The sequence below is a fragment of the Denticeps clupeoides genome, chromosome 5 (genome assembly GCF_900700375.1).
Source record: "Denticeps clupeoides chromosome 5, fDenClu1.1, whole genome shotgun sequence".
Taxonomy (NCBI): domain Eukaryota; kingdom Metazoa; phylum Chordata; class Actinopteri; order Clupeiformes; family Denticipitidae; genus Denticeps; species Denticeps clupeoides.
The window spans coordinates 32,009,338-32,253,130 of record NC_041711.1 but is presented as its reverse complement, the minus strand read 5'-3'; the positions used below and the strand labels follow the sequence as shown (position 1 = coordinate 32,253,130).

Sequence of the window (243,793 nt, the reverse complement as noted above, 5' to 3'; positions counted from 1 at the left end):
AAACAGTATTGAAACATAGACTCTAAATTTGAATATGAAAAATGGATGACAAGGGCTCACAAACTGAAAAATGTAGGGGCTTGAGGCAACGTTTTTGCAGCCTCACCCAAAAACATGAAGAAACGTAGCCTACACTAGGCACTGAACTCTAACAGGCTAAAATAAAGAGAGCGTGTTCATGCATTTCAGCAATCTGATCCCAGACCAGACACTTCCCACCATATTATCACAATGCAGTCTGTAAGCAGGGTGTCGTGTATACAGGACAATATAACATGGAAAATTAAAATGTTGTTGCTTTCATTTCATAATTCTCACAAAACTCCCTTTCTTACAAATTAGAAGCTAATATGATTTTCAGACTTACTCAGTTTCAAACAACAAAGTAGAAGCATTGTGTTCATCGCAAATTATCTAAAAAGACAACCTTGTAATTATAAATTCCTTTAAAAATAGTTATTAGTTTTGACTGGCACACAGAACCTACCTGCAGATACATTATTTTATTTAGTGCTTATTTGTCATGAATTTTAAGGAACCTGGGCTTAGAATAGATGTTATTAATTATCAGTGTATCTAGCCATATCAATAGATTTATATAATATCAATATGATTGAAAAATGTTTTTATAGACAGCATAGTCTAAGTATCTATTTTATATATTTATATAATTGTCCATAATTTTCTGGTCAAGCAATATTATCAATATATAGCAATATATCAAGCATTAAGTGACAGTCAAACCTGAGGGGAAAAAGTAATTTGAGAGGTTGGCATGACAACTTTTCCCTCCCTAACCAGCCGTCAAAAAAGACTGGGGCGGGATGTGAGGAGTGGTCTCTTCTCACAAGCTCCAGTTCAAGATTTCCCGTCCATACTTGGCCATGGGATTCCTGAGCTCTCTGTCTGTGCACCAACTTATTGTAAGTAGATTTAATTCAGTTTGTTGAGGCATGGAAGCCAGCATCGCAATGTAATCATAATTTAATACAATGTTATTGATCACTTTAATACTCTCATTCACAACACAACTGGTTGCAAAAACAAAATGCCTTGCTTCCTGTGTGTTAGAAAGGAAAAAGGATTTTGACCAAAATCCATATTTGGGGGTATTTTAAAGCATGCTTGAGTAATGATCAGTGCAGGATCATAAGTTGTTAAATGTGCATAACATACACATGCAATTGCTATATGCTTCACAAGATGTGCTGCTGACATAAAAATCTGTAAAGCTTTATGTGATGCTGATATAAGATGTGGCATTTTACATGTTCTTCTTGCAGTGACATGACCAACTGAAGAGTCCAGTTTTACCATAAATAGGTAGGGTAAAATACACTCTGATTAAAATTCCTCATTTGACATAATGACCAGTAAGTTATTTCACTATACTTTTAATAGATGTGTGAATGTGCTAAAAATACAACATTTGGAGCATTAAGGCTTCCTGCATTCCCATAAATAATGTTGAAGCCTATTCCAACCACACATGTAAACAGAAAGCTGATACTGACTCAGTGAAAAGGACGGCAGGAGAGGCATCCTTCTCCGTTTAAATAGTGCAACGTTAAGAACACGCCAAGCACCATTTCATGTAGAGGATAATCAATGTTTCCTGTTTACACCCATGTTTATTCATGGGAGATCCATGTTCCAAAAGAAAAAAACCCTGTAACTTTCCAAAGCGTCATCTTTTTAGTGGCCAATACATTCTAGCATGTTACAAATTTTGATTGGTTTAGGTTTTTTTTGTTGTTGCCTATTTTCTTGGTGGTCTGCACATGTCTTCATCCCACTGTCCCAAGTCATGTGGTTTATGTCCATTTACACTGTGCCGGACAGAATTGCCTTCAGCAGTGAGGCGATGAGGGCAGTTTTTTTTGCATCGGCATTGCACTTGGTCCTGCATTGTTTAGTCCCTCCAAGCAATGACTAAAACCAAGTGTGTGCGCTGAAGTGTTTACTCTGAATGCTGTATACATTCAAAGGCGTATCCTTTGTTTAGGTTGGCCAGTATTCCTTTTTAAGTCCATCCTGGCCACACTGAAAGCCGAGTACCTCTGTTTAGATGGTAAAGTTCAAACATCTGTACATTAAACACAGCTGGCTTGTGCCGCAGTAAATCAAAGTCATAAGTGGGCTTCCCTCTTTGGATTGCTAATTGCACAGAGTGATGTGCAGTGGACTCTCTAGGATTTGGGATGAGCTAATGCTTTAGACCCTGGGGACAATTTCACCAGACAGCATGGTAGCCAATTAAAACGTTACCCCAAATCCATTGCTTGTTTTTTGGAGATCATCTGATGTTCAAATGGATGGAATGAAACATAACATTTTTCCAGTTAAGGCCAAAAACAAACACTGCTTCATTCGCTCCCAGCGAACTGCTTAATGCTGCGCTTTAAATGCACTCCACTCAATCATCTGCCCCATTTAATTGTATCCAGGTGTCCCATTGTAGAAACTTATTTCCTGTCCCGAGTTAGATTACAGACAGCCGGTCAGCTGCACAGTGCACTCAGTCTGCATTTCTGCTTGTGTTGGCTCCACAACGCTTGTGAGACATTGAATCTATTTGCTTGTATGCCAAATAGATCAATATATGTCTAGAGAGCGAGATTGGCCTTTTCTCTAGAGTCAGGGTTTGCCGTTTGCTTATGTCATTAATAAACGGTTCTCAACACTCAGAAAGAGTGTTTTACTGTAGGTTCTATTCAGAAAGGACCTTTTATTTTGCTTATTTTGTGATGTGTGGCACGTCTACAAGATTCTCTTCAGGAGGAAATTTAAAATTTCTCTTACTGTACATCAAAAGAAATTGTAGCGTTTCATGCCAGATGCTCACAGATGTCACAGTTTCTAGTATTCTGTAGCAAAGGTATGAGTCAGGGAGACGAATATTAAGATGTCTGTCTCAAAAAAGGACATTGTTTAAAATTGTTTAAAGATTGGGTGTCCTTGTCGTGACCCCTATGCAGATTCACTTACTCAACAGGTCCGTTACCCGGGTGTCTGCTTCCTTTGTAAATAAGCTGCAGAGAGTAATAGCAGCTGTTGAAATTAGCATGGGATGACTAATATTCTGCCAACAGAAGATATCCGGGCTGTAATACCACACAATATACATTAATTTTTTTATTTTTATTTGTTTGAATCACTTACAATTTTCATTTATACAATGACACAATGGCTACAAACAGTTGTAGAATTTCAGTGAAGAAAATATCAGCATGCTTTGTATGTTTTTAATTAAACGTTTTAATGTAAAGTACTTTACCTGTGACTGTTTCAGCCATTCAGAAGCGCCCTGATCATGGCAACCATGCGTATAGTTTTGGCCGTCCTCATCACTGCTTCATCATGTTTGTTTGTCACCAACGCTCAGAAAACAGGTAATGTAGACTCAGACATTATTCATGACCTTCTGTGCACTACAGCTTAATAAGAATATATCCTTCCTCTAGTGTGCACACAGGAAGCTGTGGCTGACATTGTGTTTTTGCTTGATGGATCCTGGAGTATTGGAAATGATAATTTCCAAGAAGTCCGTAATTTTCTCCTCACACTGGTCAAGAGCTTTGATATTGGGGAAGAGCATGTCCAAATTGGTCTTGTTCAGTACAGCACTGAGCCACGCACTGAGTTCTTCCTAAACACCTTCAAGAACAAGGAAGAGATCTATGAGTATATCGGACAATTACCTTACATGGGTGGTGGCACCAAGACTGGACTGGGATTGGACTTTATGCTGAAGAACCACTTTGTGGAGAAGGCTGGTAGTCGATCTCATGAGGGTGTGCCCCAGATTGCTGTGATCATCACAGATGGCCAATCCCAGGACAATGTGGAGCCACATGCACAGGAACTGAGACGCCAGGGAATCACACTGTATGCCATAGGCATCAAAAACGCAGATGAAGGAGAGCTGAAGGAGATCGCCAATGAACCGCATGACCAGCACGTGTACAGCGTGTCAGACTTCAACGCATTGCAGGGCATTTCACAGAACATCGTTCAGGTGCTGTGTACCACGGTGGAGGAAGCTAAGCGGCAGCTTGCCCAAGTGCCACAAGGTTAGGCTACCAACTAGTAAAAATATAAATATCTATCACATATACAGGGTGGGCCATTTATATGGATACACCTTAATAAAATGGGAATGGTTGGTGACACTGAACACATTTTATAAGTGGTCAGAAACTTGTAAATAACTAATGAGAGAATAAAGTTACACCATTGGTTTTCTTGTGAAATTACCAATAAATTTGATGTGTCACATGACCCTCTTCCTATTGAAAAAACAAAAGTTGGATCCAAGATGGCCGACTTAAAAAAGACCACTATGGTCACCACCCATCTTGAAAAGTTTGCCCCCCTCACATATACTAATGTGCCACAAACAGGACGTTAATATCACCAACCATTCCCATTTTATTAAGGTGAAGCCATATAAATGACCCACCCTGTATATCAAATATATATCATTAATATTAAGTATTTGGCATGTAATTGAAGCTGATGTAACTGAAATGTTGATTAAAATTCTGTAGAACTTCCATATTTGTGAAATTCTTTGTACTTTAATGAATTGCTTTTCTTCCTGTATTTTGCAGAGTGCCGCCAGGCAACAGTTGCTGACATTGTCTTCCTTGTGGATGGGTCTAGCAGCATTGGTGAAAACAGCTTTGCAGATGTAAAGCAGTTCCTAGCTTCATTTGTGGATGGGCTAACTGTGGAACGGAACAAGGTCCGTATTGGCCTGGCGCAGTTCAGCAACGAACCTTACCAGGAGTTCCTGCTGAAAGATTACGACAATGAAAGGGATGTCCTAGCTGCAATTGTAAACCTTAAATATCGCAAAGGAGGTACAGTCCTCGGCAAAGCCATCTCTTTCCTTCGGACAACGTACTTCACTGAAGCAGCAGGGAGCCGCCCCAACGTTCCCAAAATCGCAATAGTCATAACAGATGGAAGCTCCTCTGATGATGTTGTGAAGCCGGCTGAAGAGCTTCGGAGGCAGGGCGTCACCATCTATGCTATCGGTGTTGGGAGCGCAGATACTGCACAGCTACGAGCTATTGCTAACAGGCCCAGTCAGCGCTTTCTGGTCAGCATCAGCAACTACCAAGAGCTTCGGAGAGCAATGGAGGGTATGCTGAAGTCCATCTGCATCTTCATGGAGGACAAAAGGCAGGGTAAGTGGCATACTTTGCACAACAAGTCTAATATATTGTTAAATTGCTTAAGCTACATGTGAAATGAAGCTTTTTAATGGTTTGCAGCTCTGGCGCCAACGTTTGCTGACTTGTTCATCCTGGTGGACAACTCAGCGCAATCACAGATCCAGCTGATTAAAAATGTCCTTGCACGGCTAGCCAACCAATATAATGTGAATATTGATTCTAACCGCATGGGCCTTGCTCAGTTTGGCGATGACACCACAGTGGAGTTCCTTCTGAATGGCTACAAGACCAAGGAGGAAGTTTTGGCCCATATCAGACGCTTCCGACTCAAGCCAAGCAGACAGCGTAAAACCGGAGAAGCGCTGGATTACGCCAGCGCAAACTTCTTCACGGCAGAAGCAGGAAGCCGCGCAGCTCAGGGCTTCAAACAATTTCTGGTGCTGATTACGTCTGGAAAGTCAGATGATAGTGTATACCGCTCAGTGCGTAAAATGCAGGATGTGGGTGTGACCCTCCTGACCTTTGGGGTTGGTGAGGCTGAGCTCTTTGAGCTTCAGACGGTTGCCAAACCGCAGCTTGTCCTCCAGAGTCAAGGAAGAAATGCTATTCAGTTATCACAAGAAATCAAATCTGTCACTGAGTCTGAAGACACATATGGACCTACTGGCAGTGAGTATAAGTCTTTAGGCGAATGATAAAAATGATTTATGCATTTATTAGCTTTTTATGACTGCTAATAATTGATGAACCTAGTTGTTGCTGTGTTGTGCCGTCTAGGCAATGCTAAAAAAAATGGCAAAGAATAATGTAAACAACTGAGAACAGCCAAACGTTTGAATAAATCGGAGAAATGTGTGGAGACTCACAATGGAACGTTCTCTCTTACAGACTGCAGGTCAGCCAAGATGGCTGACATTGTGTTTATCGTGGATGATTCTGCCAGCGTGGGCCGTTCCAATTTCCAGCTGGTGCGCCAGTTCATCTACCGAACTGTAGAAGGCCTGGACGTGGAAATCAGCAGGGTGCGGGTGGGCGTGGTCCTGTACGGTAACAAACCCAAAGCTGAGGTCTACTTGGACTCTTTCAAGAGCAAAGCAGGCCTCTTGCAGTACATCAAGATTCTGCCATATCGCGGGGGCAGCACGTTTACAGGAGCCGCCCTAAAATTCGCCAAGAGCAACGTGTTCATTAAGGACAGGGGCAGTCGGCGTGACCGTGGCGTGCAACAGGTGGCTGTCGTGATCACAGCCGGCAAGTCGGCTGACAACGTCAGCGCCGCCGCCGCCGACCTTCGCCGCTCTGGAGTCACCGTGTTTGCGCTGGGCGTGCAGAGCGCCAACGTGAACGAGCTGAATCAGATTGGCACCCACCCGCCGAGGAAGTTTGTGTTCGATGTGGAGGACTTCGTGAAGCTGAATGTCCTGGACTCGATCCTGAGGAAAACCCTTTGCCACGACATTGTCAGAGCTCCAGTGCTTAAACAAGCAACTACTTTCCTCAAAGAAGGTCGGCCATTTACATATCACAGTAGAACTTCGGTGTCATTATTATTTGATCTTTGTTAAATATATAATGTTTGGTTATTTTAGGTTGTGTGGAAACAGAAGAGGCGGATTTCTACTTCTTGATTGATCATTCTGGGAGCATTTATCCAAAGGACTTTAAGGAAATGAAAAAGTTCATTTTGGAATTCTTGCTCATGTTCCGCATCGGGCCGAAACAGGTACGCGTTGGTCTGGTGAAATTTGCTGACGACCCAACGCTTGAGTTCACTCTGACTCAGCACACAGACAGAGCCTCACTGGAAAAGGCAGTGGATGATGTCAAACAAGTTGGTGGAGGCACTGAAATCGGAAAAGCTCTGTCATTCATGAGCCCGCTCTTCAAGGAAGCTGTGAAGACCCGTGGAACAAAGGTCCCCGAGTACTTGGTTGTCATAACAGATGGCAAGTCTTCAGATCTAGTGAAAGCACCAGCAGAGCAGCTGAGGAAGCAGGGCATCATCATCTATGCCATTGGGGTCAAAGATGCAGACCAGGATGAGTTGGTGGACATTTGCGGTGATACTAAAAGAAGGTTCTTTGTTAGTGACTTTGATGCCCTAAAACCCATTAAAAATGACATTGTCACAGACATTTGTACTAAAGAAGGTAAGGACATTACATATTTAAATGAAGGAATGCTTTTGTATTCATGGTATATTGTGTCTTAGGTATAATGTATTTTCAATGTCCTCTCCACAGCTTGCAAAGACATGTTGGCAGATGTTGTCTTTCTAATAGACAGCTCAGGGAGAATTGACCCTCAAGACTTTACTAAGATGAAGACATTTGTACGCTCTATGGTGGCTCATTCGCTCATTGGAGAACATGCAGTACGTATAAGTGTGCTCCAGTTCAGCACCAAGCCTCAAGAGGAGTTTGCTCTGAATACCTATTACACCAAGGATGAGATGGACAGAAAGATTGATTTAATGCAGCAGCTGGGTGGGGGCACACAGACTGGCTCTGCACTGACCTTCAGCTCACAGTACTTTGATGTCTCTAGAGGAGGACGTCCTAATGTGCCACAGATTCTGGTTCTTATCACTGATGGCGAAGCTCAGGACAAGGTGGCCACCCCTGCACTGGAAATCAGAAACAGGGGTGTCACCATCTACTCAATCGGTGTTGACAACGCTAATGTTACCCAGCTAATGGAGATCAGTGGCACACAAGACAGAATTTTTCTTGAAAGGGACTTTGATGGACTGAAGTTCATAGAGAACAAACTTTTGTTTAAGATCTGTCACCCTGAAACTGGTGAGTATGCCATATATATATATTTGGATGCAGATACTGAAAAGAAGAAATCTGATATATTCTTCATCCACCCACAATAAACAACTGTGTATTATTTGATGTTAAAGCAACCAGGCTCATCACTATGTGTATTTCATCCTTTCCCATGAAGCAAGTTTTAAAACTATGTCTCTTTTAGCTTGTAAGAGAGCGGAGGTGGCGGACATGATGTTCCTGGTGGATGGCTCCAGCAGCATTGACCCTTCTCAGTTCCGGATCATGCAGCGCTTCATGATCTCTATTGTGAACAGCACAATTGTTGGAGAAAAACTTGTTCGCTTTGGTGCCATTGTCTACTCCAACAGACCTGAATCCAAGTTTACCCTTGACCAGTACACGACCAATAAGGAAGTACGGCAGGCCATATCTGACCTGCAGCATCCTGGAGGGGACACCTACACTGCTGAGGCTCTCGAGTACTCGTTGGCATACTTTGGCGCAGCACATGGTGGTCGTGGTGCTGAACATGTCCCCCAGATTCTGTTTGTCATCACAGATGGTGAAGCCACTGACTCAGAGAAGCTACCTGAAGCATCCCAAAGGCTGCTGAACTCTGGGATCAGCGTGTATGGAATTGGTGTAGCTGCAGCTCCAGAAAAGGAACTTCTCATTATGACTGGAGATCAAAGGAAGGTGTTTCATGTGGAAAACTACCAAGCCTTGGAGGGACTGTACAAGAACATTTCTCAAGAGCTTTGTAATGAAACCAAGGCTGGTAAGTGCATAGGGAAATGTTCAGTTCAATCAACATCAATCATTTCAGAAAAACCCACTTGTTCCTCATCTTTTTCCAAGACTAATAAAATAGATGAAATGAGCAAGTATTTCATGTTCTAGGAATTAAAAGAGTTGCTTTTGAAGAGCTGCTTTCATTCTAATGCAATTTCTTTTTTAGACTGTGAAAAACGGCAGGCGGATCTGGTCATGCTGATCGATGGTTCTGAGAGCATCAGTGCTCAAAACTTTGAAATCATGAAACAGTTCATGAACGATCTTGTGGGGAGCTTTACTATCAGTCACCAGCTGGTACAAGTTGGTGTTGCCCAGTTCAGCAGCAATCCACAAAAGGAGTTCTTTCTCAATGAGTACGGCAGTGAAGCTGAGGTGAAAAGGAGGATTTATGACGTTCGGCAAATGAGAGAAGGCACATTCATTGGGAAAGCCTTGAATTATGTCAGGATATTTTTTGAAGCAGCGAACGGCAGCAGGAAACAGCAGGGTGTCTCCCAGAACTTGGTGGTGATAACCGACGGAGAGTCACAGGATGATGTTTTGGCTGCTGCAGAGATGCTGAGGGCCATGAAGATCGAGATTTTTGTCATCGGAATAGGGAAAATTAAACCCCTTGAATTAATTGAGATTGCTGGTGCTAAGGAAAGGTTCTTCACGGTGCGGGACTTTTCCTCCTTGGACAAGATCAAATCAACTGTAGTGGAAACAATATGTGATGTACCCCAAGATCAACCAGGTACAGTTCTCTAATTTTTTATGAAAGCACTACACTCATATTTAAGTGCACTGGACCATTGGAGATGTTACTCAAATCTTTTTTGTGGTTGGTTGGGTTACAGGTTGCACTGTGGACATTGCCATCGGCTTTGATGTCACCAGGAGGCCAAATAAGCCCTCGCTGTTCAGTGGACAGCAAAATCTTCAGACCTATCTACCTGAGATTATTCGCTATATTTCCTCTCTGGACAACCTGTGCTGCTCCAGCACAGCCAGTTTGAAGACAAATATTGGATTCCGCCTTGTAGGCCAAGACGGCCGAGTTTTGGATGACTTTAGTTTTGAGAAATACAATGTGGATGTGGTGACAAAGATCTTAGGCCTGCAGACAAATCAGGATACCTTTTTCAACACACAGCTGCTGAGGTCATTTCAGGAAAAATTTACAACATCTAGTTCGAAGGTCAAGGTAAGCACATGGCTCTCCTCGTGAGGAAATTGAGGGAAAATTGTCACGCTGACACGTACATTTTTATAATAAAATAAACTTACATTTTGTTACATTTCAAATCAAAACATTCATATTCTTCAACCAGGTGCATGATTTCATCATCAACTCTGCTACTGTGGTGGCTTACATTTAAAGATGATTTTATGGTGCTATGTGCTCATTGAGCCTGTGAATATTTCAGATACTGATAATATTCTCAGATGGGCTCGATGGACCTGTCGAACAGCTTGAAATTGAGTCGGATCGCCTCAGGAATAGCGGTATGTATGGGAACTTTTCATTGATTCCTGCTTCTGCAATTGTTTATACTCACTGTTCCATTGGTCACCTGCTAGTCTGAGTTTTCTTTTGATCTAATCCTGCTGAAGGGGTCAGTGCACTGCTTACTGTGGCTTTGGAGGGTGTCCACAATGCCAATGAGCTGCAGATGATTGAGTTTGGGAGAGGTTTTGGCTACAATCAGCCCCTTGATATCAGGATGCAAAATATTGCCACTGCCATACTGGCACAAACAGTAAGTAGAGTCATGTCAGTTTCTGATAAAGAAATAAATTAATAATATTAAAACATATCCTGAAACCAAACGTGGAAACTTCAGCTACCTGAATTTTGTTGCTGAACTTTTCCCCCTAATCTGATTTTACTTCATGGTGCATCTGCAGTTTTAGTGGAGAGAAAATTCCCAAAATGTACAGAGATGGCTTGAGACTTAAACAAACTGCAGCATTATCTGTAAACTGAAAACAGGCCTAGAATTATTACTGCTTTTTGTTTTGTGCACAATGAAATCATGATGTGCGTAAAGCATGACATCTTGCTTTCACACTTTAGGACATGGCTGTAGAGAGGGACTGCTGTGGTGTTATGTGCAAGTGCACTGGGCAAGAGGGAGCACGGGGCTTGCGAGGTCCTCCAGGGACAAAGGTGACAATAAAAAAGCCAATTAAATAATTTAATTTAATTATTCAAGTGTTTTTGTAGACTATTTGTTAAATTTTTGACTGGTTTTCTGAACAGGGTTTACCAGGACCGAAAGGTCATCCAGGATTCCCTGGTGAAGAGGGTGGTGCTGTAAGTTTTAAATACATTTTAAGTTTATATGCATTTATTGATTTTATCAAAAATACACAACACAAATGATTTATTCCTAGTCATATCCCCTGCATGTATATACATGTACTAAATGTAAATACCTCACCCTATCACATAAAAAGGGATGCTCTTTTTTAATCTGTATCAAGGGGTGCAGAAAGGCCTCCATATCTTTGGTAAAAGAGTAAGATTAACAAATTTAGTAAGATTTATGGGGCAGTGGTGGCCTAGCAGTTAAGGAAGTGGCCCTGTAATCAGAAGGTTGCCTGTTCGAATCCCGATCTGCCAAGGTGCCACTGAGGTGCCACTGAGCAAAGCACACTAAGGGTGATGGTTAAATGCAGAGGACACATTTCACTGTGTACACCATGTGCTGTGCTGCTGTGTATCACAATGACAATCACTTCAGATTCATTAAAAAAAAAAACATTAGGCTATGGTCAAATTAATATCCAAACATTTAAAAAATCTAAATCCCAATGGAAGTCTAATTTGGGCATAGCCATAACATATGCATTGAGTCTGCTTGCGCTCTGCAACATTAGCAACAGGGATACCATATGCTTGCCGCTTGAATTCAGTTCAAAATGATGGTCTACCTCTTAATTATAGTTTATCTTAGTTGTAAAGCTCCTGGTTAGTAAATAGTGAAAAAGTTCTGAATAGATCCTTACTTTGTGTGGAATAAATTATATTTAGTTGTAATCCCTCTATTAAACAACAAATGAATTTTTATGAGCTCATTAAAAAATGTTGATAGTTTACGTTGAATGAGCACTAACAAGGCAGCTTGAAATGTTCCATAATAAAGTTTCCATAAAAAAAAAAACATAAGGAAATGTTGATTTAATGATGAGGCATCTTGCATTCAAGACACGTCCAATGAACATTCTGCAATTAAAACATCTAAATATGTTCTGAACATCATCATCATCATTACCTTCACATTTCAAAAAGACACTGTTAGAGCACAAAGCCATATAGGTTGTCACATTTTACACATTCCTGTACATCAGTGCATGAACTCTGCTAATCCATAACACAAAAGCTATTGTCTTATCTGCACTACAAGTTGTGACATGTTTGCTTGCAGACTCCACACACTAGTTGTTAAATTCAGCTAGAGAAAAGTCTAGTTTAGACTTTAAATAAAACATTAGTTTTGAAAATGAGGATAATGCCTGAATACATTTTTGATAATGCATTTTGATAATACATTCTACATTTATTAAAATATATATTTTAAATTACTTTTTATTAAAAAGCCTTAATGTCTCTTAAGGGGGACAGAGGCCCCCCTGGAGCAAATGGAATTCAAGGACTGCAAGGCTGTCCAGGAAGGAGTGGTCTTAAGGTACAAAAAGCAGAATTTCACTATGGATTTGAGTAATACGTAATATTAATGGATAGTGTGACTTCTTAGGAACACTTTAATTTATGTATTTGCCATTTTTGTAGGGTGGAAGAGGGTATAGAGGCGACGTGGTGAGTATCTTGTTTTTTTTCACATGTGGCCATTGTTAGAATTTTATTAAATTATTTGTTTTCCAAATCAGGGTGATGATGGAGAGCATGGGCTGGATGGTGTTGATGGTGAACAGGTAATTTCTGTAAATTCTGGGCATAAAGATCAACTATTTAGCTGCATTAACATGATATAATTATAGTTACATAATGTTTGTAAATGTGTAACAAATCAATATATTTAATCACATTAATGAGTCTTTTGTAGGGTGCTACAGGAGTGCCTGGGACTGTAGGAGAAAAAGGAGACCCAGGCAATCCAGTAAGATCCTCGCCATATTACAGCTCAACATCCAGGACTAAAGGGAAATATGGGGATCAGAAAAACAACATCTACTGTATTCCAGGGTCGACAGGGCATCAGAGGGGACGCGGGGGTTAAGGGACAACGAGGATTAAGAGGAGATCCTGTAAGTAAACACCAGTGAATATAATTTTCCTTTAGAAATGGAAAATATTGTCTAGTAATTTAATGTTGACACAAAACCAATAGAATTCATTAATATGATACTGTGTTGCGGAAATAGATAATATTCACAACATTTCTACTATTTAGGGAGAGTCTGGAAAAGACAACACAAATACAGGACCAAGGGGTGAGAGAGGCGGACAAGGCCCAGTGGTAGGTGGAATATATTCAACAGTATAAATCAAAAATTTATACAGATTATGAAAAAGAAGAAAATGGGGAAAGAATAATATAATAGTGTTACCACTATTAAGCATAACATTCTTATGCTTAATATCCACTATGCTCCCATATATGAATTTATGCATCATATGCAGACATTTTTTATGTATGATTTATTTATGAAATAAAAAAAAAAAGCATACAAAGTGTCACCATTGTGGCCATTGCAGATTTACAAATCACATTTAGTTATGTATAAAGTTAAAGGATGCTTCTAACTAAACCTATCCTTATCTAAATTATTGCAAGTGAGATTTATTTGGCACATCAAAGTACAAACCATTGAAAAGACAAACAAGCAGGCAAATAAAAAGGCAAATAGTCTCGTGACACAAATACAAATTATTGAGATGTAATTGATTTATTAATTGAGAAGTTTGTAGTTAAGTTATTGTTTCCTGCAAGCAACTCTGAAGCATATATACACAGTAAGTCATATCTTATCAGTGGTTTTTACAATATACATTTGTTATTTGGTCTTTTTTTTTACAATATACATTTGGTATCTTTATCATTTAATAAAGTAGACAACATGTATTTCACTGTGTACTGGAAACCGAACCAAATGTTTTTCCAAGGAATGTTAGTGTGCTCCTTATCACACTTCTGCCTTCCTGGAATTTTGTGAAACACCCAAAACAAACTCTTCCCTTGATACACTGTCTGAACAGAATTAACCCTTACAGCATGTGTGTAACATCATTTGAAATCAGTTAAGGAAGACATGGAAGGAAGCATATTGTCTTAAAAAAAAAAAAAAAACAGGCAGTATTAAACTAAATACTTCTAAATGTTAATTATAACAGGGTGACATGGGGCCAGATGGAGAGCCTGGAGGACCTGGAAGCCCTGGAAATCTAGTAGGACTTTTTTTTTTCATTTGTTGTTTACTCCATAGTAACATCATTCATTCATTTATTTGTTCATTAATTTGCTAATTCTTCACCTTCCTGAAGGGCCCACATGGGAGAAGAGGAGCACCAGGTGACAAGGTAAAAAATTCCTGAATTCAACATTCTAACATCATGTTAGAATGTTGTCTTGCATTGTCATTTGTACCACAGTATGTTTCAAGAGCATCTGGAGAATGCTTCACTGCCACTATAAATTCTGCAGATGTTCTGTGTTCACTTATCAATACTGATTGAATTGGGAATTGATTCAAAAACTGCATTGAAGTGCCATAAGTAAGTAATGCTGTTATGGTTCAACTGGCTGCTGTATCTGTACAATTTCAGGGTGCAAGAGGCGATCCAGGAGACCTTGGATACCTTGGGAGCCCTGGGCCTAATGGACCCCAGGTAGTGGCCATCCTTTCATTGATTGTGCTTTTTCTTTTGTTTTAGAGCACATTCATTCAGTTTCATAAACACATTCACATTCACATAAATTTATGTATACTGATGAAACATAATTATTGTGGAAATATATTTTTCTGGACATTCCATTTGAGTGACAGATGTTTCATCATAAGAAATATATATTTTGAAACCTACTGCTTATAAATATTTATATATAGTTTCTTCATTTAAAAAAAGGAACTGCTTATGTTTCTAATTTTACTCTTTTTACTCTTCAGGGAGGCAGAGGACCCATAGGTCAACCAGGACCAATTGGCTCTCTTGGATTACAAGGACCTCAGGTGAGTTTATATAATTCTGATTTTTGTCTGTTTTGGTGCAGAGCCCAGTCAAATTTTTTTTGGAAACATTTTAGTCTTATGCAAAGAAAATATAAATAAACTGTACACCAGCATCCTCATGAAAGACTGATTGCATTAATGTGTCATTATAATAGAATACATGCCTATTTCTTATAGATTGAATACCTCAATATGTGTCATTATTTCTGTTATTTCTGTAAAGCCAGATATGTAAATGCACATGTGTCATAAAAGAAAAGTACAGAGGTGCAATGGCCCAAACAGAAAAAAAGACTTTTCAAAAAGAAAACACGCATCATACGGGCAATAACATGAAAACATGAGCGACCAAAAATGCACGACACATGAATGCTGCGCAGTGTGACTAATAGGGCTGTGGTGGCCTGAAGTATACATAGCATAGCGTAATCAGAAGGTTGCCCGTTCGAATCGCGGTCTGCCAAGGGGCCACTGAGCAAAGCACCGTCCCCACTCACTGCTCCCCGGGCACCTGTCATGGCTGCCCACTGCTCACTCAGGGTGATGGGTTAAATGCAGAGGACACATTTCATTGTGTCACTTTGTGCTGTGCTGTGTATCACAATGATAATCACTTTCACTTTAATTAAGAGTTTTAATCACTCTCTCCTAATAAGTGGATTTGCAGGTTATTAGACCCTTTCTAATTGTGTCCTGAGCTCCTAGGCATCACAATTTCTTTGCTAATAGCACTTACTATTTTCCTGTAGGGACCACCAGGGCCTCCAGGACCCAAAGGTTCCAGAGGAAGTCAAGGGGAGAAAGGACAAAAGGTGCGTGTCAGACTGTACATAGTAAAACTCCCCATTTTATGTTCAGTCTTTTACCTGAAAAAACAACAGACTTAACAAGTTCTACATCTCTAGGGTCAATCAGGCGATCCTGGAATTAAAGGATCCATTGGATCACTGGGGCCTAGAGGAATGCCGGTCAGTCAACCACACTATATCTGCAGCTGAGGTTTTGTCTGTAAATTGAAATAGCATCTCTATATTGACCATTTAATATTGTGCACAACATTGTATGAATAATGTTTTTTTTTACAGAATCACAGCAGCCATGCTATGTATACTTTTTGAATCATGTGTATTCTGTCTACATAGTTTTGAAATAAATTAATCAAGTCATACACTGAAATTCACACACATACCTCTGTTTATACAGGGCCAGGATGGAAGAGATGGATATGGATTCCCTGGAAGTAAGGGTATAAAGGTATGAATCCATTTTTTATCTGTTTTATTAAAGCAGTTGGTGCTTTTGACCCATGTGTTTCATATATATTTTTGACAAAGTACTTCAGTGTATAAGATTCAGTGTATGACTGTTTTCTGCCCCAAGGGGGAAACAGGTTTTCCAGGATACCCTGGACTGCAGGTAAGATATAACATACATAATGCATGCCATAGCATGTGTTCCAGATATGTACATGCGTCTGTGTTATGAAGAAGAAGAATTATGAACAGCTTTAAATGAGTCCTATGCATATTATTTTAACCATATGTGGTCGCTCTCTATCCCTTAAAGACTTTGAAGAGGTAATGAGTTTGGGCTTCTCGTGGATTTTTATTCTTATTTTTGAATACAGGGAGAAGATGGTGTTAAGGGGTCTGGTGGAGGGCGTGGAGCAAAAGGAAACCATGGCAGAGGAGTGAGGATACATATATAATTGTGTAAATTTGAAGTTTCATTGAGTTGTGTACATTTGAAGCTTCATTTAAGGCTTGATTCATTCATCAGGGTAATGCAGGCAATCCTGGTCAACAAGGAGATCGTGGAAGCCCAGGACCAAATGGGCACAGAGTAAGAGTTAATCCTATACTTTTCTTTATATATTGTGAAATGTGAGCTCATACTATTCATAAAGTTTTTGTAAAAAATTATATGCAAATGTGTGCTGATCAATATTTTGCTATGTATTGTTTACCATATTGAACACATAAAAAAACACTTTTACTTTTACACCATGAATCAGGTTGGAATATGTGTCTGGTTTTTGCTGCCAATGTTCTTTCTTTATTATTAGGGTCAAAGAGGACCACCGGGATCCACAACAATGTCGGTAAGTCATTATTTTCAGAGACAGTGGCACACAGAACACATAAATCTTGATTTACAACTTTCATGTTCTTGTACCTTTAGGGTTGTCAGCTTATCTCCTATGTTCGTGACAACTGTGGTAAGCATGTATTTATTGCATAGTCTGTAGCAATAAGTACTTATTATTATTTAAGTAATAGTTATTTCACAATACCGGCAAAGCAAAAACATCTTTTTCTTTTCCCCCCTAAACAGCTTGTGCTATTGGTAAGTTTGCTGAGCAGTTTACATTATATGCTCATCCACAACATTTGAAACAGAGTCAAGGAAAGTGACTAACGCTGATGATCGATCTTGATTCAGAGCCACCTGTCAAGACGTGAAAGTATTAGACAACTACTGAACAGTCAGTTCATGCATTTGAAGCTGTGAAAATGGACAACTGTAAAATCTAATTTTCAATCCTGGATGAATGTTCTCAGAATACATAGTATTTAATATCAATTACACGCTTATATTAAATATTGTGCTCCCAGGGCGAACTGAGTGCCCAGCCTACCCTACTGAGCTGGTCCTTGCCTTGGACACATCTCAAGATGTTACACCACAGGTCTTTGAGAGAATGCGCTCCAGGGTTGTTGACCTTCTGGAGGACATCTCCATAGCGGAGAGTAACTGCCCCACAGGAGCCCGTGTTGCCGTGGTGTCCTACAGCTCCAACACCAAGTACCTGATCCGTTTCTCTGACTACCACCAAAAGAAGCACCTGCTGGAGGCGGTGAATAACCTATCCCTGGAGCGCTCATCCAGTCCCCGCAATATTGGTGCTGCCATGCGCTTTGTTGCAAGGAACGTCTTCAAACGCACCAGACAAGCCTTGCTGATGAGGAAGGTGGCAATTTTCTTTGCAAACGGGCCATCCCAGGATGCCACGTCCATCAACACTGCAGTTCTGGAGTTCAAAGCTCTCGACATTCATCCTGCTGTCATTGGCTTCAGGAACACGCCCAATGTTCGCCGTGCTTTTGAGGTACAATACAGTCAATACAAATAATCCTATATGCTCTAATCTTTACACTGTCATTTACAGCAGATTGCAGTCATGAAAATGTCTTGGAGGAAGGACAATAAAGTCAATCATTCATTGTAACCCTATTATATGTCTATCTTACCCAGAGTGCGGATACAAATCTAAGGTAAAATTTCCAAATAATGTATTTATCATGCAGACTGATGAAACAAGAAGCTTTATTGTGACGACCCTGGAGAGTGGACGAGAGCCAAAAGAACAGCTGAAAAGGATTCAGCAGTGCATAATCTGCTATGGTAAGATCCCATAAGCTTCTACAGCTATGCTCGTGAAATGGATTCGCACCTCCAAGGTGAATCCCACCTCTGGCCTTCTTTGTGTTGACTTTGCATGCTCTTCCCGTGTTGGCTCGGGTTTTCTCCGGGTTCCCCCCAGCTCTCCATACACAGTAGGTGACAATACATTTCCTGTAGGTGGGTCTGTGTGTGAGTGGATTGTACATGTGTGGGTGAGTCCGCATCCTGTTCCCAGTGTCTCAGAATGGGCTCCAGCAGTCGCATTCCTACATAGGAATGTTATTGCCCTCTTTTATCAGACTCAGAGTTCTTCCTTCTGCTTTCAGATCCCTGTAGACCAGCAGAAAGATGTGCTGGTATCTATATGGTGCCAGAGCCACTGCAACTGGACATGGATCTGGCTGTGGTGGTGGACGGTTCTCGCAATGTTCAAGCAGAGCAATATGATGGAGTGAAAGAGCTTCTGGGCTCAGTGTTAGAGCAGGTAGTGGTAAGCAACCAGCCAAAGAAGTCAGACAATCAGGCTAGAGTTGCACTGTATCAGCAGATCTCCACCCATGATTTAGTTCATGGACAGTCACCAGTCAAAAAGGAGTATGGGTTTTTGGCCTATGAGGACCACAGCCAAATGAAAAGTCACATCCTCTCCATGAAGCAAGCGGGTGGTACCTCAGAGCTTGGGCATGCAGTGGAGTGGGTTATAATGAAGGATCTCCTCACCACCCCCAAGCCACGGAAAAACAGAATGGTGTTGGCTGTTGTTGGCGGAGAGACCAGCTACACCGACAGAGCCAAACTTCACTTCATCTCCAACATGGCAAAATGTCAGGGCATAGTGCTGTTCACTTTAACAACTGGGAACAGCTTCAACAACACACAGGTGACGGAGCTTGCGAGCTTCCCTCTGGAGCAACACATAGTTCACCTGGGAGACGTGAAGAAGGGCGAGCAGGAGTATGGCCAACGATTCCTGAGAGCTTTCCTGAGCATCTTGAAGAGTATGTACTCTACTTTGTTTATTTTCATTTTACAGTATCTCTGTATATATATTACATCTTTTACATATAATTCATTAATAACAAAAATGCTTGGGAAACCCTCTCAGCCTGCACAATAATGTTCAGGCACTTTCAACAAAAACAGTGGAATGTTTTTAGAGAAGCACTATTTTTTATTAAATTAATTATATTTAATAATTGGGATGCTTGTTAAAGCCAAAGTCAATAAATGTTTCAGGAAAGTTTTCATGCATCCATCAGTTGATGTTACGAAGTTGAAGTTATGAAGGAGTCGGATATTGCGGCAATAATGAGGCAATAACCCAAAACACAGCTCGAAATCTACAAAGGCATTCATGCAGAGGAAGAAGTACAAAGCTCTGGAATAACCATCACAGGCTCAAAAATCTGTGGGATGCATGAAGCAGGCTGTCCATGTTCAGCAGCCATCAAATTTAACTGAACTGGAAACATTTTCTATGGAAGAATGGTACAAATACCTCCATCCAGAAGCTACACACTCATCAAAGGCTAAAGGATGCATCTAGAGGCTCAATTAAGTATTGATGTAAATTCTCTGTCAAAATAACCAAATTTATGCAATTGCATATGTTAACCCAATCAGCTTAATGTCACTGCTGAAATACTATTGTTTCCACAAGCCAACGATAAAATCCAAAAATATTTCATTCAGTAATTTGACATAATTAAATGCATTAGTATATCAAAAGATCTTTCTAGAAAACAACCTTCAGATTCATCCCAATACTATTTTACATTTTTGCTGTGTTTTTACTTGAGGGCAAATGACCCTTTTAATTGAACAAATATAGGTGATCTTGTTAACACTGCTTGAAATAACTAGTTTCCCAAAGAAATCCTTCCCATATAACAGATTCCTGGTAAAAATTTCACTTGATAAAATGTTCTGTATTTTTCTAGATATGCTTAGCTTGACCATGTACATATTTCCTCAGGAGGCATAAATGCATATCCTTCTCCATCACTCCGATTGAACTGCCAGGATTTCCAAACACAAACTGGGCAGCAGTTTGATGTGGATCTGGATGGCGTTTTTGAGGCAGCAGAGCGCCCGATAGAAAGGTAGTATTGCAACCACCGCAAAGTTGAAATAGATGCCGGGGGTTGTATGTGAGTAATACTGAAGGCAAGCATGAAGTTGCTAGGGTCTGCTAGGGCAAGGATGTGATGTAATGGTATGTAAAGGATATATAAATGAGACAGTGCTCTTCTTCAACAGAGTACCTCTGCCTACTTCACAATATGATGAGCAAATAGAACTTGAATACACTATAGAAGAAGAAGAAGAGGATACAGAACAGACTAACCTTGGACAAACAGACCACACTGGACTAATGCTAGAAGAGCCTACAGTTGGACGTGGAGATAATAATGGTAGGTGCAAGACCACCACTCAAATCTATAGCGATATGCAGAAATGTTTCTAAAGGTCGGTTGATAAAAATGCTTTCATTTCAACTGCTTATTGATGAGCATAATGTGCCTATTGAGCTAATGATCCATTGTCAACTTCAGGGACAAGCACAATATGTAAACATTCTGACAGGTTTGCAGAGACGACTGAATTGGAACCTTAGATGAAACTTTTTGAATGACTATGGCTTACATTGAGTTGTGATTCAAAGGGAATTTACTGAAGGCACTCATAGGATCTTTGATGGGGGCAATGTTGTGAAGATAAGAATATGTTGTTAAATCGAGTGAAATATTGTCTAGATGAATGTGTCAGTTTTGCATGTTTTGCACATTTAAATTAAATTCAAAATTTTAATGCATGTCTAAACACATCTCCTAGCATGTATTCTGCATGGTATAAGCACAGTGGTAAATAAGACTGTTCTAATTTCAGCCCAGTGTCAACTGGAAATGGACATCGGCACCCTTTGTGGGCAGTATGTGCAAAGATGGTATTACAATAGGGCGATTGGTGCATGCTCACCCTTCTGGTACGGTGGTTGTGACGGTAACAACAACCGGTTTAACACGGAAAGTGAATGCTTGCTGGCGTGTAGTTATTACAGTAAGTTCTTACCATACCATATCTAAAATATATATATAAAACTAGTACTGCATGGAACAAAAAACTAGTTTATTTTAGAGACTTTATCAAGACCTTTGTCAGCATATGAACAGTCTTTTTTAATAAACAGTGAAGTAATATTATTAAAGTTTTGAAATTTATGCAGATTTTTTTTCTTTGTAATGTTCTTCTTGCTTCTTTGTACTCACAGCACCATCAGTTTTACAAATAACACAGGACACACCAAAAAATGATGGTAACAAACATTATTTATTAATGTTATTTATTAATAATAATCTGGATTAACTGTGTAATATACTTCTTTGTGTTCTTTTGCAGATGTGTGCCTTCTGAGGCAAAATCAAGGAAGTTGTCAGAGCTTCACAGTTAAATGGTACTATGACATAAAGCAGAATGAATGCTTACGCTTCTGGTATGGTGGGTGTAATGGAAGTGGTAATCGTTTTGACACAAAGGAGGACTGTGAGGCGCGTTGTGTGAGGACACCTTAACTGAACTGCCTTGAGATAAGTTAGAAGAAAAATTAGAGCCTGTTCCATTATGAAAGTGAATGAGTTGTGAGTATATCATGTCCATGTGATGCTCTTGCCAACATGTCTCAACTATCCCTGTCTCAACTGAATAAATAGCTAACCATGTGATGATGAAAGTAATCCAGAAAGAATTTACATTATAAAACGACGAAACCCCAATTTTACGTGTACAAGCTGCACATGGTTGTGTAAATTACAATTAGACATTTTAATTGCACGAACTTAACCGGTGTTGTAACAGACTGTAAACAAATACGGGTTCAAATGTATGCTTGAAATCAAAACGGAAAATGTATTCCGTGTCTATATTTGTGCCATTCGTGTATGCTATGTTCAACACTAGGTGCTGTAAAAAAGTTTTTGTTTTTCCCACATGAAGGGCACCATAAATAGAATGCGTACAATCACTGTGAAATAACCTCATCCCCAAGTCAACCCCATTGTTTTTCATACAGTTTGGCAGGATGTGAAGTTGGCAGGTTGTGTATTAAATGTGGATTTTTAAAACCTGTGTTTTTATTACTTTTTATTTCACCATCTTAATTTCATCTTCTATAGACATTATTTAATATTTTTGTGAGTTACATTAAAATTATGGCTGAATGCATTTTATAATGAATCAATTCTTAAGATTCTAAAGCTGGGATGACAGACTGAGCACCAGCCAGCTGTCAAAGTGCTAATTATATAGGAAACCCGGTCCTGTATTCGTACTGCCATGTGACCAAAGTGTCCCCGGAACGGAGGAGGAGCGATGTGATGAGAGACAAATCCAGGATCGTTCCTCAGGGCCATGTCCAGGATGAGCTGAACCTTATACGCAGGACCCCCGTTGATGATCCGGAGTGGAGGCGGAGCTCCAGCAGGTGGGTGTAGAAGAAAGGTGACGAATGAGGGGACTGACACGGAATACAGGGTGGACCCGGATGGACAGAGTCATAGTTGGTAAGTGACTGGGTTGATACAGTTGAGGATCCTGTAGTGGCGATGAACCGCGGGGCCAGCTTCCATGCCTCTGAGCTGAGCTGGAGGTCCTGGGTGTTGAGCCACACTCTGCCACCCACCCGGAATCGCAGCTGACCGGGTGTGGCCGATAGTACTGGGCAGAGAGAGAGGGCGGAACGGGCCTTGGCCCATGGCCTGGTGCTCGAATCGGGACAGTGAGTGGAGGTGACCCCCTGGTGGTGCCCGGAAGCAGGTTGATGGGAGCTGGGCTGCCTTGGTGGTACTGAAAATGGCCATCAGGTTGTGGCACCAGGACGATACGGTGTAGAAGGACTGAGGTGGAACCAGTGGTGGTGAAGACGCTGTGCATTTCCCAGACGGATGGTAAATGGGGGAAGTGCAGTGCGTGGAGTCGTTCCCATTTGCCCCTTGACCGCTCTGCCCTTGCCAACAGCCCAACCAACCTGTGAAGGAGATACTTAGCCTCATTCAGACACAACTCCCAGTGGCTTGATGGTCAAGATTTTTTCCACCCTCACACCAAGACGGACCTCATTTTGCTCAGGAGGGAGTCTATTTCTGCCTCTTCCTCTAGTCCCCTGCAGCCAAGGAAACAAACCCGGTTTGAAAGGGGCTTCAAAGCAAACTGCAGCCATGTTGCCAACGTCTAGAATGGAGTGTCCCTCAGAGGCAACACGTCTTTGTTGTCCTCCTCCGTATCCTCCTGCTCCTCCTCGACATCCATCATCTAACTTCTGTGTTCTGTTCCACCCACAGATGAGAATGGGACAGAACCTTTGAAGCTCATTACCTCTGAAGTGACATCAAAGCCTGTGAAATGCAGCAAAAACCTCAATGGCTCGCAAGTGAACAGTTTAACACGGAGCAGTCACAGTCTGCGGTACTGAGGAAAGTCTGGATTTCTTTGTCTACTTTCAGTTGAAACATGGGACGGAAAGAATAAGAAGAGCAAAAGTATCGAAAGTACCCCATCACACTAGTATCGATCCAATACTGATACCAACTATTGATAGTTTGGATTGATCCGTACATCACTGATTGGCATAGTTTTCCACTGGGTTCTCTGGTTTCCTCCCACCATCCAAATGTGTCAGATGGAGTGGTGACCCCAAATTGTCCATAGGTGTCTGGGTGTGTGCACGCAGCTATCAAAAACTGACTCAGGAGGGTGGTAGTAGCCTAGTGGGTAAGACGCTCGCCTATGAACCAGAAGACCCAGGTTCAAACCCCACTTACTACCATTGTGTCCATGAGGAAGACACTTAACCCTAAGTGGCTCCAAGGGGGGGCCTGTCCCTGTAACTACTGATTGTAAGCTTCTCTGGATAAGGGCGTTTGATAAATGTAAATCTCCATGATTCGGACCGGAGTTTTGTATTGCATGATGTATTCCTCATTCACTGATTGAGTGCAGCCGTTCCTCCTTTTTATCGGGTCTTGTTTTTTATGTCTTGTTTTGGTGCGAGCTCGTATTCTTTGTACTAAATTCCCTGAAAGTCATGCAAAAGTGTGTCTTTCCACCATGTGACTGCATCCCTAAGATCTTTGTTTTTTAGTCTAATTTTACAGATTATAGGTCACATTAAAAGATGGGGAAAGTTTTTACAATTATTTACAGTGGTTTCATTATTTTTTATCTTTATCTTAAAAAGGCCTGTGTACACTTTGTATGTGCACTTTATGTGTTGTTCCCTCATACTACATTGGAAATGAGTGATTTTATACCCCATTTTATGAATTTTGCTGGACGTCTTTTTCCTCTGCTCTTTCTCTTTCTTCAGCAGGCAGTCGCAGATTCTCTTCTTATTCCTCTCCAATCACTTAAGCTGTGTGAATGAGACAATGTCTACCCACCCCACATTTTTTTTCCTTCCACATCTGTTTTTTAACTTTAAATGACAATGATGTAACTCCCTCCTCAGAACAAATGTGAGATCAAATCACAAAATGTCATAATTTAATTACAAACTGTGGCGGGGGGTGGGTTAGGGTGTCCGGGGTTTGGTGTTTGTCCTGAGTTATTGAGTTTCCTGATTGTTTTCACATGTGTCTGCCTGCATAACGCTGTTCCTTTCTGTTTGCAAGATGTTGGCAGAATAGTGAAGTAAAGTATAGATACTCAAAATTATGTGTTTGTACTTCATTACTTTCCAAATATGACTGCACTACAAGGGCCAACTGTTGGCTCCAACACATCCTGAATAAATGTATAAATACATCACAGTGATTCTATGAAACAATATTATTAACATCTTAAATTATTCAGATAATCTGTGTCTACTGGTGGATCAGTTTGAAATGAAATCCTTTTTAAACACCAGGTGTCACTGTTGTATTGAGATTTTTTTCTCCGCAGAAGCGTGAATCATCACTCCACAGAAGACACTTCCACCACTGCAGAGTTCTGACACCTGGGACCGAGGTTTCTGATGATTTTACGCTGAGGTCTGGAACTCTTCCAGAAGTTTATGACAGCTTTCTCATGTTCCATTACACAAACTAAATTATTGCAAGTTGATTTCAGGCTAGGTGCTGGATCTTATGCAAATTATTCTAATACGTTTATTCATATTGTGTGTACTGAGTGTCTGCTTTTCTGGTACAATGGCTGTAACCTGTCTGTTTGTAACCGTGTTCGTTTGTGCAAGGTTCACTGTAAATTCATTATCTTACTGTAAAATTTAAATCACATTCTATGGAGAGTTCACATAGCTGTGTGTTTATCCAGATGTCAAAGTGTCTCCTTGCGTGGTACACAGTCTTCTTTATATCTGGTTGCCTGGGAAACAGCGAGAGCCAGAAGAAAAGGAAAACAAAAATCCCGGAGACGGGAATTCAAACATCATGCTCAACATCCTAACTAATAGCATAAAATGATCTAATGGTCTTTCAAAATTACATACTGCTTGTAAAGAATGTTAGAAATGATAGTTAGTAAATAAATAAATACAACTTATGGCAAAAACATCAGTCAAATCATACATATTTTGCTGTTGTATTGTTTACTAAATTTGATGTGCTACTCATGTCCAACACACAGGCAAGGTATTTCAAAATGGTATAGTAAATTTCACCAGTAAAGCTGGTTTCACACCAGTTGAAATGACGGTATTAATACCATCCAGAATTAATTGATCTTAATAGAGTAGCACAACTACTACTAATAAAACAGTTTGGGATATCACTGCGAAACTGCCTGTTTGTTACTGCCTTATTTGATTCACCAGCGAACCATTTACATGCGACAGTTATATTAAGAGCTACATGCTGTGAAATACTTCTGCTTAGTACATCATAGAACCAGAGTCTGCGGTAAACACTGCTCATCTGTGATCTTTGCTAAAGTACTTGGCAGCCATAGTTGCCAATACAATTTAAAAGTGCCATTTATAATATCTGAGACAAGAGGAATGTCCCCACAAGCATACACAATGTCTTACACAACATCCTGTGAGAGTAAATTGTTTTAAGTTGTCTTACGTGAAGGTCATCACTCGCGACCAGGCTACCATAATTGAACAGATGTGTGATGTCAAACATTTGTGAAATAAATAGTAGAGCTGAAGAGAAGCCAAAAAATTTTGTAGCAGAGGGACATCTTTGGGATTTTTTTTTTCTGTCGTTTTTCACATGGACCTAGCTGGACTACATTCAATATAATATAATTGAATGGCTGTAAATGGGAATGGCCCACAACAGATTAACATTTCAGCACGAAAGTCCTTGTTAAGACCCTCCATCCATTTAAATCCAGACAAACTCCCTTGTCATTTCGCCAGAGTTCAGCGCCACCCGTGTGTCAGCTGCAGAACGTGCAGTCTGTCCAGACTGAGCGCGCTCAGTCTGACGGAGTGCAGGTGGTCCATCAGCACTCAGTGTTTGTGTGTCTGTGAGAGGAGTGGCTGTGAAATTATCACCTCGCCATGACAGCATCACATCATCTCAGACTGGATGTCAGAGCTCCCACTGCCACCCTAATGTAAGTAAACTTGTGTGATATGTAGTGTATGCAGATATGTAGGCAAGCACAGAGAAACGTGTACTACAATAGTCATGAATAAATGTATATGTGCTGTAAATAACTTTATTTGGACAAATTGTTTCATTTAAAAGGCATGTAAGGTATTTAAAATGTATTTAGATATTTGTTAATGGACTTTTATATCAATCACATGTTAAAAAGAAACCTGATGTATAATAACAGTAACATTCTGTATACAGATTTTTTTTCCACTAATGTTAATTATTCATGGTTTAGATTTTTTCTTGTCCCTGAGCAATTCATAGTAAAGGCAGCTTGAAGAAAATTATAATTTGATTATTATTATTGAATATCAATATTTGATGCAGCATTTTCTGATATTTTGCAGTATGTTAACGATTAATGATATTACACGTTTATTGATTATTTGTGTATATGAATGTGTAGAGTTGAAACTAACAATTATTTTGTAACATAATTCATCAGCAGACAAAAACATCTTGTTTTTAATTTCTCAGCAGGCTGTTTGATAAAACATTTTACTTCTCGGTTTCACTGTTACACCTGACCTTGAGCAAGTGGACATCGTCATTCTAGGAGTGACAATATTGGGAGGCTGCAGGTCTGAATTATCTGGCTTTTTTACAAATGAGATGCATTCATGACTTGACTGACTGGAGTGTATTGCTCCAGTTTTATGTTCCGGTCCAGAGTTTGGTGTTTACTGATTCTGATGCTTGTGTGCACCTGGTGTTGTGTGTATAAACGTATTCTAATTGTGTCTAGTCCTTGTCTGGTCATTGTATTTTACCTTGTCCTGTCTGTATGTGCATTGTTGTAAAGTGTCACGTCCGCACCCGCTCTGTCCCCCACGACACATCCTCCTTCCCCTAAGTATTGTGGTTTGCGTCTCATGTTGAGTGTCATCTCTGGCTCCCGGTTAGTCTTTGTCCCGTAGTGATAAACATTCCCTCACTTCTAGGTTGTGAGTTCTCTTACTGGGTCCCTCCCTAGGGCTCCCTAGAACTCCTCACTGTCAAATAGGTGTCAGGTAGGACTTGTCTTGTCTCATTAGTCCCCTATTTAAGCCCACCTGATCTATGGAGCTGTTCTCCAACATAAAAGCAGAGGTGTGCTCTTTGTCTCCCTGAGACTCTGTAAGTGGAGCTACATGTGTTTTCTCCCCCTGTTGTCCTCCTCCACAGACACGGGCTCAGCTCACGGGGTTCCCCACATACCAGGACATCACCCTGTGAACTGGGAACAGCTGATTGTCAGCCAAGGCGTGGATTGCCAGAGTCTCGGGGGTTGTGTCTGGGACGTGTCTGCCTCTCGGTGCTGATCTCGAGAAAAGCCGGAGAGGGACCACAATTCCATACAAGGCACGCTGGCTTATTTGTGTATTTTTCTGTTCACAGTAAATTTTGTGTTTTCATTCAAACATTTGACGTCCATCCTCCATCTACCCGTCTCAGTCATGACAAAAAATACATTCCCTGTTTTCTGAGCAATTATGTCCTTTTTCCTGCCCTCTTTTGCCATTGTGACAGATTTGAATCTGCCTTCGCTGGCTCCAGTGACCCCTTTGACTATGTGCTTCAGGTCTCCAGAGATACACGGACATGACTGTGATACACCTCCTGATTGTCTTCATTGCGACATTATGTGTTTGTTTCAGCACTGCTCAAAAAACAGGTGCGTCATCTGGGCGTAGATTTTAAAAGCTGCACGCATGGCCCGATTCATTTGCTCAGCACGACTCTCAGTGTTTTGTTTCACTCTGCTTTACAGTCTGCACAAAAGAGGCTGTGGCTGATATCGTGTTCCTGGTGGACGGCTCCTGGAGCATAGGGACAGGAAACTTCCAACAAATGCAGGATTTTCTACGCACGCTGGTTGACAGCTTCAACATTGGCCCTGACGAGGTGCGGATTGCCCTTGTCCTGTACAGCACCACTCCCCACACAGAATTCTACCTAAAGACATTCAGAACCAAGCAAGACGTTCTCCAGCATATTGGGAACTTGACCTACAAGGGTGGTAGCACCATGACTGGCCTGGGCTTGGACTTCATTCTGAAAGAGCACTTTGTGGCGCATGCCGGGAGTCGAGCCAGAGATGGGGTGCCACAGATTGCTGTGGTGATCACAGACGGCCAGTCTCAGGATAGCGTGGAGCCCTATGCTCAGGAGCTAAGGGACAGGGGCATAATCCTGTATGCCATCGGGATAAAAGAGGCAGATGAGAAACAACTGCGGAAGATTGGCAGCGAACCGCACGACCGCCACGTGTACATCGTGTCTGACTTCAGCGCACTGCAGGGCATATCCCTGAACATTATCCAGGGCTTGTGCTCCAACGTGGAAGAAGCGAAACGGCCAACGTCTGAGGAGACTCAAGGTGAACTCATTTCCTTTCCATGCTCGACTGGTGATTTGTAGGAGGCAGTGTTGGTTTGATATGTGGTGTTGAGATATGTGTGGGAGGACTTTTCCATGTTCCCGTGGCTGTGTGAGTTTCCGTTGGTTTACACCCACAGGCCAAAGGCATGCTGGGATTTGGCCCTCTGCGAGGATGTGCTTCTGTTCCTATTTTTGTCAGTGTGTCCGACCAAATTTTATCACCACTTTAACCCCGGCCAGGATGAATTAGTGCTTACATTATTGTGTGGGAGGTTACATTATTGGTTTTCATTGCCTGGCTGGAACACAGGAAAAGTAATACATCTCTACATTTTGTTTTTCCACAAAATATAGAGATAGAAAAGATGAGATTTCTACAGTCTTGTATCATTATCTAGTGAAATGGGCTGTGACTGAGGAATATTATTCTCCTGCTCTGTCAGTTTTTTTCTTTCTTTCTTTCTTCTACCACCTTGCTGCATTTTATATTATCTGCCACTCTAAATTTATTTTGGAAGTTGGACTGGAACCTTGCTTATCCTGGATAAAGTTTGGTGGTGCTTTTAGTGAATTTAATGCCATTTGATATGAGATATTAGACATCTGTGTTTCTCTATGCATGCTAAATGATTAATAGTCATGAGAAACACACGTGTTTTTCTAAATTATAGTCTGAACTGAAAAGAACAAGCTTGGTGGGAATTAACTCAACAGTATATACTGCTGACTTCCAATATTAGACTAGTATAAAGTTAGTATGCATGATTTTATTTCTATAAAACATGTGTAAAATACTTACAACGAGACTAATTTATATATGACACAGTCTCTGTGCTGGTCCTGCTGTACACATGCAAATTATTGTGATAGGAGCCAGCTTCCCTGCAGCCCTGACTTGAATAAATTGGCTTTAAATATGGATGGCTGGAAAAAGTAGGACCATTTTGTTCCTTGAAAGCAGCTTCAATCATTACTTACTGTCACACAGATCCTTAAGTGCATGTAGTGGCATAATACTTGAACGATGATGGAAAGGGAGATGATGTCTTCTCTTGGCTCTCGTCAGATGTTGGGAAAACATGATTCATCCCACTATATAGTGGATGATTGATTATTTCCACTGATGTTAAGTAGCCTTCAGTGACTAAGAACTCAAGAAGTTGAGTTTGGAACTTAAATTAAATTATTTTACATTTGTTATTTTTAACCAGACCATCAGATACAGCCATGTTTTTCTTTTTCTCTGTGCGTTTTGTAGAATGCACTGTCTCTATTGCCATTGGATTTGACATCACCAGAAGAACTAACAAGCCATCGCTCTTTAGTGCTCAGGAAAAGTTACAGACTCTTCTTCCTGAAATGATTCAGCATTTCACCTCTCTGGACAGCCTCTGCTGTGCACCAAGAAATAGAACAAAGGCTCACATTGACATATGGCTGGTGGATGAACAAGGAAGACTTCTGGATAGCTTTAGCTTTGACCAGTACAATGAAGATTTGGTCAAAAAGGTGCTGGCTTTGCAGACTGATGAGGATTCTTACTTAAACACCCAGCTGTTGGCCTCATTTCGGGAAATGTTAAAAACCGCACCTGCTGCTGTGAAGGTGAGCTATTTTCCAGAAATCACATTCAGTGTTAGAAGAGGTGCAGCCCAGACAATAAAATCAATAACATTCTCAAAACTTACAGTTCATATTCAGTTATTTCAATAATAGTTATTTCTCCTGTTGTTTTTTCCAGGTACTGATCCTTTTTACTGATGGACTTGATGAATCTGTAGAGAAACTTGAAATGGAGTCAGACAGTCTCAGGAACAGCGGTATAGTTCATATGTTTTATATTTACATTATGCATATATATTCAAAATTACATATGTTTGTATTAAAAATACTCCAGTCATTAAATCAGATAAAATCAATATTTTATGTATTAGCATAAGGGTGTGTTTACAATAATATAACCATATATATTTTGAATAGAATTGTACATTAAATGTACAATATGTACACTATTTCTCAATGTAAAAAGTTAAGGTATTCCTGTACCAAAAATTCTGAACAATGTCGGCAAAATGTGAATAAAACACTTTAGCATTAACTGTTCTGAATTATTTACTGTAAAACAGGAGTCAGTGCGTTGGTTACGGTGGCCTTGGAAAATGTTCAGAATGTCAATGATCTTCAGATGATTGAGTTTGGACGAGGTTTTGGCTACAGGCAACCCATGACCCTCCGAATGGAGAATGTGGCCCATGTCCTACTCAACCAGATCGTAAGTCCCTCTCTATCCTCTCTACATTCTCAGTGTCTGCAGAGAATGTTTTCATTGGCCTTCTTGTATGCTTCCATTGTTAAGTCCTTGAAAGTTCCATCTGTGAGCACCAGCTTTGGCTGTCACACAGTGTGCTTGAGTCATTTTTGTTTCTGTTGTTGTTTACATGTGTTTACATCCATTTTGGGAAGTGTTTAAGAGTTTATTCTTTGAACCTTTCTTGTTGCTGCACATGTAGGATGCTGTTGCTCACAGGGAGTGCTGTGGAGTAATGTGCAAATGCTTTGGTTTTGAAGGGGCACAAGGCCCGACAGGGCTTCAAGGGACAAAGGTAAAGAAATCTCTGTTAAGCAAATTTGTGTTTTTTTGAGTTGTATATTTCATTATTACATTTTTTTCTTCTTTTTTAAAGGGTTCTCAAGGAAAACAAGGATTTTTGGGATACCCTGGAGATGAAGGTGCTCATGTAAGTTTGCAAGACAGTAAAACTGTAACCAAGCACACCATTGTTTTTCTTGTGAAATTACCAATAAATTTGATGTGTCACATGACCCTCTTCCTTCAAAATGGCCACTATGGTCACCACCCATATTAAAAAGTTTGCCCCCTCACATATACTAATGTGCCACAAACTGGACGTTAATATCACCAACCATCCCATTTTATTAAGGTGTGTCGATATAAATGGCCCCCCTGTATATCTGCTCATGGGAAATTCAAGTTAATATTCAGGTCATATTTATGGAAAAGGCTACATATATTGTTTTGTGCAGGGGGATAGAGGCCTTCTTGGACTGAATGGAATACAAGGACTTCAGGGCTGTCCTGGAATAACGGGTCCCAAGGTAAAATAACCAGAGGGAATCAGGGTACAACAAATCCTACACAAATTTCCATGTGACATATGGGTCTGAATTTCTGCAGGGCATGAGAGGCTACAGTGGCAACAATGTGAGTTAATTCAATGACATTATGCATATTCACGTGGCAACTTAATGTATGCTTCAGCACCTTTCTTTATTTTTACAGGGTGACAGAGGAGATGATGGGTTTGATGGAGTCAGTGGTGAACAGGTAATTTCTGGATGCAATTGTTGTTATCCGATCACCAAATCTGTTTATTACTTCATCACTGGCAACTGTCTTCTAGTTGCCGGACTAACCAAGCAGTCGCGAGTCTTTGACACAAAGGACCCTGGTTCCAATCTCACTTTAAACCCGTTTTAGGGGCAGTGGTGGCCTAGCACGTAAGGAAGCAGACCCGTAATCGGAAGGTTGCTGGTTCAAATTCTGAGCCACCAAGGAGACACTAAGCAAAGCACCATCCCCACACACTGCTCCCCGAGAACCTTTCATGGCTGCCCACTGCTCGCTAAGGGTCATGGGATAAATGCAGAGGACACATTTCATTGTGCTTCACAATGACAATCACTTCACTTTCACTTTCTACAGGGGGATTCTGGACTGAATGGTACCCGAGGAGAAAAGGGAGACCAAGGAGGCCCTGTAAATTACCACGTTCATACCACTAACTGCGTGCTTCATTTGTTTCACACTTTGAGTTAATAGAACCCTAATATTACTAATTTCAGGGTCAACAGGGCAACAGAGGTGGTCCAGGTATGGTGGGACAGACTGGCTTCAGAGGAGATCCAGTAAGAAAACTGTGTAATGTTAAGATTTTAAAATATATTTAAAATTGTATCCTCTTTGCTGAAATGTTACTTTTGATTAGGGGGATCATGGAAATGACAGTACAGTGGAGGGCCTTAAGGGTGAAATGGGTAGGCAGGGGACACAAGTAAGTAGCATATGATTGGAAATTTATTTTCAGTGGAGTCGTGTTGTCAGGAATATGTACTGTATTTTTTAAACCTTTATATAGTTCAATTGCTTTGCTTTTCCAACAGGGTGATGTAGGGGAAGATGGGCATCTTGGAAGCCCAGGAGATGAAGGAAACCCAGTAATTTTTTTATTTAAACTCCAGAAAAAATTCACACTTCATGTTTAAATAAAACTTGAACTGTATTTTTTTTGTGTAAATATAATTTTTTTTTCTAAAGTTTTAGAATATAGAAGCAATTCAAAATATACATTTGATACCAGCATAAAAATGAACATGTGCTCTAAATGTTAAATAGCACATGTAACGGTGTTAATAAAATTTTATTTTGCTTTGGAGGGTGCCCAAGGGAGACACGGTCCAACTGGAGCTAAGGTAAAATTTGTGGTGGAGTATATATCAGTGTGCACACTTGAATTTAGTACAAGTGTGTATTAATATAGCTTTCACTCACCTCACATGTGCAGTGCTGAGTAGGCAGATAATACAAAGTAATTACAATGGTTGATATTTCTTTCACATTCCAAGCATGAATGTGTTCAAGTTTTAAGTTTCATTGAAAATATGAACATACTAGGCTGGCAGTGAGAGTACATAAAAGATTAGCAATTAATTCTGACTGTCTGAAAGTAAATGTGTTACAGTTAGAGTTCTGTGACACTGAATGATTACAAAAAAACAAGTACAAGTAAATTAATAATGAGACAATATTACTGAATTGTATTAGAATTTAAATGAAATATTAACATCAAATATAAACATACAGTAACATCAAATATAAACAATATTAACATCAAATTCATGCAGATGTGAAAATATTATTGACCATAAGTCAGTAAAACAGTCACCTCCTGGTAACAGCTGCAGTTAAAATACACTTTACATTCATTACATTATTTAAGCTAAATTGTTGCTTCAGCAATACCTGGATTTCGTGTCTGAATACAGGGTCTGAGTGGAGATCGAGGAGACCTGGGAATTCAGGGTCACCCCGGACCACCAGGACCCCTGGTAACTCCCCCAGTGTCACTGATGCCCTTGACCAGCACATGTGCTATGTTGTGATTCACTGTCTTGGTATTTCAGTCTGTCTTTTTTTATACACATACTTGGCAGAATTTCAGGAAAACTGCATATGACGTTTGACACCAGGCATAAACAGGAAAAAGTTTTTACTGCAATGCTGATATATGTATATAAAACCCTACCATTCTTCAGTGCTAATCTTTGCTCTTTTTATATATTTTAGGGGGCCAGGGGGGGCATGGGAGCCCCAGGACCACAAGGTTCACTTGGATTTCCTGGGCTACAGGTGAGTTTTAAATCTTTAATTGTGTTTTATTTTTAAACTTAAACTAAAATGCATTCTTTTTATAGGGACAACCAGGCCCCACAGGACCTAAAGGATCAAGAGGAAAGGCTGGGATGAAAGGAATAAAGGTACAACAGTAAAATTGACCATTAAGACATAACAAGGACCAGGGGCAGTGGTGGTCTAGTAGTTTAGGAAGCGACCCCGTAATCAGTTGCTGGTTCGAATCCCAATCCACCAATGTGCCACTGAGCAAATCACCGTCCCCACACACTGCTCCCCAGGCGCCTGTCATGGCTGCCCACTGCTCACCAAGGGTGATGGTTAAAAGCAGAGGACACATTTCCTTTTGTCACCGTGTGCTGTGCTGCAGTGTCTCACAATCACTTCACTTTCATAACCCTGCTTTTTTTGATAAAGATAATTGGAACAAATGCTGGGTCCCTGGTATATATCTATTTAAAACACTGTTTTGCATGGTCATCTCAAGATCTGATTTTAACATTAGCTGCTCTTGTGAAGAGGAACCCTTGTCGTGTTCATTATCTGCTCTATATGTACAGGGCCAGCAGGGGGATCCTGGTCCTAAAGGAGGTCCAGGATCATTGGGTGCCAGAGGAATGCCGGTTAGTACATCTTTTGGAGGTCCAGCTACTAATAAAAGGATTATATTTTGTAAAGACTGCAATGTAGGACATTTTGAAGAATTCATTGCAAGAAATATATTTTGAATTTTTTGTATCAGGAGAAAGTGAAGTAGGTTGCCCCTTTTTACCTTCATGACTTGTTTGTTCACTATTGTCGACATCAAAAGCCTGCTCTATTATTTCATAGTCCTGTGTCTTCAGTTTTGCTCTATGTAAAAAAATGCAAGACCCATAAATGAGTAAATGCACCCAAACTTTTGACAGGTGGTGTATTCTATTCTATTCTGTTTTATTTTATTCATTTTTATAACTTTATAACAAAGCGATTCAGGATCAATTTCACTGCATGTTCTACTGGTATAACTAAGCATGTGACAAATAAAATCTTGAATCTACTTATTCAGGACTGGTATATATTATGGTAAGGCTATTTACCGTACACTTGCAAACAAGTCCGATGCATTTAGCGCCAGCTCAGAAACAGCTTACTACATTTCTTTATGCAGAGTTACTGTAATCAGGTGTAATTGTCCTGGATAATCATGAAAAGCATTGTTATGCTTATACAGGGGCTGGATGGCAAAGATGGTTATGGCCTTTCAGGACCTAAAGGATTGCAGGTACAGCTTAGCATAGTTTTGAATTACTAATAACCAGAAAATATGCATATTAATTATTGTTGTATGTTTACCCAAGGGACAGATAGGCTTACCTGGTTATCCTGGGCTGCAGGTAACACTTTTCAGGCCACTTCTTAATTATGCTGTTCTCTTGTGTCCAGTGTCAGTTCATAAATGAAGTGCAACAATTCTGAATTTCAGAATGTTCTGATTCATTGACAAGATGTGGTTTTAACATTTCAGGAAAATAACATCCAGAAAGTGAATATGAGTGTAGATGTGTTTAAGAATGTGTGTTGCTGGTTTGTCTACCAAAAAGGGTGAAATTGGTTCGAAGGGACAGAGAGGTGACCCTGGGCCCAAAGGAAGCCGTGGAAGAGGAGTGAGAGAATTCTTACATTTTATCATTTCAAATGCATTGTTTTTGTTCATTTTGTGCATGATTGATTATTTGGCTTTGGGCACAGGGTGGATATGGATTGGCTGGAGATATTGGTGATCCCGGAGAAATGGGACGAGATGGACACAGGGTAATCTGATGGATTTATTGACACATCTGTTAACATTTAATGTGTTTAATTAAATTTATGAAATTATTGCAGATCCTACCCAGAAACAATCCTAAAGATGGAGACAAACAGTTAAGAGGTTTTAGGAGGAATTCAGATGACAGATTTTTGCATGAAACAATTTACATTGTTTCCAAATGCTGGAGCAACAAGAGGTTCACCACATTTTTGGTTACATCATCTGAATCAGCCCTTAGGTGGAAGTCGAAAAAATAAAAAGTAGTTTAATTGAACTTTTGTCAGAGACTGCAGGGTGTTTTATTAAAGTCAAGGCTCTTTACCACACTCGATTTTTTATGTGCAGCATAGCAAGGCGAGTCTTAAGAATTATTTGTGATTAATCATGATTAAATCATTGCAAAATGTGTAATTAAGCTTTTTTTGTTGTTGTTGGATAGCACTATTTTTTATTTCTTGTTAAAATGTATTTTATTTTTACAGGGGGCCAGAGGAGTGCCAGGTTATAGAACAACGGTATATACATATTTATTTTACACTTTTATATATTTTTTTCTGTCACCATAATTACCGTATCACTAAAATGCATTTACACTATATTTCTCTAGAACTGTCAGATAATCTCATATATTCAGAACAACTGTGGTAAGTTTGGCACTGTAGCATTGCTGTATCACTAGATGTATTTCCATGTCACACTGAGAGATTTCTTTCTTTCCAAACAGCCTGTTGCATGGGTAAGTGGTTTATGTTTTCCTCCACATGGATTTTTTAATAATTGTGAAAAAGTAGGGCATTGTCTAGGACTGCAACCTTTCCATTTCCAGAACATTCCAAGTGCCCAGCCTACCCTACTGAGCTGGTCCTTGCCCTGGACACGTCTCAGGATGTTACACCACAGGTCTTTGAGAGGATGCGCTCCAGGGTTGTTGACCTACTGGAGGACATCTCCATAGCGGAGAGTAACTGCCCCACAGGAGCCCGTGTTGCCGTGGTGTCCTACAGCTCCAGCACCAAGTACCTGATCCGTTTCTCTGACTACCACCAAAAGAAGCACCTGCTGGAGGCGGTGAATAACCTATCCCTGGAGCGCTCATCCAGTCCCCGCAATATTGGTGCTGCCATGCGCTTTGTTGCAAGGAACGTCTTCAAACACACCAGACAAGCCTTGCTGATGAGGAAGGTGGCAATTTTCTTTGCAAACGGGCCATCCCAGGATGCCACGTCCATCAACACTGCAGTTCTGGAGTTCAAAGCTCTCGACATTCATCCTGCTGTCATTGGCTTCAGGAACACGCCCAATGTTCAGAAAGCATTTGAGGTGAAATTCTGTTGCATGAATAGGAATTCAACCAGAAATGAAACACTTGATGATTTATATTGATTGTTGGTGTCCATGTCTCCCAACTACTAAAATTCAGACAGATGAAACAAGAAGCTTCATTGTGACATTGCTGGAAGATGGACAGGAGCAAAAGGCCCAGCTCAGGACTATTCAGCAGTGCCTTATCTGCTATGGTAGAACATCCATGAAAACCTTTTTGCCTTGCCACACCATATTACCTGTATTGGTGTACAGACTTTAATATAGTAAATATATATATATATTTTATATGTTTCTCTTACTGATTCTTCTCTGTCAGTGGGGCAAAAATTATTTGGCAGCCACCAATTGTGCAAGTGGTCTCGCTCAAAAGGATGAGAGAGGATTGCAGTTTTCATCATAGGTACACTTCAACTGTAAGACAGAATGTAAAAAAAAAAACAAATTCAGGAGATCTTTTTAAAGAATTTATTTTGTATAATGGTTCAGAAAAATTCACCTCGACACTGTAATATAATCTTGGATGGCATTTACAGACCATTATTCTAGGCAGATCTTCTCAAGAACTCCCTCCACAGTTCTTGAATGGATTGAGGTCTGGAGACTGGCTAGGCCAGAACCTTGTAATGCTTTTTACATAGCTGCTCTTTCGTTTCCTGGGTGGTGGGGGATCATTGTCATGCTGGAAGACCCAGTCACGTTTCATCTTCAATGCTCTCACTAATGTATCATGAGATTTTGGGCAAAAACCTCCTTCCATTGTTTCCTTAATGCGGATAAGTTGTCCTGACCCCTTTTCAGAAAAGAAGCCCCAAGCATAATGTTCCCACCCCCATGCTTCACAGTTGGTATAGTGTTCTTGGGATACAGCTGAGCATTCTTCCAGCTCCATTGGTAGAGCATTTGACTGCAGCTCAAGAGGTCCCAGGTTCAAATCCTAGTGCGCCCTGGAAAAGTACATTTAATTCGGGGCTGTGGTGGCCTAGCGGTTCGAATCCCGATCCACCAAGGTGCCACTGAGCAAAGCACCGTCACCACACACTGCTACCATGGTGCCTGTCATGGCTGCCCACTGCTCACTCAGGGTGATGGGTTAAATGCAGAGGACAAATTTTCATTATCACAAGTGATAATCACTTCACTTTAAACAATGAGTTCTATTTGGGGGTGATCTGACCACAAGACATTCTTCTAATCCTCCTCTGGATCATCCAGATAATCTCTGACAAACGTGTGATGGGCCTGGACATATGGTGGCTAAAGTTGGGGGACCTTTCGAGTTCTGCAAGATTTTAATCCATGACAATGTAGCGTGTTTCTAATAGTAAACCTTGTTACTGTGGTCCCAGATCTCTGGTCCCCAGGTCATTGACCAGTTCCACCTGTGTCGTTCTGGGCTGTTTCCTCACCATTCTCAATATCATTTGTACATCACGCGGTGAGATATTGCATGGAGTCCAAGGTTGAAGGTGATTGTCAGTGGTTACATTAAATCAGACATTTACATAAATGACCCAACAGTTGAAGCTGCTTGCCTGATTGACTCAACCCAGTCTTGTGCAGATGTACAAGACTGTGCAGATGTGTGGAGGTTGGAGTCTGACTGTTTGAAAGTGTGGACATGTATCTTTTAAAGAGATAATGAGTTCAAACAGGTGCATTAATAGAGGTAATGAGTAGATTACCTGTATTGATACAGGCAACGATAGATGAGCTTCTTAAAGAAGAAGTAACAGGTCTGTGAGGGCCAGAATTCTAAATACTTATTTTCTGCACCATATACAACTAAATAATTTTTTAAAAATCACGATTTCCTTTTTTTTTTGCCTTCTGTTGCTCACAGTTGAAGTATACGTATGATGAAAATTACAGACCTCTCTCATCTTTTTAAGTGGGACATCTGCATAACCAGTGGATGCCCCACTTTATGAAGGTACCCATTGTGGAAAGTTTGTGTTCATGCAATTTATCCTTTCAGATCCCTGTAGCCCAGCACCAGAGTGTTTAGGCATCAGTACGGAACCTGTACCTCTCCAGCTGGACCTGGATCTGGCTGTGTTGGTGGACGGGTCACACAACATGCAGGCTGACCAGTATGACCGAATGAAAGAGTTCTGGGGCTCCGTGTTGGACCAAGTAGCTGTGAGCAGCCAACCAAACAGATCGGATGGGCAGGCCAGAGTGGCAGTGTATCAGCAGGTCTTCTCAGACAAAAGAGAAAATCCAGTTGTTAAAGAGTTTGACTTTGTTACCTACCAGAATATAGGTCAAATGAAAAACCACATTCACGCCATGCACCAAGCAGGTGGTGCTTCGGCGTTGGGACATGCTGTGGAGTGGGTTGTTATGAATGGCTTCCTCAAAGCACCCATGCCCCGAACAAACAGGATGCTGCTGGTCTCTGTAGGAGGGCAAACTGCCCAGTTGGACCAAGCAAAGCTTACCTTCATATCTCAAAAGGCAAAGTGCCAGGGTATAGTTCTGTTCATGGCACTGAGTGGTGACTACTTTAACACAACCCAAGCGGAAGCGCTTGCAAGTTTTCCTGTGGAGCAGCATGTGGTTCATGTAGGAGAGATGAGGCAGGCTGAGCAGGAGTACGGCCAGCGATTCCTCACAGCCTTCCTGAGCATGCTCAAGAGTACGTGCTGCAAAACCAAATTCTTCCAACAAGCAGAAGTCAGCGATTCTTTGTAATTCTCTATTATCATCATTTCCCTTTCATTCAGAGGGACTAAATGACTACCAATCGGCACCTCTCGGAAGGATGTGCGAGAACCTTCAAAATCAAGACACAATTGATGTTTTGGAAGCAGCAGATGGACCAGCAAGAGCAAGGTCAGTTGCAGACAACGTGAGAGAGTTGCTCAGACACTTGTGCATGAAACGCTGGAACAGCAGACATTGACTTATGCTCTATTTAGTAGGGTCCCCATCCCTGCTCACATGGAGCATGTGGAGGAGGATCAGAAATGGCATTCTCAGATGCAGATCACTAGCAGCCAGAGAAGCTCTGGTGCTGCCAGAGTGGCTAAAGGTACACTGAAACGGACAACTTGCAAGCTCATTCATCTTAATAGACACTTTTCTAAATAGACACTCTTAATTCTCCAAATAAGGATTGTTTATAGATATTATTTTATCCCTTCCATCCTGACCAGAGCTTTTATCTTACTCATTCCAGGTAGAAAAAAGGCAAGAGGAACACCACTCTCACCTGCTGTTAATACACGCAGCAGAAAAAGACCAAGACAAATTACAAAGACTGCTGTTTGAAAAGAACTTCTTTTAATGACTCAAAGACAAAGCTACTCAATCAGATGTGTGTGTGAGAATTAACTGGATATAAAAAAGCTACTGCATGTTTTAAATGAAAGAAATCCCAAAGTTAGTACATAGTAAATGAGTTTATGTTTGAGTTGTTACATTTTCTAGTCATGACATTGAGACAGTTGTGTTTTATTATGGATTTATGATTAGCATAGTCACTTTCAGAGATTTTTTACATGCAGCTGTTTCATTGCTGGATGTACAATAAATATAACATAAAAAATGAACACTGTAGTATAACACAAAGTAGTACATGTAATGTTGATTTTGCATTTCTTTTACTGCTATACATAGCATGGTGCATTTCTTATATAATCTAGGGTTTCCTATTCCTTATATTTAGTACTGACTTAGCACTAATGAAAAAAAAAAATAAATCACCACCATTCATTCCTCTCTCTGTCAAAGATTACAGGAAATCTATTTTCATGATCTTAGTTTATATTATCTGGCTTTAAATATGAAATGTACACTAGTCTCTACATATGCAAACCACTCCAGAATGTGATACTGATGACAAGCCTATTATTTCCACACCTTGACTATGCCATCTCTGGAAGAGGTCACTATGAAGCCCTGAGTTGTCTGGAAGGTGGCAATATCAGTGATGATGTCATGATGGCCCACAGGGAGGGATTCAGGGCCTCTTCGAGGGGCATCATCAGTTGTTCCACTTTTCTGTTTGCTGTGGATCTCCTGTTAAAAAGGTGATCCTTTACATATCACAAAATAAACATAGATAAAGTGTGATTAGACCATTACATGTAAATGTACAAACCTGCACTACTTCAGTGCCTTCTATGATCTTGCAGTTGTAGAAAACTGAAGGGCAGTGGAGTGCATCAATGGCACCTCCTGCAACAATGTATGACCGCTCTGGGTAGGCGAGGTCCCAGAATCTGTTAAAATACAATACAGCAAGCTTAAACAAAAAACTGACTTAACATTACTAATGTAAAGGAAGCATTATCGGGTATTTACCTAAAAATGATGTAACTTCAGATCATCTATAATCTGATACTATACCTTATTCTCATATCTGATCCTGCAGTCAGGAGGAGTGGGTTTCCATCAGCAGGGCTACAGTATATCCCATTAACACTGTGGGGAGATGGCTACCGGACACAAACAGGGAGGCAAACAGTTGGGCATGGTGCAGAGAGTGGGGTGACAGCAATATTCTGCATAGTAAAAAACCCCTAGTGTTGGAAAATGTATCCATCATTCCTCCTTACATCCATATATCCATGTAGCAGACACTAAAGGGAATATTTACATTTTATCTTTTGATTGTGTAGACATTCTATCAAAAAAAAAAAAAAAAACATTTGAAATGCTGCCGTTAGTGCTGAGAGAACTGAATGGGGGACCTGATACCTGCATCTCAGAAAGAGGTGGGGCAGAGCTTGCCCAGAGGGTAAACTTTCTGTCTCCTGTTTCCATGTCCCACATGGACACTTCATTGTTCCCTTGCACAGCTGCATATAAACACATCACTTGATCATTGACTGGAAGGTAGTGATTACAACTCTGATTGTCTAAGTTGACATTAGCAACACAAAGCCAGTGTGGGAGCTACCTGCTATAACAGAAGACTGGTAGAGAGGGTGCATGAGCAGACGCCTGATTCTTGCTCTGGTTGGGTGAGAATGGTTGGAAATTGGTAGCTGAAACCTCATATCCCAGCATGCCATGGTGCCATTGCATGTGCCTAATTGTGGTTAGAAACAGAGAAGAAGAGAAAAAATGAATATTGATATGCTTTTTTGCCTCAGTCTACCATAATTTAACATGATTGATGCAGGGCTAAGAACTCACCCACACACAACCAGCACTGGTGCATGTCCACAGCAAAGGACGTGATGAGGCCCAGGCGCAGGTCATGTCGGAGGGTCCAGGCATTAGTGTTGCTCCTCAAATCCCACCCCACCAAGGAGCCATTGACTGTTGCATAGGCCAGCACAGACTGGGAACTGAAGTGGTGGAGATCCACTACACAACCATCATCCTTTAGGTCGAGGATTCTAAAATCAATTCAGAAATACTTCAAAATAATCTCTGTTAACATACTTGCTTATGCATCCTATAAATGAAGTGAAGTGATTGTCACATGTGAAGCACACAGTGAAATTTGCCCTCTGCATTAACCAATCACCCTGAGTGAGCAGTGGGCAGCCATGACCGGCGCCCGGATCAAATTCCTGATAATGACATATTCAGGATCAAATTCATGATCTTAAATCTATGGTAAAAATAGACAATGCTCTAACTTAGTGTATGGAGGTTTTATGACTGCCACTGTGGAATTCTTTTGTTGAATATTTATATTTATTATTGATCATTTGAATTCCCTCCATATTGCATAGTTTATTGGATTGCTCTGGATAAGGCCATCTGATAAATTATGTAAAGGTCTCCAGTCACTGCATGGTACATCTACACTGCTGTGGACCGCATACTGCTGTGGACTCTTCACACTCTTCACTGCCCTCGGTATGAAGGTTCAGTGTGAACCTCCCAACTAAACAACTCCTTCTTGCCTTCTGACATCAGACTTCTTTAACAGCGGACCTACCTCATCTGTACTTTTGTACTAAGACTCATTAAGCTCATTAGCACACTAAGCTCTTTGCACATCCCCTCCATCTACCTCACAGTGTAATTTTCTGTTCCTTGCACATAATACTGTAAATTCCTTGTCACTGTAATTACAGTAAATATTTATTTATATCTGCACAATTTAGTCTTCACCACTTTTTTATTTTATTTATCTTAACCTAACTCAGCATTTGTATGTTGACAGCAAAGAAATAATTTCATTGAACAGATAAAGGCAATTTCTTCTGTACACAACAATAAATGCTTTGAATCCTTAAATTTGAATTGAATCCTTGAATTCAATTCTTTAAATGATATGTGATGTTTGTTACATCGTTTCAACTATAGATGGCGATGTTGGCATTTGTGTGTGTTCTGTCTTGTCCCTGTCTTTCTTTATAATCACTTAAATGCCAAAAGGCAGAATAACGACACACAAGCAGCAGTGTACATAAATGTATTATAGTACAGTTCTTAAGTAGAAAACAATTTAAACAAAGGACCCTTTTGTGGACATTATTTCATGACAAGGAGTTGAAGTTTGGGCCACTTTTAGAAACTGTTCCTCTACAGCATATAAAAAGTACCTGTTCTGAAATGGTTGAACTTTGGGTGATTTTGGTGGTTTGTTGGCCTCAATTGCCAGCAGTTGAATCGATCCATTATCTGACGCAACAGCCAGGTAGTGTGACCCTTGGCAGAAAGTCAAGGTTTTCACATGTCCACCAATGCGGGAGTAGGTGAGAACAGACCTGAAAACATATTCACATTTCCTGAAAAAGCAATATTCAGCTTTACTCCCTTGAATAAATCAACTCCTATAACATCTGAAATAGCAGATGAAATGGTTAAGTAGTAAAAATAGAACAACCATTTACCTGGTAGTTGTTGTTTTCCCCTCCATTTTCTGGCTGTCCCATATTTTAACAGTGCCATCATTGGAGCAAGTGGCAAAAATAGAGTATTCATCAGAAACCCTGATGCGATTCACCGCTGACTTGTGCTCATGAAGGTGTGCCACCAACAAACCTTTGGGATGCCATCCTAGGAGATATTCAATGTGCATTACATATATTTCAAATATGCAGTATCATAATGAGGTCACCTTAAAACTACTTCAGAGAGATACAGGTCACATGACATGAAAATATCACTTTGTGAGATTATTTAACATTAATACAAGTTTGCCTAGCCTGTGTATGGTCCTGCAGGTGCTAGAAATGCCCCTTATGTCATCATAAGGGTAAAGGTTACCTCCCATCTCTCATGCTTTCAGAGAATTTCCCAACAGTCTCCTAAAAAGTATCTCCACCGACCGTCATGGCTTACAAATAAGCACAGCATTGCAGTTGCTTTGTGGTTGGATGTAAAAATGCATGAATGTATTTTTTTAGTTCCTTCACACAAGCCTCAGACGAACCAGTTGGCTAGTTTTATTTTTTCTGGAGAAAACGCTGAAACGACTTCCTGTCTGCAGCAAACATTGTGGTTTGTGAATGGTGTTGATCACGTAATTTCTACGAATGCCCACGCACTTCAATAGGTGGCTCTCCTTCTCGTCCCACCTCTCTGCTCCTCATTAGCATTTAAAGCTACAGACACGGAAATGTCGTGTCCTGGGGAAATCTCGTTGTGGGACTGGCTCAAAGTGGCTGTAATTTTGCACCAAGACTTCAGATATTAGGGGACTACTAAGACCTATATAAGAGAAAAAAATGATGCCAAGGGACCTTTAAGACACTATTAATGAAATGTATGTACTGGCTTTATTTACTTTTTAGCTATTTATCTATGATTTTTTTTTTGAGTGAAGGGTATAGGACACTAGGAAACCATTCTGTAGGGCTTAGCTATGGGGTTTTTCTCCAGGCCCAACAGCATTACATGTGACTTAATAACTTGGGTACCCTACAGCTTCCAGAGGAGGCAGAAATTGTTCTAATCATTTAAAAATGTACAAATATTGGCAGACCTGGTGGTTTACCTGGTGGTGGTGGCCGACTTTCCCACACTGCACTCTCCATCATCTGCTTGGCCATTCGCTCTGCATTGCACTGCTCTAGCTTTTGCTGTAAGAGCTGCTGAAGTTCTGCTTTACATGTGGTCACCCGCCGCTGATATGTAGAAACTCCACTGACTGATTGTACCACTTGGACAGTAGGAGGCACTGTGGGCTTCCTGGGCTGTCCCCCCTCAGGCAACTGTAAAAAGAGAGCAAAGTAGTGAGTTGTGGTCTTAAGGAGTGATTTATATCACTCATATAAATATAAAATACTGATAAACATAAAAACAATAGAAAAAAGGGGGCGTTTTTATAGCACCATTTGGCAGCAAAATATTTGAAATACCGTAGGTGGTGCAGCAGTTGAGCTGGAAGGCTCCAGGGATCCAAACATGCTCTTCCACTCCTCATTCATGTTGGAATCCTGTTTTGTATGCTTCCGTCCTGGAACATAGGACATGCATGGAATACAATGGAATAATCATTCAACTACATTTATCAAATGAAGTTATTTTATTCTTAAATTAAACAGGAAGTGCTGTACATCAAAATTGGTTACAACTTTTCAGTTGGACAGCTTGAAGAGGATGATAAAACGCATTACAACACAAGCTAGGTGGTATATTGCAGGGGTTTTCAACTGCTGATTTTCTAGCCTCCCTCAACCTGCAAGTAAGTGACTCTTTTGCAATGAATCAAAATCAGTAACTAGCTGGGAGATCTGAAAACAAGGCCTGAATTTGGATTCAGAGCAGAACATGACAAACTAAGAAACAAACTACAACTGAAAGAAATCAGAGCTCTGGCTACTTTTTCCCCCGTGACCTGCCCCTGCATTATAATTTCACCTCAGAATCATGTATTCATAACAGGGTACAACAGGAGGCTACAGTGTATGACAGCACAGCAGCACAATACCTCTACAGGCATTACTCAATTCTAGGGTAGATACTTAAATCTAAAAAAAAAATCACCCGCAGTCCAACATTCCAACAGAACACTCCCATGCGATTGTAACATACCAGCTGCAACATAAAAACCCCTGTTAGCCAACATGTGTGAAATAGTGCCCCATAAGAGCTGCATCATCTATTTAATTTAGCATTAACAATGATCCCCAAAGCAAGTGGTGAGTAAATGAATGCATGCAATTTTCTAAATATATCATGTAATTTTAAATGTAATATGTAAAGTTTAGAAATTTGAAATGCACTTTAAAATGCTTTTGCATAAGTGGCCTTCAACAATATTTTGCAAATGTGTGTTATTGAGTAAAGACCATGCGATTTACAAATTAAATCAGCTTGAGGGATGTACCAGAGACGGGACTGATCAGATCTGCTGCAAAACCAAGAAACATAAATTTTAACGGATAAATGAAATGCATTATTACAGCCACATAATGAGACCAATGCATTGCTACACACCTCTCTTGTCATCAGACTCAGGCTTGGGTTTGACAAGATCCACCTGGCGCCCAGTGATACCCAGTGTGCCCAGGTCAATTATACCACTCTGAGCACTGTCACTCAGGTGGCTCTGGTCCACAACATTGGCTTTGGCCTTGTTTGATTTGAGCATGAAGTCCTTCAGTGCCAGAAGTTTATCTTCCTCAGCTTCAGTCATTCCCTATACAGGACCATAGTTTACTAACCATGAAACCCATGTTATAACACCTTATACAGTGGGGAACCCCATAGAACTTTCTATATTTCTGCATAAATATCAATATCTGATGTTCATAGTCCTAAAAAGAGAAAGATTGATTTAAAAATGTGATACTTGATCATTGATTTACTGAGGAAACTGATAAAATCTGATTTTACTCTTTGATTTATTTTTGCAGAAATATATAAAGCTCAAATGGATTCTTAAGCACCAGTAAATCTCAAGCTCATTGTACTCTGCTGTGCCAATTATTTCTTATATTGGTTAATATGATTGAACTGAGACCTGTGACAGAAGCTTCTTGAGCAGCTGCGCAATGTTAGGGTCTTCGGGAATGGGGCATTCTGGTATCAAACCATTGCGTTTCTTCTGACGTAGTAACAGGTGCCGGAAGAGGCTGCCAATGTCTTTGGAGCGCAGTGAGTAGTCAAAGATGGATCGACTCACAGGTTCTTTCAGCACACTCAGGAGGACTATCTCTTTATCAATCTGATGGGGGGAAAAAAGCAGGTTCCATCCATGGCAACTTTGGAACTGGTTTTGCAGCTGGATTCATCCAATAAAAGATAAACACACGCTAGCATAGAGAGGGCATTGATAGAAAACTCACCTGTATGATAGGTTGAGTAATGAAAGGATTGAGATGGGGCATCAGTTTGCAGTAGACGTCAGCAATGTTCAAGTGCTGGGCCACTACAGTGATAAAGCCAACAGCCCCATATCGGATCCATAAATTGGGATGGCACAAAAAAGGAGCTAGCAGAAACAGAATGAGAATAATAAAAGTGGTGAACTAAGGCAGACAGAAGGTATTTTTTCCTCTTAGATTTCCAGGGTTACCTTACCAATATCACTGACAAACTCGTAGATGTGGGGTTTCTGTAGGAGGCCCAGATGGCACATGCAGGTGAGAGCATTCAGGGCTTTATAGATGACAAACTCCTCAGCATCACTCAGGCCCTGCTGCAGCAGAGGCTTCAGGATGGATGAGCTCTGCCAGCCCACATAAGCTGCCACTCCTTGGGCCAAAAAGCGTAGGCATTACAAAAGAACAAGGTAAAAGTAATTCAAAGAGCAAGACATTTCTGTAAATAGTTTACCGACAATGCTGTCAAAGAAGGCGCCCCGGAGGTGCCAGTCATTTTTATCGTTCAGAAAGGTGATCATGTGTGAGAGGAGAACATCGTTGGCCTTCTGTCTGCCAAAGAAGACGCAGAGGCGAGTGATGCCGTTCTCCATCAAGGTCTGCTTAACAATGTTCTCCGGGTCACTCAGCAGTGTGACCACCTTCTGCTGCACCATTTCATGCAACGCCTGCAATTCTGAAAACAGAAAACTGAATATGAGATGTTCTGATAACTGCATATTTAGTTATGTTAATGTAATATATACACATTTACCTAATCTCACCCTACCATTATGTTAACACTGTTTATGGCTAAAAAGGCACCATTATTATCTTTAATTCAATTTAACCATCTTTAAATAATCCCATAGCTTTCTATCAACTCTGAGGAAACTGATTTTCATGGATTCAAGATATAACTGCAACAATCAATATTTCAGAAATGCTGTTTTATTTTAAATCGAGTAAAAATTATTGTTTGAGAAGAAAAATTACCAGAATCATAATTTTCATTGGGATGAAGGGTTTCTTCTGTGTCCTCTCCATTCAGGTCATGCTCAGTATTTAGGTTATTCTCCTGTACCAGCTCCAAAAATCGCAATGCTGTCTCAGCCAAATGGGCAATGTTCTCTAGAAACATCAAGAAGAAGAAAAAAAAAAAAAGTTTTTAAAACATGTTTTGATTTTTGCATAAGACTTAAAAGTGATCGCACTCACCAGCATAAGCCAGTCTGACAATGGTAGCTTCATCTTGGGCTAGATGCGCAATGCCAGGCAGAATGTACTCTGGGTAAATATTGACATCGTTGCGGGGCACTTCCTTAACCAGTGCCAGCACTTTGGCCAGTGTACGTACGGCCTCAGCTCTAACACGGGGGACGAGGTCGTTGCAGAAGTGCAGAAGGTATGGGGTGATTCGGTCAAGCAGGATCTCCACACTTAGCCTACCAGCCAGGTGTAGCACCAGTTCCAGAGCTGCCAGCTTGGAGTCACAGGAGCGCAGGGTCTGCAGACAAGATGTGATCACTGACACTAGCACCACAAGGCCGCTCTCTTTCATGTTGCCAGTCTCCTGTGATGCCTTCTCCAGGCTCTCAGTCTTTTCAGACTGCCCGCTCGCACAGAGATTGTGGAGGATGTTCTCCAGGTCCTTGCGGATAACCAGCACCCGTTCGTCCGCAGACTGAAAAGTCTCTTTCGCAAACTGAGCCATGTAAGGCTGGAGAAAGGTGTAAAAGATGTCTGGGAAAGCCCTTCCTCGCTGCTGCTTCAGGTACTCCTCTGCTGTGAGGCGTTTCTCTGGCTCCCTCTGCACCATCTGGGCCACCTACAATTTTGTTGAATCAACCATCACAAATACAAGTTATTAATTTTAAGGCAAAAACTGAGGGAAACATGTAAGTACAAATAAACATAATTGCCCTTACATAAGAGGTTAAGAGAATTGAAAGACATTATCTAATAATTTGTCGGGTGCTCATAAACCCTTACCAGCTCTCTGATACTGCTGTCTTCAATTTTCATAAGAACTTGCTCAGTCTGAAACTGGCCCTTGCGGTAGGCCAGCAGCTGAGAGAGATCAAAGAGCGGGATTCCCTCAGTAAAGAGCTCTGCAATGACACAACCTGTAAAAATACAGTGATGCATTATTCACTTGAACATATTCATCATACAATTACTTACAGATTTTGCCACAATAATGAGGTACCTGCTGAGAATATGTCCATAGGCTGCCTGAGTTCTCCTCTTGTCCTTTGACTATTACTGCTAAGGTCAACTAGCGGGGTAGTTTGGTCATTTTCAGCAGCAAACATACTACCATCCACAAATCTCTCTGGGGCGATATAACATGTCCTTCGTCTTGAAGTATCAAAAAAGTAATTGAAGTCTGCTGGATTGTCCTCTGGCAGGTATGTGGGTTTAAAACTTGCAAAATCAGTAAGCAGCACCCAATTCCAACTGGTCACCATGATATTCTCAGTTTTTATGTCGCCATGGCGCACCCCTGATTTGTGGGCCTGGTCCACAGCATTAAGAATCTGAAAAGCAATCCATCGCTTCTCAATGTTGTTAAGGAAGGGCCGTGTGCTTATACGGTCATACAGGTTGTCTCGAACATACTGACGGAATAGAATCGCTGCTTTCTCTGTCAGACTGGCCCGCTGGAAAGGCAGACAATTTTGACAGGAGTGCAGCCTTATTTTCAGCTCCTCCAACTCCTGCTTGTAACTGGTCAGAGGCAGTGAAGGATCCTGGATGGCAAACACCTTGACAACCACCAGGCCCTCTCTGTGCTTTGCTTTTGCAACTTTAAAGAATCTGGTACTGCCGAGGCTTTTGTCATATTCATAGTCGTGGATGTCTGAGAAATAGCTGTCAACCGACAGGATCTGGGAGGGTGCTATTCCAGCAAGCTGATTCCCCATTCTGAAGTTTTTGCATCCAAAATCTGTGTCTAAAATTAACACAAGAAGCACAACATAAAATGTAACCGTGTAATCAGTTACAGGCATATATTATTTTCTTCTAAATACTTCTGTAAGCGCCCTCGTTGATCTCAAAATTTGCCCCTATGTACTGAAAATGCAAAACCGATATGACAGATAGGCTTGACATACGTTGCTGCGATCTTTCAATACGGTGGACATTTGCAAACAACACAATTCGCGGACAGAAATAACATATATCTAGTTGGTTAACGGGCTCATTCCAGTGACAACCTTTCAGATGAACAATAAACACGACGAAGGAAACAAGCGCGCAACAGCATCATGGTTTACCTGCCGAGGTTGCAGCTTCGGGGCACGAATTTCCCCCTGGCAGTAAAAGCTGCCACTTACGTTTAAGGCAGACGTTTTATATATAATTATACATAAAGAAATAATTGTCTAGACAACGCATGTCGGTCGGCGAGTCATACTACGGTCACGGTAGTATTCCGAGATCCCGCTTTAACTAAGTACAGTTTTTGACAACTAGCACAGTACAGCTAATCAGTACAGCTTCCTGTTTTCTTCCGGGTGTCGTTGTCAAGCTTCCGGTCATGGCTAGAAGGCGCTCGTGTTCAATGGCGTAGTAAATCAATATCGGCCTCAAATGTTAGAATAAAATGTATTGTATAATACAACATAGACATAAATTACGTTCTTAAGATGAAAATTAAGTTATTAAGTGTAACATTAAGAGTAAATCAGGCCTCTTGAACCTGTCGACACAACCACAGCACCAGTTCATACCGAGATATGCTGATTTAAAGATTGTAAGGTCTCACGGAAAATATTCAAACAAGATGCTCAAAGGCCGTGTCGGATACCATGATAAAGGAATAGAGGCAAGACTCGCAACTACCATTACACTAATGTCAAGTATATTGCCGTTCAGAATTATCAAACATTTTAACATGAGATTTAGCTGCACGTCTGGACAAAGATTTATTTAACGTTTAATGGTCAGTTACTGATAATGTCGATTCATAGCACAACGTCCTAAAACTTAAATGTGAAACATGTGCACGGCACTATGAAATGTGTTTAATAAAAAAAAAAAGTAGTATTTCGAGTACACTCGTGATCGTGACATGACGAGGCAGAAAACAGGTAACAATACGCGACCTTTACGGACTTGCGTGCAACATTTTGCACACGTAACAAAGTTTTCAAGCCTCCAGTGTTAGATGTCCTCGCCTGTCTTGTTCGGGCAGAGCCGCGCCCGCACACTCCCCGCGACGGGGAGTCGTCAGACCTGCCAGCCAATCGGCGGTATTTTGTCGAAGCGCTTTATATTTGCCGTCGCCCGCCACTTCGCTCGCTACTCTGTGCGCGACGGGCCGGCTCCTGGTGTCGACCCCCCTCCTCCCCTGCCCGCCACGCTACGTGACGTATCGAACGTGCTGACGTCATCCGCAGCCGTCGGTGGCTACGGCGAATTTCACGGAAGATGCTGGAGGAAAAGGATCCGCTGGTAAGTTGCGATTTGTCCGGCTTCCGCGGCGCGCACGCCGGAGCCGGGCTTCGGCCCGCAGACCGCCCCGAGTCGCCGAGCCCCATCCCCGCTTCCCCCAGTCGGGGGTTGTCGCGGGTCGCGAACGGCCTTTTGGGTGCGCCTGTGTGTGGGTTTCTGAGCGGAGGCAGCGTGCTGTTTCCTCAGCCGAACTGGTTGGCCATTGAATCGTCCTTCTTCTCCCCCCACCACCAACCCTCACTTGGCTAGCCAGCTTCCCGCTGGCTAGCTCGCCCCCCAAAAAACCCCACAACCACGCCAACCAAGTCGCTTTATACTGTATTCGAGTTATTCCAGTATTTTCTTTTTTTTACAAAAGGACACCAAAGCGCCGATCCTCGACCACTCCGCTAATGGCATGTTCCTTCGCGCGGCTAGCCAGCTAGCAACGTTGCTAACTTCGTGTTTACCACAACTTGTGAATTCTTCTACTCCTACGAGGCTCGGAGAAACGTTGACTAGTCTCGCATGGAAGCGACAAGCGTGTCAGTTCGCCTTTTTATGGGTTGCCTCGCCGTGTAGGGAGGTGGTAGTAGCCGAGTGGGTAACACACTCGCCTGTGAACCAGAAGACACGGGTTCAAATCCCACTTACTACCATCGTGTCCCAAGACACTCAACCCTGCGTTGCTCCAGGGGGGGACTGTCCCTGTCGCTCTGGATAAGGGGCGTCTGATAAATGCTGTAAATGCATTTTAAGACTCATTTGTTTGCCGGGTGGACGCGGTTTGCGTGGTTTTCGGCCGTTCAGGTGCGTGGCTGTGGCGGAATGTCGCCCTTCGTGCAAATAACGTGGCGACATAGACGCCGTAGTTAAAGCGACAGCCCCCGTTGTTCGGGCCGCGTTGCTGTAGTGAAAGCAGCAAAGGTTGCAGGTTCCGAACACACAAAAAAAGTCGCGACGGCCGAACCTTTGTGTATAAATCGCAGGGCTCGCGTCTCGTACGATGGACGCAGCGCTGGTTGTGCTCGCTTGCAAAATCACAACTTCCGATTATACCCACACTCGCCAAGCCGGACATGTCGTTGGATCAACGGAGCCTTTATTCGAACGTTGCCATCGGCTGACCGCTGAGTCGTGTACGTTTGTGGACGTTCCCGACACTCTTTACTCTCGAATAGAGCCGCGGTTCGCGTCCCGTTTCCGGGTCCCAGGTGTTGCGCGCAGTGTAAGTGTCGTTTTTTCCCCCTGTGGTCGCGTCGTAAAGCCCTTTGACGTCGGAGTGATGGGACATGCTTGGTCCGAATACACGTTCTGAAGTGTACATTTGACCTCGCTTAGCCTCGGAACCATCTCAGGTCGTGCTCCACTAACATGCGTCATATTTTGCACAGCGCACATTCCAAACACCGGGGGTCGACTCACACCAGTGAAGTTATGCTTCGTTAAAACGATATTTGCTCAGAAATGAAAATAAAAGCATAACGTGGGGGGGTCATTTTCAATCATCATGTCTTGTCAGTGTAGTTTAGCACATCGCCGAGGATTTGCACGTTGTACATGTTATAGATTGAACTGAACACTAAGTGAATAATGAGGAGCCCCCCAGATTTAATTATCTGCTGTCCTGTAGATTGGATCACGAGGGAATAGCATTAGAGCTGGGGGGGGGGGTGTTGTGTGAGAGGTTATCCTGTCATGAGACAATGAGCCTTGGCTAGTTAGTGGATCTCTCAGTATTGATTTATTTTCATTATATAAAATGTTAATATCTCATCATGAGAGGAACACATCGTGTGTGTTTTTTTTTTTTTTTTTTTTTTTTTTTTTTTTTTTTTTTCCATCCAAAATATCAGTCTTGCACAAACTTCTATCTGGTTTCATGACTTTACAGCAGAGCAGATTGGGATTTGTTTTTTATTTGTCAGATAACACAAAAAAATGCAAATGTGAATTTAGTAATTGTTTAATGTATTACCTTCATGAAATATGAAAGCCTAATTTAAAATTGATCATGGCGTCCAGTTATAATTGTGGGTTGGTGTCCCCCCCTGTGAATGGCTGTGGCGGGCAAGACCTTTCTGTGGTTTAATGAGAGGGTGCTATTCAGGTAGCTTTCAGCAGTGGTTGATGGTAACGAGGTAAATGTACTTCGTTACTGTACTTGGGTATCGTTGCTTTATTAAAGTATTTACGTTTATAGAGACTTTTACTTTTGCTCCGGTACAATCTTGCTACTTTTTCAGAAGGCAGTCATTCCTTTTTTACATCTATAAATCTAACCTTTGACCTGTTAGATAAGAAATAAGACGCGTGAGGTGTCGGAGAAACATGCACACTCTGCGTCTCCTGCGTGTCTCCCGCACACTCTGCGTCTCCTGCGTCTTTCATGCAAAGAAATAGTACACAATATTAAGCAGTCTTCCGTTTGTAAAATAAGTGTTTCATGTTTGACCTCAACATAAAAAACGTATCAAATAAATAAACATTGGGGAGACCTGGAATACAAAAAAATTATCTTTGCCCACTTGCATAATGGAAACCATGGAAATAAAATCACATTTTGAATCAGCTGATTTGTTAGCTGGTGTAAGTGACTCACGCTACTTTGCTTCTTTTCTCTGTTTCATATGTGGTCATCACATATGTTCTTACAAAAGAGTTGTTCTTCCGACTCATAAAAAAAATTGTTTTGGTATTTTACATGTGATGCATTAACAGGTCAAAAGATTTAGGCGATTGTATTTACAGTCTTTTCAAATGCATAGACTACATATCGAATACAGTTTGCTTATCTTATATGATTCAAGCCGTTATATGATATACTGATCACCCAAAACAATAATTGTGAATACAGTTTGAGATGAAAAACAAGATGTCCATTAATAACTCTGCATCAGTTCTCAATATGGCCTCTATCAGTACTAACACTCAGTCATACAATTTTCACAGATTCAGCTTTCAAAGACTATAAATATAGTAGGCCACATTCCCTCAGTCAGACACACACTGAGTGTTTCCAGGATGACTGTCCCTGTCACAACTGATTGTAAGTTGTTCTGGATAAAGGTGTCTGATAAATGCTGTACATGTAAATATATAGTCACTTTATTAGTTATCAGTGACTGAGAAATTTGTGGAATTCTACAGGAAAATGATGTACAAATGTATCTAAAATTAGTAAATTTAATTTAGACTTCCACAATAAATCACTCTACATTTCCTTTTGATACTTAAGTACTTTTGAAGCAAAATATTTTTGTGCTTTTACTCAAGTAAATATTAAAATGGAGGACTTTTACTGGAGTGAAATTTTACACTGGGTAACTCAAGTACATAGTTTGTTGTACTTCATCCACCACTGGATTTCAGTCTTCTGGCTATATTTGAGAAGTGAAAGTATAATTGTCAATTTACATCTTTCATAGTGCTCATAAATGTAAAAACAAAGAACTAAAGTCTGCATCATCTTCATCTAAATGATTTGGGTGTCTGTTACTGCTGTTTAGCCATCCGTTATGTCCAGATGAGCATTATTGTCTTAACTGGGTATACATTTTTTACAGCATTTATCAGACGCCCTTATCCAGAGCAACCTAGGGTTAAGTGTCTTGCTCAGGGACACAATGGTAGTAAGTGGGATTTGAACCTGGGTCATAGGCGAGTGTGTTACCCACTAGGCTACTACCACCCTATATGAAAAAAAATGTATAAATTATCCATTTAATCTGCTTACACAACAGGGACCTCCATACAATGTTCCTTGTAAAACCATATAAATGTATTTTGATTAATATTACTTTGAGGATCAGGAAAAAAAAGAGAAATGGTTAATATCCAGCTGAGGCTATGTGTTTGATGTATTTTGAGAGTACTGACCTCAGACCGGGAACAGAAGAACCCTGTCTTGATTCTGAGTGTTGGTCACAAGAAGGTGAAATGTGTGACTAGAAGGCCGTGAAGGCCAGACTGCTCAGTTTCTTCCACCTCACAGTTTCACTCATGCCTTCTCCTTCCCCATTCACTTGCGTCTGTCTGGTTCACTCAACCTTTTTTCACCCACACAGTCTAGTGTGCCTGTGGGCTGACATGTTTGACCAAAGCTGCATATTTTCCCCTTTATTTCTCCTTGTTAGGGCTTTTTAGAGGATCCTGAGGGTTTTATTGAATGTGCTACTTGCATAGAGACACATTTATATTCTTGATCTTAATGCACCTTTCCAATCTGGTCGTATTGGCTACATTTACTTGACTGTTTTTCCGCCATTGCAGAAATGTGTGAAAGTTTGTAGAAAGGCCTTTTTAAAGATATTGAAGTCATTTTACAGTCATAAACATATTAGTCAGTTTTTCCTGTCTGTTAAGATGTTCCCGAGGGAGTGGGGAAGAAAACAAATGCTCATCTAGCCTGATCTTGTACAGACAATTGGTTTGGTCTGAAGCTGTGTCCTGGTAAGAGACATTGCAGAATAAGTTGAGTGTTTTAATGTGAATATGTAGCCAGTAAAGTGGGGTCTTTTATTTCTGCACTTTCTGACCAATAATGTGAATATTGCTCAGCCTAGATCGGCATTAATCCCACCCATTCACTTTGATTTTTCAGACTGACTGAAGTAATTCATGATTCGCTGAATGTGATCAAATTAAATAATTGAGAAATAAGTTTAATATGACAAATTTAATGAATGAATGAATGTGGCAATGGTGGCCTAGCGGTTAAGGAAGCGGCCCCATAATCAGAAGGTTGTCTGTTCGAATCCCGATCCGCCAAGGTGCCACTGAGGTGCCACTGAACAAAGCACCGTCCATACACACTGCTCCCCGGGCGCCTGTCATGGTGCCCACTATTCACTCAGGGTGATGGGTTAAATGCAGAGGACAAATTTCACTGTGTGCACCATGTGCTGTGCTGCTGTGTATCACATGTGACAATCACTTCACTTTTATTTTCCGCTTTTACTAGCCTTGCTTCATTATGATTCATTTACATTTACAGCATTTATCAGACGCCCTTATCCAGAGCGACTTACAATCAGTAGTTACAGGGACAGTCCCCCCCTGGAGCAACTTAGGGTTAAGTGTCCTGCTCAGGGACACAATGGTAGTAAGTGGGATTTGAACCTGGGTCTTCTGGTTCATAGGCGAGTGTGTTACCCACTAGGCTACCACCACTCGATTCGATGGTAACTTGAAAGCACGTTGTAAGTTGCTCTGGATAAGGGCGTCTGCCAAATGCAAATGATTCATTTCATTATAGGTCAGTCTCATTGCTGTATGCTAAATAGCACCCCGTGGTGTTCTGTAACGGCCTTCAAGAATTTGGATCCATGCGATAGGCTGCTTTGCAGACTGGTGCTCTGCAGTTTTTTGGCCGAGCACTATTCTGTTGTTAGGTGCCTTTGTAAATGAAATTTTGCATGATCAGTTTAAGCATTAAACCTATAATATGAGTTGTCACCCAGAATTTAAATTGATAGGAATTAAATGTTGTTTATCTTGGCATAATAGGTGTGCTGTGCAATGGTGTGGCAGTTGGAGTCATGAACTTGAAGTCATGAGAATTTGTGCTCCAGCCTTGTCTGTGCACGGAGGTTGCGTGCTGTCCCTGTGTTCCTCTGGATTCTCCGGTTTCTTCCCGATGCCCAAAGGCATGTACACTGGGTGAATCGCTGTCTAAATTGTCCTTAGGCTTAATTGTGTGAATGACTGGTGTTTCTATCATACTGCATAGTTTCCCACCCTGTACCCAATGTCGTGATCAATGACTGGGTTTAAGTTAATACAGGTCGTGACTGAGTGAGTGGAGACCCCATACAAAAGGGGTACAGTGAGTAGCGATGGGCTAGACAGTTTAATTCAGAATGTGGCTTTCTAAAAATGCAGCCCATACATAACTTGGAACATATTTAATACATTTAATATTTCTATTTCCAGTTTTTACAATGCATATCACATTGAATTAAGGATGTTAAGTAATTCATGAATCATTTTATTTTTTAATTCATGTAATTTTGGCACTTGTAGCCCTCCATGTTGTTGTAGCTATACAGGAGGCCAGGATTTGTTGCTATTCATGTTGTTATAGCCCAGAATCCTTGTATGCTAAATAAAGTAATGGCCTTCCAGTGATTTAATCCATGCAATATGATTATAATATGGCTGGTGTTTTTTTTTTTGTTTTTTTTTTGTTTTTGTTTTTTTTGTGTGGTTTTACCAAGAATCTAGAACATTTTTTTGGCTGGTAATGAATATTTGCTTTATCAATTCAGTCATTAAACCTACGAATTGTCACCCAGCATTTAAACTGATTGTGCATCTCTAGTGAGTCTTGGAATAAAAGGTGTACTGGGCGGTGATGTGGCAGTCAGTGTCATGAGAATTCAGGCTCTGGCTTTGTCTGTGCATGATTGTTGCGTGCTGTCCCTATGTTCCTCTGGATTCTCCAGTTTCTTCCCAGCGCTTAAAGGCATGTACGTTAGATGAATCACTTGCTTACTGAAATCATCTATTGGCATGGTTGTGTGACTGATGGGTGTATGTTTATCACTTATGTAAGGGGTATAAGCTGGAGACATTGTAATAAGCTATGTTCTAGACCAGGGGTTTGCAACTGTTGGCAACACTCAATGAGCCGTTTGGAACCAATTTCCACAAAAAAGAAAGCGCTGGGAACCGCCATTATTAAAATTAAGATTACATTTGTATATATGGTAATTTTACGCTGTGTTTATAAATAAATAAATAAATAATAATTGCTAGGGTGTTCCTTGTGAAGTTTTATTGATGCAATAATTCAGTTTAATTCTTTCCTAAATTAAATTTTTTCCATTTATGTTTTCCGTTACAAACGTATTCATTCACCTAAAAGTGGGTAGGAAAAAAATAACCTGCAGTATCACACTTAATCACTGTTCAACAAAGTGCTTGGGCATTTACTCTTTGCTTTTTTACATTTTTTTTCATAAATGTAAATCATTTAATAATATGTTTATTTCATGCAAATAACTATTTCACAATATTGCACATTCTTCCTTTTGTTAAATAGGGCTTCACGTTTGACCTCAACATGAAAAAACGGATCAAATAAATAAACATTATGGAGACCTGGAATACAAAAATAGGGCCCTATTTTGTGGAATTCAACAAATAAAATAGAATCTGCTATAAAATGCAGAATTGTGTACAATTTGAGTTTCTGGCCACTGCAGCCCACTACACGTGTTTCAGGTTCAGTCGGGTCCGATGAATGTGTGGAACCGATCAGGCAAGAAAATTACGGAATTCGGTTCTTAGTGCTAAGAGCACTAGTGTTAAGAGCAGAACAATATCCAAACTATTTGTTAGGAATCGTAACAACTCTTTTGTAAGAACATATGTGACAACCACTTACAGTCAATAACTCGTATAATATGAATATAATATAACTTTCACAGAACACTAAGCTAGAATAATAGAACAAAAACTGCAAAAATATATATATTTTTTGGGCTGTGCCCATCATGCCGCCCTGTGCAATGGTCTATGTAACCCATATCAAAAACCACCAGTGGAAATGACTCGCATATAACAAACCAAAAGGTAATATGAGTCTAAAAAAATAACACGTTAATCTGCCTTACAAATGTCTATCAAATAATATATTACTTAAGATAAAAACCATATTGAATTTTAAAAGGCATCTGACCCTCACAGTTACTGCCAAGAAATAATCTGACCCTTGGACAAATGTAGTTGATTACCCCAATGCATGGTCTTAAATTTTGCTTCCTTAAACCTGCAGAAACCTCTTGCCAGAAGCATGGAGAGTACTACAAGTCACCCTGATATACCTGGGGACATTATGAAATATAGGGACTGACTGGTCACTGGCATATATTTTCATATTTAATGGGTTATTTGATCATACCTGTTTAACTTTTGAATTTGAGTTGTGCCACATAGGATGTGAATGGTCACTGAATATACCTGTTTGGAATCACCAGATCAGTTCTCGGACCACGAAAAGAAGTTGTCTGTAAGAATCTGACATTGTTGTATTTGGCAATCAGCAGCTCACTTGAAGTTGGTCTACTCTGTTTGCTGTGTGGATCTTTCTCTTGAATTATTATTTTAAAAATCTGTTTTGGATTTTGTATACAGTTATTTTAACAGTATTTAAGCTGTGTTCTTCTTTTTGTGTTATTTCTTAAAGGCTCTTATTGCACTGGTTTGGTGTATAGTGGCAGTGCTGCTCTATGGTTTTGTTCTGGGACGTTTTCTGGAAAACAATGGAATAGTGGCCTGATTCCAATGCAGTCCCCTTAGGAGTGCAGCCTTCAGAGTCAACACTGTCCTTTTTATGGTTTAGGTTTTATTGCTCAGTGGCTCATTGTGTCTAAAGGTGGAATATATAGAGTTACCTTTTGTATCAGTGTATATTATATCCATGAAGGGTCTAATATTACTATAGGTAGAATAAAACTCTCTGTAGTCATTGTGTGGATTGGTTAAGTCAATAAAAGACTGCTGTATGAAGTGCTTAAAGAAAAGGTTTGGTATTTCTGATTTGTGTTGAACAAGCGGTGTAGAAATATGAGTGCTGAGCTCTGGATCGCTTCATGTGACATTGCTTTTTGTGTTCTTGCATTTTTGCTTTTTGTGTGGAACCTATATTACGTAACATCTACGTCAACTTGGCCTGTCCTGTTTCATTGTGTCTATATGTCTAAAGATTTTTGTCCTTCATGGAAAGGTCAGCATGAATCATCAAAATGAGTTAAACGCACAAGGAAAACACACGACACACTTTTTTTGAGTGTCTAAAGCAATAGACGTTCGACAAGTTTTGTAATATGTTGTAATAAGAAACATAAAGGTTTCTAACTACTTAGAATATCCGACTAAAGTACAGTGAGTGCAAATATTTAGGTTTTTGATATATATTGTTAGGGTGTGTTCCATTTTGCTGTAGTTAAGCCTCTCCCCATTTTATGGATAATTTAGCTCAACTGTAATTTCTTTTGACATATGCCAAATGTTTCATTATATTTGACTGGCAGATTACCCTGGCTTTATGGCCAGGATGTGCCTTGCAGGAGTTTATCTGAACACTACCTTTTTTCCTCGACATTTGTTTCTCACTGATAAACAAGACTGATGAGTCTTGTTGGCAAAACCTTTAGGCACACAGTAGAAAAGTACACCGTCGTGTACAAGATACTGGGAAAGAGGCTCATTTTTCTAAATCAAATACACTGTAGACCTACCTGAATAAAATAGATGTTTTATTTCCTTAACTAATAATCTATGAATAATGATTATATGATTTATGTGTTTGTGTTAATTGTGAAATGATGACCATGAGAGCAGGCTGTGCCTGTAGCGATCAAGTGTGATGGGGAGGTGTGAATCACAGGCTGATTTACAATAATTCATAATTACAATGATTACACAGACTGGCACAATAATTCAGTTGTGATTTTGGTCTCGTGTTGTGTGTCATTACCTAATTGCTGCTCTGAAAATATTCCGATTGTCATTGCCTATGCAAATTGTCCAACTCTTTGGTCTGACAGCTACCCTGCAGATACACTTTACCCACCGAAGGGTTAGTCATGTTGGTGGACCAGGCTCTGGCCTAATTCAATCACACATGGCACGCACATTGAGGTCATTGACACTGTTGTTTGTCACCAAAGCCCTGAAAATGAGGCTTGAGGACATGCCTGTGGTTGTGAAGCATAACTGTTATGTATCCTGTCAATGATTGCTTGTTTGCTGTGGACAGCTTATGGGTAGTGGTCTGGTGGGGATCATCATAGAGGGCATCGTGATTTTGTTTTTCTCTCATTCATTTGATACTAAAGGCATGCAACGGTGTCATTGTGTCGAGTTCTTTTCACAATGTCCGCCTGTAAAATGCATATTTCCATTCTGTGTCCTGGAACTGGGGGTACGTTTCAGTTTGTAGTTTTCCTTTCTTCGAACCTTTCGTTGTCCATATGTTACCTTATGTAGAGAATGTGGTGTCTCTGGGTGACCACTCATTCATTATCATCAGCCAGAAAGCCTGGCTGCGTAGATGAGTAGGTGATCCAGGCCTAAGCACCCGTCACTCTTAATAAAGGGGAATCCTCTCAGGTGAAGACTAACCCGCTCTTATGCAAGATGCTCTGTTTTATCTTTGCTGTGTGCGGAAGGCGAGACGACTGGCGTGAGGCAGAGAGAAACGAAGGGCTGCTGAAGACAAAGGGTACAGGAAGTGAAGGCGACTGAAGGCATTTGGAAAGGAAGCGCAGAGGGAGGTGGTGATTGGGAGGAAGAGTACAGGTATTCCACCCTCGTCTGTCTTGCTCGCGGACTGGCTCAGGGGTTTACTCCGTGTTCCAAGGTCACCTCGGTGGCCGGCTGAGAAACCACCTTGTGTTTTGTCAGCCATGTGGTTGTCATGCGTTCATCGTTTGTCATGGTGGCTCCTGCATGAATTGTGGATGTCTTTTATTGTCAGCAGCTGTAATGTAAACACCTGTTTTGCAGGTGTAATGTAAATTATCGTGTCTCTTTCATTTTTATATGGATGTTCTATGGCAAGCTTTGCCCTCCCTGAAGAGTGGGCAAGTTTTTTTTTTGCACCTTATTTTGAATAAATATTAATTTGGTAATATTAGTGAAATTTTAATACAATTTTCACAAATTAAAAGGAAAATTTATTTATGTCATGTGTGCATAGATGGAAGAAGTACCCCCGCCCTCTTTTTAGCTCTCGTGGAATTTTTATTTATTTATTTATTTTTATTTTTTTAACCCTCAAATTTTCCCATTTCCTGTTCATGTACAGAATGTTCATGTTCCATAATGTGCTTCGTTCTCATTACTAGTCCCAGATGAGCACACACTCTCAGTATGAAAAGGTTGAGCTCTGCCCTCAGTAATGCTTTCCCATGCGTTTCTGATAAAGTGGGATGATGCTATGATGTCAGAGGCATCGTACGTCATTTCGAAAATTATCAATGTTGAACTTTCCTCGTTTGGTGTATGCATGTTTGATTTTTCTCTTTGATACCCACTGCCTCCCTCCATTAATTCTTAAATGTCATTTTGTGCATGCTTTGAAAATGCAGTGAAAAATGTTTTATTGTTCTTTATACTATATACGCTCCCCTCAAAAATAATCTAACCAAATTCGTTCAACATACAACATAAATACATGCATCTTAACTTATGAATTTGTTAAATAATAATAATACGTTCCATATTCCACATTCCTTTTAAACTTCCCTCAGCCTGATGTTACACAAAGATGCCTGCTGCATGCAGCTTTAATGCATGTCCACCATGTTTCTCTCTGATTAGACCCGTAGCCAGAAGGTCTGTTCTTTTTGAACCTCCACTCCTGGCTATGAAAGAGCAGGGCTCAGTCCACCAATGCCCTCCATCTCACAGAGCCACCATGGTCCTCCAGCCTACAGCTTTTCCAAAATGTCCCACCTGCCCCTTTCTGATTCATCTGCTCGATTTACCACAGGAAGAAGGAATGCATTTACTGTCAATGCTCTTCACATTCTTTAAACACTTTAGAGGCTTCACAGTGTTGACCCATGTTATCATTTTACAGCAATGAAGAAGTAATACGTTTATAAGGGCGAGCCTAGATGGTTTTTCCTTTTAGAATTGTGCTTTGTTGGCGAGCAGGATGTGTGGCTTAATGTGTTTAACTCTGTGGACTTCAATTCAGCATCAAGCCCATGTTAATCCCCGAGTTCATTGTAATTTCATGATGTCCAATCTGTCCGTTTTAGGGATTACATCCTGATTGCATAAATGCCTTGGCAATGTCAGATTTATCAATGTTTTCTCCATTTTATGTTTGTTTTTCAGCTTGATGAGTGTTCATTGCAGAGTGAAGATGAGACCATGGTTCCAGTACTAACATCCAGAAAAGCCAGCGAGTTACCGGTGAATGAGGTTGCGTATACTCTGCAGGCAAGTCATCACGAGGATGCTGATATTTACCTTACTGATAGAATCATACAGTCTTAACAATGCATATTTGCCAAAAGGATCTTTTTTTTTTTTTTTTTTTAAATTGAAGGAAGATGCCTTATTTTCCCTATCTGACACAGAGGCGTTCAGTACTGCTTAGTCATCTCCATCCTGCCAGTGATGAGAGCATCTGCTTCACAGTGACTCTTAATTTCCATTTCCACCCGAGAAACATATAGCAGGAGGCACAGATTGCAGTGTATTAATGGATTAATAAAATTAGTTGTTTGGTACTGTCAAAAAGAACATTTTGCACATCCCTCTTTAGGCTTCATTATTTAATTTCTATGTATTCATCAACTATTATGAAATATGCTTACACATTCAAGGAATTGACACCAGTTTTTTTTTTTTGTAGAGTGAAATATAAAGTTTCTATACACTTTTGGTTGGAAAGATGAAAGCAATTGTCTATCGGAAACTCTGCAGTTAATCATGCCACAAATAACTGCAAATATTGAAGCCATAATTAACGGTCCATTAATTCTTTTTTTTTTTTTTTTTTTTTTTTTTTTTTTTTTTCCCTTCTTCATTAAATTGCATCAATACCAAAAATAATTTTCCTGTGAGCCCATCTAATGTTTCTTCTGTTCCCAGGCTGACCTGCAGTTTGGCCTGACACACAGCGAAGTGACCAGACGGCGTGCATACCATGGCTGGAACGAGTTTGACATTACTGAAGATGAGCCTCTCTGGAAAAAGTACATTTTACAGGTATGCTAAAGAAGCAAAAAGACTCATTTGAGCATTGAGGGTTTTGAACGATTCCTTCCTTAGAAGCAATGCAACTTGTCACATTGAATTGGAGAATAAAGCTCCCATTGTCCCCTTTGGGTGGGAGACCTTGCTTCTGTTCCAGTGTGACCAGGAGCTGGTATGCTGTTGAATAAATATAGCAGGATGTTTAGCCCCCTCCCTCTCGCTCACTCACTCACTCAACACATACACTACCATGCTCTTTCCACTCCGTCTGTTTCTCCCACTGTCTAATGCATCCAGCCATAATGGCCTTTACAAACTCTGTTGCTAGGGGCTTCATGTGCTTAGACACATTTATGGGCTGAGGTCAGTTTAATACTGTCTGTGGAGCAAGAGACGAAAAACGGCACATACCCTTGCTCTCTTTACCACTCGGTCAGCCCAGACTCTTGATTATTATGAACTCCAAAACATTCTTTTTTCCCCTCTCTATCCTGCTCATGCTGATAGGCATGAATTCATCCTTTGTTTGCACATTTCTGGATTTAACGTTTCCAGTGGGCAGCTATGTTTCATGTGTGAAGTCCAGTTACTGAATCTATTTGTCATTGTGGATTCACTTGCTGAAGTTGATTCTCCGCATTGTAGAAAGCTAGTACAGCAGGTATTTCCCATAATGTTTGCCCGATTGCTTAATGCTTTAAACACACATAATAAGTCTGACTGTGAAATTTAACCACTGCTCTTCTGGATAGCGCATTGCATATTTGAAGGGTCGTTGGGTTCTTGTGTCATGCGTTCTTGTGGTCTGTTATTACAGCCATACAGAGGTAACAGTAGCTGTGTTTTTTTTTTTATTTCGTACATTTTAAATACTTTATATTACATGAACATACTCTTATCTATTTATGAGTGTCATGTTTCTTGGAAATAAGTTTAGTACAAATATATCAAGCTCCAGACAATATGTTTATAAGGGCAAACTAAGTCCAACAGGCTGTTTGCCTGGTGTCTCTGGCGTGACTTATCGTTTTCACTATTCTTAGACTTTACTGTGTTTACCCAAAGCTAATATTTTATTGTAGTGTTTAAGTGTTAAGGTACCTTGTTTAACTGCTATTCCTCATGGTGTTCTGCTCCTTACATTGTAGTTTAAAGACCCCCTCATCATGCTGCTGCTGGTCTCTGCCGTTATAAGCGTGTTGATGCAGCAGTTTGACGATGCAGTCAGTATCACCGTGGTAAGAAATCCCTCCAGTCCTTTCAAAAGTCTGTTACTTTGTGATTTTTAGATCCTTATACATTTTAAAAATGCTCTTATTCCCTTCCTTTCTTTCTTCTGACAGGCCATAATTATTGTTGTAACGGTTGCCTTTGTACAGGTAAGCCTTTTCTGATCCCTTATTACAGGGCTGGTTTCAGGGATGTTGCAATTCCGTGTGTGTTTGTAGAAGGTGGTCAAAGGGACTATAATAATGTCCATGCAGGTCAGCAGGAAAACACGCACCAGAATAAATAATAAGAAAGCATGTTGTATTTTCTGTATTTTTTTTTCTCTCCTTCCTTATTTGTCAGGAATATCGCTCAGAAAAGTCTCTGGAGGAGCTTGGTAAACTTGTACCTCCGGAATGCCACTGGTGAGTCAGTGAATTATTTTTTTTATTTTTTTATTTTTATTTTTTTTTATGAATTAAGTACAAATGTATTAATGAGTATTAGACTACGATCCTGAACAATTGTTTTTATTTTTTGTTTTTATTTATTTATTTTTTTTTTAAATAATGTACTGTGTAATAGATTTTTTTGCGTGTGTGTTCTTAAGCAAACTGTTAAGTAAATATCTGCATAATACACATGAACACAGTTAAACAGTCATGTTCCTGTCTGGAGCAATATTACAATGGCTTTTAGGGGTGGAACACTGAGATCCCAGGAACACACAATGCTAGAAGGAGGTGGAGGGGTGGGTTTTAATATCTTCAAACATGACCTGCTGTGCAAAATTAGCACTTCAAACACTGTCATCGGCCCTCAGCCGCTGTGTACTATTTCTCCTCACTCAGGCTGCACTTCAGCCAGGTGTGTGTTCTTGGCAACAGCACGTCACACTCCTGCTCTATTTTGGACGTAGGTTATGCGTAATATAAGCTGATTGTTGATATCTTGGCAATACATTTGTCACATGAATGTTACTTTAATGCTCTGTGGAAAGAGAAGGTTCCTTGAAAGCATGATTAGTTTTAGAGTATTGCCATTGTGGTTATTACCTCTCTAAATTGTATTCCACCATTTCAAGTTTTGCTTGTTCACACGGCCCCCAGTGGCCTGTTTTCAGTGGCTCAACTATTTCTTTTCAACTAATTCCCTCTCTTTCTCTGTTCTGGGTCTAGCATACGTGAAGGGAATCTGGAACACCTGCTGGCACGAGATCTAGTCCCTGGAGACACTGTTTGCCTCTCTGTTGGGGAAAGAGTCCCCGCTGACCTGCGTCTCTTTGAGGTGCAAATATATACATATATTTACATGCTTACCTACTTTTTTAAATTATTGTTTTAAATACCTCCTCCCCTCATCAATCTCACGCTGGGTTTTGACTCATTCGGTCTCTTAAACATGCATGATGATCACATTGCAAATCATTCTGAATATTAGAACAACCATATTTGATCAACTCACAAATAAAAAGTGCTCAGAAGGCAGTTTACATTTTCCCATGCAGGACATGAGACTGCTATATTGTTTATGGAGGTCCATCTCTGATTACTGAACACAAACAGATTCTTCCTGACAACTGTCACATTACTGGATCTGGAAAAACGACCAGATCAGCAGCATTTTTCTTGCTCAATTTTGTGCATTCGTTTTCAATGAGTCCTCTGTAAACAGGACCATCAGTTGTAATTTGCAGCAATGAATGAATAAAGGAAAATGGCTTTATCAGAAACCACAAACCAGTGTATCAGTTTTCTTTTTTTTTTTTTTTTTTTTTTTTAATAAATCCTGTACACCAAGGATCACCAAGCCTGGTCCTGGTTGGCACACATTTGTGTTTACCTTCATTTAGCACGCCTGATTCAACTTCTGTACTCATCACCCAGTTCTTGAGATCAATGAGGTGTAGTAGAACATGAAGAAAAAAAATCTAAGTGGGAGTGCAGGACTGGTGCCCTGTAGGACCAGGATTGGTGACCGCTGTTATTAAGAATCAGATTTCACTTAAGAGAATACCTTTTTTATAAATCGGTTTCAGAGCATGTCCTTTGTCAAGCAGAACGTTTTCGTGATTGGGTTTTGCTTAAGGTTGTTTGGCCATGTTGTGGCATGCAATAAAAAAAATTTGTTACCTATAATTTTTATTTTTTGTTAGTTTGTAAAACACAGTTTAGCTGTTCATTAGTATTATCTCTCTTTTTATAAAAACACCAGGGATGTTACAGTATTTGTGTCTTCTTTCTCGAAGGCTACAGATCTTTCTGTCGATGAGTCCAGTCTGACTGGAGAGACCACCCCCTGTACCAAACTGACAGCCCCTCAGCCAGCTGCCACCAATGGGGACATCACTTCTCGCAGTAACATTGCCTTCATGGGTACTCTGGTGCGATGTGGGAAAGCAAAGGTAAAACTCCTTTACTTGTAGAGGATATAGTAGCATGGCTCATTTATTAAGTCAATTTGTGTTTATTTGATACAGGGTATTGTCATCGGCACAGGAGAGAATTCAGAATTCGGGGAGGTTTTCAAGATGATGCTGGCAGAAGAAGTAAAAATTCCTCTGATTTAATCATGTGAATAGTGGGCAACCCATTACCTAAGTAATGTTTTTTTTTTTTTTTTTTTTTTAGGCCCCCAAAACCCCTTTGCAAAAGAACATGGACCTTCTTGGAAAACAGCTCTCCCTTTATTCTTTAGGGATCATAGGTGATTGATTTTTTGATTCGCATGTTCTGGAAAGACCTAGGCAGTTTGAGGGTTTTTATATGCATGTCCTGTTCTGCAGGTGTGATTATGCTGGTTGGATGGCTACAAGGCAAACACATTCTGGACATGTTCACCATCGGTGTCAGGCAAGTCAAAATCTCATTACACTTGTGAATGAAAATCAAGAGGGCAGACGCCCACTCAGTTTCTGCTAAGCCACAATCACTGCCTATGCAGTTGATTGTTTGCCTCTTATTAAGATCAGTGGTGTTCCATACTTTCTTCTGTGTTTTCAGTTTGGCAGTGGCAGCAATCCCAGAGGGCCTACCTATAGTGGTGACTGTCACCCTGGCATTAGGTGTGATGAGGATGGTAAAGAAGCAAGCAATTGTGAAGAAACTGCCCATTGTTGAAACCCTGAGTACGTCCTCCTGACCTCCATGCATTGTGTATATACAATAATCAGTCATAAAATTATGACCACTGAATGTTTGCTGTAGAGCACACCAAAGATGCTTGATTGGATTGAGATCTGGAGAATTTGGAAGCCATTGTTAAATTTCTCAAATCATTTTTGGATTATTAGAGTGCGCCTCTACTAGGGAATACAGTTTTCATGAAGAGCAGTATTTGGGCAGCAACCATATTTAGGTATGTGGTACATTGCAAAGTACGATACGGGACTTGGGACTCAAGTTTTCCCAGCATTACCCAGGCCAACACGTTCTATTGCTCTCTTATCCAATACTGATTCTCATGTGCCCATTGTATATGCTTTTGGCTATGGACCCAGGTCAGTATGGGCACCCTGACCTTTTCAGTATGGGCTTTAAATACGTCGATTTTAAGTTATAATAGTCACCTTGGAAATGTTGCGCATGAAGTTAACATTGTAACAAGGTTAAGTTCATAGCACTGATTATGTAATAGCTGATTAGTGTGTTTTTATTGTGATTCATCTTCATTTAGATCAGTGTTTAGAACATCAAGGTTATAACCACAATCACTGTCCCTGAACCCTTGCTGCATAGACTGCTTATTTGTTTTGCTGAAGCATGTGATATATTTGTATCTCAGGTTGTTGCAACGTTATCTGCTCTGACAAGACTGGCACCCTGACGAAGAACGAAATGACAGTCACCCAGCTCTTCACATCAGACGGCCTTCATGCAGAGGTACAGCCTTGAAAATGTGTGCAAAGAACCTCTGGTCTTGATAAGCTCAGCACGTCCTGATATGAGCATAAAGACTGGTTTCAACAAACTAATTTTACAGTGAAATTGCAATTACTCTGAATAACATCAATTTTTGTCTGAAGCTGTTGACCACATAGATCTGTGTATTGAAGGAAATTTGAGATTCTTCTAGACAACTTTTTTTTTTTTTTTTTTGTAGGACTAGGGAAAAAACTGTCTGGGTCAGATCACATTATTTCAATAGGATTAATGTCACTCTAAGGCTTTCTTCTGAAATATGCCACACCCTGACTTTTTACAAAACCACAGACACAAACAATTATGCTCTTCCACTATTATTCGCAGGTAGGGTGAAATTTCAGTGTTTATGGGAAAACCGTTTTATTAAATAGCTGTGTCCTTGTGGGATTTGGTTTTATTGTCTACTTGATGGTAGTAGCAAAACGGATTTTCTTGTCAAATGTCTTGGCATGTATAAGCCTGTCTGAGGTACAATATTTGTGACAGGCAGCCATAATTATTGGGTGTGTGTGTGTGAAAGTAATGAAAGCATATTCATTAAATACTCATGTCCATCCTACTGACTGCGCTGCATGTCTTGTTTTATTCTAAAATTGTAAAAAAATTTTTTTTTTAAAAACCATTGTGACTTTCCCAAAATAAGGGGCTGGACTAAAATTCATTGCAGACATCTGAAATGATTTGGCTTTAAAAAAAATACTTTGGATTTTCCTTTTTTCCCCTATTCCCTGTTTCTAGGTAACTGGGGTGGGTTACAACAATGCAGGAGAGGTGATGCTGAATGGGGAGTTGGTCCATGGCTTTTCCAATATATCCATCAGTAAGATTGTGGAGGTAAGAGACAAAATCACACGCTCAAGAAGAAATTGTTGCACTTAACACTGGTTTAATTGCACTGCCTGACTGTTTTGCTTCTCTCCCATGTCGCCTTAGGCTGGCTGCGTCTGCAATGACGCAGTCATCCGGAACAACGCTGTGATGGGAAAGCCCACAGAGGGAGCTCTCATCGCACTGGCCATGAAGGTACTTTAAAAATAAATAAATAAAAAATGTCCTCTATCCTGATATTAACCTATGTTCTGCATTGTAGACAAAATAGTGAAGCTTGAGCATACAAGTACCTAGTGTATAAAAAGCTTTAATGTGCCGCAGGGGTGTTTTTGGAGAACTTTCTCTTGAAGAATCAGTTGACTTATTGAAAAAGGCCTTATGCATGCTCTTTTTCCACCAACCTGGAACAACCAATTGAGAAGAAGCTTAAAGGGTTGCGACAACTAATGGTAGTACATATCCCGGCATAGTATATTTTTGGCTTGGAATGCATTGCATTATTTGAAGGAGTTACCCAAACACATTGGTTTTACATCTCAGGCTTAGTTGAGGGTGAAGCCTGTCTTTATTATCCCCATGAGACACATTGTCATACAGCCAGCTGTAACAATGTCATTCAATGTAAAAAAAAAAAAAATGATGCAAAAACATGTTGGGTTATTTAAAAAAAAAAAAAAAAAATGTAAATAGCAGGTGAAAAATGTTGTATTGTATTCCCTGCACGAGAGCAAGCAACAGATAAGAAACAAGCTCCTCCCATATCCTGATAGAAACGATTTGTCACTTGGGTATAGCAGGGTTTTATCAGTGCATATGGCTGTAGTATTGACTTTATAGAAGCTGTAGCTATTACTCACGCTCCTGTGTAAACACATCTTCTCTACTAAATAAATTTGACCTCTATGAGTGTGTGAAAGGGTGTAGATTGTTGATTTTGGTTTGCTTTGTGCTCTGTTTTGAGACACACAATAATGAATATAAAAGGTTTACATGCCAGAATGTAATTTAAAAACTTCCCACATTTTACTGTGACCTTATACAATTTAGTTATTTCTCAAACAGATTTTCTTCTTTTAATTCAATTGAACCTGGCATTTACACAGGTGTATGTGTACACTTTTTATATTCTCTGTATCACTGCTGTTTGAGAAGTGTACCGGCACTGAATGATTGATTGTGTAATCAGCCCCCAGACAAAAAGAGTTGCAGAACATACAATATGTGAGTTCTTTTTGTTTTGGGGATATGCAATGCAATTCCCAAAATTTACATTACCTGATCTTGATGAAAAGTTAATGCTTTAAATGTAATGGGTCACTGTTAATCAAAAATACTGTAGTTTTTACAATGGTGAAACTTGTTAATGTTTTCACTTATGTATTCTATTAAACTCAATCCCTAAAAAAAAAAAACACCATAATCCACCAAACTTTATACTTGACACAACAAGGTCAGGCGAGTACCGTTCTCTTAGCATCTGCCAAACCCAAACTCGTCCATTACATTGCCGGATGGAGAGGCGTGATTTTCACTCCAGAGCACACATCTCCACTGCTCCAGCTTTGCATTGCACTTGGGGATTTAAGACTTGAATGCAGTTGCTCAGCCATGGGAACCCTGTTCTTGAGCTAATCTGAATCAAATTCCACCCTCCTTCCCATGTGGTTTGCCCCTTCATGGCTGCTGTTCTCAATTGCTTCCACTTTGTATTTAGTATTGTGGAATTTGTCATCACATACCTTGCTGGAATCTTCTGAGCAGTCTGTATGTAAACATCTGTCCGCAACTGTATCTTTGTTGCTCATGGACTAAAGCAAAAGAAGAAAAGATTTCTTTAAATTGCTCACTTGTGGGACTAATAAAGGACAGTCTTATTTTAATTCTATGCACTACAATCTAATGATGGTCCTGTGATCAATCAGGCAACACAGCTAGGGTGGAAGACAAAGTGCAATATTCACATAGTGTTCCTGTAAAAGGGGGCTGAGCTAGCTCCGCTGATGAGGCTGGCTTTGCCACTGCATGGTAATGAAGTTGCCCTGTGTACCTGTGTTCTACAATCAAAGATTCATAAACTTTTTTTTTTTTTTTTCCTAAATTAATTTTTTTTGTGTGTGCAACAGTTGGGGATGGAGGGAATTCAGCAGGATTATGTCAGACTAGAGGAGCACCCTTTCTCCTCGGAGAAGAAGTGGATGGCTGTGTGTTCTGTCCATCGCACCCAGCAGGTGAGCAGACCTCTAGCTAATCGATCAGTATTAAGTACAAGATTAATACTTGCATAACCACAGTCTTTATGATCAGTGAGTCATGAGTGCAGGGGTTTGTGGGCCTTTTGTGGAGCTTTTAAAACAACACTTTAAAAATGGTAATGTGGTGTCATGTAACTACAAAAAATGTTTCTCTATGGGGACTGGACCTGTAACTTTAAATGGATCTAACTATGAATCTGATATGGATTTTTGTTGACCACTTGGTGTTTATTTCAGGACAAGCCTGGGACATACTTTATGAAAGGTGCTTATGAACAGGTCATTCGCTACTGTACTTCATACAACAGCAAAGGTACTGCACTTCTTCTTAATAACCAGCAGAGGGAGCTCTACCAACAGCAGAAGAGTTACATGGGCACTGCAGGTTTGAGAGGTAGGGCTGTAAGGTTAATTTAAATGTTCTGTGTCCTGTTTTTAGCATTTATTTTATAATCTATTGGAATTTGTGTTTCTAAAAACCAGAGAGTTTTGTATTTTTAAATGCATACGCCATTCTTCTCTTAATTAATTATTCATGTAATACTCTGGAACAAAAGTACTGTGAACATTGACTAGTCCTATGCAAAGTAAGTTTCATTTCTTCTTTCTACTGTCAAGTTGTCTTTACCAAGGTGTCATTTATGTGCTATAAGATGCAATAATAATTAAATGGGGTTTGTAATACATAGCCCTCTGTCTCCACAGTTCTTGCATTTGCATCAGGCACAGAGATTGGCAGCCTCACCTTTCTGGGCCTTGTGGGCATCATCGACCCACCAAGAGCAGGGGTTAAGGAAGCTGTGGGCACACTCATCAGCGCGGGGGTTGCAGTTAAGATGATAACTGGAGACTCACAGGAGACTGCAGTATCCATTGGTGAGTTGGTGTGTACATGCATGCTGTGAGTACACCTTCTTTTCAGAGTTTCTTGCTGTGTTTGTCTGCAGAGTTAATTTATTTTTTTCTTCTATTTTTAGCAAGTCGGTTGGGTTTATACACAAAAGGCTCCCAGTCACTCGCTGGCGAGGAGGTGGACCAGATGGACATTAATGAACTCTCTCAAATAGTACACAGGGTACAAGAGACACTTTTTAATTGCAATCAATGAATATGGCAGATTTGTGTTGTCTGAGACATGCATTCTTAAATTATGTGACCCTTCTGCAGGGCTTCTGCAGATTTTACAAATATCGTAAAACAATTTTTCAAACCCAGTACAGGTAATGAGTCTGTTAAAGGTCCCCTATTATGTTTATTTGAAGAAAAAAAAAATTTTTTTTTTGCTTAGTGGTCCCCTAATACTATATCTGAAGTCTCTTTCCAAAATTAAGCTGTGGTGCAGAATTACAGCCACTTTGAGCCAGACCCATAATGAAATGTCCCCTGGACGCGCTGTTTCAGTGTGTGTAGCTTTAAATGCAAATGAGGAGGACTGCAGTCTATAGAAGTGAGTGGGCACCAACACATCGAGCCGGTGGAGTTACTTTATTCGGGGAGGGAAACTCTGGGCAGACAAAGCATGAAAAACTGGATGTAACCTTTCCTTTTATGACTAGCTTAGGGGAAAAATTCCAGATAAGACTGTCTGAGCTGCCGCTCTCTGAATGGCAAAGCAGAATGGCCAAAGCAGTCTTTAAACACATCACCATTTCCAGCCACTGCAGGTCCATAGACAGTAGTAATGTTGAATAATTTTCTCAAAGTGGAATTTTCATTATATGGGACCTTTAACATTGAGAAAGGCAAAAGAAAATAACAGAAATTAACAGAAGGAAAATAAATATACAATAATATATTACCTAATATATATATATATAAGATATAAAGGGAATTTTTTTATTTTCTCTTTGTTTCCTTCCCGCCTTCTACAGATAGCAGTCTTCTACAGAACCAGTCCTGGACACAAGTTGAAGATAGTAAAGGTAAGGAGTTCTTATGACCATAAGAACCCTGTGTTAGTCATGGACTTTGGGAGAATTTTCCAGATTGAAAAGTTTTTTGAATATGGAAAAAAAACATATGAAGTTCTGAAGATTGACACATGAATGTATAATGAAGTACATAGTTCTTGTAAGACTGCATGAGAAATGTTTGCTAGCTTTCCGTAGTGAACCGTGTCACATGGAGCTGCGTGCGCTGCTTTCATATTCCAGCACGGAGACGGCGCCTTACCGCCCACCTACACTAAACTGTGTTTAACCCCCGTGTAACACACATCTCAACATGCAATTGCCATTTTAGTCTAGCATTCGTAGTCGAGAGTTCCGCAACGCGGACAGTGATGTGGCAGGCGCTCTGCTTGCCTCCGCAGACACCATGGGCCAATTTTGACCCCTGCACACTGTGGCTCATTTACGCGTGACTAGTAGAAAGGTGTGTTTTGATGGTGAACATTGCCTGTTGGCAGTGTAGCAATAGCATGTGTTCCCTATAGACTAAAATAATGAGAAATAGTTATGTCGTGGGATTTGTGAGGGTGCATTAACCACTCCAACTAGCTAGAACTGCGCTTTCACTTGATGTCCATTCTCAGTCTGAAGCCAGCTTTTACTCAATCCTCCTCGAACATTCTGAGCAGTCACAATACAGTCAGAGTGATCGTTTGATTTTTGTGTGAAGACACGCCTATTTTGATCCCTTGCTTACTTAATAGGATAATTAAATGTACATTGACATACTGTTCATTATGGAAATGTGATGCCTTGGTGCTTGAATCTGTTTTGTTCCTTGGTTTTCAGTTTAGAAAAATAAATTTCAACAAAATAGACAGAATAATGTGAACATGGGTGGTAGTAGCCTAGCGGGTAACACACTCGCCTATGAACCAGAAGACCCGGGTTCGAATCCCACTTACTGCCATTGTGTCCCTGAGCAAGACACTTAACCCTAAGTTGCTCCAGGGAGACTGTCCCTGTAACTACTGATTTGTAAGTCGCTCTGGATAAGGGTGTCTGATAAATGCTGTAAATGTAAACATGGAATGGAATAGTATGGCTGGTTTGAACAATACATGATCCTCTTTATAGTCCCTTCAGAACAATGGTGCTGTGGTGGCCATGACAGGGGACGGAGTGAATGACGCTGTGGCCCTGAAGGCTGCAGACATCGGCGTGGCCATGGGGCAGACAGGAACCGACGTCTGCAAGGAAGCGGCGGACATGATCCTGGTAGACGACGACTTCCGGACGATCATGTGAGCGACGCTGCAGATGTTGAGAATGTAACAGGCTTGTGCGGTTTCCAATGTGACCGCAGTGACACGCGTTTGTCTGATTTGCATCACATTCCACAGGTCTGCCATCGAGGAAGGGAAAGGAATTTACAATAACATTAAAAACTTTGTATGCTTCCAGCTTAGCACGTGAGTACTCTGGCTGGCTTTTGCTTTAGAGTTTGATGGACATCACGCATATGTAAACTTCTGGTTTCTCACTGCGGTTGAAATGAGCTGCTCCTCGCTTTCTCAGGAGCATTGCTGCCCTCACCCTCATCTCTCTGGCCACCCTCATGAACTTCCCCAATCCTCTAAATGCCATGCAGATCCTCTGGATCAACATAATCATGGACGGACCTCCTGCTCAGAGGTGAGCTCGCATGTACAGTCCTATCTTTCTATCAAACTGTGCACATGTGAATCCCCACTGAAATTGGACTACTTTATTTCGGTTAGTTTGGGCGTCGAGCCTGTCGATCAGGATATTATTCGGAAACCTCCACGGAACGTCAGAGACAGTATCATTACTCGGAGTCTGATACTGAAGGTCCTCGTATCCTCGTTCATCATAGTGTGTGGGACCCTTTTTGTGTTTTGGAGAGAGGTGAGAAAACGTAGTTTGTTTCATCACCAAAATAACATTTAAGTGTGTGTGTGTGTGTGTGTGTGTGTAGGGGCGAAAAATGCAACATTTCTTATTTCATTCCAGCTGCGCGACAGTGTTATCACACCAAGAGACACCACGATGACGTTCACATGCTTTGTATTCTTTGACATGTTTAATGCACTGAGCTCTAGATCGCAGGTACGTGTTTGACACCACATCCAGCTTGTCCACCACACTGTGTGGTGATGCAGACCAATATATGTGCTCTGGTTTCTAGTGTTAAGTCACTGTAATGTTAATTTTTTTTTTTTCTACATTTACTTAATATCAGAAGCGATCAGATCTCACTTAATAAAACTAATTTTGCATGTATTCACATGATCACTACATGACTAATCATGAAGAGAAAATTCATGTTGCAAAAAGTGAGTCTGTGGTTGACTTTTGCATTTCCTTGTTTGCCCCTTTAGACCCGTATGGTACATGAGATTGGGCTTTGCAGCAACAGGATGTTCTGCTACGCTGTCATGGCCTCCATTTTGGGCCAGCTACTGGTCATCTACTTTCCTCCACTCCAGAAGGTCTTTCAGACTGAGAGCCTCAGCATCTTAGGTACAATTTTATTTTCACAGTTGCTTAATTATAAAGCAGCCAGATGATTCTTCTTGCATGGATATGAGGAGAAAATAACTGCTGTAATGAATCATGTGATAATATTGTAAAGCTTGTTATTCTCTGAATATCCTGATTCCTGTGTGAGATTACCTGCTGAATCTAATGCAGGTGGCTCAATGTAAAGAATGGTCATTATGATTTCTGTATAAATTAGTGGTGTCTCTTATGCAGTTTTTTTTTTTTTTTTTTTCCCCCTCTGCAGATCTGCTGTTTCTCGTTGGCCTGACATCCACGGTGTGCATAATTTCCGAGGCAATAAAGAAACTTGAAAGATTAAGATCAGTGAGAACTGACCGATCAGATTCTTTCCACGAAGTATGACGCACGTCATATTGAGCGTGTAACGGAGAAGGTGTCAGATATCGTTACTGGGATCGAGCTATTGCAGTCCCAAGACTAAATCCTCTCTGGTAAGGGAAGTCAGCAACCAGTCTGCCCATCATTTTGGTGTTCGCTGAGGAAGAGTGCTGCTGCTGTGTCAGATGCTGTCCTCTGGCCGGACCTCCCCTGAACCCTGAAACCTGCCTTTCTTTACGGAGTTCTGGTGTGCTACTCTGAGACTACAACTTTTTTCACAGAAACTCGAAGAACATTATTTATGAAATACTGTAAAAGACTGTTCAGACAGTGGCCATTGAGATCTTTTTTTTTTTTTTTTTTTTTTTTTTCATTTCATCCACTTCCAAGAAGAAATTACTCTGCGTGGTTTTGTGCAACTACATGGATGTAATCTTTTTTGCATTCCAGCCGTGTTTATCATGCTACGGCACAGCTTTTTGAGAGAAATGGCTCTTCATGTTTTTAATCCTGACTACTTCAGTTTTTTTTTTTTGGGTGCTGGAATTATAAACCTTTTTTGAGGTACAGTTTTAACACTGGTTAAAAAAAAAAAAAAAGTAATCATCCATATGAAGAAATGTCCTAAACAAATTACATTTATTTTTAGTGCCCCCACTTTTCCCTTTCCCGGCCTTTTACTTTTCAAATTATTGTAAGCCAAATGGACAATCAGTATAGGATGGACCTTGTATAGGTGGATCTTTCCATCAGTTACCATTTCAGTAAAAGGTGGTGTTTAGTTTATCTTCAATAAAAGTTTTTGTGTTTTTATGTGTGCACTAATACGTACATTTTACTGTACAGGCTCCTGTCAGTTGTCATGTTTTGTTGCAAGTGCTTAATGCCTCACTTGATTCAGAAGATGACCACAAGTACACTAAAAAGTACCGGGCCGCCATGCCCTCTTGAAATTAGTCCTGGTTAAGGGTTTCTTTTGACTGCTTTGCCTCTACCACCATTTCACTTCTTTTCTCTCCAAATCAGAAAGGTCTGTGAAGTTGTGACAAGTCTGATTAGACTGTTCATCTTTGTAGATTTGAAATAATTTTAAGCCTACTCTTATGAAATGATTGTAAATTTTTTTTTATTATTTATTTTCATTGTGTATTGCACATATGGAAACATTTCTCTGTTAAGGCTGTTTGAGATTAAACTTATATATTCATATTTTCTATGAACCTTACAAATTGTGTGTGTGTGTTTTTTATTTATATATATATATATTATTATTTACTGTGTGCACAGTGTGCTGTGCTGCTGTGTATCACATGTGACAATCACTTCACTTACTTTAATGCATACTGCTAATTCTTATAATTTAATACAGTCTAAATGTTCATATTAATGCAATTATATTTCCTTATCTTTCTCCAGTACCAGGTTTTTACCTGTAGTAATAACAATCTAATTATGAGACATGCATTCTTATTGTTCTATACATGATACTAAAACTCGTATACATGGAAACATTTGAGGCGTTTTTTAAAACTCGTGTTGTGGATTTTGATCCTTATAATTGAGGCCTTATAATTGTACTGTATTTCAATTCAGTCCCAAAATGTGTCACATTTTCTTGACTTGGTGTTCTTTTTGGTTTGTACAGCTTTGCACTTTTGTCTGGTGCGGGGCTTATAAAAGGCACAGGGCATCTCCTCTTCAGCCTTTTGCTTAATCCTTCTTTCAATCAATTCCTCTTCCTCAATCACAAACCGCCCTGCGAATTGTTCTCTCAGTTCATCGACGTTCCGGGCAGCGTGCTGCTGTCGCGCTCCGTGTCCTGACTTGCTCGTCACCGACTGGACTATATCGTCTCCGACTGACCGCAGCACCGCCTCCTTCAGCTGCCTAAAGAGCAGTTGGGCCTGAGGCTTCTGCTGCAGCCTCGACTCCGGATCCGCTCCGCTCCTCAACTCCGCTGCAATCTGGTGGAGCAGCGGTCCGCAGTACAATCTGAAAAACGGAACAGCTCAGTGCCGCGCCGCAAGCCGGTGTGTTTTATACGTGTGGTGGGGTCTTACTGTGCACAGTTTGGCTCGGCCAGGGGAAAGCAGAGCAGCTGGTTCAGGTGGAGACTTGCTCTTAGACACGTCTTCCATTCGCAGAATTTGTGGGCGGTCTCCCGGTCTGGGCCGGCAGCTTCTTTTTTCAGCTTTGCGCACTCTTCACCCATCTCTGTTAACAAGTACCCACAACAGAGTAGAAGTGAAGTGATTGTCACATGTGATACACAGCAGCACAGCACACGGTGCACACAGCGAAATTTGTCCTCTGCATTTAACCATCACCCTTGGTGAGCAGTGGGCAGCCATGGCAGGCGCCCGGGGAGCAGTGTGTGGGGACGGTGCTTTGCTCAGTGGCACCTCAGTGGCACCTGGGCAGATTGGGGTTCGAACCATCAACCTTCTGATTACGGGGCCGTTTCCTTAACCGCTAGGCCACCACTGCCCCTTTTTTTTTTTGAACAAAGGGGTTGGACCACTGCAGAGGACACCTTTCACCATGAGCGCTGTCCATAAGACACCTATGTCGCATCAGAGGCCTCCTGCAGAGCTTAGTTCTTTCTAAGGTCCACCGTACATTAAGAAACGTGCGGGAGAACGTCCCTGGGGTTTTCATACCTGCCTGTCTGCTGAGCACAAATCCAAGCAGCAGGGCCATAAAGTGCTCCCTGCGCGGCCGGGAGTGCATCAGCCAGAAGCGCGTGACGTACACGGGGAGGTGTAGTTCAAGCGGAACGGCATCCGAAACCTCCGTCACACCCAGGGTGTCGAAGAGGACCTGTAAACGCTCGCGCAGTGGCGCCTGGAATGTGAACGAGGGAGATTTTTCAAATTTCCCCTATAAATTCCACAAAAAAAAAAGAAAACTGGGCGTGTACCTTCTGAAGTGTCTCCAAAGTCAGATGTTCACCGGACGCAGGAACAGCTGCTTTGACCTTAAATGTCTTCAATTTCAACCCCTCCCGGTCACACTCGTCGACGTAATGTTCATGGCCGTGGTTTTGCGCTCTGCCCGCTTGCTGCTTTCCGCAAAGCAACAGACCGTAGACCACCTGCCTGATGCTGCGAGAGACGCCATTGCTGCTGGGCAAGTCACAGTTCTCAACCTGGAAGGACAATCGCACTCTATGCAGCACCAGGGCGTCAATGATGATGGAGCCAAGCTTCCCTTTGGCCAAAGGCTTCAAAGTCCATGCCGGCAGGACCTGCAGTTTCTCAGGGACGGGTTCTGATACGGCGCCCTGTAAGAAGAACTGTGCCAGGGTGCATCTGCTGAGCTTGTACTCGTTCATGCCGTTGGTCAGCGCCACTATGACTTCCACCTGCTGCTGCTGGCTGACGTGCCTTGTCACCTCCGCGATGGCCATGTTGGGCTTGCGGAATTTGGATAGCCAGCGAAGCAGCCCATCGATGCGGGAAAAGCGACCGCTGCAATTGGCGAAACGTTTCCAGTTGAGGGACACGCCCATTGTGTGCAGATTAACATAGTCGTTCCCAGCCAGGGTTGCGAACAATGGAAGAAGGTCGTAGTTCATGTTGTTGAATGAGGCGCAGAACCGTGAGACTGTGAAGATTCGTGCACAGATGAAGTCTTTGCCGCACCACTTGTTCCACTGGAAACATCCAAAAGGCAAAAAACCGGCATGCAGCTTAAAAATGTAGAAGTCACTGTCATTGGACAGCACTGGACAGTTCCATTCATTGGCCAACGCTGCCGTTTCCGCGTCAGCTTCGCCCAAGCACTGAACAAAGTTCACTCCCAACTTAGTCAGAACTTGTTTGAAGACGTTTTTCAGGAGGGCCGGAGGGACATTCGTGCTGCAGTCTCTCCCTAATGATATTTCGTTAGCATTCTTAATTTTGTCCTTAGCACGTTGGTCCAGAGTTGCCAGCTTTTTGTCTGAAGGGTCACTTCCCCCGTCAAGGACCACGTAGGGGTCTATGCCACAGTGTCCCAGGGCTGAGAAAAACTCCTCGATTATCATTTCAAAGGCGAAGTAATCTCCTGCATGCTTCTGGTCCAAATTTGAGTCGCTATATAGACAGTTCATCAAATTGCACCCGTCAATAATTAACTTGCTCTGTCTGAATTCACAGGCTTCCAGAAACTGGCAGTTTTCGGATATGTAACTGTACAGCCCCTTCACACCCATGATGCTTCCTTGTAAATTGCTATAACAAAAACCAAAAAATAAGGATATAAATTGTGGTTAGAATGGATTACACCCTCCTGTCCCCAGTCCTGCATACAGGACAGCTTTGTCAATATGGCTGTCGCTCTAAAGTCGGATCCTATCATATCAGTCAAAATAACTTCAACACACCCACTCTTGGGACATGAAATAATAAATATTTTATTTGCATAATATTGTAATATTGCTTACCGTAAAAGCGGACGGCGCAGAAAGCGACGGTCCGCCTGCTGCGCACTTTCTTTCTTTTATGTCCGTGGGCTGGAAGCCGAAAGTCATGACGATGCCGTGTTTTACGGAAACGAAACTTTGATACCGTGTTTCATTTATGGATTATTAATGACGTCCCGTGTTTGGACGTGCATTTCATGGCAGGCTGCTGTGCCACAGAATTCCCCCTGCCTAATTCTGGCTGGGAATGTCCTACAGACACCAAACTTGCACCACTTACTCATATCTCTTCCTCATTGATGCTACAGAAATTATTTTGAGCCGGGCTGTAAGGAAGAAAATCTAGGTGGGGGGGGCATTTCATGGCAGGCTGCTGTGCCACAGAATGCCCCCCCCCCCCCCCCCCCCCTTGCAGTTACAACTATGATTTGAATTTACTCTAAGATTTATATGAACTAAAATACACAGAAATAAAAAAAATGCTTTTCCAATAACTTTGTTGTTAAGATCAATAAAATGAACAATATCAGCATTATAAGAAACAAATTTTGTACAGTAATTATTAAATTAACACTTTTTTACAATCATTAAACAGTTAACACAAAACTAATTAAGGAAAAAAAGTTACATACTCCAAGCAACAAAACAATAAATAACAATAATGTGCAGTTATTACAAATTCAATTTTTTAAAGTGCTCATGCTATTTACAAGTTTCTACAGTCTTGATGGCGGATGGCGGATGCATTGAACACTAATCAGCTGCATGCTGGGCACAGGTACTCCTTGTCCACTGGAGGATGCTGGACACAGCTTACGTGAAACCACCGTTTACAACGGTCACAGCAAATCTGGAAAATAAATTTGAAAACAGACAAACACACAAATAAATAAAACAAATATTTTCTGAGATGTATTGAAATCTGTGTCTAATCTTTATACAGCAGAGTTGATGTGTACACTAATAGTATACCATGACTGAGGTTTAAAGAATGTATTGCAGAGAGTACCCTGAATTAGCAAAACAGTTGTTATACATATTTATGTGTGTTTTAATAGCATTTTGGTCTGCATTACACGTGGGGAAATGGAGAGTGACAGGAAATGGGAGGGAGAGACAGGGTGGGATGACATGCAACAATCGCCACCCAAGTTTTTAGTTTGAAGTTACCCTTGTGAGTCTCTATCCTCACTACCACAATAATAGCACATGCTGCTGAGATTGTCTGCAAAAACAAGAAGAGGTTACATATTAACCTAGAAGTATATTGTAAACATTTAACACTAATAAATGTTTATTCATTATTATTTCTACATACTGTATTAAAATGCTAGATTGTATTAAGTTGGTTCTTGTTAATTTATGTCTGAGATTTAAACAGAATGGGATAATCTATGACAAAGAAGAATACATACCAGATTCCTGGAGGAGGGTGGTGGTTATATCCAGCCTCATTTTGTTTACCTCTTCCTCGGTGGTGTCAAAACTTAAAGTTTCACCGATCAGAATTTTTTCTGCAAACTGAAGAGAAGATTGATTGGTATAACTTAGAAGCACTGAATAACAAAAAAACTTTAAAAACTTAAATACTGTACTAACCATTAATGCCAGGACACCACAAGATACTGTGTCTTGCTGGAGAGAATGAGGCAGGGTGCTGCATGACCACCTTGAAATGTTGTGGCCCTTCTTCCGCATAAAGGCTCTGACAAATGAATACAAAGTGAAACACTCGTGAAAATGCTGACATATGATAATTAGCTTTTGGTTTTCAGTAAGGCACCAGAGAGCCAAATTTACCTTGTTGTCTCCTCGCAGCTTTTCTGATTAGTTGCTGTCTCTCCCAAAGGATCCAAAAACAGGCATCTCTTCTCATGTGGATACAGAACCTGTGTTTGTAAAGTTTGAATTTTACATTTTCAGGCATTAACAAACATTAAGGATTTTACAGAAAGACCTACTAAATAATTCCTTTTGACATTTTTAGGAAATATATCTTCCTGCAAGAATGCTGGCATGTAGATATGGTGTTCTTCTTCAAAGCTCAGAAATATAGGAAGACCTATCCAAAACACTGACTCCCTGTGGAGGGTGACTAAGATATTGTAGCTATTGTATTGCAGTACCCACTGCCAAAAAGTCTAAGAAATCATGATTGCATATGTTCAACTGAGCAGCTATGTTTTTTTCATGTGCATGATTTGTTAGCTTTGTATAAAGATGGATTAAATACCCATCCCAAAATCTAAATGTCCTGTCCCTTGTAATCTGTTGCATATCTCATAAAGCATTGAAAAGGTGAAAAAAACATTAAAATATTGTCATCAATTCTTTTATCTAATAAGAAGATATGACTGAAGCAAACTGAGTATCTTGTTTCATCTACACTAACTGTGTGATACCATTTGAGACAGTGTAATTCACAAATGGCAATCTTACTGTCAGAATCCAGTGATGGTTCTTGTTGATAACCCCCACAATGACATCATACTTCATTGGATCCATCTAAGATTTGATGAAAAACATCATTATTCTTGCCCTCATTGAAAACAAAATTGCAATTGCTCAATCATGTTCCACTACATACTCGCAGTCTGGATAGTTTTCTATCCCAAATTGCTGTCGTGGCAAAGGAATCGATGACAGCTGCTTTGCATCCTTGTTTGGTGTTATATCGCCGCACCAGTACTGTCAAGTATGCATTGATGACCTGTGAAACAGTTACATTTGGTCTAATGCATTGTATTTCCATTGTCGTAAAATTGAAGATGAGTCATTTCACGGTTTGGTGTCTGTAGGGCATTCCCAGCCAGAGTTAGGCAGGGGGGGCATTCTGTGGCACAGCAGCCTGCCATGAAATGCCCCCCCACCTAGATTTTCTTCCTTGCAGCCCAGCTCAAAATAATTTCTGCAGCATCAATGAGGAAGAGATATGAGTAAGTGGTGCAAGTTTGGTGTCTGTAGGACATTCCCAGGGGGGGGGGCATTCTGTGGCACAGCAGCCTGCCATAAAATTTATCGCCGTTTTGTATTAAAAGACGACAGAAAAGCAGAAATATTTCCGCCAAATGAGTTCAGCAAAGTGTGCGAAACATCATTCAAGTAAATCAATTGCCTGAAGGTGACTAAAGTATTTGCAGAATCGAGCGTTGGATAGGAAAAGCAGTACCGTAGCGTTCAAATGAAGTTTTCACTGTCACATTTGTAACGACAAATGAGAACTTAATGAGAACTTAATGAGAACTTAAGGTTTTAATTGTGGGACACCACTACAAACAAGTAATTTGGGTATTCTTAAAGCAAGAAAAAAGTGACAGTGAGCGGCAGCTTCTGTTGCGCTGGAGAAGTGACTACGCCGTTAAAAAGAGCGATGACGTCAAGGGAGGCAATCTGTGGTAGGGGGCAGTTTAGAGCACAACACCTGTTTTCCCAATGTCACATGTCCCTCATCTCGTCGCGAGCACGTGACTAATTCAAGCATTCTGATTGGCCGCCGCTCATTTAGCTCCGGGAAAAGGCTCATGTATCACGCGCAGCTCGAATGAATCGAAACCCGAGTCACGAGTCCATTTCGAACATTTTAGTTGTAGAAACGTAATAGGTGTTAAAGATGAACTTATGATTATGCACATATTGTAACAAATGAATATCATAATTTCTGACGTCAAACACTTCCTGCTTATTGGTTGTTTATGCCCTAACTGTGAACGCTAGAAATGAACAAAATACGAGCGACAAGTTTAGCCGTGTTCTCCAGTTATGCGTATTTAGCATGTGAAAATGGAACTTTCTGGAACTGGAACGTAATAGAAAACCAATTTTAATCGCATTAATAATATAATAATATCATAAGACATAATTTTGTGTCAGTAGTATGTATTTTCAGAATAAACATAACAGTGATACAAATGTTTTTGCATATAATTTCACATTAAATGAGAAGTGGTTGCTTCCGTATTCTACTAATATTAATGTTGCTCAATGAGACTGTAAAACCAGAGTGAAAACTGAGGTTGTCTTGTCTGGCAACGCAACACAACCTAATTGTTTGGTTTCACAAGCCTTGTTCTCAACTAAAACAGGTCTGGATCTGTTCTTCTGCTGGATGGGAGCAAACAAGTGCACTTGTCATTGTGATACACAGCACAGCACATGGTGCACACGATGAAATGTGTCCTCTACCTTTAACCATCACCCTTAGTAAGCAGTGTGCAGCCATGACAGGCGCCCGGGGAGCAGTGTGTGGGGACGGTGCTTTGGTCAGCGGCACCTCAGTGGCACCTTGGCGGATCGGGATTTGAACCTGCAACCTTTTGATTACCACTGCCCCAAATCTGATCATTTAGTCTGATCATAGGCAGTGGTGGCCAAATGCAGAGGACAAATTTCACTGTGTGCACCGTGTGCTGTGCTGCTGTGTATCACATGTGACAATCACTTCACTTTACACTTTACACTTTAAACCTGAAATTTCAGCATACACAGTGTACCATACATGTTCCTTTTCAGGTAATTAGTCTCATTAGTAAAATGAATAAAGGTTTCATCCTAATAATAGAGGCAGAGGTGGCCTAGTGGTTAAGGAAGCGGCCCCATAATCAGAAGGTTGCCGTTTCGAATCCCGATCCGCCAAGGTGCCACTGAGGTGCCACTGAGCAAAGCACCGTCCCCACACACTGCTCCCCGGACGCCTGTCATGCTCACTCAGGGTGATAAATAAATGCAGAGGACAAATTTCTCTGTTTGCACCGTGTGCTGTGCTGCTGTGTATCACAAGTGACAATCACTTCACTTTAACTTTTTAAACATGCTCAGATGTGTAGTACCAAACTATACATTAGCGTACCACGTTTTTTATTTAACAAACCAGCTTTACAGTCTGACCTGCTGATCAAACATAAACCGAGGAGAATCATCTACGAACCTCTTTAAAAATAACAAAAAACAAAAATAAACAGAATTCCTTCGCTTGGCGACGGAGTGATGATCTACTACATTTCCCACAACGCACTGCGCCCCGCGCGACGCGTTTTCAGCAGGCGAGCGCGCTCATCGACCCACGACAGCGAATCGAAACACGACCATGTGCGAGCAGCGCGGAGACGATCTTCGGTCGTTTTATTAACAGTTCCGAGAGGAAACGCTTCCCGGTTCGGCTCGTTGTGGGGCTCGTTGTGGGGCTCGTTGTGGGGCTCGTTGTGGGGCTAGCTGAGCGCTAGCTGAGCGTTAGCTGTAGCCTGTGTTGCCATGACAAGACCGCAGTAACAACGTCAAATCATTACTCACACGAGGCAGGTATGCTCTTGTGCTTTTCTCTTGTGCTATTTGTCCATAATCGATCTGTGAAAGGTGCTTTATTAGATAGGATGAGATGATCCTTTATTAGTCCCACAAGTGGGAAATTTACATTGTCACTGCAGAAAGTGGACAGTACAAGATAAGAGCAGTGAACGACGATAGTACAGACACTATGTCGACTGTATAATATAAAGGTTCATAAACAGTCCTGGAGTAGAAAAAATAAAACAGTGAATGTGAGTTGCAAAAATAGATGTATGTAGGTATATACATAAAATATATATATATATTTGGTGATTTGTGAGCTTATAAGTAACTGTCATATGTGTTGGTGCCTTTCCGTGCAGGGACATGGAGAACTACAGTAAAGCTCGCACCGTGGAGCAGCCGTGCGCCTGTCCCTTCCCCGACCTCTCCAACAGCGCCCCAGTGGTGCGCGTCAAAGATGGCAGCAAAATCCGCAACCTCATGAGGTTCGCGCTGAGCCGCATGGAGGGGAAAGCCGAGAAGTCCGGGCCTGGTGACAGCGAGGGGGCAGGCACGGGCGCCGAGGTCCAGCCCTGCCGGCAGATCATGTTCACCGGCGCTGGGCCCAGTGTGGCCAAGGCCATAAGCTGCGTGGAGATCCTGAAGCGCAGGGTGCGTGGCTTGCACCAGCACACCAGGCTCATGTATCACGCGGTGCAGGACGTGTGGGAGCCCCTGGTGCCAGAAGCTGGGCTGGACGCCCTCACGGTCAGCAGGAACGTGCCAGCCGTGTGGGTGCTGCTCTCCAAGGACCCTTTAGACAGCACTCAGCCCGGGTACCAGGCGCCAGGCTGCTTTGACACTTTGTGGACTCAATATGCAAAGGAGGAAGCAGCTGGCCACAAACATGGGCAGAGGAGGAAAAGGGGAGGTGGGACGGGAGGGTCGGGGCGCGGGAAGGTCTCTGGCAGACAAGCGGGTCCCCCAAAAGAAGCTCGTAAAACCCAGTGATGGCTGAGGAGGTATCAGACAGGCGTTAGTTTTTTTGTTCTCAGGGCAGTATTACGAATGGAATTTTGTTCTTTTCTTTTTGTCACTTGATGGTGATTTGCGCAGTAAAATGTAAATTGCTGAAATAAAAATAAGACATTTCCTTTGTCATTCTACACTATTTGTTTTTTTCCTCTGCAAAGTCTTTCTTGCACCTTTCTTATGCAAACCTTTGAGTAAAATGAAGGGGTTTTGAATATCAAATGGGGCTTAGAATCAAAAGCGTTGCCCTGGTTTATATAAGAGTACTGGCTGGCCCGAGTGCACAGCTGTCTCCGGTAAGTCTGTATTTGATACTTGTTTGTTTGCAGAGTATTTGGTTATTACTTATTGTAGTGTTAGTTTAATTATGTATAATTCATTTAACTCTGCAACACAGCTGTCATGTTGCACATTTCTTGATTGCCATTTGAAAAATAAGTAAAATGGAATAATCTTTTGAGAGTGTTGGGATTTATAGGTCAAGACAGTTAAAGTGCAGTCCTGCTTAGATAACTTTCTCAAACCAAGAGTGATTTGATGAGTTTTTATATATATATAAATGCAATGTATAGAATTGCTGACTGGACTTTGGCATTATTGTAAAAAGTTGAAGGCTGTATAGAAGTTTGATCCAGTTTAAAGCTCGGAGTGCCTATGATGTTACCAAGGGCCAGCAACTTTATGCCACATGTTCTGGAACTGCCGTTATTTGTATAATTCCTGAAAAAAATTCATTTTTACCGTCATGTTATTTTTAAGCAATAAGCGATTGAACCTATTCAATATATCACCACTTTTGGACACCCTACCAGACACAATTCTTACTAAATCCCAAGCTAAGGCGGTAGCCTTTGCCTCATTAATGGCCAGAAGGCTTATTCTTCTGCTGTGGAAATCAGACAAGCGCCTCTCTTTCAGTGGCTGGAAGAAAAAACTATTTGGTGCGGTGCAAACTGCAATGCAGCCAAGGTAATCGCTTGGAAAGGTTCAAAGCCGTATGGTCACATTTATTAAGTATGTTAAATCATCAAGATAGAGTGCGACATAGACATCCCCATATGACGAAAATAAAATTTTATTGTAACCTATTTTGTTATATATGTATATGTATGTACGGGTGGAGGGGGGGGTAGATGGGTTGACAGCTGTGTTGTTTTTATTCTCTTCTGTCGTAAAATTGAAAAATAGAAACATTATGAAAAAAACGAGAACTGGCAATCCAATTTCAAACAAATACGGTAGTGTGTGATATGCAAAGTGGCTACTGATTTCCAAATCTGCCTTAATGAGACTATCACCAGGGTTTCATTTTGTGTCCTGTTCACCCGTGGCAAATAAAAGCAAGTAACTGTTCCGATATACATATGTTATATTTTTTATTTAAAAAATATATTTTTTTTTCAATGTATGGTCGACTACATTTAGAATTTACAATTAAAACATGTAAAAGGACATAGTGCCTTTGGAGCATTTACTTTTTAATTTAATTACCTTTAAACATGTATCGTGTTTGCTTTTGACTCAAAATATTCAAGGAGGCTTGTTAATATCTGAAGCCACTTGTATTGTTTCATTCACAGACTTCCACCTGCAACCGACCTCTGACCTCTGTAGCCATGCTGCTGATAGCGTTTCTGGTTTTATTTTTTTGTCATGGTAAGATATAACCTGATTCTTTCTTTGTAATAATCGTAATAATTGACAAATGTGAGTTGATTGATCTGACGGACACAGTGTTATGAAGCCCAAGTAAAAGTAAATGTGTGCTTTGCAGGATTGTCTTCCGATAGAGACACCGGCACCGTCTTCTATACCGCTTTCCCAGAAAACGTCGCCTTCTATGACCCTGTGCCTCACAACATCAGCCTCCTGTTAACTGCAATGTACAGCAACACCAATATTACTGTTACTATAAAGGGGATCAATTTCCAGTGGACAAATAGTTTTAATGCAGGGGTTACGTTTGAGCTGCCGCTTCCTCAGGATGCTGAGTTGCAAAGAGAAAGAATCTCTAACAAGACAGTGATGATCCAAAGCAACTCGATGATCTCTGTGCTCTCCGTCACTCGGCGGCAGAACAGAATCCAGACAAAAATTGTGCCACCGTGGAGAAGAATGGGAACTTCCTTCCACGGTCCTGCTTCGATCCAAAGAATGCCCAACGTCAGTGATCCTTTGTACAGCATGAAGGTCACTGTAATAAACACAGTGAAGAAAAACACAATTAAGGTGCTGCAGGGTGGAGTTGTTACTGACCAAGAGGTGGCTGATTCCTACCAGATCGTTCAGTTTAATATAACTGGCTCATCATCAGATGTGCAGATAAAGTCTCAAGCCATTGTGGCCGTCCTGATCAGCCATCCTTGCTTAGAGTTTTATAACTGCAGCTGTTATATGGCAGTCATTCAGTTACAGCCAGACGCAATGCTGGGGAACGGTTTCGTTGTGCCTCCCATCCCTGTGAAGGACGATTCAGACCAGCCAGATCTTCTAGTGATATCAGACCAGAGGTTTGCGCTCCTACAAGGTCCTCCTCTCTTTAATGGCAGCGTTCAGGAGTCATCAGCCCTTGTAGCAATAGACCCGGCGCTTGGAACGAACAATCTGCAATTGACGTTCTCTACAAACACGAGCCTCGTTCTCATTGGGCCATACTTCATCATCAATGTCATTCCACAGAGCAGTCTCGGTGCCTGTTTTCTGGTGCACGCCGTGATGAATTCTCCCAGGAAAGCTTTGCTCATAGTCGATACTAACCAAAGGTTTGATGTTCACCTGGGAAAAAATGCATTCTCTCCCTCGTTGAACTGGGTGCCAATAAGTGGCACCAACTTATCTTGGACGGTAGTGCAGCTCAACCGGAGTACACCACATATCATCTGGCACCCGTCGACACAGATGGCGGTGTACGTGTCCGACTCCCTCAGCGCCACGGTCTGGAACGCAGCCATCAATCTGAGCGAGCAGCCAGGTAGCTTTTTCCCTTCTTTCACAATTTATGCCGTTCATGGTAGAGGAGACCTGAACACTTGTTTGTCTCCTAACAGATTACTCCGGCTGCTCTCTCAAGTACGTGACACCTTTCCTGCTCAATGTAAGCGGGACCTGGGCCGAGTCGCTGCACAACTGCATAAGTCCGAGTGCCGAAATGCTCAGCATTAGCAACTCAAATATACAGCAGCAAATGGCCCAAAACTTGGAACCGTCAGGTGACCCCAAAGAGGCGTGGATTGGCCTTCGCCGTAGGCTGCTCAACGAAGAGTGGTACTGGCTAAATCGAAATCCCGTGGTCTTCACCAACTGGGCAGCAAATGAGCCGAAAGGCTCCATGGACGGCATGTGTGCCACAGTGTCCTTAGGACCAAGTGGGATCTTCAGCTGGCACAGTCGCAGTTGCTGCCTCTCCCTGCAAGCTATCTGCACGCCAAAAAAATCGATCTTTTCCATCTGATCCGAGCTTTCAGTCCGTTTTTTTTACCATTTTCCACCATTTTTTAAATAATACTACAGATCAGGCTTCATTCTGTAGTAGTGTTGGGTGTAGAATGCTGCAGCTGTAGGCTATACACTTCTTTTTTTGATTTGGTTCTCTCAATGTTATTACATTAATTTTATATATCTGAGATACATAAGGTCCTGAGAAGGACCATAGGGTAAATAACAGACTGTTTACACCTATAGATAAAAGGCATAATGTTTGTAATATCACGACAACCCTCACTAGTTGTACCATGCACTGATAATTTAAAATAATAATGTTTATATAATAATGTTTAGCTATTTATTGAGTAGAAATGTATGAGTAGGATTTCAGTCACATTTGTTATTTTACATCCCTCTAATAAAAATATGAAATGTAAGTTGAGCATCCACATTAAATAAAGTTGATCAGAAATACTAACAGCAGAGTACTTTAATTGAAAAGAATCAGAATTGTATTCTTTCTGAGCAGAAGACAGTACTACATAATTAAACAGATTATTTTTTATTGTTGCTTGAATGAAAAGGTTTAGAATAGGAATTTTCAATGTGAACTTCTGAAAAATACACTTTTGCTTCACAAAGTACACTAGAAAAAATGATTTGTTTTCTTCAACGTAGTACATGTGTGCATGCGTGTGTATATGTGTGAATGCATCAGTGAGTTATGCAAATGACCCAGGATGGTAATTTCTCCTGAGCCATCCACACAGCCATTCCTAGAAACAGGATGACCTTAGTGCCCAGAGAGAACGACAGGAGCAGCATCAGTGGAAACTCTTCGAGGGAATTATCCTTAGCAGGACGTTCCAGGTCGGACTGTGCTATGAAAAGGGTGGCCTGGTCTTTCCCCAGGGGGTTGGTGGCTGCACAGGTGTACTGTCCCCCGGGCTGAACGTCCTGGAGCTGACTTGATGTGTGATGTTCCGCTGGTCCTTCATGATGAAGAGGGTATGCAGGTGCTCCTTCCAAAATGTCTTCCTTGCCAATCCACTGGATGTCGGGCAGGGGTGATCCTTGAACACGACACAGGGCTTTGTAACCAGCATTCTCACTGGGTACCACTGAAACGCCCAAGATCCGAGGTGGGGCTAAACAGAGCAGCATAAAAGTCATGAACATAATTATGAGTCAAGATCTGTAAATGAACCAAAGGTTCAGCTCTGCAGCATTGGTTTCTCATACAAAATGAAAATTAAAATGGATAATGCACACAAGTGCATGGTCAATTTATTAAATAATTTGTTACGACTTTACCTTCCACACGCAAGCGAGTGCCCATTTTATTTTCAAAGCTGCTCTGGGGATGCCCTGGAATCTCTACCCGGCAGTAGTAGCGACCACTGTCCTGCAGGGCGGCGCTGTTGACCCTGAGCGACAGGTCATGCTCACGCGGGTTGCCCTCCAGACGGTAGCGCTGGTCCTGTTTGGGGTCGTCCTGGCACAGGTTGGCATCGTTTGGACGCTGATCGTTGGCTACGGTGCACTGGAGGAGAAGAGTGGCCGCCTGGCCGTGGCCCAGCCTCCACACCACCTGAATGGAGGAGTGGTGTGTGTGGTGCGGGTGGGTAAAGGAGCAGGGCAGCACCACAGGGTAGCCCTCTATAGCCCTCATCTCAGTCGGCATGTTCATTGACCAGCCGTCATCATGTGCCACCGGAGCTGCGGGAACGCTGATGAATGAGTCACTGAGGCTGCATACACACATCATTTGACAGTCTTATGACCTAATTTGCCTATTTTCACCCCAAAGTGTCCTTACTTTGTATTATACCCCAAATGATGCATCTTCAACATGTATGCACAACTAGAATATCAAAACATAACCTTTATTAACACCCATACCTTTTAGGTATGTAAGCTGATGCTGAAATGGTTTAGAAATTTTAGAATTTTACTCTACCTGTTTTGTGCAGAAGGAGGAGGATAAGAAAAACGACAAAGAGAGTTTCTTTGCCCATAGTCTTACTGCTGAAGTGTTGGACCAAGTAATGCATGAGGATCCTCTACTCACCCATGTCTGTGTCCTGTCAGTGAGTCACCAGCGTTCAGACGTACTGTCATAGGAAAACTGTCGGGGCAGCTTATCTACAGGGGAAAAGGAATGTTATAGACTTTTCATGCACATGCAATTGTTATTCTTTCAGATATTATTTGAAAGCACATATTTCATTATGTGCTATGTGATAAGATATCAGAATCTGAATCATATTTATCTTGATATATTGAAAATGTAAAATTTTAAGGCTATACTTTAGAATCAGCAAAAGACCAGGGAACGGAAGCTTTCCTGCCAGCACTGACTGAAGCTACACTTTCTCCCTCCTTTTAATCGCTGACATCACAATCAAAACCTTGGTCACTAATTATGGTGATATGTTAACTATTTTAACTATACATAACTCTTACTTATACTATTGGATTAGCTCAGGAGTTAAAAATGTATTAAAATAAAGCCGAATTTAAAGTGCAGATCAATGTCTACACTCAGAAGAGGTAGTAGAGAACTGCATTTCACAAGATCTTTGCTGTGTTTAGCATTTACTGATGTGATCATTGTAACTGCCATTGTAGGTATTCAGCTTTCAAGACAGAAGAGTCATCTCTCTTAATGTGACTGTACTCAGAACAGAACTAAGGAGTAAATCCTTACAAAGAAAAAAGGACAAGCAGTGGGGTGGTGGTGGCCTATCGGTTAAGGAAGCTGCCCCGTAACCAGAAGGTTGCCGATTCGAATCCCAATCTGCCAATGTGCCACTGAGGTGCCACTGAGCAAAGCACCGTCCCCACACACTGCTACCCGGGCACCTGTAACGGCTGCCCACTGCTCACTCAGGGTGATTGGATAAATGCAGAGGACAAATGTCAATGTGTGCAATGTGTGCTGTGCTGCTGTGTATCACATGTGACAATCACTTCACTTTTTTTTTTTTAAAGGACAAGCTGGGACTTATATTGGAAATACATGGGGAAACTAATTAGGGTCCACATGGAGACCAACAACGATGTAGTGACACCTGGTGGGCCAGAGGAGCCAGAAAGTTACAATGACAGACCTTTCTAGACTCAGCAATTCAACAGTGAAAAAAATATAACATAGAGTCATACATATACAAATGTGTAGATAAAAATAATTGATAAAGTCATGTAACCTTTTGTGTTTTCCTGTTCATGCATTCAGTGCAGTGGGCCATGTTGGTTAAAAAGGAACTGAACGGAATACAGGGAATGGATGTCATCCTGCCATGCTTCTTCACCCATCCCGAGCAGGAACATTATCAAGGTTCTATTTATGTTAAATGCATTAAAGAGAGAACTGACAAGGAGCCGTTCCTCAAATGCAGGTTTTGAAGAGGGTTCCAATCGCCTGCATCTTGAGCATCTTGAGACCCTCGGCAGTGTGATCTGTCTCTGAAGTTCACAGACAGTGGAATGTACTGTGGGACTAGACAACAAAGCAATGAGTTTTCAGAGCAAACCAGGAACGAATCTCACTGTGACTTGTGAGCACCACACAAACCCTCTGACTTATATTGCATTTCATCACCATTTGTACAGAAATGAATGATTTTATTCATGCCTAGGTCCACCCTGGATAGTTTGCCTCTCACTGGTACAAATAAAGGGAGTCTGGAGTGTATGGCTGGTGGCAGTCCAGGACCAGTCATCACCTTGCACTCTTCATCCAAGGGCCTGGTGAGAGCAGGAATCAAACAAACCAAAGAGGACCTTTACAGAGTCAAAAGCTCACTGCAGATCACCACCCAAGATGTCTACACTTGTTGGGCAATGAATAAGTAGGGCTCAGTGGAGATGGATTTTACTTTGGTTACCAGGCCCAGGCTGGTTTTTGTGGTGCTTACCACTGAATTTGCCTTTTTTTTAAAGGAGCAGCTGACTTCTGGTGCTTTGAAAACAGGTATTTATAACTCAGCAATAATTTAATGGACTTGGGCATGCTTGGTTATTTGTGTGACACCCCAGGGCCGTCACAACTGAAGCCAATTAAGCATGAATACTCAGTACTCCTTAAAAGCCAGTCGGCAGCATCCAGTAGGTGCTGCAACATTAATGTGGAATTAGTTTTAGTTTCCTTGTGCTGTTTGTATTGTTAATAAAAACCCTTGTGCAAAGATGTATCCCCCCTGTGCTATTAATATTTAAAATATTTACATTTACAGCATTTATCAGACGCCCTTATCCAGAGCGACTTACAATCAGTAGTTACAGGGACAGTCCCCCTGGAGCAACTTAGGGTTAAGTGTCTTGCTCAGGGACACAATGGTAGTAAGTAGGGTAAGTGGGTAGTAAATTGGTTCTTGCCATAATATGGATTTTAACAGTTGTCCAATAGGTCTGTCGGCTGTGTAGTAACCTGACCTCTGCACAACACAACTGATGGTCCCGACCCCACTGATAAAGCAAGAAATTCCACTAACTAACCCTGATAAGGCACACGACGACCTCTTGAAGCTCATCGAGAGAATGCCAAGTGTGCAAAGCAGTAAGCAAAGAAACTAGAATATAAAACATGTTTTCAGTTATTTCACCTTTTTTTGTTAAGTACATAACTCCACATGTGTTCATTCATAGTTTTGATGCCTTCAGTGAGAATCTACCAATGTAAATGGTCATGAAAACAAAGAAAACACGATGAATGAGAAGGTGTCCAGACTTTTGGCCTGTTCTGTACGTGTACATAGTAATAGTGTCTCATGCCATTTCCAGAATCAGTTCCTTTTAGAAGTGAAGCAATTTCTGCAGCCTATGGCTGTTTTCACCCTGCAGATGCAGCACTATCGTCCGCTTCTCGGTCGTAAAAACCCGCTGCTTTTATTTGCCGCGCCATCGTAGCTCGGTCTTCTTTCCGAACCTACAGAAACAGCGACGCCTGTCGCGTGTCCTGCGTTTTGCCTGCAACTCTGGACAACATGTGCAGAACGAATTATCTCGCGATCGCATCGATCGATTTGCACGGTTTCACGGATCGTTCGAATCGGCTGGGCCTGTTGAACTGAGTGGGCATTAGTTGAAATAACTTCATCACCACCAGTTACCAACCGCAGGGGCGCGGCACGCCGGGCATGCGCACATAATCGCTGGATTACGGTAACGTATTTTGGGGGGCTCACGGCGCCCGGCAGGGGTGCGGCTGCAGTGTAATTTTGAATTTATTTACTGTCGGACATGGTCCTGCAGAGTTTTCTCTTTGCGATGTTAGTTTATCTGCGTGGCTTTGGAATTGTGTGTTTTGTTTAGGTAGTTTAGATTTTTATGTGCCTTTAGTCGAGATTCTGAATCACATAGCAACATGGGCCAGAATTAAGTTTAAGCCAAAGAAATGTATTTGAATTGTTTATGGGTGTTTTGAATTGGCATTATTACATCAGTGTAAATAAAAAAATATATATGTGCATACCTTTAAAACGGATATTTTATCAAGCTGAAAAGGTGTTATAGACACAAATTAACCACTAAGGGGCACCATGTGACAATACATGAAACTATATATTTTGTATCAATCACTTTCATATAAGATAATGTTATCCTTTATTAGTCACACCAGTGGGAAATTTATAAGTAAGTAGTATCCGGAAAGCATGCCCCTGTAACCACTGCGTGTCTGCTCTTCCTGTGTAGGACAGGATATGCACATTCATCCAGTATCCTGACACACCCTTCAGCTCAACAGTCTACCCCACCCCACCTCAACCCAGCTTGAATAAAAGGACTGTATGTTCATGAATCTATAGCCACAAAAGATTATTATCACCTCACTTTTCATTTAACGTGACACTTCTGTGTTACAGTTAGAAGAGTTCCTTATCCACCTTTAAAATGACACCGAATAAGTTCCCCAGCTGTGTAATGTAATATAAATCTGTTCCACGCTACATATCTTTGCACTTGGAAGGCGCTGCATCGGCTGCTGAACTGACAGTCCGCAGGCCTGACATGTTGTTCCTGCTCATTGTCCCACTCCCCACGTGGGAGGGGACACCAGTGGGTAAAACTAACAGTGGCGCTTGGAAAGCCGATTGAGCATTTATTTCACATCCTTCCTATCCGATATACAAGTCGTCCACTAGTTCGCTCTTTGGCAGCACTAGTTGGACATTTGGTTGCATTAGTATATCATTTTGCTGCAGTAGTGCAACAAAAACTCTTACTAGTCAGGCTTTTCCAACATGTATTTCTTATGTAGCCCAAAATCACATACAATATGTCTCAATGGACTTGATCAAAAATTCTAAATGAAAACAAAGTGTCGAACCTTTACAGCATCAGTGGTAGTGGGCATTTCATGTTCTAAAGATGCATCTGCAAGTACATTTGCTACTGATTACGCGATGTCCATTACCTTGGACATTAGCCTTTGTGTGTCTCACTACCCCTTTTTCAAACCCATTCTGGTCATGTTCCTTGCAAAGATTAAATTCTCGCTACTGACGGATGTTGATAAAGTATGAAATATAGTGCGTATCTCAACACAAGTAAAAAAACAAAAGACTGTTACACTGGCACGCCCATTTTAGTCAAGCCACTTTAATAATTAAGACAACTGATTATTATTATCTTATTGTTACCTTATAGACTCTTTTCCACTTCATTGTAAAGAAACCTCACCCAAAGATTTCTTCGTCATTTTCTTCCAGTCATCAGAAGTATCCTGAAATCAAAATAGAAGTCTGTGCGATTGGATGGGAGATATGGGAAATAGAAACCACGATATAATAATGCTATTAAACAAGAGACATTGTAGTATAGTTTTTATCTTGAAAGTCTCGGTTTTATGTGTCAACAATATCACAAGATGTATTTTGTTGTAGATATTATCACATGACCAGCATTTATGTCTCGTCTCATCCTCATCACATCAAAAAGATTTGCTGACGAAGATATTTCATCATAAATTTGGTTGATGAACAAAATGAACCGAAGGTCAGTGGTGGCCTAGTGGTTAAGGAAGCAGCCCCATAATCAGAAGGTTGTCGGTTCTGCCAAGGCTCACCAAGGGACACATTTCGTTGGTGTGTTCCTCATTGTGAAACGCCGCAGCACAGCACACGGTGACACAGCAAAACGTGTCCTCCGCTTTTAACCATGACAGGCGCCTGGTGCCTTGCTCAGTGGCACCTCAGTGGCACCTAGATTCAAACCGGCAACCTTCTGGTTACGGGACCACTTCCTTAACCGCTAGGCCACCATTGCAACAAAATGTAGTAAGGCGCACAAATGTCCAACTAGTGCTGCCAAAGTGAGGACGAGTGGACAACTCCCGAATCGGATATCAAGGATGTTGAATAAATGCACAGTCGGCTTGCCACAACGTGGAATGGAGGCGGGGCTTGTCGCCGGGCGACACGCCCCGCCCCCATTTCTCCTCAGGGGTGTGGCCGAGCCTCATTACAAGCCCCCAACTCGTCCGTTCCTTTCGGTGCCGGAGTACCGTGGAAGTTAGGATGTCGCGTGTAGTTACTACCGCCACCACGACGACCACCACCACCACCGACGGAGGTCTCTTCAACGTCGGATACGGACGCTCCGTGCAGGGGCTGCTGAAAATCGCACAAGTGGTGAGGACTCGATCGTTCCGGCCTTTTACTTATTGTCTAATGGAACTTTTCAGGGCTTCATATCGCCGGGCCACAATAATAGGTCTTTATTTAATGATCTTATAGGCCAGATGAGGCAAAAAAAAAACAACAACTCGATTTTCTGGCCGTTAGAAGGGTTTAAATCAAATCGCTGTTATAAACGCGGATTTGTTTTCACGCCAGATCTCTAGCCAACACCCATCTTGATGAAGGGGCCGGGTCCACGTCCCCGACTCCCGTCGTGCTCACACCAGCTAAAAAGAATAAATAAAAAGATAAACTGGTGCACGTTTCGAATCGTCCGCAAAGTTTTATGTTTTATTGAGAACGGCAAGCTGCTACTGCGGAAATGCAGCCACCGCACCGGATGCCACAGCGGTGAGGGACGTGCGAGGATTTGCAACATCCCCGTTAACTCCGTGTTTGGTGCCGCTGGTAATAAAACTCGTGACCCCCTCGTCCCGGTTATGTCTGAACAGTGTGACGCCGGGTTACTGACGGGCTCCGTCGGCCTAAGTGAAAGTGAAGTGATTGTCACATGTGATGCACAGCACACGGTGCACACAGTGAAATGTGTCCTCTGCATTTAACCCATCATCACCCTGAGTGAGCAGTGGGCAGCCACGATTGGCACCCGGGGAGCAGTGTGTGGGGACGGTACTTTGCTAGGGGGCAGTGGTGGCCTAGCGGTTAAGGAAGCGACACCGTAATCAGAAGGTTGCCGGTTCGAATCCCGAGCCGCCAAGGTGCCACTGAGGCGCCACTGAGCAAAGCACCATCCCCACACACTGCTCCCCGGGCGCCGGTCATGGCTGCCCACTGCTCACTCAGGGTGATGGGTTAAATGCAGAGGACAAATTTCACTGTGTGCACCGTGTGCTGTGCTGCTGTGTATCACATGTGACAATCACTTCACTTTATTATTACCTTGGCGGATCGGGATTCGAACCTGCAACTTCCGATTACAGGGCCTCTTCCTTAACCGCTAGGCCACCACTGCTTGGCTCGCCATGCATCACCATTACAACTGCACAGCCGTAGGCCTATTTAACTTTGTTGGGTGTTATTAAGAATAATAGCAGTGGTGTCCTAGTGGTTAAGGAAGTGGCCCCGTAACCAGAAGGTTGCTGTTTCGAATCCCGATCTGCCACTGAGGTGCCACTGAGCAAAGCACCGTCCCCACACACTGCTCCCTGGGCGCCTGTCATGGCGCCCACTGCTCACTCAGGGTGATGTTTGAACCCACACCCTTCAGATTGGGAGTCTGCTTCCTTACCTGCTAGGCCACCACTGCCCCATAAGGTGTTATGTTAAAGTGTGATTACTCCAGTTCAACTGTCTCTGTAACAGGAACATTTGTTCTGCTAAATTTGATCATGCAAACCTATTACATTTTTTTTTAAATGTGTCCACGTCTATATTTTTGTTTGTATTGTGTTATATTTTGAGGGGCTTTTAAATGGAAATGACTAACATGTAAATGGACGGGTAGAGTGTGTCCTGAATGATTTACCGAATGCTCTGATGTTCAGGTAACCCTCCTCATCGCGTTCCTGTGTGTGCACTGTGCTTCCGTGTGGACAGATTACTCCGCCTTACGGTATTTCGAGGTGGTCACCGTGTGGTTCCTCATAACCTTCCTCATCTTCTTCCTTATGCACGTGCTGAGGCTCCAGAGCAAAATCCATTGCATTAACTGGACACTGACAGTGAGTGACATTATTGTGGTGCAAGTCTATACACACACCTTCCACATGGTGGTCATGCAGAGAATGTCTGTGTTGTACAATTTCTAAAGTGGTTTGTACCATAACTGTTCTTTTTGTTGCCCTGCGTGTTGTCCTGTGGTAGGAGTTCCTGCACTACGTGATTGGGACCATCCTCATCTTCATTGCCTCCATAGTTGTGGCTGTGAAGAGCTACAGTGTCTCTGGCCTTGTTGCTGGATCAGTACGTTTTTGTTGTCATATTTGGAGCAGAGCCGAGACATATTTTTCTGTTCGAGTATAACTTATCAATAAAAACAAGCTAATTCCTCGGGAGGATAAACCTAATATATGAATTTAATCTGAAATTTGACACAGTGCCGTAATGAACAACACTTTCATCTTCAAGACATAATTGTTGCCACTGTTACATTTACAGCATTTACCAGACGCCCTTATCCGGAGCGACTTACATTCAGTAGTTACAGGGACAGTCCCCCCCTGGAGACACTCAGGGTTAAGTGTCTTGCTCAGGGACACAATGGTAGTAAGTGGGATTTGAACCCGGGTCTTCTGGTTCATAGGAAATACTGTGATATTCATTACAAAGACTAATATATTATTGACACTAATGCAGTTTTTATATTTATTAATAGCCATGGATAAAGTTTTTGAGAATTTTTGCCTGTTTCATGGCTGGAGAACCATAATAGGCCGATAAAAGTGTGTGCGCATGTGTATTTTTGTTCTCCAGGTATTTGGCTTCATTGCTACATTTCTGCTTGCCGTAAACCTATGGTTGTCGTACAAAGTCACATGTGGCTCCCAACCAACAAGTGAGTTTAAACATGTACATTACACGCTGAACACCTTCACGTTTCATCTGTAGAGTTAGACATCATAGCCGTGCTGTTAGCGGGAAGTGAGGGATGTCCCATCAGTGCTGCCACACCCATTTCACCTCTGATGCCAGAATATATAATATATTTTATATTATATACTATGTAAAGGTTTCCTCACTCATGTCTTCAGCCAGTGTATTTTAGTGTATTTAGTGCTCGTTGTACATTGAATGGAAACTGAAATATCTGTTTTTTTTTTTTTTTTTTTCCTCACTCTGTCTGTAGGTGCAGCGGTATGAAGCAGGAAAGGATTCCCAGAAATTAAAAAAGCACTTCTATTTGATTGTTTTATACATGCTGTAAAAGTATTATGCCAAAGCTCTTTTAAATGCAGCAGTGTTAAGCTGCCTATTTAAGTTTTATTTGAAGGATCGCATGAGTTTTTAGCTTTGGACACTTAAAAAGGCAAAAAAAAGGCAAAGATTGATAGTATGAAACACAGTATTTACACAGTTTTAGGCTGAAGTGATGAAATAAAGAATCTAGGTGTGTTTATTATTCACATTTTAATCTGAACCAGTTTGCAGCCACGTCACAGTAGCACTTGCCTGTGTGTGCATAACTCCATTTATGTAACTACACAGACACACTATTGTCATTTTTTGTTGTTGTTTGTGAGTGTGTAAGTACCGTGTACTGATGTGTCGTGTGTGTGAAAATATACAAGCATGCCTGCAGGCTTTTTATGAACATGACATTATTGGATCACCTGAACGGTGAACAGATGTGTTCAGGACTACTATGTTGAATGAGTGTTGCTTTTCAATTTTGCAATATTTATTGCTCCTCGCTGGGGTAACTATTTCAATATTCTGGGTTTCCTTTATGTGATGGTCCAAAAATGGACATTTCTGCTTTGAAATAAATAAAAAAAGAAAACTTTAAACCATTATGTAGGCAAGTATTTATCCTTCAGTTGCCACAAACACATCAGTTATAGCTTAAGAGTAATTCCCAGAGGCTTAATGTTTATTGCATTCAGTAGCTACTTACGATTGACTCTTTTAAATGGGTTCATTGTAACTCCTAATTTTAAAAAAGTACAGTGTTTGATTTAAAAGGAACTAGTGGCCTCATTTGCATGTGTGTTCATATATAACACATGAGCTTGTGGAACATTTCCTTAAATGGAGCACAGGATCGCGCTGACAGCTATTCAGCTAATTGGTTCTATAATGTTCCCTTGGTATCCTATACATACACTCCATTTGTCCACACGGCACATCTGTGTCTGTAATGCCAGAGGTGACGCAAGGGGCTATTTCGGAGTGGAGCCCTGTGCAATACTCGGGGAGTGGTCAGTATAGTGAGGAAAGTGCATAAACACAACAGCAGTGCATGATAAGTCTCAATCTGTATCCTAGTGAGCAAACAAAAATAATAATAATAAAAAAAAGCTTAAAATTTCAGTTAGAAAGGTTATTGTTAATTAAAAACTGGTTGTAAAACTAGCAGTATCATGACTATTATAAAGCGAACAGAGGACAATGGGAAGGCCAGCTATGAGAAATGGAAGGAGGGAAGTAGAAAGCTTTCCACCACAGAGCATGAGTCATTAGGGCCCTCCCATGGGCCCCAGAATTTACAGGACTGAAAGGCCATTTATGTTTCTGTGTTGAAGCTTTTCTCGATGACATCCACTCAGGACTTTATAAAATACACATCTACAATTTGCAATTCTTTTTTAAGTGTTATTTCAGAAGGGTGTGGTCAACAAAAGACAAATAAACAGGAAACGGCACTATGTGGACTTGAGAACAGAGCCATCTACATCTTTGCATGAATTGCTGCTTATGAATTGTTTTTTAATGTTCACACATTATTAATATCTGCAGTAGAGTGAAAATCATCACTTGTCGTGTCTTTACAGTATTGACAGTGGCAGATAATCAAAGATCCACTCCTCCAAAATAACAGAGGATCTGAGAACCCTGGACTAATATTTCCTCTAAAGACCAGTGATAACAGATCATATACACATCATGTCCCTGCATAATGCTCTACTGAGTGGCGTTAGAAAGGTCAAATGGCACAACATTCCCCACTTCAACGTATGAACCTCAGTCTCAAGAGCCCTAGTTCTTTTTTTAGATATCCTTCTTATGCTCACATCATAATAACTGACCAGGGTTTGCATATATAATCTTCAGGAATGTTATATTGTATGTACATTTCTTCTTTTCTGTTGCAGTCCAGTTGTACTCAGAAAATTCTTTATCTTTCATACATCAGAAAACAATTAGAATGAAAACTGTATCCCAATCACACACTTCTACAGTAACTGCCATAATGACATTTTCTGTATCAATCAGAACATAATATAAAAATCCAAATCCTTCTAACATGCTTAAATGAATGAACATACTTCATACTTTAAAAGGCACATGCAATAACAAAAATATTCTTATACGTAAGAATGTGAATAGACATAACATTTCCTCATCAGAAAGTTACAAAAAATTTATATACAACATGACTGACAGGTAATAAAAACAAACAAACAAGGGATGTCATTATCAGTGATCATAAAGCTGCTGATAACAGTAAGGCTCGATTGGTCTTCAGAGGTTAACAAACATGTCCACTAGAGGTCGCTCCAACAGCATGTCTGCTTTTAGTACCTCAATACTTAAATAAAAATCCAGGGCAGGACAGGCTGAAACTCTCCACCATTTTCAGTTGTAGTGATTAAAAAAAAAAAAAAAAAAAAAATTTAAAGAAAATACTACTGAAGCATGATGTTTATATAAAATAGTTCATTTTAAAAAAAAAGTGAATAGAAACATATTTTGGCTTTTACAGAGCTTACAATAGTTTTCAGCAATAACAGGCCGGTGTAATTTATTGACCATTATAACATAATTTATAGTTTTAAAATTACTCTCATCATTTCGATGGTCATATCTACCCAGCGCCTCTATGCTGCATTCAGCATCTGAGCCTCTGCAGGTCTTGCTTGAGCTCCATCACCCTTTTTCTTCAGGAACGGAAAACCATATTTCTTCACAAATATTGCCATATCAAGAAAGAAAGCAATGCTGGCAATCACACCAACAACCTACAAAGACAAACAATGATTCTGAGCATTAAGTAAATCAAGCAGAAACAAGCTAGTGTTCACCGGCTTGCCCAAACCCCCCCCCCCCGTATTGTAAACCTGTCCAAAAATTTCACCTGGATTTAACAGAGTAAATAGGTAAGGATATTAACTGCATGGATGACAATGCTTCAGGTGGCAACAACACATTGGTGGCCATAGTTAGCCTAATGGGCAAGGAAGCGGAGTAATCAGAAGGTCGCCGGTTCTAAATCCTGAGCCACCAAGGTGCTACTGAGTGAGGTACCGTGCCCACACACTGCTCCCTGGGCGCCTTTCATGGCTGCCCACTGCTCGCTAAGGGTGAAGGTTAAATGCAGAGGACACATTTCATTGTATCACCATGTGCTGTGCTTCACAATGGCAATCGCTTCACGTTCATTTAACCCTAACAGATGCAGTGAGTGGCTTCTTCTTCACTACCAGCACAGGCATAAGCTCACTGAAACAACACCACAGCGAATGTGTGTCGTAATCTGGGCTAATGACCTAATCAAGCAAAGTATTAGATCTTTTTTTTTTTGGACAAGGCGGTGTGCTTTTTATATATATATATATATATATATATATATATATATATATAGATATATATATATATATATATATATATATATATATATATATATATATATATATATATATATATATATATATATATATATATATATATATATATATATATATATATATATATATATATATATTAAAAAGCACACCGCCTTGTCCTAATCAAGCAAAGTATTAGATCTTTTTTTTTTTGGACAAGGCGGTGTGCTTTTATATATATTATATATATTATATATATATTATATTTTATATTTTATATATATTAAAAAGCACACCGCCTTGTCCAAAAAAAAAAGATCTAATACTTTGCTTGATTAGGTCATTAGCCCATATATATATATATATATATATATAAAAAAAAAAAAAAAAAGAAAACAGAGAACTTACCCCTGCACCAGTCTCCAAGTTCGTTCCACTATTGTGGCTGAGGAAGACGGCGGATGCGATAAGGAAGGTAACGAAGACCACGGCTGTATACACCAAGTCCTGTGTAATGCATTTATGTAACAGAAACGTGCAGTATATGTACTGATTAGAGTTAAATAATGATTTGGGATTAATGTGATGAACCTTTTCGACAGAGAAGCCATGCACTAGCTCACCACTATTCCCCAGCTGTCAATGCCCACTTTCTTGTGTAGAAAAGAGGACAGGAGAACGAGCAGCAAGATAGTGAAGAGGAAGGCAGTGCAGCTGATGAACTCGAAAAAGTAGAGTGCTTCACAAGCATAACAGACGGTCACCGTCTCCTCCAGGACAAACGCAACAAATGACAGAATCTGTGAAAAACATGAAGAAAAAAAATATCAGTTTATTTTGTACAATTAAATAAATACATTGATATATGTTGAAATAGCATAGCAAATGGATTATGAATAATGATCAGATCAGTCTCCTTTAACAAAAATGAAATAAACAACCCATTAGCATTAACAGTTATCTAATGAATAATCAACATTTTAAACTGAAACAATTCCATTTATCAGACACGGTGTCCACTTAACCTCAGAACTTTAGCGGTTGTTATCACCACAACATGCACTGACATGTGAAGTGAAGGGCGGCATCTGTAAAGAACCGGATGTGTCATGCAGGATGTGGTAGTAGCCTAGTGGGTAACACACTCGCCTGTGAACCAGAAGACCAGAAGGTTCAAACCCCACTTACTACCATTGTGTCCCTGAGCAAGACACTTAACCCTGAGTGTCTCCAGGGGGACTGTCCCTGTAAATACTGAATGGAAGTCGCTCTGGATAAATGTAAATGTAAGTAAAGATAGTTCTTAAATGTTGATGGAAGCAATTATTTAAAAAAAAAATCTATTTTTTTTTTATAATTGCTTCCACTTTTAAGAACTGTACACACACATCTCACACACACACACACACACACACACACACACAATGCAAGCACTGTTTTTTTTTTCTTGAGTTTTTAAGGCCCTCGAGCAATTTCAGTTTTAAACATTTAGAAGCTGAGAGGCTGTCTTTGACGTCAATGCAGTAATGAAGCACAATAAAGTATAAAGGGGACTCTATAAGAGTCTTTGCTGTCACAAAAATAAATTGCTCAGCCTTCCCTCCACGCACCAAAATGTCTCTCTGCTTTCACTAATTTGTGTACAACACGGAAAAAAATGGAACCAGTGTGTGCAGCATAATTTCATAATAATTTATATATATTTATAATTTCATTATTGTCTTTTCCAGTTTTAAAATGTTACCAAAAGTGCTTGCTTTGAATGTTTACTGCAGAATGAGACTGAATATATGTACATAAAAATTAAGGAAATATGTTTCAGTGTTACAGTAAAAGCTCAGTCATTGTCACACAGCTTTCCAGCATGTGTTACGGAATTCATGGGGAAAACCCAGGTAAATTATATAAAGTTCTGCCCATAACATGCGTAGATAAGCAAAAAGAACGCCAAAGTATAACTGACTGTGAACAATAAATAATAGATCTAGACTGGATTTTGACATTTTTTTGCACACGTAAGACTCTCACCCCCCACCTTCGTTGCATTTTATTATATTACAGTCACTAATTTTGAAGCCAATTTTTGTAACTCTGTGAAGCTCTTTGTGCTCATGAAAAGTTCAATAAAACAGTGAACGCGCCTGTTCTGAGAGTTAAAAATGGAGCCAGTAATTAAATTTAGCAACTGCATGTTGATTGCATTTGCAGTGTAAAGAAAGCCATTTCGAACCCCTGACTCCACTTATCTGACCTGAAGAATGCACCGTTTTAAGACCAAGATCCTGAATAAGCAAAGATCCTGATTTTTTACACTTATATAGGTATTACTTGTCCTCTAGTCTTTTTCCAAAATTTAGCCTTGGTGCAGAATTACAGACACTTTAAGCCAGTCACACGATGAGATTTCCCCAGGACGTGCTGTTTCGGTGTGTGTAGCTTTATATGCTAAAGAGGAGGAGAGAGACCTATAGAAGTGTGCGGGCATTTGTTTGCTTCCTGTTTGCTGCAGACAGGCAGTTGGTGTCTGCAATTTTCAAAAAAAAAAAAAAAAAAAAAATTAATCATCCCACTGGTTCTTCAGTGCCTCACATGACGGAACTAAAATAAATACATTTGTGCTCATTTTTTACATCCAATCACCAAGCAAATGCAATGCTTCGGATGTTTCCAACCATGACGATCGGTGTTAGGTTTTTTAGGGGAGGGGCAAAGCATGAGAAAGGGGAGGTAACCTTTCCCCGTACGATGTCATAAGGGGCCAAATTCCAGATTGGACCATCTGAGTCGTCGTTCTCTGAACGGCAAAGCAGAATGGCCAAAGCACACTTTATACGGATCACCATTTGTAGCCACTGCATTACACAGGCACATACCAGTTCACAAAGTAAAACTTTCCTGATAGAGGACCTTTAAGGGCATTAAAAAAAATAAAAAATACAAGGGACATCAAATATTGATATTTTTATATACAAATTGTCCAAAATTCAGTTGTTTTGGCTGAATTATTAATGTAATGTGATGCTTGCCGATACATACCCCTACAAGAAATCAAAAGTTAACACACAAGGCTACGGATTCTCATTGTGTGTTGGGACTGCATACACTCCCAGTGTATCTTTTTTTGCAATAAGAAACACAATTTAACCTTATACAACATTACACAACAAGTAAGATATTTTTATAGACTATTATCCTAGTTCAAATCACTGCTCAACCAAAAATGTCTGGTTAAAAACCACTGCAACGTGGGGCAAACAAATGCCAAGCAACATCTGATGGGCTTTAACCACACATATTCTAATTGAGCCTACAACAGGCATGGCTTAGGAGTGTAGGCTGTGGAGTGTTGCCAATGAGGTCAGATAAAATGTCGAGACGTCAAGAAAAGCTGACCTCTGTGATAAAACCTCGCCCTGTGGATGAATCATGATTTGATTGTGCAATAATAACTGTCAAATTGGAGAGGCCACATGTGAAATCAAGCCTTTCACTAGTTAGGGTACTAGGTCACTATTACACTAATACATCATAACAACATATTGCTTTATCAGTTGTACAATGCCACAGTCTGCTGCTGTTTCTGTTTGTTCTCTTCATGGTACTGAATCAAGCACGCAGGCCACCTCCAGAGTCCAAAGAAGAAACCACCAGAGGAATCCAGGTTCCTAGCAATGAGCTTCTGACAAGACGGTCCAGCATGAAACGTACCAGAGGGTCAACACGGCCAATGGCTAAAGCTTCAGGGATCTTCAAAAGAACCAGCAGTATTATGACGGACATGCAGTGTACACCAGGACACTGGACTAAACAACTATTCTGCACTGTCCAGTTCCTCCAGACATGGACAGATGCTCTATACTACACTTAAGACTTTCCCCAACATTACACCGGTTGGACTTTTTCTCTTCTTGGACAAATCATTACCAACCCTGCACTGACACAGTCAGTGGTCCCTCTCTGTATCACTCTTTTTTTCCTTGTGCACAGAAGGGCCAAATGTGGGGGTATCAACTGTAAGGCCTGTCAAAGCCATTGAAAAATAAATGTTAGAAATGTGAATGTTAAAATAAATGCGAAATACGTGGTGTACACCAGAGACTTAGTCAGGTCTGACAAATATTATTTTGATGGTGGACACACAGAGCTATATGGTGTAAAGAATCAAATCAGAACGCACTGTCAGCACTTGAGTAACACTTCCAGAAAACTAGAGATAATTTCTCAATAACTCAGCCCAAAACTGCAAACGTTAGCTTCATTGTAAATGCACACCCATCTCTGCTAAAGGTTGTAGTACACAATTTTATTGTTCTTTAACAATTATTCCCTCACTTATAGGGCACATCAATGTGTTGCTTGTAAAAAAATTGTCTAATGTCATGACATTAGACATAGCAGGGATGAGTGTGTATTTACAATATATATACAGAGAGTGGAAATATAACACGTAAATAAGAAAAAATAATAACGCATTGCTCAGGGATCACGCATTAAGTTCACACGACACACCTGGCATGGGTACCGCACAAACATTCCTACAGTGTGTTCTATCCACCAATCAAAGCTTTCAGTTTCAAGTACATGTCCCAATACTGCGTAGCAGAAGAAAATCTGCAGCAGCCACGCACAATCTCTTCAATCCGCTGCATCTGAATCTGTCCAAGAGCATTTTAGGAAGAAAACCTGGACTTAATGTCGATAATTTTGTTATTATTATATAAAGAACATACGATTCTGAAAATGTACTTAAAGTACTTAAAAAGCACTTTTTAAGTACTGTGAACTGTGCCCACTTTTAACCAGGGATATTATTTTGTTTCTCTGTTTGGAATTGAAAGTGCATTGGCATATACAGCCAGCACATGCATCAAAATGAGTAAGTCGTGCCAGAGGCCTTTCAGTCTGCAAACTATGTTGGAAATCAGTTGTTCCATTTTCTACCACACCTCCTTCAACTCAGGCGTGCTAAATGAAGGTAAACACAAAAATGTGCAGGACAAGTGCCCACCAGGACCAGGGTTGGTGAGTGCTGCTTTAGTACTTTTTTTGTAATTCTCATTGGATGTGCTGACCATAGAAGTATTTGTCCATGTGTCGCCGCACAGTACAGGGTGGGCCATTTATATGGATACACCTTAATAAAATGGGAATGGTTGGTGACATTGAACACAATTAATAAGTGGTCAGAAACTTGTAAATAACACATGAAAGAATGAAGTTAAAACCAAGCACACCATTGTTTTTCTTGTGAAATTACCAATAAATGTGATGTGCCACATGACCCTCTTACTAATGTGCCACAAACAGGACATTAATATCACCAACCATTCCCATTTTATTAAGGTGTATCCATATAAATGGCCCACCCTGTAAATCTCAGTGCACCATCACATGACATTTTTTTTTAAGCAAACAGGTGTTTTATATAAGGCAGTTCTTTCATAAACTTCCCAGCCTTCCAGATCTCCACCATTACAAATTTAGGAAGCAGCTTTCTTGAAGTCTTCTCTTGCTTTGTAGCCATCAATTGGTTTCAGATCATTTGTCTTCTGCTGTATACACAGTAACAGAACTTCTGCATGTCGCTGTGTAGTTACTCATCCTGCTCACTGTACAAGCAACTAGCAGCCAACAATGGATGAAAACAGAAATATGCTTTGTGTTGTTGCAAAGGTCACTGCCTATGACATAAAAAAAGTATTACAACTTCTCAACAATATGGATCATGAACCCTTATGAGTTCCCCTAAAAAGATCCTACTTTACATTTACATTTACAGCATTTATCAGACGCCCTTATCCAGAGCGACTTACAATCAGTAGTTACAGGGACAGTCCCCCCCTGGAGCAACTCAGGGTTAAGTGTCTTGCTCAGGGACACAATGGTAGTAAGTGGGATTCGAACCTGGGTCTTCTGGTTCATAGGCGAGTGTGTTACCCACTAGGCTACTACCAAAAGTTCTTTACTTGATAAATCACACGAAAAAAAGGTCACATGTTCACACTTTTCATAATGTGTAAAGAACACGACTGAGTACAGTAAATGTACCTGAAACAAAAAGGAATCAATTGTATGTGTGTATTATACAATAAAACTATCCTAGGTGTGTTTTTGCTCTGTGTAAGAGCAACACTGCTTTTCAACCATTTCCATTCAGAAGACCGGACATGGACGAGCCAGTCGGTCGCTTTTTAATATGCAAGACAGAGTAGAATTCAAACCTCCAGCACTAAACTATTATCCAGCAACCCTTCAACTTCAACTTCTTACACCCCCCAGCATCTGGAACGCAGGAGGGGAAAAAAAACCCATAACTTTCCAGCTCTTCCACGAGTTTCTTTCGTTGGGTCTTAAGGATTATTATGACCAAAAAAAAAAAAAAAAAAGAGGAGGAGACAAGGAATAAAAAAAGAGAGAGAAAACCTCCAGGCACCGCTGGTCCTCGCCTCAAACCTGGATGCCAGGTCCGGCAGGGCGGCGCACTCACCACTTCGGCGATTTTCACGCCGAATCGCGTCGTGTCCAAATATTCCGACGGGACGATGAACCACTTCTTGGGGTTCCCGCCCGCTGTCGTTGTGGCGTTGTACACATTTTTCGTTTCAGCCATTTTGTGTCTAAAGGTGACAAAGAGAGCGGTGGACGTTTTCAGGCGTTTCACTTATTCACATTTGCACACTTGATGCACGCATTGCGCGAAAACATTTACACTTCATAGTCATACGTTCTGTGGACAGCTCAGTTTGTTTAAAAGCCGCGAATTAAGGCACTGTGTTGTGACGCTGGTTAAAAGCGAAAACAAAAGTAAAGATCTTGTCGCGTCGGCCGAAAACTAAAAGCAACTCGTGTCAACAGAAGCCACGCCGGGAACCAACATACCTCTTTGTGGTGCAGTTTTGCCAGCAGTGACCGTGTGCGATTTGGTGTCACACTGTGAGTTGACAACCCGACGATCACGCAGCCCAACTCCAACTTCCACTTCCGCGTCTGGGGGTCACGTGATGGAAAGCCCCGCCCCCACTGCCTGCGCTACTGGAGATGGATTTCCCCACACCCCATTCATTTTACACGCTTTCATTTAGAAAGTGCATGTAATAAATAAAAGTTACATTCGGGAAAGTAAAAAAAAATGCATCACCGTATTGCTCCACAGAAATGACAAAATGAATAGGAGGCATCATTGAAAGCAATCAGTTCTGGTTCACTTGGTCGCTAAGTATATGAATACAATCATTCTATGCACTCCGTTGTAATCTTTCTCACACAAGTCAGATTTCAAGAGAGAGTTTGCAAATTAGTCTTTGTCTAAAGTATTGTCTAAAGAGGACTGTTTTGCACTGACTGGTGGTGCCTGCCCTGTTGCATCTCCTCCACCAAAGCATACCATGGGGACCATGTTGACCTCAGCGTATCGCTCACCTCACCTGCTCCATTAAGTCACGTCATGTTCGAATGATGAACTTGGAATGACTTACTGATAATACCAGCTTTTTATACCCACTGAATGTTGAAATTGATGCCACATTGAGAAACGTTATCTCTTGGTATTGTCCCCAATATTAGGCACACCTGTACACAATGAGACCATTACATGGAAAACACAAAATGATGTGTGTCTATCTCCCCAATACAATTGCCTCTCTACCCCAAAATTGTCTGAAATGAAACAAACACCATATGTATGACATCCACTGCCCTGGCGGTTCGGGACTCGAACCCGCAACCTTTTGATTATGGGTCTGATTCCTTACTCGCTAGGCCACCACTGGCCCAGACTGTACTCCACAGACTGTTTTAGTTTGCTAAAATATGATAATAATAGCTGTTGTTTATTTTTGCAACCTGTAAGTCAGCTAAATGTGAAACACATATTTAAAAGGTGATTCACTTTTTATAGTCTCACCCGATGAGCAGCGCCACCTGGTGGTTAACTGTAGCAATACACGCATTCCTCCAAAATGGTGGGGCAATGAGTGAACAACTGGGTGCCTTCAGCAATATTTATTAGCATCATTTGATTGAGAATAAATACATAAGAACCAATCATCTGAAACAATACAGGTTTAATGTTTCACGACAGACCTGGCAAATCCAGTAGTTTCTATCCTTTCTCGTGTACTCACATGTACTGAGAGGCCACCTTGGTCTGAAGAACATGAAAGACCCTGACTTTCATGATCTGGGACAGGTTATTTTTTAGTTTCTCTCTGAAACCAGACTCTGCCACTGTGTAAAAAAGGGTTATAGTATTTATACTGTTGTTTTAGCGCATAACTGTAGGATATCACTGTAGCAAGAGTTACATTTCATTTATGTGGCTGGCTGTCTCAATATAATTCTCAGTACAGTTAAGATGTCTTTTTACATAACAGTTGTAAACCCATATAACTGATCAGAAGTCCTGCAATAGCAAAAAGCATTTCTCCCTCTTATGTAAAACTTAATTTGTCATGTTCTAATATTCACTTGATCTCTGGTGTATTTTGTCTGATTGAACTTGATTAATGAGGCATGCACTATCAGAAGTGCAGATGTACATGTTCTATGTCACTTTGCCCATCAAAAACTTTTGCTTCACTCATCAGAAATACAATAGTCCATCTGCTGTTAAGTCTTCCAGTGACCCCACATGTCAGCACCCTGATCACACCCTGGATGATTCCCCAACTTTTTAATGTGAGCATTTAAAAAGGACAAGCATGCAAGAATCCCAGTTTTGTTCTGCCATGGGGACTCTTGCTCCATCCTGCAACCAAAAGCCTGTTTACTTTCAGAGCAAGGAGAGGAAGGAGGAGTAAGAAATGGAGGTGTAGAAGCAGGCTGGAAGGCAACGGCTCTTCAGGACTCTTCACCCTCAACTGGGTGTACTGGACTGTTAAGTGGAGATGAATCCTGGTCTGATTTGATGGAAATAATATCCAGTTCTGCCTGCACATCTGTTAAGCCAAGCTTTGAACCTGGACAGAAATGACATTACCGAATTAGTCCATATCATGGTGAATAATTACAGTACTTACAACTGGAGGGTTGCTGAAGTGCACAGGTAAAAGATGTGCTTCACTCAGTGTCCTTCAACTCAGGTGAGATACCGCTATACCTTTACCCTTTCCAGCCATTGTTCTTCTCCCAATATGCAAGCATGGGATGGCAATCGATTCATTTACTGATGTATGTCCAACTTATAGGTTGGATGTATGTGCACTTTACTTAATTTGCAAATGAGAAGCATGTTATCCCTTGTTATGGTGTTATTCAAAGGCTTCACCTCCCTTCAAATACAATTTTTTTCTAAACATACTGACTGTTACCTTAATCCATATAGTTCCCTTTAAATTTTAAGTGCCTTTTTAAATGTTTAACCTAGTTAAACACAATGTTTAACAAGTTTATTAGTTCAGCACAGTTTAAGGTAATATTAATACATTCTAGTATAACAAGACAATAGCTACTTTTTATCAACTTTAAACATAAGGAACATCAATGAAGACAATAGTGCAAACAGGTAAGTGGCCATTTTATATGGGCTAATAAGCACTGTAGATAATGCAGTTTATTAATGGACATTGATAAAGGAAAGGTAATGGGAAAAAGGGGAATGCAACCATTAGGGGAAACCTGAGAGGCAGTGTCTTTATCACAGATAAGTATATTGCATTCAATTACACAGACATGCAAAACAGCAACCATGCATTAAAAATGAATCTACATTAACATTCCTAAATCATAGATTAATCTCAATTGTAATAAAATGCAGAATCATGCACTGTGTTTAGCTAAATCATGCCTTTCATAGAGCGAACAGCTAAATGCCAGAAAATGTTACGTTCACACCGACCTTAGCGAGGCCAGCATCCCGTAACTGACACACATGAAAAACACATTCGTGTAAACAATGGACAGGAACAACCACACAAGGAAATGAGTGTGTCAGACTACTGGACGATAATCAAGACATTTTAGTGATGTGACGCACAGAGTGCAAAGGTTACACACAAATTCGGTGGGAGATTGATGTCAAAATAGCTCAATGGTTAATGCATGAAATGGTATTTTAGGACAATATAATGTAAATATGATATCAGATACAATGCCAAGCCACTGGTAAAGTAAAGTAAGAGAACACAGCCAGTGACATTCAGACATAACAAACACCGGCTCTTTCAAAATCAGCCATAGAGTACCTGATTTCTTGACTGTTCCGGGTGTGCTGCTTCCAGTCGAGTTGCCCCCAGGTCCTGGAGAGCCAGTCTTTTTACTGAGCAGGCTGTTGAAGAAGTTTGCCAAGACGCCCTCACTTGTCTGACCCCCTGTAGATTACCAGAGGAGCACCAATAAGTACAAACTCATAGGCTTTGATTCAATGTCATTTGAGACCAATAAAAAAAACCACATAATAAAGAACCATGCAAGCCCAAGACATGAAAGATTCTTTAGTAGGAGCAGAACGTGTTATTGTCCCCTTGAAGAGCTGAGGAGGCAGCCATTAAAGCAGGAAGTAGAAAGGGTGGAGACATGCATCCATGTCATACTGCACGTTTAAAATACACACCTCTCATGTTCGGATCTATCTTCTTGGTACCTGATTGCATGGGCATCACGCTGGCAACGTTTGCGGAGGCGGAGCGATTTGCTGCCCTCGGCGAGCCACTGGGGCCTCTGTTGGCAGAGTCCTGTACGACGGGGAAAAGTGGAGAATATTCCCACTTTGTAAATTATACTTGCTTCATAATGGGATTGAAGGCACGTTTTCTCATTTCACTACTCATGCACAAGCCTTGTTACTTCATACTCACCACAGGTCTTCCAGCAGCAGCTGGAGGCTGTTTTGCCAAAAGAGTCTGAGAAACAGGAAGGAGGACATGACTAAATGATATTCAGAGGGTTGTGTCATCTTAAAATAATTCATATCGCAATTTGGACAGACATTTCTGGGTTGCATGGTTCATGTTTAGGATTTTGTAAAAAAAAAAAAAAAAAAAAACGTTCAGCCTTACCTGCAGCTTTGCTAAAAAGACCTGGTCATCTTCTGCACCCATGTCCTTTTCATGAATGAACTGTAGGATGAAAGAAACTGCATGAATAAAATGTCCACGGCACCAGTGTCCACGACATTGGGCAAACATCAATTGTGTGAACGGTAATCCGAGTCCATGCTGCTTTAGGCTCATAATCTAGATGGAATGATCAAAGTGGTCAAAACTCTCAGCCAGTGTCATGCTCCAACTGGGATTTGACGCAGAATCACCTTTCTTGTGGGCGGCGTTACAATAATATCTTCAAAGTTGTCGTCTATTCTCAGCGTCTGGAAGTTCTCATATAGAATGGCTATCTTTTTTTCATTGTCCCATCCAGAAGGGCTATACATTAACAGAAAACAAGAGGTTTTAATGAAGGTGCATCAGACTTAATCAGGAAATAACATCTCAACCTACATGAATACTGAGTCTTTTTCCACCACTTGTGCAGGCAAACTAAAAGGAAATCCATATAGTCTATGGACAATATATTTATATAACAAATCGAGATTTTTGTTGTCCTTCATTGAAGTATATAGTAAAGCTGCCCCATCTGTGAGATGACTGTCAAGGAATGTTTCATCAGACTTTCTGCAAATGCATCTCTGTGCATATCGAGCCATAAATCCCCCCACATGACCTTCTCATATTTCACTCTCATCAGCGCGTGCACCAGCAAACGGGGCTGAAGGATACACTGCAAGCAGAAATGCCGAATGTGGGACTGGATGAAGTCAAAGTGCTCATCTCTGTAATCGTGCTCTTTCTCCAAGCTGCAGATGGTGTCACACTGCGAACAGACATGGGTCGAACAAGAAGACAAGAAAATGAATGACCGGTATGGAATTATACATTGAGAGACCATTTGAAGCTTTTCCTGGTGTGTGTGTGTGTGTGTGACCTCACCTTTGTGCACACCACCATCACCGGGACACCCAGGTTGTGTGTTAGCGTGTTGTCCCCAAGGGGGAGCAACACATCGTCACTCTCAGCTTCACTACTGGTGGGGTTTCTCCTCTGGGGAGAAGCAGTGATGTCACTGCCTGGTTCGGCGTACTCCTGGAACTGCCTCATCACTGCGTACGTGCAACAGAGGTGGTGAACGAACAAACGACAATCTTCAAATATTTCTGCTATTGTTTGCAGTCTCTGTACTCACATGTTTATAAATATGACAGAGCCAAAATTTGGTCTGTCATATTAATGATGCACTTTGATAATTAACATATAATACGAATAATATATGGTCTGGCTGGGGAAGTTATTACTGAACCAAAACGTTTGCTAATCACTTGATATAATGGGCCTCTATAATAGACATAGTGCATAAGGTCCTTAGCCGGTTGGCTGATATACGATACGAAATAAACAGATACAAACGAAGTACCCATCCAGCCCTTTTCTGACATTGGAATAAAGATGACATTTTATAAACAAAGTTGGAAAGAGTTGGGAAGATCCCACATAAACGACTGACACCTTTCGCCACCCTATATTCTCAGATCATCTGCAGAATATCCCACATTAAGCCACTGGAATCTTGTGCACAGTAAAAGAACTAGAGGAAAGAGGATGTCCACCCATGTCTGAATGGTTATTTGTTGTATGAGATCTGGAAAACTTGGTGGTTCCAGCGGATCTCATAAAACAGAGAAGTTAACCCCACTCACATCTCTGCTCCATGTCCCTCATCCTTTCTGGGCCAATCCTGAGCTTGTCAATGTGTTCCCGGATCACGCTACCCCACTTCTGTAAGGAGTCGAACACGGTCCATGGCCTTGACATGTCCACCACCAGAAGCACCATGGTGTCAGCAAGATTTTCCTGAGAAATGGCAAATTTCTGGAGGCCTTTGTGATACAGGTCACCATCTAAAACCCAGGCATTGCATCTTGAGTTGTCTTAAAGAGACACAACAGGAAACAAAAGCAAAACCTGGTCAGCGAATTGCACTGGATGCAAAGGCGAATTTCGCGGAGTTTCATACAAGCCCTACCATCGATGTCATCATCGTGCACGCTGAAATACATGTATTCCAGTCCTCTGCCTCTCATGTACTCCTCCACGCCCTGCAGCCTGGCGACCAGACTAGTCTTACCAGCCCCGGCGTCACCTGCGGAGCGGAATTAAAGCCAGTGAAGGCAGGGAGCACATGGGACCCACACATTCAACACAACCTAGACATTTTTAGTTCAGGGTGGTAGTAGCCTAGCGGGTAACACACTCGCCTATGAACCAGAAGACCCAGGTTCAAACCCCACTTACTACCATTGTGTCCCTGAGCAAGACACTTAACCCTGAGTGTCTCCAGGGGCGACTGTCCCTGTCACTACTGATTGTAAGTCGCTCTGGATAAGGGCGTCTGATAAATGCTATAAATGTAAATGTAAATGTAAATGTAGTTAGGACAACACTGGCAGAGTCGCGATCCACACACGGAGCCCCGTACGGAGTGCTGAACAAAACTTTCACACTTTGACAATGACAGAATATAATTTTTTAATCCATATCATTAAAAAAATGTTTTGAGACCTTCATTAATCTACACCACTCAGGAAGCAGGAAGACAAACGAGCAAAATGATGGAGCAGGAGTAATCTTATTATCCGTGAGGTGTGGTCGGGATGCTGGGATGCAGCTCGTCGTCCTGCACCACTGTAACAAAGGAGGCTGGGGGACACTCCCTGTCTCAAGGTCTAGACACCGGACACAATGCCCGACAGGATTCGGTCCGCGAACGGGGCGAAGGAGAATACTGACCCAGCAGCAGGACATTTTTCCCGGACGGCAGCTTTGGCCGCGAGCGCGTTGTCACCTCGCTGAGGATGGAGGACCTGCGGTCAGAGAGGAGACACGTCCGCGCTGCATCACCGCCATTTCTGCACCCTCCGCACACGCACACGCCCCCCCACCCCCGAGCGGCCTCACCAGAGATTCTGCTCGTCCCGCTCGTCCCGCTCGTCTCCGTGCGGAGCCGCTGCGGCGAGCGCCCTGCCCGCGGCGGCCATCTTCACGGGCTCCTGGCGACACCCTCGGCCGAGGTGCCCGGATGTGAGGCACGCGCGGGCGGGGGTGGCGGAACGTCGCCTCGGGGACCGGGGGTTTCAACGCGGTCCGCGGCGCTGTCCGGCGCGCAGGTGCTGAAGTTCCCCAGCCAAAGCCAGACCTGAAATTAACGTTGCAATGCAGCAAGTTATCACTTCTTTCGTGTTTAAAAGCGGACAGTACTTCTCTAGCAGGACCGAGAGTTGTCGCTGCACGAAATGCAATTTATAATACATTTTACAATATAAGATATGATAAGAAAAAACTTAATTTATACCGAGGCAAATAGAGGTTATAAGAACAGAACAGTAGTAATATTTACATTTACATTTAAGGCATTTGGCAGACGCCCTAATCCAGAGCGACATACAACGTGCTTTCAAGTTACCATCGATGAACAATTTTAGTTCATTAGGGCCCTCAACTATGAATACAATCTTTTTATTCACTCTTGTTGTAGATTCTGTACTTAAATTAGACAATAAAACCGTTACAAATTAATCTAATCCAATATAATCTCAAAATTACCCTAACAAAGTAACACATAATATAATTATGATAAATGACAGGCAAAATAAAGCGATATCCTCGTTTACTATAGTTATTACAGATACTGCTGCTGTATTATTATTTTATTTATTTATTTATTTTTTTGGGGGGGGGGGGGGGGGGGGGGAATCTCGATGACGTAAACACGTCAGAAGTATTGCGCCGTCAATTATACTTACCGCCGCTAGAGGTCAGCACCCGCAGCGCGTATAAATCTCCGGGAGGACGTCGACCGCGCCAGTGAGAGCATCCAGACGGCGAGGGGGGCAGCCTGGCAAACTCGGGGTTTTACTTTCCGAGGGAAGCGCTGCCGTTGCCGCCGCTGATGCTGCTGATGCCCACCTAAGGATGGAATCTCGGTCCAGTCCCCCAGCGCAGTGCTGCCTTTGCATTTAGCAAGTTCTGGGAACGGCATCTGGAGCAGGAATACTGTTTTAACTGAAGGTGAGTTTTTTTTTCATCCTAACCCTCTTCTCTGTGTTTTTGTACGCTGATAGCATCTAGGAGTTGCCTTTCCGTAATTTAAGCAGTTGTCAACGTCATATGGATTGTGTGTGACAGTGACATGATCTACATTGCAAGATGTAGGTAACATCTCTTTATCTAAGTTGTTTAGATTTGACACTTCATCTGCAACACACTTTTCAACTGCCGCATTTACAGCATCAGTATCTTCTAAGCAGCCAAATTCAGAGACAATAATCCATCGCTGCATGCATTATTCAGTGCCAAAATATGAGTGTCAAACAAAACCAATTAAAAAAAAAGAGCATCAAAATGGTACAACGCAGCACAACATTCTTCAGCACTGAATCACCTCGTTTTCTACAGATGCGTTAATCGATTGTTAAAAATGTTGAATTCATGTCCCTTTACACATTTTCAGCTAATGGAGGATTTCACATATCTTGAGAATTTTGTTGGGTTTGTGAAGTTAACTCGTGTTTCCCTCAGTACCCGTGTGGGGCGCAGTGGCACGGAGGCTCCATCAAGCACTACATGCTGGCATACAGCTATAGAGAGGGAGGGTGAGCGAGAGAGGGAGGGGCAGAGGGAGGAGAGAGAGAGAGAGAGAGAGAGAGAGAACCTAAGTCACTGCAAAGTGCCAGTGTATAATTATTTATAAAAAAAAAACTGCCGACACTGTTCATTCATTCTGTGTATTCATCTCAATAATTTGCCTGATTAGTAAATAATAAAAATGAACTACTTGTGAAAGACGTGCCAGCACTAAGCTGCAACATTTGCAGATGACAAATGATTAAAAGAATAAAAGTAAAGTTAATGAGGTGTGCCGCTTAAACATCCATTAAGCAGCGCCAAGAAGCACATTCCTGCACATTTTGCACATATTTGTCTTGTCTTGTGTGTCCTGTTTGAAATATCCAACATTTCCACTCACAAGCCTCCTACAGTTATGTCGTGTTCAACCTGTTCATTGTACAGAACATTTCTACTTTTCTCCTTTAGAGATAACCTGTACAGTATTTAAGTTTTAGTTTTTTTAGTTAGTATAGTATAGTTTAGTGTGTGTGTGTGTGTATGTGTGTGTGTGTGTGTGTATATATATATAAATAATGTTTTTCTTTTATGATTGCACTATGGGGGTCTGTGTGAAACATTATTTCAATACACGGTATACTGTGTATACTGTTGTACTGACAATAAACCAATCTTGAATCTTGAAGCAGTTATTTCTATTGTCAGGAGTACTGCTATGTAATGTAGTTCCTTAAAAACACGTCAGATTAAATGTTCAAACTAAGGTTTATTCCTCGTTTTTTTCCATTTTATTTACAGTTCATTCATTCATACATACATGTATGCATTCAGCTCCCACCCCCATGCGTCACTCTTCGGTTACCTGTCACCAAGTGTTAAATATATCAGTTCCAGTGAAGTGAGCGCGGAGACAAGGAGCCATAGCACATGTCTGCTGTTCCATAATTTCATATTCTTAGCAAACCTGTCATGTTGTATTTAGTAATTATGGTATTATTAGAACAATGCCTTACAATAGTGGCATTATGATTGAGGCATCAACATAGAGCACTATACTACAACTCTGTATTTCAAAATCAGCATGTGAGTTAAAAAAATGTGTTGTTAATGTTTTTTGCAACCCAAGAGTGTGTGTAAAAGCTCTTCCCTCCGTACTCTGTAGAGGTGAGTGGATGTGAGGATCAATAGATTCTCATATTCCATGAATTCAAATGTTTCACGAAAGGGATTTAAATGGGAAATCTGTCTATTTCACATTTGTTCTGCACACACACGTTCTGCATCACAGAACAACGTCAAACTGTGTGCAGTGATGTTTTTTTAGCCTTAATCTAAGAATAATGAAGAGCACATGGCCCTTGGCCTCAGCCTCTTACAAGTGATCAAGTTGCAGGGGAATCCTCATTTAGGAGTAAACAGTACGACGTGCGCACCATGTGCATGGACTCATTTATCACTCACGCCAGAAATTACCTGTGATTGGGAAAGTGTGCAGAGAATGCCTCCAGCGAGCAATAAAAAGCAAGATAGCTATGCAAAGGGAGATGGCTTTGTAAAAAAAAAAAAAAAAAAGTAGTAGGAAACACAAATGCTAATGTGGAAACAAGATTTGTGCAGGATTGGGAGATATGAAATAATGAGAAAATGATGACAAAACGGGGTCAAATCACTGAAACTTTGGGCAATTTACTGATAAACCAGGGCCACGTACAATCTTAAAGATTACAGCATCCATCTTCATATGAACTGCAGCCAGTCATCTGTTTAGTGTATGAATATAACTCCTGCAAGGCATCATTACTCAGGCATTTCAGAGGTGCTTTTGATCCAGTGACATGATTGTGTGTCTCATGCATTCAGCCTCAGCTCCCTGTAAGGGTCTAATGGAGTCGTGCAGAGATCAGACGAGGCCACGGGAAAAGCTTTCTGTAGAGACAGCCTGACCCACTGGGAACAGCGTGGATGACAGCCACTGAGGACTTAGAACTGACAAAAATGAAAGTTTAGGAGCAGCCTTCGCAGATAAACTTAAATCCCAACAGCACAAAAAAATGACAGTTTGCCTCAATCGTATCAATGAAGGAAGTGACCCATTTTTACAGATGTCATTCTCAGGTGATACTACAAGTCTAAATATATTCCCTCCAGAAAAGATTCTGTAATGATTCTGTAATTTGGAACATGTGGTAATGTGCTAATTAAAATATAATAGCAGTTGATAACATTGAGACCATTCAGTAACAATCCACAACATGATTTTCCATACCAGTTAGTTCAGTCCCCTCTGTAGCCAGTGTTGACTCCATCAGATCTGGCCCGGTGTTTGTCAGAATTCAGTCAGGAGGTGCCAGTTTCCTGCTTGCTCAGTCACAGCCTCCTATTGCTTCATCCTACCGCCAACTGGGCCAATCCCTGCTGTTCCCAGATGCCTGGTCAGTAATCATTGCAACCAAAGACCTTCTTCTCAGTGTGAAGGCTTGGGTCTTCTTTCTGAAAATGCCTGTAGATGCTTTTGCTGTTTTATGAGGCCAGCCGATATGGAGTGAATTTCCTCCAGAAAGGCCATTTCAAGCCCTTGGGTAAAATGCCTCTCATGGGTCTGTGTCCTGATTTCGAGGCTTTCCGCTGAGGGCTTTGAGGGGATCAGAAGTGTGTTGCATTGCAGTGACTTTATCCAGCTGAAAAGGAGGGATGTAATAGAGCTGCTTTGGTCTGGGGGGAAATTGCTGGCTATCAGTCCGGAGTTGAGGAAACCTGCACAAAAGTCACTCGTATTAATCTCATACCTGACAATGGGAGCACTTAAAAATATGTAATCTCCCAATGGTTCTTCTAAAGCGAGTCTTGTCCATCCTTTGCAACAGAACAATTCCCATTGAGGTGAATATGTTTTGAGTGTATTGAAAATACGTTTTTATTGTTCTTTCATAAAGGACTCATTTTCTACCTGATATTACATCTGTGAATCACTCTATAGAACAATCTCTTTGTGGGTTTAATGAAAGTCTAGAGATGATGATAACGCTCAAAGGTGACTTGGCTAACAATGCCATGGTTATACCATCGTCAGTGAGCTCTTTAAAAATGCACTGGCCACACAAAACACACATTTCATACATATCCCTGCGATGATATCAAACACAAGTTCTATTTTTAACCATTAACATGGCAGAGTTACGGGTGTGTCAGCTGCCTTGTCCTCCCATGATATCGTGTCATTGCTTCATTGATAGGAGCAGTATCAGCCCAGTATCAGTGGGAGAGGTTAACTGTGAAATAGGTGCAACACAGGCAAATCACAATCACAGTCACAGACTGTCACCCAAACACCTCATCCTCATCACCTTATCTGCGCTATCACACCCTCGCTTAACTCTAAACACTAAAATGGTAAAAAAAAAAAAAAGATGATATGATAATTTTGATTATTGTTAATCAATAATTTTATCATGATTACTGATCACGGTTATTCATTATTTTAAGTAAAATGCATTTTTCCCTGCGCTTTCTATTTTAAGCAAACAATAAGTGAACAAGACATTCAGATTTTTGCTGATAAAAATTTGCCTGTCAACATTTTCTGGCTTAAGAGATGACCAAAGGCAGCTCACTATGAACATACTTTTTTTAATTTAATATGAAGACAAACATTGACCTGCTTATTTGGAAAAATAACTATAGACAGGGCAGGTCCGTACACACTGGCATTTTGCATGGATTTGTCAAGAACAATGAACGATGAACTTACTATAGAATAGTTAGATGGGTTCCGGGTGTGAAGATAGATGATCTAGTCTGTAACATGAATAATGTTATTTGCCGCAAAAAATGTCTGGCTTTTTCACTCGCACCATCAGAGAAGCGTGACTGAATGAGCTTGGAACCCCATCCAAATATGATGGTGGTGCTGAGAGGCTGAAAGTGACATCTAGTGTATATATATTTACGGTGTATTTTTTAACCCCCAATGAGGGACAGTTTCTTGCAGTTTCCGTGCACGCTTCACTCTGTCACAATTTGAGGTTGCCACTTTCTTTCGCCCTCCGGTGGTTGGTAATTTAAATGTAAATATCTCTGACGACCATCTTAATTTAACCGTGGCAGCCAAACCCGTGATTGTGATTCAAATTCGATTCATTGTGCAGCCCCAATTGCTGATATAATCAAAATATAATCGGGTCAGCTGTAAAATTGATAAAATTGTATTACAAAACAGAGTAATGCAGCCCAGAATGTCAGTTTAAAAAATTAAACATTCTGCCATGAGCTGACTTGGAGAAATTTTCACTTGGTCATGGATTATGTAAGATTCAACTTGTTTTTATATTGTTTTTGAGGATTAAGAACTGAAAACATGTTAATGTTAAAATGTATTTGTCAAATATACAATCAGTTTTGTGAAATAGACTTTTTATAAAATATAAAAAAAAAGAAATATAAAAAAAAAATTTTAGTCACAGGGTTAGTACGTCCTGCTCACCATAATAAGTGAATTACATAATGAGTGAATTTGTGATAGTTTCATAGTTTTTCTTTGGGTGAAAAGATATTGAATATCTTTGTAACGTTAGTGATGGACCTTGAGTTAGCGCTTACCTTCCCAGTTAGTATTCAGAGGGCAAGATGTGCACCCACATCCTACACCCTCAGCCATACCTATCTTTTTTATTTCTACATATTGTTATTAGTTTTGTCTCTTTTGGGATTCACTTGTAAAATGATTATCTGTGTGTCTTTAACTGCACATTCATTTGCCATTTAGTCATTGCTTTCTTAAGTATTTAACACTAGAACTCCCAGGTTTTTCTGAGCCCCTAAGCCCTACCAGAGGTAGGCCAAATGGCCCCTTGATTTGAAACTAAGAACTCAATCACTGACAGTTGGTTCCCCTTCTCCCCATAAAAAAAAACATGTAAAAAACATTTGACCCCATGTAAATACAACTGGGCCAAAAGTGTCTTTCTCTAGGTATTTCTCTGTTAGGTATTTGCATGGACAGCTAACAACGTTAAGGAAGTTGTCCAAAGGAACGAATAGCATGTGTGTGTCCTAAATCTATTCTGCATTCACAGTTATTACAGCTCTTTGGACATGTCCCACACTGCCATCAAAATAAAAGTAACAGTGATATGTAATTTTATTTGGGTCCTTTAGTTACCATGTACCTACAGAACACTTCAGGCATGGCTGTTTCACAGTGACATGCTTCCTTTTTAATTCTGTTTCAGAAGGGATACAGTAAATACAATGTGTAGTTATTATAATTATGGTGTTATCATAGGGCGAGTCATTTAGCACATGAATGATGTTGTTCTGCATGTTGTCTTTATAGCAGTGTCAGACTCAAAAAAGGCTGAGTGTTCTGCTCTCTCCTGCCCTATTAACTCCTTTTCTGTCATTTTGTCCCCCACCAGCACAAGGGCCAGCCACAAAATGAGCAACATTTATGAATCTGCAGCCAACTCCCTGGGCCTCTTCAGCAGCCCCTGCCTGACTAAAGTGGAGCTGCGTGTGGCCTGCAAGGGCATTTCTGACAGAGATGCGCTGTCAAAGCCAGACCCCTGCGTGGTGCTAAAAATGCAGTCCCACGGCCAATGGCTCGAGGTGAGATCAGACAAACATTTTAATTTAGGTGAAACTGTCTACCTCTTTTGTTGTTCCCACATACAAATAATGGGGAGCTAGTGATTAACGATCATGGCTAAATGGGAAATGCACCCCAGGACTTGGTACATTCTTAGAACCCCGATATCATTCTTCTGGGTGGCATGGTTCCTATTTCTCTTTGCTGTCACTACAATCGACACATATATTACAAAAAAGGTGTGATGCACAGGAATCTTGGATCTTACAGCTCCACATTTAGATCCAGCCTCTTCACAACTGTGGGTGCTGTGGGCACGATGGATGCTCTCTGAGCACCAGGGGTGTTCAGCTTCAGGAGTTAGCTTTTCATTAATTCAGTCATTCATTCATTTATTCATTCATTTGGTAGTGACCTGCCTCTCACCTCCAATCATGAACTACGCAACAATCAAAAATTGTGCTATACATACACATTTACAGCAGATTATTTTCTAAGAATGTGTGACTATGTTTAATAAATTGTTATTTTATGAGTATGAAGAGCTTCAAAGAACACAAAAGAACATAAGCTATTATAACAATTTACTCAACATATTCATATTTACTCATAAAATCATCTAATCACGTAGTCACACATTCTCATTGTACTAATAACTGTACTTGTAACTGGCTAATGTTTTAAATCTGGCTAATGTTTTAAATCTGTCTATCTATTTTAAGTGAAGCCCTATTTGCTTGTATTAGAGAATATTGAGAGCGGGCTATTTTTACCTTGCCATTTATTGTCTGCTCCCTGCCATTCCATTTCTCAGTTGTCATTTTCCTCAAGGCTCAACATTCACTGCAAGGTTCTGAACATGGTACTTTAAAATACCAATGTCAAGAATGACAGTGAAATCAAGGACATTCTGTGAATGTGCTATAAGGACACAGATTTAACGGGTTAGGGAAAAAATGATAAACATCCTTATATATTTTGTTTTACATTTACATTTACGGCATTTATCAGACTCCCTTTTCCAGAGCGACTTACAATCAGGAGTTACAGGGACAGTGACCCTAGAGCAATTTAGGGTTAAGTTTCTTGCTCAGGGACACAATGGTAGTAAGTGGGATTTGAACCTGGGTCTTCTGGTTCATAGGCGAGTGTGTTATCCACTAGGCTACTACCACCCTTGTGGCAATTTTCATGCAGTCATCTTAAATTTATTTAATCAGACGATTATCAGTGTTTAAACTGACTAGACATGCCAAAGACATGTGGACTTGCAGAAGGTGGAAGACATCTAACCTCAGATTGTACAAACACATTTCTGTCCAGCATGCTGGCCAGACATAAATACCATGCTTACCAACCTAGTCTTCTCTGTAATTATCATCTGTCTCCGAAGCCCTCAATAGTCCATGTTTCCATGCAGCAATCAATAACACCCAATCCAAGGAGATACGTAGACAGATATGGAATATGTCAGAATAAAGTGTGGGGAAAAAAAACAAGAAATAAAAATACTGCCAGACGTAATTGGGTGAGAATCGCCTGCAAGTGTAAAATTATGTTAATTGTATGGACACACCAGCTGCTTCCATGTCATGCTTGTGAGTCCATGGGGAGGTGGTGTGTTTGCTTGTATCCTCCCCACTGTTGGCTGCTGCCTCTTGCAGGCCCTTTATTTCATCTATGTGTACTCCGTTTTTCATCATCTTTCATTAGTTTAATTAAAGAATCCCCTAAACCATCTTTGGCTCCCCAAACTAAACAGAAAATAAATTATTAAGTAAAGTCCCGTTTTTAAACCTTCAGTTATTGAGGGTCATTCCGCCTGACTCTCCAGCAATATGGAGAATCTCTGGGGGATAAATGCCTGCAATATCTTTTCTCTTGTTGTGAAATTTATGGCGAAGGCCAAATCTGACCTAGTTTTAAGTTTACTACACACTTAAAGCTACAGTGTGTTGTTCACCAAGGGTATGATTCCCAAAAGCTCCCATTGCAAAGATCCTTAAATACCCCTCTTTAGTAAAGCATGGACCTGAAGGGCACTACTAAATCAGTTATGCAAATTGTGATTTATGACAAGACCAAAACCATATGACAGGGTGATAGGGGGAGGCCAAAAAGAGTCACAATAGCAACAAATATTGAATCAACCTAAAGAATTGTCAACCATGTTTTGCATTGTGGTACTGATACCTGAATGTTTAATGCCTTTACCATGTTGCAATGAGGGCACTGGAAACTTGCAATGGAATCAACAGTAATGCAATTAATTTTCCATCTAAATGCACAGTCGCACACATCACAGAATGCATGTTGAGTCAAGGTTTTTGCTTTCACTCACTTGGGGTGATTCAACACAAAGTGCCATGCTTAAGTGTGAGTTTTGACAATTGGACTCAACAAAAAATATTTTTTAACTCACATATTATAATGCACTCAGCGAGCAGTTGTTTATTCAAATAATTTTGTATTTTGATCTGGTTGAAATTCAACAGTGGTTGGTAAGGCAACGGACCCGTAATCGGAAGGTTGCTGTTCCAAATCCCGAACCATCAAGGTGCCACTGAGGTGCCACTGAGCAAATCATCGTCCCCACACACTGCTCCCCGGGCGCCTGTCATGGCTGCCCACTGCTCACTATGGTGATGGGTTAAATGCAGAGGACACATTTGGTCCAATAGGCCTCTTGTTGTCCCCTGTGTGAATCCGCTGTTCTGGAAAGGAGTTGGAAGTCATTTGAGTTTATGGCCAATCTAATCTTAAAACACGATTAAAGCCTGTCAAGTCATATGGAACAATGTTAATAGTGGCTGTTTTCCTTCGATCTAGAATACGTAAAATAACCCTTTTGCTTATATTAAAGACTAGCAGGTGCTCGTTTGATGGACAAGTTAGTCAGTCAGACTACCTAACATGTGCTGACCTTGCCAACCATTACCTCTCAGTGCAGCAGCTCCTCAAAGCCCCCAAACTCTCATCATGCAAAATGAATATTAAGTGTTTTTTCATGAAGTACGTGCTAGAGTGAATTACTCAAATGCCACTCAAGTGCTCAACCTGTTGACCTTCACTCGGATGAGCTCACATTGGCAGGTCTATGCGCCGAGGCCCAAGGCAATAGAAATTTAATGCCTCCCTTCTCTGTCACTGTGGTGGTCTGTAAATATGCTGAGCAGATTATTATAATTTTTTTAAAGAGTGCCTCACACACATCTGTGTTGAACAGCTGGTAGAACCGCTGTGGAAAGATCAAGAGAATTCCTATCCACAGAGCTCTCCTTCTCAAGCATATATGAATCATGCTGTCTGCTTACTCTGGGTAGACGGCGGTAAAGTAACAGAGGAACAGAGGACCAAAACGGGCCTGAACATCCACTGGTTCTAGAGTTGTGCGTTTGTGTTCCTTGCTGATGTGGGTTTCTGTCTACCTCCCTGAGAAATAGATTTCAGCAGCCTCGGCAGATTGCCTGTCAGTGGAGAAGTTGGAAGTGGGCATGTGGATTCTGTTATCTCTGGTAATGGCCATGTCACAGTCCAGTGGGTGTCGTGTTTGAACAGGGTCTCTTGGAGCTGCCCACATTTTGGAGAATTTAGGTCTTGTTATTGAAGAGTCCAACGACTGTAATGCTTTTAAAGAAAAAATATAATAAGGAATTATCACACTCTTGTGATTTGAATACAATTTTGTTATACATCTTGGATTTTCAGCATGTTTGTCACTGACATTCTTTCATATTTTGGCAGATGAGAGTTGGAATCAAATTCATAATAAAATCCTTTTTTTTGGCATTTTTTGTTTGATAGCCCTGGATTGTATGTTTGAAGAGTATATTCCTGTATATTGTATGTTTGAAGAGCATATTCCTGTAGAGTACGTGTTTAGAAAAAGTGTCAGGTTCAGAGAAAAAGTATGATTTGCTATGACATACTTCAGTGGACCCGGGCTGGATTCTGTCTCATCCACCTGTGGGCAATTAGGACTTTGCGCTGATTTCAGATTAAACACACTTGTCCCGCCGACGTCCCACTGAGACATACCCCAGGGCCTAAAATAGCCTGTCCTCAAAAACTGGGTAATGCAGTGAGTGCAGAGCATCATTCACGAAACCCAATAGGCCAATGACGCCCCAGGCAACTTTAACAAATTGACAGTTTTTAATTAATGAGAAGAAGCTTATTGTATCTTCTATTCTTTTTTTTTTTCATTCCACGCAGGCTTTAAAATATGTCCAGCGGCATTAATAAGTGCTCAGTTGAAGCCTTTTTGTTATGTTAATGTTTCATAGCTGTATTCTGCTTGAGAGACGTCGTGCTCTTTGAGGATTCTGAGGTGAATTCAAAAGAAACAGTACAGCCGTTCTCCTGTCACCCTGTAGGGAATAGCCACCTCAGAAGGAGTTGCTTTGCAAACCCTCACAAAATCTCCTGCCAGCGTGTCCCAGCCTTCCCTGTCATCCATGAAAGATAATGAGACAAAAGGCAATCGCACTGTGTGTCACCGTCACAATGCGGCTGCTCATCTGAGCGGCCGTGGTGGCTATGGCAGACTTTCATCCTGCCGGCGCTCTGCTCACTGTACCGGGGAATCCTTTCCAGCTGAAAGGGGATTCTGTGGATGCACCAGAACATTTGTTTTGTAGCTGCGCTGCTGCCTCCACATTTCCATAAATGTGCTGGTACGCAGCTGAGCCAATACATGCTAAATAACATTTAAATAAAACAACTTGACACACAAGCCATTAATTTGAAAAATGGAGTATTGCTGAAACTGGTTCTAGTATAGTCACTTGATTTCAAACCTTTAATGAATAAATGCATGTGTACATAAATCATGTAAAATCATATCAGAGATAAAGCAGAAGAAAATAAGACAGACTAATTTCATTGACATTAACAGTGTGTTAATGGCTTATTAAATAAACTCATTTTGATTCCTCTCAGTCCTGTGCCATCATCTCCATTTTTCCCAAGCTAAAGCTGTGACTTTCCTGTTCCGTTGATGGGCACAAATTTCACCTAATGCGATTCTACATGGATATAGCTTAAAAACATCACCATCGCCAAAAAAAAGTTAAGCAGTGCTTAACATGGTAGTAGCCAGTCTTGGGATTTTGGCTAATCTCACAATTTTAGTGGCAGAAATATTTACACTGAACTACCAAGTCATCTTATTTATTTATGTATCTTACATATGTACCTTGCTGAGTGCCAGTTTAGAAGGGGATTTTATTTCTGCCTTCTACCTCCTCTCCTGACATTTGCCAAGGAGGTGCCCTGCCTTGGCAAGATGCAGGAGGCACAGGTGACATTTCGAATATTGATTTTGATATTTAGTGATTTCAGACTCTAGATATTAGTCAGGAAGACACAGGTGATTAAGGGCCCTTCACAAGATTAGATGTTTAACTGCTCTGCACCTCAGGATGTCTGTTCCCTTCCCTTGACATTGGCAGCAGACGTTGTGTTGTTTCGAACTTCTCTTTGGCACCTGTAAACTTTTTTTACTTGACAATTTCATTGTCATCAAAAATGAAAATGTTGATGGAAGCCTGTGAGATGCAGCACATGTTTTTTTTTTACCTTCTGGTCATAAATGCGATTGCATTTAACTCTTCAGCTGGGAGATAAGAGTCTAGATCAGATAAGATTCATGAGACATTATGAAAGTATGATATGAACCTGTGCGCCATGTAATTACTGTAAAATTGCCATCTTATTTTCCCGGGAGTGCTCTTCAAACCTAATTTCAGCTAGTGTGTTCAGCGATCGACCATTGCGACTTTTGATTGTGATATGTGAGGCCATGAAAGGCATCTGAGGAGAACAGTACAGTAGGTGTGGTGTTCGGGCTGGGCAATGCCTGGGGGGGCAGCCAAATGCAAGGCACACACACACACACATTCTACACTGTTTTTACTCGCACCCACAGACAATTTAGAGTCTCCAATCTGCCAATCCATGCCTTTGGATGGCAGGTGGTAACTGGAGAACCCAGAGGAAACCTGCACCAAGATGGAGAGAGCATGCAAACTCCACACTTAAAAAATCTGAGATGTGATTTGAACACACAACATTGGAAATATGATGCCATGTCATAAATCTGATTAGCCTACTTCCTACTTTGAATTATAAAACATATTATACAGTTTTATAACATTATTACAACATATTAACATTAAATAATTCAACAGCAATATTTAGAACATGCTAAATATAGGACAAGCTAGTTTAAGTTCTCTTAAGCTAGTGGGTAGCACACTCTCCTATGAACTAGAAGACCCAGGTTCAAATCCCACTTACTACCATTGTGTCCCTGAGCAAGACACTTGAGTGTCTCCAGGGGGAGACTGTCCCTGTAACTACTGATTGTAAGACGCTCTGCATAAGAACGTCTGGTAAATGCCGTAAATGTAAATGTCTGTAGTGGAATATGGCTAGCAAACAGGACACCATGAGCACATAACTCTTGAGAAGGTCACGACTCCGTCTTGAATTGATCAGTCTTTCAACTGGTGGCGTTACCCATGGTGCAGTGTGGAAATATTTATTGTGCAATTCAGCCGTGTTGACAGTTTCACTCCTCTTGCTGCGCTGGTTGAAATGTTTTGTTTTATCTATTATTTCGTTCATTTCGTCTCCTGTCTGAGTCGGGCCCTGCTTGCTGTAAGATGGATGTCAGTGCTTTTACTTCTCTCCAGGTCAACTACCCCTCGAAGGTGGGGAATGATACAGAACTGAATCTTCTGCAAAGCCTTGCTGCAGTACAGTAGCAGTGTAAGCTCTGGAATACTAAATCCTAGTTGTTTGTGTTTTCCCTTATGCCTCTTTTTCTGTCTCTTTTTAATTCTTGCTGCACCATTTTGCAGTTGACAACTCTATCCTATTTGGCCTAAAACTATTTAGAATGTGTCAAGGTTTTGAATTAAAGCCAAGTTAACTGAATAAAACATCTCGCATTGTGAGGCGTCGGTTCAATGTACATTAAAATGGAAATGTATGCACTCTGGCATTTTCCTGCACCCTCCTGGTCTTAGATCTGTACTGTGAGCAGATGAGTCCATGTTGATTAGCCCTGGAGACATACCCAGACCTTACAAGTGGCTGTCTAATGAGGAAGAGCAAGCGTCTGAACTATAACCGCAATGGATGTGATTGCACAATCAAAGCTAACAAAGATGTACCCCCACCTGGCCACTGGCGGTGGGAGAGAATGCTGTGGGTTCAAGCCCTGGCCCATTCAACAGGAAACACGGATCAATGAGCTGCCTTATGCTACAAATATACGGGGTGTTCCTGCATATGCAGACCAGCGCCTGCTTGCACAGAGACACACACATCGGAGGGTAAAAACATGCTTCCTGTTGCATGCACAAGCACCCTCCGCAAGAGTTGCACTCATCTGTGTTGTATTACTGACATATGATACAATGTCAGCAGGCTTGTTTGACATGGATGAGAAGAGCTTTGCCGTCTGTAGTGGACAGATTGCATTTGGGAAGATTACGAGATTATGTCCTTCCTCCCACTCTTGTTTCTTGTCTCAGCGAAGAAAGTCGATGGCATTGTTGAGACTTCCTTGTGAGCTCATTCTGGTATTGTGAGAGAAAATGAATATGCAATTTTTCAGTTTTATTAATATTAAGTACAGTACCGTTCTCTCCCGTTCTCCATAAATTGAAATTAGTACTGAACAAAACAGTAGAACAATGAATTAGTGCATTATTTAGAAGACTTTGTGAATGTTGGGCACATTAGTTAAAAAATTTGTTATAGTTACTAGTCACTTCTTCACAAACGTTACTGGTTTCTAGTTACCTGGGAAAGTAATTTAGAACTTGTCACATATGTAAAAATGTGGAGGGCGTGGCTCCATCTTCTCCTTGGGTAGTGGTGCTCACATTAGCTGCAGATGGGTTCCACATTCTTGGCCAGTGTTTTTGATGACACTTAGGATGATGAGAAGAGCTTCATCAGATTTGAATTGCTGGTTACCAACACGGATAAAGGCTTAGTTCCGTGGCATAATGTACATTTAACACATACATTCTTACCTTTAATTCCAACATGAGAAAAGTCGTGTCTGTATCTCCACTGTAAAAATGCTGCTTTCGAACTCGCCATTGCTGTGGTAACGCCCGCCCTACTCTGCTTCTGGTTGGTTTACCATGCTACTCAGCACTACCAAAATTATCCAATTATCAATATACAAATTATGGGGTTGTCTTGCTTCTCTCCCTGACCCTCACCAAAGGAAAGAGAAACGCGTTGCCGTTCCTGTGGCTGGTTGGATGAAAACAGTAATTGGTTGGATTACCCATTTTTCAGCTGTTATTGTTAAGAGGCTGTCAGGATCTGACTCCGGGGGGTGGTACTCTGGGTTTTCATCTGTGAAGTGTTAGAAATGTATGCCCATTGTATCGTGTCCTCATCGGGTCACAGAGTCTTGTCATGTGCTGGTTTGTGATTGTGTTTGTGCATTAAACCCCTCCTTTTGTTATAGTCCATTCTTCCACCACATTCCCGTGGCGGCTGTTATCCCGATCACTGGTTGTAAATGAGTTTAATTTTTTTTCAAGTTCAGTATGTGCATTCTTCAAAATAAACGAGGATAAAGTATAAATATTCAAAACCAATTATGTTTGTGTACTCACTGATTTTCGTCTAACTTTCCATGAGAGTTTCTCTTGGTTCTGTTACAGCTCATCTGTTCTCACTGTTTGCCATTAAGGAATATTGGGCCAACTCTCAGATGAGAGGTGCCAAGAAGTGCTGGTTTTAACTTTTTTATTTAGATTTTTTTCCCTGCAAGCTATCTTTACAAATAGACATTTCATTGCACCACCTTAAAAAGCATCTCTCCTTGTAAAAAAGAGATCAGAATAATTATTAATAATAATTACATAACATATGCTTAACTTAAATCCCAAATCCTGTATCATGTCCTGTCCTATCATGTCCTGTCAAAAATACATTTTCATCAAATTAATGGATCACCTTTTGTGGCTGCAGTCAATGAATAACCTCCTGATTTAATATCTGTTGCCAGATTAAACATTTCACCATTAGAAGCCGTGAAGGAGCCAATAAAACTCCAGGCAGAGCCTAAAACAAGAAGGAATGTTTAAATGCTAACACATGCAAATAAATGTGGGTTTACAGCATTTATGAGACAGCCTTATCCATGACTTACAGTCAGTATTTACAGGGACAGTCCCCCTGGTGACCCTCAGGGTTAAGAGTCTCGCTCAGGTTCGCCATGGTATGTCAACTGTCTATGTCTGTCAATATGTGTGTGATTTTATCAGAGAAAACAGGAGCATATGTTGGTGTGTGTGTGTGTGTGTGTTGGAGAGAGAAAAAACACAAACAGGCTTGTTTCATGTGGCGAACGTATTCTTTTATGGACTGAGCTGCCCATTGTCTTAGCCCCATAGAATGGAGACTAGTTTCTGTGGAACTGCTTATGGAAAATTCGGAAAGGTCATAAGTGGGAAGCTGCAGCAAAATTGTGAAAGGAGAGAAAACAAAGCCGAGCGTCCTGGCTGCCTGAGGGGAGTTTAGAGTGCTGTTCACTCTCTAGGCAACAAAGGGAATAGCAGATTAGGCCAAGTCATAAAGGTCTTAAATTAAAAAAGGTATTTCTGGATGTTTATTCATTTTAATTGATGTTTCAATTAACACATTTTGTTGGTTGAATGAAAAACATTTATCTAACACAGTGGAGCTCTCGGGCTCTCTGGATTGTGTACATGAGGCACAAATAGTAGTTTAATGAAATGTTGGAAAGATTCTCTCCAAGACGGGCTCACTTTCATTAGTGGCTAAGATGCAGCAGATGATGGGATTCGCTGGGCTTCAGTTTAGGGGACTAGCAATGGCAGAAGAATGATTCTGTGGCCACCAAACCATTTTGTGTTGATTCACACGCTGTGTAATAATATTTTCTGCTGAAAGATCAGATGCGATTTCTGGAAGAGGCAGACAGATTTTGAAATTGTGCTGGTATTTTATGGAGCCCATGATGCTATTCCATTTCACGGATTATAAGGTTTCCAAGGCCTTTGCAGGACAAAATAGCTTCGCATCGTCCCAGAAACTTGTCATTACAACAATTCCTCTGTTTACACCAAAACCACTTTAAATGTTTACTGCCAACACCATCTTGTTTCATCAGACCACAGAACATAGTGAACATTATAGTAGCATTTCACAAACCTTGGGAGTTTTGGTTAACAAACAAAATTTTATTTGTATTTTAATGTATTTTTAATAATCTTTTGGCATGGAGGCATTTTTTATTTATTGCGCATCTTATTACTGCACTAACAAAGTGATATTGATGGATGAATCTGTGTGGCCACATATTTGTACCCCAGTTCATGGATTACACACCACACACAAAAAAACTATGCACCTAAATGGAAAACTTTAATGTTCACTGTTATACAAGTTAAATCATATATAAATGTCAATTCACTTTCAGACATTTGCCAACAATCAGGCTGCATAGTCTTTATGTCCCCAGGTTGTATTTCTTCAGCCTACACTAACTGGCATATTCGAGGGAAAATGAAAATGATTTATGCCAGTCTCAGCGTTTTCTGGGCATTGTGCATTGCTGATGATTGCTTTCTTCATAAGAAGTAAAACAGAACCAAAATATGAAAACTTAGGAGAGATCACTAGATATTAAACTTTATTACACCCTGCAATGCTTCAAATGTGGATGTGTGTGTGTTTGAATTTGTGGATTTGAAGATGTTTATTGTTGGTCATGTATGGTAATCTTCATCTCTCCGTCTCTCTTGCTTCTCTCTCTCCTCTCTCATATCAGGTTGACAGGACAGAAGTAATCCGCAGTTGCATTAATCCAACTTTCTCCAAGGTCTTCACATTGGATTTTTACTTTGAGGAAGTGCAGAGGCTACGCTACGAGCTCTATGACATCAGCAGCAGCCACAACGGAATCAAGGAGGCCGATTTCCTCGGAGCGATGGAGTGCACGTTTGGCCAAGTGGGTTTCAGACTAATACAGTATGCAAATATGATTTTAGGAAGTCATATTCACAACAACGAATATCACGAGGAGGTTGTTTGCACATGTGGTGGAGGGTGAAATTACATTTAAGTAGATGGTAGGCTTATCCTTTAATAAAATAAGAGGATGTTTTTTAATGGTGCAAAACACAACCAACATTTAAAGTGCTATTTTCAATGCTATTCATTTGTCATTGCAGTTGGTCTGCTTTAATCTGTGCAAAAGAACCACAGAAGAACCATGTTCCTCTCCCCAGAACTTTGGAACACATTTTTTGAGCACCATCCCCATGGATGGCACATTCTGCTGTTTTCTGTTGTTTAAACAAATGGCAAATGATCCTTTCACAAGTGCCGGCAGCAGATGGTCAATTGCCTCTGAAATCTTTATCTCGCAGTCAGGAATCCCCAAGAAAGTCACTGAAAATCTTGGGAGTTCCAATATCTTGTTTTTACTTGAAAACATTATTACTGCAAGTCAATCTTTTTCTTCTTTTTGAAAACTCAGTGTAGAATCTATAAACTTTGTGTGCGTGTGTGTGTGTGTTCTAGCATTTGTCATGTTGCTATGTCTACTGTGCCATTGTGTGAGCAACGCTCCCAGTGCTCCTGCAGACACATGAATGCAAACCACAGAGAATTCGGATCGCAGCACTTCCAGTGCGGGACTGGTGTGCAGACATCCCTTATGCCACTCTTTTCTCTACGTTGGCTGATTTTCAAAAAAAAAGAGAGAACAAAGGAAGCATGAACATGTCTTATCTCTCCCCAAACAGATTGTGTCCCAGAGACAACTGTCCAAAGCGCTGCTCAAACAGGGAAACACAGTGGGGAAATCCTCCATTCTGGTGAGTGTTGTCTCAGGTGTGTCACCCTCTCTCCTCATCCTTCTCTCTCTTGCTCCCTCTCGACAGATACCTGCAATGTCCATTAAGACGGGTGAATGTAGGACCTTCAGGCTTAAAATGTGTATTGATGGCATAAACCAATATTTGCTTTGTATTGCCTTCCGTGCCGAACATTTCCCAAGAGAATTCGGGAAAGGCGAGAAGAAGCCAACCTCATCAAGACCAAAGTCATCATTCTTTACATAAACACCATTCCAAGTGAATTTTTACTTGTTCGGTTTTAAAATGACATGTACAATGCTGTCATGCTGAATGGCTAATTCACATGTAACACACATTGTACATAAAATACAAACATATAATTTCTGTGGGTTATTAAAATGTGTCTTTTTAGATAAACATTGGCTGATTCTTTAATACAGCAAAGTGAACCAACCTTTCTATCAGAAACAGAACAGTCTCCCCATCCCCTTTCAAGCCTTTCATCTCTCTGTGGTCCCTATGTCTCTGAAACTAATGTTAATTCAGCTCTTGTCCTTGCCTGAAGGTTGGTTTCCCACTATTGGTTCTTGGGAACTTTTCTTTGGCTGTTTCATACCTCAGCTAGTTCCACCAGATTTACCTGCCTGCTTTTTGTCTGTTATCTTTCTCTCTCTCTTGCTCTCTCTCTAGAGAGAGAGAGAGAGAGAGAGAGTCAGGGACGCATAGGAAGATCATTTTTAATGCATACACAGAACAGATTGTGAGAACCAATAAGGTTAAGTAGCTGAACTGGATATAAATTGCATACCCCACAGAACTCCCCCAAATCCATAACAACAATTACGAGTGACAATTTGTGCACATTTAATTAATTGTAATGATGGTGTTATGTTTTAAATGTTGAAGAGAACAATCCAACATGTCTCTGTTAATGGCTATAAAGTTAGCTAATGCTTGATCAGGAAAGGTTGTACGATGAAACTGATGGTTTAAATGCATCTGTGGAATTACATAGTCAATTACACTTTTATTTTGTTTCATTTATTTCTAGTGTTATTTACATTTTTTTCATGACATTTCTCTTATTGAAGTGAAAGTGATTGTCATCCTTGTGATACTCTGCAGCACAGTGAAATGTGTCCTCTGCCTTTAACCCATCACCTTTGGTGAGCAGTGGGCAGCCATGACAGGTGCCTGGGGAGCAGTGTGTGGGGACAGTGCTTTACTCACCACCACTGCCCCAATACGTTAGTCTTGTGAGTCTTGTGAGTTCCAAAACTTGCTTCTGTAACAGATTGCTGAAGTTCAAATCCCACTTGAGCAAGGCCCAACGTTGTTCCAGGGGTGGAATTGTCCATCTAACTTTTATCTGGAAACCAGCCTGCTTCTGCTAAATGAAATATACTATACAGATAAAGGCACAGCAAGAATCCTGGAATCACTCTTTGTAGTCTTACAGGGCGCTCCCTTGTGGAACTTTGCCTCAAGCCTGACATTGAAACATTTCAGTGAAAAGAACCATAACCTCATCGTGAAGCATTATGCATTGAATGGTCATGGTCCATACTCTGCAGCCTCAGGAGTTGGTAGTAATTAAGAGAGCAATGAACTCAGGATTATACCTACAAGTTCAAAAGCAGAATTGCAGGGATTAGATCCATGAATGCAAGCACAATGTCAATCATGCAGCATGGCAGGTCATTAACAAACAGGACTATGGCTGAAGTAGAAAAAGAACTTTGTGAAAGTTAACATTTTTGGAAATGGAACAAGTAAATCTAAATTACATAACATATGCATTAAATTGTGGGTTGTCAATCTATTTTTGTCACTAGCACTTCAGTGTGCTGCAATTATTTTTTGTTCAAAGTTTGCCATATCTGAGAAATTCAATGGGGCCCAAGGGTGTAAGATGATTTAGCTATTTTGGCAGTGGAGAAAACAGACTTTGCACCATTGTAAATCAGAAAAATGTTGTCCTAACTCTCATTATTATTCAGAGGTGTGTTTGGGGTGTAACATGTAATAACCCAGAATGTCATGTCACCTCACCTTTCAAAGGCAGGGTCACAAGATCTATTTTGCTAATTGCTTATATGTGAGAATAACAGTAGATTTATATCATTTATGCACGTTTAATTAAAGACTAAGAAGGAGTAAATTACAGGATAAAATGAAATCTTACATAAGTCAGTCAGGTAATATTTCATTTTAAAAGAAAATTTAGGATAAATATTAAACAACATACAACAACTAAAAGTGTATCCACAGCCCAGGCAGCAGTTGTATTGCTTGTATGAAACACATGCTGTGTATAAATGAGCCACTGACTGTAGATGTGGTTTTTAGATGTGGTCAAAAGCACCATGTCGTTTCACTGAATTAAAATAGCAACACAACGACATTGCACCCAGCCTCTCATTTAAAAAAAGCCCCACTCCTACCAGTGTGAAATGTAGACAAAATCATTTTCTTATTTTGAGGATCTGGGCACCAGGCAAGAAAATGAGCAACAAACCACCAGAAAGCTGGCAGAGAGCACAAAGTGGGGTTTGAAAGACACTGAAATAGACCATAAACCATCCTCACATTTCACACCACACTGCATGAGTGTCATCTGAAGAAAACAAACAAATTCCGAACCATTGTAAATACAGAACACATTTGGCTATTCAGGTCAGATAAATATTCCCATGAGAATTAAACACTGCACATTTCCCCTTTTCTAGATCATAGCAGAGGAGCTGTCTGGGAATGATGACTATGTGGAGTTATCTTTCAGTGCTAGAAAGCTTGATGATAAGGTAGGTCAATACACATACATTTTATCCTCATCATCTTCTTAATTTATTTAATTAAACACCTTTTTCACGTTTGGTTCATGACACTGTTATGTTGTCATTTAGCTGGAAAACATCTGACCTAGAAATATTTTGGCAGCAGAATTCCTGTTTTGACAGGTATTTGACAGTTAAGTTACAGTGTAAAGCACTGAGTTCTGAAAGTGATTGGTTTTGTCATTGTGTTACATAGCACAGCACGCAGTGTATACACCTCTGCATTTAACCCTGCATCACCTTAGTGAAAAAAGGCACCAGTGGGTGGGGATGGTACCTTGGTGGTGGTTAAAAGCAGAGGACACAATTAGTGCTGTGCTGCAGTGTTTCACAATGACAACCACTTCTCTTACATCTTGGAAGTTCAGGATTTCAATTTCCTTTTCATTGATATGTGTCTTGTTCCTTCTGGCCTTTGGTTTGTCTGGGTGGGTCAGCAGCTGAACATCTATTGCCAGCAAGACTTGATAAAAAGTCTTTTTTTGTGGTAGTAGCCTAGTGGGTAACACACTCGCCTATGAACGAGAAGACCCGGGTTCGAATCCCACTTACTACCATTGTGTCCCTGAGCAAGACACTCAACCCTAAATTGCTCCAGGGAGACCCTGTAACTTCTGATTGTAAGTCGCTCTGGATAAGGGCGTCTGATAAATGCTGTAAATGTAAATGTAAATGTAAATGTAAAAAACATTAAAACTTTAAATGTGCAGATTGAAATGTTTAAACTGTTTTATAAGCTAGTCTAATCTAGGCAAGATTCAAGTTGGTGGTGCATGCAACTCATGATTACAGACCAGCAATAATGGTCTGAAACCATCCTAGACCAGCTAAACCACTTTTGCTACTTCATTATCTTCTCACTTGCCACCTTATACATCCACCCCTTGATGTTTACTAAATTGTACAATTTGTGAAAAATGTGTTCCTCGGGTTATCTATGCACATCATTGTTTTACTTTGTTTTCTACTTTTCTATTGACTGTATGCAATTTAACTGTAGCTGTCATCATGGTTTTAATTCATGTAAAGTACTCAATTGCAAAATGTTATTCTTGCCAAATTAAATATGATTGTTTTAAAAGACATGCTCAGATTTTGATGTCTAAAACTGTATTTTACAGCTTGAACTGTCTCCAGAAGACAGAAAAACCTCATCTTAGCTTCTAAAATTTGAGTTATCCACTGATGGAAATGTCCGGGGCACAACTGTTGAGTGCTAAAAGGCCAGAAGGCTAGTCTAAGGCTCTGATTTCTACACACAAACTCAGATGCATGATTTCATATTCATAAACACAGCAAATGACCTCAAGCACGGCATCTAAAAGTCTGAAAATCCAATCTGAGTCTAACACATTTTTGCTGCATAACTTCTATTAACATGCATGCACATAGTCTTGAATTATTGATTTTTAGATCTCAAATTGGAGAGTCAATTTTATATCCAAAAGGCCATTTGAATGTTGGTTTGGCAAAAGGATGAGTAAACATCTTGAGAATGTATTTAGACTAAATAGTATTATGAATGTTAATTAGGTCACATGCATGCTGGTGCCGTAGATTAAAATATCACCTCTTTGATGGATTTGGTTTAGGATCCACTGTTGATATTTTATCCTGGTTATAGATCATGCAATCTTTTATATCTATTCTAATTTCAGTGCCTAATGAAAAGTATTTTCAGTCCAGTTTATCTTAATCATGTGTCTTCTGCTCAGTACATAAAGTGAAAAGCCGTAATCTAAAGGATTGGCTTTTATTCAGACCAAAATATTTTTTTTGTATTGATACGCTCCCTCCACTGGCTCCCAGTAACAGACCGTATCAAATTTAGAATACTGATGCTGGCCTACAGAGCCAAACATGGGGTACTACCAGCCTACCTCAGAGCCCTTATTATACCTCGCACTGCACCTCTCACTCTCTGAAACTCCAGCAATGGTTACCTGGTCCCTCCACCGCTGAAGGTACGAGAAAGACACTTGTCTAGACTCTTCTCTGTCTTGGCCCCTTGGTGGTGGAATGAACTTCCTCTTGAGGTCAGAACAGCTCAGTCGCTGAGTATTTTCAAACTTGCTCTTTATAGAATACTTAGACTAACTTGTAACTTTCTAACTTTCAAACAGTCTGACTTATGCAAGGAAAAACTACAGAGTGAATAAAAAGATTGTGTTCATAGCTTTGAGTCCTAGTGAACCAGAACTGATCACTTAATTGATGGTAACATGAAAGCACGTTGTAAGTTGCTCTGGATAACAGCGTCTGCCAAATGGCATAAATGTAAATGTAAGTGACTTTAACAATAGGATGATTGGTGCCAAGACTCTCTGAACACACAAAATACCAAACCTGGGAGAAAATGGAAAGCCGAAGACAAAGCTGAGTTAGTCAGAAAAAGCAAAATGAGGAGCAGAGGAGAAATTGGATGTCTGAAAGGCTGAAAATTGTTGGCTGATCTGATGAATTCAGTGTGATCAGTGTGGACACACGGATCCAGGATGCATGAACTGTTGATAAATCATGTGATAAAACTGCTAATACCACAGTGTAGCATTTACCCAGTGTTCCAGTCCTTCCATATGCATGACCCGAGCACAGTGCGCTCCACTAGTCTACACAGCCAAATGCAGCCCTTTTAGGATTTCCGTGGAACTAAAACCCCTAAGGGACATTTGCAGCACCTTGTTATAATCTCACCTTGACACAACATCAGTCTGCTCTGAAAGAGTTTGCTATGAAGTGGAGCCTTTAAAGCCTTTCAGACAGAAAAAAGGCTTGTGTTAAAAGATACAGTGATGTTATGTGAGTGATGCTTGCTTTTCCTATCCAGCTATATTTCAACATCTGTCACGAACAGTGGATCACCTAGAACCCAACCAATGCACATGCCCATCAAAGCAATAGATGCAATAGGTAGGATCAATAATTATAGGCTTGGAATTGAACAGTTTTTACCACTCTGCACTATTTATAGGGGAATGATCTGAGCGATAATCTCTTTCAATCTCTTATATTAACTATTTGCTTGCTTATTTGTTTTTCAAGGATTTTTTCAGCAAATCTGATCCATTCCTGGAGATTTTCAGGATAAATGATGATTCCACCCAACAGCTAGTTCACAGAACCGAGGTGAGCCTATGTTTCCCAGGTTTATAGTGACTGACACGGCTTGACCTTCCTTGACCCTGCCTGCTACATCACTTTTGTCACTGTCCCCTCTGTTTCCCCACAAAGACTGTGATGAACAACCTCAACCCTGTCTGGAAAACATTCAAGGTCTCACTGAATTCATTATGTAGTGGTGACCACGACCGAATGCTAAAGGTAGGACGGTCACCTTTGTTTGTTCCTTAGCAGGTCTCACAGCATCTACCCACATATACTGTATGTTTACTTAATGAGCTTCCCATAGCACTGATCAAAACAATCCAAGATGAAATGTAAACCATGATTCAAAAAGTGAAGCTAAAGTAAGTTTTAAAGTGAGTTCATCTGTGGTTATTAATAAAAAAAAACAGTTGTTAAGCTAATACACCATTTGTTTATAATGAAAAGCTCTCATGCCCAAGGACCTTCATTTGTACCTTCAGTTAACACTTTAGATGGTAATGAATTGTGGATGAAATGGAAATATCTTTATTTGGGTTAACAAGAGTGGAATAGGCCTAAACATTGTGACTGTAGTGTTTTTGGGATTGAGATCTAACTGAAATCATTAAATCTGAGTTTCAATTCCCAGGGCTATCAGCTGTGACTACAAAAGCACAATTGTTTCTTAAAGACCTTATTATAATACATAAGAACTTCAAATCTAATCTTAAATCTTAAATCTTAAAAGACCCCCATGGGAGGCCATGGGCACCAGGATAAAATAACTGAAAACTTATTATCTTCAATGTGTTGTTGTTGTGTGTGTGTGTGTGTGTGTGTGTGCTAAATTTGAGGTGCATATCATAGAACTGAACATGATTGAATACCTAATATGTTTTGACTTTTACTTTTGCTTACTTTTTGTTTACTGATCTTAGGCCACCAGAGACTTCTGCACCTGATTAGCTGGTCCTGATGGCTCCCAGCTGACTCCTATTGAGCAGGACCCATCAGGACCTGTTAAATGCAGTACAGTAGACAGCCACAAGTCATAGCATTGATGTGGACCGAGACTTACTTTGCATTTGTGTCCTGTTCGGGCAATCGCCACATGCCTGCGGGTTAGCTTTTGTTCTTCCATGTGGTAATATTTGTTTCCTTTTAGGCCCACATGCCTTATTTATTACAAGTATAATTTATTTAGAATACAAGTAAGTTCATCTGGTCTCGGCACGCTGCCGAGAGCAGTTGCTCACGCTCTCCTTTCCTGGCCCAAGCATCACTACAGCCTTGGCGACACTGCACAGATAGTCCCAGTACTTCTTCCCGAACATCCCGAACTTCCCGAACACTAGTGCGTGCGCCGGTCCAGCCTTGGGACAGAATGAGTTCTCCACCAATCATTAGGTCAGCAGCAGGACACTCAGCAGCACCAACAGTAGTCATTCCTCCAGCTCCCCATTGTCTGGTGTGACCCACCACAGACTATCATGGGACTTGACGACCATCCTCTGGGGTATGGACAGATTCTTTACCTTGATCGACGGAATGCCTATCACCTGGTACGGATCAGCGAGGGGGAAAAGGAATCCCCCTCAACTATTATAAATATAGAGACATGCCCTTTGGACTGTCCAACATCTCTGCAGTGTTCCAAGCCCTGGTGAACAACGTCCTGAGGACATGCTCAAACGTTATGTGTTTGTTTACCTGGATGACATCCTTATCTTCTCACCGGATATGTAGACCCAAGTCACCCACGTTCACATCATTCGACAACCTAAAAACAAGATTTACCTCTGCCCCTATACTCATCCATCCAGACCCTCAGCAACCATTCACAGTGGAAGTTGGCGTGTCCAACCTGGGTGTGGGCGCCGTGCTGTCACAGAGAAACCCTGCTGATCAGAAACTGCACCCATGTGCCTCCTGGCGTCTCAGTCCGTCCGAACCCAAATATGATGTAGGCAACCACAAACTGTTAGCCATCAAACTGCCATTGGAGGAGAGGCACCACTGGCCAGAGGGGGCTGCACATCCTTTCTACTGACTGACCACAAGAACCTGGGCTACATCTGGAAAGCTTGCTGGCCGAATTCCCGACCCGCAAGGCGGGCAATGTTTTTCACCCGTTTTGACTACACACCATAGAATCGGCCAGACACCCCCGTAATACCAAGGCCATTGCCCTCTCCTGCCAGTACACCCGTTACAAAACAGATACCAGTTCTGACCCCATCATCCCTGCCACCTACATTCTGGCCTCCATTCAGTGAACCCTGCTCCAAGATGTCATTGCCCCCCACGCCCAGGAAGTGGAAGTGGAGTGAAGTGATTGTCACATGTGATACACAGCAGCACAGCACATGGTGCACACAGTGAAATTTGTCCTCTGCGTTTAATCCATCACCCTGAGTGAGCAGTGGGCAGCCATGACAGGCGCCCGGGGAGCAGTGTGTGGGGACGGTGCTTTGCTCAGTGGCACCTCAGTGGCACCTTGGCGGATCGAGATTCGAACTGGCAACCTTCTGATTACAGGGCCTCTTCCTTAACCGCTAGGCCACCACTGCCCCAGAGGAACCACCTCCTCCTAATACCCCTCCTGACCAAATGGATGTCCCCACAACACTCCATTTCCAATGGGAGCCACCTCGACTGGTGTCCCTGGCAGGACATCCCAGAAGACAAAAAACATAGGAACATATTCAGTGAACCTTCTGGTGGTTGGGACTCCCCAGTGATGTCACTGTATACATCACAGCATGCCCTACATGTGCTGCCCACAAGACTGAAACCCAGCAACTCCAAGGTCGTCTTCTGCCATTGCCCTGGCCACACCGCCCCTGTTTTTGGACTTTGTCACTGGGCTTTCCCCATCTCACGGGCAGTTCTGGATATCACCCTGAATCCAATGGCCTGACAGAATGCATAAATTAAGAGATGGAAAAATACCTACAATGTTACTGTTATGCACGTCCCTTCACATGGTCCAAGCATCTCCTCATGGCCAAGCTCACTCGAAATCAACACGTTTCCTCAGCCACAAGACTCTCCCCATTTGAGACTTCCACAGGTCACTAACCCATCTGGTTTCCCACAGACATTGCAGAAGGAGCCATATCAGCTGTGAACCTTCATCTGCAACAGCTCAGAAACACCTGAATCCTGGTCCATCGGGCCCTGAATCGCACCGCAGAGACCATCAAGAGACAGGGCAACTGACACCAGCGACCACCCCTACTGTACTATCCAGGAGACTGAGTATGGATCTACCTGAGGCCTTCCCATCACATCTGAGGTCAAGAAGTTGCGGCCCCGATACATTGGGCCCTTTAGGGTCAACCATGTGGCCTATCAGCACTTCCTTCTTGGTCCCTCTGGGTGAGTCCTGTGTTTCACATCTCTCACCTTTGTAAAGTCATCATGTCCCCTCTAATGCCTACACCTCCTCATCCTCCCCTGCCTCAACTGGTGGATGGCTCCCTCCCGTTCCTCATTGGCAAGCTCCTTGAATTCCAAGAGCACAGATTCGAAAACATTGTTGACTTGGAGTGCTCCTGATGACCTCTATCCCTGGCCTGGCCCACGACTCTCCGATTGTCTAAGTGCTTCTCCTGCTCCCGGTATTGATTGTTTCCACCAAACACCTCTGCAGCCAGCTACCATTCATAACACCATCTCTACGGTGATCCTGCTTCCTCATGTTCTGGCTTCATCCCTCTCGCCATGGACCGACTCAAAAAGTCCTAGCATGTTGCCGAGCACAGTCGTTCGCACTCTCCTTTCCTGGCAAAAGTGTCACTATAATCTTCCCTACTTCTTCTCTAATGTCCCATGCCGCTTTTGTGAATTTATTAAAGATAAACAAATTGAGAAATCACATGCTACTCGAGTGTTTTTGAATATGATGCCACAAGCTTGACACACCTATCCTTGGCCAGTTTTGCCCATTCCTCTTTGCAGCACCTCTTAAGCTCCATCAGGTTCGATTGGAGGTGTCAGTGCACAGACATTTTAAGATCTCTCCAGATATGTTCAATTGGATTCAAGCCTGGGCTCTGGCAGTCTGCTCAAGTACATTCACAGAGTTGTCCTGAAGCCACTCCTTTGATATCTTGGTGCTTAGGTTTGTAGTCCTGCTGAAAGATGAATCCACTCTGGAGAAGGTTTTGATCCAGGGTGTCTCTGTACGTCCACAGTCATCTTTCCCTCTATCCTGACTAGTCTCCCACTTCCTGCAGCTGAGAAACATCCCCACAGCATGGTGCTGCCACACCATCCTTCACTGTAGGGATGCCTGGCATTCACTCCAAAGAGTTCAATATTTGTCTCATCAGACCAGACACTTTTGTTTCTCATGGTCTGAGAATCCATCAAGAGCATTTTGGCAAACTCAAGGTGAACTGCCATGTGCCTTTATTAAGGAGTGGCTTCCGTCTGGCCACTCTACCATACACGCCAGATTGGTGGATTGCTCCAGAGATGGTTGTCCTTCTAGAAAGTTCTCCTCTATTCACAGAGGACCTATGGAGCTTTGACAGAATAACCATTGGGTTGAAGTTACCTGGACATAAAGGGGCATGGCACAATAGTGACTACAAGAATGAACAGTTTATAATTTATTAACACGGGTAGATTACTACTGCAGTTACATGTAATTATTGTATGTAAAAATGTTGCCAATGTTTTTGGGACATTGGTACCATTTTGGAATAAGGCTGTAACATAAAATAAAATGTGGAAAAAATTATGCGCTGTGAATACTTTCTGCATGCACTGTATGCCATTTTATTTTGACCTATTTGCAAAGCCCTTGATTGTCCCCTGTGTGTACCATGCCATGCAGGGTGAGGCATGAGGCACAGAAAACAGGACATCTTGAATAAACGGTGAAATGCAATGAACAAAAGAAAACCTGGCATGATGGCAGCAAACACATTCTAAAGAAACAGAAAGGCTCAACATAACATCAGTTAAATACAGGACAGGGGAGTGAGGCAAAATAATGTTATTCTCATTTCTATCCGATCTGGCCCTGCATCCACACAGAAATGTGTTTCAGGTGACCCAGAACAGTTATTTTCCAGAGTGAATCTCTTTTCCATGTATTCGCATGGACAGCAAATTAGCCCAACTTTCTACCTGATCCATAAACCCAAACCAGTCAAACATACAACACTCTGGCAACATCCATCACTGCTTCTTAAAAGGATGAGGACCTGGAGGTGACACAGTGCCTCCTGGGGAACCTCTAACTCATACTGTGCCCCTCCAAAGGTTCTTGGGTTGAAACCACAGACCAGCCATCCCAGCTTTTGGCTGGTGCAGTAGGGTCAGGGGTCTCTTCACCGGGACCAATATCATCCATTGGGAAGTCACCTGCTGGATGAGAAAGGGTGGGGGAGAAACAAAGACACAAAATACACACACAAATACACAATCACAGGCTCACAGCAGTCAGATGCTGTTCTTCTGGCATTCTGATGACCAGCTGAGGAGTGCTCAGGTGGTCTGGCTGCACAACCGAGGCCAGGCATGGAGGTGCTTGCTTCCCCAGTGTAGGGACTGGTGAGTGGACATCTTTGCTTCCAGGCCCCTGCAGTCTGCCTCCTTTTTGCCGTCATCTCTTGCTGGAAGCCTCCATCTCTTTTTTGACCTCTGTTTGTGTCACCTGGGTGGCAAGGAAGATGACGAGGAGCTGTTATGCTGAGTGGGGAGAAGGACAAGGCACAGGAGCACAACATATAATGAGTGGTTGTCAGTAAATAAACATAAAGCAAATATGAACAAAACTAAAGACAGACAACGCGACATAAGAGCAATGCAGGACACGGGAGTGTGGGTGGGCCTTAATCACCCCTACCTAAGTGGTAGTACCTGTGGGTAATTAGGACCCAGCACACATTTAAATGGGCGACACCTGGTCGACCCAGGGCCGCCTTGGCGTCACACTATGAAATGTGCTATACCTGCCAAAACTTCTTCTGCAGCTGCCGCCTCAGTAAAAAAAAATTAAATTGTAGGTTAGTAGTCCATCGAAAGAAACCATGATGCAAATTCCAGCAACATCACCGTGTGGACAAACTCTGGCCGTCATCATGAATCATAAGGTTGTTGATATAATAAATGTCAGTATACTTTCTGCTGTCTAGCAGACTGTGCAGCCACAAATACTCCAGGGGAAGAATCCTGTATGGTTACCGGGCTCTGTAACTGTTAAAGGTGACAATGACATGTCCAGGGATGAAGCTGGACACTGCTTTTTTTGATGAGCTGGAGGTGAGCATCTTAACACCAGGCATATCACCATTTCTCAGCACTGCTGCCATGACTAATTGACGCAAAGTTGACCTACACTTGTAAATGAATCCGAAAAGGAGGAATGGGGCAGTTTATCTTCATAGCATTTGTCAATCAGGTTTTGAAAGCATTCTCCTACAGACTTGTGCATATACCCCATACATTATCATTTCCTGGCACTAATGCCGTGCGTGAGAATTATTCTCCCTCCGCTGACAACCAGCCCTGCCTCTTGTGGGATATGACAGGCCTGTAATTGTAGCAGGCAGTTTCTGTCACTGTTGCTTCCCACCAATGTGTGCTCAGCATGCTCATCGACAAATACCCCAGTGCACTCGCCTCTCTTCACCCACCGAGCGCTGCTCGAGTCACCTTTTCCAGAGCAGCGGGGGCCTTGCAGCGGTGCAATATGTGCTTTTGACTCTTTACCACTCGTGTAGCTGGCGTGTGGTCTTTTGTCAAACACGAGATTCCTGTTGTGCTGCAATGCCGGTTCCCATTCTGAGACTCGGAGCATCCGTGGGTAGCTAGTGATTTGATTAAGACTGAGGTGAACGGAAGTTCGCCAGACCCACACGGTTGCTCCCCAACTATTGAACAGGGCTCACACTGTGCTCAGTAGGGTTTTTGAATGTTGTTTCTGGGTTGGCTGAATGAGACCAATTTTCAAAGCTGTTCCCGAGTCCAGCCACTGGACTGCTTGGTCTCCATGGACGAGACCAGCTGGAGGCTGGTCACCACTGGCTTGACAAGCTTAAAAGGGCTAGAGGGAGAGCAGATGGATGTGAACCAGGATGGATGAAGACAAGATTTACATTGCTTTGTTCATTCTTCCACCTTCTCCGCTGTTTCTGTCTGTCTCTCCATCGTCCCTCTCCCTCTAACAGCTGCAGACAGTCAACATGTGTAATAAATCAACGTAATAGAAAGCCACATTACCACACTGACCTGTCGGGCGCTTTCAGCTGTGCCAAATAGCTTACAAAAATCAAATTGTCCATGATGAAAGACTGCTCAGTGGCACTGACAAGCAAATCATGGTTGAGGCAGCACCTCAATTTTTGACAGCCTGTCTATTCTTCCCGTTAGCCGCTCCTCCTCACCCTCAATTTGCTTTTTTTTCCGGTCTAATGAATTGAAGAAGCAGAGCTATTGTTGCATTCTCTGCATCCAGCAGATACTGGGACACAGGACACAGAAGGTGTGATGTAGATTGAAAGGGGAATTAGAACATAATCTTTCTTCTTGCCTACACCTGAAGAAAAGATGAAATGGTTGCTTCAGTAACTAGCTCCATGGTGCATAATAATAAATTGCCCAAGCTGCAACCGTTGCAACTTGGATCAGAGACTAGATCCAGAAACACTGAAATTAGATGCATGCAGTGCAAGGCCTACAATAAAGTCCTGCTCATAAGGACATATTTGCAGTAGGTGGGACCTTATTTAATATTAATGAGGGTTAAACAGGGTCTATTTATTGATTAGTTTAGCTAATTCACACCAAGCTTTGGCATCTTGTTCCCACACCAACAAAATATTGTCTGGCCCAAATTTTTCACATGAATAATTTAAAGGGTGGTAGTAACCTAGTGGGTAACACACTCGCCTACGAACCAGAAGACCCAGGATCAAATCCCACATACTATCATTGTGTCCCTGAGCAAGACATTTAACCCTGACTGTCCCTGTCACTACTGATTGTAAGTCGCTCTGGATAAGGGTGTCTGATAAAAGCCTTAAATTTAAATGTAACACCAAATGTATTTCCCCATCATGATACCCAAGGTCATTTCTTTGATCTGAGCTTCCTGTTGAATAGGCATGGCTGAGCTTTATTGTCTCTTGTGTGTGTCTGGATTCTGGCGAGTGTCTCTGCTCCTCTGGGTGCCGTGGGTTTAATTTCGCAAGGAGCGCGGTCGCACATTTGCTCCGCTGGCAGCACAGCAGAGCTCACAGGTGATTTGTGTTCACTGAAGATGCCGCTGTTTAGCATTTAGTTCCACCAGCTGGACCCAGCACTGTCATGGGGATGGCTTGCCAGCTTATTGCTGCAATGAACAGCGTGTGCAAACACACTCTGGCTGCCTCCTTAAGCATGAAATGTCTGATAAAACTCATTTGCTTCATCTGTGAAATCAACTCTTGTGATGCTTGTAATGTCTAAAGCATCTTTTTGGAAGCTATCCTGGAAACACCTACAGATGTGTGAGACTTCTTCATTCTCGAGGATTCTGCGCTAGCTGACATCCTGTAATACTGTTACTGTATTGATATTGTATTTGGTCCTTGGGTCTGGTTAGGTGTTAAGGAATCATGATTCTGGGAATAACCTTCACAGGGGTCTGAAGAAGCTTCCTGAACCTTGATTTGAATGTAAATTGGCTGTTTGACTCTTTCTGCGCCAATCGAGAGAAACCTGCACTAATTTATTACTTTTCAGTCTTTGGGTCTGAGTGAAAGCTTTTTGCTTTTATCGAGACTTCTTGTCATTTAGACCAAATGGTGAAGCAGAAATCTTTACTGGCGATTGCACTTTCACATTCTTCCATAATTCATGAGATAGTTAAACAGAGAAAAGTGGGCTAGACTCTGTGGGAAATCAAGAGCGCATTCTGTCAGAGAGGCAGGTCCCATGTCAGATGAAAAAAAAAAAAGTGTCAGAAATTCAAGGTATAGATTCATCACCAGCTACAAGTTATTTTTCCAAGCATCCCCTTGACCAGAGAGCAGCTGGTCAAAGACTGTTTTCTGTGCACTGAGTGTGGGAGTATGCATCTTGTGTGTTGTGCTGGTTTGTGTTGGAAAATGACGCAGTGTCGCTAAATCAGAGAAATGCCAGCCAGGAAATAATTTCCATAATAGAGTCTTTTATTCTGTATTTTATTTATATCCAAAGCGTAACAATAAAGCAAATATAGAAGCCAATTCCATATAGCCACTTAAACAATGAGATTTTTTTTCAAGCGATTTATTAAATATTAAATTCACACTTTCCCAACCCCTGAGATCTCTATTTCCTGACAGCAAGACCACTCTAAGTCATCTGCACCTCAACCCATTATCACCCTTATCTCCCAAGCATTTTTATTCTTGGGGCTATTCTCCATGGCTACAGACTGTCAAATATTGCAGTTCAATGTGGATGAAGATCATTACAAACCCCGATCCAAAAGCAATATTCACTTTACTACAGAGGGCATCGTGTGTTTAGAACTAAATTATAATAGAAATTGTATTTAAAATTCAAGGTAAAGGAGAATGACTATTACACAATCTGTGCAGTTAGAGCTCCCCACAATGCAAATTGGTATCAGGCCCTCATCTCAGCATTGTGTCATGATATACATTTTTCAGTCTTAATTAAATATTAATTATGTTTAAAATAATTTGCCTTGTGGAAGTGATACGGGTTGTCTCTGTAAGTTGTTTTCCATTTTTTGCATTGGTTCTAGTGAAAACGGTAGTCATTGCCATCTGTTTGCCTAATAAGTGCCATCAGAAAAATATTCAGAGACAGAGTCATCCAGTAAAAATGGACACCGGAGCACCTGGACAGAGATGAGAAATGAAAATTAAATTACAAATATACAAGTATTTCTAAACATTTCTCAACAATATACACCATAGATATCTTATTATTATGTTATGAATAGAGAACAACAATTGAATAATTATGTGGAATATTCAGAATAAATCTAATAATCCAGACGAAATCTATATTGTGAACTTCAGTTTGTGATTTTAATAAAATTGTCTGATGTATCTTCTTGCAGTGCAAAGTATATGACTGGGACTCCAATGGCAAGCATGACTTCATAGGTGAATTTGAGGCGATGTTTAAAGAGATGCGGGGAGCAATGGATGGGCGACAGGTAAAATGTTTGTCACACTGTAATCTATACGCTTACACTACTTACCTTCCTCATACATTATAAATGCAAAATTACTTTTTTTGCAAGTAATAATAATAAGAGTAATACTAAGCTGCTTCATCTACATCTAAATGTAGAGACTGTCCCCTGAAACTACTGATTGTAAGTCGCTCTGGATAAGGGCGTCTGATAAATGGCATAAATGTAAATGTAATAAATGTAAATAACCAGGCTTAATTTTTGGAGCCTTGAATAGAGTGTATCAACAAAATTCCAATGAATGTGAATAGATGGTATTGATCAGCTACATAATGATAAACCTGCAGCAGAAGTGGCTGTTAGCAGAGTGCTAACCAGCCTTGAAATGTGCATGCCTGCTTTTTAAATTTCCGGGACAGACACCTCTGACCCGTACCCAAGCACAACCTAGATTGCCAAACGGAGGTGGAGGCGGAGGTGCTCTTTTGGAGATTTGCTTTCTGGTCGTCACAGGCCAGCGAGAGCCAGGGACCAGGCCCATTTCCATTTCACCAGCAGAAAATCCTCTGTAGGGAGGCAACTGACTGAAAGATGAGAGGCTCTTGATAAATAGGCCTTGGTGCATTTTTCCAGCTGTTGATCTTTTCTTCACACTTAGTGGTGTCTGTCGATTCCTTATAAACAGTCAGAATTTCTCAGCATGTACAATCACTTCATTGTAAACTCATCAGATAAGATTTTTGTGTGACCATATTAAAGGCCGATGTCTTGTGCCTATGACAGGCATGCAAACATGCTATGTGTCCATTAAGAAAGTGTCTTCAGATGAGCAGATAAACTGAGCTGACAATTCATGTGTCAGACGGTTAATGGTCTGTTCAGACAACTGTCATTAGCGGAGCTGCGGCGGGGTGTTTTAAGTGCCTGCGGCGATCACCAGGACCCTTTGCCCCCTCCTCTGAAATTGGAGAGCAAAGTCTATTTGCCCGACTTCCATCAGTTTATCGGATGCATAAACAGGCTGCCTAACTGGCCTGTGCACGGTTGGTCTACGGGGTATCTGTAAGCAGTGGTAGTTAATCTGTGCGATGACGGTGAGACGCTTTTCATTTTCACCCCGAGACACTAATGACTGTTTCCACATGTCCTTTAAAATCTTCACTCCCACTCTGCCTTCATTTGGAAGAGAAGATGACTGATGCCACGTGCAGTTAAGAAGGCACACATTTTAATGATGGGCCATAATCGAGCAGTTCTTAATGAGGATTTTTGATCGCTGTGAGGCCAAATCTGAACAGAACGGTACTATGAGACAGCTGCACTGGAAAACACATGCATGCTGCATTAATTGGACTCAAATGTCAGAGGAAGGAACGGCGGCGGGAACAAAAAAAAAGCAAAGAAAAGAAAAGGGCTTTCCCTCAACATGTTAGCTGTCTGTTCATCAAGACAGATGTGTCTTCATTTCCATACCCACTGTAACGGCAGGCCGAAAGTGCTGACAGTAATTGCAATTTAAACGAAGCAGCTGCGGGAGTGGCGGCTGCATCACCGGCATTAGAACAGTGCGCTTAGCGCTAATTGGTTCTTTCATGCATCTTAAAACCATAAGCCTTCCTGGGGTGGTGGTACGAAGCTGGAGTAATGGTTATGACTAAATACCACTGGGAGACTTTTACAAAGTAAGGAGAGAGGATCATTAGTTATGCCAAGTTGAAAAGTTTATCTGTTAAATCCCACACACAGAGAATTAACAATTGATAAAAAAAAGTTTGTCTTTAGACATTCCTTTGAGAAGGGTAGATTTTGCCATGTTTGGTGAATGTCTCAAATTTTCATGTGCACGAAGGCACCTGCCCTAAATATGCAGAAATGCCCCGGGGATGGACAATACCTCATCCAGCCAGAGGTAACAAAAACACTGTATCTCAATTCAGCAGGCAATCAGAGCCGAGCCCGGCTAATTATTTCCTAAGCCGCCGTACGACGCCCTCATCAGTTCTCATTGTCATACGGAGTATTGTTGTGTTGCACCCTTTTGTTTAGTGATGAGCTCAGTTCCTTGGCCCATTCTTGTCTGGCGGGAGGATGTTCTCCCTTGGCCAAGTCATTCTAATGAAGCCGTAAGCCATTAAAAATGTGAGGATCCTATTCTCCCTTGAGGAGGAAGATATGTTTCTTTTTCAGTCTGATTTCTGTATTTCCCCCCTCTTCTCCCTCTCTGTAGGTGCAGTGGGAATGTATAAACCCCAAATATAAAGTCAAGAAAAAGAATTACAAAAACTCTGGGATTGTTATTCTAAACCAGTGCAAGGTACGGAACATTATTCTCCCAGTCACAGCCTAAAAATTGAGTTGGCACATCATGCTACTTTCATGCTGCCTTTTTTTTCATTGCTTCTCACTGGTTAGATGTTCTTATACTTGAAATTGATTTAAAATGTTGTACTCTGGGGTTTCACTAAAAGCTATGGTCACAATCTCCAACTCAACAAAGAAAAGAAAAGTTCATTGAACATTGGCAAATGAACGCTTTGAATAAAAACCATTTGTGGGCAAAAAAATGTAGAAAGGCACTTTCAGCAAACACTTTCCATTCTTTTTGCAACTCAAGGGTTCTTCATTTAATGCAATTATATGAACCAGATATGTGCCAAAAGAACCAGATTGCATCTAATTATGTTTTAATATGGCTTTTTTGCAATTTAAGAGCAAGCACGAGGCCTTGAAAGATTTCCACTCTTATTTACAGATCATTAAGATGCATTCCTTCTTGGACTACATCATGGGAGGTTGTCAGATCCAGTTTACAGTAAGTATTTAGCAAACTCTATGGATGCAATTTTAGATTATAAAAATGGAGTTATTTATAGAGGACACTTTCAGCTTTTTGGGTGACATTAAGAGCTTTTCAGGGGCTCAGGATTTAATCATTTGTTGATTTGCCTCTGCTAATTAATATAAATATAATTGCTCCACACAGATTCAACTACCTAATTAACACTTTACTTAGCCAAGGTGCTTTCTCTTACAATTATTACATTGGGGACTTGAATTTTCTCATGTTTTAATCACAGATAGTTGGATTAGAACATCATCTGGTTCCTTTTTCAAATATATTCTTAAAAATATTTGAAATCAGGGCCATGTTACTTAAGAGTAGTTTAAGCTGAGCATGTTTACCTTTACAAATTATTTTTCAGGCCAAAATAATAATTTGGGTTTGGTTAAATAAATTTGTTTTAATCTTCAGCACATTAGAGACAATAGACCAGGTAAATAATATCACTAAAATGCCAACAGCATGACTGGTATTGAACCATGCTGAATGTGCACTATCAGTCAAACGTTTGGATGCACCTACACATTAGTTGGTCTTGCATTTTTTACATTATAGAACAAAACTGAAGACATGGAACAATGAAATAAAACATGTGAGGTTATGTAATAAACAATCAAACAAACAACCGCAAACAAGGCAAAAGTTTTTTTACTGTGATGGCAGCATTTGACTGCCGGGGACGGTTTAAAACAGCCCTGAGAGTTTATGCTGGACACTTTCTTATCATTCACTCATGATAATGAGCCTGTCATGAAGCTAATGAGCAAAACAGTCATGAAAGTAAAAAGTAAAAAACATACTTCACTTTCTCCTGCTCCAAAAAATACTTTTTTTTGCATTGTCTACTTCTAAATAGTCTCATCTTAGTCTCCATAAGTTAGAGGAGAGAGAGATGAGAAGACGGTGTGTAGGTTTTGTGTAATTGGCATTGCATTCTTTAATTGCACATTGTTCTTGCAGGTAGCAATTGACTTCACAGCTTCCAATGGAGATCCAAGGAATAGCTGTTCGTTGCACTACATTCACCCATACCAGCCTAATGAATACCTTAAGGCTCTGGTGGCGGTGGGGGAGATTTGTCAGGATTACGACAGGTGGGCCTTCACTGTATTGCTCACCATTCACAGCCTTTGTACAATGTCAGAGTGAAATGTTAGCCACCTTAAATTCTTTATAATATAATAATAATATAGAAAAATAAGTGAAGTGATTGTCACGTGATACACAGCAGCACAGCACACGGTGCACACAGTGAAATTTGTCCTCTGCATTTATCCCATCACCCTGAGTGAGCAGTGGGCAGCCATGACAGGCGCCCGGGGAGCAGTGTGTGGGGACGGTGCTTTGCTCAGTGGCACCTCAGTGGCACCTTAGCAGATCGGGATTTGAACCGGCTACCTTCTGATTACGGAGCCGCCTTCTTTAACCACTAGGCCACCACTGCCCCAGCTATGTTGAACTTGGTTCTAATGAATATTTGGGGAAAATGGGACTGGATAAATGCGTTTCCCAGCCTGCCTTCTGATGTCGGTTTCTTATCGTGTGATCACTGCCGACAGAGTGCGGTGAATAGTGCTCAGGACTGTAAAAGCCTGCAGCTCTCGCGTGAAGTATGCACCATGTGGCAGGTGAACAGTGTGGCTACACGGGCGTTCCTAACAAAAGGGCCAAGTGACGGCACTCTGCCAGCTACAAACAGCCTCGAACTTTTTTGTAGTTTTTTTTTTATGGAGATTTTGTCTTCGTGTCACAGTATGCCCATCAGCACTGTTTTTGACAAAGCTATCAACCTGACTATAGCTGCTAATCTGTTTTCGCGCTTATCGCTTTCCATTGTCTTCTCATCTGGTGCCAAACACATTTGAAAAGGCTCACGCTGAGCTTGCTGTGATGTCGGATAGATTTCAGCTGGTCTGTGGCACTGCCAATATGTCAGTCTTCAGCTGTTTTTTTTATCCTTTTCATTTAATCCATTAATAAGTGTTCACCAAACCCTCCTCATCCTCTGCTCTATGGGTTTTCGAGACCTTTCAAAAGTATCCTCACAATAAGGCTAGCAGCAGGCAACAGTGGGAAATTCTGTAGGATTTCATTGTGCGTGTAAATTCCCGGGTCTGTGAGCCTTTTCACGTCTGACATCATAGGGCTGACATCAAGACCGATCAGTAGAATAAAGGCAGGTGAAAGTAAACTTTGAAAACAGGGATCTGGATGGTGATTCCTTTTATCGCTGTACGTGAAAAAATCTTATACAAGCCAGAGCTTTACCATCCCATGAGGTGTGTGTACATTCTTATCATTATATCTGCTTGGATTTATCAAGCAATGTAGCCGCTGATGATGACATGAGGTCTGCAAACTGCCAGCGAGGGCAGCGGTATCACTCTCTGCCTCCTAATTTAAGAAGAGAATGACTGCGCTGTCAATGCAGTGAGTTCTGTTCTCCATCACGTTTGCCTTGACAGGCCTAACTGACCCACGTAACGTCGTGTCAAAAGCAGTTAATGCCCCATTCTGAGGATCCTGCTGTTTCTTCTACTAAAGTTGTTCAACTTTTATTTTGGTATTTTGTACTTTTATACGATAATCCTGGTGCCACTGAGCAAAGCACCGTCCCCACACACTACTCCTTTCACTTTTATTACAATACTATATAACAAAATAAGTCAAAAAGCATTTAACTCATTTATATACATTCTGCATATTAGGGCCAATATATTATAAATATGTTACATAATCAAAACAGCATTTCACACTCTTGGCACCACTCAACAATTTTAATGTGGTTGGGTCCTTGTCATCAAAGCAAACACTCTACACTTGTTTGTCTTAAGGACGTTAATGAGTGAAGTGTTGAACCAGGGGCTGTGTGGCAGTGGAGATGGTTTTCCAACAGACCTGATTAAGATCAAATGTTGAGCACTTACTGGTTTTTCCTTCTTTCATGTTAATGAGCATCTCATGAAGCTGCTTATGACGGTGACTGTAGTGTGCAAGGCAGGTGAAGCGAGGCAGCATTTTACAAAATAGCCTTAACATTGTCTATAGTTTATGTGTTGTTACTGTGAACCCCGGTTGAATCTGAATTATCATTTTATTGATACGTGTGAACTAAAGAGAAGAGGAATTTGCATTTAAATTATGGTAATTTATAGTAATTACCTAAAGTAAGCAATTTCAGAAATGCTTTTTGGTAAACAATTAACACTGACTAAATATACGATCATTAATTATAACTGTTTACAAGTTTAATAAACTCATTGTGTGTTAATAAACTCATTTTTTATTTTAATTTTTTGCTTTCATTTCAATGCAGTGACAAAATGTTTCCTGCGTTTGGCTTTGGCGCTCGGATACCTCCAGATTTTAAGGTAATTTCTGTAGCAATGCCAGCACTGAGCGGTGCAGAATGGTAATGCATTCATGACAAGAATACAAAGTATTTAGGAGGGGTGCCTCGGAAATCATCACCCAAATCTCCACCGCTATTAACTGCCTCCACCGCCCTGTTCTGAGAGTTAATGCAGAGCTCCTCTCTTCACTGATTATTCTGCATTCGTCTGCTGCACACAAAATGTTCTCCCAGCACGGACCTGACAGATTCACAGTGTTGCTGCCAGGCGGACAATCTTGGCCGATAAACAGCTTATAGAATAAAGTCTCTGTGCCCTTCAATCACCTCCTAACCACAAGGAGGCCACTCGACCTATTGTGCAGAGTCAACAGACAGCCCAATTACATGTCCAGTGGGTAATTGGGGTAATTCACAGTGTCTGGCAATAGCAATTGCCAAATGTCTTTAGGATTTAGTGACCTGATCAAATTGCTCCCCGGGTCTTTGATTGCATCACATTTTGTTTAAGCCCTTGATGTTATTAGTTCTGGTCCCTAATCAAATAATATCTTCCCCAGGTTTCTCATGATTTTGCTGTGAATTTTAATGAAGACAATCCAGAATGTGCAGGTATGATTTATGGCTCATCCCCGCCATTTAGTTTTGATATGCCTCTGATGAATTGTCTTTGAACTCGGAGCTGGAGCTCCCTCAGGCACAGGAGATCATGGCTCGCTGGCTGCTGTCTTTAGCTTGTACTGTGAACTGACTGCTAACACTATAAACTGTGTAGCAGCAAAGCTGCTTTTTTAACAAACTAATCACTATTCTTTTAAATCTAATTCAAACCGTAAAATGGAAGTGTTATGATAACACTTACAAATGCCATAAAGTGATCGATTAATACTGTTGCAACAAGTTTGGCACCAGTTTATTAGTGGCATGTTTCACTGTCTTCACTGTTTCACTTGGGCTGGGATACCCCGGCACCAAGAAATGCATCACGTGCATCCCCAGTGGCAATTAAAAATACATGATCTTCACTGATCTTCTCTAATCTACCCTTTTCTGGCTTTATTACATTTTAAAGTGTATGATTAAAATTAATGGATACATTTTAAATATAGACAACTAGCAAGGGCTAGTCACAAATGTGCCATTTTTGTTTTAAGAGAAAATATGTACATTTCTTAATTTGAAATGTTGCCCACTGCTCAAAGTCCCACAAGCCCTTCTGTACAGTATTTTCTCTTCATGACATGAGAGATCAATGCAAACCTAAATCAGAGCTATGGTAACAGCAGGGTGATGAAACATTAATGATTTTGCAAAATGTACAGCCCATCATGTGGGAGACACCTGAGGGAGGGAAGCTGGATGGATGCCACAGTCACCCCATAATGAGCCCCATGGGGAGCAAAACTGGATGTGATCAGCACAGGTCATTCTGAAAGAGAACTGTGTCTTAACCATTGTTACTCTGGTAGTTCCAAGTATAATTTTGAGCATGTTACATGCACTGATATTTTTTTGGAAAAACAATAAAAGTAATTTATAAAATTATTTGAAAGACAGACCGAATGTTACTTATAATTAGTCAGGGAGGAGATCAGGGGGAGGTGGAATGTATGTAGAGCGGAAGAATATAACCCCATCGTTTCTTGGCTGTATTGATGTCACTCGATTTCCTCTGCTATTTTGGTTGCATCCTCAATGCTCTTTCACAGAAGGCACCCCAGAGTGGCGCCCAGGATGAGTCCAGACCATTTGGGCTCTGAACCATTCGCCAGCTCTGTGCCAGGACACTCTGCCAGGAATAGCTCATGGCTTCTGGCCTTACCAGGCAACATGCCAGCCAATTTTCATAAGCAGATGATATATTATACCTTTTGTCCCAGGGATTGTCTATGCCAAGTCATAAGAGTGAATAGCAGTGGGCTAGTTATATGAAAAATCCCAACTGAAAATCTCTATTGTTTTTCAATACTAACAAATGTAGTAATCACTCGTAAGCTCTATTACACGATGACAAGTGTAGCAGTCTTTAACAGCAGGATGGGATAATTCATAATGTCCCACACTGTGTAATTAGCCTCAAACTCATGCTGGCATTGTATTCTAACATCTGTATATTGTGGTGCATTTAATTTGCATGAACATACATCACCAGTCAGAAGTTTGGACATACCTAATCATTTATGCTTTTTCTTGCCAGTGTAGTACAAAAGTGAAGCCTTAAATCAATGAAAAACAAATAAAACTGTCACAAGAATCCTTTAATATGATGACAGCGTTTCATACTCTTGATATACCATAATTAAGCAATAGGGATGAACCCCAACTCAAAATGCTGGTTCTAATGATACTACTATCATAAAGAGAGGCACCTGATTCTCATAATACTTGGTTTTACATATATGTGTGTTCATTTGCTATTTTACATTCAATAGTCTTTGTTAAAGTCTCCATAGAGTATGTGAATTCAAACATGTAAACTACATTACTACTACACAGACTTATACCAAATGATTTTTATTATTAGAATGAATAATAGTTATATATTATATGTATACATGTAATCACTCATGTAACACTGCTGTTAAACTGTTATGTCTGTGTTGTTATGTTTAGTTTAGTAAAAGAAAAGGTTTTTTTTTTCCATTATTCTATGTTATTAACAAGGTGGCGGAAGGTAGGCGGAGTGTCGGTGTCATCGTGACCTTTGTAACATTAAAATTTAATTTCCTGATCATTAATTCATATGGTTGCCAGTCAGTATGTCTGTATAGATGTCAGTATGTTCCGGGCATATACTTCTTCATCCATGACTCATGACATGACAGTTGGACAGAACTGACTTTCGGATTTCCACATGCCAATATTAACAGGGAACAGACTCTGTATATCCTGGAACGGGGTATTAGTGGGACTTGCTTCATGGCTAGGAAATTTCCTACCTTGGATGAATGAACATTGGCGACATACACCCTCTGTCATTGCTGGGTTATTACCTGGCCACCAAGCTGAACAAGCAGTCCTTGGAGTAAATAGGAAATGCAGAGTCCAGTGCTTTCAATTCTTCAGTCTCTGATGTAGCCAGGCTACATGCCCTTGGCTCATTTCAGAGAACCATGACCACACTCAGAATCTCAGCCAGTGCTTGCCTACCAACTCCTGTGCCATTCTTCCCAGTGAACCCTTTCCTCCTGTCCACCTTCCTCTGAGTCTATGGGCATGCCCTATGGAAGGAGGGCCTGAGATGTCATCAGGTTGCATTGGTGAAGTCCTACCAAAAGTAGTCTAAGGACAGAAAACAGTATCATGCATATACACATGTAGGGCTTTTAAATCCAATAGCCACAGAAAAGAGTAACCTATGCAATATTGTGCATTATGGCTGATCAGTGTAATAAATTGGTTGATCAGCTCTGTACAGCTCTGTACTTTGCCGTTTGATTTGGTGAAGCTTGAATATCACTGTATTTGCTTTACTGTGCCCATCCCATCTGTAATCATAATCAGTAAGAATAATGCAATTGTTTCAAAAACCAAGAACCTATTTGTGGAGTCCCCTCATTCCCTTGCTCTTTAAGACCAATAAGACCATCACAATTATTGACCTTCTGTCTAGATGTCATGCATCTTAATTCTCCTACTGTGCAGCGTAGCATGCTTTCAAAGATCCTGTGTGTGTGTGTGTGTGTGTGTGCGTGTGTGTGTGTGTGTGTGTGTGTGTGTGTGATTGTTGTCATGAAGTGGTGATCAGTGAACCAGCAAAGACGCACAGCTCAGTAAATAACATTACTTATATTTTATGGACAATTAACACATGATACACCATGGGCTATTTGTGTACCACTGAAATTGCATTCAGGCAGTGTTCAAGACAATGACCGGTTTTGATTATAATTAACCTGAAACTGAACATTAACTGAACATCTTAATAAGAATTGTCAGTTTGAAACCCACCCAGTTTGACATGTATTTGCATTTATATTATGTAGACTAGAAGCTATAATGTTCTTAATGACTCCTTGTCATTTTCAGGTATCCAAGATGTAGTTGAAGCCTACCAGAACTGCCTTCCCAAAATTCAATTGTACGGGCCTACCAACATTGCTCCAATTATTCAAAAAGTAGCCAAGTCTGCTTCTGAGGAGATGCACACCAAGGAAGCCATGGTGAATATACGACTGAATGGCAACTGAAATTATATTGCATGCTGAATTAATGTAGACCAAAAAATATTATACTTGTACTCACCCGCTGCTTTATTGGCATTTTTTGTGTGATGCAAGATGAGAAAATGTACATAAAAGGTACAGTACAGGCCAAACGTTTGGACACATCTTATTCAATGTGTTTCATGACCATTTACGTTGGTAGATTCTCACCCCAGCTCACCCCAAACCATCTGGATTGGGTTCAGGTCCGGTGACTGTGGAGGCCAGGTCTCCACTTTTAAATATGTACATAACTCCACATGTGTTCATTCATAGTTTTGATGACTTCAGTGAGAATCTACCAATGTAAATGGTCATGAAAATAAAGAAAACACATTGAATGAGAAGGTGTGTCCAGACTTTTGGCCTGTACTGTATATATTTGACAGTCATCCAATCAATGTTTAAAATGCTGTTAGCTATCCTTCTACAAAACTAAATAAATGAAAAAGAAATAAATGAAAAAAAGAAATGATTCATTACTACAGATGGAAACATAAATGGAAATTGTAGTTTCTTGCTCTTTCAGAAAATAAGCAATTTCCTGCCTGACTTGATGTTTGAAAAATTGCCTTGTTTGCAGCACCCCTGACTGGAGTCTGGCCATTGGCTTAAATTAGGTTGCATTTTATATATCTAGCTGTGAAACAGGAGTATGCAAATGAATATTTATAAGCACAAATGTCCATTACACACAAGCTATTTCTGATGTTATAATTTTCATTACATTTTATTGGCATTGATGGTGAAAGTAATGAGCCATTCAATACTTTTATTCCACAAAAATTGGCCCAAAACAGAGAGATGTTATCTTCTCAAGAATGTGAAAACAGATGATTTGTCCTCACTTGAAACCTCGTTGAGGGGAGCGATTGACTGAAGCTTTTGACTGAAGCACTATACTAGCTGTCCTAGATCCCTTAAAATGGTAGTGTGCTTTACTCTATAACGTTTTCACTATGTTTTGGAAGCTGTCTGTTCAGTGAGAACGATAAGAATCTCTTATACATTATGTTAAAGTTTTCTGAAATTCAGTGATTTGAAACAGGCCTAATAATAATGTGAAACGTCCAAATCATCATCTTTGTCTTATCGTTTTTTCTAAATAATCACTCACTATCTTTCATCTTCTGAAATATGTCACAGTGAGATCTCATGTTGATGGTAATTCTTCCACTGTTCTATGCAGCAATACTTCATCTTGCTGATACTCACGGATGGGGTCATCACTGACATGGCGGACACGAGAGAGGCCATCGTTCATGCCTCCCACTTGCCTATGTCTGTCATCATTGTTGGCGTGGGGAACGCTGACTTCAGTGACATGCAGATGCTGGATGGGGATGATGGCATCCTGCGCTCGCCTAAAGGAGAGCCTGTGCTGCGGGACATTGTTCAGTTTGTGCCATTCCGCAACTTCAAACATGTATGTTTTTATATATCACTGTCACGTTTATGCAGATGTGGTTGTTACATCTTTGCATGAATGATGAAGGGTGTGAGACCTATCTCTGCTTTCAGCTAATTAATGCATGCATACTACTTGTTAAAGGAAAAAAGCTGACCTTTGGGGGAGCACAAAACACATTAATTATTACACTTCAGTGTTTCTCATTTTGATTTGATGAGCAGAAATTAGCGATGCATGCTTTGTTCATCATTAAATAGACGGTACTCTCAAAATGAAAATAGTGTTTAATTGTTTAGGTCTATCAGAAAATTGCAGCGTACATTTGCAACTCGACCTGGGGCCAACATGGTGTAGGAATTGCTGCCGAAGATGCTTAATGATTATCTAGCTTCACTGAGACCTAGCAACCTGTGGCATAAATCCTTGATTATATTCTGAGGGGCTTACTGAGATTTCGTCCTCTTGCCATTACACTTCACGCAGTCTTTGCTGCACCTCAATGGAAGAGAAATTACGCACACATGGATGTTCAGGACACACCACCCAAGGTCCTCATGATTTCAGTGCAGCTTGGATGTGCTGCATGCTCTCTTATCCCACTGCTGTCGGGCACTCTGGAACAATCTGACATTGTCTGAAATGCCCCTGAAACGTTCCTGCTGCAGATTTAACCAGGCTGGACGTTGTGCCACTCTTTTGTTCAACTCAGTGTCCTTGTCTGCTGTGTGGTTGCTCCCAACAGATCTGCAGAATAAATGCACAACTCCACAAACACCAATCACAGCATCTGTCCTGTGGCCCTCCAATCACGGTCCCCCGCAGGGGGCAAAGTCACATTCCTGGTCCGAATCATTTGTTCAGACTATTAATGTGCTGGTAACATATCGTCTGAAGAAAGAGTAATTAAACGACTATGCTATCTGATGCAATCTTTGGAATTAATCAAATTCATATGGTTTTTAAAGGGTTCCAGAAAACTTTTTCAGTCTAATTTCAGTGCTTGTTTATCTCTTGATCCTAGGCTTACAGACTCCCAGATCACTAGAAGAGTTGTCCTGTTATGTAATAAATTATTACATTAATCTTTTGGGGAGAGAGTTTGAAATGCAGTGCCTTGCTTACACATTCACATCTCTCATCAGGAATGTATCTATTAATTTTGCTACTGTTATTATGATATTATGATTCAGATTTTTTTTTTCACCACACAGGCTACTCCTGCTGCACTTGCGAAAAGTGTCTTAGCTGAAGTGCCCAACCAGGTGGTGGACTACTACAACAGCAAAGGAATCAAACCCAAATGCCCAAGCGAATTTGAGTCTTCCAGGACGTTTGGCCATTAGGTTGCACACTCAGTCCGAAGAATCGCTCATAATGAATTAGCACGTTATCGTAAGTTCTGAAAGTTCACTGTTTTTCTATTTCATTTTCATGTTGCATGCATGGCCCATATGGCTTGCATCTGTGCTCCACTGTTTTAAAAAGGGCATGTGGACTGGGACTCTATGGTAACGTGTACAACACATCTCGGTTTCTTTTTATAAAGGTTTATTGAAATTTTGCAAAATTTCTAAATATTCTTACATTGTAAAGCATTTTCAATGATTGAGAATGAAGAGTTAACTGTATTAGATTTGTCTGCACCTTATAAAACAACCTTTTGCAGATACCTGCTGGATGCATGAACTGAAATTTGCATGTAATAATAATAGCAATTAAAAAAAAAAAAGTCAACCCTGTTTTTAACAGTTTAACAGTTATCCTTGTGTAATTGGGAAAATTTTCCTTGAATGTTTGTAATGATGATATTATATTATTAGATGTTAAGCACAACATATTTTGAAACAATGCAGAAGAGTAACACTTTAGAGTATGTTTTGATAGTTAAAACCATTGTGAATGTTACTTATGAATATTCTATAAATTGAAATATCAAATGTGAGGGATGTTGCACTGATGAATGTAGCTGCAAAGATTGGTAGATTTATTTGTGACCTTTTTAGATTGACAGTGATAGTTGCGGTGTGTGTCATGCATGGCATCAGAAGTCTTCCATAGAAAAGTATTCTGTATTGCCTGTATTCTAAAGTGTTACCTATTCATAATTTCTGAAGCCTGACATTGTATTATTGTTTTTAACCAAGTAAATAAACATTGATTACTGTTCATTTGTGGACAGTGCTGACAGTGGCTGCAAATGTTACATTTTTGTGTGTGTATGTGTGTGTGTGTGTTTGTCACAGGAAATGAAGAATGATCAGGCTTATTAGATCCTGTGAAAAGGCAAAATCAAATGACAAATCCCTGTGCACCACACAGTGGAATCTCCCATGTTAATATTAAGCCTAATCTTGCACTAAATTAAATATTTCCTTGCAATTGATTATCCAGTACATGTATGGAGTGGATATGTAGCTTTGTTTTGGTTTTTGAAGTTTGTATCAAGCTGGTTATGCTACAGACAAACAGACTATATAACAGAACGATTTGGCCTTAGAATGTTTAATTCATGTTACCACTTCTTTTCTTCATTAGGTATCATCACCTTAAAATTGCATAGGTTGTGTTATGGTTTTTTTTCTGATCTTAGTAGTAGCAGTATAAAAATGTCTACTGTCAAACGCACACTAACATACACTGAGAACCTGATCTGATGGTCTTTCTGAAACTGAAATAGACTAAGATGGAATTTCAGAAGCTCAATATCAGCTGCAGATATTATGATGCATGTCTGATACGTGCCATTGAAACTATAGATTCCAATATCATCCTAAATTTTTCACATTACTGTGTTTCACAAATCAATGGTCTTTTATTCTGAGGAAAAAGGAAATTATTGATATTATCACTTCTCCCTCAAACTTAAATAATCCACATTATATAAATATTGGATCCTATCCTGCAACCAGAAAAGTGCAAAAAATCTTCTTTCTTTGGGTCTTTCTGTGTAGCAGTAATATTCAACACCTTTACAATAAATAGGAATATTATTGAGGAACATTGATTTCTTAGCCTCCATTCACCACCAGTGTGCACTGATGGTTGAATCCTTAAAATCTCCACTGCTGGCAAAGTTGATTTTTTAAACCTTTTAAATATTAATTGCATTGCATTAGAACAGGTTGCAGCTCCATAGGACGCCATGGCACCATGACACCTCAGAAACAGCATGTGCCCATGCCCACTGAAACATCGTGAAACTCGTGGATCTGCTTGCTAATGGGCCATTCTGTGAACTGGGGCCTGAAACTGACACGGTTTTAATCAGCCAACTCTACCACCCGCCCACACCCTTCACTCTCAGCTTCAGAGCACAAGTGCCTTTTCTCTTGACTTCTGAATTAGTCTTGCAACACTTCTTCAGAACATCTATAACAAGCATAATCAAATTCCTATACTAACCAGTACATTTTCAATGACAAAAAATATGTACACGCAGTATATGAAACATTATTTAGGTTTTTGCATTTTTTATGACAATTCTCTGTTTGAAATTGCACAGTAATTATGTTTGGTAAGGGAATCTGGAAACTGCTGTTGTCCTTTATGTAGTCTCTATCTAGATGCAAAAGTAATTAGTTATTAGCTCCTTTCTGTAGTTTGTTTCATCACATCCTGCTAAATCTGCATACAGTAGTGCCCTCTGGTAATGTGCAGAGTAGAAACATTGCAAATTGCCTAAAACTTTCCAAATCACTTGTGTAAAAGGACCTGTACATTTAGGATTATTAAAAACATAAATCAGAATGATATAAAAAATGCATAAGAATTAGTGAGGTAGAGGAATATAAATATAGGAATGTAAACAGTTTACCTCATAATTACTCCGATTATAACCAAATTTTCATGAAATAAGCAGCTGGGGACATTGTTTTCTGCTCATGACTAGTGTGGACTCAAATACTCAAGGACTTTTTTTTTTCTTAATGCAGAAAACCCCCCAACCAATCCACACACCCCCATCCCCCTTGTTTCTATGGCAACTCTGCCCACTCATTGAGGGTCGTAACCTTGTTGCACAGGTTTTAGGCATAGTCACACTTCCTCTGCCCTGTGTGATTGTCCTGTCCACCTCAATGCAGATAGGTGTAAACCAGAAATTAAAAAGTGACTTACAATATGTCCAGTCCAGAACTGGATAATGAGGATGACACACTTTGGTGGATGGAGTTTCAGGAATAGACAGTGTGATGAGGCAATGCCCTGGAAGACAAACACAACGCAGGACTCAGGAGGTAGAGTAGAGTAGCCCGGAACAAGCAGGAAGGCAGTGACAGCAGGGGAAAGTCAGGCAAAGGCAAGGATCTGTGCATTGGGAAGAACTCACAGGTTGTGGTTTAGACAAAGGCATTTCAGAAACTGACATGGGGTTAAGCCAGGAGAACAGGGGGTCAGAAACAGGAGATCAAAAGTAGCAGAGGAAAATGCCAGTAACACAGATGCTGAAAACATTAACAAGCAATGGTGTCGTGTCTATTGGGTGTTGTGACAAAAATTCATACTTAAAGCACAAATGGGGACGATAATGATTTAAGCTCAAGTGTAACAAATAAACTAAACCAAGAAGGAAATTCAAACAATAATGCAAACTTGGAAACCAATAGATTGCAAAGTGTCTGGTGGCAGGAAGCCAGTGAGTTAGTCACACCAGTTATCAGTTATTCACAGTATTAAAAATTACTGCACTTAAAAAAAGTGTTCGCAATAAATAAAGGAATTCATATATTTATTTATAGTGTGCAGAATTCTGGTTCTTATTATTTATATAATAATTTTAACAGTATGGCTGTCTGGAGAAAATTGCATTCTGCTCCACCCTTGTTGCTTTATGTAGCTTTATCAATTTTCTCTCCCACTCATGATGTATACTGCATTAATCACACTGTAAGAATGGAGCTAATCCACCTAAATATCTCCCTGCTTTATTTACTTGCTCAAGTTAAAGATGAACACGTGTCCCTGTTTCACAATGTGGAAATGGTAAGTTTTGGTAGTACCCTGTATAACACATGGTGAGCACTGAAGGGTGCCAGGGTCCAACATTTCACACAAAATGTTTTGGCTGTAAAGAGAGCAACGCCTAGATACTGAAATATTGGGTAGCAATATAACCATGGCATGTTGCATGTGAACACACTTCTGCACCAAAATAGCAAGTGTGAATACAGGAGCACATGATACCTAACAGACTTTAGATTTATTGTCTGATTTGTGGCACAATGTCGCATGCACTTTCTAGGAACTTCTCAGTTTCATGCTCATTTCTTCCACCCATTTATGAAGATTAAGTTTGTAGAATGCTCTGGATTAGCCTCCTTTTAAATTGAGGCATTATTATACTCCACGAAAGACTTCATTGGCACCTTTGTGGCCACACTGACCAATGTTCTTTTCACCTGATTGCATGTCATTTTATTTAATTACCCCTATGATCTGTGGCTGTCAAAAATTAGATTAGGCGTTATCCACATATTGATCTTGGCTTGGCTTTGAAATTCACTCTGGAATTCTGGAACATTAAAGAGATTGGTGTAATCCCTGTGAATCACAAGGCGGATTTTTGTCTGATTTCTTGGTTGCATAATTTGATTTTATCGGACAATTAGACAGAAGACCCTTCAATAGATGTTGTTTCTATATTATTCTAAAACTGGAAATGTCCATTATAACAAATACCTTAACATATTTCTCTGCTCATTTATTATTAGTGTTACAAACTACACCCTGGTCTAGGGTCAAAGGGGAACAAGGATGTTGGAGATGTGTGAGCTGTTGGTACTGTGAGAAACCCAAGAGAGCAAATTAGTGTAAAAATGGTGACAAGGGTTGGTAGTAGCCTAGTAGGTAACACACTTGCCTGTGAACCAGAAGACCCAGGTTCAAATCCCACTTACACCATGTCCCTGAGCAAGACACTAAACCCTAAATTGCTCCAGGGGGACAGTCCCTGTAACTACTGAGTGTTAGTCGCTCTGGATAAGGGCTTCTGATAAATGCTGTAAATGTAAATATTTATTTATAATAGTATTTACAATATATACATACAGGGAGTGCAGAATTATTAGGCAAGTTGTATTTTTGAGGAATAATTTTATTATTGAACAACAACCATGTTCTCAATGAACCCAAAAAACTCATTAATATCAAAGCTGAGTGTTTTTGGAAGTAGTTTAGTTTGTTTTTATTTTTAGCTATTTTAGGGGGATATCTGTGTGTGCAGGTGACTATTACTGTGCATAATTATTAGGCAACTTAACAAAAAACAAATATATACCCATTTCAATTATTTATTTTTACCAGTGAAACCAATATAACATCTCCACATTCACAAATATACATTTCTGACATTCAAAAACAAAACAAATCAGCGACCAATATAGCCACCTTTCTTTGCAAGGACACTCAAAAGCCTGGGGATATGTGATGTTCCTGTGTCGGTGGTTGTGCGTGAAGATTCGGCACCTCTGTTTTACATGCCTTTTGTCTGACGGCAACGTATGAAGTGTCAGCCACCAGGAACGCCCACTCTCTTTGTCTTCCCCAAATGGGGGGCAATGGGGGTGTAACATCAGAAACAACAGGTTCCGATTGGTCAGTGACAACTTCCTGTAGGCCAGGGGTATAAAGGTCTGCTCACATGTGGAAAAAGGGACTGAGCTTTCTTGAGTTTTCTGAACCCACTCTGTTCTCTCTCACACCACATGGTCTTTTTTACAAATATCCGAGCAAAGGTATCACGTCGGGGTCACCATTTGTAAAAAAAAACATGTGGTGTGAGAGAGAACAGTGTGTAGAAAAACTGTTTCTCCCTCCACACAAAAGCACTTCAACCACTCCATCTTGATGTTACCTGGCAGAAAGAGGCATGGCACAATAGAGGTTAAAAATGAACAGTTTCTAATTTATTAACACCGGTAAATAATTATTGTAGTTACATGTGAATATTGAATGTAAAAGGTTACAGAGAAAATAAAAATGAGAAGAAAGAGTAAAGGGGGAGAGAGAGAGAGGGAGAGAGAAAGACTCAGAAGCCTTCCAGCTTCCGATGGAAAAACCCCTGAGCAAGAAAGCTCAGAGGTCCCTTTTCCACATGTGATACCCCTGGCCTACAGGAAGTTGTCACTGACCAATCAGAACCTGTTGTTTCTTATGTCACGCCCCCGGTGCCTCCCATTTGGGGAAGACAAAGAGAGTGGGCGGTCCTGACGGCTGACACTTCACACGTTGCCGTCAGACAAAAGGCATGTAAAACAGAGGTGTTGAATCTTCACGCACAACTATTGATACACAGCAGCACAGCACACGGTGCACACAGTGAAATTTGTCCTGCATTTACCCCATCACCCTGAGTGAGCAGTGGGCAGCCCGGGGAGCAGTGTGTGGGGACGGTGCGTTGCTCAGTGGCACCTCAGAGGCACCTTGGCGGATCAGGATTCGAACCGGCAACCTCCTGATTACGGGGCCGCATCCTTAACCGCTAGGCCACCACTGCCCCAAAAGATCACATGATCCCGACGTGATTTGAACACGCAACCTTCTGATCTGGAGTCAGACGCGCTACCATTGCGCCACAAGATCCGCATCTTGGCAGCTGCACGCTTCACTTTTCTCAGTTCATGGGCAGTTATTTTGCACCTTGGTTTTTCCACACGCTTCTTGCGACCCTGTTGACTATTTTGAATGAAACGCTTGATTGTTCGATGATCACGCTTCAGAAGCTTTGCAATTTTAAGAGTACTGCATCCCTCTGCAAGATATCTCACTATTTTTGACTTTTCTGAGCCTGTCAAGTCCTTCTTTTGACCCATTAGGAAGTTGCCTAATAATTATGCACACCTGATATAGGGTGTTGATGCCATTAGACCACACCCCTTCTCATTACAGAGATGCACATCACCTAATATGCTTAATTGGTAGTAGGCTTTCGAGCCTATACAGCTTGGAGTAAGACAACATGCATGACGAGGATGATGTGGACAAAATACTCATTTGCCTAATAATTCTGCACTCCCTGTAGGTGAAACCACAGTGGCAGGAAACATGGACTGCGCTAAAGCAAAGAAAGGAACAAAAGCTGAAAGCCCTACAACACCCTTAGTCTAACTGACCTTGACACCCTGTCTGACTACCTGACCCTCCAAAATGTACATGGTTCGGCGCCTGCCTGCTACTCCTAATGTGTCTAACAGAGACTTAAAATATCTTACTTTCTCCCCTTAGTGGTATGCACCAGGAAATACTGAGGTGCAGTAACAGGTATAAATAACAAGAACAACATTTTTCTGCTCTTGCACATAGCCGATGGAAGGACTACACAGGTTGTGTTTTGATTTGCAAACATACTCTTGGTGCTCTGTAAAGCCAAAGTAAATTACTGCCGACTTCGCAGTTATTTCTGGACATTTCTTTGCTGACCTCACTATGATGCGATGTGTATCATGTGTGTGTACTGTGATGCACTTGCAGTGTCCATTGAGAAAATATATAAAATTGTTTTTAGAATAGAGGCATCTGACTGGTGGCATTTAAATTGAGGCGTGTAATAAATAACGATACTGTGAGGATGTGCTGTTTTCTCTTTTTTCCCCTATCCCATCGAGAGCGCTATTTCGAAGGACCAACACAAGACCAAGATGAGACCAAGCCCACAAAAGCCCACCGGTCTACAACATCTGCATCACTTCCATCCAAGTGAGCCTGCAACTAGTGTTAGTGCCGGGTTGGTGATGGTTTGTAAAAGTCCAACAGGTGCAGTGGTGGAATAGTCCAAAGACTTTTATAGAGGTATAGAGGATCTGTCCATGTTTGGAGGTACTGAACAGTGCAGAGTAGGTTTTAGTCCAGTGTCATGGTGTACATTGCGTGCCCATTATAATGCTAACGGTCCATTTGTAGATCCCTGAAGCTTTAGCTGTTACGGTGGTGGTGGCTGTGGTGACCCTCCGGTACTTTTCATGTTAAGACATCTAGTTCATTGCTAGGGACTAGGATTCCTCTGGTGGTCGATTCATTGGACTCTGGAGGTGGTCTGTGCACTTGATTCAGTGCCTCAGAGAGAACAAACAGAAGCAGCAGCAGGCAGTGGCATTGTACAACTGGTGCAGAAATATGTCACTACAGTGGTATATTTGTGCAACAGTGGCCTGTTACCCTAACTAGGACTGGCTAACTAAGATGAATTTAACGCTGTCTGTGCTTGACAGGGTGATAAAGTGGACTTAATAATTGACACTGTCAGGGATTTTAACCGAAGGCCAGAGTGAACAGAAGTGTTTTCAGTTTAGATTTAAACACTGAGCACTCTGTTGTTCTGACAGGACATTTCCACAGACTTACTCATAAACTTTCTCTGCCTAGCGGGTAAGGAAGAGGCCTTGTAACCCCGAACCATCAAGCTGCCACTGAGGTCCCCTTGAGCAAAGTACCATCTCCACACACTGCTCCCCTTTCATGGGTGCCCACTGTTCACTAAGGTGATGGGTTAAATGACACATTTAGTTGTTTCACTATGTGCTGTGCTGCAGTGTTTCTCAATGACAACAAAAACTTTCACTGTTAGGCTACTGGAGCCCGTCCCAGGAGGGGACATACTCAGGACAGGGGCTCACCACCTCAGAGCACACACACCTGATATATACTTATACTTATATACGTGTATATATGTACATAGATGAGTGGGATAATAGTGAAACCCACTTCAGAAAGACACAGAACACATAGATTATTTTGTCAAACTGCTACATATTACAAATAATAGCATTCATACAGCAGGAGGATTAGCTTGAATGGACTTTGATTCATTTAATTGAGTCAAATTCAATTATTCCACTACATTAAGATTTACATTTATTCTTGTAACTCTCCCGCATTACCACTGTTCCTGAAAAAAAGGCTTATAAGAAATAGAAAAGGAATAAGACGCTTATCATGAATAATCCCTTGTGGTAAAAGCTCTGACAGGATATTCAATTGACATTGTGAAATTGATATTTTCTAATAAGCTTATAAAGAAATGCGAAAACTAGATATATGAATGTATACATTTATAATGTATAAAACAAGAAATATCTGGTGAGAGACACTGCTTGATGGTGAGAGCACATAAGTTCTGTTTAGGGTTCTCATTATAAAACTTTGTGCAATCAAAAGACAAAAATGGCACAAAGAAAATGTGAGATTTATGAAAAGTGCGCGTGCATATCTGCATGCAGTATACGCTTTTTAAATAGCACTCAACGGGGGACTGTTTGCATGTGGATTTCAGCGCATACTCCTTCGTCTACACACCCCCCTTTAACCATACATGGAAAATGCAAATCACCTCATGAATAATTTTACGCCTTTGATGTAAACCTGAAAAAAATAATGGCAACCGAGGGGAAAAGTAAGAAGGGAAATTTTTCTGAAACTGAAATAGATGTGCTTGTGGGTGAAGTGGAAAGCCGACGAACAAAAAAAAATAAGTGAGCGGCAACAGGTAACGAATGCTGTGAATGAAGTGAGTGCAACAAACAGGATGGTGAATGAAATAAAATAAAATAAAAAAAACAGATTTGCTGCACGGTGGGGACACATAGGAGCTGACACCTCCGGAAACCCGGATGGCTTCAATACTGGGGGAAGCAGGTGTGTGCAGTGTGGTGTCTGAGGAAGAGGGAGGCGCAGACATGGCCAGAAAAATCGCTTTAATGATGCTCATGCTGCTGTGGAGCGTGCAATTGGAAGTTCCGTTGGGTTGGTCTCTCAAACATTGGACCCAGTTCAGCGGATAGCTCCAAAAGCACTATCTAAATTGGCTTATGAGCCAGGCATTATCATCAGCCAAAAAATATTTATGGTTAAAATTGATTATTTTAAATATATGTGGCTTAATATGTAATGTTGACAATAGATACATATTCCACTTAGATTCGTTGTTCATTGAATAGCTTTTTTTAAGTATATACTTCATTCAAGGCTAAAGTCTTTAGCACTGGTGCCTGCTGAATTTAGTTAAGAGAATTTATTGTTTGGGACAGAGCACAACAAGAGCTGCTCTGTGACAAAGCATTGTTTGGTGTGCTTGATTACATATACTGTACATAAATTACTGTAGTCATACACCAATCAGCCTAACATAAACTCCATTTAATATATTGCGTAGGTCCCCACAACCTCCACAAGGCCTGTTATGCAGTGTAATTAGCAGCAGATGTGAAGGTTGAAGACATTTGCATCAGTCATGCAAGATGCCTCACCAGTGCAACACTTGTACAATAATCTTGTGTTGATTTTTGATTAAGTTTCAAACGTGCTGTAATGATATGGTGCTCTGACTCACCAGGTGTCACAATTCCCAGGTCATTTCAGCCCTAATTACTCTAAGGTGTTTTTCATTACATATTATTAGAACCTTTTCCTCACTTCCTGGTTGCTTCTGACCAGTTTGCACATCCCTGTGTGTCAGCTGTTCCCATACAGCCTCAATATTGGCAAGAGATTAATTTCAGTTTCTAAGCCCTGATGCCTGTTTTATTTTCTTTAATAAAAGTTATAAATGTTGTGCACTTGTGCTTCATGGTCTCTAACTGGTGTGCCAAGAAGTGACCAGTAAAAGAGTCACAGCCGACTGCTACTCAGAAAGACGAAATCGGGGTGATTCGTGGGCCCACCCTGCACCCTCGGGGAGAACCTTGCAGGGGCACTGCACACAGGGTTCATTGATGTTCACTACACCATGCTGGAGCTGCACTGGCTGGCCGGACTCCGATCATGTGGCAGCGGTGACCTAGTGGTTATGGAAGCGGCCCTGTATTCAGAAGGTTGCCGGTTCGAATTCCGATCCATCAAGGTGCCACTGAGGTGCCACTGAGCAAAGCACCGTCCCCACACACTGCTCCCCGGGCACCTGTCATGGCTGCCCACTGCTCACTCAGGATGATGGTTAAAAACAGAGGACACATATCGTTGTGTCACATTCCGTTGTGCTCTGCTGCAGTGTTTCACAATGACAATCACTTTACATTCATGATGAAGACGAGTGGTGCAAGGACTTTTTTCTTTTACATCATTCACGTGGCCCTTGTCCTTGTCAAAGTCAGTCAGTCAGTCATTGAGTTTCAACCCGCTTGTCCACATCAGGGACAAGAGTTGCAAAGCACATTCCATGATGCCAGCATATCTGTTTATCTCCAGCAATACAGCTATGTAATGGAACTTATTTACCATGCTGACACATCAATGTGTAGTGAGCTTCACACTGGTACATTGAGATGCATCTTATGTTTTTTGACTGCATGCTGAACATAGAACGAGGGCACAATTGCACGACTAACGCAAAACAGAGGTTTAAACCAAAATTGAAGACATCACACTGGGCAGTACATGGCATGATACAAACAGGTCAACTTTATCCACGTAATAGCAGGTTCACACAATTGGGAATCAGGGGAAGACAGTTCACATTAAACTCCAGTCAAGATGTGTATCCTTAGTATCCTACAGAGCCAGTCCATGATAGACTCTTAGATCACACAAGCAACAGCGCTACAAAAGCACCTCATATTCAAGACTTAACTAACTTTCCTACAGTTACTGACCACCATTCCCACATTTGGGACCCTATTGCTTGTCTATTTTATATCTTCTCTCTGATTGGAACCTTTCTGCTGTCTGACTCTTATTTTTGTGTGTGTGTGTGTCTTCATGTTTTAGTTGTACCCTTAAAGATGTAAATATTTTTGTAAATATTTAAATGTCATTTAACATGTTTAATGCTATGAATGTTAATAGCTTGTAATAAATAAGTCCCGGTACACAATCCATCCAGGTTCATGATCCGTCTACTGATGCCAGTTTGAAATTTCAGGATTTACTGAACAAGATTTTATGCTTATTAGCATAATGTTTTTTTTAAATGTTTCCTAAAGCTACTGTGCAGCAATATCAAACAAACCATTGATTTGGGTATCATAATGTCTGAGAAATAGTGATTAATTTTAGTCTCTGAACATTTCACTTTGAAATAATATTGCCACTGTTATCTTCATATAGAAACATTTTTTCGGTTCTCTTACATACATTTAATTGTCCTAATCTTGCTTTAGACAGGGACTTTATCGCCAACAGAGATTTGTTAGGATTCTTTACTGTGATCTTAATGAAACCACATATGTAAATGCATTTTAGCAGACATGCACTATTTTAAAAATACTTCTTAAATTGTGTCTTTTGTGCATTGCTTTGCTTCAGTGAAATTCAGTACCATCATTTTGGTACTGAGTGCACTACTTATATTTATAGTTGTTATAAAAATGTCATTAAAAAAGCATACAAGCAAAAGTTTAAAAAGGTGCAGCTTGGCATTATTTATGTGCTACAGACAAGGTGAGTTTATTACAAATGATATCATTTTTAAAAATTACACAAAAATTTACAATAGAAAGGTAATGTTTTGATCCAAATATATATCTTACGTTGCTCAAATGGACTGGTCTTGAGAAGTACAGGCGACCAGCAGAGTTAAAAAAAGAGTTGCTGGATTTGACAGTTTTGAACCACATTTGGGTGCACTGACAGACTGACAGACAGCTTGAGTGAGTGGTTGAAATACTGTCAGCTGTCAGTGAACAGAAATTCATTTCACAGACTGTATCACAGTAATAAATATTACCACTAAGTCATTTATAATGTTTATTTTAAAATAATGTTAAATGATATGATAATGATAAATTATTATTAATGTTATTTGGCATTGGTAAGTGTCACCCTGCATTTGTTGAATGTCTTGGTTTGGTTTCTTCTCACTCCGTCTATGCAGTTTTTTCACTGCAACTAAAGAGTATTACAATTATGTTGTGACACATAATGCAAACTTAAACCTTATCGACAAGGTGAAATCCAGACATTAACATTTGCAGGTCTGTTTCAGATTAAATGAATAGTGAGTAGAGTACAATATTAGAGTACAGAGTATAGAAGAATACTATAAAAATGATTTCCAAAGTACTGAGTATTCATTTTTTGATGATGTGATGCATTAAATGCTTTGTTTCAAAAACAGCTGTGACGACAGACAAGGTCTGCATCGGTTTGTATTTTTCTCTTTTAGATTGGTCTGGTCAGTATTGAAATATGTGTTCATTAACCTACAGAACTGGCCACTGTTTTAAATTATGGCCCCAGTCTGTGTTCACGGTCTCTCTGTAACATTTAATCTCTGAGACCTAACACATTAAAAATAGAACAGCAGGATCTTTTTGACTGGCTTTATATTTTTATGTGACAAATGTGACCACCTCCACCACTTCCTTTCATAAGTTGATTTCAAAGATTCTATGTTAGCTCTCCTGTATATCAGTTTCACACAACACAACATTTCTGTAACTCAAACACATAAAGGTCCACTGTGGATCATTGTTAAAGTCTGACTGATGCTTTCAGAGGACTATGTTGCAAACAGGCCAGACAGAGGATGGTGAAATTCCCTGCATTTCAAGCATATGCATCCCACTCTAAAATTAGCATTCTTTTCAATAATGAATGCAAATGAGGGGCTGACAGAGAGTGTGAGTAGCTAAGGCAGTACAGTATGTGGTGTATGCTTAACTGATCCAGTGCTCATATGGACTGTTCCAGATAGTTCCGTAGAAATGAAGGAGGTGGGCAGGAGTGCGTATGCTCGTCATTCTAAATATAGCATTAAAAATTCAATTTATGATATCAGCATTTATTTGTCAATCACAACCAGTGAAAGACACAAATGCTTTTAGTTCATGTAGCACAACATCCTGTTGGTTTACATCATTTCCAACAAACAGATCTGCATTTACAGCAAATAAAAGAATAATATGTTCAATCCAAATTTTATCCACTGTCTACTGGATGCTGCTTTATCTCATTTCAATAAAAATGTTGAAACACAAATTTAAATGTTTGTCAATGCTTTTTATTTCTTCACACAATTACACATTAAATGGACTTGCTTCCTATTGATGTTCTTTAACATTAATGGATGGTATCATTTGGTCCATTTGGCATCTTGAATTGTAGCAAATTGCAGCTTGAGGAATTCCATGAGCGTTTCAGGCCCCATGCGTTAACCCTTTTATTTTTAAAGAAATGTTTCATTAACTATCCCCAGACAACAGTTGAGGATTAATTTAGAAATGGATCCTTCACAGAGCTAATAGCAGCATTGGCACAAGGAAGTGTCTCTTTCACTCCTGCTCATATACTGTGAATTTTTGCTCTCCGACACTTTGATGTCAGGGCTGTGTTAATTACCAGCTGCCGCTGTCATTTCATATTCCTCAAATACTTCAATATATACATGTGCCCTGCTTTAACTCTGGACACTAAAATAAAAAGGCAGAATTTACAACACTGTCACTGTTCATGCATGAAAGGTGGCATACAACACTTTGGGGGGAGAAGGTGACACTATCATCATGATAATTATTCTGTTGGGCAGCATTTCATCAGCAGAATCATGTAACAAAGAAAAATTCGGAAATCCTGCAATGTTCAGAACTCAGTACAGCAGTGGTACTTACGTGAGTTCTACGCCTGACTAAATAGGTCAAGGACAAAAAGGAATACTGAAAAGTAACATATAGTCCTACTTCATGATCCCTGAATCAACAAATTTAGAAGTGACTGCTGGGATAGCTTCCACTTCTCCTGATCACCCCTGTGTAACAAAGAAGTACATTATCTACTAACAAGGCTGGACCATAAAAATGCATCAGAGAGTGGACAGGTCATCTCAGAAGCCAACAAATTCAACTGAACAATTCAGCCACAACAAAATGTAACAATAAATCTGCATTTTGACCACAAGGGTCCCTCTCTTTAAACAATAAAATATAAATAATTATTTATGAAAATTCACGTACAATTGTACAAGATGTACAACATCAGGGGGAAGTATTTCTACAGCACTTATTGTTTGCTCGACACAAATGATCATCAGCTTTTTATCTGTGGAAACATTATGACCAAAAAATTCATAATCTGTCATGTCTGTATGCAATGATCAATTAAATAACACAAACATTGACGATAACCTTTAATTATAGGGCATGACCCATGGACACTCAGGTCTTTCTTCGGGGGTGTCCTCCGCTTGAAACCATGGGAGTCTGGTGTGGGCACCCCATCAGAGCAGAAATGGATTGCAGCACTTTAGGACTGGAAATTGAAGACAGGTGGAGACAGCATAAAGTACGAAGGACACAAGGGATAAAAATGAGTGGATGGAGCAGGTACATAGAACTGGAAACAGGGAGCAGAACAGGAGCACATTTGACAGAACAAGGAGATGGAATATGGAGAAAACAGGGAGACATGGAGAGGTGGCTGATTCAGGATTTACCTGGAATTAGATTCCACAGTATCATGAGACAGGAATGTGGGCGTGGTTACTGGTCATGCTGTTGCAGGTGGAGGATGTTTGCTGGAACTGGTCTCAGAGTTGGGGATAGAGCCGGACATTACTTAATTCACTCCTGAGACCTGCCATTCCAGTGTGATGATTAAGTTCAGCATGATCAGCACCTTCCCAAGTCTACACTATACAGAATCATCCACCACTCTTTGTCTATAGTAAATATTGTACCCATGTACCTTGATTTTACTTTCGTTACCCAACCCTGTAGCCGTAAGTATTGTCATACTGTTGGTCTGTACCAGAATGCTTCTAATAAATAACCATTTCTCCCAAGAGGCAGTAAACTGATCCTTGTCTAAAGACCATAAAAGCAATTGCCAGGGTCAACCCTTCTCAGTACCCAGGCAGGATGGGCCACATTAGAGAAAAGTAATGGAATGTCAGGGCAGCGCTTCCCTCAATTCCCTGAGCAGAGAGAAGCTCAAATTATGGAGATAGGAGAAGGTCATTCCCCTCTGCCACCTCTCATTTACTGTATACCTTCATGGGTGAGAGTAAGCGAGGAGGAAATCCAGTGCTTCAGCAGCATGGCAGGGGTCTCTGTTTAAGAGGTGATTTGGATTGAGCATCTTGGGGCTCATGTGATCCCCCCCAAAAATCTACATATCTAGACCTAATCCGTATTTGAGTGACACTTCAGAGGTTCCATAGAATTCATTTAATTTTATGCTTCTCAAGGTTTAAAGCCTGTCCGGAAACTTCTTATCCCTGGGCATAATTCATAAAATGCTATACCCAAAAATAAACTAAATATTTCTTAGCAACGGCATCATTATAAAGGAAACAAGTCGTATTTTGTTAAAGGTACACAAGGTACACACTTTACACTTTAAAGTTCACCACTGGGGAAGATCTGAATTGTTGATTTTTTAGACACAATCACCAAAAAATTTTATCAAATCGTGGTTATATTTCGTACTATATTCATTCAGTCTCCAACAGCAACAGAGGGTCATAGCAGGGTGGTAGTAGCCTAGTGGGTAACACACTCGCCTATGAACCAGAAGACCCGGGTTCAAATCCCACTTACTACCATTGTGTCCCTGAGCAGGACACTTAACCCTAAGTTGCTCCAGGGAGACTGTCCCTGTAACTACTGATTGTAAGTCGCTCTGGATAAATGCTGTAAATGTAAATGTAAATGTCATTATAAGGATGAGATTTTGATCCTAAATAGATGCATGGATCTTTAGGTTACCAGTGAAGATGAAGATGAAGTTCCAAATAATGTGTCCAAATAGATGAAAAATGCAGTGAAAATGCTAAATTAAATATCCAAACAAATGTCCTATTAAAAGAGGAAGCTCCATATCATTTGTACAAGAGATTTTGATATCAATATATGCTATGTTTCCATGACAACACTCAAGATTCAATGGTGAAAAGAAGCAGGCAGCCCAAGCATCATGTGCTAGCCTTCCCAGAATAATGCAGGGGACTGTGCCATTCAGTGAGCAAATAATATCATTGGTTAATTGGTCAGTGGCAAAAGGGATGAAAATTCAAATTTGACAAAGGCAATTAAGTAAAAAAAAACATGAAGCTATGCAAATTAATATTGGGCAGCGGTTATTTCTGCATTAAGTTATCTGAGACTAACATGCTTAGATTTTAGATCTCTTTTAGATCTCCTTTTTTATGCTTTTGCTTTCATGCTTTCTTTTACTTTGATTTAGCAGAATAAAATGACCTTCATTCAAGACAGGCCTCTCGAACCCAGATCTCCTTGTTGGAAGGCACCACATCTTCCACATTTTCAACATCACAGGAACTCTGAAATGATTAATCTTTACCATTATTTGTTAGTCATCTGCAAAGTTTTGTCTTCCATTAATTAATCTTATTTGGGCAATAAATAACTTCAGCATGTTCCACATTGCATTTGTCTGAAGGGAGTTTAACATCTCACAACTGCCCTTCTGATTGAGGTCCCTAATCCAGCCCAGGCGGAATGCTGTGTCAGTGAGAGAAATTACTCTGAAGAAGAGTCACAATTAATCTTTCTTCAGACAAGCATGTGATTCTTCTTTCATCTGAACAATACAGGGGATTGAATGGCATCCTACACAATGAAATGCATCTGTGCTTCAGAGAACTGAACTGAATTAGAGTTTTTGAAAAAAATTCTACATGAATGTCAAAATGTACTGCCCATGTTCCTAAATACAGAGCCAAGACATCCTTTTCTCCTTCTTCACACAGTAGACAAATATAGTGTGAGTAGACTTTACTGATTATCTGCAGCAGCACTTTCACCTTTAAGCACTCATTTAAAATGCTGCTAAGGGTGTGGACATCTGATATCAGACATCAGAGTCAGATATAGCCCTCGGTCCAAGTTCATTTCTGTATTCATGGTCTCAGATTACCGGTAAATGAAGGATTGAGGCTATTAAAAATGCTTAATTGAAGTGAAGTGATTGTCACACGTGATACACAGCAGCACAGCACACGATGCACACAGTGAAATTTGTCCTCTGCATTTAACCCATCACCCTTGGTGAGCAGTGGGCAGCCATGACAGGCGCCCGGGGAGCAGTGTGTGGGGACGGTGCTTTGCTCAGTGGCACCTCAGTGGCACCTTGGCGGATCGGGATTCAAACCGGCAACCTTCTGATTACAGGGCCGCTTCCTTAACCACTAGGCCACCACTGCATTATACTTTTATAAATCAAAATAAATAATCTTAACTGAAATAGATGACACCACAACAAATAGGCACACTATATAGTGGACTTTATTTCTAGCAAAATCTGAGAGTTTAATAAAGACTGTTTATACATTTGGCACACATTTCATACTTCTTTCAAAAGCTGCCAGGAGCAGCAAAGGACACAAATTAGACTGGAACTGAGGTGGCATAATTGATTCCCAAAAGCCTTGTTCAAAGTGAGCTTGTTAATTTGAAATATCGGAAGATTTGTTTTCAATGAACTCAACAGTGCAGCAAAGACATAAACCAGCAATAATGAGCTGGACCCTTGTGGTCATGGAGAATATTGAGTTGAAAAAGAGGATCAGGGTTTTGGTTTTTGATGAAATGATATTCTTCAGCATTGATTTTCTGTACGAACAGGAAAAAGAGAAGTAAGAGATACATCATTATTCTTTCTGCCCTTGTCTGCTATGTTTTCAATGCTCAGCAAAAACTCTCACTCATGTGCTTTCGGCAATCTGTTTAGGTCACCATAGTCAGTGTGCTTTTGAGTTACTTTTTATGTACTTTTTATGCATGAATGTGAATTAAAAATGTTGGTATTGCTTGCCATAACAAAGGACCAACTAAACATTTTAATTAGAGTATCCTGGACAAAACTGTACTGAGACCAAGTAGTGATGTAAACCATTATGGAAATCCAATATCTCTTACGGTAATGTCTAGATTTAGCCTCAAATGATCTCATGTGCATCTGTGATACAGAAATTTGATTCAAAACAGGAAGAGCACTTTTCGTGACTCAACATGAGCCATCGGGCCTTCCTGAACGTCTTCGTTCCTCAAGCTCACACACCACACTTTAGTGTTTGCTACTGACACCAATGGTGTCAATCATAGGATGGCAGGGTTTGCAAGTTCATGGCTATGATGTCAGGAGTGACATTTAAACCTGCTAAATATGCACAGAAATATGCACGGCGGCTGTGCAGGCCTTTCCTGTTCCAGACAGCTGATGTGTTCAGGCAGAAAGAAATACTGGTAGAGTTTAAGCATCAGCGCTGCTGCAAAATGGTTCTACATAAAACCGAGCACATTTGGAATTCATGAATGCTTCATAAAATGTGAATGGACAGAAGGAAACAAGCTGCAGTTTGTTTTTCAGGCCATGGCTGTTGACTGTACACAAGTCTTATTATTAGATGAAAAGAATCCTACTTGAGTATTTCTTCTTATCATTTAACCTTGACTCACTGGTCCTGTTTATGCCCACTGTGGCTTGCTGAGTTATTGCCCTCACAGGTTATTTGGGATGTCATCCTGAGTTTACCTGTGTGTGATGGTAAGTGGCTCAGACCGTCTCCATTATACTGATAAATGTGGAGGCAGCCCACGCTGAAGCTTTCTCTTGTCTCCTCACACACCTGCTGAAAAGGCCATGTAGAGTGATGCTCCCACAGCCAATTACACCACCAGCACAGCTTGGAAAAAACACCTAACCTCACGCAGGTGCAAACAAAGCAGGAGGCATTGGTGCATACTAGAGGGCAGAGCGCGTTTCGGTTTGTCCAAATTGATAAAAATTATTCTCAAGTTGCCTAAAATTTAGGCAAGTTTTCATTTAACATCTATTATGACAGGAACTTGGAAATGTGGTATCTTCTTTTAACCCTGTCACGTCGGCGAGCTGATGAGGGAAGTAAGCGCAGAGGCGGGACATAATGTAAACAATGATTTATTAATAACTGAAACAAAACCCGGCACGATGGCCAAAAACAGGGCAAATAAAGGGGAGGACGAAAACTAGCCCGTAGGCATGTGGCGATTACCAGAACTCAAAACAACACTCCTGAACAGTTGCAAGGACCACTAAAGAATGTCGCAGCACTGCCTGGCTGCTCCACAGGGCCTTTTAAAGGTGAGTCCATAGGTGCTGTCAATCCTGACAGAGCCCCACTTCCACGGGCTATGTCCCCGGAGCCCCAGCAGTACCGTCAGAGGAGCGGGTGGGCGGCGGAAGCCACAGGGCTCCTGCTCTGCTGTGTCCTCCCACAGGCGGACCCGGACGCTCTGGCTGGCTCCCAGATGTAGCCCCGTATGGTAGCCTCAGTCCCTCCGGCCTGCACAGACAAATCAGGGCCGACCCTTCCAGGTACATGCGGGCCCTGTCTCCGCACGTCCCCTTTGACGCTGGTGCCTTCTGGTGCCTTCCAGTGTTGGGGCTTCGCCAAGCCATCCGGCTAGCCCCTTCTGCATCCATTGGGACAAGTAGGCCCTCTTCCTGCCTGTCCCAGCTGGATCCACATGCCTTCCAGGGGGCTCTTTGGCGCTCTGCCCCTCAAGAGGCGGACGCAGGCCCTTGCCTGGCCCACCCTCATTACCGACTACTGGAGGACCCAGTTCCATCGCTTCTCCACCCACCCTCTCCTTAGGAGGAGCCCCCAACCCAAACTGCACCCCCCGGGCACCCCCCTGGCTGGACTTAGGATTGCCATCTGCTGGACACAAAGAGGGGAAGTGGGGACGAACACGAGACACACACACACACACACACACACCTCCTCACAGGGCCTCAACTCCTCAACTTCATTTGGACTATGCATTAACGATTGCCAACCAGAGTGGAGATTTTTACAAGTACCAATTCCTCACTTTCATGGTCATTGTAGTTGTCACGTGATGGGATGGAAAGGCGGTGATATTTAACCAGTGCCAACCTGAGCTCCCCTCTCAGTAAGACCTATTGGGTTCACCCATTTACATTTACATTTACAGCATTTATCAGACGCCCTTATCCAGAGCGACTTACAATCAGTAGTTACAGGGACAGTCCCCCCCTGGAGCAACTTAAGGTTAAGTGTCTTGCTCAGGGACACAATGGTAGTAAGTGGGATTCAAACCCGGGTCTTCTGGTTCATAGGCGAGTGTGTTACCCACAAGGCTACTACGACCCACGCATCACCCGCATCACAAACTTTACTCCCTTTAGGCCTTATGATATATTACATGACATATTACTTTTGATTCTCACTTTCCTTAAATGCAGCCTTAACTCAATAAACGTCATCAGTTTATATATAAGCACTTATTCTGCTGACTCCAATTATTGGCTAGAGGAAAGAGAAATGTTGACCATCTCCAGCCTATTCCTTCATTTAAACTGAGTATGAACATAACTTTGCAGTGGGATTATATAACAAATATTTTAGTAAAAAATATTAATTGATCAAAATTCTGTTGGTTAAAAGAACATGTTAGTTCTGTTAGCCAGCAGAATTTTGATGAAATAGCATAAGATAAACACCAAAAGCTGGCATGTCTATATCAAGCAGTTGCAGTTCTTTATGTAAAATACATATTACTATAATTTATAATATTTGATAGCAGTAATAGTCTTCTATTAACCTCACTCAACTAATTAAATATTTCTCGGCATTGTTTAGTCACTGACTACTTTTAATACAAATCTGCATTATTCGACAGCTTTGTAGAACAATGTGTTACAGTATTGAGTATGCACTGTATGTCTGTGACTAATGTGATCTTGGGGAGATTAATGGATTAGCCAAATTATTCCTACACATCCTGTCTCAGCAGGAGCAGCCATTCCTTACTTGAAGTGAGAATGGCATTTTCATCTCTTCTGTAGGATTAAACTCAATTACATATGCATAGACAGATGGAGAAGAGAGATTACAGAATATTACAATGCCACATCACATGCGCTCTTACAGATCCTTCATTACAGATCCAATCATTAAAAAAGAAAGGAGAGTCAGCATTCAAGTACAACTACTATATGACCCCAAACCCCCACACCACCACATACAAAATATGGTCTTAAACATATTATAAGATGATTGGCAAATTAATGTGACTAATTTTCACATACAGTTGATATTCTGAACATGACATTGTGGAAGACATTCTTCTAAAGAGATAAACAGTCTTAGACTGATACCAGATACATGTAATATGCTCTAATATGCAGTGTTCTCATTCTGTCAGCCGTTTTCAGTGTGAAATAAAACTATGGATTCCCCAGTTTCCTTTAGGTCTTGGTGAAACAGGTTCAAAGTTAGGTCGGCCCAGTCTCAATTAAAAGTCCGGAACTCCTTCTGCAGAGAAAGTGGGTCATGCTGAAGAGCTGTCTCCACTCGAGTGGAACTGTCGCAAGCTCTCCACCACCAAAATATCAATTAATTTATCTTATGGCAGTCATGCACAGAGTGGCCTCTATAGAGCTGCATACTAATGAAGTCCAGACAAAAAGCTCCGGACAGCTTGGAAAGCTGATGTGAATGCTGGGTAAATGTGCAGCAGCTATTTACTTTCTAGTAAATTGCATGATGGGGTAGAAATAATACTTTCATTTTAGGATAGATTGTTGTTTAGATGTGTAAGAATGGACATCACGGGAGCCTGCTTTTGCCTTGCATAACAGATGTCTGCAGGGGAAGGTGTGACATTCCTGTGTCGACGGTTGTGGGTGAAGATTCGACACCCCTGTTTTACATGTCTTTTGTCCGACGTCAATGTGTGAAGTATCAGCCGTCAGGACCGCCCACCCTCTTTGTCTTCCCCAAATGGGAGGCACCGGGGCGTGACATCAGAAACAACAGGTTCTGATTGGTCAGTGACAACTTCCTGTAGGCCAGTGACAACTTCCTGTAGGCCAGGGGTATAAAAGTCTGCTCACATGTGGAAAAAGGGACCTCTGAGCTTCTTGCTCAGGGGGGTTTCCCTCGGAAGCCGGAAGGCTTCTGAGACTTTATCTCCCCCTCTCTTTCTCTTCTCTCTCTTTACTCTTTCTTCTCATGTTTATTTTCTCTACAACCTTGGTACCTTTTTACATTCAATATTCACATGTAACTACAATAATTATTTACCGGTGTTAATAAATTAGAAAATGTTCATTTTTAACCTCTATTGTGCCATGCCTCTTTCTGCCAGGTAACATCAAATTGGAGTGGTTGAATACAGTGCTTTGTGTGGAGGGAGAAAGAGTTTTTTTCTACACACTCTATTCTCTTCTCCCACACCACATGGTCTTAATTGTTTTTACATATGCAACTGTAGACGTTCTCCACCTTCCAAAATCCAAAAAAGGAAGATGTTGGTGATGCAATCAAGTTGTATTCTTTGGTGAGCTCCACGCCTGTGTCCCCTTCCCAGTCCTGTCACTCGACTTCTCTTCCCATGCTGGGCTTTCACGGACAGACTCACCCTTCACTCGTCTGATTGAGGAAGAGGGGAGCGAACGGCAGCATGAAACAGAAGGCCACTTATTATCTCTACCTCTGCAACACCCCTTACAAAGGCAGTGAGGAATATTCTGTGACTTGGAGCCTCTTAAAATGATCACTGTAATTCCGAGGTCAATAAAGCCCTCGTGAGAGCAAGGGGTGTTGACAGTATGGCTGCAATTACAGAACAAAACTGCTGGGTGTCTCGCACCAATATTTTTCCCTGTTTGTTTTGCGAAGCACACAGTCTTCATCTATTGTGCTTGTGGGTGGGAAGGTGGGAAAGGTGTCACGTTGATGGTTTCTCAAGCCACGTAGTGCTTCTTATCTAAGGATATGAAAGATTAATTTTGCACATCCGGAAATTTTTCTCAGTACTGTGAAAACACAGTTCAGTTCAGCCTTCAAGAATGTTTTTTTTTTATTATTATTTATTCAGATGCTATTACCCAGAGCACGGATACATTTTCATTTTTTTTCAGCATGTTTCTGCATTCATGTTTTTAGCAGTGGCATTTGAGCTCATTGTCAACAAAGTCTCAAGGCCCAGAATTTTATAATATAACATTAATTTAACATACGCACTGGATGCATTGGATTGGAAAGAAACATTCAGATATCAAAAATACATATATTTGATTGAAAACTAAATTCAAACGGATTAATCCACATATATGTAATTTTGCACTCTTATCAATAAAAAAATTAAATAAAGTGAATAAAGTCAAGTGATTGTCACTTGTGATACACAGCAGCACAGCACATGGTGCACACAGTGAAATTTGTCCTCTGCATTTAACCATCACCCTGAGTGAGCAGTTGGCAGCCATGACAGGCGCCCGGGGAGAAGTGTGTGGGGACGGTGCTTTGCTCGGTGGCACCTTGTTGTCATTCACAAAGACATAAAATTTTGCTGCTCTTAGTTGCCCTACATAATGTGCAAATAAAAAAGCAGTAAATTATTTCACACATAGACATTCAAGCAACAGAATTATTTTTACCCGTTTGCTATCCTCAGGTGCAATTCACACATATGTTGGATCACCCGGTTCCATGTGCAATGTGGACGCCATTGATTGTCATTAAAGCGTTATTAAAGATGTGTTGGTTGCATTTTCATCCTTCTACACAAAGATGAGAAAAGCTGATTTAAATAGAATGATATTAAACTTCAGCAATATACCAAATAGAATCCAAGCTGTGTGGTAGTTTAGTAGTGGATAAGAGAAGCCGATCACAATTCACTGGTGTGCATTCCTGTTATAATCAGACTTTTTCCCCTGATTGCTTGGTGCACTGATTATATGAGCTACAGTGAAAGGATGCTAATTTAAGATTCATGTCTCCAGTAACTAAAAGGGGTAGACTTTACTGTAGAATTTTCTGTTTGAATAAAAAGCCAACACCAGTGGTGAGTAGATGAAGATTTAATATGGAGAGATGTTCACAGCAGGCCTGCAGAGAAGTCTCTGTCCTGCAGCACGAGTACACACTACTTATACACAGAACAAAGCGGTTACATTCCTGTGCTGTCTGGTTTTGCACACAAAGCATGGATACATGGTGTGACTGGGTGCCCTGTCCAGTTCTCACTGCTCGGTTTTTTATAGGTCACTTCATGATGCTGCTTACCGGTCTTGAAGCTTAAAGATGTGTGATAAAATCCAGGAACAGGTGTCATGACCTAAATAGCTCGCTTGTACGGGACCCTTTCAGAACAGTGGAAACAGTTCATACAAGAGAAAAACAAGAAATTCAAACTTGTAACAAAATTATCCTTCACAATTCGACCATTCATCATAACCACCATTTACTAATGCCTAGTGTTATGTCCTTTAGGCCGTAGAATGGCTTGGAGTGCTCTGTGTTGTGTGTGTTTCTCTTTTAGGATGTCTGCTGGGTGGAGACCAATTCCCTTGTCAACTGGCAGCCAATCAACGCACAGGACAGAGAATTACTTAAGGACCATTCCAGCCACCACTCAGGGCTCATTGTTGTGGAGCCGGAGGAGGAGGAGGCGGAAGTGAGAGGAGAGTTTTGGAGAGTTTTGGAGAGTTGGAGTTTTGCAGTGTTGTAGAGTTACAGATAAGCCTTTGTTGTGTATTAGTGAATAGTGTGGTTAGTTGTGGCTTTGTTGTGTATTTGTTTTGTCTCTCCTTTCATGGTGTGTTGTCCTCCTGTGGATTGTTGTGTTGTTGTGTATATGGCATTTTAGGTTTGGTTGGTTGTTCACTACTCACTGTAAATAAAAGCACAATATTTCACTTGGTATCTGTGTCTTCCCACTGCACACATTCCCCTCGTTTGTTGTCATGTTTCCTGACCCCTAGACAGGGACGTGACACTAGTAACTAGCATCTATCTAGGACTCAAGATTCAACCGATCAGATTTCAGTAGTCAAAGGTTAAGGCCACCATGGTTGTCCACGGTGTGCATGTGTGGGGATGTTACTGATTCTGTGTGATGTAAGTCTTTCTGACATATTCCTCTCAGATTATTTAGAAAGTGAAGTGATTGTCACATTTAGTGCAATGCCACTATAATGATAATCTACATTTTAACATAATTGCTACATATTTGACAATATATACAGTACTGTGCAATGGTTTAGGCAGGTATCAATCTAAATGATAATGGTTCTTTTTAACAATTTACAAAATGCTAAATGTGGTGTTACTACACTTCTCTTCACACCAGCATAATTTCTTATAGGTACACTCACACAAAGGCAGGGCTGTTGTAAGATTCAGGTGTTAATGATAATAAATGTTACATGTACTGAAACAGCTGTGTAGCAGTGGGAGAACATCCAAACTCTACTGCCAAGGTGAGGCACAGATCAAACACCATGGCAGAACTGAACACAGCAAAAAGACAAAAGGTAGTTTTACTTCATCAGCAAGGTCTTTCCCAGACAAAGATTTCAAAGCAGACTGGGGATAAGATGTTCTGTTCAAGCTCTTTTGAAAAAGCACAAAGAAACAGTTTATGATCATAGACACAGCGGTCGGTAGATGAAAAACACATCAAGTTTATTTGCCTTTGCAATCAAAAGATGTCCAGCAGTGCCACCAGCTCAGAACCGGCAAAAACAAGTGGGACCCAAATGCAGCCATGTACTGTGCAGAGAAGTCTGAACAGGCAAGGCAGTCTATATGAAGCAAGGTCAGTCAGGAGATGAGAGAGTCGAGGTCCATGACTTATCATATGTTAATGAAGACATATCCTAAGGAATGTTACCTGTATAAAGTGTAAGATGTGAAGATCCTTTGCAACATTTTTGGGAGTCAAATGCCAAGTATAAAAGAGTATCTCTTCATGGTTACTGTCCCTTATTTTCCTCCTCCATCTGTGGCTTCTGTCATGCACATTCAACTATGTAAATAACAAAGTATTTAATAAGAATATTTCATTCTGTCACAGCTGGGGCCACAGCCTGCACCACTCAGCTTGACAGCAGGGCTCTTATCATGGACAGCTGCTGCTGATTTGGCGTCCATGGTAAGAGCCCTGATATAAGGAACTGGTTGGCATGGAATCTGAGCCTTACCTTTAAGTTTAGATTCAGTTCCTGTTTTAGTTTATCCTTGTTCCTGTTGTGTTCTCCCCCTTTTTTGGCACTCGTGCCATTTCCTGTGTTATTATTAATAAATTGTGTCAAAATGTCCTTCGCCTGCGCTTCCTTCCTCCCTACGCCCGTGGTTGTGACACATTCATTCAGATCTAGGATGTCTTATTTTTGTGTTCCCTTCATTTTTTTGAGCAGTGTGAATCTGTTCATTCTTGTAACATCTATTGTGCCACGCCAATGTATGATGGCCACAAATGTGAAGACTGAATTTTAAAAGTTTGGCAGTTTCAACATCTCTCAGCAAGATGGACCCATTGATTGACTATTCATGCCTTGAGTGGTTTTCAGAGGTTTTCGGGTTATTTAAGACATGAAATGTTAATGGCAAACGTCAGCTATTTTGAACACCCAGAGAAAGGAGAGATATGTTTACACACTCATTGTAAGATCCTTAATTTAGAAAATCCTTTAGAAGGATCCACAATTAGTTACTCTCTGATATGAGTAGATGAGCACTCTGTCCTTTTTGTACTGATTAAGTTTCTTGATGGCTTCCAGTGACCTCTGTAGTTTAGAGAAGTAACAAAACAGGAGCAATAAATTCATTTTCCAGTGTTGGAATCATCTGAATGAAGAATAGATTACAATTCCTTCTAGTTCAGGAATTCCTAAATTGCTATTTGCCACCATACAGGCTGATGAAAATCACTAGATCTATAAGTATGTTATCTGCCAAAATCAACAGCAAATAATATTAAAGACTAAATTACAAAGATGTGAACATCTTCTATGGGTATGAGTATATCAGTTCAGTACAATAATATTTGGTAAGTAACAGAATATGATGTTTCAGTACTGCATAACGTAGGCAAGGACAAAGAAAGCCACAGCATTCTAAACTGCTGAAGTTGTTCCTCATAAAATAGGAGCTGGTCCACCTCAAAGCAGTCATATGGCCTTTCCACCAGCTTATTCTGAGTTTCGCAGATTTCCTCTTCTCTGTCTTGCTGTTGCTTTGCCTGCTTCAGGCTGTCATACACCTTCTGAAACACCTCCTCCCCGAGCCTGACGAAGTGACCTAGGGAACACAGACAGGGCACTATTGGATCATTCACTTATTGCTTGCACATAAATTCAGTGATTAGACATGGCTGATAGAACCTAAATTGATTTCAATGCACACCTAAAAGCAAATCAAGAATTCAGAACAACTTTTTAAATGTTTAAATTATTAAGAGCCATTTGCATGAACACTGATATAATTTCAATCAATAAATCTAGAAAATAAAAAGAAAATGTAGAGTTTATCACATTATGAAGTTAAATTCTTCAGTAAATGTTTTTCAGTATGGAAGCCCTTAAATAACTCACATTTGACACCAGTAGTACGTGACTAGACACTGTGAATTACACTCCATCTGTATGGAGGTCAGTTAACATCCCAGCAACACCTCTGGACCTTTCACTATCCCAATGGCCCCGGCAGACACACACGAAAAATCAGGAAAGAATTGGTGATATGACAGGTTGAGAGTCTGTCCAGAAATCCAGCCAAAGAAAGCCTACTACTGTCCTCAGACTAGGAACACACGTCAGTGAATAACATGTAAATAACGTTTCAACAATATCAAATTTTTTACATGGGAGAGGAATTAGACAATCACAATATTCCACAGGCCCTGGAACTTAAATAGCTTAAATAGCTTATGTTAGTGTTTTTTAAAAACAGGCAAAAAGTCTGGACACACCCTCTCATTCATTGTGTTTTCTTTATTTCCATGACCATTTACATTGGTAGATTCTCACTGAAGGCATCAAAACTATGAATGAACACATGTGGAGTTCTGTACTTAACAAAAAAAAGTGAAATAAGCGAAAACATGTTTTATATTCTAGTTTCTTTGCTCTGATTACTGCTTTGCACTCTTGGCATTCTCTCGATGAGCTTCAAGAGGTCGTCACCTGAAATGCTTCTCCAACAGTCTTGAAGGAGTTCCCAGAGGTGTTTAGCACTTGTTGGTCCAGCTCACCCCAAACCATCTGGATTGGGTTCAGGTCCAGTGACTGTGGAGGCCAGGTCTCCACTTTTTGTTAAGTACATAACTCCACATGAAAAGAACTTCTCTTTAGCTTTTTTTAAATATCAAACGTATGTGATCATGTTGCAGAGGCAATAGCAGTGGCCCTTTAACAAGACATCAGAACCACTGACAGCCCATTCCTGAGCAGAACAGCCAACCGGCAAATTTTAGCCCCCTGTGTCAGGAGAGTGACAGGCAGCCTTGTCAAGCAGCAGTGGCTCTCTTTCACGTCTGTCAGGATTCTCACTGTAGATCTATGGTGGAAATGAAGATCTACTACCTGACTTGGGGAGTGCTGAAAAACACTTTTGTATGCCTCCATAACTTTCTACTTCATCTGTTTGCTGAACTTTCCCTGTTGTGTCTTTGAAGTGCTACCTCAGGAGAATGATGCCGTGTGTAGCCTCTTTAAAGAGAGACATTCTCCAACTGGTGGTCTAGGCACATTTTCTTTTTTGTTTGCATCCCCTGTGTGGCTGATATAAATTGTTAAATAAACCACAACTCTGATACAGAAGTACACAAAACATTTATATCAAATCTAAAAGCTATGCCAATCTGACAAAAGTCATGAAGAATAAACATTTAATGTATTTCCAGTATTTCTAAGTCAGCCCAGGGTCAGTTCACAGTAGGTGTTCCAGAACTTGCCATAAACTTCTGAGATTTTATGGCTGGCATTCATTTTATGGCTGGCTCATCAAACACAGTCTCAATTTGGATTTTTATATATATATATATATATATATACACACACACACACACACACACACACACACACACACACACCATATATATACCATATATATGCTGAATGTTGGTAGAATTATCAGCGGTGTTACTGCATGACGTCAGATTTCATTCCATATATTCAGACTTTCATTCCATATAATGGCAAGCCAAACAGGAAATAAATAATATATATTTATTGACAGGGAACTGAATATATGGAATGAAAGTCTGAATATATGGAATGAAATCTGACGTCATGCAGTAACACCGCTAATAATTCTACCAACATTCAGCATAGGACTACTGATGAAGATATTTTTCAATATTTCCATATCAGGCGAGCTTCCCATCGCCATTCCTACATAAAACCTCCGTCTTTTAATACGGAAACGGAGGTAAGTAAACAGGGAGGAATTTCAGGGCAAACTAACTTCAGCATTTTTTCAGCATCCGATATACCAGCGCTGCCCGATCCCAGCGCGCCATGCAACGTTTAGATTCAGGCTGCACACACAAAGTTTATTCTATTTTATACTCGTCGCTGCCTGTGCGAGTATCTCCGGCGCCGTTTTAACGTGTAAAATCTGCACCAGCGGAATTTCACCAGCTACACCGGGTTCATCATAAACTCAACTCACTATAGAGCACAATCAGCCACAGGAACGATTTCATACAAATTACAGCGCGGTTTAGCGTGTTTAATTAAAGACACAAAGGTTCTGCTAACTTTATAAAGTGCAGATTACATTAATGTATAAAGTAGAATAGAATAAACTTGTATAAAGTAGAATAGAATAAACTTTGTGTGTGCAGCCTGAATCGAAACGTTGCATGACGCGCTGGGATCAGGCAGCGCTGGTATATCGGATTGAAAATGTTAAAGTTAGTTTGCCCTGTAATTCCTCCCTGTTTACTTACCTCCGTTATCGTATTAGATTAGATTAGATTAGATTAGATTCAACTTTATTGTCATTACACATGTACAAGTACAGGGCAACGAAATGTAGTTTAGGTCTAACCAGAAGTGCAATAAGCAGCAAGTGCAGGATACAGTTCAAATAAGTTATATATATATACATAAAGTAATATGTGCAGGAGTAGTACAGTGCAGTGATTATCAGGAGTGTATGGGGGGGGGGGGGGCAGAGGAGTTCAGCAAGGAAACAGCTCTGTGTCACGACTACGGACTTACGGGGGAAGGAAGCGCAGAGGTCTGACATACTGGGAAGGGTTTTTTTATTATTAAATAAACACAAATAAAGACGGGCGCGCTGGCCGAAAACAGTTTAACGTAAATAAAGAACTGAAACTAACCCGTAGGCGTGTGGCGATTGCCAGAACTCAAATCACGAACAGACACGCGGTTGCCAAATGAAGTTCACGAAAATGCCGGAGACCTAGAAGGGGCGGAAACTTCCGGCATTTATGGGGCGTCAGGATTGGAGTCAGGTGTGGAGCCCAGCTGCAGGCAATCCTGACACTCTGGGGAAAAAAGCTGTTCCTAAGTCTGCTGGTTCTTGTCCGTGGTAGCCTGAAGCGTCTGCCTGAAGGCAGGAGAGAGAACAGTTCGTGGGCCGGGTGGGAGGAGGCCTTCAGAATACTGCGAGCGCGACGCAAACAATGGACGGAGGTTGGAGGTAGGAATGGCGGCCTGTTTCGGTCAGTGCGGGTGCTTGATGAATAAGCAGCCACTGTCGCTGCATTAGGTCTTCCACGGTGAAACATAAAATAAATCTCTATGCTGAATGTTGGTAGAATTATTAGCAGTGTTACTGCAAGCATTAGCCAGAGCGTTTATTATGTCGTCGCTGCTTAAAACTGCTGCCACTGGGTTTGGTGCAGAATCACTCGTGTGAGGAACAATTCACCTGTTTAGCGAACTAACGTTCTCAAAATGGCGCCATATATTCAGACTTCATTTAATATATTCGGGTTTCATTCCATATATTCAGACTTTCATTCCATATATTCAGACTTCATTTAATATATTCGGGTTTCATTCCATATATTCAAACTTCATTCCAAATATTCTGACTTTCATTCCATATATTCAGGTTTCATTCCATATATTCAGACTTTCATTCCATATATTCGGGTTTCATTCCAAATATTCAAACTTCATTCCATATATTCAGACTTTCATTCCATATATTCAGTTCCCTGTGAATATATATATTATTTATTTCCTGTTTGGCTTGCCATACACACACACACACACACACACACACACACACACACACACATATATATATAGAGGTAATTATAACACAGAAGATGCTTGCTAGTATAGGTGAGTGTGTCTGAATGACCCATGTTTACACCTGCAATGACTTTGAGGTGGCTGATAAGGTTATATGGAATGCTGTGTTTGTGACAGCTCAGGGCAATGGCCAATGTACTCTCAGCACAGCAGGGACAGTCATCATACTGATATGAGTACTGTACACAGTCTGAGGTACCTCATGGGTTCTTGGGCTCAACAGTCTATAAACTTTAACATCAATTATAACCTGAGAATGACAGACTATAGCGGGGACAGTGTTTAGCACCTTTTATCCAATGTATTAAGGGTGTGTGTTTTACTTTGAATTACAGTTTTTTACAATCACTTTTGCACTAATAACAGAACCTTCATGTCATTTTTCAAAATTCTAGACACAAAACTCAAAACAGTCATTATTTCTTAACACAGGCTGTCCAGTGTTCAAAACTTGGCATATTGCATTCATAGCTTTAGAGAAGCCTTGCTTTTGCAGAAGCATTGTTTCTAAAAATCCCATTTATTATGAAATATCATAGGAACATCACTTTAGATCACCCATACACGAGATACCCATAGCTTCATTGTGTATTTGTTAGTACAATCATTAAATATAGGTGTACAAAATATGTGATTCAGGTTTCATTATTTTATTGAAGACTAGAGAGAATAGTACAGACACAGTGGCATTTTTTAAATCCTGCAACGTGGAATTTACTGATCAAATCAAATCACAACATAAGATTTGTAGATTACTTAAAAAAAACAAAAATAACAGAAAACAATACTGTAAACGGAAGTGTTCTTCACTGCACTATGGATCTATGTTTCCATCAACCCGGTCTTGTGGATTTGGCCACAGGTTCTCATCTACATCACAATGGATGTTTTCATTCGCCAAACATCAGGGAAAGAATCTTCTGGCATGGCGAATCCAGGCCTGACACTGATCTGCTGTGATGTCATTGCAAGCATCATCCATGGCCTGGAGAAGAGTGACTTGTTCGTGAGGGTGCCTATCATAGACCTTCCACCTCCATGTGGAGAAAAACTCCTCAATAGGGTTAAGGAAAGGGGAGTATGGAGGTAAATGCAGGGCGAGAAACTGTGGATGGGCCTGAAACCATGCTTGGACCATTCGAGAACGATGAAACTGAACATTATCCCAAACTATTACATAGATCACACCATCAGCTCTACAGACCTGATTTAGCTCATCAAGGAAGGCTATGATGAGAGCTGCATTATATGACCCAACACAAGGTCTGCGTCCAACCACTCCATCTTCTGATATAGCTGCACACATGGTTATATTGACTCCACGTTGACCAGGAACTTCAACGGTTGCCCGCTGGCCAATTAAATTCCGACCTCTCCTCCTTGTCTTAGCTAGGTTGAAGCCTGCCTCATCCAAAAACAAGAATTTATGATGGTTTTCATCAGCGTCAAGCTCCATCACCCTCTAAAATACAAAAACAATTAGTGATTACAATGACAGAATGTTTGGAGATTTTTTCTCCCCCTAAAACAGGCAAATTGATCATACCTGAACATACTCAGACCTCAGTTGCTTCACTCGATCTGTATTTCTTTGAAAAGGCACATGATATAGTTGTTTTAGCACCCGTGCAATAGTGGGCAAACTTATGGCATTCACATTGCTGAATAAGTCATCATTGTCCAAGATGTGCTGCTGGATTTCTCTAAGGCGAATATCATTTCTGACCCGAACCATATTGACCACAGCCTGCTCTTGTTGGTCAGTCAGAATTTTGTTTCTGCCTCCCCTATTTGGCCTAATCTCTATTCTGCAGGGAGAAAGTCATAGTAAGAACAAATTTACAAAGAAAATCACATCACACCCTTTGGTACACACTGCCATGCTGTATACACTTATTCACTGCAACAGTTTGAAGTATCTTAAATTTGAGTAGATTCTGAAGACTTACCGGTTTTCATTGCGGAAAGTTCTTATAATGGAGGCCACAGAAGATCTTCTGAGGTTTGGTTGAAACATTGTAGCAGCTGCTGTCATCGTCATGCCATGATTTATGACATAGTCTACAACCATAGCCCTGATTTCATTCGACACCCTTTGCTGCTGCTGCTGATGTCTAGGTCTATGGTCTTGTCCTCTACCACGTTCACCCACACCTCTCAAACGAGACCCATGGCCAACTCTCTGGTGAGGCCTAAGCCCTCCTCTATGACGAGGCCCACGGCCACCTCTCAAAAGGGGTGCTTGTCCCCTTCTATTCCTTTGACCACTAGGTATTCCTAGCCTTTCACCTTCCACTTCTGGCTCCATGTCCTCACTATGTTGAGTTGGCTACTTCAGTGGGATACCACTCATCTTACTTATATATACATACAAACATGTGAAATCAATCAGCAGTAATGAGTGGCCATTAACTCATTAAAACCACAAAAGCAATCATGTAAAAAAGTGCATACAGTAATGTTGAATATGAAAATGTGTTCTGTGAAAGTGGTACATGGGACCATAGACACTATATCTGGTAAAGAAAGAAAGTCCACCTGGGGTCATATTCTGTGCTAATTGATATAAAATGATAGTTCCTGAAACTGTCATAATCTAAAAATACACTATTATTAAGAAATTTTCATAAAAGCTATGCTTCAAGAGTAATGCAACAGTTACTTATCATTTTAAGCAGTTGTATCAATTGATAGTTCGATCTTTATAATGAAATGAATACACACCAAACTCAGATGTGATGTGTGATTTGCATTTTGAAATAGTAATACTTTGATGTTAAGTTGTGTCGTTTTGAACCAGTGATTTTAGTTCAATGAACAAATGATCTTTGGCTTATATGTATTGTATCCAAGCATTTGAAAAAAAGAGTTAAGTATTTTGAAAAATGTGCATTTTGATCATTGGTTGTGATTTATGTGTCTAAAGTTTTGAAAAATAACATGAAGGTTCTGTTATTAGTGCAAAAGTGATTGTAAAAAACTGTAAAGGAGCATGTTGTCAATGAATACACATCAGTGTCAGTAAACTCATTGCATTGTCGTTTCCCTGCATATAAGTCCAACATGAAATTAATTAAATGCAGAAGCTGCTAGCTACTGTAGCATATAATGTGTTATACTTAGGACCATGGGATATTTCAGTTTTTCTTTGTTAATAAATCTGCAAAAATGGCAACAATTCTGTGTTTTTCTGTCAGTGTTGGGGTGTTGTGTGCATGTTAATGATATATAACAAAAAAAAATTTAATGGGGTCTGAACACTTTCCCTACCCAGTGTATATCACACCTATTACTTGGGGCATATGAAGAAATACACAAAGGGAAAGAAACAGCTGGGTCTTGGGGAGAATGAATTCATCCCTTGAAGATACAATTTTCTGCTGCACAAGGGGCCCAATGCTGACTTCCTCAACAGTTTGTGGACTCCATTGTCACGTATTATACTGTGCCCAGTACTATACTGACCATATTAAAGGCAGTAGCTAAAATTAGAACTGCAGAATTATACCCTTAAAACCAAAGAAGAGAGTTTTTTTATCTTGAAATGTACAATGCTTCCATTCTATTTTATCTAAAAGTGAAGGACGGATGAGATCATCCTCTTTAAAGGAGGACTGTGCCTCTATGACTGGCAGATTAAGAGTGCGTGTCATTCTGTCCATGGAGGGCGATCCATCAGACTCAACTGTGCCTCCCGACAGGAAGTCCTTGTCAGCACCGGGAATCCCTTTAAATCTGGCAGCAACCACAGAGAAGAGAACAGCACCCCACAGCCTCCTCCATACAGACACACATTTATTTTTAGCATTTCCAAATGCATGTACAAAACATAAAACTTTTCCACTTTTGGTAAATATAGCCACTATGTATTGTAAAGGAAGACCTAATACATTTCATAACTCTTTAGTTATGCCATGGATTCACAAGAAGAAAACTGGAAAATCCATGCAATTACTTCTATCATGCATTGCAAGAGAAGCAGAGATGGCTGAGAAGGGGAGAGTGTCAGGGAAATATTAGTGGGCAAAAGTGGTAGGGTACAGCCCCTAATCCTCTTCCCATCCAATCCTGGTCAATAATGAGAAAGGAGAGAGGATAGAGTGCGGACTGGGATTAAATTGATTGTGCTCACCCTGCCCACTTAAGCGCAAGGAAATTGCTGTCTCCTTCTCTTCCTGCCTCCCTGGAGTTGAACCGTGACTCTGGAAGCACACGAACATGAATGTTCTCTTCATTTTCTCTTTAAAACCAGCCCCTTATGGAAAAGCCTTAGCACCCACTTTTGTTGGTTTTCAAATAGCCTCTTGTTTTAGATTTGATTTTGTGTTGAGTTCCCTGGCAAAAGACATGAGTCATGAATTTAGATCCCACAACTACAATTTCTTCTACTATATTATGTTCCTTAAATCTGTGTTGCACCGGGGGACTGGACCTGCAATTAAACCACTCTAAATATTAATCACTATATCTTCCCTGTCTATGGAAAAAGGAAAGTTTAACAATGCAAAGTTTAACATAACAATTATATAGTTTGCAAGGCCCTTTGTGGACCCCAGCCAAAAGGAATCTGGGGGGGGTCCAACATCAAACCAAACTATTAAGGAGGGAGTGCATTTGTGCGTATTAAAGTTTGTTTGAGACCACCTAATCATATGCTTCATAGGCTGTAAAATTTACATAAAATAAATAACATCTATATTTCTGAAAACAAGCACTGTGATATGTGAATGATATTCATATGAGACTTGGCTGTACACCAGGTTTGATTTATTTAAATTGTTTGGCAATAACTAACTAAACTTGTATTTAACAGTATTGGTATGCATGTTAATTCAAACATTCGATAATGGGTGCTCTCTGCTTTAAATTTTTTTATATTAAAATATACAATGCAGAGTGCCTGCATATTTATAGTTGTAGTGCTGCCTTTCTGATCAGACCCTAGGCAATTTGCCTGTCCATATGGGACTAACCTGGATATATTCCCATGCAGTATAAATATACTAAGTACCCAAATCTGCACATATTGCATCTCTAATGAAAGAAAGTTGTGAGGTTTTGAGACATGAATAAAAGAAACACGAAAGAATATGTAGCAGCATCATAGCTGAGAGCAATTTTGACCCCTACATATCACTGGCTGAAGGAGAGAGTGTAAAAAATCAGATATTGAGCCAAATTAAAAGTGACACTGAAGCGTGCTCAGTCTTCCTGGAGTTTTACTGAAAGAGCATGACCAAACCTTCTGCCTGAAAAATCTGCTTCACCACATTCTAGCCTCTACCAAATGGCTCACTTCAGTCTAAACCAGTGGCTTCCCGTTTATTTAGGCTTTTACCCTTCAGAGTATTTACATCAGAGTATTATGGATGTAAATATGTAGGTTTGCTTCAACATAAACAGTCATGTTGGTTCTAGCAATGTAGGCGTACCTTCATGTGTCAGAAACAACAGATGGAGAATGTATGTGCACATAATACATGTGACTAAAATACACTCTTCTACACGTTCCTGGCAGAACAGACATTTTTAAAACAGCAGAAATTGTGCACTATTTGACAACAAGGGAGGTAAAAATTAGCAGCAGTTTTGTTCAGCCTGGCAGTCAGACTACATTTGCATGAATCCCATCTGTATCTGGCCATGAATTACTTTAATTACTAACTGCATGCATTAGGCAGAAAATACTGATCATCAAGACAAATGAGGAAAACATAACTATTTAAAAGGAAAGGAAAGAGTATGTAAAGTATGATAATAAATCAGGATGTATGCATCACAATTACCTAATATTTAAGTGTGTCTTTTTGAGGGTGTGTACTAGACAGGAATAATTAAAGACTCATTTCTGTTACAAAAAATTCCTTACCAGAAACAATGAACAGAACTTTAGTATATTCATATGGGTGGATGCCTTGCAAAAGCAATTAAAGGAATGCACAGAGTGGGGACTCGGAAACCTGCTATTGTCTGCCAAGGAGGAGAAACAATGTGTATAACAATACACTGTCACAGTGTTATATACATATATTTTTTTGATAGTTAGGAAATGTATTAACAACATGCAAAAAAAGTTTTGAACATGGTCACATGCATGGACACAGAAACACAAACATGCACAAAAAGTCTTAGGAACCCCATGAATGGTTGATTAAATGGAGCTAATCAGGGATGTGCAATCAACCTTCCACCCCTGCATGGTAAATACAAACCAAACTCCCACTTCCTGCCCAATCAACCCAAGAATGGATTTCAAAAGCACTCGGCACAGCAAGGGAAACTCCAGAATAATGAGACCAGCCTAACACCATTCCCAAAAGACTCAGGGCTGTTACTGGCCTGATTTGCCCTCAAACCTCCCACAACATTTGTGTTATATTCTGTTTATCATTATGCATGGAGATTAAAAAGGTGTCATCCTTCTACGAATGTTTCTGTGTTGGCTTTGATGTATGCTTCCCTGTCTTTTAATTAGGGGGACTGTCAAAGTCAGTGCTGCACAACAGACCTCCAACAAAAAAAAATAGATGTTCAATGTTCACCAACAAGCTGCATCTACTAGCATCTGCAGAATTCTATGTTTCAAGTGGGACTCATGGAAGTGTTGGAAATCCAGGCTGCAGGGTGATTCCATCACTCACACATCAAAAAGCTACTGCCGTGCAACCTCAGCAAATGCTGTCACTTCCAGGTCTTCCTTTCTCTCATAAGAAGGAACAAAATACTGACGTTTCTGTGTAATCTGATGCCAGTTTGTTTTGGTCACATAAAAGAAAAAAAAAAAGGTTGAGAATGTACCAGGTGAATATACTCTTGTATTACAAAGGCTCCACATCCATTCGTTCTGAGTAGAATTATTTCTGGAGGCTGCTACTGACCTATCATGATTTTCCCTAATTGCTACCACCTGCAGTAACACAGTGGGGTATCTAACTCCTCTAGCCAATGGCCATTGCCTGGCCCTTCACTAAAGGATTATTATAGCTTAATCAGAGCGGCCAGCTTCCACTCGCCAGCCCTATGCGGAAGGAACACTCTTGGCCCTCTGTAAGCTGTCCACCAACAGCTGTTAGCTTATTGCCTCACCCCTCAGAACTGCTCTTATTTTAGATGACAGTTTAGACATTGGGCTGGCTTGTGTTGGTGATGTCTGGGGTGGAGATAGTACTGAAAAGCTGTATTTCAGCAGGCTGGTCTCAAGCAAGAGCAAAGAAGGGCAATGTAATGCAGCATTTAGTTTCAAACGTGCGTCTAACTCTAGCCCCTCCCCCAACCTTATACTATGTAAAAATGACACACTAACACTAAAATAGATTAATAATGAACTCAAATACAGAACTTAAATAGCAGTCGACTCACAACTGAGAACTAAAAAAGATTGAACCACAAGGACTAGGAATAATGGAAGTCTTATGAAGGTAGGATTAACTCAAAACCCGTGAGTTTCATAATTGCCTCTGAAACAGAGTCACAAAACAATATGTCATCTCCCCAAGTGGTGGCCTAATGGGTAAGGAAGCAGCCCAGTAATCAGAAGGTTGCCGGTTCGAATCCAGATCCACTGAGGTGCCACTGAGCAAAGTGTGCACTGTGTGCTGTGCTGTGTATCACAATCACTTCACTTTTATTTTTCAAAGGCAAAGCACAAGACCTCTGTGGAACACGCTGTGTCATCATCTGTGGGCAGACAGGCAGATCTGGGAACTCTGAGACTCTCTATTCGGAAGTCCAGGCAGGACAGAAGGCCTCCTGAGACCCTTTGACCCTCTCTCTTCTGGTCATGGGGCATGGCCCCACTCTCCTGCCTTTACCTTTGTAGGGTAGTAGTAGCCTAAGACACACACCCATGAGTTCAAAGCCTTCTTACTACGATTGTGTCCCTGAGCAAGACACTTAACCCTGAGTGTCCCCAGAGGGACTGTCTCTGTAACAACTGATGGTAAGTCACCCTGGGTGTCTGCTAAATGCTGTAAATTTGAGCTGTAATCGGGCCTAAAAATTTGGGCCAGACCCAACCCGAATCCTACAGGATTCGTCTCAAGCACGACCCAAGTCCAACGGAATCCAACTGGACCTGAGCCTGCTCAGATAAGTACGGCTTTTTAAAAGACTGGCTATGAGTGCTAGACTTAAGCTGGGCATTTTTACAATGTGGAAAACCTTGGCCAATTCGGCTCATTCCTCTTTGTAGCTCATGCAGAATGTCTCTGTACATTGCTGCAGTCATCTTTCCCTCTATCCTGACAGGTCTCCGTGTTCCTGCAGAGCATGTTGCTGCCCCCGCCATGCTCCACTGATGGTACCGGCCTGGTGCTGAGCGGTGCCTGGCATTCACAGCAAAGAGTTCAATTTTTGTCTCATCTGACTAGAGAATTTTGTTTCTCGTGATCCAAGAGTCCTTCGTGTGCCTTTTACATCATACAAAATATAAGATTTAAATTAAAGGGTGACGTATAAACATAATTACTGAGACACAGCTCAGTTCTAGCTATTTTTAACCCTGCAGTATACACTTTTGTGCTGATCAGACCAAAGTGGAACAAAACCATTCAAGCAATTTCTTTATTATTCTCATTATGAAAATTCTGAAAGTGTCAAAGTACTGTATATGAATATATTAGAAATTATGTGTTACTTGTAGGCAGAGTTACTTTATGAAGAAAGTATGCATTATAATGCATATGTAAAAACATGATAAAGACAAGAGCCTCAGACAGGGACTGTCGGGAAAAATATCTGGTCATTTTCTTTAAATAAAACATCATGCAGAGTAAAAAAATGTAAATACAATTTTGTGCAAATTGCTTTCCCAGTAGCTCAGTTATGCATTCACCTAAAAGCTGATTCAGATGATGCACGGAAAATCACTGTGAACTGTGTGTCACATTAAAAATGGTCTCCATCTTTATGTAGGGATTGACTAGCAGAAAATCCACAGAGTGAGTAAAACTAAATGCACCTGTTTTCATGTATTTTTACACAATAAATATTTGTACATTTACTGCAACAATTGACATAAATTTTGTCAGTCCTACATATATTTCCACAGGTTTAAAATAATGCAGAAAATAATTCATCAGTTCATGTACATAAACAAAATATGAATGAGAGCATGTTGTAAAGTAGTCAATAAGTCAATTTGAACAAAAACAGCTTCAAAGCATCTGTGAAAAAGCGACTGGTTAAAACACAAATTACTTTGACACAACCCTGCCTGTGACCTGTGGCCCACTTCCTATACCCTTTGACCCCTCACCTCATGCCAAAAATGGCAGGATGTAATGTTATTCATAATGTACATAAACATAGTTTATCTTTCTGTAATACAAACCATACTTCTAACAGAAAATCAAACTTTCATGCTAAATTAAAAAATGGATATGACACACCCACTATATATCCATAAACGCTTAATCAATATCAGGGTCATGGGTGCCGGTGTCCATCCTGGAACAGTGGGTGCAGGGCGGAGACTCACCCAGGGTGGGGCGCTAGCCCACCACAGTATGTAACATTAATTCTATTCCCAGAATAAAAAATGTGAATATGTCAAAAGAGTGGTGTATAATGTAACATAACAGAGTGGTTATAAAATATTATTACAGTCAATAATATAATATATGTTAAATGGAATAAAATCTTTGTTGACCTCAAAATGTTCGACACACCTTCTGAGAACTGATAACAGTTTGAACCAAGATATTTAAAAATCCCAGCAGAATGAACTGATGCAGAACTGCATATATCTGGACATCATTTCACTTCTTCTCCATTTTTTCCCCCACACATTTCCTTGTAGAATCTATGCCCTAAAAATGGCCATGAATTTTACAGGTAAATAGCAGCATGGCCATGGTAGCCCCATCTGAAAATGCTCCTCAGGCCTGTACCACTTTGACATGACCCTGATGCTGTGGCTTTAACTAATCAAACAGATGGATGCGGAGGCAGCCTCCACACACTCTGAGGTCTCAGAGAGTCAATTAGCGTTGTGCTTCACTAAGCCTACAGAGACGAGGTGGGAGGGGGATGGACTTGCTTTTGTATAAACAATGTTTTTCACACAGAACTGGAGCAAAAGAGCGCAACGTGGTGCTAAGGATGCTGTGCTATATATGACAGCACAGAAGCAAGTTCAAAAATGGATTTCATCGAACATGTCTGACATGTCTGAATGTGAGAATGCAGAGGTATAGTAGTGAATATGTTTTTGCAAAGCAATTAAAGTTATGTTCTGAGCGGAAAGCTTGAGGATGGGGCTGCATGTGCCCAGAGAGACCAGCCTGCAGGTTTGCCTCTGAGGAAATCAGCAGATAGGAAACTGACTGTCAGAGACTGACATGGCTGCCGGCTGGACGCAAACCTGAGAGTGAAGCTCTCCAGCTCCTGACTGCCAATATTCCAGAGAGGAGATCTCTAAGGAGAGCTGTGTGTCATGAGTAAGGCATTCTGGATCTTACACAGAATACCAGGGGGCTGTTTAGCAACAATAAAATGAAATAAATCCCATTTATGCCACTGTACACCTGTGTAAAGACAGTGCATTTTGATTTTCTATTGTACAAACACTGAAAGATGACCAGGGCCACTGTACTTACGCTCTCATCTGCTGGATTTGGCTCTCTGCCATGGTGATATTTATGAGAATAGGGTTTCATCTGCTTCTCCCCATCTTCATTCTCCAGCTTCTGCAAGATAATATGCAGCGGTCCTCAGTGTCTTACACCAGACAAAGCCAAACCCCTTCCTCCATCCTCAGCTTAGTTCCAAATAATCATATAATGATGCAACAGAGCTTCAAAACAGAATATAAAGCAGAACAGAAAAAAAGTTTTCAATGTAGCTTTTTAAAGCCATTTATCAGGACAAAGGCAAATTCATCTGTGCATGCAGTGCTTTCATTCTAGCTACATGGCCTGTGCTACTTCCCATGCCTTTAGTGCATTGATTTTAGGCAGGAATGCTTTATGTTTCTCAGTCTGAAAATGAAATACTTTACATTGTTAGTCAAAGTAATGGACAGAGCTGTCACATCACAAACGACAAGGCTTCTATTATTGGCTCAAGATATTAAAAAGTAAACCAATAAGGAGTGTGGGGGGATTCCGTCAAAGCAGGAAATTCTTTATTGAGTCTATAAATCACTATATATAGGTCCTAGGTTTTTCCTTTCTTTTCATAATGGAAAGAAAACATTAAGCAAAGGTTGTAGAGCAATAAATGGAAGTCTGCTTGTTTTAAAACAGCTGTCTGAATCGTGGCTCCACACAATCCTTTATGTGTTAAATACAACGCATTTGGTCCAACAAAATGCTGTGTGACTATTTCTATTAATAAGAAACACAATACAAGTTCACTGGGTTCTCCTGACCATTCTAGCAGGAAATGCTAGATATAACTATATATATAAATATATATATAATTATAGAGGGCTTTTGAATATCTGCATTGTTGTTTTCCTCTGTGGTTCCTGGTGAAGCAACCTTGAGGCTTCCATCTCTCCAGAGATATCCATTAACTCTATCCATCTAGTGCATGCTAAAGATCCTTCTAAATGAACATACAGATCCATAATAATGCTGTATTTTAGTGTATTTTGACATTTTAATTGAGCTTTTAGCCTTGAATAGGCCACTTCATATTCTATATCTTCTTTGCTGTTAGTGCCCTGGTAAATTTGTGAGTACTCATTGTCTTGGTTTGAAAGGTTGCTGGTCTGACCAGATTTGAAGTGTACATTATGAAGTTACATTCTATGAATTCTGTTTTGTTCTATGCAACAAATCAAGCAAGATATTATTAATACATAAATAAAATTTTGCTCAGATGTTTAGCAATATTGTCCACAAAACTATACACTTATGATGCTTTGCATCTGTGCACTGTTCCTAGACTGCCATTTGACTGTTTCTGCTCAGCACAGGTATTGATCCCACCTTCCTTGCCAGCATCCCCATGTTTTACAGGTTGCAGCTTTTAACACCTCCAAAGTCCACCAGTTCTTCAAACTTTTGCATGGGAGAGACAGAATGTTTTTTTATGTTCTATAACTTTAGTCATGCTTCATAAGTCGGTCTGGTTTTCAGATTTTCTTTGTGCAATGATGTTTTATGAACATCAATACAGTTGGAAGTCAGAGAAGTAGGGGAAGTGGGAAGTTTGCTGTCAGCATCTCCCACCTGGGTGACATTGAATTTATGGCTCAGTGGGTCAGTTCAAATAGGGAGCTTTTGTGTGTGTGTGCATCTGTGCATGTGCGTTTAATTCTGTCCTATGTGGTCCTATTTTCTGTTTTTCTCACATGCTGCATGTCAGATGTTGCCCACTGGAGCATTCATTGTTTATCAAAACAACCTTAGAATTCATAGACGGTTCCTTCTCCTTCAAACAATAACTTAAATGAAAACGTAATAATTAATGTTCAATATGCAACGTGTAGTTTCGTAAAACCAAAGATATAGGCACAAAATACTTGTTATAGGTCTTAAAAATAATTAGCCATTTTATCATCCCTCCTTAAAGTTGACACAAAAGGAGGGCAATTAAGAAACGAAAACGAGTGATTGGTGAAGCGTCCTCATTTTTTTTACCCACATTTACCCCGGAGCTATGTCACTGTGTGCAGTTTCTCGTAGAGAAATGGTCTTTATTGCACATCACCCATTAATGTAATGCAACTCCCATTAGTCTTACTGTATAGATTAAGGTTAACTTAGTTTTAACCCAAAAGTAGAACACCTTCTTGTGTTCTATGGAAATGTGCGGCCAAATAAAAAGGGGATTTAAGTAGAAAAAATGCAAATAAGGGTTCTAGTGCACATGCAGGAGCAAACTGTGTCTACCATTAGCAACTTGCATACATGACCTAATCAACAAAAATCTCATCCGGCTATAAAATAGAGGATAGGGAAACGTTGCCAGCATTCACTTACCACAATTGTTGAATGCTTCCTTCAAGAAATGCTCTGAAGTGCTTCATTAATCATTTTGCACAGGGCTAAATTACTGAGGCACGGAATAAATGCCATCTGCATTCATTTGTGACCTTCGGTGACAAGCCATACCTACTGACCTACCACATAACTGTCAAGTCATATTGAGATAAATGTGGGTGTGAAGGGGGTAATTAGGGGACTTGTGTACCAATCTAAAATCCAATCCAAAAACAGCAAACCCTCGTAAATTGTGATAGTTATTAAAACTATAAGTCACACAGAAAAATTGTTCTGGGCTTGAAAATGCTGTACTCCAGCAGAATGAAAGTGTATCAGTTTTGTTTATATTAGTAGCCATTGTGCCGACACCCATTCCATTTATCCCATGTAGAGGAGCTTAAATGGCTAAACTGTCCAACCTTTTCAATTAAGAGAAGCAGTCACAGTCCTTATTTTTGGCTGCATCCCATGATCACTAGATGGTTGTCATCTTGTGAATAAGCAGTGCAGAGAATAATAGCCCTAATAGATGTTTTTTTAATGCAGCATGTCACATCCGTCTGCTTTTAGTGTTCAGTGTTCTGAAACGCTATACAGCACACACACACCACACTGCAACTTTCTGTTGTTCACATGATGATGATGATGATGATGAATTTCCTTTCCTGAAAATAGTCAGTAACTGGTTCTGTGCACACCCCAGTGATGTGCTTTGAAGAAATGATGACTGATTAAAATCACACTCACCTGCTGATTCTGTTTCAAGAACATTCTCCATGTGCCACAACATGGCATCCAGGTCACTATCCTATGGGAAAGAACAGAGGTCAGAAATTAGGTGGACAGTTTGACCAGAGGAGCAACTTTCAGAGCAGGCTGTGGTGTGAAAAGGTTAGCTTCCATCACACCATATGGGTCTGTCTTATTTCAGGAAGCCTGAAAGTACTTTACTTTATTTTGCAGATGCTTTTATCCAAAGCGACTTACAGGAGGAAGACACCAGCAATTCTCGTTCGAGTTCTATAGATTTTGAGTTTACAAAAACTAAGAGCCCTGATAAGGCCTAAAGCATACAAGTACATTAGCATAGTGTGGGCAATTAGCCTGTGGATAAGTGAACTGGAACTAGGAACAAATTCATAACGACAGGGAATATGCAGCTGCAAAAATTAAATATGAAAAAACTCAAGCCTGACAGCACAGATAAGGGAATGAATATTACTGGAAAACATGGACTTTCAGGAGTTAAATATTAGTGCAAAATATGGCCTGCACATAGGGTGATGGAAGTTAACTGATTATTTTCATTTAGAAATACCGAGTGTTGACAACATACTGCCGTACACATGCCTCGCTGCCCGCAGCGGTTTAAGTGACAGTGATAAGTTTACCTGAGCCATATTTTACTGCGCGCGGAATAAAATGACTTTACTGGAAAATGCATGCTGTGTGATCTATTACACTGATTATACATTTGATAAGACTCCTGAGAGTGGCGGTATCTCACAATACTGTCAACCTATCTCTTTAAATATAATTCTGTCTTATTAAATTGTTTACTGTCACTAAATCAAAAGTGTCTCAAAAAGGTTGGTTGTAAATCTATTTGGCTATACGTTTGCGATATTTTAGCTTGCAAGATTGTGCTATTGAACAACAAAACCTATGGCTACAGTCAGTGATGCATTTTTTGGTGGAGGTAAGGATTCAACTACTCAGCTAGAAAGGATTCATGTGGGTAGCTGAACTTCTGAGAGTGTTTATTTATACATTACTTAGTAAATCATAATTTAAAAAAATAAAAATTAAACATACAAAACTTTTTAATATACAAATGTATTTTCCATGCCCTAATGTAGATTATACATACTGTATAGGGTTATCATTGGAACAGTGACACTTTCATGAATTATGTACACATATTTTCAAAACCTTAACTATGGCATCATAATAGCAATCCACAGTAGACCTTGCACCCATGCATTTTAAAGGTGAGGTGACAAGTCATTCTGATGAGCCATCCCAAAACTGGCATGAGGTCAATGACAAAATGGATTTGGGACAATTTATTTTGTGTTATCTGCTTTATAGCAGGTGCCACTAGGGAATACATTTGGCAACAATCGGAGAGTGGCAAAGTCAGTGCCATAGTACATCATTCCCTATAGTATATTCTGTACAAGAATTAATCATTTAGACAAAACATTGCTTTTAATTATTTAAAACACAAACTGGATGTTAATATTTTTAAAAGAGAATTATGAAAAAGCAGTCCTTCCTCACACTAACAGCTGTCTGAAGGAACACAAGGTACACATTGCATTTCTTACCCCGTTTTACCAAGAATCTCCCTTCATCCTTACCAACCAGCAACAATGACAAATAGCTTTAATCTATCTTTATTCTGCCTGTCCTAATAGCAGGGTGGGCAGAGATTGGATTGCTGCCTATGAAATTGCTACTTCAGGATTGTGTGGACCCCGGGGGCAGAGTGCAGCCCACAGACTTAAAGCAGCCACGTCTGCACTTTAACTAGTTTGGTGTGAATGCATTCTGAAGGAGACCATCATTTCAGAAAGTCTTACCGCCACATGGGGAGCATGTAAAATATACTGCTCAAAAAAAATTAAGGGAACACTCACACAAAACAATGTAACTCAAAGTCAAACACACATCTATGAAAGTGAAGTGATTGTCACTGGGAAACACAGCACAGCACATGGTGCACACAACAAAATGTGTCCTCAGCTTTTAACCATCACCCTTGGTGAGCAGCGGGTGGCCATGACAGGCGCCCGGGGAGCAGTGTGTGGAGACGGTGCTTTGCTCAGTGGCACCTTGGCTGATCAGTATTCGAACCGACAACCTTCTGATTACGGGGTCGCTAGGCCACCACTTCCCTGTATCAAATCAAACTGTCCACTTAAGAAGCAACATGCTGTTGTTCAAATGGAACAGAAAACAGGTGGAATTTATAGAAAATTATCAAGTCATCCCCAATAAAGGCGCGGTTCTGCAGGTGGTGACCACAGACCACTTCTCAGTTCCTATGCATTTTAGCTGATGTTTTTTTGGTCACTTTTGAATGCTGCCAGTGCTTTCACTCTAGTGGTAGCATGAGACGGAGTCTACAACCTGTTCACAGATGAAAGCAGGTTCACACTGAGCACGTGTGACAGACGTGACAGCTTCTGGAGACACCATGGAAAACATAGAGATCAGAGTATTTAATAAGAATGTTTAATTTGTTCAGATTTAAGATGTCCTTTTTTGTGTTCCCTTTATTTTTTGTGCAGCATATACTACATTATGCAGACCACGGACACATGTCACAGGGCACATCACATTACCGCACATTAGCATAACTGTGAATAAAATCTTCAGACATTCTATAGGACAGACATGACACTGTACTTAAAATGGATACAAGAGCTCTGCATTGCAAATGCGTGTCAGGTACAACAGTTTTATTCAGTGGTATCTATGAATAATTCGAAGAACAACTAAGGAAGACATTATAAAGCCACTGTCTGCACTGTGAACTGCACATACTACAGGTGTGGCCATCAGGACTGCACACATATACATGCTTCTACCCAGGACTTAGGGCAGTGGTGGCCCAGCAAGTAAGGAAAGTGGACTTCAGAGGGTTGCCGGTTCGAATCCCGAGCCGCCAAGCTGCCGCTGAGCAAAGCACCATGCCCACACTGCTTCGCGAGCGCCTGTCATGCCGAATGATCACAACGTGGTTCAAAACAGAAAGGGTTGGTACGATAGACTGAAAGTGGGTATTTTGCACTGTGAGGCTCAGACTGTATAAGACAATACCCACAAAACGTCACTCTCAGGCTCACTTTACTTCATAGCGTGAAACATGCACTTCCGGTCTGTCCTACCTACCCTTTCCATTTTGAGTTGCTTGCTGTTTGTAAAAGTGTTTCGTGTTTTTCGCACATTTGTTTTCACTTTTGAAACATATTTCGCATATTGAAAAATGTGCATGTTAGCATGCTAATACTTGCATGCTAATATAAAAAAATGCTAACAGAGCATGGCCACGATGCATCACATTAAATTTGGTGACATTTAGAGCATGTTGAAATGTTCTAAATTAAATTTAGTGAGGTTTGGAGCATGTTGAAAAATGTTGACTGCTAATGCTAGCATGCTGACATCAAAAATGCTAACAGGGTGTGGCCAATATGGGTCACATTAAATTTGGTAATGTTTGGAGCATGTTGAAAAATTAGCATGTTCAGTACAAAATTGCTGAACTAGATAGTTCATTTTAGGGCATAATTACAGAATAGTTACCGTATCACTACCAGCATTTATGTTGCATCTCACCCCGCTTCTATCACATCTAAAAGGTTAATTGACGAAGATATTTTCTCATAAATTTCATTGACAAAAAACAACACTAGTGGCTCGAACTGCTGCTTTATGAGGGTCTAATTTGTGCCGTGACTGCACTTTTTTTTCCAAATAGTAGCTTCCTTGCTCACAAAGTTCACCCAAAGCTCCAGATTTTCAAAGGACCATTTCCTTATGCCTTTATCGACATCTTTCATGTCTTTCCCTGGCTTCATAAACGTGTTGTCCTTGACTTAAGGTTTGCGTTGTCAGTATGGGAAACACACGCGCATGTGGAGCGACTGCTGGACCAGTAATTTTACTCTTGCACAAATTTTTTACTTTTAATTTTTTTACTTCATACTTTTTACTTTGACTTCACTCATTTGCACACCTTCCCCCTACCTGTTACACATATTTTACATTTTATGTTAAAAACATAAAAGTGTAATATTTGGTTATGTTTGCAATATATGCATATTGGTTCATTGTATACTTGCAATATTTGCAATACTGTGGTCTGTACAGTCGCTAAAGCATTTCACTGCACATCATACAGTGTATGACTGTGTATGTGACAGATACAATTTGAATTGAATTTATAAATAAAAACGTATTTGTGTGATTGATTCCTAAAATCTTGGATGTGAATAATAATTAGAAGCATTATACAGTTTCATTCAATCCAGAAAAAAGTGACAATGCTCCTCTTTATTCTTTCTTTTAGTCAATGGATATTGACTGACACACACAGAGCTGCTTTTCCACATCACATCTTCACACATGACAGACCTGTCCAAATGACTGTGTAGGCATAGGTTCCTCAGAGTTTTCTTCTTCCTCAGAGCAAGACTCAAAAGCATCTCCATTACAATAATATGCCCCAGCAGTCAGTGGATCTTCAGGAATATCTGTTAGAAAACAGTCACACAGACACTCAATGTTCTATCAGGTTGCAGAATTGTAATATTTTGATGCTTTGTTGTCTTTGTGTCAAAAAGCAGAGGTAACAAGATTGTTATTTTTTAAAGCCCCATTTGGAAAGACTCGCAGAACCTCAATTTCACTAGCTAGTGGTGTTTAAGGACACCTCTACTTTCTGCTGATGTGAACATGCAAACAGATGCTGTGGAGCCCAGCAGGATGCCCTCCACCCCCCACTACCCAATTACAGTTGGGTGATCCTATTAGATGTCATGGTGCTGCCAGTTGTAAGGACACAGCAAGACACCTGACGAAGGAAAGAGTCAGGGACAGAAGGAGGAGAGCAGAAAACAGAGAGGGGAGGGGAAGACATCTGGAGCCAAAGCTTATACTGCGAGACTCTTCCATTCCTCGCATGATCAGTTTCATTTTCTCATTTATACCCCTCCACCTGAGCACCAGCTTGCACTGTCTTTAGTCTCTCAATAATGTGAATAGCACAGGCTGGGAGGGTCAAAAAGGAGAAAGATGCAGACAGCAAGGGGGTCAGAGGAAAGAGCATGGATAGTTTAGACAGGTCCTGTGTGTAGCACCCAGCTTGGGTGTGTGGACATGTCTGACTTGTATAGCTGCACATTTCTAAATATTAACAAGATAATTACCATCTGACAGATATGACTAATAAAGAAGATGATGGAAAAGAGCAAATGAGGCGTAAACAATAGGCGGAGTTTCAGTAGGTAAAGCTTGGCCGGCGCTGGGCCTGCCAGCGTAGTGTGGGGCAGGCAGTCGTCAGGAGCAATCAGAAGCAGAGACAGTACCAAAGGGGACGTTTGGACGGGTCATTAAGGATCAGGTGGCGGTCGACAACGAGGAAGACACAAGCGAAAGTACAGACAGGGGACATCCAAAGACATATGTCAAGACACGCAATATGTTTCCGAGCTTTTGTCCGCCGGGGCGTTTGCGCGCCCTCTGGGAGGACTGACCCGTGACAAAGGTATTATTTACCTTCCATGAAGTATACTTTATCAACCAAATGACCAAAGACTGCCTTCTTGGTATTCAGTTTCAGAACACAAGATCACAATACACAGTGCAGAAGGAGACTAAGAGCAGAATGAGTGTTGAAGATAAAACTGAAAGAGGGACTGAATCTGCTAGCCAGCACTACAACAACACTTGTCAGAGACGGTCCCTGACTAGGTACAGTGATCACTACATGTGCATGCTTCACTATCTTGGAAAATGCAGTTACCCAGACTGAGGAGATCTGGAGGTAATGACGCTTGTTGCTGTCTTGGTCACAAGACCGAGACCAAGACACAGTAAGACGAGACCGAAATGAAGAGTGGCGCAAGACCGAGACCAAGACCAAGACTGAAAACAGACTAGGACTGTAGAAAACTGTAGAAAAAACACCATTGCTGTAAATAATCATTACTCATGATATCTTTTCAATTATATTGTCCATATATCTCATCACATTTATCTCTCTACAACATTCACAAGATTAGACCTTTTCTTTCAAAACAGGCTACACAGCCCCCCGTCAAGGCAGTGGTCATCTGTAAACTGGACTATAGTAACTCTGTCCTGGCTGAAGCCTCTGCAGACACCATAAAACCCCTCCAGATGGTCCAAAAGGTGGCAGCCCACCTTTAAGAAGCAGCTGAAAACCCACTTGTTCAAAAAGTATTTCAGATGAACACTTAAACACGCACATGCACACACACTCACAAAATAATAAAAAAATAATAATAATAATTGTTTTTTTTCTTTGACTAGCACTTAATTTCCAAGCATGTTCTTTTTCTGACAAGTTGGCCCTTATCAAGTCTTCCTCTTGTAAGTCGCTTTGGATAATAGCGTCTGCCAAGTAAAGTAAAGTAAAGATTTGACATCTCCCAGATCCGTCATAGTTATGAGACCTGATGGAAAATAATATTTTCAGCAATCCTCTCTCATAACCATTTTATCAGACCTCGTCAAGGGGAAGAGATGGGATGTACCAGAAAAATGTTCATATTAAGTCTCTTATACTAGAAACAGAGGCCTCTGTTAAGCTATGAATATGGCTATGTTATTGTCACAACGGCCAGCTGACGGGGAAGGGAGCGCAGGGACGGGACATACTGGGAACAAGAATTTTTTTACAAACAGAAACAAAACCAGGCTCGATGGCCGAAAACAGGAGAACAAAAAAGGGAGAACTGAAACTAAAATCTGGCACCCCTGTCTGGTGTCTTCTGGGCACATGCAGCCCCTCTCGCTGCACGTCCTTGCTGGCAGTGCGATCAACTTCTATCCCTGCTTCATGCAGGGAGGTGGTCCCGGACCCTCCGGCAACCGTTCACTCCACCCCCGGTTAGTGCATTCGGGGTATGTGCAGCCCCTCCCACCCCTCCCACTCCTCATCGCACCCCCGGAAGTCACATGGGTCGTGACAGACCTCTTGGCGATCGTGGATGGGCACGATGGGCGGAGCCATACCGGCACCAACCACCCAACTCATGTCATCATCGTTTTTTTTTGGGGACCTTCCAGGGGTCGACGTCACACCGTGGCACCGCTCGACCCCCGCATCGCAGGGAAGAAACCGCTCCACCAGTTCGAGGGGGTCTGTCACGACGGAGAGATGACGGGGGAAGGGAGCGCAGGGACGGGACATACTGGGAACAAGGATTTTTTTACAAACAGAAACAAAACCAGGCTCGATGGCTGAAGACAGGGGAACAAAAAGGTTAGAAGTGAAACTAGCCCGCAGGCGTGTGGCGATTGCCAAAACTCAAAACATTTGCAGGGTCCACCAAAGAGTTCACAAAAGAATGTCGGAGCCGCCGACTGGCTGCTCCTCAGTGCTTTTTAAACCGCCGTCCTGATTGGGCGCAGGTGAGTCCCCAGGTGCCGTCAAGCCTGACAGTTATGAAACCTTGCTTTGAATTGAAGACGATGGACATTTGTCTCTAAAATGTCCACTGACACGCTTAAATAAATATTTTTCTATTAAAGTTGAAGTTTCTATTAAGTTAAGTTAAAGTTAAAATAATTTACTATACATTCCTTCACATCTCTAAAAACTGGAGAGGACTCAGGTAATCAAGTTTTATTTTAATTTTTAAATGCCATACAATGAAATTATGTCTGCTTTTTCTAATCAGCCAGACTCATTTTCTGAGAGTACTAAAAAAATAATATTAAATTACTGTCCTAAACTTGTGCCCACAGACTGTGATACAGAAACTTTTGTGCACATGATATTTTACATATTAAGGTGCTCTGGTGGAGCTTGCTAGCTGCTTGCAAAAAAACTAAATATCTCTCCCTGATAAAACGATTGTACTCATAGTTTGACGATAAGAAATGCAGAGCTAGTCAACGATCTTGTAGTTACTTATATTACTTTACATGGTGCTCGCTCTCCAAATGCCTGGAGAATGAAGACGTTGTCCCAGCACCACCCCCAACCATCCCCCACCCCCTTTTCATCCCATCGAGACCACTATGTCCAAGACCAAAGAGTGTCGAGACCAAGAAAAGACCGGGACCAGAAAAAGAAAGAATTACAACACTACTGGACACTTGAGGCATAGAAAAAAAAGAAAAGTTCTGAAAATAATGAAAAGCAAAAACATCCTGTTTTTTTTTAAAAAAAGATCATGTGCATCAGAGAGTTCTAATAATTTCCCTTTTCCACTGATGTTGACCCTCACAGAATAATTACCAGCGTTATACTATAATAAGCCTTAAACTGTCCAATTAGACTTCTACAGTCTTACATCACAGCACACAACACCAACAGTAACGGCACAAAAAAGAAACAGATCCATTGCTTGTCTCGTCCACTTCCCAGTAAAGTGTTAGAAATGATTCCCAGCCGCAGAGTTCATAAGGGGGTGTCAATAAAGCAAATAGCGTTTAAGTAATGAGTCCACCCAGACAGGTTAATTACTGCAGGGTATTCAAAAGCCCATCAGCACTTGCAGCTGGCACTCCCATAGCAGGGGCTTCATTGATTTTCATTAGCAGTCTTAATACCACAGCAGAATTGCTTATGCAAACATGAATTAAGTAGACTTTTCTGTTCATTCATTATGTATAACACCTTCACACATCTGGGCTCTTGAGTCTTGACCTGGCAGACTTCCACTGTATTAATTTCTGATGGAAAGAAAATGTATATCACAATTACAGTGAGAGCCAGCTGACTATTGCCATTGTATGGAAAGTAAAATATAGTGTATTGTAAGAAGTTATCACTCAATACAATCACAGCATCATAGTACAGGCTGGCAAAGAGCTGATTTCATTAGATCAGGGATGAAGACCCATTGCACCGAAGACTTTAATATTGCATCAACAAATTTGCAAGGTACAAAAACATCATCAAGCCAGAGAAGAAAGGAAGTCAAAGATGATTCGCAATGCAATGAAGCTCCGATTATGTAAGGATGAAGCTCTTGCACTGCCCCAGTTAAATCAGTGATACAGTTAGCTTACAAAATTGGTTATTCTGCAATAAAGACCATTCAATTAACAATTCATGGCTTGATGCAGATAGGAAATTGCTTACAAATGCAATCCCATTTTTGATTAAGAAACATAATGATACCCTATTGAGCAATCAAACTGACAATTTAACTTGCACAAAATACAGTGAATTCTTTCATTCTACATTGTAATATAATCTTAATTAGCCTTTTAGGCTTTTGGTCTGATGATAATACATATTAACCAAATACACACTAAAGGTTATGTGTTTAAAAAAATTCATTCAAAATAATGTTTGTATTCTTTAAGGGTTTTCTTAAACATTATAAAATGTTAGGTGCAATCAATTTCCACATACTAGTTTAAGTGTTTTTTAAATACCATAGTCAGCATTTAAAATAGGAAAATGTTATGTCTCAATTTGACTGCTCATTGATATCTCATAAGGAGAAAGCAGGTTACCAAGATCACACCTCTCATGCTCAGTCCCAGCTCAGTCAATGATTTTGCATGGATTCAGATGCTATGCATCATATGTCAAGAGTCATGTGTGTTAGAATCAAGAGTCATTTTATTTCCTGTAGCTGATGCAACCTGAGTAGCATGTGTTATGCCAGGGTTATGATTCCAGGTACCTACATATACACTCAAAAACCTATTTGTTGGGATAACTGAATTCAATTATGACACCTATTTCCAAACATTTGAATTATGCTATTTGAAACTAAGGCAGGCAAATAGAACCCTTTTATAATTCAGATGTGTGAAAATAGGTGTCATAATTGAATTAATTTAATCCAACAAATATTTTTTTTGAGTGTAGGCTCAGTTTTCAGTTTACTATTTAATGGCTTTAAATACATCTGAATACAGACGAAGAAAATAATTCATTTCAGAGTCATTCATAACAGCAAAAAAATTACGTGCAACACCATTATTGTTTTATTATTCCTCCCAAGGATAAATTATTATTCAGAAAAAATAATTAAGAGTAAACATTTGTCTTTTCCTGAAGGTGGGTTAGGCAGAGTTGAGATTTAGAGGTCTTAATAATCCTAATGACACGTGTATAATGCATAGTCTATTAAAACAGTAAAATAGACATTGTTATGACACGTGTATTAGTCACACTAAAATATTTTAAAGCAATTATGTGTGTGTGTGTGTGTGTGTGTGTGTGTGTGTGTGTGTGTGTAGATGTCTATGTGGAGGCTGGTAAATTTGTTAAACAATAAATAAAGGGGTAATGTAACCCCCTGGAACCTTAAAAGAAAGACTTGGAACTCATAAAATCCCTTCCCTTCATCACTGCTGATGTTGAATTTAATTTCATCAGGCATCATCATTCTGGAAAATCCCAAAATGAATCAAAATCTACTGTCATGGGAACTGCCATCCAATTCTATACAAGAAACGGAAAGTCTTTAATCTCATTACAAGCCAATAATCATAATGGAACAAAAATTTAAAAATAAATAAATAAATAAAACAACTACATAACATCAACAGACAAACACATCAAAACCAGATACTGTTTTTCCAAATGATGCTATAATATAAAAATTGACAAACACAGTAAAGGAAAGTTGGTGCTTCCTAGTTGAAAGGTTCACCCACGCCTGTTACTCCACACCAACCCCCAATATTACTATGACCACACACTTCAAAAAGCTTCTCATTATCATCTGTGTTCAAATCATCAGCCATGACAGCGACACCAGCTGTCACCCTGGTTCTGGTAATTTGGTTACTTAACCCCAGAATTGACACTCACCGTTCATAGCAGGCTCAGGCTGCCCTAGCCTGTCTGGAATTGGTTCTCCCATCGGCTCTCTACAGGTTGCTGGGTAAATTAGAAGTAAATTATGTTCACTCTTGTGTCTATTCTGAATGAAGACCAAGCTTTCATATTTTCTCATTTTCAATGGGTAATTTTTTTAATCGTCTTAATGACACCAAGCAATTTTAACTGAATATAGTGAGGGTGATTTTAAGCTAATGTTTAGGTAAATTATGCCAAGATGGAAGAACGCCTTGCATATCAATCTGTTATTTGCAATAAACTAATTAGCAATATGCACAAAGAGGAACTTGAAAAACAATCAAGCTGTGGCTCATAATGTATTCATCCAACCTCAAAGAAAATATTGACATGTCGATGTCACTCAGAAAAACCTCACACTCAGCAGAGCCATGCTGACAGACTGGAAACTGCGACACCTATGCTTCTGACTCAGAAGATAGTTCTCTTTACTTTTCTCCTCAGCAAGTTGTCTGCAGGGAGTAATAAAAAATCCACAATTGAACAAAAAATATGGAGGAGGTGTTACACAAGCATGTGAAAAATGGCTGTGGAATTGTGCTGTTCCTGCTCCCCGTTGTTATGGGTGGCACGTACAGTAACCACAGATCTTGGAGTAATTGCATGACTTTGCACAGGGTCATCTCAGCAGACAAGTGAGCAAAGGAGAGAGAGAGAAAGAGAGGGTTATCAGCACCTTGTTAAGGGGCATATTTCCCCAGAATGATCACAGTTCAGTGCTGGAAAACTGGCTCATTATTAATTATTGTTTATACAACTCCTTTAGCCACCTCTATACCCTCCAAACCAAAGTATGTAGCACATTTTGCCATCTTAAGGGTCATTAACTGATGACTCACAGTAATACTTCAATATTCTGAAGCTTGGAGTGGTCAGGATGTCATCATTGGGGCATTTAGTGTGATGTGTGACTGCAATTCTGAATGCTACTTACATCAGATTTCTGGCTCTTTCGTCCGCTGCCTGCTGCTTCCTGAATCTCATGCACTCCCTAGGAGTCGTCTGCACTACTGACCTCTCCTGCAACGTCGGGAGGTGGAGATTTCCTGCCTGAAAGGGTCAGAGATCAGATTTTTGGCTGAAAGCACAAATTTTTTTTTTGCCACAAGCCTGTCAATCACAAATTCCCAGAGATTTGTATTCACATGTAAATAGTAGCGCTGACATTTATGACTGACCATTTTACCTGTAATGGTTTTTGTCATTGGATGTAAATAGTCTGAGACAGCTAATGACATCATGAGAGGCTGTGTACTCGATGGGTGCTAGATTCCCAAAAACGAGCTGCTGCTGCATCAGAAAATGGCCATCAGGGCACAAACTACATCCCCCAGAATGCCTCACCTTGTATGGCCCAACACCCCACCTTTCAAATATACATATATATTATTTTACATTTAATATCTAATATCTGGATTTCTTCTTTGGGTGAAAGTATTTCAATTACAATGTGTAAGTACAAAAATTCACATTGCATCACTTTTTTTTGTTATGTTACATCCTTCTTCCAAGATGAATTAAATGCATTTTCTCCTCAGAATTCTACACACAACACATACATAGTAACAACATGAAAAGAGTTTAGTTGAGGATTTGGCAAATTTATTAAAAAAAAAAGAGAGAAATCACATGAACGTAAGTATTCACAGCCTTTGCCATGAAGCTCAAAATCGAGCTCAGTTGCATACTGTTTCCCCTGATCTTTTGAGATGTTTCTGCAGCTTAATTGGAGGTGAAAAACAGTTTACATGATTTGGAAAGGCACACACCTGTCTATATAAGGTCCCACACCATCCACCAATCTGGCCTGTATAGTAGAGTGACCAGACAGAAATCACTCCTTAAAAGCCACATTTTTTTGCCAAAAGGTACCTGAAGATCTCTCAGATCACGAGAAACAAAATTCTCTGGTCTGTAACTCTTTGGTATGAATGCCAGGCGTCATGTTTGGAGGAAACACAGCTTATCACCATACCAATACCCTCCCTACAGTGAAGCATGGTGGTGGCAGTATCATGCTGTGGGGATGCTTCAGCAGGACAACGACCCAAAGCACAAGATATCAAAGGGGTGGAGCAAAAACGTGTCAAACTGCCAAACTACCATAGGTGTGCCATGTTTGTGGCACCCTATTCAATAAGACTTGAGACTATAATTGCTGCCAAAGTTGCATCAACAAAGAATGGAGCAAATACTTTTTTTTTATAAATTTACCAAAATATCAAGTAATTTCATCAATTAACAATTAACATTTGTAACATAACAGAATGTGGGAAAAGTGATGCGCTGTGAATATTTCCATACAGGGATGTCTGTCATCCCTGTATGATTTCAAAGAGTGATGTGAGGAATTAACATGGTCGCTCTCACCAATGTAAAACAAGCTCAACTGAATGACCTACTGAGTTGTTTTAATTAGATTTTAAAACGCAGACAACCAGTTGAAAATGTACTGCATGGAAACAAATCAAATCATTCATTACAGTGATCTATTTTCAACTATCAATTTCTCAGTGTGTTTCATGCTGTCAGTCTCATGACTGAGTAACACTGATAGACATGATGAAATCTTTAATTAGCGAGTGCAATGGCGGGTGGACTAATGAAAAGATAGGCTCGTGTTAACTTGCACCTGATTAACACGTTCCAAACACTGAGCCATGGAGGCACACGGTGCAGGAGTCACATATTTTTAGACTCCCTGTTGACAAGCAGGTGTGAGGGGAAAATGAAATCCCCTGCATAGGCTGCAGCACAACGGTGAGGAAGTCAGGAACTGACAGCATCAGCAGTTGGACGCCTGTTCCTCTCATTCATTGGAGGGTGAGGTGAGATCTTTAGAAATCTTTCACACCTCCTGGTTATGCTGACTGGATACTCACTGAATAGTGTGGAGATTGTCACGTTCTTTATCTGAGGTCTCATCCCTTTGAGGCTTTTTGAGGAATTTTTGTTTTATACTCTGCAAAATAAAACACAAAGCAGTGAGACTTTTGAGACCCATAAAGATGCAGTTTCCTAAAAGAGCACAGTGATAAAAGGGGAATAAACTTGCTAAATTGCTGTTGCTCCTCTGTGCAAGACCTCTCCAGATACAAGTGCCGGCCAGAAGACAAAAGCAGAACTCACTCAGACATTCCTTTAATGGAGGAAGGTTGGGTTGGGAAGACAGTCATGTCCATGGGGAGGAAGAGATACGGGCCCTATTCACAGGTTACTGAATGGAATTCATGGCCAGCAATTTAGACCAGAGATCCTTGGCAGCAGAACAATCACAGGAAAAATATTCAGAAAAAGCGATGTGTGTTTTTTTTTTTTCACTCATTAAATCTGAAATTTTAAAACCAAGACTAATTGCAGCTTTCTTAGGAGAGATACTGCAATCAATTCAAGAAAATGATTAAATGAGGAACTGATATGTTTATTGTGTAGAGGACCAAAATAGCAACCAGAAAGACGCCTGTCACTGAACGTTTCAGTTGTCATATTAGAAAATATGTGCAAGACACCTTGAAAAAAAGTTGTCTCTGAATATGAGGAACTGTTATGACAAAGATGAGCTACAACTTTTTGTCTGTTATTCTATTAAGCCAGAATAAGCATCTATATTAAGTCTGTGCACTAATGCATGTTGCATAATATTTTCCTCAATATAGTTCATTTTTAAAGCCTCTTCTGCTGACAGCCTGGACTGTGGTTCTCTTTCCAAAATTCGTCCAAATGGTGAAGCATGAAAAGAGAAGTTAGTCTATGCATAATTATGGCAAAAGAAAATCTGTGCTGCTATGAACCAGAAACAAACAGAGACAGCAACACATCCTTACCTATGCATTAACGTGTTGAGGTGAGCTGAATACCTTTCTGGAAGGACTGGTGTTCTGCCCTGTACTATCTCGATGACAAGGATCAGGAGGTTGTGTCCTTTGAAAGCCTGCTCCAAACAGCACATCTCATACAGAACACACCCCAAGGACCGGTGTCATTGATGTATGCAAAGACAGAGCTATTCCACAGGGCATCAGAGAGGAAGAGACCCATGTACCAGGTTTCAGACTACAACATGATGACATAGAAGCAGAAAGATGTATTATTTTCAACAGAGCTTTGAGGTAAATCTGTAAAAAACATACTTATATATGGCTTTCATGTGGAAATGAGCTGAAATTAGTTATATCAGGGATGTAATTTATGCCTGGAACTTCTAGCAATTATAATATATGGTTTTAAAAAGAATAGAAAAGCTCATGATGTCTGGTTTAAATGAGCTGTGAATGGCAGTGAACAAACACCACGCCAGCAGACAAGTTTTTTTAAATGACAGCCAGCTCATGGACTGGCGGCATTTACAGGGTGCTGAAGGCAGCAGACGTCAATCATCATAATGCAGTCCCTCTCCATGTGGATATTTGTGTAAATAACCAAAACAGATGGACTGATTCAGCAATGGGCTTCATATTGCTCTGCTCCAATAATGCACGCCTCACCATGTTCAGATAACAAAACACATTACTTCACACCTACTGCTCAATCTATGGGAATTTTAAATTGCCGTCTTTATTTGTGGCCATGCCCAAGATGTATTATAGCAGCTAGCAATGGGAAAGAATGTACTTTTCCAGCATATCAGATAAAACCAAATGTTTCTCATGAAGCAAAAATGCTCTGTCAAGATGACAGTTTAGGAGCCTAGTACTTAAAGAATGGCTCTCATTAGGGGAGTTCAGCTGGTTTGTATGTGTTTCCTCTGGGTTACCTGATAGAGAATAGATTAATAAAATAAAGAATGTTTTAAACAGTTGAATAATGATTTGTAAGGCAGCCAATTCAGCACCACATGATGTGAAATGGAGACAATAGCTTGTGAGAAGGTGCAGTGTGCAGGCTGTCTCTGTATACCCCATCTATTTCTCTCTTAATTAGCAGGATGATGACCTGCCCTTTCCACAGCCCGTTCTCCAGGCTCTGCCTGCATGCTGCAGCCCAGTGTGGAATGAAAAGTCCCACTCTCATTAATGTGGTTTGCAAGAAGGAATGGAGAGCCTGGTCTCACTAAGACGTGCGCACCCAGAGGTGAGAGTACGTCCATCTGAGGGGGCACTAAATTAACTTGAGGGCCTGAGGCGGCGTAGCCTTGGGATCCTTCGTCTATCTTTTCGCCCATCTATATTTCCCACTTCTGCTACCATGGTGAAATTTCTACAGTAAAACTGACTTAAGGCTGGGAATTGGAGTAGACATTTACAGCAAAGAGAAGATCTGGGCATGTAAGCATCAACCGTCTGCAGGCCTCATGGAGGAATGGTGCTGTGAATGTTAGTGCTGAGTATGTGACTATATTGAAGCTTCATTAAATATTAAACATTCACCGCTGAATTGTGTAAAATTTGTTAAAGTATGATTAATGCCATGATTAATGATTAACAGCTCTGTAGTTGCTGAACAATAAGTGGGTGTATAAACTACTCACTGAATCTCTAACAAAAAATTTAAATATCAGAAATGCTCCATTGTTGTACAGAAAATAAAAGAAGAAGAACAAATACGATATCATTCTATGTATATTTTATTTAATTTCATATAATGGGACAATGTGAAGCTTGAAAGTTGAATAGCGGCGAGCCACATGTGTGCCCTCTACTGGCTGTCTATCTGTGATTGTATATCTATTAATACATACCCTTTATAAAATAAGATTAGTAATACATTTTCTACATGCTCTGTGGTTGTAGAAAACTACATCCTTATACCCTGAAGCACAATGTCCTGATGAAAAACGTGAAAAACTCTCAGGTACCATTGTGACAGACATCAGGTTAAAATGAAGCAAAACTATATAGAAAATCAGATTTGCCCTTAGGACATCTAACCACCAGGTATCAGACTTTGAGTTGTAGCCTTGATGCTGAAGAACCTCAGGACCCCATGAGGAGGCCTGACACCTCAAAGTCTCCTGAAGACAGGACTGCCATGAAGATATAAAAATTTCAGTGAATAATTCAAAGGTCCCCTATTATAAAATATTTTGCTTTTATGTAGGTTTTAGTGGTCCCATAATAATTTTTCTGAAGTCTCTTTCTGAAATTCAGCCGTGGTGAAGAATTACAGCCACTTTTAGCCAATCACACTTCCCCAGGATGCGCTGTTTCTGTGTGTGTACCTTTAAAGGATCATGGGGAGTAGAGCAACGGGACGATGACGAGAGTGGCCTATAGAAGTGAGCGGGCATATCGCGGAAAAGATGTCATCAACATCACTGACCAACCACAATGTTTTCCTGGTTTGTGCAACCAGGAAATCATGTCAGTGTTTTTCTAGAAAAAAATTGAATTAACTGTTTCTACAGCGTCTCGCATGATGGAACTAATAAAAAACACATTTGTGCTCATTTTCACATCTAATCACAGAGCAGCTGCAATGCTTCGCACATTTGGAGGCCATGACAGTCAGGGGAGATGATGGTTCAGGGAAGGGTTGGGAAATTCTCTGGGTGGACAAATCATGAGAAAGAGGAGGTAACCTTTCCCCATATAACGACATTAAAAGAGACGTTTCAGATCCGACCGTCTGAGCTGCAGCTCTCTGATCAGTGAAGCAGAATGGCCAGAATGGAACAGTGAAGTAGAATCACACGCTTTATACCTATCGGCATTTCTAGTCACTGCAGGACCATAGACAGGCTATGGGAACTCATATTAATGTAAAATAATATCACAAAGTGAAATTTTCATAATATGGGACCTTTAAGATGTTCTACTTTTAACATTCTAATATAATTATAAAATTCTGGGAGTATACAGACTATATAGCTTTTAGCATTATACTTAATGGCATTGAATTTCTTTCACCGCATAAAAGTTGGGTTTTAAAGAACAAAAAGTCAACTCAATATTAAACAAGCATCCCTTGGGAATCTTACTATTTTAATTATGTTATTCTTTCAGATCTCTATGAAATAGGATTTGAATATGAATTAGAAATGTACTATGTGCTTGTGCTATATTTGCCACTGCAATTTTCTGCTGAAACTTGCAGTGGCTACAAGAACTGAAACTTGGCAGACGTAGAATTTCCTTCCTCACCTCTGGTGTATGTAGTTTACTCCGAGCAGAAGCTGGATTAACCTCTCAGTGATCTGTGCCTCATACGGCTTCCTCCAAGAGGCTCTCAGTTCCTACAGCCTACAGCCCATATCACTGTCCTGTAGTCGTTTTACAAATGTGTTTTTTTTTGTTGCTATTCACCCTTCACTCTCTTCATTAATCAAATTTCATTCCAATTTGACTTCTCATGGGTTTATGGTAGGCAGGTTGGTAACCCTGCCTTCCCCCTCCCACAGACTAGTAGCAGTCACGTTGCCTGAATTCCCCTGAGGGTTGTATCAGCATCATGTAAAGTACGAGTGAGATGGGCACGGCTGCTGCATGTCAGGCGAAAACAATGTGGAAATTAACAAAATGTAACTGAAACGTCTGATTACTAATTAACAAAACATAATTAATGCATACAGTGGAGGAAATAATTATTTGATCACCTGCTGATTTTGTAAATCAGAAAGAAATTTTCAGTCTATAAGTTCTATAACAAAACATTATTAAATAACAAAAAAAACATCAAAATAATGCATTTAAAAAAAGTTAGAAATTAATTAACGTTTTCATGAAGAAAACCAGTATATGATCCTCTATCAATTAGAAGATCATCCCTCCTCTCGGTCCCAGATCGCTCTCCTGCTCTCACTGCTGACTGGCCAAGCCACCGAGTGGGCCATCTGTCTCCAAACGCTCTGTCTCTACCCTACCAGGTCTTTGTGGATGAACTAAAACCACACTTTGCCACGGACGGCCTGGAGGACGTTTCTTCTTAGCTTTACCACCCAGGCAGGTCATCAGCCATCCAGAACCACTGGGGGAGCCCATGCTCCTAGGGTGGACCTCCCTTACGGCCACCAAGAGGGAACCATTTAAACCTTCTCCGTCTCCATCAATAACACCCCAGGTTCTAAAGTCTGTCCCTTCCTTTTATCATGACCTGGCTGCCATCAAAGGCAACCAAACTTCCACCACACTGACTGGATGACATGGCCATCGACCACCCCGCGGACACCTGTATTCCATCTTGAAGTCCGAGCACCAGGCCATGGAGCAGTTTGTGGCACTCCACACTCTGCAACAGCACCATCAGTCCATCCACTTCCCCAGCCAGAGCAGGGTTCTTTTTTGTTTCTAAGAAGGATGTTGGATTAAGGTTCTGCATTGACTATCATAACCTCAATAAAATCACAGTCATGAACCGGACACCTCTTCTCTGCTCTTGGATCTTTGTGTGGCATACAATTTGATGCCTCCACTCCTGGGCAGTTGGGACCAGGAGCAACATGGAAGTTGGCGACACACCTCCTACATAATAAATCACTGGCCACCTGGAACTCCCTCTGTCATTACGTGCCTTCCATGGATTCTTCGACTTGGCTCCTCATCTCACTTCTCTACCCGAACTAAGACTGTACTTGTGTTTGTGTCCTGCCTGTGACAACATCTGTGGGTGTTCCAGCAAAACGCTGCTTTCACGCTTGCAGATTAAAGCCTCCAGTACTGCTTGTGTAGCGGTTCTTCTTCTGCGTTGTGTAATTTTTTTATTTCTTTTCTTGAACCGCAATGATGAGCCGACACCCAAGAGATTTTCCGTGCAAAGTGTATTCTCTGTACAAAAGCAAGGTCACATCAGAACATCGCGTCACAAACCGCGTCTCTCTGCACCTCTCTCTCACAGCTCATGCCATGTGTCTAAGAGGACTAAACATTAACATAAAGTATTTACAATATTGCATACCTGTATAAAAACAAGGTCACGCCAGAACATCGCGTCACAACTCGCGTCTCTCTGCACCTCTCTCTACAATATACAGTAATAACAGAACATAAAAAAATATTCACAAAATAACACACATGCAAAATATTCCGAATATGTACATAAATTAAAATAGAAGAAATAACTTTTTACACACAAACCCCACGCACCTCTCACAGCTCATGCCATGTGTCTAAGAGGACTAAACCGGGTCTCCAACCCACTAACCCAAGGGCACGGCCGCATCCAACCACTTTTCGAGGGGTGATCAAAGTTTTAGAACCCACATAACTTCTTACAATAACCATAAATTGAACAAACAAAAATACAGAAACATATTTAACATAACCAGAAACATTAACACATTTTAACATTCTACAATTGAACAAACACCCTGATTGTCGTTATAATTCCCTTACCCACATCAGAATACAGGTCAACAAAATAAAAGTCTTTAGAAAATAAGAAAATAAAAGACACAAGAAATACACTTATAAATCTAGTGTAACCATTTAACTCCGGCACACTCGCCTGGTCCCTCCATCTCTGAAGGTAAAAGGAAGACGCTCTTCTAGACTCTTCTCCGTCTTGGCCCCTCGGTGGTGGAATGAACTTCCCCTCGAGGTCAGAACAGCTCAGTCACTGAGCACCTTCAAATGACAGCTCAAGACCTTCCTCTTTAAATAATATTTAGATTAAATTGTAATTTTCTTGTTGTCGAACTTTGTGTACATAATCTACAACAGAGTGAATAAAATAGATGTATTCATAGTTGGGGGTCCTAGTGAACCAATGGTAACTTGAAAAGCACGTTCATCGATGGTAACTTGAAAGCACGTTGTAAGTCGCTCTGGATAAGGGCGTCTGCCAAATGCCGGAAATGTAAATGTAAAACAGTGGTGATTCACCAACCTCCACAACTGGGTTTATCCTCTTCACCAACATCTTCTTCTTCCCTCTGGTCTCGCTGTATGGGACCTGACATTGGGAGCTTCGAGACTCATTACCAGTATAAAAGACACCAGTCCATAGAAGCAATCAATCTATCCAGATTCCAAACTGCACCATGACCAAGACCAAAGAGCTTTCCAAGGATGTCAAGTGCAAGATTGTGAATCTGGGATCGAGAGGTGGGGTGATGGGTAGTCACATGACATGCACCAACAAGAGTTGGTGCAATTATTCACAAATGGAAGAACCATAAAATAACTGCCATCTCACCTTGTGGAGTTTTAATGATATTGAGAACAGTGTGGAACCACCCCAGAACTACTCTGAAGGAACCTGTCAATGATCTCAAGGCAGCTGGGAACATAGTCACCAAGAAAACAGTTTGTAATACACTATGCCATGTAGGACTGTCCTGCACCCACAAGGTCCCCCTGCTCAAGAAAACACATGTACAGGACTTTTGAAGTTTGCCAATGGACCTCTAAATGATTCAGAGGAGAACTGGGTGAAAGTGCTGTGGTCAGATGAGACGAGCTCTTTAGCATCAACTGAACTCTCTGTGTTTGGAGGAGGAGGAATGCTGTATATGACTTAGGGAACAATCTCCACTGTTAAGCGTTGAGGTGGAATTGTTATTATGCTTCGGGGTGTTTTTGCTAAGGGCACAGGACAACTGCACGACACAAAGGGAGGATGAATGGGGCCATGTATCATCTTAGGTGAGAACCTCCTTCCCTGGGCCAGGGCATTGAAAATGACTTGAAAATCTGCAAAAGGAGTGGGACAAAATCCAGATTTCTTAAAATGTGCAATATTTTGAAGTGTTATTTCACTTCTAAATAATCTGTTATGCTAAATCTCTAGCATTACCTGGTGATGTAAATTGTAAAGTGTAACGCTTATAGGTTTGCCTGGCAGAGAATCTCAGTCATTTGGAAAAAAACCCAGAATGATAAGAACTGACTGGCAGAGCCAAAGACAAGTGGTTCCAACTGCCGAATTACATTCTGCTCAATCATTAGACATCCACCACTCAGGAACAGAGCTCACTGGGGTTATCAGCTCTTCCTCCATGCATCTAGACTTATAGGAAGCAGCCTGTTAGAGCCTAATGGATGTCCTTGCAGAACTTAACGTTTCCCACCCACCTTTGAGATATGTAGCCTTTAAAAGCCTAAAGCATTTCCCATCAGCCACAGGGGCTGACTTCAAGACCAATGAAGCATCTCTCCACACAGAATTAAGTATCTCTCCTTACTCTCACAGGCACTTTTGGAAATAAGAAGGCTTTCCTATGGTCAAATAAGCCCCCTTAATACATTGATCCTTTAACCTTGAACAGTTCCTTATTTGTTTTAATTAATGACATAAATCAATGGAATGGATGTCCAAGCCCACTGTTGGACCCCAACAAACATACAAACATACTTTTTTTTACTGCCATCCCACTAAACATTAGATGTCTTATGGACATGCAGATCATGGTTATATTGTGTCTGTGGGTCCAAGACCAGTTCTGGACTTTTACACAACGCTATTTTGAAGTCTAAGCTAATCTTTTCAGGTAATCTTTGCACGTCTGCTGGTGGTCCTCTGAAGGTGCAGATTGTGATGCCAGATGACATTTTTTTGTGTCATTCTTGCGTCATGATTCATGTAATTGAAGTGGAGTGAAGATGTATTCCAGCGAGAATGAGTGCAGAGTGGAAGTTTGCCACATTATTCAAATGTGCGCATGCACATAGTTATTTTACTTTGCCAAGAATATGTTATTTATACATTTAATAACATCATGGTCAAAGTTGTCTTACACCCAAGATACTGTTTTCATTGCTGGTGCGACCAAAACTTAATCGCCAGAGTCTAGAGTTTGTTTCAACTCTACACCACTTTTGCATCTTTCTCACTAGTCAAAACGCATCCTCTGACTGCTCAAGTCAGTGTTAAAGCATGTTTGGGCAAAGATCTTCAGCTCCACCTGCACCTAATTGGCCACCTAGTGGCATTACAAGATGAGTTCAAATAAGAGCCATCATAATTATGACTTTATTTCACCAATTCTATACCAATCTTTTTTCTAGTGTCAATAGAAAAAATTGTCAAAATTTGTCAATTGTCAAAAAAATCATTGACGCTGTTTCTACATATATCATTAACATTGATGTTATTAAATGTATATACATTGAGGCTCTTCACTAAAGCACTGATTCAATAGGCAAAATTCAATATGAAAGGGAAAAGGGGCAATATTTCATGTTGGTTAAGGTAAGAAAGCTAGCCCTTGCCTTAACCAACATGAAATATAGCCCCTTTACCCTTTCGTATTGAATTTTGGCTGTTGAATCAGTGCATTTGTGAAGAGCCTAGTGGTTAAGACGCTCGCCTGTGAACCAGAAGACCCAGGTTCAAATCCCACTTACTACCATTGTGTCCCTGAGCAAGACACTTAACCTTAAGGGTGACTGTCCCTGTAACTACTGATTGTGAGTCACTCTGGATAAGAGCATCTGATAAATTCTGTAAAAGTAAAATGTAAATGTTATAATCAACTTGAATAACTTGATTTCATTTTCTTTCCTCTTCTTGATACCACATGGCTATCTTTAACATTTGCTGTGAAGGTTTTTTTAATCTTGTATAGGCAACCTATTTTTGCTTACAAATAATGGGACTTAGTATATGACTTCAGATTGCCTTCATGTTTCTAATCAATTGTGAATTCATTATATTTGACGGGAAAGCCATATAGGGCTTTATAGGGGTGTGTGCATCAGAGCATTTGATGCATGCACCACAAAGATATGAAAGGTTTTTCTTTTTTTTTGTAAAACATGATATGTATAACTGTAACATGTATACATAACATCTATAACTGTATTTCCAGAAGGTGGAGGAACTGTTAAAAAAAAGTTTAAAATGCATATGCATATCAGGATGCATACAAAGATGCACTTGCAATTCAAACCTGCTACTGAGACAATCAAACGAAGTTGTAGGACAATGAAGTTGAACAGTACACCACCTCCTGAAAGTAAACTACAGTTATGCACAGAAAGAGTCATATTTACAAATGATATCATAAATGAGGTCCTGCAGGCGTAAAAACTAGACCTTTGGAATACGTCCAAAAAAAAACATCACCTGGCAACAACAGTGAACGTACCAAGATTAGCTGAAAAGATGTCACTTCAATGTGTTTGCACATAGGGAACGACCTCATTTGGACTAGGATTAGACCTTATACACAGCTCCTGCGAATGTCAATACTAGATGATTGGAAGATGTCATCTGGAGTCACAGTCTGCACCTTCAGAGGATCAACAGCGGACGTGCAAAGATGATCTGAAAAAGACATTGCTTCAATGAGTCTATGCTCAGTGGGATGCCCCTCATCCAGCACATGTCATTTTATTCATGGACAGTGATTTAGAAGTGGTGTTTCCGATAACTTGAATAAAACGTAGCATGTGATCATCAAGAACAGGAGACAAAAGAACAAGAAACCAGCATGGAACTCAAACTTAAATAACATTCCAAGAAGACCCCTCAAACGGGGTGAGTAAGCAAAAAAAAAAAAAAAAGACATGAACTTAATTCACATGCTTTTAAGCTCCTGAGATCACAGCCAGCTTCTGGTTTGAGAGTAGGATGAGAGCGACACAAGATCAATCACTTCTACAATGTTCCATAATTTCACTCATCCATCATTTAGTCTCAGCTCTGACAGGAGATTGGTGCTCAAAAGCACAACAGGAAGGAGGGTGATTCCCTTCTGTGTTGAATGCAAGCACAGCATGACTGAACAATGTGATATTCTTACCCTGAATTGAGGCCATTAGAATTAAACCCAGAAAAGCATCATTAAAACCACATTACATGCCAACCTGGTTAACTACAGTATGTATTCTCAGTAATGTGGCATTTCCTTATAAACTGTGGTATGCACCTTTGTAGTGTTTATAAAAAAAGTAACTGGATGGCTTATATGATTTGTAGAATAGGAATGAACGATCCAAAAATTCCAGCTTTCAACTGATGTCAGAGAAAAATAAAAAAACTTCTTATTCTACTTTCGAATGCTCAACCATCTACATTTCCTGCTATCCACAGAATCTTCCTCACACATGTCCTCTATGAGCACACCCATAAACCTCCTATTAGACCATCCTCTTTACAGCAGCTCCATTTTCAGCATCCTTCTCATACTACCAACATGTCTCACCTTTGTATGTGTGAAAATCTGAGACTTTTTGTCTAAGAAACCTCTAGCTTTAACTGTTTCTCTAATACACTCATTTCTAATCCTGTCCCTCACCAGCCCCCAACCTGATGGTAGCATATTGGGTAACACAGCCATTCCACACTTCTCCGACTCTTTTTCACATTGCCCTGGATTGTTGATCCCAAGTATCCTTCACCAGCTCCACTCCCTGTAACCTGACCATCCTCCTTCTTATTAACACACATGAATTCTTATTTAGCTCTACTAACCTTCATTCCTCTCCTCTCTAGAGCATATCTCTGGCTCTCCAGGGTCTCTTCCATCTGCATCTTTACAGAGCGCAATGTCATCAGAAAACATAATAGTCCATGGGGACTCCTGATCCTTGTTGTAACCCCACCTCAACCTTGAACACATCTGTCACTCCTACTCCAGACCTCAATGCTGTGACACTGCCCTCATACATATCCTGAGGTGCTTTCACATACTTCTCTGCACTTCCTGAATTTCTCATAAAAAACCACAGCTTCTCTCAAGGCACCTTGTCATATCCTTTCTCACGAAGTTCACGAAGACACAGTGCAGCTCCTTCTGACCTTCTGGGTACTTATCCATCAACTGCTGCACATTAATCATCACTGCTCTCTTTAATCTTGCTTCCAGTGTACCTCTCCACTCATCAGGCATCCTCTGCCATTCCAATAATGTATTAAACAGTCCGGTAAAAAAATCCATTGCCACCTCTCCTAAACACCTCCATGCTTCTTCATGCAACATCTCACATTTTCCCATTCATCAGGCCTTCAGAAGACTCATTCCATTTGCCCTGCTTGTGAGTACATTTGCATTAATAATTCTTTATCGCCCTAACCTACTGAACGTTTTTACCAGCTACTTAGCCTTAGTGTCCAGTCTCTCATATCAAACTCCCCATATAAAGACCTTCGATTTCCTCTTAACTCCTCCCTGAACTGGATAAAAATCAAGTTATTAGGGCTGGTCAATATACTATAAACATTTAATAAAATAAAATAAAATTGAAAGCATTCACTATACTTATCCTTATCCAATGTAAATGGTCATGTAAATAAAGAAAACACATTGAATGACAAGGTGTGTCCAAACCTTTCACCTGTACTGTATACTAAATGCACAAATATACTATTATATTACTGCTACTTGAAGTGATTGTCACATGTCATACACAGCAGCACAGCACACGGTGCACACAGTGAAATTTGTCCTCTGCATTTAACCATCACCCTGAGTGAGCAGTGGGCAGCCATGACAGGCGCCCGGGGAGCAGTGTGTGGGGACGGTGCTTTGCTCAGTGGCACCTTGGCGGATCGGGATTCGAAACGGCAACCTTCTGATTACGGGGCCGCTTCCTTAACCGCTAGGCCACCACTGCCCCTACTTGTCTGCTACTTGTTTGTCTGGTCAACTCAACCTGAACTGTATTATGGGTTGGTGCACAATGACCTTTGTCATGTTGTTGTGTTGTGTGGTACAGTGTATTTTAAATTTATTTGACACCCTGTGAGTCCCCGAAGCTTCGCAATCTCATCTCTATGTACTTAACAATAAAGTTCACGTTGGCTTTGACTTCACTATATATATGTTTAGTGTTAATTATCATGGATATTTGTTTTATATATAATTTATAACATTTTCAAAAGTGACATTTTGTTTTGCTCTATAACAAAGTGCCAGCGCACTACCAAGCACAACCAAAATCTCCAACAGGCCTTTAAATCAATCAATAAATAAAAAAAATCACTTCAATTGCAGAAGGGTGAAAGAAATCTTACCTCGCAGAACTATGTCACTATGCTGAAACAGTCCCCCTCCAGAAGACTGGTGTAGAACTTTAGAATGTTAGGGTGGTGAAGCTGAGAGAGGAGCTTTGCCTTTTGGGTAGCTTGCACTGATTCATTTGGCTTGCGGTCTCCAACAGGGATTTCTTTGAGGACTTTGCTGTGATAAAAAGAATAAGCTTTAAATAGTTACAGGGACAGTCCCCCCTGGAGACACTCAGGGTTAAGTGTCTTGCTCAGGGACACAATGGTAGTAAGTGGGATTTGAACCTGGGTCTTCTGGTTCATAGGCGAGTGTGTTACCTATTAGGCTACTACCACCCCGCATTTTTTAAATTTTCATATTACAGATCCCAAAAGCTTCTGTTCTTTTTTGTGAGGAAACAAATTAAAGCAAAGTGTGCACACAATCGCAAAAGGTCACTTTGTTCAATAGGGCATAGGAAAGCCTCGAGATTAGTTAATGTAATCTCTAACCCTTCATGCCTGCACATCTTGTTTACACTAAGGAATCCAATTTCCTTTAGTCTGAAGCCTCTGAAGATAGTGTGTGATCAGATGTAAACCAATGGCTTTCACGCCTCACAAGTGAGTGCTGAAAATCCTGCTCCCAGACACTTGGCTCTATGCTTGGGTAAAATGGGCTTAAAAGATTTGTGTTTCATGTCAAATTATTGTCTTCACAATATGAATTCATGCAGTCTGCTCATACAGAGAATATACACGGCTCAAAAAATAAAGGGAACACTTAAACAACACAATGTAACTTCAAGTCAATCACACTTCTGTGAAATCAAAATGTCATTGTAAAGCGCAGCACACCATGACACAACAAAATGTGTCCTCTGCATTTAACTCATCACCCTGAGTGAGCAGTGGGCAGCCATGACAGGTGCCCGGGGAGCAGTGGGGATGGTGCTTTGCTCAGTGACACCTCAGTGGCTCCTCAGCGGGTCGGGATTTGAACCGGCAACCTGTTCTGCAGCCTGACTGACATTAGGTACCAAGATGAGATAGATCATTTTTGTGTGGTTTTGTTGTCAGCACATTCAACTATGTAAAGAGCAAATTAATAATTCAGATCTATGATGTCTTGTTTTTTGTGTTCCCTTAATTTTTGAGCAGTGTATAAAGAATCACTACACATAATGAAATATTCTTGTTCTTCTATTATTACTGCTGAGTTTAAAAACTAAAAGCAGAATTTAAAAAGTGGTAAGCAATTAGGGCTGGCAAATTGATTGAAGGTGTGAGTGACTGGTGTGTGTGCAGCTTAGGGTGGGATGGCGCCCCGTTCTGGATGAGTCCATGCCCCGTACAAATGTTGTAGTCAAGACTGCCTAAACCAAAGACCAAGACACTGGCGAGACTTGAGGGTACCAAGAACATACATACATACTCAGATCAAAAAGGAGTCAGTGTAAAACTCATTAAATCATGTTATCTTTTCAATTATTGTCCATATGTTTATCATTTATAACTCCCAGATTTGTCATACAATGAGGCCTGATGGAAAATAATATTCCCAGCAATACTCTCCTATAACTTCGTCATGGGGAAGAGATGGGATGTACCAGAAAAATTTTCATATTAAGTCTCTTATACCAGGGACAGAGGCCTCGGGTAAGCTTTGGATATGGCTATGTAATGAAACCTTGCTTTGAATTGAAGACAATGGACATTTGGCTGTAAAATGTTATCTGATACTCTTAAATACATTTTCATCTAGTGTCAAAATTAACATTAGTGCGTGTCACGATAGTGGGAAGGTGAATGAAGAGCAGGGGCAGGACATCTCAAAATGAAAGGGATTTATTATAAAAAATAAGGAAGTTAAAAGCAGGCACTATGGCCATCAAAAGGGATCATAAAGGGAACAAAAACTGACCCGAAGGCGTGTGTCCAGAACGACAGGAGCAAAACAAACACAAGGGTAAGTAATGTCCACATTAGTGCAGCAGTCCTGTCCTGCTGCCATTTCCTTCCTTTTACAGGGCCCTAAGCAGCATCAGCGGCATGTGATTAGGGCTCTGTTGTCAGACTGATTGGCACTGACTGAGTGCCCAGCAGCGGTTCACTGGTCACAGTTAGTGACTGCTGGTTCACAGTTAGTGACTTAACAAAGGGTAGTGTATAGAGACCCTAAAGTACCGTGAACTATAAAAAAATTATTTAATACAAGTTATTTAAGATTATTTTATCTAAATTAATTTATATCTCTAATTACATAAGATACACATCTCATATTGGAGAGGAGTTATATTTTTCGATTTGGAATGTCATGTAATGAAATTATTGCTGCTCTTGCACATAGACACGGGATTCTAATAACCCAGACTCATTTTCTGTGGATACTAAAAGATAACAAGCTCAGTCGACAGAACGACTATGCAGAGAAAGGACAACAACAACACAACATTTATTTCTTATATAGCCCAAAATCACATACAGTATGTCTCAATGGGCTTTGACAGGCCCTACAGTTGACACCCCCCACACTTGACCCTTCTGCACACAAGGAAAAACTCCACACAAAAAAAAAACTCTAGGAGAGAGAAAAAAAAGAGAGGAAGAAAGGAGGCTCGCTTACAGCTCCTCAGTTCTGCCACACCCAGATAAATGTCGGTAACCACTCTTATGAGACCAGGACATTAAATATACCAAACATTACTGCTTTCATGTAATACAAAATCAAATAATAAAGGGACCACAGGGGCTTGGACCAGTCTGCTTGGTTCCTCTGCTTGGTGGCGAGTCAGTCTGCATCATAACCAGTGCAGAGACCTAACTCTGCTCACAGCATAGTGTTGTGTACATTTAAAGGAGAACTACCAGTATATATGACTTCCACAACCCATACTCAACAAAAATATATTTCTCAATATAATATGTGACAATATATTTTGTGAGTATTCATATACTGTGAATTGTATAGTAATATATGTTTATATGTTCTATAATAATAGATTTTATATGTAAGCAAAATATTAAATAATCTATGGAAATACAGAACGTATTGCCGTTTTCATATATTGAATTAATACATTGTTATACTATTTAATATATTATTATATATACTGAAAAATACTGCAAATACTAAATTAAATTAGATTATATATTGAAAAAGGCATTGCAAATATATGTATTGAAATATATTTACCAATGTATTGCAACATAAATTCTAGTATATAGAATATACATTTGTTTCATAAGAGAAGGTTTGGGGAAAATGCA

General features: G+C 40.8%; 11 protein-coding genes, 2 long non-coding RNA genes and 1 other non-coding gene across 20 annotated transcripts; 6 read left to right on the top strand and 8 right to left on the bottom strand.

Moving 5' to 3' along the window:
* Positions 1 to 870: 870 nt before the first annotated feature.
* On the top strand, positions 871 to 41,403 carry col6a4a (collagen, type VI, alpha 4a). The gene is made up of 77 exons (XM_028980996.1): positions 871 to 923; positions 1,284 to 1,323; positions 3,293 to 3,392; positions 3,465 to 4,073; positions 4,614 to 5,195; positions 5,283 to 5,852; positions 6,072 to 6,689; positions 6,773 to 7,333; positions 7,427 to 7,984; positions 8,163 to 8,738; positions 8,919 to 9,491; positions 9,595 to 9,941; positions 10,165 to 10,243; positions 10,352 to 10,497; positions 10,815 to 10,907; positions 11,001 to 11,054; positions 12,358 to 12,429; positions 12,534 to 12,560; positions 12,632 to 12,676; positions 12,808 to 12,861; positions 12,947 to 13,009; positions 13,156 to 13,221; positions 14,097 to 14,150; positions 14,247 to 14,282; positions 14,529 to 14,591; positions 14,870 to 14,932; positions 15,682 to 15,744; positions 15,838 to 15,900; positions 16,136 to 16,186; positions 16,313 to 16,348; positions 16,560 to 16,622; positions 16,712 to 16,774; positions 16,998 to 17,033; positions 17,114 to 17,150; positions 17,267 to 17,278; positions 17,548 to 18,041; positions 18,241 to 18,337; positions 18,664 to 19,335; positions 20,313 to 20,439; positions 20,597 to 20,751; positions 21,227 to 21,397; positions 21,609 to 21,653; positions 21,737 to 21,907; positions 22,682 to 22,817; positions 28,244 to 28,281; positions 28,502 to 28,594; positions 28,691 to 29,299; positions 30,560 to 30,906; positions 31,043 to 31,121; positions 31,428 to 31,573; positions 31,812 to 31,904; positions 31,986 to 32,039; positions 32,347 to 32,418; positions 32,498 to 32,524; positions 32,603 to 32,647; positions 33,026 to 33,079; positions 33,166 to 33,228; positions 33,309 to 33,374; positions 33,484 to 33,537; positions 33,757 to 33,792; positions 34,366 to 34,428; positions 34,667 to 34,729; positions 34,795 to 34,857; positions 35,293 to 35,355; positions 35,946 to 35,996; positions 36,073 to 36,108; positions 36,316 to 36,378; positions 36,464 to 36,526; positions 37,007 to 37,039; positions 37,132 to 37,168; positions 37,249 to 37,260; positions 37,351 to 37,844; positions 37,945 to 38,041; positions 39,826 to 40,488; positions 40,577 to 40,685; positions 40,772 to 40,884; positions 41,032 to 41,403. The coding sequence occupies exons 3-77, from the start codon at positions 3,314 to 3,316 to the stop codon at positions 41,121 to 41,123; spliced, it is 12,471 nt and encodes a 4,156-aa protein (XP_028836829.1). The 5' UTR covers positions 871 to 923; positions 1,284 to 1,323; positions 3,293 to 3,313; the 3' UTR covers positions 41,124 to 41,403.
* Positions 41,306 to 52,118, bottom strand: pik3r4 (phosphoinositide-3-kinase, regulatory subunit 4). 4 transcript variants are annotated; one of them, XM_028980108.1, is made up of 22 exons: positions 51,352 to 52,118; positions 50,280 to 51,026; positions 50,063 to 50,196; positions 49,289 to 49,898; positions 49,067 to 49,201; positions 48,546 to 48,767; positions 48,291 to 48,464; positions 48,056 to 48,201; positions 47,731 to 47,934; positions 47,205 to 47,406; positions 47,095 to 47,118; positions 46,752 to 46,802; positions 46,124 to 46,221; positions 45,748 to 45,976; positions 44,654 to 44,819; positions 44,363 to 44,548; positions 42,996 to 43,201; positions 42,757 to 42,888; positions 42,555 to 42,655; positions 42,204 to 42,292; positions 41,956 to 42,076; positions 41,306 to 41,873 (listed from the first exon to the last, which is right to left on the bottom strand). In XM_028980108.1, exons 2-22 carry the CDS (start codon positions 50,995 to 50,997, stop codon positions 41,703 to 41,705), a joined length of 4,119 nt encoding a protein of 1,372 aa, XP_028835941.1. In that variant the 5' UTR covers positions 50,998 to 51,026; positions 51,352 to 52,118; the 3' UTR covers positions 41,306 to 41,702. The 4 variants fall into 4 exon arrangements, with proteins under 4 accessions (XP_028835941.1, XP_028835942.1, XP_028835943.1 ...); XM_028980109.1 differs by lacking the exon at positions 46,752 to 46,802 and having other exon boundaries at positions 51,352 to 52,117; XM_028980110.1 differs by lacking the exons at positions 46,752 to 46,802; positions 47,095 to 47,118 and having other exon boundaries at positions 51,352 to 52,115.
* A 265-nt stretch (positions 52,119 to 52,383) lies between these two features.
* atp2c1 (ATPase secretory pathway Ca2+ transporting 1) lies at positions 52,384 to 79,466 on the top strand. Its single transcript, XM_028980112.1, has 27 exons — positions 52,384 to 52,531; positions 64,367 to 64,471; positions 65,129 to 65,245; positions 66,382 to 66,471; positions 66,577 to 66,612; positions 66,806 to 66,867; positions 67,621 to 67,729; positions 68,691 to 68,846; positions 68,922 to 68,990; positions 69,073 to 69,148; positions 69,228 to 69,294; positions 69,445 to 69,569; positions 70,226 to 70,323; positions 71,104 to 71,199; positions 71,299 to 71,388; positions 73,320 to 73,424; positions 73,686 to 73,842; positions 74,154 to 74,324; positions 74,426 to 74,523; positions 75,320 to 75,370; positions 76,475 to 76,641; positions 76,741 to 76,809; positions 76,916 to 77,032; positions 77,119 to 77,266; positions 77,372 to 77,467; positions 77,740 to 77,881; positions 78,147 to 79,466. The coding sequence occupies exons 1-27, from the start codon at positions 52,508 to 52,510 to the stop codon at positions 78,263 to 78,265; spliced, it is 2,760 nt and encodes a 919-aa protein (XP_028835945.1). The 5' UTR covers positions 52,384 to 52,507; the 3' UTR covers positions 78,266 to 79,466.
* Positions 79,351 to 82,930, bottom strand: aste1a (asteroid homolog 1a). The gene is made up of 5 exons (XM_028980113.1): positions 82,668 to 82,930; positions 81,162 to 82,455; positions 80,902 to 81,085; positions 80,302 to 80,455; positions 79,351 to 80,233 (listed from the first exon to the last, which is right to left on the bottom strand). Exons 2-5 carry the CDS (start codon positions 82,434 to 82,436, stop codon positions 79,831 to 79,833), a joined length of 2,016 nt encoding a protein of 671 aa, XP_028835946.1. The 5' UTR covers positions 82,437 to 82,455; positions 82,668 to 82,930; the 3' UTR covers positions 79,351 to 79,830.
* A 1,143-nt stretch (positions 82,931 to 84,073) lies between these two features.
* LOC114789601 (uncharacterized) lies at positions 84,074 to 84,458 on the bottom strand. Its single transcript, XR_003749694.1, has 3 exons — positions 84,447 to 84,458; positions 84,246 to 84,332; positions 84,074 to 84,167 (listed from the first exon to the last, which is right to left on the bottom strand). It is a non-coding gene; the product is annotated as an uncharacterized LOC114789601 (long non-coding RNA).
* Positions 84,459 to 87,698: 3,240 nt separating this feature from the next.
* rpp25l (ribonuclease P/MRP 25 subunit-like) lies at positions 87,699 to 88,922 on the top strand. The gene is made up of 2 exons (XM_028980994.1): positions 87,699 to 87,937; positions 88,292 to 88,922. The coding sequence occupies exon 2, from the start codon at positions 88,296 to 88,298 to the stop codon at positions 88,920 to 88,922; it is 627 nt and encodes a 208-aa protein (XP_028836827.1). The 5' UTR covers positions 87,699 to 87,937; positions 88,292 to 88,295.
* Positions 88,923 to 90,466: 1,544 nt separating this feature from the next.
* LOC114791118 (uncharacterized) lies at positions 90,467 to 92,426 on the top strand. The gene is made up of 3 exons (XM_028981666.1): positions 90,467 to 90,599; positions 90,718 to 91,914; positions 91,991 to 92,426. Exons 1-3 carry the CDS (start codon positions 90,560 to 90,562, stop codon positions 92,392 to 92,394), a joined length of 1,641 nt encoding a protein of 546 aa, XP_028837499.1. The 5' UTR covers positions 90,467 to 90,559; the 3' UTR covers positions 92,395 to 92,426.
* A 516-nt stretch (positions 92,427 to 92,942) lies between these two features.
* si:dkey-11p23.7 (V-set and Ig domain-containing protein) lies at positions 92,943 to 94,429 on the bottom strand. The gene is made up of 3 exons (XM_028981604.1): positions 94,327 to 94,429; positions 93,681 to 94,085; positions 92,943 to 93,514 (listed from the first exon to the last, which is right to left on the bottom strand). Exons 1-3 carry the CDS (start codon positions 94,418 to 94,420, stop codon positions 93,081 to 93,083), a joined length of 933 nt encoding a protein of 310 aa, XP_028837437.1. The 5' UTR covers positions 94,421 to 94,429; the 3' UTR covers positions 92,943 to 93,080.
* A 5,395-nt stretch (positions 94,430 to 99,824) lies between these two features.
* cmtm7 (CKLF-like MARVEL transmembrane domain containing 7) lies at positions 99,825 to 103,518 on the top strand. The gene is made up of 5 exons (XM_028980460.1): positions 99,825 to 100,000; positions 101,554 to 101,730; positions 101,873 to 101,971; positions 102,482 to 102,563; positions 102,855 to 103,518. Exons 1-5 carry the CDS (start codon positions 99,887 to 99,889, stop codon positions 102,866 to 102,868), a joined length of 486 nt encoding a protein of 161 aa, XP_028836293.1. The 5' UTR covers positions 99,825 to 99,886; the 3' UTR covers positions 102,869 to 103,518.
* An 893-nt stretch (positions 103,519 to 104,411) lies between these two features.
* On the bottom strand, positions 104,412 to 113,264 carry cmtm6 (CKLF-like MARVEL transmembrane domain containing 6). The gene is made up of 5 exons (XM_028980459.1): positions 113,152 to 113,264; positions 112,760 to 112,889; positions 106,896 to 107,072; positions 106,681 to 106,779; positions 104,412 to 105,687 (listed from the first exon to the last, which is right to left on the bottom strand). Exons 2-5 carry the CDS (start codon positions 112,880 to 112,882, stop codon positions 105,547 to 105,549), a joined length of 540 nt encoding a protein of 179 aa, XP_028836292.1. The 5' UTR covers positions 112,883 to 112,889; positions 113,152 to 113,264; the 3' UTR covers positions 104,412 to 105,546.
* Positions 113,265 to 114,260: 996 nt separating this feature from the next.
* LOC114790407 (cytoplasmic dynein 1 light intermediate chain 1-like) lies at positions 114,261 to 120,338 on the bottom strand. 4 transcript variants are annotated; one of them, XM_028980456.1, is made up of 14 exons: positions 120,216 to 120,338; positions 120,048 to 120,121; positions 119,284 to 119,400; positions 118,958 to 119,188; positions 118,194 to 118,363; positions 117,984 to 118,077; positions 117,705 to 117,840; positions 117,518 to 117,629; positions 117,267 to 117,326; positions 117,066 to 117,110; positions 116,822 to 116,942; positions 116,454 to 116,579; positions 116,108 to 116,131; positions 115,120 to 115,229 (listed from the first exon to the last, which is right to left on the bottom strand). In XM_028980456.1, exons 1-13 carry the CDS (start codon positions 120,293 to 120,295, stop codon positions 116,109 to 116,111), a joined length of 1,389 nt encoding a protein of 462 aa, XP_028836289.1. In that variant the 5' UTR covers positions 120,296 to 120,338; the 3' UTR covers positions 115,120 to 115,229; position 116,108. The 4 variants fall into 4 exon arrangements, with proteins under 4 accessions (XP_028836287.1, XP_028836288.1, XP_028836289.1 ...); XM_028980457.1 differs by having other exon boundaries at positions 116,852 to 116,942; XM_028980454.1 differs by lacking the exon at positions 116,108 to 116,131 and having other exon boundaries at positions 114,261 to 115,229.
* A 775-nt stretch (positions 120,339 to 121,113) lies between these two features.
* Positions 121,114 to 169,411, top strand: cpne4a (copine IVa). Its single transcript, XM_028979832.1, has 16 exons — positions 121,114 to 121,325; positions 127,298 to 127,487; positions 138,302 to 138,481; positions 139,281 to 139,352; positions 142,064 to 142,138; positions 145,214 to 145,297; positions 145,403 to 145,492; positions 155,334 to 155,432; positions 157,639 to 157,725; positions 158,164 to 158,223; positions 159,214 to 159,347; positions 161,570 to 161,624; positions 162,166 to 162,217; positions 165,635 to 165,768; positions 167,000 to 167,236; positions 168,433 to 169,411. Exons 2-16 carry the CDS (start codon positions 127,317 to 127,319, stop codon positions 168,562 to 168,564), a joined length of 1,662 nt encoding a protein of 553 aa, XP_028835665.1. The 5' UTR covers positions 121,114 to 121,325; positions 127,298 to 127,316; the 3' UTR covers positions 168,565 to 169,411.
* A 5,316-nt stretch (positions 169,412 to 174,727) lies between these two features.
* On the bottom strand, positions 174,728 to 174,799 carry trnaw-cca (transfer RNA tryptophan (anticodon CCA)). The gene has a single exon. It is a non-coding gene; the product is annotated as a tRNA-Trp (tRNA).
* Positions 174,800 to 235,162: 60,363 nt separating this feature from the next.
* LOC114791071 (uncharacterized) lies at positions 235,163 to 239,067 on the bottom strand. The gene is made up of 3 exons (XR_003749902.1): positions 239,012 to 239,067; positions 237,758 to 237,862; positions 235,163 to 235,287 (listed from the first exon to the last, which is right to left on the bottom strand). It is a non-coding gene; the product is annotated as an uncharacterized LOC114791071 (long non-coding RNA).
* Between the last annotated feature and the right edge of the window lie 4,726 nt (positions 239,068 to 243,793).

Excerpts from the sequence above, each read along its gene's own strand:
- col6a4a (XM_028980996.1), top strand. The coding sequence starts at position 3,314 with ATGGCAACCATGCGTATAGTTTTGGCCGTCCTCATCACTGCTTCATCA. Across the intron at positions 5,853-6,071 it reads CACATATGGACCTACTGGCA|ACTGCAGGTCAGCCAAGATG; the intron begins GTGAGTATAAGT and ends TCTCTCTTACAG. Across the intron at positions 31,122-31,427 it reads AGACAGTCTCAGGAACAGCG|GAGTCAGTGCGTTGGTTACG; the intron begins GTATAGTTCATA and ends ACTGTAAAACAG.
- pik3r4 (XM_028980108.1), bottom strand. The coding sequence starts at position 50,997 with ATGGGGAATCAGCTTGCTGGAATAGCACCCTCCCAGATCCTGTCGGTT. Across the intron at positions 47,407-47,730 it reads TCAAGAAGCTTCTGTCACAG|GGAATGACTGAAGCTGAGGA; the intron begins GTCTCAGTTCAA and ends GGTCCTGTATAG. Across the intron at positions 43,202-44,362 it reads GTTCAACCATTTCAGAACAG|AATCCTCGACCTAAAGGATG; the intron begins GTACTTTTTATA and ends AATTGATTTTAG.
- atp2c1 (XM_028980112.1), top strand. The coding sequence starts at position 52,508 with ATGCTGGAGGAAAAGGATCCGCTG. Across the intron at positions 52,532-64,366 it reads TGGAGGAAAAGGATCCGCTG|CTTGATGAGTGTTCATTGCA; the intron begins GTAAGTTGCGAT and ends TTTGTTTTTCAG. Across the intron at positions 66,613-66,805 it reads TAACGGTTGCCTTTGTACAG|GAATATCGCTCAGAAAAGTC; the intron begins GTAAGCCTTTTC and ends CTTATTTGTCAG.
- aste1a (XM_028980113.1), bottom strand. The coding sequence starts at position 82,436 with ATGGGTGTGAAGGGGCTGTACAGTTACATATCCGAAAACTGCCAGTTT. Across the intron at positions 81,086-81,161 it reads CTTTGGAGACACTTCAGAAG|GCGCCACTGCGCGAGCGTTT; the intron begins GTACACGCCCAG and ends TTCACATTCCAG. Across the intron at positions 80,234-80,301 it reads GCCGAGCCAAACTGTGCACA|ATTGTACTGCGGACCGCTGC; the intron begins GTAAGACCCCAC and ends TCCGTTTTTCAG.
- rpp25l (XM_028980994.1), top strand. The coding sequence starts at position 88,296 with ATGGAGAACTACAGTAAAGCTCGCACCGTGGAGCAGCCGTGCGCCTGT.
- LOC114791118 (XM_028981666.1), top strand. The coding sequence starts at position 90,560 with ATGCTGCTGATAGCGTTTCTGGTTTTATTTTTTTGTCATG. Across the intron at positions 90,600-90,717 it reads GGTTTTATTTTTTTGTCATG|GATTGTCTTCCGATAGAGAC; the intron begins GTAAGATATAAC and ends TGTGCTTTGCAG. Across the intron at positions 91,915-91,990 it reads CAATCTGAGCGAGCAGCCAG|ATTACTCCGGCTGCTCTCTC; the intron begins GTAGCTTTTTCC and ends GTCTCCTAACAG.
- si:dkey-11p23.7 (XM_028981604.1), bottom strand. The coding sequence starts at position 94,420 with ATGCATTACTTGGTCCAACACTTCAGCAGTAAGACTATGGGCAAAGAA. Across the intron at positions 94,086-94,326 it reads CCTCCTTCTGCACAAAACAG|CTCCGGTGGCACATGATGAC; the intron begins GTAGAGTAAAAT and ends GCGTTCCCGCAG. Across the intron at positions 93,515-93,680 it reads CACTCGCTTGCGTGTGGAAG|CCCCACCTCGGATCTTGGGC; the intron begins GTAAAGTCGTAA and ends TGCTCTGTTTAG.
- cmtm7 (XM_028980460.1), top strand. The coding sequence starts at position 99,887 with ATGTCGCGTGTAGTTACTACCGCCACCACGACGACCACCACCACCACC. Across the intron at positions 101,731-101,872 it reads GCATTAACTGGACACTGACA|GAGTTCCTGCACTACGTGAT; the intron begins GTGAGTGACATT and ends GTCCTGTGGTAG. Across the intron at positions 101,972-102,481 it reads CTGGCCTTGTTGCTGGATCA|GTATTTGGCTTCATTGCTAC; the intron begins GTACGTTTTTGT and ends TTTGTTCTCCAG.
- cmtm6 (XM_028980459.1), bottom strand. The coding sequence starts at position 112,882 with ATGGCTGAAACGAAAAATGTGTACAACGCCACAACGACAGCGGGCGGG. Across the intron at positions 106,780-106,895 it reads TTGACAGCTGGGGAATAGTG|GACTTGGTGTATACAGCCGT; the intron begins GTGAGCTAGTGC and ends TGCATTACACAG. Across the intron at positions 105,688-106,680 it reads ACTTGGAGACTGGTGCAGGG|GTTGTTGGTGTGATTGCCAG; the intron begins GTAAGTTCTCTG and ends TTGTCTTTGTAG.
- LOC114790407 (XM_028980454.1), bottom strand. The coding sequence starts at position 120,295 with ATGGCCGCCGCGGGCAGGGCGCTCGCCGCAGCGGCTCCGCACGGAGAC. Across the intron at positions 119,401-120,047 it reads GAAAAATGTCCTGCTGCTGG|GTGACGCCGGGGCTGGTAAG; the intron begins GTCAGTATTCTC and ends TCCGCTCCGCAG. Across the intron at positions 115,230-116,453 it reads CGGAACAGTCAAGAAATCAG|GTTCAAAGCTTGGCTTAACA; the intron begins GTACTCTATGGC and ends ATTTCTGTCCAG.
- cpne4a (XM_028979832.1), top strand. The coding sequence starts at position 127,317 with ATGAGCAACATTTATGAATCTGCAGCCAACTCCCTGGGCCTCTTCAGC. Across the intron at positions 158,224-159,213 it reads GTTGTCAGATCCAGTTTACA|GTAGCAATTGACTTCACAGC; the intron begins GTAAGTATTTAG and ends TTGTTCTTGCAG. Across the intron at positions 159,348-161,569 it reads ATTTGTCAGGATTACGACAG|TGACAAAATGTTTCCTGCGT; the intron begins GTGGGCCTTCAC and ends ATTTCAATGCAG.